The sequence below is a fragment of the Mustela putorius genome, unplaced genomic scaffold (assembly GCF_011764305.1).
Source record: "Mustela putorius furo isolate JIRA1106 unplaced genomic scaffold, ASM1176430v1.1 tig00003909_pilon_pilon_pilon, whole genome shotgun sequence".
NCBI classification, from domain to species: domain Eukaryota; kingdom Metazoa; phylum Chordata; class Mammalia; order Carnivora; family Mustelidae; genus Mustela; species Mustela putorius.
The window spans coordinates 35,578,359-35,866,716 of NW_025422057.1; the positions used below are offsets into that span (position 1 = coordinate 35,578,359).

Below are 288,358 nucleotides of genomic sequence, written 5' to 3' on the forward strand. Positions count from 1 at the left end.
TTGAAATCTTAAACCAAGTACCTTAGAACGTGACCTTCCTTGATATAGGGTTGTAGTAGATATAATTAGTTAAGATGAAGTCATGATGGAGGAGGGGATGGGCCCTAATCTGATATAACTGCTGTCCTTTATCAAAAGGGGAAATTTGGAGACAGACAGGTAGACACACACACACACACACACACACACACACACACACGAAGTATGCCATGTGAACATGAAGGCAGAGATTGGGGTTTTGCCTCTACAAGCCAGCAAATGGCAACACTGTGAGTTTATTAATTTCCTAGGGCTACCATAACAAAGTACCACACACTGGGTGGCTTAAACAAAAGAAATGTATTGTCTCACAGTCCTGGATGGTGGAAGTCCTAGATCAACCTGTTGGCAAGTTTGGTTCTTTCTGAGGGCTGAGGGAACATTCTGTTCCAGGCCTCTCTCCTTGACTTGGAGACAGACATCTTTCCCCTATGCCTCCACATCGCCTTCCGTCCATATGAGTCTGTGTCAAAACCTCCCCTTCTTATAAAAATGCCAGTCATAATGGATTAAGATGCACCCTAACGACCTCCTTTATTTTGATTAAAGGACTTATCTCTAAATAAGGTCACAGTTGGAAAACTGAGGGTTAGGACCTCAACATACAAATTTTGAGGGAATATAATTCAACCCGTAAGAGCCAGAAAATGACCAGAGGCTAGGAGATAGGTCTGAAACAGATTTGTCCTCGTATCCCTCAGAAGGAGCCAACTCTGTTGCTTACAGCTCCCTGTCTGTGGACCTTTGCTTTGGCAGACCTAGGAAACAAGTATGGGAACCGTAAGTAAAAAGCAGTTTTCCAAGAGCTAAAACTGCAACTGGAAATCAATGGGAGGTTATAACACATTAAAGATCTGAAGTTCAGCACTCGGATGCCTCTACCCAAATCTCTGACAGATAAAAATATTCCAAAAGTCACTGTGAGTGATTTTACATGTGTTAGTTACAAATACCAAGGTTTGAAAGTCTTCACATTTCACACTTTTTCAAAATAGAAATCCAGGCAATAATATTCCCGATCCTAATTTATATTCCTACACAAATATGGAAACATAAATTGAAGGAAACCAATGATCGAAAACCAAAATATTTAGGGATAAAAAGAGGCATTTAACTAATTTCAGTTAATAGTTGAGAAAAATTAGGGTTTTTTGAGAAAAATTTAAGTTTTGTTTTGTTGTTGTTGTGTTTTGTTTTAATATATGCTTTATCTAAATTCAAGAAGTTAGAGTGCTAGGTCACTTACTCAGACCCACTATGTAAATACTGTGATCTCTTTATTCTTAACCAAATGTTCTTTCAGCCACTGAGCTATCTCCCTCCTTTTGAATTCAACACAGAAATATCATACTGTATAATTTCAGTTTAGGGGTTTTAAAGTTTTTTCATACACACACACACACACACATCCCCCCCCCACCATCTTTGTCCTAAATGGCAGAATTTGTTATATTAGTTTCATAGATGACAGAATGGGAACTCAAGATCATTCAAGATAACTAAGTCAGGTGGACAGAACCTGAACCCTGGTGTTTAGATTCCAAATTCAATCCACTTTCCATTACAGTTCAGCTGCCTCCCTAACACTAAACAAAGGCATCAGAACTCAAAACCAGTTGGTTCACATAATCAGGGAAATCAGATCTGGCCTTAAGTGGTGAAACTAAAGCTTCACTATAAAAGTTCTATGCATCACTGTTTTTTTAAACCCATATTGTGCTTTCTTCAAAAACTAATACATATACATTTTTCAAAGACCTGACCCAAATATGGTGAGAATGGTGTGAATTTTCATTTCATTTTGTAAAAGACCAGCTAGTGTTGAGCATCACCCTTGCCAAGTGGGGTTTTCAAACACTGTTAACTATTGTTGCCTTTACAAAACTATAGGATGCCACCAACATGTTCGTGCCTCAGGTAAGCAGAGTGCTCCTATCCCTGGGCACTCGGGCTAAGGCAGCACTGTCAGCATTCTCTCATTTCTGATAACAGCACTATGAGTTGGTTTAGTGAAGAGTGTGGGGCTAGAAACCAGCAGACTTGACTTCAGGTTCTGGCTCTGCCACTTGCTAGCTGGGTCGATGTTGTTCAGTTACTCAGTACCTTTGAGTAACTTTAAAATGCCTCAGGGTCTCCATCTATAAAACGGGGATGATGACTAGAAGTGCTAGCACTGCACTAATATGTAGTGTTTCTCAATTTTAGCCATCAGTAGTATTAATGTGAAGCATCTCATTAATTGGAAGGCATATCCAAGCCATCGAGGCAACGGGGGACAGACACTGGACAGTGATAGCCATTGGTGTTTGTTCCTTGATCAGACTGTACACCTCCCAATGTACTTTTGTTCTGAAAATTATTAGTGTATTTTATCCCTGTTCTCATCTGCTGGATCATGTTCCTCCTTCTGCTTTAGCTGTTGAAAGATCAGAACCAAACTGGCTGCTCAACCCTAATGACAGTACAGAACTAGAAACCCTATGAATCTTTGACCTGAAGTTTCCTTTTCTTAACTAGCATTCTATTCCATTTATATTTTTTTCTTATCCTAGTTTTTATTTCCCATTGTATATAAATGCCTTCTTATAAATTATTTTAAGTCTTCTGTGGAGCAAAGTCAGGTAGGTCACTAGGTTCCTGAGGACCTGTAACCGGTTGGAAGATAAACATGAAACATTTTTGTTTCTTTCAATAGTTGCTCCCAAGTCCCAATTATCTTTTATAAAATCATTCCATATGCTTTCACAGTCTCTTAGATAAGAGTCCATAGCCTTCTCTTCACTTTCAGTTGTTAAAATATAGTCTGGTACAATATAAACTCCAATCTCCTATGTACTTCAAAGCTCTTTACTTTTCCTATCCACTCATCATGGTCCTAGCTCCTGCAGTGGGTTAGGGTGATGTATTACCCAGGCCTCTCCAGAGAAACAGAACCAGTAGGATATTATATTCAATATATAGACATAGTTATAGAGACAGATAAATAGGTAAATAGAGATTTATTATAAGGAATTGGCTCATGTGATTACAGACCCTGAGAAGTCCCAGGATCTGCAGTTGGAAGCTGGAAACCCAAGAGAGATGATGTTCTCAGTTCAAGTTCCAGTCCAAGTCCAAAGGCCTGACAACCACGAGAGCAATGGTGTGAGTTCCAGCCTGAGTCTGAGTCTGGAAACAAGAGACTAATGCTCCGTCTCAGAGACAATCAGGCAGAGTTCAATTTCTCTCTTACTCAGCCTTTTATTCTATTCAGACCATCAACAAACGAACTGAATGAGGCCCATCCACACTGGGGAGGGCAATCTGCTCTACTCAAGTCCACTGACTCAAAGGTTAATCTCACCCAGAAACACCCTCAGAGATATAGCCAGAATGTTTCAATCACCAAATATCTGGGCATGCTGTCCATTACAGTTGACATTATAAAATTAACCATCACAAGTGGGGAAGAGAGAAGGAGAAAGGGCAAACTTGTTTTTACTTAACTGGTTGAGGTCTTCCCATGCTGTATTGTTAATTATCTAGCTCGTGCCAGTCAATGACCACACCTCCTCTATGACGGATTTTCATGCAAAGGTTCTTTGAGGCTCCTGAAAGCCCCTTCTCCTTCCTCCTACTTTATAATTCCCTGACTGGAAGATGTGGCTCCAGTCCCACTTCTAATCCTGGGCTCTCCTTCCACTTCAGTTCCCTCCAAGGGTGGCTTACGCAATATCCACTTATTGTTGGGTATCTGCACAACAGACAATCCTCTTTGAGGGGAGAACAGCAAGATGGCTCAAAGCCCAAATCCCTGAAATCCACTGTGTCCAGTTTTCCCTTAGGAAACTCAAGCTCTTTGCCAGGCCCAGTGGCATGAGAGCATCCAGCTACTCCAAGTGATAGACAATCCCCCTGTACTCTCCACGTTTCTCCAATCCTCCTTGACACAGATGAGGAAGAACTAATCTGCTGTGAATATCCAACCAGAGGAAGGAGATGCCAGTCTCCTTTTCATGGCAGAAGCCCCAATCTCTATACCCAAGTCTCTTACTAATGCTCCCATCTCCCTTTACTTGGCTTAGGTGGGAAGCTTCTTCCTCAACCTCAACTGGGGAAATGCAGTTGTAGCCATGCCTGATGACACTCTCTTAGACTTTCATTCCTTTCTTGGTCTTCTCTATAGAGGACAATGTCTGCAAAAAGTGTGACACCATCTCCTAGGGGCACTTTGGAAATATGTGAAGCTGTTATTGGTTGACACGGTGACTGGGAGACTGCACTGACACTTAATGGGCAAGGCCAGGAATTTCAGACTGCCAGGAATGCATGGGATGACTCTATACCAAGAATGGTCTCATATCCAGCATGTCTTTCCAGTGCCCTGCAAGATATTTTATAATTATTTGAGCTTAGAACCTAATTCCATTATACATAAAAAATAAAAGGTATTTTTTATGGCTTTAATCGACCTTGTTTTTCCAGAAACAGAACTACATGTGAATCAAGGGAAGATTATACAGCTCTTCTTCTTCTTCTTCTTTTTTTAAATTTTCCTAAGAAACATTAATGATTTTGGACAATCACACCATTGATGGCAAGGTCAACTATGCTGCTTAAGCTGCCAATCTATCGATCCACCTGCTACCTGTTCTATTGATAATAAATCTACATGTAAAAAGAAATTTACTTAAGGGAGAAATCAAGATGGCAGATGAGTAAGAGACTGAAATATCATCAGGTCCCAGCAGCACAGCTAGATAGTTATCAAACCATTCTGAACACCTACAAACTCAACAGGAGACAGAAGAGAAGAAGAGCAGGAATTAGAAAATTGACACTTTCTAGAAGGTAGGACGTGTGGAGGAGTGAATCTAAGGTGATGGGAAGATAGACTGCTGAGGAAGGGACTGGTTCCTGGCAAGTGGTGCAGCAACAGAGCACAAAAATAAAAACTTTTAGAAGTCTGCTCCACTGAGGGATGTCACTCCAGGGGATAAGTGGGGGTGGAGCCCTCGCAGGGACAGTGTGGTCTCCAGACCTGCGGGGTTACAGAAAGACCAGGAGTGTCTGAGGGTGGTAAAGCTCCCAGATATTGGAGCAGGGAAGCTGGCTGCAGAAACGGAGCCAAGGTGGGGGCTTTCAGCTCAGGGTTACCTTAAACCATGATCTGAGGCACAGTCAGGCCACTGCCACAAGTGGCAGATCCGGAAAGACCCCCCCCCCCCGCTTCTTCCTCCAAGAGAAGCGGCGGGAGCACACTGCAGGAATCTGCTGGGTTTGGAGACTGCAAACGGGACTGTGTGCCAGAGATAGAAACACTCGGTCACAGCCCGAATGAGCAGAGTGAGGCCAGAGACCAGGGAGACGGGAGAGATTGTGCGCTGAGGGCACTGAGGAATGGGGCTACGAGCTCCCAGCTCCTCCCAGCGGGAGATTGGGAGGCCGCCATTTTCATTCCCATCCTCCAAAGCTGTAGGGAAAGCGTTCAGGGATCAAAAGCTTCAAGCGCTAACCTGAGCAGATTGCTGAACCCGGCCCCTGGCAAGGGCAGTGCAATTCCACCTTGGGCAAAGACATTAAGAGTCACTGCAAAAGGCCCCTCCCCCAGAAGATCAGCAAGAACATCTGGCAAAGACCAAGTTTACCCATCAATGAGAACTGTGGATGGAACTCCAGAGGTAGGGGAAAGCAACATATAGAATTCATGGCTTTTTTACAATGATCCTTTAGTCTTGCAAAGTTAAATTTTTAAAATTTTATTTTATTCTTATTCATTTTTTTTAACTTTTCCTCTTCCCTCTTTTAACATTTTTAACTATTTTATCTTATCAATACCTTTTTTAAAGAATCTTTTTAAATTTTCATTATTATAGTCATATTATATCCCTTCATTTTATTTAACCTTATTTTTTTGTATACAGATAGGGTTTTTTTTTTCTTTAAATTTTTGGGATACAATTTCTTTTAATAGATCAAAATATACCCTAAATCTAGTGTGTGGCTTTGTTCTAGTCTCCAGCCTGATTACATTTTTTCCTCTTTTTTTTTTCTTTTTCCAACCAACTTATCAATTCCTCTTTTAGAATCTTTTTAAATTTTCATCTTTGCAGTCATATTCCATCCCTTCATCATTTTTACCCTTATTTTTGTGTATGATATGTTTTTCTTTCTTTAAAATTTTGGGAGGTATTTGGGAGGGCATATTTTGATCTATTAGAGTTAATAAAAATTATATAAATAAATTAATAACAAAATCAAGGAAACACATAGACAATAACACAATAATAGTAGGGAGCTTTAACACCCCCCTCACTGAAATGGACAGATCATCTAAGCAAAAGATCAACAAGGAAATAAAGTCTTTAAATGACCTACTGGACCAGAAGGACATCAAAGATATATTCAAAACATTCCATCTCAAAGCAACAGAATACACATTCTTCTCCAGTGCACATGGAACATTTTCCAGAATAGATCACACCCTGGGTCACAAATCAGGTCTCAACTGGTACCAAAAGATCATTCCCTGCATATTTTCAGACCATAGTGCTCTGAAGCTAGAACTCAATCACAAGAGCAAAGTTGGAAAGAACTCAAATACATGGAGGCTAAAGAGCATCTTACTAAAGAATGAATGGGTCAACCAGGAAATTAATGAAAAAATTCATGGAAACAAATGAAAATGAAAACACAACTGTTCAAAATCTTTGGGGCACAGCAAAGGCAGTCCTGAGAAGAAAGTATATAGCAATACAAACCTTTCTCAAGAAACAAGAAAGGTCACAAATATACAACCTAACCCTACACCTAAAGGAGCTGGAGAAAGAACAACAAAGAAAGCCTAAACCCAGCAGGAGAAGAGAAATAATAAAGATCAGAGTAGAAATCTATGAAATAGAAACCAAAAGAACAGTAGAACAAATAAATAAAAGTAGGAGCTAGTTCTTTGACAGAATTAATAAGATTGCTAAACCCCTGGCCAGACTTATCAAAAAGCAAAGAAAAAGGACCCAAATTAATAAAATCATGAATGAAAGAGGAGAGATCACAGCCAACACCAAAGAAATACAAACAATTACAAGAACATATTATGAGCAACTATACACCAGCAAATTTGACAATCTGGAAGAAATGGGTGCATTCCTAGAGACATCTAAACTACCAAAACTGAACCAGGAAGAAATAGAAAACCTGAATAGACCCATAAACAGTAAGGAGATTGAAGCAGTCATCAAAAATCTCCCAACAAACAGGAGCCCAGGGCCAGACAGCTTCCCAGGGGAATTCTACCAAACAGTCAAAGAAGAATTAATTCCTATTCTCCTGAAACTGTTCCAAAAAATAGAAATGGAAGGAAGACTTCCAAACTCATTTTATGAGGCCAGCATTATCCTTATCCCAAAACCAGACAAAGATCTCATCAAAAAGAATTACAGACCAATATCCTTAATGAACACAGGTGCAAAAATTCTCACTGAAATACTAGCCAATAGCATCCAACAGTATATTAAAAGGATTATTCACCACAACCAAGTGGGATTTATACCCAAGCTGCAAGGTTGGTTCAACATCCGCAAATCAATCAATGTGATAGAATACATTAATAAAAGAAAGAACACGAACCATATGATAGCCTCAATAGATGCTGAAAAAGCATTTGACAAAGTATAGCATCCTTTCTTGATCAAAACTCTTCAAAGTGTAGGGATAGAGGGTACATACCTCAATATCATCAAAGCCTTGTATGAAAAACCCACAATGAATATCATTCTCAATTGGGAAAAACAGAGCTTTTTGGCTAAGATCAGGAACATGGCAGGGATGTCCACTATCACCACTGCTATTCAACATAGTACTAGAAGTCCTGGACTCAGCAATCAGACAACAAAAAGAAATTAAAGGCATCTAATCAGTAAAGAGGAAGTCAAATTCTCACTCTTTGCAGATGATATGATACTTTACGTGGAAAACCCAAAAGACTCCACTCCAAAACTGCAGGAACTCATACAGGAATTCAGTAAAGTGCCAGGATATAAAATCAATGCAAAGAAATCAGTTGCATTTCTATACCCCAACAACAAGACAGAAGAAAGAGAAACTAAGGAGTAGATCCCATTTACAATTGCACCCAAAACCTTAAAATACCTTTGGTTAGGAATAAACATAACCAAAGAGGCAAAGAATCTGTACTAAGAAAACTATAAAGTACTCATGAAAGAAATTGAGGACGACACAAAGAAATAGAACAATGTTCCATATTCATGGATTGGAAGAACAAATTTTGTGAAAATGTCTATGGTACCTAAAGCAAGCTACACATTTAATGCAATCCCTATCAAAATACCATCAATTTTTTTCAAAGAAATGGGACAAATAATCTTAAAATTTATAGGGAACCAGAAAAGACCCTGAATAGCCAGAGGTATGTTGAAAAAGAAAGCCAAAGTTGGTGGCACCACAATTCCAGACTTTAAACTACTACTACAAAGCTATAATCATCAAGACAGTATGATACTGGCACAAAAACAGACACATAGATCAATAGAACAGAATAGAGAGGCCAGAAAGGGACCCTCAATTTTACAGTCAACTAATCTTTGACAAAGCAGGAAAGAATGTCCAATGGAAAAAAGACAGTCTCTTCAAAAAATGGTGTTGGGAAAGTTGGGTAGCCACATGCAGAAAAATGAAACTGGACCATTTCCTTACACCACACACAAAAATAGACTCAAATTGGATGAAAGACTCAAATTGGATGAAAGACATCTGCAAAGAGTGAGAGTTTGACTTCTTTGCCGATTCAGATGCCTCTAATTTCTTTTTGTTGTCTGATTGCTGAGGCTAGGACTTCTAGTACTATGTTGAATAGCAGTGGTGATAGTGTGAGACAGGAATCCATCAAAATCCTTGAGGAGAACATAGGCAGCAACCTTTCTGACCTCAGCTGCAGCAACTTCTTCCTAGAAGCATCACCGAAGGCCAGGGAAGCAAGGGCAAAAATGAACTATTGGGACTTCATCAAGATCAAAAGCTTTTGCACAGCAAAGGAAACAGTCAACAAAACCAAAAGACAACTGACAGAATGGGAGAAGATAGTTGCAAAGACATGTCATATAAAGGGCTAGTATCAAAAATCTATAAAGAACCTATCAAACTCAATGCCCAAAGAACAAATAATCCAATCAAGAAATGGGCAGATGCCATGAGCAGACATTTCTGCAAAGAAGACATCCAGATGGCCAACAGACACATGAAAAAGTGCTCCACATCACTTGGCATCAGCGAACTACAAATCAAAACCACAATGAGGTACCATCTCACACCAGGCAGAATGGCTAAAATTAACAAGTCAGGAAATGACAGATGCTGGCGAGGACTCGGAGAAAGGGGAACCCTCCTACACTGTTGGTGGGAATGCAAACTGGGGCAGCCATTCTAGAAAACAGCATGGAGGTTCTTCAAAAAGTTGAAAATGGAAGTACCCTACAACCCAGCAATCGCACTACTGGGTATTTACCCTAAAGATACAAGTGTAGTGATCCAAAGGGGCATGTGCACCCAAATGTTCATAGCAGCAATGTCCACAATAGCCAAACTATGGGAAGAACCTAGATGTCTGTCAACAGATGAATGGATAAAGAAGATGTGAGATATATATATACACACACACACACACACGCACACACACACACACACACATATATATATATATATATAATGGAATACTATGCAGCCATCAAAATAAATGAAATCTTGCCATTGGCAACTATGTGGATGGAACTAGAGGGTATTATGCTGAGTGGAATAAGTCCATCAGAGAAAGACAATTATCATATGATCTCCCTAATATGAGGAATTTGAGAGGCAGAGTGGGGGGTTTTCGGGGTAGGGAAGGAAAAAATGAAATGATGGGACTGGGAGGGAGACAAACCATAAGAGACTCTTAATCTCACAAAACAGTGTTGCTGGGGGGAGGTGGGTTATGGAGAGGGTGGTTGGGTTAGGGACATTGAGGAGGGTATGTGCTATGGTGAGAGCTATGAAATGTGTAAGCCTAATGATTCACAGACCTGTACCCCTGGGGAAAATAATACATGTTAATAAAAATAATTTAAAAAATTAAAACCTTACATGCCGTGGGAAAAAAAAGAAATTTACTTATTTAAAGTATATGGGGAAAAAAGAAATTTACTTATTTAGGCCTTATTTCAATATGTTAACTATAAAGACAAAGTATTAACAATATTCAACTTGATGTTGGCTTCTATTTTTTTTTAAATCCAAACTTATTCATTATAAGCAGGCCAAGCGATCGGCTACTTTGTTATGATTTCTAGTGTCGTTGTGCCCCAGGAAATAATTACTAAAGCAGATAGTACTTTAATTACAAATTACCTCCCTTTTATTTATATTAAACATTAGTTTTTCACTTCAATTCATTCAATTCTGTTTCAGCTCAGCTGGAATTGACTCAATTAGAATTTTGAGTATTCTCAGAATTTCTGAGATCTGCCTTCATTCCTTCTTCTGGAAGATCTGAGTTTGCACAAAATATATCAGAAACAACATAATTATGGCAAGTGTGCTGCCACTCCTCATTCTAGTGTCTGTGCTGACATGGTTAATCAATCATGATCCTTTTTCTCACCAAGTCTTGATCCATCCTAAGACTATTTTTTGAAAGACTTCAGAGTAGTCATGATCAATGGATTGGAGATGGCCCAGCAGAAGCAGCTTAAAGGACCCTGGACAAAGATTCAGGTAGACTTGGCCCAGGCAACGGCTCTGAAGTTACCAAATATGTGACCTTGAGAAAGTACTTAACCTCACTGTGTCTTAGTCTCTTTTTCTGTTACAATGGGAATACCAATCCTTAAGTCATAGAGTTCTAGAGAAGATCATCTGAGATCATAGATACCAAACTGCAAATGGCATAGGACTTGATGAACCTGAGTACTCTTTCCATGATGATCTCCATAACATTCTGAGATTTACTGATTAGGCCCAGGGGAGGCTTAGCAGGATCCCCATCTGGGACATTTGTTGTCACTGGTGCTCAGAGCCAATTTTCTCTCTGGATCTGGACTCCTTGGTGGCAAGTCTGGCCATACGACAGGTATTTAAAAACATAGACTGTAAGATCAGCAATTGTGGGTTTGAATCTCAGATCTCTTTCTTCTTAGCTGTGTAAACGAATTGCTTTAACCCATCAGGCTCTATTTGTCCATCTGTAAAAGAGAGAAAATAATCATACCTTTTAAAAATGACTATGAGATTTATATGAACAAATCAAACATTTGTCCCAAAGGGTAGCATATGGTGAGTGCTCAGTAAATGGTAATAAATAGGTTAGATTGAGGGAGAGTCCCATTACAGTTCAGAATTTGTCCTAGGTGGAAAATTTCATACCCTATATAACCCTTCCACAAGACTTTAAAAGCCATTTCTAATCAATTTCATGAACCATAAATTTAAGGGATAGGTTTCCCAGCTTTTCTGGCTTGGAATCCCCTTTAAAAAAAAAAAAAAAGTCAACGGTCTATACCCTTTACATTCTTCACTTTTGCCTGTCTGTCTCCCCTGACCTTCACTGCAGCTGTTTTCTGCAGCTGAAATTGGTGTCATCCATTTTGAAGATTTCCTGCAGGTTCTAGAAGGATTCAGTAAAAATAAAATCCCTAAAATGCCATGGAGGAATGCTTGATTAAGCAAAGCTCTTTAATAAAAAAGATATTTTCCCATAGATTGGTTTGAAAGGTTTTTAGCCAGGCTTTAGCTCAAGGAGCACCTTGGAAAAATACTTCTCAGGGGGGTTAAATCTCAGGCAAACAAAATCATTCGCTATCCTTCGTTCTAAGGAATGAACAATTGCAGTGTTCTAGAATGTTCCTGGCATTAACCACAGCAAGAAATGAGAGAAATTCTTGATATTTCAGAGCTCTGATGGGGCAATTCTTTGAATATTCTTTTAAAAGGAGGGTGAATTTAAAAAGAAAAAAAAATCTTTCAATAGTTGCATTTTTGTATCTGAGCATTCTTTATCCAGTGGATTTACTCTATTTATCTAAATTGATTCTAGGGAAGACAGTTTCCCCTCCACTAAGGGCACAGCAAAGTGATCATAACAGAGACATGAATGTAAATTGCTTTGGGATGGAAAATCGACGGAACTGTAACAAGTGGCAGCTGCCAACAGAGAGTCTCTGCTGCCTTTTATAAACCAGGGTCTGGCTGCATCACTCCGTTTCCTCTGATCTCAGGAGGATGGATATAAGGTGGGTCAGTGTTTGTGACAGACTGAGTTTCCCTGAGTATGGTGCAGGGTGTGAGCATTGCTTGTCTACCATGATCTCAACCCTGACTGAAACCCTTACCATATTTGGGCATCCTTAATGCTCACTCCATCAATAGAAAATGCATCATAGCAGCAGAGGCAGCAGCCAGAGCCAAAGCAAAAGGCAGGAGTAAGGAAGGGAGGGGGACAGAGAGAGGAAGAGAGAGGAGTGGGCAGCCAATGACTGAGGAATACACTGAACCCCACACAGAGAAACGCAGAGAGAAGACCTACCCACTGGCAGACACACAGGGAATGAAGCGGTGTTAGAATGTAGAGGAGAAAGAGAAAAGAGACTACAAGGAATGACAAAGAGGCAGAAAGAGACCCAAGTTCATCTCTCTTTCTCTCTGCAGTTAAATATATAGAGATATATACATGTGTTACATATATGTATATGTGTGTGTATGTGTGTGTGGCTAACCCTTTCACACACCAGCCAACCTTGTTAATGACCTAGTAGGGTCTCCAGTCCATGTTTCCACAGTTTGAATGTAGAACTTAAGGCACTAGTGACCTCAACTACATCAAATCCCCTTCAGGTGAGAATTCACCTAAGTACCTGACACAGGATCAGGAAGAAAAGGTCCTCTCCTCTTGCAAAGCTATCAGCATGTCTAACCAATTCATTGTCTAATTTACACTAGAATAAACTCTAGATTAGCATGTACTAGTTCTTAGGTTTTCCTTCAATATCCACTCAATTTTCTTCCCTTTACAAGATATCATTTAGAATCCTAGATGCCCAAGGTTGTCCACGGACAACGTTTTTCCTCATTAGCTTCTTGCTCCCCGTCCCCTCACTGCTGGAGAAGATGAGATCTGTTTAAGAACTAATTGCTTCAGTTCCACATTTTTGCTAGGAATTTCATGTCCCCTATTAGGAGCTCTAAGCGAATCTTCACTCTCTTGCCCAGAATGTGGTAGATATGAATTGAAGTAACTGGTTTTCTTTCCGTCTTTCTTTCCATTTTTGGCAGGAAGGGGTTCAATATCCTGGCATAAATTCCTTTCCTGGATTCATGCCCACAGCCCTGGAAGAGTTTAGCCATCAATTCTCTAAAGTTTGATTGATTTGTCATTTTCTGATGCTGGAATGAGTTTGTTCGGGGAAATTTATGAACACATTACCTTAACTGGCAAGGGCCTTGAGTGCTTGAGGATTTCCTGAAGAGACACTCCAAGAATCTTCTGTGGCTTTTTGTTTTTCCTTAGGATGTAGTGTGATTTTCACGGTCTATTTTTCATAATGCTTCCCTGACGTAAAATACTCATACAGCATAAATAAGCTCTCCCTGAAATACTTTGGATCTTTTCAATCTGTAAGTCTGAGCTTAAGCTCCCTGCCTTAAATATACTGCAGACAATTTATCCATTGGAAGAGACAGCAAGTTTCTGTTGGGTCCAAACAGTACTTTTTATTATGTGTACCTGTTTTTAGCATGCCTGAGTATACAGATTTGGTCTTTCGATGTTTCCAATGCTATGTTGTTGAATACATGCACGGTAATGATGCGCAGAACTTCTTCTCAGATGTTGTTCATCTCTCTTTCTCCCATTTGGCGCTTTTTGCCTCAGATTTATTGTGTCTGGTACTAATATTGCCCCTTCTGCATACTTTGGTAGCCTTTACATGGCGTCCCTCTGTCCATCCCTTTATTTTCTTCCTCTCAATCTTGTGCTAGCACAAGTGTGTCTCTCATAAATAGCTGATAGCTTGGTTTATATTATTTCACCCCATATAAGAGCATTTGTCTTTTAAAAGAGAACTCATTCATATGTATCGATTTGGATGTATATCCTGCCACTTTGTTTCGTATTTATATTCATTCATCTGCTTATGTGTTTAGCAAATATTTTCTCTGCTTTCTTGTTGTTTCTCAGATATAGAAACTTTGTCCATTGCATCTGAGTTGGGGTTGTTACCCCAGTGGATGTTGATGGACATGCAAATGTACCTTTTGATACCATGCCTTGAAGAAGGAATGCTTGTCTTGAAGTTAAGGATACCCGAACTTGGCAAATCTTCTCATGGTGACTGCCATCAGGGGTATGCTCAGTTCTGATGGGATTTAACTGCAATAAAGGGCCTCTGGACATGGAGTCAGCCTGGGCTTTGGATTTGAACTCTCTCTGCCCCCCAACACGCACACGCACATACGTGCTTGCTATGTGACCTCTGCACCCACTAATTTCCCCATCATAAAAATCTTACACTGACTGAGGAGAGACCCTGGAGGAACACGGGGAAGCACATTCCATAATTCTAGGCTTACTGCAATGTCTTAACAATGTCTCTATAAAAATAAACCTCCATCTCTCTTGGTTTGTGGTGTGTTCCCTTTTCAGAGCTGGGGTCTGGTTGGTATGCAGGGAAAGGAGAGGCATGTGAGCTATGTTATCTGCTTGTCATCACAAGAGGAGCCAAGTGGCAGGCCATGGGTTGGAGCACTTCCGGAGCACTAGGGTGGGCCTCAGAATTCCTCAGTGAAGACTCTGAGATAAGACAGGGGGCTGGGGAGGGGTGGGAGGGGGGCGCTGAATGTCTGGGCTTTTGCTGACCAGGGCCCAGTCCTCGTGCAATGAGAGATGAGGAGGGAACTTGGCTTCTCAAGCCACCAAATAAGGAAGGACATCATCTCTCTCTGCTAAATGTCAGCCACCAGAGCTACTCACCCCACATCATCCAGTGGCCCCTAAACACAGGTTTGAGAAGACCTAGGTCAAGCTCTTAGCTAAGTAGGGAACACATACACCAACAAGTCAAGCATTCCTCTTATTTCTCCCTAAGTGATTTCCAACCCCTCATTTTTTCTCCTTTTCCTTCATTTGCCATACATAACCTACCTAGAAAAGAGAATAGCTGTCCTTCAAAGGCAGGAGTTGCTTTAAGCATCACCAAGCTCCCCTAACCCTCAGCCCCCTCCCCCACCCCACCGAATAGGGCTTTGTCCAGGTTGATGGTTCTGATGGTTACTATCCCAAACTGAGTCCCCAGGGAGTGACCAGTTTGTGCCTCCAGAGGTCATTTCCTTGCCAAACATTCCTTTTCAGTGAGAGGACATTTTCATTCCCTGTAAACAATCCCCAGCCTGCACAAAGCAGAGAAGGGTGCCTAGCCCTCTTCCTGGCTCTCCACTTAGTACTGAGCTGATTCCAACCCCAGAGGCGTCAGTCTGCTCTATAAATTCCTTTGTGAAACCTGAGAGCCCCGGCTCCAGCTCCGAAGGAGAGCAAAGAGCTTGGAGGGGTTACAGTTTCCCTCCTCCCTAAAAGGTCTGCTTGTGTTGGCAGTAGAAGAGTATGTTTTTCCAAACAGGCTCTTCCCTTTCTTAGGTGAATTCAGTTCAGAAAACCCTGCCAGGCTCCTTCTGAGGGGGAGGGGTAAGAACACCTTCACTTTTTGCAGGTTGACACAGGAAAGGGATGACATGCCTGGGGGTGGGAAGAAGTTGGGGGCGGGTGTTTCTAGTTAAAGGATCTGAGCCTCTTTCTGAAATAGTCACTTAATAGGATGGCATGGCCCCACTTACCAAGTTTTAGGGACGATGAAGGCTGGGGTCCTTCAACCTGACTTTGGTTTCAGTCCCTCTGGTTTTTGAGGTAGCTTGGGGGTAGAGAAAAGAGGAAGAAAGGAAGGGAAAGGAGGGATAAAGAAAGGAAAGAAAGAAACCTTTAGGTGGTCGCCCTTGGGCTGAGCCCCTCTCTAGTCTGCATAACACCTGAGTCCCCCACCACCCCCAGGGACTCTCCTCCTCCATTAGCCTCCAGGGCCATTTTTGTTCTATTCATCTTTTAGCCATTAGTACACATTCAAACAGAATTTGGAAATGACGTAAGAAGTCATCAGAAGTCCTCAATGTTAGACAACTTTTGAAAGCAATACACTCTTTTGGTGGCAGGAAAGGAGATTTAATAGAGAAAGAAGGCAGCTGCCCCCTGACCATAAGACTTTCAATTTCACCATTTGCATGGGGGGCTCTGGGACCTCACGACCCCGGAGGGTCCACACATGCTCACATTTCCCCTGGGCTCCATGGGGTGTGCCTGAGCAGCTGCGTGAGGACAGAAGCCCCTGTTTTCTCCTCTCACCAGAAACCTCTCCATGCCATTTCCAGCTCCACGGGTGGTGTTGGCAGGAAAGCAGGTCACGGGTAAGCCCTTCAGGCTGAGGGACTCTCTCCCCAACCTGCTGCCTCTCTGGCAGCTCAGAGGCAATGCAGACAGAGGGCTTGGTGAGAGGGGCCCCGGTGCGGGCGTTCCTGCCGCCGGGGTCTGCAAACCTCAGAGGGACAGGCACGACACCTGCAGGCTCCCCGATTCCGGCCCTTCCCTCCAGCCCCAAGCCCACCGCCTTCTTCATGTTCGCTTTGCATTAGACCCAGGTTTACTGAGTGCCTACTATGTGCCCAGCGCACATCAGTGAGACAAGCAGGCAAACCTCTCCTGCTTCATGAAGCTTATGTTCTAGGGTTCCTATTTTACGAAAAAGTTGTGGGTATTTTATTTTTTTTTAAGCTTTTATTTATTTGAGACAGAGAGAGAGAGAGAGACTATGACTGGATACAGGGGCAGAGGCAAAGGGAGAAGCGGACTCCCCGCTGAGCAGAGAGCCCAGTGCGGAGCTTGATTCGAGGACCCTGGGATCTGACCTGAGACGAAGGCAGATGCTTAACTGACTGAGCCACCCAGATGCCCCAAGTTGTACTTATTTTAAAGTTTGAAAAGGTACAGAAAAATGGAAAGAGCAGCAGTCAGTGAGAATCCCTATACTCTTCACCTAGAGTCAATTGTTAATATTTTATAGTTATGCTCTTTTTTCTTTCTTAGTCTTTTCTCTCCAGATACAGATACACACATAGAGTTTTTCTGTTGAACCATTTGAAAGCAGGTATCATGACATCCCACCCCAAAATAATTCAGAATATATAAGGACATCCTCCTGCAGTACCTTAAAAACATTATAAAACATAAGAAAACTATTGTTAATAGTGTTTAAAATTTAAGTTGTATTCAAATTTAATTGTTCCCAAAATATATTCTATGGTTCTTGTTTTTTAAATTACAGGATCCAACCAAAATCCATGTATTTTGTTCGATTGTTATGTCTCTTTAAGTTTCTTTTAATCTAGAAAATCCCATTCGTTTTTTGTTTGGCTTTTCAAGTCATTGACCTATTTGAAGAGCCCAACTGGTTGTTTTGTTGAGGGTCTGACATTCTGGATTTGTCTAAATGTTGCCTCATGATTGGACTCAGGTTAATTATTTTTGTTAAGGATATTGCATAAGTGATGATGTCCACTTCTTATCGCAACACTTTAGGAAATACATGTCAGGTTGTCCTGCAGGAACAGGCTAAATAAACATTGAGTGAATAATTTACATATAAGATGTATTTTTTCCCAAGGTCTTATAGTCACAACTCTGAGACTGTGACAAGGGTGGCTTAATTGTTCACTACAACTTCAAAAATACATATATATGTATATTTACATACATATTCACATAAATCTCAGCCCTAGGATGGTCTTCTCAACTCTACATGGAAATTTGAACAGATGGAAAGTTTTAAAAACTACTGAGACCTGAGCCCTAGTGCTTCTTTTGATAATAAGTTTGGTCACTCCTGAAAATGGTGCCTGTTGGGTCTCTCCATTTTAAAAGTGCTTTTTGCCCCTTACTGTCTAATAAATAATCTCTGTGTGATCCTTTAGTACTATGAGAATATCCTGATACCCAGAGACCTTTCATAAAATAGTTTTAGCATTCATTGATAATTTTTGCTTGGGTCAATTATTTTGCTGGGATGAACTTTCTAATTTTACCTTCTCTCTACATTAATTAGCTGGCATTCTTCTGTAAAGAAGAGCTTCCCTTTCCCTTCCTTTCTCTGTTTACTCGCTGACATATTTATCTTATTTTATTATAAACTTTACAAGGTTTTTTAAAAATTTATTTTAGAGAGAGAGAAAGAATGCGCTGCATGCACATAAGCATGAGTGGGGTGGGGCGGAGGGAAAGAATCTTCCAGCAGGCTCCCCACTGATCAGGGAGCCAGATCCCACCACTCATGGCATCATGCATATCTCAGCAGAAACCAAGAGTCAGAGGCCCAACCAACTGAGCCGCCCAGGAGCCCCATATTTATATTATTTATTTATTTATTGAGTATCACTATGGACCCAACAGATCGTTTCATTTGTAAGTTACCGTCATTATTCTTTTTCACACTCAGCATACATTAATCATGAGTACCTGCTTGCTTTCTGACACAGAATATTCTAAGCTCATCTTATACCTTCTTTGTTCCAAACCTGGAATCAGCAATTTCCCCAAGGGATAAGAGGCTATGTGTATTTTTTAAGTGACAGAGCTATAACCCTCTGTATACAAGGAGATAGAAAACATGAAATAGTACCTGTGTGGACATTTACTTTGAAGGGAATGGAGCACCAGATATCAGCTAACCTATCTTTGTGAAGAAAAAGTATTTTTTCCCATCCTCATCTGGGCATGAAGGATGGGCCTAGAGAGCTGGATTTGTACCCCGGCCCTGTACCTCCTAGAGAGCTGGATTTGAACCCCGGCCCTGTATGCGATTTGGGAAAAGCCCCTTGACCTCTTCAGGTGTCACTTGCCCCAGGGTGTTTAGTTAGGGGACTGGGCTAGACAATATTGAAGGCTTTTCTACTTTCCAAAATCCAGTATTCAAAAGAACTTGAAAATACCTAGTGATAAGAAGGGTTTTGAGCCAGCAGAAGGGGGTAGTTGCAGGAGGATTTCAGTGGCTAGAACTTGATCTTTCAGCTCTGTCTCCCTTGATCTAGGAAGACTCACAGTAAAACATGCTCAGTGGATGTTTTTGTTGTGGATGGCCTTTTCTGAAGCTAGAATGAGACAAACTGACTAAACTGTCAAGACTTAGGTGAGCCACGAGAAGCAATGTTGCGGTGAGATTTCACACATCAGGATGTTTACAAAGGGAGGTTTTAGTCTTCAAAGTAGAAGGGTCCTGGCTGCCTCAGCTTGGCCCTTCCTAAAGGCCAGTGACTCAGTGACCACTCAGTGCGTTTACTGATTTTTACTAAATTTCTCTGCTTCGCAAAGAACCCATACTTAAGATGTCTTGCAGCACTTTCTTTTTTATTAGGAAACTCCAAACTATACCGAGACATTTTTTTCCAATACCCCTTACCTGAAGTCAGAAATTGCATTTAAAAAATAATTCTTCCCTGCTTTAATAAATTGACTAAAGAGGTTAAATGCATTTTCCTTCTATGTTTGCAGTCATAGAAGCACTTATCTCTCACCCCAAGTGGATGTCCTATGTAATTGAATGTGAAGTTATTTCCAAAGTTGCTTCAAAATCTTTTCAGAGCGTTACTATGACAATTGGACTTTTTTTTTTTTTCCCCAAACTGCTTCAATGCAAACTCTCTACCATGCCCTTGTCCATTCAGTGAAATTTCATTTTATGAAGTAAGTTTAGCTTTTCAGAAACGTTAGGGGCAGGAAGGGGAATCGTTATGCATTCACATTAGCTGATTCTCCTGCACACCTGTTCTTCCCGTAGTAAGAGACAGTCCCCTCAACCTTATCACTGGCTCAGAATGTTGATTGTTGAGGGCTCTGTCTTACTAAGACTATGGAAATTAATGCAGGGGCCTAAAATAGAATCCACTGTTTGGAGAAATACGACTTTTAATATAAAGTCCCTGACAGCCCTTCCTGTCCATTGATCAGTCCTTTTTCTACATGGATTCCAGCAAAGGCCAGAATTGGGGCAGAGATTCTCACATGGGGAAGGAGGAGGGAAGAAGCCTTATCAAGATCTCTAAGGTCTGGGGAGGCTTTGGAAAAGCCTATTCAAAATGACTATTGCTTTGATTTGGTTTTGGCCTCAAGTTCCTCTTGACATTCCTATTCATGTTAACAGAAGGTGTGAGATTTTCATGGTTATCAAATGGGGGTGTGTCTTTAAAATGTCTGGGCTAGTGGAGGCTTTATGGACCATTTCCTCTTTTAGAGGCTTTGGAGAATCACCTCTGCCATCTGCATGTAATGCTGCATTCAGGAATATTTATTTCTACCTTTTGATTCAGTGGTTTGAAGACCTCTGTAAAATTTTAGGGCCCCAGAGATCATTTCATTCAAAACTCTCCTTGGATATCTGGAAGATTTGAGGTCCTAAGATGTGAGAGGACTTATTCAACCAGACACAGGGCAGGGTGAGGATTAAAAGCCAGGCTCCCTCTTTCTTTATCTCAGCTCTATAAAACTGCCTGACACATAGTAAGGCCAAATATTGAATAAATAAAGTGTGTGTGTGTGTGTGTGTGTGTGTGTGTATTTTCCATAATCATCATAAAGACAGAATCTTTAACAATCAAAATTCAGAAACTGGGGTAAGAATAGCTTGACTGCCTCCTATACCTTCAAGAATATATGTACATTTATTTATATACATAGTCACTTAAATTTAGATCCTGTGTTGGTATTCTCAAAGCTGGGTGGAGATTAGAATCAGCTGGAGAATTTTTTTTAAATGCCAATACCTGGAACTTACAGCAAAGGTTCAGATTTCATTTACTTAGGGGGAGGCTGGAGTATTAGCATCTTTTAAAAGCTTCATAGCCAATTTGAAGATGCACCCAGCCTTGAGAACCACTGCCCTGGGAAAGGTTAATTCACCTCTGACCTCTGGCACAGTACACTTGTGGTTACTTAGGGTTTATAAGAAGTCTATCAGTTTCCAGAATGTTCTGGAAGAGACTACCACAAGCCCTTTAACCATCTTTAACTCTTACTAGTACTAAAGCATTCTTTGTTAATTAGCATTAACAATATTACAAATTATTTATCATTGAAAGGAGGATTCAAGATATGTGGTGTGGCTAGAAAAGCATATAACTATACAGTCAGGTGTTACTTAAGTATTAAGCTCTACTGTATGTTAGACATTTTGCTATGCCTGTTAGAGTCCTAGGTCTGTAGTGAGTACAAGGACTTTGTCAGATCTCGTGTTGGGCCATACATGGAATGTTCTGTCACCTGATTAGACCAGAAACTTAGCTAAAATTTGCTACTAAGATGTGGTTTCATTGGCCTCAACTGAACCTTTTATGCTGTTTGTTGTATGAGGGCCTAAGATGGGGCCGGTTTCATTGAGTTTGTAGAAGAGAACATGTGGCTGTGTTTGCCTATTGGCTGACATGGGTTCATATGTATGGCAAAATTCAGGTTGAGACATGTAAATTACAAGGCACCTGCCATAAGGTGTGGAGGTAAGACCTACCCTCTCACCTACCTCTCCCTCTGGGGGCCACCAATACCTGCAAAAAGAAAGCTTGTGCCCCATTGCTTCCAGGCAGTGTGCATGTGCTTTGATTCCAGAGCCCTGGGCAGAAAAGGACTTGAGTCTTACCTTTGTCTCTTGAGAGGAGATGAAGGCAGATACCACCATCCTGCTCAAATATGTCCCCAGTGTGTTCAGCTTTTCAAATACAGGTTATTCCATTCCTGGTTGGTGGGGGTGGGGAAACAACCTTGAGCCTTCTTTGCTTCATTTTATGACCTGCCTTTGGCATTTTCAAGTGTGTAAACTGAGCCATGGCTTGGCCGTAAGGCTACTTGGATTCCTAGTCAGGCAGAGTCAGCCTCTTCTCTGAGCCAAGGGAGGTGAGTAGCTGCTGGCTCCGGGAAGGTTATGAAGAGGGATGGCAAAATGAGCAATTGTAAGTACAACCGCGGAACAAGGTGTCTTCTGAGTCAGAATCTGGCTACGGTCCTTGGAGTCATTCCTTTTAGTATGGAGGTGGGTGCTCTAAGGACACGGAGTGTTAATAACAATCAAATGTTATGCGCTATAAGATGTCTTTGATTGGAGCAAATAAAGGGGCCTGTTTCAAAAAAACAGCCTAAACATCCACAGATGGGAGAGTGGGTAAATAAGCAATGGTCTGTCCACACGTGGAAATCCATGCTGTTGATTAAGATAGCGAAATAGATTGGTCTGCGCTGGTAGAAGACGAGGGCTCAGACACGTTATCGGGTGCAAAAAAATCAAGTATCAAATCAACACTTGGTAAGATTGCAAATAAGCAACATTCTGGGTCTTTTTAACAATGACATGCACAAATTACTTACGTACTTAAGAAAATATAATAAGAGAAATATCTTAGTAGAAGTACAGTGAAGTACAAGGTCCCCAAATGTGGAAAGACAAGATTGCCCTTGGAGCGGAGCTGCCGCACAATTCCCGGGGTGGGGTCTGGGCACGTCTTTGGAACTTGGGGTGACAACAGTTAGTGCCGGGGGCTCTGTTCCTCTGCCTCTCACTCTCTCCAGCTGGAAACAGGGTGCTAATTCTGGTCCCACCGAAATGCAGACATGCTGTGGAAATTGGGTGAAAGGCTCATGAGGCAACGCCAATAAAACCCAGGAACCATTTCCCTGCTCCCTCTGTCCACAGACGGCTGATGCTCCGTAAAGAATGGTAGAACCGGGGCGCCTGGGTGGCTTAGTGGTTTAAACCGCTGCCTTCAGCTCAGGTCATGATCTCAGGGTCCTGGGATCGAGTCCTGCATCGGTCTCTCTGCTCAGCAGGGAGCCTGCTTCCCTCTCCCTCTCTCTGCCTGCCTCTCCATCTACTTGTGATTTCTCTCTGTCAAATAAATACATGAAATCTTAAAAAAAAAAAAAAAAAAAGAATGGTAGAACCACTGAGAAGCTTTTTTCTCTGAACTCATCTCGGTAAGGCAGGGTTGTACCTAGTGTAAGAGTAAGATCCAGCCAAATATATATGTTTCAGAACATCCCCCATGAAGTGCTTTGACAGGAGGCAAGTTTTTAAAACAAAAAAACAGAAGAGACAGAACTTCCCTCTAGTTGAGAAGTTCTATTCTCAATTTTGACAAGAATGATTCGAAAATACAATTTTGTCTTCTGCGTTGTCAGGGAGCCAAATGCACCTAGAATCGCTTTTTGAAGCACAGATCCTGTCCTATGTTGTCATGCCTACTGGCCCAACACGGGGACAGGGGCGCGGAGAGGCCCGGCAGGGATTTTGCTGACCTGACAATCATGGCTGACCTGCCTGGTTGGCTCCTTTACTCTCAGTTCAGCCCATTCCATGAACTGTCCTCCCCTCTCACCCTCTGCGAAGTTCCCTTCAAGACTTCCTGGAGGGGCACCTGGGGGGCTCAGTCAGTCAGTGGGGACTGACTTTTGATTTTGACTTAGGTCTTGATTTTGGGGTCGTGAGATCAAGCTGGGTATAGAGTCTGCTCAAGATTTTGAAAGATTCTCCATCTTCCTTTCCCTTTGACCCCTTCTCTCTCTCTCTCTCTCTCTCTCTCTGTCTGTCTCAAAAAAAAGAAAAGAAAAGAAAGAAAGACTTCCTGGAGCGTCCAGTACAGAATTAGTCAGGTTTGAGAGGAAAAACTCAGGGACTAGGGGAAGATTAAAGCTTGATGTGCCAACTTCCACCCACTTCTGCTTGCATTGTTTGAGGTGATCTAAACAATGAGCGCCTTTTATCAGTTTTGGTTGGGGCTTGCCCTTGAAAATCTCCTCGTGCTCTGTGAGCTTTAGCTTTTGTTGGATGGAATCGAAACTCTTCAACCGAGTATCCACCAACCTGCTGTGTATCTGCAGCAAGTTACTCACTGTTTCTGGGCTGCAACCCCCTGTGTAAAATGAAAGCATGTGGGTCTTGCTTGAACTTTCAGGGCACTGATGGTGGTGGGATTCCATATTCAAGATCCTTAACCTGTGACCCTTCCCCAAAGATGTCTCCTAACCCTATTCTTGGTGTGGGTCAAGCCTGGAACAAAAAGTCCTGAGAAATGGTAGGAAAAGCTAAAATGGCCATTTCTCACTTGGATGGAAAAACCAAGGAAGACCTAAAAGTTGTGTCTGCCTCAAAGAGAACACCAGGAAATTTGTTTTAAGTAAAACCCTTTTTAGGAAAGAACAGTAGGAGACCAGAACAGATAAAGGAATTATAAGGAGGGTTCTTCTCCGCCAGGGTAGGTAGTCAATGTCTCATTCTGGCGGTTCCAGAAGATGTCCAGGAGCTGAGGGGAGAAGAGGATGGCAGCCATGTTGGTGGGGCAGAGTAGTCTTGAGGGGTTACAGATACATAAATTCAACATAACATCCTAACAGTCCCCTCCATAAATACTCCCTCTCATTCTCCCCTTTGTTTCTCTTACTGAGAAAACGAAGGTTATAAATGGCTTTGAAGGTATAATCCTAGTCTCTTCCTGAACCATAAAAAGACCTAAATATTGGAGCTCTTGGGTGTCTCAATGGGTTAAGCCTCTGCCTTTGGATCAGGTCATGGTCTTGGGGTCCTGGGATCGACCCCCATATTAGGCTCTCTGCTCAGCGGGGGGCCTGCTTCTCCCTCTCTATCTGCCTGCCTCTCTACTTGTGATCTCTCTCTCTCTGTCAAATAAGTAAATAAAATCTTAAAAAAAAAAAAAAAGCCTAAATATTTTTAGATAATTTAACAGCTCTGAATGAGAAACCAGAAACTGGGGTAGTCTTCACCCCTCCCCAGAGCAAAGCCCTCTGCCCCTCTAGCAATGTGTCTCAAACCTCTATGCATCAGAATTTTCTGAGTGCTTTGAAAAATACAGATTCCTAGGACCCACCATAAATGGATTCAGAATGCCCCGGCGTGGGCCCAGGAGATCTGCATTTTTGATAAGCTCGCACAGCTGAGTGTTTTAGCGATAGCCTCTGAGAACCTTGGCTCTATGACCCAAGCAACACCATGCCATTTCTAAATAACTGATCTCCTCTAATCTTGGTGGGGACCATTTGTATCAAAGAGGCCCCAGTAAGTATGTCCTTTTAGATGACAGGAAGCGTGTCATGTGCTAATTATGGCCAGTGACACCATAAAATAAAAGTGCATTACTGAATGCTTTCAGTTTCTTATAACGAGGGTAAGGTGGCATGTCATGGGGCCTTTTTAGTCCTAGACATCACTCCAGAGAATTCCAAACTGATATAGACAAGGGTCATTAGGACCCGGATCCTTTCCTCTCAGACTGTTTACCGATAGGAATAGGATGTCGTAAAGCAACACTTCCCCCAAGTGAAGTGTTGATAAGTCTGGTTATCAGCAAGATATTACTGGCAGTATGCTATGCAGGGTATTTACATTTTCTTGATAGGGTTAGTCATATGAAAGCTGGCAAAGAAGGAAAAGGAGCAGCCTGTGGTGTGGCATCAACAGACAGCTGTCCCCTGGCTTCTCGATAAATAGGATGACTTGCATTGCTGAGCGGTGTGGTCACCGCCCAAGGAATGGCCCTCTCACATTTCTTCCTGATTCACACATTCAGGGGGGTTACTTGGCAGCCCCTCCCTCCTCTGCTTCCCAGACACAGAGTCTGGAATGAAAATTCACCTGCCTCTGAGTTGGCCGCGGGTGAGGGCAGGGGTGTTACTTGGGTTCCCAGGTTGGGAGATGACCTCACCCGGCCCTCACTATATAAGGCGACCGGTGTGGAGGGGCTCTCCGCAGGGCTGACACGAGGCACTCGTTCCACAGCAGCGAACACGCAGACGAACCAACCTCAGGCTGACATGATGGTGATGAAAGTGGAAGAGTTGGTATGTAAGACACGTTGTTGTCTCGCCGTGAAAACCAGTGTAGTCTTGGTTTTTATATGAACCCCGAAATGTCCTTCTTCTTCAGGCATAATACATAGGTACTCTGATGTCGTCCACAGAGCAGGTTTGGCCTAAGTGATAAAATAAGTGAAACTGGGAAAACAAATCTGGCCGTCATGAATGTTCTCTGTATTTCCTATTTATTCTCCTTTGGTTTTCTTACGAAAGCATGGATTCACAGGTAGTTATGAGGATGCCTTAGGGAAGAAGTTCTATGGCAAGAATAGATGTCTGGAAACTTACACAACTCAAGGCCAAGAGTCAGTCAAAAGTACCCGAAATGGAAGAATTTTAAATAATCATGGAGGGGTTGTAGCTTTCTTAGGTGAAGTGTGATTAGGTGGATTAAAAGTGCATTTAAATGTATCAGCCTAAACTCAACCTTGCTTTACCAAGAGAGGAGGACCATCGTCTGATGGCCTTCCTGGTCTCCTGCAGCAGCAGCAGCAGCAGCGTGTCCCAGCCTGGGATCTGAGAGCACAGCCCACGGAGGTGGCTATCATCAGGCAGGGAGGACCAGGGCCCCCCTGCAGCATTGTCTCTGGAGAATGATCCCAGGACAGGCCCTGCTACTTCTGACCTACAATTTTCTTTCCTCCTAGGTCACAGGGAAGAAGAATGGCAGTGAGGAGACTGGGGAGTTCCTACCTGAGGATTTCAGAGATGGGCAGTATGAAGCTGCTGTTACTTTAGAGAAGCAAGAGGACCTGAAGACACTTCCAGCCCACTCCCTGAGCCTGGGGGAGCAACAGTGGAAAATTGAGAAAGAGCGAGAGGCGGAGGTAAGGACCCTTCTTGGAATCCACTAGTGTGGGAAGTCAGGGATGGGGTGAGAGAAGGAGGTGCCAGGCAGGAAGGAGAAAAGGGAGGAAACAAAATAAATGCAACCATCCAAAGGTGTTTCTTTGCCAAATTCAAACCCATAAAGAGACAACTTCTATAGGACAGGTTGTAGGAACTAATTCTGAAGCAAGACAATGACTTCTGGATTCTAAATCAATGATTGAAGGTTCTACGACTACGTTCTGATTTAAAGACTTGGAAAGAGAAACATGACCAGTGAATTTCTGATGTCATACACTGTCTAGTTAATCCCAGGCAAGAGAGACTTTTTCTCAATCACATGGCTTTGGCTGTGTTCATTATCTGTGCTGACAATCCGTGGTGCCGTGTGAATTTACATTCCTTACTAATTGCAGATAAAACATGCCTTAGTTAGCAGTAGTCTCAGGAAAGCCTGCTTCATGAGCCCTGCTCTGTAGGCTGCCTGAAAGAGACTGGCATTGATATTTCGGAACTTAACCCTTATTGTTGGATTCTTTTGAGTTAAATAAAAAAATTTGACAGAAACCCAGGGTTTGTTTATGGAAATGATGACTCGATGCTCAGTTACAGACTACATCCTAACTCCAATGAGTCAAAGGCTGATGCTACAGGCAAGGGAAGTGAAGATGAAAATGTAGACGCCCCAAATTCTTGAATAAGAAGTCACTAAGTCAAAGTCCATGATTAGTTTTAAAGGTTGCTGTTGCTTTTCTTTTTTTTTTTTTGTTTTTTACTTTTTTTTTACTGTTTTGCTCCAGCTGTTTCCCCCATACTTATCACAGACCTTGCAGATTTTGTTTAGACACAACCAGAATGCTGGTCACCATGTTTTGAAATATGGATTTCTTTTTTAGCTCAAGAAGAAAAAACTAGAACAAAGATCAAAGCTTGAAAATTTAGAAGACCTTGAAGTCATCATTCAGCTGAAGAAAAGGAAAAAATACAAGAAGACTAAAGTCCCAGCTATAAAGGAACCTGAACCTGAAATCATTGTAAGGATGGTTTGCTTTGCTAGTATTACATGTCTGGCATTAGGCTGCTGGGGAATAAATATCTGTGGAGGGTTTGATCGGATGTCGGAAAGCTCACAGTAACTCCCGCACTTTGCTCTTGGCTTTAGACGGAACCTGTGGATGTGCCGAGGTTCCTGAAGGCTGCCCTGGAGAATAAACTGCCAGTAGTAGAAAAATTCTTGTTGGACAAGAACAATCCAGATGTCTGTGATGAGGTAACTTCTACAAAGTGCTGCAAAATCCAGCTCATTCATTTTGTGCTGTTTCTGCTTAACTTCTGCCTTGCTAACACGGTGCCAACAAGCACTCCACCTGGAACAGTCTCTCCAGCTGTTGTCCCAGATGCCACTAGCATATTAGGGTAGTGCAGTGGTCCAGAACAAAGACGCTGGATTCGAGCTGAGAATTGCAGCATTTTTTGCACTCTCATATTCTTCCAGCTGACTTTTTAGTTTGTCTTTAGCTTTTCATGTTCTTGGGGTAGACTTTTAATAAGGCAGGACCAATAAGTCCCTTTTAGACAGACATACAATAGCAGCATCCTTTAAAAGAAAAAAAAAAAAGATTTTATTTATTAGACAGGGGGAGGGCCTGAGCAGGGAGCATGATGCAGGGTTTGATTCCAGGACCCCGGGATCATGACCTGAACTGAAAGGAGATGCTTAACCGACCGAGCCACCCAGGTGCCCCAATAGCATCATCCTTGATTGGACCTAAACACATCACCACTACTCAGGGACTCTGTGACTTGAGTTCAAGTGCTGGCTCTATCACTATGTGACTATTTGATTTTAGCAGCTACTTTGCATTTCCTAGACCTCTGTTTCCTCGTCTGTAAATAGAGGACACTGGAGTGAACAGTGGCAACAGTTGTTCTAGGCCAAATAGTCAATCCATTAATATGAAGTCTTTTTACCAGAAGCACTAATCCTTTTTGTATCCTTTCCCCCCCTGAACTGAATGGAGAATCATTTCTGAAGTTGAACTAAAAATAAGTCCCCCATTCTCTTAAAGAAGAATTGAATACTTTTTGATATTCAACCCAGCAACGGTCCCAGATGGGAGAAAACCTTCTGGTCTGCATGGCAAATTCTACACAAACAATGAAGGCACAAAATTCAAGAAAGGGAAATGTCAGCGTTGAGGTAGTTGTGAGCTTGAAGTTCACATCCCTCCATGAGGACCACTGAGCACTTAGAAATGTACCTGCAGGAAACTCAAGCCTCAGTTGCAGGATCACTGTTCTAGTTCTGAAATATTAGTGCATTTGACATTTCTAATTCAAAAAGTACTCGAGTTTCTATCAGTGAGGTTGTAGGAGTCCTCAGCTTCCTGCCTCTTAGAAAGGATTTCTGCTCATTTTTATATGCATCGCTATCTCTCTCTTTTTAAATCTCTCTTCTGACAGTATAAACGGACGGCTCTTCACAGAGCGTGCTTAGAAGGACATTTGGCAATTGTGGAGAAGTTAATGGAAGCTGGAGCTCAGATCGAATTCCGTGATATGGTAAATATATTTCTTTGTTTGGAAATGAGCCAAAATAAGGAATCCATATGAAGCTTGAGAAAACCTACGATGAAAAATGGGGCTGATTGGATTGAAAATTGATCTGAGAAAACCAGGCAAAAGCTCATTTCTCCATACAAAAGGAAGTTGGGAGAGGGGGCTAGGTCATGTGGAAAGTATTTTCCATACATACTGAAGAGGAGACGAGTGTTCCAGGGAAAAGAAGGAAGTGAAAGCCACTGCATGCAATTCAATATCCCCATCAGAGAGTTGGGTCAGTATCAAGTCAGTAGCATTACTGAGAAGTAATACAGTCAGCACTTGCCTCTCGGTGTCCCTGTCCTTCCATTATACACGACAGTCTGCTCGTGGCCCCTTGGCAGCCAGCAATGTGTCAGAATTCTCTAGCTGTACACCTTGTATGATAGATGCCATCAGTGAGATCAGGGGCTAAACTGCATACGGAATGAACTGCATCCATGGAAAGTAGCTGCTATTCAGACTTCAAGAATTCAACTACTGTGAGTTCTACAAAGACCAGCACACAGCATATTTTATGGACTGAAGATTGGGCTGGGAAAATGCTTTATTTATTTAAATGCAGCTCAATTTGACTTTATAGCAAAGTGGAAGAGGGATATTAAAAAAGTCCAAAGAATTTGAACAAAATTGAACCCTGAAGACAAACACATAGGAAAGCAATAAAAAAAAAAAAAAAAAGGTTTGCATGAAAAGACACTAACATTCATGAATGCATGATTTGGAAGGCCAGGAACATGTCAGAGAGGGGAAGAGGGCATCTCCCAAGAGTCAGGGCAGTGTGTGATGACTTTGAGTGGGGACACTTGAGGGACACTGGTTGTGTTGGCATAAACGACAGCACAGAACCAACAAGAGATGAGGAAAAAAGCACGGGACACAGAAAGAGGGGGCAGATCCAGATTAAAATCTCTTGGAAGGGAGTACTTTTATTCTGCCAGAATTTTAAAATGCGTTTCTCTAGAACTTCTGAGTATATTTGGCAAAAGTGGCTAAAAGTTCCAGGCAGATGTGGGTTTGGATATCTATTCTGATACTTACTAGCTGTTCTTCCTTGGGCAAGAAACTTGACTATTTTGGAGACTTGTTTTTCTCATCTGCCAAACGAGTGCAGTCACACTTACCTCATAACGTTGCTGGGAGGACCAGTCCATCGAAAGTGCACAGCACCTTGTCGGCATGCTGAAATTCTCAATAAACTGTAGTTCTCAGTCATTGTAGTCGTAATCCATAGGGGGACAGCCTACTGCTACTATGGATGCTTTAGCCAGTTGATGTTCCCAGGTCTCAGAAACCAAGTATTAACTCCTCGGACCAGTTCTTTACATTAACTCATGTCTTTTTACCTTCTGGTATAGCTTGAATCTACAGCCCTCCACTGGGCAAGCCGTGGAGGAAACCTCGATGTCTTAAAATTGCTACTGAATAAAGGAGCAAAAATCAGTGCTCGGGATAAGGTATTTATTTCCCCCTCCCCCATTCCTGGGCCCCTCTCCCCTCCCCCCTCCTCTCCCAAAGCCACCTCACCGTTTGGGTCAGCGGGAAGCTTATGCTGTGTGGGGCACCATAGTGGCCACTTGTCCCCCTCGCACATGCCTTAGGGGTCTGGGACAACCTCTGTCCCTGAGCCCCGCAAATCAGTCGCATTCTTTAATTTCCCAGTTGCTCAGCACAGCGCTGCACGTAGCCGTGAGGACTGGCCACTACGAGTGCGCAGAGCATCTCATCGCCTGTGAGGCTGACCTCAACGCCAAAGACCGAGTGAGTCCCTGGGCCAAGTTCCACCTCCAGCAGCTCCAGCCTCACTTATCTGGAATCACTCCCCAAGCCTGGGCTCTTGTGGGACCCACTTCCTGGCCTCAGGCCCCACTTTAGCCTGTGGTCTCTGCTTCTCTAGGAAGGAGATACCCCTCTGCATGATGCTGTGAGGCTGAACCGTTACAAAATGATCAGACTCCTGATTATGTATGGGGCCGACCTCAACATCAAGAATTGTGTAAGTACCCGAAATAAGCAGCCCCGCTTGTGGGCTTTCTGATGCACGAAAGCATCTCTGCTCTACTTGAAAATGGCCCCATGGTGGTAGGATTTCAGGGTTTAGGGGGTGGTCTTGTGATGCTTTAAATGCCCCTGTCTATTCCCCTAATGACATTGCTAGTCCTTGGCAAGGACTCGGGTCACCTGGTCAGAGATGGGTGGAGCCATCATAACACAATCACAGTGTCCGGCGATTCTTTTAAGATTTCCTCTTGAAAATATGAGACGGTCAAATTGCTCACCTTCACAAACCTAAGCACTGTCTTCCCTGGACACCCGTGGCTGAGCAAGGCCTGGGGTTGTCAGGAATAAAGACAGGCACCATTCTTGAAAGGATTAAATTCCACAGCAGTCAATGGGGCCAAGAGCCAATGAACTGAAATTAATCAATATCGCATCTGAGTAATTCTGAGTAGTCCTCCCCTCCTTACAACAGCAGGACATGCTACCACTTTCTTCCAGGGTTAGCCATGCTTTTGCCTATATTTTTTGAGATAATTTCTATCCATTCTCCAGTGTGGTTTATCTGCATATCCCTCAAAATAATTTCCTATATTTAGGCCCTGAAAATGCTCATATAAGTCCCTTCTACAAGTACGTGTTAATTTAGCTTCATCTGCAAGCCAGGGAAGAGAGCCAACTTTTCCTCATGGTCCCAATTCCCAGACAAACATCATCTAATATAAGCTTTAAAAATATCACTGGGAGGAATGGATAGAAATTACCAAAGAAATAATTGGAAAGATTTGGTAGAGAATCACTTCACAAAGAAGGAAAACCCCAGTCATCTTCTATTGTGAATAATTTCCTCCCCTTATTGTGTTACTGTGAGACTGAGAGGAATATTTTATCATAAAAAAAAAAAAAAAAACCTCAAAACTGTCTTGGTGTTAGGAACAAAGGATAGAAGCATTAAACAGAGGCTGCCTGGATGGGAAAGTGTTAATAGTAGGATCCCCTCATCCTTCATATTGGGATTGGTCTTATCTAATAAATTAAATAAATTAGCGGGGAAAAAGTAGATTTAATGAAATCTCCAAAACTGCAGAAACTATGACAATTATTTTTAGGCAGTAAGACATTACCAGCCCAGAGAACTAGCCTACAGATTTGGGGGAGACAGTGTAAGTAGCCAGAAAATCAGGAGATAAATTCTAATAGAGATGAGGTAAAGGAATTCATGGAAGAATAGCCCAAAATATACCAATGGGGCTCATGGCTTTGAATTATCAGTTAGAGTCCAACATAAGGGTCCTAGAACTATTAATGTCATTGATCCAATGGCTGGATATTCCCCAAAAGACCACAAAGCCACTGGACACCATCTTGAGGGGGACTGGAAACAACACACAGTACATTATTCTGTTGTCCAAAGCTCTGTCACCATGTGTACCGATGAGTGTTTCTCAAGGAACATGCTACAGAGGTGGGGAGTTCCAAAATGAGGGTTACAGGGCCACTACTTCAAATAAGCACAGGGGCCAGGCAGATCACCTAAATTACATAAATGTTGGCTGCAGGGGGTCTGTGCACATAACTTTTAAAGGTGGTGGCTCCTCCCCACCCCAGTCCATTGTTGCTCTGTGAAGTCCTAGGTATCATGCTGGCCAACTCTTCCGCTTTTCTCAGAGAGTTCACGGATTCAGTTGGGAAATCTCCTAATTTCCGACTGTTGCCAATTAATTCCAACTTTTAAGAAATCTGAGTTCTGTGTGGGCCCAAACAAAAGAGGTCTCTAGACTGATTTGCATCTTAAAGCTGCCAGTTCACAGTCTCTGAGTTAAAGAGACTTCAAAAGAACAGGGGTGGGAAATTTTAAGACTTCTCATATTTAAAGACAAGAATTGAGAGGTGACATGGTATGCATTTTCGTAATTGTCTGGAGACCTACGCATAAGTGGAAAAGCATTTTGGTCTCAAAAATTATTTACACATTGTTGATGTCCCCCCAAGAAAAAGGAAATTTCCCAGGAGATCCCAGTTGAAAACTAGCCCTCTCGGAGCAGTAATAGTTCTGCACAGCACCTGAGCACTTCGCCAAGGTGTCCAAATAGCTCGTTTACCATCATGTTTTATCAGGAATCATTTTCCAAATTGATAGGAACTGGTTCTTGACCACTTTCTCCCCAGGCCTCTGCTACAGGATACTGGATATATAGAGAGGCATTTTTAAAATTTCAAAGTGACTTGGAATGCTCTTCCCATTTACTGTCTAGGAACTGGGGATTGAATTTTTTTTTTTTTTAAATACCTGGGGCAGTCCCACAGGGCAGGGGAAAAAAAAAATCAACAACAAAACCCCCAAACATTGCTCATCTGAAATGCCATAAAGCATTCCTGTGAGAAACACTGAAGGGCTGATTTGAATATAAACTGCAAATCACTCATAGTGGAAAGCATAAAACAGGTCAACAACATAGACCCATCCATTACCTCATTAAACACACACACACACACAGAGGATGTGTAGAATTTATAGATGCCTTCCATCTGAAAGTCACATTTCCTCCTGCACTTTGATTAGGCTGGGAAGACCCCAATGGATCTGGTCCTGCACTGGCAGAATGGAACCAAAGCGATATTTGACAGCCTGAAGGAGAACTCCTACAAAACCTCTCGCATAGCCTCCTTCTGAGGGAAATGGCACCGCTCGCATCCCGTTGTTCTTCACCAGCATTTTGAAGGCAAGGCCCCAAGGAAGAGCAACGAGTCCTAACACCCAGCTCCTATCCACCTGTTGTACAGCTGCACCCAGTGAAGTCTGGAGAAAGCACAGGCATATAGTTAGGGGAATTTCCCTTAGTGAATCTCACTCTATTTATTTTAATTTATTTCCATTTATTTATTTATTTATTTACTGTGATGCCACTGGAAATTCTGATCCTTCACAATGACCCACTTGGTGAGCAAATCTTCATTTGTATATAACACTTCAGAGCCTCCCCGTAGATTTGCTCTTAAACCATGTTAACGAGCAATGCTGCTCGTGCCTAATCATGTGCACCTCATTGGTGGATGATATTTCAAGGTGTTTTTTTTTTAAAGGACAAGGGTGATTATTACAGCCTTCTTTTCTCCTGAATTTTTAATACTGAAGTTTGGGGCAGTGGGAGGCGTGTAGAGACAGGAGGAGAAACTGTAGAATGAGAGGGATTCTGTGAGGAGGACGGTGAAGCCAAGCCGTCAGACGCCCGGGCCTGGTATTCCTTACCAAGTCACATGTTGTCCCAAGGTAAAGAGAATGTCGTGAGTGTAAATGGCATGTTCGTGGCAGGTGCAGGCCACTGGGCCATGATGAAGTGAATTTGCTGAAAAAAAGATGAAAGTGACCGCAAAGTGTAAATGTGTACATGTATATTATGTTGTATGTCTATTTTATATTCATAATAAAAGCAAATTCTAAACCTCTTTCTAAGTGCTTCTATAAGTATGGTGGGAAAGAACCATGTGAAAAAGGCCATTTAGATGGAGTTTTTTGTCTTCCAAGTTTTGGGGATTGGAAATGTCCTGTAAAATAGTACCTCTCAACAGTATTGACCATGTATGCAGACCACCTGAGGATCTTGCTAAAATGCAGTTTCTGATCCCTCCCATTCATTGCAGGGGTGGGGGGTCGGGAGAGGCAGACTGCATTTCTGAGAAGCTCCCTGATGATGCAGAGGTGGTGGTACACCAGAAGCACACTTTGAGCAGCAAGGCTGGGAAAACCATCACCAAGATAGAGGAGTTCAAGTTCTTTTGGCCCCAGTGGTGGGGAGAAAGAGACCCCTGGTGGGAAGAATGATTACTGCACGTTAAACAAATGATCGTTGACATTCCCATCAGCGCTAATCAGAGGCTTAATGATTATTGTGGACACCGCTGTGTGTCAGAGGCTGCCCACGAGAAAATACACCTGGTTAATGATTTCTGACCTCCAAGGGGAGCCATTTTGTTGCCAGGTGCTAGGCCAGGTGCTAAGACCTGTGACGAGAAAACCAGATTGTCCCTGCCCTGCTTTCCGGGAACAGATGAATATTAAAGAAATAATGTCCAAAGTTAATACACAGTAATGATCTGTGGTAAGTCCAATGAAGGGAAAAAAACAAGAGTGCTGTGAGTCTCAGACGCAAAAGCACACTCATTTGAAGGGGAGAGACAAGGTGGGGAACTCTACAAAGACTTCACTGAGGTGCTGACTTTTTGAGGCAGTCTGAAGGATGAGCTGGAGTTATTCCAGACAGCAGAGAGGCCACCGGAAAGGGCACAATCATGGGGAAAGTCTGGCACTTTAGGAAATGTATGAAGGCCAATATAAAACAGTAGCATTGGGGTCCCTAGCTCCAAAACTCTCTCCGGGTGGAAGAACACATAGCCTTTTGGCTATGCCTCTAACACTGAAAGCGTGCGCAGGCAAGGTCCCTAAGCAGAAGGTGTTCTAGTCAGCTGCTCCCAGACACCTAAGTTGTGAGGATGGTTTGAGATACCTTTGAGCCTTTTGTATCTAGTCTCCTAACCTCCCAAGGGCATCAGGAACTTCAGTCCCTCCATTGTCTCCCTCCTGCTAGTGTCCTGGGTCTAACCAGTCACGTCCTTAAGGCTTGGGTCCTCCCACTTCCTCCTCTTAAAGCATCCACAACACAAATCACATTTTCCTTGCTGGTATTGGTGTCTCCCACAGCATAACTTGGCAGGTTATTAAGTGACCGAGCTCTCTCTTTATGATGGCTTCCTCAAACCCCCCTCTCCGCAACAGCTGGGAGGGTACAAAAAACACTTCTGAGTCACCACATGAGATTTCCACCAGCACAAAGGTAAAGGGCGAAGGTACCCCATGAAAGACAACATGGGGTAAGTCCCATTTGAATAAGGCCAACTCCGTCACCTCTGCTAATGGAGAAGATAAACACTTCAGGCAAAGCTTTCACCTGTCTCACAGGTGGTCAACTTTAAAGCTCTTTGTCTTGCCACTTGAGCCAACTCTTTGCCCACAATCTGTCTCTCATCTTGGCTCTTCCTCAGTAAAGAGAACGTCCCATTGACCAACAGATGCCTGGTGGTTTTTCTTGCTTCTCTTTTCCTCACTCCTTTATCCCCATCAACCTCCAAGTCTTCTTACCAAGTATCCTCTCTAAGTGGCTCTGCAGTCTGTCCACTTCTTGCATCCCAGGGGCCACTGCTCTAGCTCAGATGGCCACAATGTCCTCCGTTACTCAAATGACCCTTGCTGGGCTCCTGGCCTTGGGCTCTTTTCCCGCCAGTCTGTTAAGTTGCAGGTTTTTTTTTTTTTAATTTTTTTTTTTTATTAGACATATAATGTGTTATTACAGAGTGATTTTTCTAAACTGCAAATCTGGTCAAGCCATTCACCTCTTTCAAATTCTTCAGTGGCAGGGTGCCTGGCTGGCTTAGTGGGTTAAAGCCTCTGCCTTCAGCTCAGGTCATGATCCCACGGTCCTGGAATGGAGCCCCACATAGGGCTCTCTGCTCAGCGGGAGCCTGCTTCCTCTTCTCTCTCTCTGCCTGTCTCTCTGCCTACTTGTGATCTCTGTCAAATAAATAAATAAACACAATTTAAAAAAAAATAAAAAAAAATTCTTCAGTGGCTTCCCATTGCCCTCAGGATGAAATGAAAACTCAACATTTTTCAAAAATCCTTGAAATCTGACTGCCTTTAACTCTCTATTCTCATCTATTTCTTATCACTCTCTTCACTAAACTGAATTTCAACTGTGTACTTTTCAGTTCCTTAAAAAATCCAGGTATTCTTATGTTTCAGTTTATAATGGACCATTTAGTCCTATTATTGTTTAAGTTGTTTCCATTTTCCTGTTATTCTAGACATTGTTGCAGTGAATATCCTTATCCACTACCCTTCATACCTAACCAGCTATTTCTGAAGAAACACATTCACAGAAGACTCTGTAAGATTAGTATCAAATTAATCCCCTTCCATTATGTTATTGATTTTCCCCCAAATTATGAGAATTCTCATCTTATAAATCTTTTCTCTTCCAACCTGATTCACCTGATTCACCTGTGGTGAATTTTCCTAATTACTGAGAAAGCTCACCATCTTTGTTTATGGAGCATTTTTTGGATCCATCTTTATTGCCCAGTTTCTATTATGTCAGGTTCCTTGGAAGCAGAACCTGAAATGAGGATTCTTGTGTTAGTGATTTATTGAACGTGCTCTTTAAGGCGATGAGGAAAACAGGACAGGGCAGAGATGTGCTTTCAGGAAGAGTCTCTCCTCAGCCTTATCCCAGCTCCGGAGTATCAGTCACGCTGTGGAGGCCAGAAGGCCAGGTGATAATGTCCTGCATCAGGCACAAGCCACAGGCCGAACTGGGTTGGGGGTAGGGGGTGGTGAGGTAAAGCTTCCCAGGCCTCTTTGGGTAAGGTGAGTTCCATCAGCCCACGGCAGTGCTCTGGGGAGAGTGAAGAGAAACCATGAGTGCTCAAATTTGAATCAGCTGGAGAGAGGGTACACCAGCCTGGTGAAAGGGATTTGGTGGACACTAACAGCATTTATCAAATAGCATGTTTTTATTTGTTTTTTAGATCGGTGGTGGGGGGGGACAAAGTGAGGAAAGAATCTCAAGCAGGCTCCACGTCCAGTGTGGAGCCTGACGAGGGGCTCAAGCTCACCACCTTGAGATCACGACCTGAGCCGAAATCAAGAGTGGAACACCCAACTGACTGAGCCCTCAAATTGCATATGTTTTTAAAAAATAATTTTTTAAAGCTTTTACTAAGGATGCTAAACTCCTCTGCTCTATAAGATGCCTCATTAATCTACTTTTTTAGTTGTGCTTTTCTAACAGAACATTAGTTTTATAGAGGCAAGTTAATTTTCATGTTTTCTGGCTTTGATGACCATATTTAGGTTTTTTCCAACCCAAGGTTATTTTAGACAAAAAAGTACCTACCTTTTCTTTAGTATTTTACAAACTTTAAAAAAAATTTAATTCTTTAATCCATTTGAATTTAGTGTGGTGTACATTGGGTAGAAGATAAGGATTAGACTTTTTTCCTAAATGATAGAACAATAGCTAATGCTTAGTAGGTATGTTTTGTAGGACTGGTCCTTCTTTGAGCCTCCTACAAATATGAATCTGCTTAACCCTTGCAGTAGTGCCATCGGTAGGGAGAAAAGAAGAAAGTGAGTCACGGAATGATTATGAAATTTGCACAAGGTCACAGGTACAGAGTACTGGCAGGTTCAGATTTTAATATGCAGAGTCTTTAGTCTTTCCACTTAACTTTGTTTGCTGTACTGCCTTTCCTGCATAGCTAACCAGTTATTCCAACATCACGGAATTGAGAAGTCCACAACTTCCTGTAAATGGAGTTGTTCTGGACTCCGAAGTCTTTCACTCATCTCTATGAATTTCTGCACCAGTTACACAGTTTTAGTTCCCAGAGTCCTGCTGTACTCTGTAATACTGGGTGTACAAGTCCCTTCCACTGGTGTTTTTTGCTTGAAGACTGTATTTATTTATTTGAGAGAGCAGAGAGAGAGACAGAGGGCATGAATAGTGAGGAGGGGCAGAGGGAAAGGGAGATGCAGACTCCCCATTGCACAGAGAGTCCAGATGGGGGCTCGATCCCAGGACCCTGGGATCACAATCTGAGCCAAAGGCAGATGGTTAACTGCCTGAGCCACTCAAGTTCCCCCCTCCCATTATTTTTCTATGAATTTTTGTAGGTATTCTATTTATTCTTTCAAATCCCAACATATATACAAGGAAACCAACATATGTGGATGGTTTTAAATTTTGTTAAATTTATAATTTGGGGGAAAATTTGATGAACAATGTCTCATCAAAAAAAAAAAAAAGAAAGAAAGAAAAAAACCCCAAAAGCAGAGTGTCTTCCAGTCGTCTTTAATTTCCCTATTAAAGAATTTTCTTCATAGAGGACCTATGTGTTTCTTAATTTATATTTCTGGAATAGTACCACCTTTTAAAATGACACTGAAAAAAAAGTGACATTTTATAGCAACTTACTATTAACCAAACGATTACCTTTTGTGTCTTTAGCTTGTAACTGACCATCTTGCCGAACTTTTCTCTAAGGTACTGACATTTTGTTGCAGGAAGTCAGTAATGCATCATGTTTTAACAAAGATAAATATTAGAAGGAAACCTGCCTGCCACTCTCCACTGAGGACCAGCCATAATGCCCACCTATTCTGAACAGGATAAGCGTCTGTTCATAAACTGGAAGAAGGCACATCTGCAAATATGTAGCAAAGGTACATAAACGAAGGAGCACCTGTATTTCTAAGCTTTTCCCAGTTGCTTCCTTTTTGAAGAGGCCAGACTCATCTACAGTAACTTTACTTCCTAATGTAAGAGGCCCTTGCTATTATATCCGCTGCAAGTGAGGCAAATATACACGTAATATAACCAGTTGATTGAAATAGTAGAACAAAGTGGGACCTCAAAAAAAGATGACCATATGCCCCCTTAAGTATTTTGAGTTTAAAATCTATAAATGCACACTCCTGTGCCAATCTGTAAGGATCACATCTGTTCTTGGGATTATGGACCCTCTGATGGGACACCTACGGTTGTCTTTGATTTCCTGTCTCTTTAAAGAAGAAAACAACTTAAGACTTGAGTGAAGCAATCCAAGTGTGGAATTTTTACTGGATCCCCCCAAATCTTAGTTGTCCTGTTCACACCTATTGTGACAGTTTTTTTTTTTTTTTTTTAAATGGCTCATCTTTTCAAGCCTTTCAAAAGCATAAACTTGGATTTCCTGGGAATTCCTTTTTTGTGCTTCATAGTGCAACAGTTTTCATAATATTTAGTTAATATATATATAACTTTACAATGCTAACCACAATAGCATCAACAGACTGGTGAACAAACATACATTAACCATTGGTGAATCCAAGTGGGGTGAGGGCAGAAGCAAGCCGGCACTTGAGGGAGTGGTGGACTCCTGTGTGGGCCTGGAGCAACAGTGGCATCAGCATCATTTTACGGAGGGAATGGGGTTGGCTAATCCATCAAACTGCTCAAGTAGAAGTCAGACAAGAATGCTTTTAGAGCCACCATGTTCAATACATACAGTATATAAACATAGGTGTGTATATATGTGATATATTCTATTTGTAAACGTTTGCCATGGGTTTTTATCATTTTTTAAGACCAGGAGTGGATTTTAAGTTTTATCAAATGTCTTATCCATTAAAATGATTGATTTTTCTAATTTGATTGATAAATAAATATGATAAAGTACAGTACATTAAAAATAACTGAAATATCCTTACAATCCTAGAATAAATCTCATTTGTCAGGCATACTGTTTTAATGGTCTCACTTTACCAATATTTTACCTAAGCATCTGTATCCATAAGTGAGACTGATATACAGCTCTTTTAAAAAATTATCTTTTCTCTCTCAGAATGTCCTTTTTCTCACGGAAATGATTCTTTATATCAATAAAACATAACATGAATACAGATATTTGCAAAAAAGTCCACTTCCATTTATTTTAATGATTCTGCTACTTTAAAAAAAATCATTTCCAAAGTTGTTTGAGTACAATGGTTTGATATTTTTAATACAGCTATTAGGAAAATCAGTAGTAGGTTTTCAGGGACTTCCACCTCAAAGGAGGAAATTCTATTTCAAGAATATCATGAAGGTAAGCAGCAAAGGAAGAGGCCACATGTAATTTTACATGCACTTTCTCTCTCCTTCCACAAAATTTATAGCAATTCCTTTCAGAAAGAACTTTGACTTGATGAATACAAAGAGAGAGGTTTACAACAAAAATAAATCACCTAAAGGCCAATCCCTTGGTATGCCTTAATAGGCCTCAAAATGACCCCTTTTGAAGAGTAAGATCAAAAAATAAGCCATGTATATCCAGCAAAGCAGCAAAACATGTATTTTTAAATGAAGAAGAAACTTTTTAAAGAGTCTCCTGAAATACGGAAACATCTTATTCAATTATACCTGCTGTTTTATTACTTAACACAAAAAATAAATAAACTCGTCTCTGATTTTTCTCTTAAAGTATATCTAAATTCATTAAGTGGGCAGTCTTTTTTTTTTTTTTTTACTGCTTCACTAGGTTTTGTTACTTTAATGGCTTGAATATAGAACTGTTTTTATAGATTACTGATTTCTAGTTCCAAATGAAAACAGTAAATCATAAAGGTTTTATTTCTATTGCGGCTGATGGACTATCCAAGGGAAGAAGGGAGTGTTGACAGAGACTGGGGATTCTTTTCAGCTCTCACACTTGGCTTTCTTGCAGGCTGGAAGAGAATCATCATCTGCTTCTGATGGTCGAGGTTTCTTCACTGTGGAAATAATTCCAAAAGCAGTTTTTCTAGTTTCTATAAAACAAACAGGGAAACCATAGCCCTTAAGACCGGATTTAAAAAGATGTGGTTTAACAAGTATCACCATGTTACTTTGACTTAACAACATTAGTAAATAATAAAGCCAGAATAACTGCTATGGATACTGATGTCATTCACTGTCAGTACCTTGCATCCCCAATGGATACAAATACCAGTATATTATTTATATCTAATTCATTCTAAAGGGATTACTCAAGGGTAAAACCGCAGGACAGGTTCTCTCCAATGGTCTGTCCATGGTACCTTTGGCAGCCAGGGCCCAAGTCCCAGACTTTGGTGCAGCAGATGTTTTAAGTATGGTAGAAAGGCACATGAATCAAGAGAGCCTGGTCAACAGTCAACTGTGTTCCTCCCATGGTGATGACATGAGCTTACTTCACTTTACAGCACATACTGTATCTGGGTCCCTCACTAGGTCATCTATGTACCTCTGAAGAATCAGTCGTATTGTATTAACACCCAGCAATGCCTGGTTATCTAACAGGTGTTCAATAAATACCTGTTGAGTGAATGAAAAAAAATCAAACTCACACATTTACTGATCTCTCATATACTGGTGACAATGGATAAAGAATGGGAATTGTGAGATACTAGGTCAGGCTGGCAGCAGAGTTCAACTTAAATCTATCCAATTTTAGCTAAAAATGTACTACTGGGCCAGGCCCTGTGTCATCTATAAAGGGTACTGAGATGCCTACCACAGAGATAAAAGAACGTGAGGGGCAAATGTAACGGGAATGGAGGCATCCATAAGAAGAAACTCTGCCTGGATGAATCAGGAAGGTATCATAACAGAAGTAACACTAGGAATACAGAAAAAAAAAAAAAAAAAAGATGGGATCCTTTGCAAAGGCATGCAGGAAAAGGGAAGAAGAACCTAGTATCTTTAGGGGACAATAAGCTGGTGTGAAGGGGGAATGTGAAAAATTTATGGGAAAATGGGGCTTGATGGGTAAGCTTAAGGCCGTAACGCCTTGAAAAGATCCAAATTTAGTTCTTAAGAAATAAGGACTAGGGAGGAGAGAGAAGGAGAGATCCACTGGCTACAAAGAAGACAGAATCAAAAGAACTTCGATGAACATAAATTCAGTTAAGATTTCTTGTTTCAAGTAATAAAAGTCAAGTCAATTCTAGAGTTACCTAGGCATGACCTTCTCACTTATCAGGATTAATTCACCAAGTCTACTGAATCTTTGCCAAATATCTGAAGTGTTCTAATTTGTAAAAGGGACAAACTTCTCTCAAGATCATTAGAATGCCAACTTCCTCTGTCCCTTCTCTACAACCTCCTTAGAATTGCTATTCACTGGTTTCTGGAACCCTGAATGGCCCACCTAATCCTGATTCCCTATAGAGAGCCTTCCAGTGTTGAATGGCAGCTACTATGTGTCCTAAGTCTTCTGTTTCCAGATATCCATTCCAGCACTACTTTCAACCATTTCATGATAAGGTTTCCAGACCCTCTAAGAACCTAGTAACCGTCTTCTGGTAGTGCTCCGGTGCACTGCTGTCCTTTGAAAAGGGGCACTCGGGATAATACACACGCCAGTTGAGACTTCATCAACGCAGAGGGTAGTAATAGTGAGACTCTGAATCCCCTTGCTTCAGATTCCTTTATTTCTTCTAGTGTAACTTGAGGCTGAATTCACAATCTTAGGAACCCACCACACTGCAGTCTAATATTGATCCCAATGTCAACTAAAAGCAGGGTAACTGTAATGTATCCTCCAGATGTGCTATTAATTCTGCAGGGACAGCAGCCATAAACCAGGACTCTCACACAGTGGGAGGGTAATGCTACCTAGAGTCCATAAGGTCTCCTTTAGTTTAGCTTCATAAAAGCCTAGCTTTATACATACCCTCTGCTGAACAGCTGAGTTTTTTTTAAGGGCAGAACTTCATATCTTTCCAATTATATTTTCTTATTAGCTTCCTTTTCATATTTTAGTCTACTTTGGAACACCAATTGTTATCCAAAATCTTGATGACTCCTTATGTTCATTTAAAACAGACAAAAATAATGGCAGAACAACCAAAGCACAAACCTACATTTCTTAATTTCAAGACAATCTTGATAAAGTCCTAATGAATCTGGCCATTCCCAGAGCTTATGTGATAGGGCCTAGCCTACATAATACAGTTAGCCTACATAATACATAATACATAATACAGTTAGCCTACATTATCTCAAACTAAAAATGTTGAAAACAGAAGCAAAATCATCTAATTTACAGTAAGTCAATACAGAAATCAATTCTCCCAAGTGGGGATCAGATCATTAAATCTAGAAAATCTAGACAAAACATACATGGCCTCAATAACTCACCTATTCATATGTCAAATAACCTAGTCTACATGTAGCCTTATTCTGAAGTTTAAATTTATGTAGGTGATATCAAGCGAACTGCTTCGTGACCACTATTTCTAGTGCTAAAAATCACAGAGAGAACAAAGATAAAACAGATCGAAAGTATAAATTTTTCTTTTTTTTTTTTTAAAGGGAAGGAAGAGAGACAGTATGTTTTGAAAAGTTTATTTACTTGAGAGCGCACGTGTGCACACGAGGGGCAGAGGGAGAGGGACAAACTGACTCTGTGCTGAGCACAACGCCTAACGTGGGGCTCGATCCCACAACCCTGGGATCAAGACCTGAGCCAAAATCAAGAGTTGGGACACTTAACTGACTGAACCACCCAGGTGCTTCTAAATTTTTTTCTTTTTAAAAAACCTCATCTTCGGGGCACCTGGGTGGCTCAGCAGGTTAAGCCTCTGCCTTCGGCTCCGGTCATGATCTCAGGATCCTGGGATCGAACCCTGCATCGGGCTCTCTGCTCAGTGGGGAGCTTGCTTCCCCCCTCTCTCTGCCTGCCTCTCTGCCTACCTGAGATCTCTGTCAAAAAAAAAAGAAAAAAAAAATCCTTATAAAGAAACAAAAAAAAAAACCAAAAAACCCCTCATCTTCATTCTCTAAAGTCTTGGCATAGCAAATATTTCTGGTTTAATTTTTATCATCTGATGAATATGAAGTTCAGTGGCTTCAAGTAGTGGAATTAAGGTGAGGATGTAAGTTTATGTAAATGAAACGTGAGTAAAAGATACACAGTCTGCCCATAGTTAAGCATGAAAAAAAAATGAGAAAAAGGATCATGAGTTGTATTAAATATGAAAAGACACTATTTGAGTTTTTTAGTTGGGTTTTTAAAATGTATTTGCTGTTTCTGTGTTCCTAATAAATGGTTTAACATCAATTTTTTCACATTTCAGTTCTTGCAAACAATGACTTCAACAGGGGAAGCATGCCTCCCTGGAGAGGAGGGAGGAGGAAGGTAGACGGGCCCAAACATGTGGAGCTTGGAAGACACATTCAGTACTCAGTTTTGTAACACAGACCACGTTCAGTCCACAGAGGACACTAAGTCAAGTCTGAAGCAAAGGGTGAGAAGCAGTGGTGGGTAAGGTTAAAACAGGCTGAGCAAAGATGAGCCTAAAGGAGGTTTGCAGAGCAGGATAGTAAAAGTAAATAGGCTCCATTGTCTGATTAAAAAAGACTGGCTTGGGGCACCTGGGTGGCTCAGTGGGTTGGGCCTCTGTCTTCAGCTCAGGTCATGATCTCAGAGTCCTGGGATAGAGCCCCGCATCAGGCTCTCTGCTTAGCAGGGAGCCTGCTTCCCCGTGCCTCTCTGCCTACTTGTAATCTCTGTCAAATAAATAAAAATCTTTGGGACGCCTGGGTGGCTCAGTTGGTTAAGCCGCTGCCTCCGGCTCAGGTCATGATCCTAGGGTCCTGGGATCGAGTCCTGCATCGGGCTCCTTGCTGAGTGAGGAGCCTGCTTCTCTCTCTGCCTCTGCCTGACGCCCTGCCTGCTTGTGTTCTCCCACACTCTCTCTCTCTCTCTGACAAATAAATAAATAAATAAATAAATATTCTAGTTAATTAATTAATTAATTAAAATCTTTAAAAAATAAAAAAATTAAAAAATACTGCCTCCTAACATGAGCATTTGGTGTTTTTATTGGAAGAACTTGCTCACCTCCGTGCAGAAGCACCGCTCGGCAGTTGGTGGACACGGCGGCCTTGGCGTCACTTTCAGATAGCCCAAACAGTAGTCCTCTGGTGGGGCCATTAAAGCTTTCAACATAGCGTCAGCCAAGGACAGGGGGCTACCAGAAACCCAACTGCCAACCCCGCTCCCCTGGCCACACCAAGAGGGATTTTCACTCTCTAGTAGTTCTAGCCTGAATGCAATGGGCATCTGTGAAGAGACTGAATCTAAGCTTTTATGATATAGAGTCCCTTCTTCCCCTTTTTCTATTTCACCCTTAACACAGGAAACAACAAAAGGATGAAGCTCTCTACAATGTATGTAATTTATTTTTGAAATTTTACATTGGTAAACTCACAGTAAAAGGTTAAAAAAAACCCTTAAACTATAATACCACATCAACTTCCAAATTTCCTACATTTCAACAGCTTCCAACTCAGAAAAGGATACAAGTTTGCCACATCGTATGGGCCTCTTATTTCTAAAGGCTAAAATAAAGTGAACAAAAAAAGACAGGAGAGAAGTTATTCATAGTATTTCAATGATTTCATTTGCAGTAAATTAATAGGATGCTTAAATATCCAAAAACTAAAGGAGTTAACCACATCAATTTAAGTCCTTACAATTTTGATGATTTTCTTAAGTTTCCAAGTTTCTAAAAGAACCCTGAAAGCATTCTGTAACAGCATAAAGAAAAAAACTTCACATAAACAAAACGTGTATCCCAGAAGAAATGGGGATACATTTTATTCTCAGCAACCGCAATGGGCACAGGCAATTCAAAATGCAAATATGCAATAAGCATTCATTACATTACTATTAATTTATCCTCTAGAAACACGTTTCAAAGTTTTATAACTTGAAAAGTAAAAACAAAGTACTCACGCCAGACTTACCCTTTCTGCAGCACTAGACAGAATCACATTCTGCCAAAGAGAAAGTGTTCAGTATTAATTTCAGATAAATGAAAAAAAAAAATGGAAAAGTCTTCTAATACAAATAACCAGTTATCACTTGAATAACATTTAAGTTTCTACAAATACCATTCTTCTAAAGATAAGGTAAAGAATCAAAGAGAAAGACCTTAGGATCAAGAGCAGCCTACAAGACAAGAAATACAGTAAGCCTTCCCACTAGATCTTACAAAAGGTGAATTCATTTAAAAAACTACTTGAAAAAGTCCTATAATCTTAATTCAACTAACTGATGACAAACAATTGTTATCCAGACCATTCTTTTCAAAGTAGGTGAACTTCAAATTCCTTATAAAGGGTTTCCACACATCTTCCTCCCCCACCCTGCCATTCTTCTTCCTTTGATATTGCTCCTTCCCTTAGAACTTTCAGGGTTCATTGACATGGGAGAATTTGTTTCCCAGCTTTGAGAACTTGCTGCTTTAGGGAAAAGGAAGCAGTTAAACAATTCCAGTATATTAATAATAAGCATAAACTGCTGGATTTGAAAAACACCTTGAAATTTGGGAACCATACCTTTCCTTTGCAGACCTGCATCAAGTTGAGGGCATTGGAAATTGTGTACCTTCTCATTGTGGAATCTTTGATAGCAGGGCTGTAGATGAGTTCAAAGCCCACGCCTCGGTCAATTGCCTTCACAGGAGAGAAAGGAAATAAACTGTCAAGGAGAAACACACACTGTCCTACTTTCTTTTCACTAAGAATCTCCCTCACCTCCCTCTTCAACCCCGCCTTAGACCTCCCACATGTCAAGGTACAGCCTGAAACAAAGACAGATTCATGCCTGAATGGCACCATCCGCAGGGGAAGGCCGATGTTTGGCTCTATCTGATCAATAGTGGATCTTAGCTGTGGGGAAGCTGACTTTATATAAATAGGAATCATGAGGCAGCTACAGAGAGCAAAGTTGCAGTGGGGTGGCAAATGGGTTATTCCTCCACGAACTATTAAAAGGAAGATGAAGATGTGCTCCCTACACTTCCAGTAAACTGCAAAGAAAACAACAACAAAACTTAATTGGACCTAACAATGTAAGAGACAAAGAAATGAAGAGCTGAAAAATGCTTGAAGAACAGAGGTGGGAAGGCCCCTCAGATGAGTCAATTATTACATATGTTGAATGAAGGAAGTATCGTGTCAAGTGCATGCTAAGAGTCTTATGTGTGTATTTAACCCTAATGACACCTTTATGAGGCACTGTGACAGAGACTGCTAACTGACCCCAGTATCTGTTCTCCCCTTGTCCTTTACTACTAGAGTCCTGAGTTCTGGCTGGGCTCAGGCATGAAAGAAGCCTGGCCTCTAATTAACTATTTCACCCAGCTCACCTCACCAGACAAGCTTAGTCTTTTACATGAGAAAAAGAAACTTCTTTCCTACTTACAGCATTCTTAATAGCTGGGCATCCAGAAGTAAGAAAACAGTCTGGAAGGGGTGGAAACAGAACTGAAATCCACCACCACACTGTCCATCTTTTCTGACGACCAGCTCTGTATCTTCATCCATTCATGACAGGTGTGTGTTCAGCCAACTATGTGTGGGAATGGTGAGCAAACGCTGACATGGTTCCTCCCTTTTCAGAGCTTTTACTCTAAGGGGACTACCAAATAACTACCAAAAACCCTAACACTTCAACTGTGGAAAGTGCTATCAAGAACTTTAAGAGTAGATGATGAAGGAACTGAGTAAACAGGCATTTTCAAAGGGAGGAGTACACGGAAAGGCTCTGGGGTTGGAGGGAGTGTGGGAGCACAGGGAGGAGGTCATGGCTGGGGACAAGAGTGAGGGGGCCCCCTGTGGTGGGAATGGAGGCTAAGGAGGGTGGGAAGGGCCAGCTGCGCCGGTCTTTAGGACTGCAGACACACTGATCTCAGCAGTGGGAAGCAATGAAGGATGCTGGCATGGCAGGGGAAGTCCCTAGTTGGTGGCAGTGCTCTTCTGAACGAACAAAGGAAGGACGGCAGGCACAAACTGGGCAGCACCTGGCAAGTGAGTTTCTATTACCCTCCCGTGTGGCCACAGGAGGTCTACTTCTTAATGTTCACAAGGAATGGAAAAACTGGTCTTCCAGAACTGGCAGCCCACCTTAAACGAACTCAGGTGCACATGGAAGGCCCCTACTTTCCCTCCCTGAACCGAGACTCCCTTTCTCCTATCCCCTAATCCTCCCTTCATTAACTTTTCCTCTTGCCTTAAGGTTCTGAGATTTTACTGTAGAATTCCTTACATACCTGATACTAGTTTAGTTAAAATTTACATGGGATTTTCCATATTGCAACCTCCCCTGACAATTTCTTCCCACCTCTAAACTTTGGGCTTGTGTTGATTATTTCTGGGAATGGTGTCTGTGATAATACTCTTTGTGCCAAAGTTAAATGTGCACCTCGGTCTCCCTGCCTATCTTGTACACAGCTGGAGAGCAGCGTCATGATATTTCTTTGTAAGACAAAACTGCCTTTTATGCAAAAAGTGTTAAATGTATTTATATTCTGAGTAGATAAATAGTAGCTTATAGGAAAGAGGTTATGTAATAATGCTGCTCACCACAGATTATTCATGTAAAAGGAACCAGGATAAAACTGGCGACTTATTCAACAGTTAAACCACAACACTTCCTTTATCCAGATTCTCAACTATTTCTTTGGCTACTTCTCTTACCAAAATTACTAGTTAGTCAAAGAAGCTGACATTTTTTCTTCATCCTGCTATTTGCTGAACTAAAACACAAGGCAGGAGGATGGAGAAGGGGAGAAGATGTGGATGATACACAGACCTGGGGGACCAGGTCATAAAGTACCCCTAACTGTATCTAAAATTTTAACCCCTTCTGGGGATGAGATCAAAATAAAAACTCTCTTTCACAGAGGGAGGGAGCGAAGACAATAATTAGCTTAATTAGTCTTAAAGAAAAATGTTCTGATTTTGCTCTTAGTACATTAATCAAGTTCACTTTTAAACAGCTAAGAAAAGTCTGAGACAGAGAAATTACACATAATGTGCTACTGACGGTTGTGAATATTTCTTTCATAATGCTAAACTTTAAATTTTTCAATGGATAAAATATAGACTCATTACCTGGGCCTGTTTCTAAGGCCATTCTAATGTAAATTGCCTTAAGCTTGTCAAATGATTGTTCTTAACAGCCTCTTCATAAAGCATGACAGTGCCTGCCTGATTGGCTTTTGTTCACATCTCTGACCAAGGTTCTGGAATAGGCAGATGATCAGATTTCTTTACTAATGAGAAGTAACAGTCATAATGACGCTACAAAGGGCAGGTGTGTGATACGTGATCAAGAAAAAACTGGTGGTAAAATTCCAAAAACTAAGCAAAGCTGAAGATGACAGGAAGAAAACAGAGAGTTGATTACCAGGCCAATATACAGATTCTCTGGTAATTTCATAAAAATTCTTTACTGAGTTCAAAAAGATTCAACACCCTCTGGTGTAACATTATTTAAGGTAATTTGTTCATCTAATTCACTAATGAAAGTCACATAAAAAAGCAATAAGAAGTTTTACTTGTATGTCTGCTCCCATCTGCCCCATTCCCACCTCTTATAATTACTTCTATTAATTTGTGTCTTCTTCCAGAGTGTCTTCATACAAACATAAGTAAATATGAATACATATTATTTTTCCTCTTTCTTACCCAAAAGGTAGCATACCATATTCTTGCTCTGACTCGAGGGCTTTTCTATGTCAGCTCCTAACTCCCGAATTCTGTTTTATAGCGGCACAGTATTTCACTGGAGAGATACAGTGGCGTGTAATTAACCATGCCTCCATCAGGAGACTTTGGGCTATTTCAATCTATCTGTAGAATAAACACTCAAGCTGGGTATTACGGGCTGAACTGTGTCTCACCTCCCCACCCACCTGAAAGGTATGGTATGCTAAAGTCCTAACCCTCAGTGCATCAGAATGTGACCTTACTTGGAAACAAGGTTGTTGTAGATGTAATTAGTTAAGATGAGGTCACTGGTCTAAGATACACCCCTGATCCCCAAACTGGGGTCCTTACAACATGACAACCACATAAAGACACAGACACAGAGGCAGAACATACTGTGAGATGAAGCCAGAAGACTGTGGAGTCACACAGCTGCACACCAAGGACCCCCAAAGATTATTTACTGGCAAATCAGAAGCAAAGAAGGGGCAGAGAAGGATTATCCTACAGCTCCTACAGGGAGCGTGATCCCGATGATATCCTGATTTCAGACTTCTAGCCTCCAGGAGCATGAGACAATAAATCACTGTTGTTTTAAGCCACCCAGTTTGTGGTGCTTTGTTTTGGCAGCCCTAGGAAACTAATACACCAGGTCAGAAAGGGAAAGCAGTTGTAATTCGGATGGTTGTTGCTAAATCACCCACTTCCCCATAGGGATCGTTCCAATTTACACTGTTCCAGCAATGTACGAGAATGCCTGCTTTCCCGCAACCTTACGGCAGAGTGTACATCAAACTCTCAGGCTTGTGCCAATCAGTTAGGTGTTTTTCATGTAAATTTTTCCTATAATGAGGAATTTAAGTATCTTTCATTTTTGAGGGCCATTTGTATTTCCTTTCCAGTGAAATGTCTTCACATTCTTAATCCATTTTGGGGGGGCTGTTCATCTGTGCTTTTTAGCTTCTCATTAGCCTTTTAGCTTTGAAATATGTGAAAATATTTTCACCAGTCTTTTAACCGTCTTTCTGTGTTTTTTTGCCACACAAAATTGTTGATACTGGCAAGTTTGCTAGCACTGGTCTAAGCCCTGGACCGATAAAGCACTCAACACATTTAGGTTCACAATATGTGTGATGAAAAATAAAGTTTATAGAGCTCTCACACCCAGCTCAAGTATATATGGCATCATTCCTGGAACAACTTCACTGCTTCAGACACTATTTGCTGGACACTTCTCAGTGGGGACTAATTGGACCATGAAGACAGAAATAGATTATAGTTAAAGGGAGTGCTGAGAGGAAAACATCAGGGAACATAACACATATAAGCACTGAAATAACTCCATAAACTTGAAGTCATTGTTGAATGGCAAGAACACTGGGGAAAAAAAAAAATTAAAGGGAAAAATCAAAGGAAGGTAAAGATATGTGTTGCTAAAAAAATTGTTCTTGAAACCTGAATTCCTAAAGATCATGTTCTAAAATATAAGATTATTCTATGCTTAACAAAGAGTTGTGCTGTAAAGTAATTTTAAATAGCATTTCCCAGTGGGAAATGACAGCAGATTTAAAATCAGAGCTCGAGTACAATTCTGAAGTCAACTTGTGAGAGAAGTGTGAGCCACAAACTACCTGAGTCCGATCTTATCTGCATAATGGAGGTACTTCACATCCACGTGCCCTATGGCTGCTGGGCTGGAGCAGCTGAGAAAGTGCCAAAACCATAAGATAAGTAATGAGAAGTCATCTGACTGTCTAAGAAGACAAGCTGAATTTAACTTTTTGAAATCCAACTATCACATGATGAAGTTGTGATTTCCATACAGGTTAGACTCCAGAAGAGGTCTGTAGGAGATTTTAGAGGGAATTACATAACTGACATTATGGTGCCCCAAGCATGTGTTGAAGATAACTAAGGGGGATGCAAGCTCTAAGTTGTACAAAGGAATGCTCTAGTGTGCTGCTCCAGCTCCTGGGCCACTTTCATGACCCCAGCTGTCGTTGTCTTCTAACTTTACTGAGGAATAACTGACAAATACAACTATACATATTTAAAGTATATAATACAATGATCTGATACACATATACATTGTGGAATGATTACTAAGATCCACACAACTGACATAGTTGAATGCTTCAGGTCTATTCTCAACAACTTTCAAGTACACAACACTGTACTATGAACTACAGTCATGCGAGTACATTAGAGTCTCCAAAGTTATTCTTCTTGTAACTGGAAATTTGTACCCTCCAACCTATCATGCCAACCTTTTGAGGTGATAACTGTCACATGGCTTAAGGCCTCTGGGAAGAAGACTAATGAATTAAGTATTTTAATGTTCCTGCTTTTTACCACCACAAAATAAAGGGATACATTAATCCTTTCTAAATTAAGATCTGTGCCCAATATGGTGATCCTTATAAAGTCAACCTATCAACTTTTCATGGCCAAAGACAAGTTTACTAACAAGTCCAAAGGAGCATGCAAGGACCGGGACCTAAGATTAATTATTACTCTCATTTACCACATTTTCTATCCTTTCATGGTGAACATATTTCCGTATTTTAATGTAAAATCTTACAGCTCCATATCTAGAATAGATATTATTAGATACAAATAATACATACATATCATACAACTCTTACTTACCCTGAACAATAAGCTAGCTACCTCTTATTATATGTTTCCAGCTTACTCTTTCAAATGAAAAAAATGGGTGGTGAATAAATATGGACTTTTGTGCTTCCTGACCAATTCACACCACAGCCTACTTCTACACTAGATGAAGACTAAAAATAATCCTGCACAGCCCTTCCTTCCACTCCATCATCTAGTTTTTATTAAACAACATATGTAAAATGTTCACACCAGATTTTTAAAAAAGCAGACACTGTGTTAAATACTGCATATCCCTCTCACTTGTCAAATTTTTACTTTTCAGAATTCTTAAATTGAAATACATGGGCATTGAGCCAAAAATATCCATCAAACAGCAGTTTTCCTCTACCTACAGATGGAACTGGAGGGTGGGCGGTCCTACTGCCACTGTCCCCACTGCCATCCTCCTCATGCTGCCCCAGTGCCCCACTTCCCTCCATGCCCACACTTCCTGCCAGACCCTGACAGCCAGATAAAGACTGATGACAAGGACGATTTGGCCATGTTCCCCAAGCTGCACCTTGATATGCTAAATTTGACATATATTCATTCGACTGACAAATTCTAAGGAGCATCCATTGCAGGCAAGATTTTGCCGATAATTAAAAAGACCCAGCCCACAGCTGGTACACTCTATAAGCTTACAATCTGGGTTGAACAGTAGGGCACATTCATAAGGAACTAACTGAAAGCCCTTGCCAAAACAGCCATTGAGAAGCCTACCACTGTTGAAGGACATGAGGAGTTATGTGCTGTGCACTGCTGTCCATCTGTTCCATGGACTTGGCCTTAGCATCCCATGCTACTATCTCCTCCCAGTCAAGGGCACAGTACCGTAAGTGGGTTCACTCAGGCAAAGAAGTCTAGAAAATGGCCTTCCTTATTTATTAAGACAAAGAGAGAGGTTAAAAAAAATGTAAGCTGAATAGCAATTTACAGAGTGGCTGCACCACCTAACTGCAGAAATTGGACGGGTAGTTGGAGGCTAGTAAAAAGCCTTCTAGAGACAGAGCTTGCTACCTCTGAAGAGGAACAATATGTGAGGCCAATGAGACTGCCATCATCTCTGGTACTGTATTTGTTTGCGCCTTTTATCACGGGTAGCTGGAGCATCTCAGAGTTCTCTTTTGACAGGGTACCAACCAGAACTTTCCCCATCCTGGGACTGTCGGGTTGAATGGCTTCTCTTTGCTAGCCTGCATTTACCACACTGCACAGGTGAGCTGCTAAAAACAACACAGATCTCCAACCTGAACATGTGATGATTCAGGATTGTTTTTAGGGTTTATTTTTTTAAGTACCAGAAAGAAGACAGGAAACATGATTTGAGCTTAGTAAATACTGTTTTATGTTCAGTAGCACTCTCTGTATTTATCAGAAAAGAGCTGGTTTATAGTTTTCCTCTTACATATACGACTTTAAAATTTTGAGTCCTTTTCAAGTTCTTTAGTAGCATATTTTTAGGGCTGGAACATAAGCCAACTTAAATTTTTCCACACGGATTCAATTTCTGCACACCACATAGATCAATGTTCTCCTTTCACTGTCTCCCCCTACTCTTGGCCTCGAGCCAATTCCTTAGCAGCGGCGACAGCGAAAGAAAGCTCGAGGAAGTTGTGATTCCACAGAGACAGAAGAAGAGGGGAGTTATCGATATTGAAAAAGTGCCTAAGTTTTTAAATTTCCAATTCTGACAGGACAAGGTATGAAATGTGGACTGCCTGTGACACCCTCGGTCTCCTTCGAGAGGAATTCTTGAGAAGGGGAGACAGGTTTGGAAGCTGCTCTTCTGAAACAGCATTCTAACCCTTCTCCAGGACCTGGCTGCCTGCGCAAACAGCTGACCGCCGTGCTGACCCGACAGCCATGGAGGTCAAGCTCTACCACCTTTCTAATGAAGACTGGCAAGAAGGTGTGACAGATGGAAGATAAAGGGTTGGGAGAAACAAGAGAAACTACGTAGAAAGGTAAGGAGAATTCCATTGCAGAGCAGGAACAAAACTTTCCTGAACACATGGCCACCTTCTAAGATTATTATAAAAGTGATCCTGGGCTTTTGCGTCAACCAGCGAGCTTCAGGGTAGATCATCCTGCTTGGACCTCGTCCGCTGGGCGTTCTGCACCCGGCTCCCTCCTCTACACACCCGCCCAAGCTCGCTGGTACCTCAGGAACCCTCTCTGTTTTTTACCCCCTACCTCTTCTTTTCTAGATTGCCCTATCCCCTTACTGTTCAATGCTCAGGCTTTAAGTGTCTGTGATTATGGCTATCCTTATAAGAAATATCCTTCATTAACTCTGACTTCTAAGGTCTTTTAAACACATCTTAATAATTTATTGGATAATTTTTGTTTCAAGTTCCCTTTCTACCTCTAGTCAGCTTTCAAAAATGAAAATCTTCTTTCCTAAACTGCCTATTTATCATCAGCCTTAGGTTTTTCCTTCTAAAGAATACTAGGTCCTTCTGTCCCTTTTCCGGTTCGTTAACGTGGGTTTGTACAGATTCACATAAAAGAGAAAGTACAACACTCACCACATTAATAGGTGGTCTTTTGAAGTAAAATGGTAGTTTCTCTGTTACAGTTATGCAGACTAAATCCACATCTAAATGTGTACAAGCGACCTGTCAAGAAAAAAACAAAAACAAAAACAACAGGTAAAGACGAAAGAAAGAAATGGCACACATTAAGAATGGGAGACATAGTCAAATCTGATTTAAGGAAATATAAATTATATATGGTTCAGTCCACAGGCATCATAATAGTGTTGAAATGTATCTGTCAATGAGTAGCCACTCCTTCACATTCGGTTTGAGTGGTTTAACTGTAACCGAACTGGAGCACAGTGGTATGTCCACGGATCATCTCACCAGACAGAGCTTGGAGACTCTCTAACTCATGGTTGCTACAGAAGGGTGGGATGCTAAGAGAGGCTCAGTTTCTGGAAGGCTACATCAGATTGTTCCAGAAAGTGGTAACTAACTGTTCCGAAATCCAGGAAGAAAAACAAGCCAAAGGAATATGAGCATGGTCCATTTATTCCACAGATTATCTATTTTTCTGCCAGGAACTATCCTAGAACTGTGGCTTCTATCAGACTACTGAGGGGCTAGGATACTAGCATGGCCCTGCTGATGGCATTTTGTTCCAACTAGAAGAGAAATAGTCCACGTAATGGGTGTAATGCATAAGCTGTCTCCATAGAGGGGAAAGATGATAAGCAGCAGGGGGAGGAGGAGGAGATGGAGAAGGAGGGTGGTGGTGGTCAAAGCACAGTTGTTTCAAATCAAATGACGCTGAATGTATTTTTCAACTTCTAAGTTCCCTTTCCTTTGTTCCAATTTTTGTTCTTGCTTATTGATCAGTACTTTGCATTTACCTCCAAAAGAGGTTTGAAATAGCTTTCAAAAAAACGAAACAAAAACATACAAAAGAAAATAGATAAGGAAAACAGAATGAAAAGAAAATCAGAGGAGCAAAATGAAGCTGGGAAAAAATTACGAGCATAAGAGTATATGCCAAAACCACAGCTAGAAGATGCATATCTGGCTCTGATTTGGCCTTTACTTGATTTACAGTGACAGAAAGAATTGTCTGTTTTGTAGTGTACTGAAAACAAGCCTTACTGACAATGCTGGTGTAGACAGGCTTGATGAACAAATTCAAAATGCGAGGTTGGCTATGCTGGCAAACTAACACCAGAGCTCTGGCCAGAGGGGAAGGGCAGAGTAAGGAAGAGGGGTAAAGAGCAGGTCATAATATCCCCCATATGATCAGCTTGGACTTTTAGCAGTGACAGGAATGTCACATCTTGCCTCTCTTCTTCAGAATTCCCACTTTGGTCCCTACCCCCACTCCAGGGCTTTAGGAAGAAGCAAGCAATGATAGAGGCTGCCTGGCTTTAGACGGTCATAGTAACTTAGTAAGCCTGGGAAGTAACACTGTTTTGGCAGAAACACTTGGCTCATAAACAATCTGCCCCATCCCAACTGCTACAGCTGTCCACCTCATAAAAGACTCACTGAGAATTTGATAAGAATGGATGAAAAGCTCTGAATAGAAGATATAACAAATTCAGCTTCTGGTCACCATTTTTAAGCTATCAGAATAGCAAAGATCCACAAGTTTAGTAATCCACTGCTAACAAGAGAATAAATAAACAAGCACTCACAGGGTCTTTGAATCAGTACAGGACCTTGAAAAGGATTTTAAAACAGGTGTCAAAATTTTAAACACACACACCAGCAATTCACCTGTAGGAATGCATCCTGTAGAGAGCCTGTGGAAATATATTCTACAGCCTTATACCCAACAAATGCTCAAGAATATTAGTGCGAGGAGAGTCATAGCAATAGCAATCACCAAAGACTAGACACAACTTGATATTCCTTTATTTTACTTCAATAAAATACAGTCCCTTTATGCAACCGAGTATGAAGACTCCAAGGGAATGAAGTACATCTGTGATTGATATTATGGAACCATATATACTGTTAGGTGAAAAAAAAAAAGCATGGTGTTAGAAAGGACAGAAGGGTGGAAGGAGGAAGAGGGGAATTAAGGAAGGAAGGAGTACGTATGTAATTACTGCTGAGAAGATACACAAACACTGTTAGTAGTGGTTGCCTAAGGAGAAAAGGGAGCGTTTCAGCTGGGAAGAAAAGTGTCCATTTCGATACATGGCCTTTTGTCCTATTTGAACTTATCATTGTTTTTCATCTAAAAAAAAGCGGATTCATTCTTTTAAAAGCCCATCAAGGATTCTTCCTCAGAATAAGGCTAAATTAGGTTCTTTTTGAACAGATCTATTGCTCATTTTCCTCCTCTTACATAATGGCAGCTAATTAAAAACAATCCCTTGTGTTGGTGTAAGTACATATATTCTAATAAACGTTCATTTACAAAGGACAGCTCCACTTGGCTCCCTCTGACACCTCAAACTTAAAATGTTTCAAACTGAATTCTTTTGTTATTTAACTTTCTATTAATCCAAGTGTTTAACTGATACACTCAGGACATTATAAAATAACAGCTCATTTTACATTATAATGATATACTTCCAAAATCACTAAAACAGATTATGTTCAAATACTATTTGCAGTTGAGAACCTGATTATAGTGGTTTTGCCAAGTTGCGTATCAAGCCATCTCGGCTCTTTTCACCTTTCAGGGAATCCTATGAGGATTTAAGGAAGGCAGAGTCTCCAAACTGCACATACCCACAAATACATTTACTTTTGATTCAACAGAACTGGGAGAATGGGAGGGTAGGGGTTCAGTCTCCCACAAATCCCCTACATGGGTGTCAGGTTAATACATGTTGGTACTTTATGAGAAATAAGATGTAAGGGAGAGCCAGACTTACCCAGAGAAAAGCGAGACGTCCAGCAAGGGTGACTCTCAGTCTCAAGTGTGTGTATATAAACTCCTCTGAAGAATTTAACTAAACTGGAAATTAGCAGGTCTTACTCCCAGTAATAAACTCAGTAATAAGTAGGGCGTAATAACCTGCCTTTTAACAAACAGCCCTGTCAGTTCTGAAGCTGGTGGAGCCAGCTTGAGGAGCACTGCCTGGCAGGTACTCCCTCTCCTGAGGAGCCTCCGGTGTTGCACACATGGTCTCCGACAACACTCTTTGAAGGCTACCGCATGGATTTCGGAAGGAAAAAAAGACCTTCTATTTCCCTTTATTTTTTAATTCATTCTCTTAAAACTTGTTTTGTGTGCATGTATTGTTTAAAAAATCACACTGATATAATGAAACATACACATAATTTATAAGAAAATAAACAAGGTACTGGGGATGAAGACTCATTTTTTTTTTTTTTTAAATTGATGGAGTACAAAATCAAAGTACTTACTTCAAAGCGCACTGTACTAAATAACTTGAATTTTCCTCATCCTGTTCAGTTGCTTTAAATCCTAAATGGAAGTAACTCAGAAGTTCCCGAAGCTTCTATGTAATGCCGCCTACCAAATTCTGTGGTCATGGACTCCCCTTACAGTCTTTCACTTCTGCCTTAGCCCCTAGGGTAACCCTGGAGAGGGAGGATTTATCCATGAGATATCTTCCAGATACTCCGAATGGAAAATCATGTTATTTCCCACGGAAACAATGCTATTTAAGGTGGTTAGATTTTAAACTACTACGTGTTAACACATGTGTGTGTGTGTATTTGTTTTTGTGACTCATTTTAGAGACCTTAGTTTTAGAATATCACATCTACAGGGATGCTTGCTTAAATTCTAGATAATCTACTTAAAAACCAAACAAATAAAATCACTTAGAGAATACAACCTGCTAAGCAACACATTGCTTGCATCTGACCCAGTTCCAAACCATGATATACTTGTAAAACCTTTAGGATTAAAAGAAAAATGTCTCTTAAAATTGATTTTCTATAGAAAACAGGGAGAATGCTAACTTAACTGCTCCTTAATGAACGGGGAAGATGTGAACAGATAAAAGGAAGATGTTCCAATTTTAGAATCTGTTTTCATGTAACTTTTCATGTAACTCTCTGCATAGTCTGTTCCAAACAAATACCTTGTATGTTACTTATAGCTTTATTCTATCTTCAGGGGTATTTCTGACAGTTCTACCCACCATACAAAGCATGTGCTCATGCTTTTGAATTCACACAATTGGAGAAAAACAAGTACAGCTGACTCATTAGCAACCTAGGATTGAGGGGTGCCATCCCCTCAGAAAATCTACGTATAACTTCTGATTCCCACCCAAATTTAACTTCTGTTGACCAGAAGCCTTACTGAAAACATAAATAGCTAATGCACACATTTGTATATTATATACTGTGTTCTTAAAACAAAGTAAGCTAGAATAAATATTACTAAGAAAAACATTAGGAAAATACATTTATAGTACTGCATTTATTGAAAAAAATCTGCACAAAAGTGGACCCGTGCAGTTCAAGCCCATGCTGTTCAAGGGTCAACTGTAATAAGATAAAATTGCTAAATGAAATTTTAATGTGTTCTAAAACCCAAAAGTCCTGGCTCTGTTATATACTATCCAAGATTTAAAGCAAATCATTTAGCCTAAGTCTCAACTTTCTCTTCTAAAAAATGAGGATAATAAAGTATATATGTTCTATTTATTCCCAGGATTATTGTGTTAAAGAAATAAATATGCAGAAGTTTCTGGGAAGATATTTAAACATATGCTTCTCCACCATGTTATATAACTATCAAAAATATAAATTATGTGCACTTCAGAATCAATTAAAAAAATAAATGGGCAACAAAAAATTAGGTACACTGCCAACTTTCAGTCTAGAGTTGCTATTACTTAGTCAGAAAACTAAGCTGCTATTCAATGAACTTGGATATGCTCATATTCCTCCTTGGGGTTTCAATACTGAATGAGAATCTCCTATGGGACTTAGAAAAAACAAAACAAAACAAAAAAAACAAAAAACCCCAGATATTCTAACCCCAAACCTAATGGATCTGAATCTCCAGTGGGGGAATCTGAAAGTGCCTGGTTTTCACTAGTTCCACAGGGGCTTCTGATAAATAAGAACCACTTGATCCCACTCACCTTTTTCTGAAACAAAATTCTTGATAATTACTATAGTTGAGCATTTTATAAAGGGCATCACCAAAGTAAAAAAAAAAAAAACAAAAACACACAATTTTTGCTATTTCCTTGAAGTAATATAAACAATTAAGAATTGATATTTGCCCTAAAAACTAAATTTAATCACACATCAGCCTCCTTAGTTAACAGCTCCCTCTACTGGATAAACCAAAGGAAAATCATCCTATAATTCTAGAACACATTTTGCTTAAAAAGGAGTGCTGTGAAATGTGTAAGCCTGATGATTGTGAATCGTCCTGTACCCCTGCGGCAAATGATACAATATATGTTAATAAAAATAATAAAGTAAAAAGAAATGAACTGGCTGTGGGGCATCTGGGTGGCTCAGTGGGTTAAGCCTCTGCCTTCGGCTCAGGTCATGGTTCCAGGGTCCTGGAATCGAGCCCTGCATCAGGCCTTCTGCTCAGCGGGGAGCCTGCTTCCCCCTCTCTCTCTGCCTCTCTGCCTACTTGTGATCTCTGCCTGTCAAATAAATAAATAAAAACTTAAAAAAAAAATGAACAGGCTGTAAAATTAAAACATCAAAGATCAGTACATTTTTTTTTTCTGCAGTATCCTTTTGGGGAGTATAGTTTTGGTAGTTGGCTATTTTCTTCAATCTAGATAAAAGAACTTCCTAAAAGTAGCTATGCCTATTTTACACAGTAAAACATTCCTGAAAAACTATTACAGCTGATTTTTGTTCTTTCCTATAATCATTTAAAATGTGCAGAGTGAAAAAAACAAAATACCCAGTGTGCTCTGTTTCAACTTGACAAAATGACCATGCATGCTCAACAATGTTGCCTCTTGAAAAGTCACAGAAATGGCAATTTTAAAAATACAAAAGGAATTAAATTCATAAAGGCACAAAGAACACAAAGGGCAATAGAATCAGCAGATGGCTGATTCTGAAGAACTTCTCTAAGACTAAAGGCCGACATGATCTTGCTAGCATATGGACCACACCTCAGAGCATGCAAAGGAGAAAGCCAAACCAGAGAGGAGATCTCTTATGCCACAGCAGAACTCTGCTCCTTTCTTCCCTCATGGGTAGCAATGCATGGTACAAAGGGCAGAAACTGAGGTGATTTCAGAGCTTTGAATGAGACAGAACAACATTCACCTAAGAGACATTTCAGATGAATGAATGAATAAGTGAATGAAGCAGAGATAAACAGAAAAAACCTTGAGACTTTCAATTTGAGCCCAGCAAATATCCAGCAAGATGAACAAAACAACACATGCCACCTAAGCACCCCCTTGTGAAATTTCAGAATCCCAGGCATACATGAAAAATCTCAGAAGTTTCCAGATGGAGTGAAACAGATCACCTGCAAAAGCAGAACATCAGACTTCTTACATAAAATAATAAATACTATGTTCTTTCACTATTTATTACTTACATACTCACATGAAAAAGTTTTTCTGTCTTTGGAAAAACTGCAACAATATCATACAGCCGGACCCTTGAAGATGTTGCTCTCTAGCAGTACAAAAAGAATGTTATTGTATAATAATCAAGAATGTACACATGGAATTCTGACTTGTAGTCTAGCTACGTTTATTTTAATCACGTAGTATTTCTTACATGCCATTTCTGCTTTGCTTTGTATACGAGGTTTTAGACCCCACCCATCACCCTCCTTCCCACATTGTAACCCTTTAACTGCATACCAAATTGTGCTTATGATATAAAAATCAAACTGGATAGCTGGTGCTCTTACACATGACTGGAGAAGGTTACCAGATATTTCTGAGCACCTACTGTGTGCAGGGCACTGGGGATATGAACTCATTCAAGGCATGTCTGGGCTCTCAGTGGAACTTACCATTTTTTTATGAGACAAGAAATACACACACTAAACATGATACAATTAGGCTCACAATAAGAATACTGTTAAATATAAATTAAAATGCTAGATGTGCAAGAAAACAGGAGTAGGAGAGGGATAGATCAGTTAAACAGTTATTGCTTAAAAATGAAAATCTCAAACTTAACACCATATGTGTATGTCTATGAAGAGGTTGGAAAACTATGCAGCTGAGCCCTGAACATGGGTTCACACTACACAGGTCCACCCATACATTCTTTTTTTTTTTTTTTAATAAATCTAGTACAGTACTGTAAATGTTATTACTGTTACTATAATGTTGCTGTTATGTTATTAGTAAGGCTTCTGGTTGGCAGTAGGATGCCATTAGTTGTGAAGTTCTGGGGGAGTCAAAATTTATACATGTATATTTAACTATGTGGGGTAGGAGTAATGGGGGTCTGTGCCCTCATCCTTGGCATTGTTCAAGGCTCAACTGTATGTTCAAATACGGTTTCTGAATGACAGGATAATATGTGATATTTCTTCTTTGCCTGTTTGTACCTTTAAAGCTTTTACCTCTGATTTTGTAGAAAGAAAAGGCATTCTAAAAATCAGAGCAGGAAAGGGGAGGGGTGAAGAGAAGCAGAAGTAGGCACGAAGGGCTGCTGGGCAGACATGCTGACACAGGGCAGACCCCACGTCTTAGAAAAGTTAGGACCTAGGATTCTGTGCCCTCTGCTTGCCCACTCCCAATTGAAAAGGGACAAAGAGGGGTTACCAGGATGCTCATGATAACAAGAGAGAATGAACATCTTTGTGATCCATCAAGTCAGCTCCCTTTAGGTCTACTTGGGCCCAGAGAATCAGAACTTGGCTTTCTACTTTTGTTTTTAAGCAATGTTAATCATTATAAAAGAGGCCAGCCCTTCCTTGATGACTCTTGTTCTATGGCAGAGGAGTCCACTCCAGCTCAAGATAAAACTGCTCACATTTTCAGGATCTCTTTCTCTCTCCTTCATTAGATCCTTCCCATCAGCAGGCATACTCCTCTCTCCCAGCTACTAAAACCCAGAGATAGCAGGTTCTTGTCTGCCAACCTCCCTGTGCCTTCTGTTCCCCTATGGAGTCAACTTTGCAAGCGAAGTCAGCATCACACACTGTCTGCATTTCCTCCCGTCTCTATCACTTCCATGGAGGTGGTTTTTTGCTAAGGCAACCAATGACTTCTTGTCAATATTCCAAGACATGTCTGAGCCCCTCTCCTGCTGGACTATTCGGGCTCGAAGATGCTGCTGACCTTTCCTCACATTTCCCTTCTCACTTTGCCCATTGTCTTCATATTTCTCACAGTCCCGCCTCCGTCTCCAGTTCTAGCTCCCCTTCTCTACTCCACCATTAAATGCTGAAGTTCCTCAGGACTCTGTCCGAGAACTTCTTCACAGGTCCACACGTGAACCAGGGATTCTCATCCATTTCCATGACTTCATTTACTCTCTACAGAGCGACCGCTTCCAAATCAGTATCTTTAATCAGATCCCTCTTCTGAGGGTCACGTCCCTTTTCCCAACTACCCATTTTACAAACGCCACTGGAATCCTTACAATAACCCATCATGTCCCTAACACAATGCCTTCAAATCTGCTTCTGTTTTTATGTCCTTTCTCAGGAAAAGGTACCACCATCTACTAGCAGGCTGATCAGGCAGTGCTGGGAGCCACCACATTACACCCAATCAACCATGGAATCCTGTCAATCCTCAGCCCCTGCTAAGCCTCTTAAATCCCCTCAACCCCTCTGATCCAGTCTCTATAATGGAAACATCATAATTTCACTCCCTCATTTAAAACTTTCAAGGGCTTCCAACTGCTTACTCAGACTAGCTCCCTAACCTCATCCCAGGTTAGCCAGCTCACAAGGGTGAGCCCTACTGGTGTTGTTTCATTTCCTAGAAAACGCCATGTTTTCTTGGGGCCCAGAACCTGTGCCTAATCCATCCTGTCTGTGGGAACACTCTCTCATGTGCGCAGCACCTACATAACACTTACTGATTCTTCTGGTCCCAGGTGGAACATCACCTTCCTCAGAGTATCTTTTATTTACTACCTCCAACTCTTCAAATATTCCTCACATTCTTAATTATCTGTTTGGTGCTTGTCAATTAAACTATAACCTTCCTAAGTTCAACAATCCTGTCTGTCTTAATCACAGCAATATCTCTGGCACCCACTGTACGTCTGGTTCATGTGAGTTCAATGAAGAACAGTTGTCAAAGGATTTGTTAACTGTGGTACCCCTCTATCTGTGACAAGAGTAGAAGAGACTGTTATGTTATATGAATTCTGAGGATAAGGAGAGTAGGCAGGTATCCTAACTGGGGGCAGGGGATTCAGGGATTCAGAAGGTGGTGAGGTTCAGGCTGCCTCGGTGGCTCAGTGGGTTAAACATCTGCCTTCAGCTCAAGTCATGATCCCAGGGTCCTGGGATCGACCCCCATATTGGGCTTCCTGCTCTGTGGGGAGCCTGCTTCTCCATCTCCCTCTGCCTGCTGCTCCCCATGCTTGTGTTCCCTCTGTCAAGTAAATAAATAAAACCTTAAAAAAAAAAAAAAGAGTAGGAAGTGAGGTTCAACATGAACCAGTACAACTTAAAAGGCCAAAAAGAAGAAAAATTAACTTACCAAAACATTACAGTGAGATGGATCTGAAACGATAATCGTCAATCTAGTTAAAACTTTGATCGGTCTTGATTTTCCCTATAATCAAAAACACTCTATCAAAAAAAGTTCAAATGCCAATGAGTGACTTTCCTCTTTACCAGTGGGAAGTGGTCATTAAAAGATACCAGCAATAAAAGATAGTGACGATCAGTAAAAGCTAGTCTTCAATACCAAGGAATTTATAATATAATTAGTAAAATAAAGATGTACATGTGTTAAACTACATAAAGAGATTAAAGGTTATAGGACTTCAGGAAAAAAGATAATCAAAGAAGTACTGAATTCATAGTAAGTGAATACTTCAGGGAAGAGCTGAGTTTTGTGGAAAAGTAAGACTGGCAGAGGAAGGAACAGTGCCCGTTAGAAAACCCTACATAAAATTGGGCATATTTGAATAGTATTATAGTTCTTAAACAACAGAAGACCCACCTGTACAATTGGCAAAGTTGTAAAGAGTTCAGAAACAGCTACTGGTTTTTCAATTTCCTATAAAAAACAAAAAACAGTCACCCTAGATCATACATGTTAAAGGAATGAAGCATAATGGAAAACTTATAGGGGATTTTCAGAAAAGTTAATTTCTGGTGTAGAGAAACACTTAAGTTTAAAAAAAAAGTAAAAGGAAGAAAGCTGGAAATCAGAGAAGTGGTTGAAACATCAATGGAGAGGAGAGATGAAAACCAGTTTATAGACTGAAAAAATCTAAAAGGTACAGTTGTTGGGCCTGACGAGAAATATACACATTTACATGCACGTGTAAGAGGGGAATTAATAATGAGTCCATGTCAGTAAAATAAAAAGGAGTAATACTGGGATTACAATTCAGTCAATGACAACGTACTTTTAAAAATTACTTAAAGTTGTTTAATTAACATCACCTCAACTTTAAGAATCTTTCTACCATGCCCTAATACTTCACAAAAGCTTTGCACTGACTCAACTGTTAACATGTAAAATAAGATACTACACAAGAGGGTGCATTTAAGAAATATGCTCATCTGTAGCTTCCATATTACCAATATAAACAAAGACGATTGTAAATGCTGGTTATTAACTTCAGAAATTGTTTTTTACCTGTTTCTTTTCCTTGAATTCAACAACATGATTGATGGCAACAACTGAATAGCCAACTGAAAAGAAAAATCGAACATTCTTGTTAAATGGGACAACCTTTTCCCTGTATGCACAGGCTAGACTCAATTCATGTCAAGATTAGGGGTCAGTAGGAACAGTGGTTGTGGATATGGGCTCTGGTGTCAGACCACCTGCCTTCAAATCTATGGGTTACCACTTACAAGTTACTTAACTTCAAGCTTCAGGTCTTCAACTATCAAATGGTGTTAACAGAACTTAACCTCACACAACTGTCATGAGAAAACAAGATAATAAGCACAGGATGATTGAGAGCAGTGTGTGGCACAGAGACAGGGCTGTTTGACTTCTGTGATGTATTATTAGCACGATTCTTTTTTTTTCTCGCTCATTTCTTTTGCTTTTGACCCTCTCTACTTCCCTCAGAGGCCCTTTTCCTAGGAAAAAATGGAGTAATCACTCCTTCACACCACTGCTCACCTCCTCTTTCCAGCTGCCCACCATCAGTAGATTGGGAACTCTCTGGAGGCCAGGGCCCTGCTGTATCAGCTCAACACAGCATTTTTCTGGACATTGGGACTACCGAAAATATGTCTGGATCATGACTCCTATTTTTAAGTTACTTAAATACCAATGAGGACGACAGGATACTAGTATTAAGAGATCATGCATATTAATACCAGAAGAATGGCTCTCTCTCTCTCTCATCTGTTTGATTTCCTTCTTTCCTTCCTCTCCCTTAAATTGTTAATGAGCATCCATTATTCGACAGGCTCCAGAGAAACTTCCTCATTTTTAAACTTCTCTATCCTCGCACTTTACAGTGGAGTGTTGAGAAGACAACACTCATGATTAACTACAACCATTAAAAAGGATCTCTCAGGGCTTTGGCTTCCCTTGGATTCAAATATGCCTAACATTCTTGCATTCTGGCCATGCTGCCCCCCTCCCACCCGCATAGTACTTCTTCCCTCCTCCCCCTACCTCCTCTTCTTCTTAATACTGTTCCCACAATGTCACCCTCACGTCCCTCCCCCCTTTTCTTTGAATTTCCACAGCTTTATCCGCCTGTGCTCAATTCCCCGAAATGCTCTGATAGTGCCGTGAGGCGGAAAGGGGTGATACCAAAAGCAGTGGCGTAGGTGACTTGTACACTCGGAAGCCCAGGCTTCTGCCATCCCTCAGCTGTGGGGTGCTATGCACGTCTCCCATCTTCTCAGAGCCTCAGTTTTTTCAACTGGCAGGCAAGAAGGAGCTGGACCGGGTAATAACTCCCAGGTGCCTTCGAGTTTCCCGCGCCCGGGATCAGAGCAACACCGCGGCGGCATCAGCTACCAGGGACATCCCAGAGATCTCAGGAGACCTGGACGAGGACAGGCCCTCGAGTCCCTCTTGAACTTGGCCCGATGGTCTGGGAAACAGCGAGAGTGGGCAGGCACCGCGGCCCGCAAAGCCGGGGAGACTCACGGTGAGCGGCGTTCTCCACCAGCCCGCGAAGCGCCTTCAGATCGGAACCCGCTCGCAGGTCCAAATCTGCGAACACCGCCATGCTGAAATCACGTGACCGTCGCGCGTCCGTCTGCGCAGCCGCAGGGCTCGCCCCCTCTGGCATGCTGGGAATTGTAGTTTACCTGCGCCGCCCGCCCCTCTCTCCACTTAGATAAGTATTCGCTTTAAAGTTCGAAGGCACTTGCCTCGCCTAGAGTAGCAGCAAAAGTTAGTGTGTTGAAATCCACGGCCTCACTTCAGTCCTTCGTTGCCGCCTTCTGAATGAGAATGTTTGGTTTCCCTCGGAGGCGTTCTCATCTCCCACCATTCGTCCAGAAAATACTGTGGAAAGTGATTCTTTCGCGAACCGGACACTTCCTTTTGAAACAGTCGTAAGAAACCCTTTTCCCTCCGCCTTCTGAAGTCCATTCTGTTCTTTGAAACGGGCTGATCCGGAAGACGGAGAACTGAGCAGAAGGTCTAGGGTCTCTCGGTCCAGTCAGAACGGGCGGTCCCCGGCGCGCGGCTCCGTCTTGCGGTCCCCGTCTGCGGCCACGAGATGGCAGGGCTCTCTCTCGGTCGAGCGGGGAGCCCAGGACTGGGTTAGCCAGACAGGTTCGACAGGGGAGATGCAAAATTGAAATCTGTCCGTTTTCCCGCTGAGAAGTGAACAAAGTGGCACATATCCCACACACATTGGATGTTTCCACATTTTTGGACTTCATTTAAATGAGCTCTCGAAGATTGATAAATTATCCGACAACGTAAAATTGTGGAACTACAGTTTACATCGGGGCTTCTCAAACTGGACCGGGAGTCTCACCTCTACCCCATCCTCCGGTCCCCTCCCCCGCCTCCAGTTCTTCGGAGACGCCGTAGGTGGTCCGGTGTGCGTTACGGGTGAGCAGGGGCTCTGGCCGCATAAAACTGGTTTGACAACAACCGGATCGACCTCTACTCCGCGAAATAAGAAGAGCCCACTGACTGGGGGCTTAAATTTCCCGACAGTAACAAAGTGCTGTAAACGTTTCTAAACAGTTTCAATTTCTGTACTTAAAACAAACAGTACCTAGATAGTCTCTGGTCTATGGACCACACCGTAATGATTGGTCCTTCTTTAAATGCTTTCTTTCCTGATTTCGGAAGGCAATTTTAAGAGGGTTCTGTTCCATGTGAAAGCATGCAATTCTCCTTTTGGTTAAATTTAATAAAGAAGAAATATTTTGCCTTTTTCCAGTACTTGATATTTCTTAAGTAAGAACAATTTTTTTTCTTCTTTTTTTTTTTTACTTCTGTAAATAGAACAAGGTCATGCAAAGCAAACTCTGCTTTTCATCGGGAAACCTAGGGTTAATTTTGCAAGATCATACAGGTATCTTCACCTATGACCACAGTTCTAGAATGGTCAGAAATAGGACCAAGGTGTGGTGAAGGTGAATAAAATAACTGACTTTTGATGTCAGCATTAGACGAAAGAGGGCTTCTCTCTTTGAAAGTCATTGTGCTTTTCTTGTGAACTGTACATTTAGACTTCTTTTCCCATTTTCACCCCCAGGCCTAGATGAGGAGGAAACGAAAGGGGGAGAAAAAAATGAATAGAGAAAAGTCACTGAACACTTTATTGAGGGCCAGCTAATTGGTGAGTACTTACTTGGATATCTTATTTAATTTTCAAAGCAACCGTGAGTTAAGTACTGGCTTTTTGTTTTTGTTTAGCAACATCTGCATTTTACATCTGAGAAACATATGGCTCAAGTAATAGGGATAGATCTATATATACATCCAGGCAGTTTGGCTCAGTTTTCCCTTCCTGTATTGTCTCCTGGACAAAATAAGCAGTGGAGAGAGTTGGAGGTTGGGAAAGGAGGAGGGAGAGATAGGATGGGATGGTGATAGGGGAGAAGAACAAGGAAGAAGGGTCAGAAGTTGGCCTGCAAGGGAAGCTGAGGCAGCAAGGATCTGGAGTTTGAAGGACACCCTGAAAATATCTGCCTGGAAAATAATAGTACTGCATAATTACTCTGTGTACTTTGTGTCCATTATCTGGTTTATCCATTTTTGTATCCACGTTGTATTCATTATCTGAATAATCATCACAACCAGCCAATGAAGGAGATACTGTTATTCCTATTATATCTGAGGTCAGAGAAGATGGATGGCTCTTTAGTCATTTCCTCTTCCTTGGGGAGTTTAGAAAGGGTGCCTTTTGGTATCCAAAGCAACCCTTAAGCCCTTCTTGTTCTTCCCAAAGGCCTATCTTTCTTGAGCTTGTTCCCAAAAGTCAGTGTGGGTTCAGCTAATCTTTGGCCTTATCCTCTTTTCACTTGGTTCTCCTTTCGTAAATGAGTGCTCCTGTGGGCCCCTGTCCTCTGGCAGCTTATGGTTGAGGTGGGGGGCAAGGCAAGAAAGCAGTATTATAACACCATTTGCACAGGTGTGTCAGGTACATCTGGCAGAGTCTTCTGTCTCAGATTGGGGGGGGGGTTGGGGGGATTTGGAGGAGATAAAGGATGTTTTCCTGGAGGAGGGAATGCTTGATTTAAATTTTGATGGATGGAATTAAAAAGTAACAAGATGCAGAAGTCTGGGGTTTATCCACAATGGGCACAAAGTAGATAGTGCTCAGTCAAAATTTGCAGATTTAATCAATGAACCCATGAGCTCTTGTTCACCTTCATACCCACATCATCACAACTGTAGCTGTTGGATCGTATTCATTTATTTAAACACACGGCCAGAAGTTCACTGAACTGTGTGTATGGTATGCTGGCATGATACACCAGCAACCCCCAAAGCACCCCCTCTTTGATTCCCAATGATGGAGCCCTTAAAGGAGCCCTTGTGCAGATTGGAAAATGGCACCCTTCCTCTAGGCAGACTTGTATTTGCCCCCATTTGCCACAGAGCTGGTGAAGCCAAAAAGTGTGTCTATCATATGAGTGATTGGCTCAGGGGATTATGGAGGCTGACAAGTCCCCACATCTGCAGATCTAGCCCTCTGGAGACTCAGGAGAGCTGATATAGCTTCCATTCTGAAGGCCAGCAAGCTCAAGCCCCAGAAAAGGCTGATCTTTCAGCTTGAGTCCAGTGACAGAAAAAAACACAAAACAAAACCCCCAAAACACTGTCCCAGCTTGAAGGCAGTCAGGGGGGAGGAATCCTTCCTTACTTGAAGAAGGATCAGACCTTTTGTTCTATTCAGGCCTCCAACTAGGGATGAAGCCCCCCCACCCCATATTAGGGAGGTTAATTCTGCTTTACTCAGCCAACTGATTCAAATGCTAATCTCATTCAGGAAAACAAACAAGCAAACAATGTTTGATCAAATATCTAGGTACCCTGTGGACTGGTCAAGTTGATAGATAAAATTACTCATCACCATGATGCTGCCTTGGAATTAGAGCATATTAAGTGAAAACAAAAATTGCTCAGGCAACTACAACTTCTTAACTGAAGGCAAGCTTACAAAAAATGTTTATTGAAAGCAAAAGAAAGAACAGGTCCTAAACAGAAATTAGCGTTTACAAACATGGTAACTATAAATGCTGTTGCTCAGGATGTTGGAAATACAGCTTGGAACTTGCAGAATAAATTGACCTTTAAAAATCAAGTTATTTTGGGGCATTTTCTATTGCAGTTGATAATCAAGTAGATATATAAAAGCTATTTGTGTTGTTGAAAATTTCGATATGACTAAATATCATCTGGAAAAGTTACTCCCAAAAGGCACATCATTAGGAAGTGGCTTTTTTTTGCGTGTATGGAGAAGAATTTTGAAAATATTAAAGTAGATTTGTCAGAACTGGTAACCATGACTACAGATGGGATTCCTGCAGGGGTCATTTTTAACATCAGACTTATGGATCATAAGCACAATGTGACAAGATTTTGTCAAGACACAGAGTCTTAGTCAATTTATTGTACCATTGACTTGAAACCATTTTGAGCTCTAAACTTAAACACTATACAAAAATAATAGTCGTAGTAGTTAACCACGCAGTTCATGCTCCAAATAGCTGTAAATGGATATAGTGGTTGTTGAAAACATCTTGAATTGCAGAAAGAGCTTTCCTTGCTAATGTTATCAAGGAAAATATGTCTACCTTGGCTTATCAGGGAAGACTGGGTCAGATATAGTCTTTTTGGTTGATGATATATCTCCTTTAAATATTCTGATATCCCCCATCTCCCTTTAAAAGAAAAATTCACATCAGGGTGCCTGGGTGGCTCAGTGGGTTAAAGCCTCTGCCTTTGGCCCAGGTCATGATCCCAGGGTCCTGGGATCAAGCCCCGCATCAGGCTCTTTAAAAAAAAAAAAAAAATTCACATAAACTGATCTGTTCATAGATAGCAAAATTGTGTCTTTGGGATACTCATCTGGCTAGGGATAACCCAGGTCATTTTCTGCACAGAAACTGGTTTCCAGCTATGAAAATTATGGTCTAACCTCATACTGAGCATCAAAACTATGATCCAAAAAAGGTACTCTGATTTAAGTATTTAAACGTTATGATAATACTGCTTAACTTGTCCTTTCCGATTTATGTCATTACTGTGAATGAAAATTACACAAGGAAGTTTTGCTCTTTAAGGACCTACATAATAGCCTCAATCTTGCATCTTAGCCTGGAAAACATAAAATACATATATCATACTTTACAGAAAATATCTCATGAACCATTCTTTAAAACAATGTTCCACAACAGTATTGTTGCCCTCTCTTCCACCTTCCAGCCAACCCTGGGTGGGGGGGCACTTGAAAATTTATGTATTTTTTTAGACTTATTGTTGTCACAATAATTGAGAGGTGAGATGGCTGATACTAGCTTTGGCAAGAAGTGCCCAGGGATGCTAACAATCCTGCAATGTGTGAGAAAATCTTGTAGAATGAACACTCGCTCCTTGTCCGGCATGGGTAAAGCTTGTTTATCTTTTTTTTTTTTCTTTCTTTCTTTTTTTAATCTAGAACCTAAACAGGTTTTATATATAAATGCACAGCAATTTCTTTTTACAATTTTTTTTTTTTTATATGCACAGAGGTTTCCAGGAATGTAACTATTGAGTAAACAGAGGGAGGCCTGCGCTTTGCTTTGCTTGGAATTATGAGTTGGTTAGAAAACTAGAAGAGTTGTTCCTCATTTCAGATATCATGTCATTGCAATAATAGTGCTGCTGTTATTTGGGTTGACAATACAGCACCCCTGCATCACTCTGCATTTGTAGCCTTCACGTTTATGGTGACGCACACATATGCAATTACCTTTATCGACATACATATATGTATATCATCTTAAAAATAAAATCTAATACATGTTAAAAAAAGCAAGTATATATATTTAGCCTTTACTTACAAATAGTACATGTAAATTAGAAATACTGACAATTTTCAGTTAGTTAATTTAAGTCTAAATTTAGTGGGGCTCAGTGGGTTAAGGGTCTGCCTTCCGCTCAGGTCATGATTCCAGGGTCCTGAGATTGAACCCCATGTCAAGGTCCCTGCTCAGCCAGGAGTCTGCTTCTCCCTCTGCCTCTCCCTCTGCTTGTGCTCTCTCTCTCTCTCAAATAAATAAATTCTTTAAAAAAAATAAATCTAATTTAAACTATTAGAATCTAAACATATTTATTTAAAAATATCCCCCATATTTATGGAACCCTGTCCTCTTTCTAGCAGCCTAACTGAAATGTTAGCTCTGTGAATTCTTTGGTTTCCCCAGTCAGGTCCAATGCCTCTTTCCTGTGGACTTAACGTTAGTTCATACCTATTTGCACATTGTACTACAACTTGTATTATTAGACTCAGTAAACATTGGCTCAATCAATGAGGAAATGCTGCTTTTATCAGTTTTTCTTTACATTTCTCTAAATTGAAGAATTTAATTTTTCTTTTAATTCGTCCTTCAGGTTCAGAGATCGAAAGCCAACATTACTGAATTTGTTCCCTGATAAAAGCTCTCCATGGCAGTTTTTCTTTGTGGAATTTATACTGAGGAACAGATTTCCCACTAGGCGGCGCGCACGTACCACTTATATTTCAAAAACAGTCCTAGTATGGAAAAAAATGAGTAATTTAAAAATAAGCGTTCTTGGATCTATCTGTTCTTTGATTTTCTATTTATCTTTTCTTATGACAATTTTTAAAGGTTACATTTATTTTGTAAAGAGAATGGAAGTTTTCTAAATGGAAGGAACCAAAGAAAAAAAGTACATTTTTTGTCGTCATCCTTGGGAGCTAATGCAAACAAAGGTAGCATAATTAAAGGATGTATATTCTAAAAGAAAACCAAACTCACAATTCACTTTTAAGCTGAGGAATTCTTTTATACCATGAGTGACACTTGGTTATAGGCATACATATAACAGACATACATACACTCAGTTCATTTGACAAATGTTTATTGAACACCTAACACGTGGAAGAAATAAGAAAATATCCTTGTCTTTGGGGAGTTCACAGTTTAATGGGAGGATAGTCAGGTATATATAAAGCATATGTGGGGGCACATGGGTGGCTCAGGGGGTTAAGCCTCTGTCTTTGGCTCAAGTCATGATCTCAGGGTCCATGGATGGAGCCCCACATGGGGCTCTCTGCTCAGCAGAGAGCCTGCTTCTGGTCCCCCCCCCGGCCCCCCCCTCCGCTTACTTGTGATCTCTCTGTTAAATAAATAAATAAGATCTAAAGCATATTGCACTGGTAGATGCTAGAATAAAGATAGGGGAAAAAATGCTTCAGGAATCTAGAAAGGATAAAACTAGCTATGGTAAAAGGGGTCACAGAGAGAGGGGCATTCTTGGTTCCAGCTTAGCTAGCTGCTCTTATCCCAAACTGAGCCTCCCCAATGTCTGTTGACAGATTTCAGTCATTGTCATGAGGATGAGTGTTCTGAATTCTGTCCCTGTGCTACTGCCCCACAGCCCAACTGGTAGTCATAGGGTAGGGTAGTATTTGGTTATTGGGATCAAGGGAAACCCCAGTGAATATTTTAGTTGAGTGAGGCAATGGGGTATTAAATTGAGGAACTGAAAAACTTCGGAAAAGTAAGAGTAACTCTGTAGGAAGTCAGCAGCATTGGACATTGGAAATTACTGGAACCCCAGTCAGCATGACATTATTCTGCTTAACTGACTGGTGAGTCGCCAGTGGGTCCTATGACTTAGAAAGCTTTATTTTACTTGTGTTTCTTAAAGTAAATCTAGATTGCCAGAATATGCTGGTTTTAGGGGAAAAAACTCTCTTTAAGTTTATGTCCTATGGATGGGTATGTGTGTGTCTGCATAGATATGATTAAGCATATGCTTTGGATGAGCTATGAGTACCTAGGGGGAGAAAGAGCTTATAAAAAGACGATAATTCCTGTTGTAGGACTCGGCGGCTCTTTTCTACTACCCCAGAGCAGTTTTGAGAGAGGAAGATTACCAGTTGGAAGCATCAGAAAGCTGCAGTCTCAAGTACCCTCACTGACAATTTTATGAGACCGTTGTTATAGGAAATGAGAGTCTAAACAAGGTTTCATACTTCTTAAAGCAGCAGAGTTATTTTTTAAATGAAAGAAATAAAAGGGATGAAAACGAACAACACGATTTGATTTAAATGCCAACACTTCTCTTATTCTCTCCAGTGTAACTGCCAAAGAGTAGGTGGGCTGGGGGAGGGTGAAGGAAGCAACACCTTGGTATGGATTTTAAACACTAGGAAATGAAGGACAAAACAAATATCAAATTTAGGTGAGTGTTTAGGGATTTTGTGGATTTTTAAAGCTCTACCTTTAGCTTTTCATTACAAGAAAATTATGGAAATGTATACATGAGATTTTTAGCGTTTTTATGGCGAGAGGATTATTTGTTAGTCAAGGTTAGAGAGAAACAAAGAATTCCAGGTAGTTCTGTCAGGATCTCGAAATAATGATAGATGAAATTTAAACTCAACATAAGCAAGGTAATGTTGCAGAAGCTGAGATTTTCAATAACTATGTTTATGCATTGTGACAGCTTATAAATTAAAAACCTAGCAACTCTAAGGAAATATACCCAGCCATCACCCAGGATAACGTAATAGAGGTGACGGCTCTATAAAAAGGGGAGTTTGGACCTGATGCTGTATAGAAAATGGAAGAGGAAGTCAATTTGAAAGTAGTACTTTACTGATTATCTGGCATCCTACAATGAAAAAGTGAAGGCTAAAAACATCAGAAGGTGTTATGAAATAAGTAGGCCTGATAAGAGCTGGTAGGAGTATAGGCGGCAAATTATATTAACTGTAGATTCAAATAATACAACTATTGCTTTTAAATTCTTCGTATAATTCATTAGTGTGGGCTATTGTTTATGAGAGCCAAGACAATGTAATGTAAGTTGGCCTGATTACTCAGGGGGAAAAAGAGGAAAGTCAAGATAAGTTAAAATGAGGGGCACCTGGGTGGCTCAGTGGGTTAAAGCCTCTGCCTTCAGCTCAGGTCATGATCTCAGGGTCTAGGGATCGAGCCCCGCATCAGACTCTCTGCTCAGCGGGGAGCCTGCTTCCTCCTCTCTCTCTGCCTGCCTCTCTGCCTACTTGTGATCTCTGTCTGTCAAATAAATAAATAAATAAATAATCTTAATTAAAAAAAAAAGATAAGTTAAAATGATTAAAGAGTTAAAATAAGAAAAGTCAAACGTAGCTTGTGAAATTACCACCTTAGAGAATTTTCAAGAGTCCTTGAGACAATTCTAAACTCAAAACCAGAGAATTAAACCATTTCAGTGTAGTCGTATAAGATCTTGGTTCAGTCATTAACGGTCTCTCAACCTCTGTTCCCCTGTCTTGAAAGGTAAACAAATGGTTTCTTCGATGCCTTCCAGCACCAAACTAGTTTTCTTTTGTCTGAAATTATGTTTAATACTAACATAAGTAAGATTGAAGACATTTCCTCATCCATATTCTTAACTACTAAATGATATTGCTTTGTGGCCTATGTAGCTTTCACTCTTCCTCTGACTCAATGTATTGATCTGCTTATCTCAGTGAGAGAGACCTTGAAATGGTCATAAATAGTGACCATTAGCCCACCATGTGGGTATTTTTTTTTTTTTTTACTTAAAAATATTCTGTTTTTAAGTGTAGAGAGAAGAATATGGACATACTAATCACATAAACCTCGGTTTGAAACCTAACTGTGCCTTTCCAGCTGAATGCAGTAGCAACTGTGTTTCCTTATCTGGAAAAATAGGGCTAATACCCACCTTGTAGAATGTGAGTATTATTCAGCTCTCAGATCAATACATTTTGAGGTTTGTGTTCCCTTTCTTCCTATTTATAATCTGCTAGGGCCATCTAGAAAAGAAAACAGATTTGATTATTTTTAGAGTCTTTAAAGAAATCACTGCTGGTTTACAATAAAACCTTTATACAAAATGGAGTGAAGTAAGTGTCAAATAGTAAAAATCAGCCACTCTGACAGGCTTTGAATATCAAGGGGGTTTTAGGCAATAGGCACTAAGTCAACATACACCTCCAGGGTTCTTTTGCAGAACACCATAACCGGTCATTTCTTCGCTTATGGGCAAGATTTCCAGAATACCATGGGAAAAATTAACCCTTATTTCAGTATATTAGGCTTCGAAGTCGGAATAGAAAAGCTCCCCGGATCTATTTGCAGAGCCCGAAAGGCCTGTTTCTAGACGCTGGAGGGTTAGTCACAATGGGTTTAAGCCCCGTGGTGGGCTCTTCCCCAGAGCCCCCAGCTCCTCTTGAAGGCAGCCCACCCTCTCCCTGCTTTCTTCTGAGCTCCCACCCCCACCCCAGTCGGCTGCTTCTCCTTTTCCATCTTCGCTTTCTCCCAGAAGTGGTCAAAATGGGAAACGGAAGTATCTATTTGTTGCTTGGTGTGGTGCTCGAAAAGGTTTTTTAATTAAGAAAAAAAAAAAAATCCTCTTGAGGTTCTTCATTTTGCAGTGAGTCCGAGCGTCCGCCGGTCCCCTTGTCCTCCCCCATCCAAGTGTCGTTCATTCTGTGAGGAGGCTCGAGTCTGTCGGAGGGGGTCTGCGCCTCCAGCCGCACAGAGGGATCTGGGAGCAAACCGGCTCCGGATCCCGAGAGGCGCGGGGAGCACCGCCCCCCACCCGGCGGGGAGGTGCGGGAGAGGCGGCGGCCCGGCCCAGCCGGGGAAGCCCGTCCCGGGAGCCGGAGGGGCGCGGGCAGCGGCGGCGGCGGCAGCGGGGACGCGGCGCCGCTGCCGCAGGGGAGCGGCGGCGGCGGGCGCGAGGGGCGGGGCGCACTCCGCAACTTCTGCCGCTGCCTGCCGGGCGCGCTCGGCCGAGGCGCGCGGCGGCTGCGGGCTGCGGGGCGGCCAGCCGAGCGGCGCCCGCGGGCCCGTGAGCCGCGCGTCGCGGGCGTCCGTCTGTGTCGGGGGCGCCTCCCGCGGGGAGTCTCGGCGCGGTCGTGCTCCCGCGTGGTCCGCAGCGGCTGGGGCCCCGGGACGTGCGGGGCCGCGGGGCCGAGCCGAGGCGCCCCCCAGCGGCCGGCGCGGGTCCCATGGCTGGGCCGGGCGGAGCGGAACCGGCGAGGTGAAGCCCCCGGGCCGGAGGCCGGAGCGCGTGGCGGGGGCGCCGGCTCCATGGGCAGCAGCGCACAGCGGCACGATGATGGACGTTAACAGCAGCGGCCGCCCGGACCTCTACGGGCACCTCCGCTCTTTGCTCCTGCCGGAGGTGGGGCGCGGGCTGCCGGACCTGAGCCCCGACGGCGCCGGCCCGGTCTCGGGCTCCTGGGCGCCGCACCTGCTGCGCGGGGTCCCAGAGGTGACGGCCAGCCCGGTGCCCACCTGGGACGCGCCGCCGGACAATGCCTCCGGCTGCGGGGAGCAGATCAACTATGGCAGAGCCGAGAAAGTTGTGATCGGCTCCATCCTGACGCTCATCACGCTGCTGACGATCGCAGGCAACTGCCTGGTGGTGATCTCGGTGTGCTTCGTCAAGAAGCTCCGCCAGCCCTCCAACTACCTGATCGTGTCCCTGGCGCTGGCCGACCTCTCGGTGGCCGTGGCGGTCATGCCCTTCGTCAGCGTCACCGACCTCATCGGGGGCAAGTGGATCTTTGGCCACTTCTTCTGCAACGTCTTCATCGCCATGGACGTCATGTGCTGCACGGCCTCGATCATGACCTTATGCGTGATCAGCATCGACAGGTAAGGGCCGGGCCGCCCCGTCCTGGGTCCGGCTGGGGATGTGCTGACCGCTCCACCGCTAGCGCCCGCCTTTCTTGGGAGGATAAGCCAGACTCCTAGGCGGGATGAAGGGCTGCGCCGAAAACATCAACCCCCACACATCAACCCTACACCAACCGAGCAACTTCAGTTAGAGCAGAGCCTATATGCACCTTGAAAAGAAGAGCCCGAAATGTTTTAGTAAGGGTTTTAAGACCAAAGTTTAAGATTTTAAACATTAGCAGTTCCAGCAGGGGGTCCCTGGGCTTGGTTTTTAGAAGGAAAAGATCTGATCCTTTCTGAGCTTGATAAACCCTTGCTGTGAGTCTGAAAGTGTCATTTCTTACTTTAAGAAATCAGTCGTTGAAAAGGCTCCTTGCTTCCAGATTGTGGGAGCTCCTCCCCAGGCCAGTGAGGGGACTGAGGAGGGTTCCAGAATTGGGGTTCTACATATCTGAACCCCTATCATTGCTGATTTCAAATCTCATTCTCCTGGGAGTCTGATTTTAGCGTTTGGCAACGCTGTCTGTATCCTGCAGCCTTGCTGACTGGAGCCTTACTCCCTGTCTGAATGGTTGGTTCTAGTCTTGCATCACATCCCTTGAGAATCTTCTCTTACGAACTCTCCAGTGGAGTAATTGCAACAGAGGCTGACCATCTGTCAGAGATATTGAGGGGAAAATTTCGGTAAAATTCTTGGGTGACAGATTGGGCTAGGAGACCCTGAGGTTTCTTCAGATTCTAGGACTACAAGATGCTGCAATGGAGCTAGTCTTTGGTCCCCGAAACACAGTGCAACTGACAACTTGAAGGATGGTCCCGATGTCCTTTGGCCACCTAATAACTCTGTTTCTCTTGAAAGTGAAATATTAAACCTTAGTGTTCACCCACGTAATTCTGCTGGTGTTTTAAAACCCGCACAGGACTGGTATCCTGTTGTGTTTAATGATACAGAGAAACGATTGCTTATTTTCTTTGTGGACCTATGGAACCTTTAAATGTATAAATCCTTCAGCATAGAAGAAATAATTGATGCTTCCACACTTAAAATGACAGTGCCTCAAAGGATAGTGTAGCAGGAAGCTGAGATTTTCTTCCTTTTCCTCCCTGTAAACACTGCTCTTTGTGGTTTGTTGATGTTTAACATGTTGTCCTATTTTACTGCTTGACCAGGGTTTATAATTACTGAATAAAGGGAATGATAGGAAAGGGGATATTTTCAAGAAAAAAAATATATTGTAGCTGCATATAAAGATCTAGGTTATTTTTAAAGAATTGATCCTGCCATTTCATATATCATGTCAGGTTGGAGCCTCTGAGAGCAAACAAGGAATTATTTTTAAGAGTAGTGCACGAATGGCATATACGAGAATATTAGCTCCAAACTTGACAGCTGAAGTTCTGAATTACTGTAGTGAAGAATGACAAAAACATATGCACTCACAGTCTGGCTGTGGCAACAGGAAATATGAACGTGCACTCAATATACATAGTGAGTATATAAATGAATTGTAAGCATAAAAATTGAACTGCTAAGCCAACCAAATCGGCACTTCTTGCATGAATGGAGTCCTTTTAAATGGAACTTGGTGTAGTACAACACATGCCAATTTATGGTGCAAGAAATGCATTTATAATTTTTCTTCCTTTCGTAATTGATTAGTGATATGTAAACAGGACAGTATACTGACTCATCTCCTAACACAGGAGGTGCTTCTGTCCTGCTGGGTGCATTCAGGTTTGGCTTGGGACCACCCTGAGATTCCTGTATATGAGCTAAAGGCTTGTCACTCAGGGTATACATGTGACTTACCAACAAGCAGCAGGAATGTTTCCATGACAGAGGTTAATCCTTCTTGGCAAGAGCTTCCAGTTTCTTTATCCAGTATATCCTTACGATTGTTACAAATTGTGGTAATATAGGGGTATAGACTCTCTCTCTTTATTTCCTATGAGAATTGTTCCATTGGTGAATTCTGCTTCAAAATTATTTTGGAGGATGAACATAGGTTTTATTTTTTTTTTTCTGATAAAATGAAGAGCTGATAACACTGGAAGATGCAGATTGCTTTTCTTCCAAGAACACACAAAAATAAAAATGAGAAAAAGGAAAATGCTTTTGATATCTAAGGTGAATTATTTCTGAAGAGACTGTTTTTTTCAGTCCCATTGTAGACTATGACCAATGACATACAAATGTACTAAGAAAATATGAAACATTTTAATCTTCACTTATTCATCCCCTCTTGAGTACAAGGTGAAGTATAATCAAGGGTAAATAATAGTATTCCTGCTTTTGAGTATTGTGGGAGCTTCGTTATCTTTCCACTACCAAACACTCTTTCTTACATCTTTTCTTTACATTTTTCTTACATCTGTTCCCTTTTTATTTCTGCCCAGTTAGAGGGCGAAAAGACATTGTGTCCTGGGAAAGACCAAACCACCTGCGCTTCATATCCCATCCCCTCTTATCTCAAGGATTTTGCTCCGTCCTTGATCCTACTTCTCTTCTTTGTCTTCAGTGTTTCCTCTCAACTGGGTGAAGCTTGATCTTTTATTTTCCTTTGGCCTTACTTCTCCAGTTACTGCTCCACTTCCCAGTTAAACCGCTCAAAGAACTGTGCCCACAAGCTGTCTTTATGTCCTTCCTCCTTGGATAGATGAGTTTGGCACTATCAGGTCTACTGGAGTATTTGAACTGGCCTTGTTGGTTTCTTTTCTGGCAATGAAGTAGCTAGAATGGTCTCTTAAAAATTTTTGTTTTAAGTGAGATAACATTTATCTACAGCAAAATGCACAGATATTAAATGCATAGCTTGTTGTGTTTGACAAATGTTTGTACCCATGTAAGCAATATTCCTATCAGGATATAGCATATTTTTTATAATTTTAGAAAGTTGCCTTGTGCCCCTTTCAGAATGATCTTTTAAAAATAGAAACTGGGGCACCTTGGTGGCTCAATCGGTTCAGTGTCTGGCTCTTGATTTTGGCTTGGTCATGATCTCAGGGTCCTGAGATCTTTGAACCCCAGGTGGGCTCTGTGCTCAGCAGGGAGTCTGCTTGAGATTCTTCCCCTTTGTCCCTTTCCCCACTTGCTCTCTCCCTCTCTCTCTAAATAAATAAGTCTTAAAAAAATAAAAATAGAGATCAAGTTATATTTTATATGTAGTTTAAAACATATAAAAGAGCTCTATACATTGTTTAGTTGAGTCCAAGGAGTAAAGGGAATAAGAGTGCAGAGGAATGATGAACGCCTCACTCATGGGAGTGGTTATCTCTGGGGGCGGCAGTTATAATGAGGGAGTAACACACATACCAACTATACCAGTAATGTTTTGTTTCTAATTTTGATGGTTGATACAGTCTTGTTATTTTTTGTATAACTTTCTGTTAGTCTGAAATATATTTTTAATGTCTTTTGGAAATACATATAGAAAACAAACAATCCTAAGTATAGAGTTTGATCAATTTCCATAAAGCAAACACTTTGATGTAATCTGCCACTAGATCAAGAAATTGAATATTACCAACCTCCCAGAGGTCCCCTTCTGCCCCTTTCTAGTTTCTGATACTCCAAGGATAACTTATCCTGACTTTTTGCATCATGAATTAGTTTCACTTGGTTAGAACATCATATAAATGTAACAGTATAGTATGTACTCTTAATTCTGGCTTCTTTTGCTCAATATAATATTTCTGTGATTGACCCATAGTTTATAGTCTGTCGGTATTTTATTTTGTTTTGTTTATTTATTTATTTAGTACAATACTGTATAGTAAGGTTCCTTATTGTATTTTAATTCTGTTTACCCCCGTACATCCTTTCTGTTACTGTTGTCATGCATTTTAATCTACATATTTAGAAAATCGAGAGGTGCCTGGGTGGCTCAGTGGGTTAAAGCCTCTGCCTTTGGCTCAGGTCATGATCCCAGGGTTCTGGGATCAAGCCCTGCATGCATTGGGCTCTCTGCTCAGCAGGGAGCCTGCTCCCCCCATCTCTGCTTGCCTTTCTGCCTACTTGTGATCTCTGTCAAATAAATAAATAAAACTTAAAAAAAAAGAAAATCTATCATATTATTTTTGTTACTTTAGACAGTCAGTATTCATTCTTATTTCCCCCATGTTTATCTTTTTATTGCTCCTTTTTTTTTTTCTACATTACCATGTTTTCATCTGGGATTATTTTCTTCTGCCCAGTTAAACTTTCTTTAACATTTTTTTTTAAAGTGAGTGTTTGTTAGTAACAATTACTGTCAGTTTGTGTTTATCTGAAACTGTCTTAATTTTGCCATCATTTTTTTTAAAGATTTTATTTATTTATTTATTTATTTTTTAAGATTTTATTTATTTACTTGAGAGAGAGACAGTGAGAGAGAGCATGAACGAGGAGAAGGTCAGAGAGAGAAGCAGACTCCCCATGGAGCTGGGAGTCCGATGCGGGACTCGATCCTGGGACTCCAGGATCATGACCTGAGCCGAAGGCAGTCGTCCAACCAACTGAGCCACCCAGGCGTCCCAATTTTGCCATCATTTTTGAATGACATTTTCTCTGAGTATGTAATTCTATGTTTGAGGGATTTTCAGCACTCTAAAACATTCTTCCATTGTCTTCATGTTTCTGTCATTTCTGGAGAAAAATCAGCCATTCACCAACATTATTATTATGCTGTTGAAGATAATGTGTGTTTTTTTTTCTTCTGGTTGCTTTTAAGATTTTCTCTTTGTCTTTGGTTTTTATCAGTTTTTCTAAGATGTCCCCAGGTGTGGCGTTATTGATTATTTTTTACTGTCTATTTGCTGTCAACCTTGCTGGGATTCTTAATTTTTGTATTTGTGCATTGATGTCTCTGATCAGTTTGCTGTTATCTCTTTAAATAATTTTACTGTCCCATTCTTTCTTACTTCTGTGTCTCAAATTTATATAATTTAGAACTTTTACTCTGTCACACGTCTCTTACACTTTTTATTTTCCATTTTATGCGGTGATTCAGTTTTGAAAAATTTTTTACCTGCCTTCCAATTTATTAATCCTCTCTTCTGCTATGTCTAATCTGTTGTTCAGCCTTATCTATTGATTATTAATTTCACACTCCTAGAAGTTCCAATTGATCCTTTTTTTCCTGATTTGTTCCTTTTCATTGATTTGAATTCTCTGTCTTATGCATGTAATTTCTCCTTCTTGATATTATATTCTTGAGTATACCTAGGCTCTTTTTATACAAATTTCAATATCTGAATCACTAGTGGTTTCTTTGTGTGTGATCTGTTTGTTTTCCTCTGGGTTTTGGGTCTACATCTTGGCATGCCTAGTACATTTGACTATATGCTCAACATTTTGTATGCAAAATTATAGATGTTGTAGATGATGTTATTTTTCTCAAGAGAAAATAGCTTCTAGGCAGGCATATTGGTGGACTTATTATTGTAATCCACTTAGGGGTTGTGCTTAACTATAGGTGATGTTTTAATTTTGATAGGGCTCTGTCTGCTGCTGGCCAATGCCTCCTCCCGGGGTGTAGCTTTTCGTGGGATTTCAGCTAAGAGCATGAGCTATTCTCAATGTCTTCTCCTGCTGGCTTGTTCAGTACTGTAACTGTTCTCTCCTCAGCACTGTAAGACTGCTAAAACTCCTACTGAAAGCCTTTTGGGAGCTTTCTCCTGGACCTCTCAGTCCCCTGCCCTGCAAAACTTCAGAAGTCAACCAACGTCTTAAGGGGAGTACCAGCCAAGCGTTGGGCTTAGTTTTCTGCTTCTTACTGGGATCTTGGCCTCTTAAGTCTTTAATTTCTGTCTTTCTATCTTCAAGAGACTGCCAAAATTTCTTCTGGTATTGTTGCCTCTTCATAAGTAGTTCTGCGGAGGCTCTTTGCCTGGATCCTCTGCCCCTTCCCCTCACCTAGTTATGGCCAATGTCCCAAGGGAAAGAGTGGCGGCAGAATTTTGGCTTACCTCTCTGTGGTTCTCTCTTCTCCAGGATTATTTTGTCCTCTCAGTAACTCTGATGGCTCCAAGCAGGTGTGTGTGTGTGTGTGCCTCTCTGTGCTTTGTCCAGCTTTTTTCGTTGTTTCAGCAGAAGCATTGGTCTGAAGCATCATGCATCCTCATCATAGCTACAAGTGGATGTGCGCCTGAAATATTTTAAATATATACAAATACAGAAGTATAATTATGTAAATTACTCTTCTGAAAACCTTTCATTGGCTTTTCATTTCACTTGGAATAAAATTGAAAGTGTTTAGCACATCTGTAAGGTCCCTGATTTGTCCTTGCTTCACTTCTTAATAACATTTTATACCACATTCCCTCTTGCTTTCCAAAGTATATAATCCCAATGACCTTCGCAGTTTCTCCATCATTCCAGATTCTTTCTGAAATCAGGCCCATTTCATGCAAACCCATCAACTAACATATTTGCAAAACTATGATTTCATGTCTAGAGTTCTATCCCCTAATATATCTATTCCCTAGTGTATATTTTTTTGATCTCAAGTTGGAAAGCCTGATAGTGCATAATGCTCTAGAATGGAAACAATTAAAATATCTGAAAAATACGAAGTATTAACAAGAATGTAGAGCAAAGGGTACTTTCATACTTTACCAATAGGGTTGTGAATTGGTGAATCTCTCTGAAAATAGTTTGGCATTATTGTGTACTGTTGAAGATAATTCAACCTATGATTTTGTTATCTTACCATTAGGTCTGTATCAGAGAGACTCTTGTCACCAGAAGTCTTGTATAAGAATATTTATAATATGGGGACACCTGGGTGGCTCAGTCAGTTAAACCTCTGCCTTCCGCTCAGGTCATGATCCCAGGGTCCTAGGATCGAGCCCCACATCAGGACTCCCTGCTCAGCTGGGAGCCTGCTTCTCTTTCTTCCTCTGCCTGCCGCTCCCCCTGCTTGTGCTCTCTCTCTCTCTGACAAATAAATAAAATAAGATCTTTAAAAAAAAAAAGAATATTTATAATATCCACAGAGTTGGAATCCTAAAACTTGAAATAATACACAGTGCATCAGTAGTAGAATGAATACATAATTGTGGTATATTTGGATAATAGAGTACTATTCAATAGTGGTTATCTAATTTGAACATGTATCAGGACTATCTGGAGAGCATATTAAAACACAGATTGCTGGGTCCCACCCCAAGTTTCTGATTCAGTAAGTGTGGGGTGGAGCCAAATAATTTGCATTTCAGATTCCCAGATGATTCTGACACTCCTGGTTTGGGGACCTTTCCTAGAGAACTACTGCTATACAACAATAAAAATGAAGAAACTGTGGTCAAAATGAATCTCAGAGTAATTTAAACAATTTTTTGTTCCAAAAAGTTTGAAACATATCTAAAAGTCAGGAGTATAGTATGAAGAACCTAATGTATCCATTGCCTAGGTTCAATAGTGATCAGTTTATGGCCCATTTATTCAACATTGTGACTCCTCCATCTTCACAGTATTTTAAATCAAATTTCAGATGTCATGTCATTTCACATAAATACTTTGGGGTCACAAACGTAATGCTGGGCAGAAGAAGCAGAATCCCAAAGAACACATACAGTGTGATTCCATTCATAGAAGTCTGAAACAAACAAATTTGTTTAGAGACTTAGGTAAGTGGAAATTTTAGAAAGAAAAGGGAAGAGATACAGATCATGAGAACAAGGAGAGTGATTACCTCTGGGCTTGCTTCTAAAGTGCTGTCATGTTTTATCTCTTGACTGTAGTGATAATTACAAGAATGTTCCCTTTTTAAATTACCGCCAAAGCATCCATGTATATTTTAGACACTTTCCTGCTTCTGCATTTTGTTTTATCATCAAAAGGACGGAAGTCTTTATCTGATGACATCCTGTGAGGATTCACATCAGATGGATGGTCAGTCTGACCAGGTACACTTACTGTTTCAGTGCCGTCCGCCACCATTCATTTTTAGCTTCATGCATGAGGGCAGGGGTCATCTTGGGGTTGTTAACAGTTACAGGAACTCATCTGAGTTATTTGCAAGAGCCGTGCTCCTTAGCTCTGACTGGCGTCTGGCTGAAGTCTTGCCTCTTCGCCAGGTGCTGTGACTCATTCTCTTCGATGATCTGAGCTGTGCTCTTGGCTTTCATTCCACTGTGATCAGCAGTGCAGGGAGCCTTCTGGCTTCTCTGGATCGCCTTTCTCTTTGAAGAAGTCATCCTCACTCATCACTAAATTAATTTGCAGCTGGTAGGTATACTTTAAGGCTTGCTAGAATCCTCCTCCAGCTTTGCTATGGGAAGGCGAGAGGGAGGAGAATAAAGAGATCTTTTGCACTTTTGTGAGTGACACTTTCCACAAACTACTTTTGTTCCTTCTTATGAGTTAGCTGGCTGTGTAGAAATGCTGGCAGCTAATCGGTGTTCAGTGCTTTATTGTTCACAGACCACTTTCCACCCACAGAAATCTCCTTTGATCCTTCCGACAACATTGTGGGGTGGGCATTATTATCTCACTCCGTGTGGGAGGAACTGGAGGGAGAAAGTGACTTGTCCAAAGACACAGTTTGTATGAGTAAAACCTGGGTTCAAAGCTGGTTCAAGTGTCATGTATTAATGTGTATGTATTTAAAGAAAATAGGAGTTTGGGTATGACCATGATGGAGTAAAATCCTGATCAAGGTCTCAGATGAAATGTTGAATTAGACTGGTGATGGAAAGGCAGGAGAGTTTCCAGGCAAGGGGAACAGAGATGCCAAGAGTCTGGAGGCAGTGAATCAGTCTTTGAGCAAACGTACAGAGAGGGAGCCAGAAGGCATCCCGGGTAAGGGAATAGCACAGGAAAAGCCCAAGTCTGTCAGACTTTTCCCCTTGTGACAGATGCTGCAGGTTGCCTTTCTTAATGCCCGTCTTGGAGCTCAGCTCTAGAGAGATCCTGATTTAATTAACCTGGTTGGGCCTGGGCATCAGTTTGTTTGAAAATACCCTCCAGGTGATTTTAATGTGTAACCTGATGGAGTTCCGATGTTCTTTTAAAAGTGCAAATGTGATTTTATTCATAGTTCCTAAACTTATCTGCGCATTAGAATCACCTAGGAATCTTAAAAAAATTCCACAGTCCACACCCAGGCCACACACAAGGCCAACTAATGCATAGATAGCCTTTGGGACTAGGACTCATGCATCCGAACTTTGGAAGCTCCCGGGTTAGTCCAGTGTGCTAGATTATGCTGTTCTCTTGCTTCTTGAATGAGTTAATGAGTTCCCCATTTCTTGGGATGAGATCCTAAATGTTCATTGTGACCTAAAAGATTATATAATCTGACCTCTGCCTACCTCACTAGATTGGGTGTTGGCAAACCTTTTTCTGTAAAGAGCTAGGTAAGTATTTTAGTGTATACTTTAGGCTTGTGTGCCATGTGGTCTCTGTTGTGACTACTTGCCACTGTAGCTTGAAAGCAGCCATGGGCATTATGTGGATATATGGGAGTGGCTGTGTTCCGTAAAACTTCATTTATGAATACTGCAGTTTGAATTTCATGTCATTTTTACATCTCATTAAATATTCTTTTTATTTGTTAAACTATTTTAACACATAAAAAAACATTCTTAGCTGGGGGGTACTAGACAAAAATCAGCAGGCCAGATTTGACCCTGCTGGAGTTTGCCAACTTTTGCCGAAGTTTCAATTCGCTTTGCTTCACTTCGATTCGATTCGATTCAGTTCAGTTCAATTCAATTCAGTCCTCTGTTGGTCTGTTGGTCAGTCTGTCTATCTATCTTCTCCCCATCTCCTCCAAGCCCCCAGTATTCTGGAAACCTTACTCTTTTTTTTTTAGTTCCTTGACATTTTTGATGTTGTGGGCTTTCACAAGTCTTTTTATTGCCCTCTCCCCCTTTCAACCTCTTTGGTTGGCTAATTCTTATCACTCTCTAGACAGGTCCTTGATTAGATATTACTGTCTTATGCAAGCAATCCTAGAATCTCCAGACCACCTTAAGGAGTCTTAAAACTCACTGCATTTTTTCTTAGTAACACTCACTGCAATGTGTAATTGACAGTTTGTGAAATTAATTGTAATGAATGCATGATTTGTTGGCTCAGTCATCCATATATTCTGCATAGCAGGTCCTGTACATTCTGCATGGAATCTTCCATATATTCTTCATGGCAGGAGTCTGTCTTGTCAGAGACTATATCCCCATCCCCAGCGTAGTACTTGGCACATAGTAGGTGTTTAGCTAATCGTTGTAGGTTGATTTGAGGAAGGACGGTGGGTCCCTCAGATTCCCAAAGGTCTAGCCCTGACTTCTTATTTTCCAGCTTTCTGTACAACATTCTTTCTGGAGACAACATAGACGTATCCTTGAATTAAACCAAATTAGCATTTGAGGATTGATGGAACAGAAACAGCATGGAGGCAGTGGGATAGCCCCAAGGGCTTGTCCCATCTATCCATAGGCATAGTAGGCTGCTGAGTCACTTTCTGCTCTCCATACATAGGCAGAACACTGACTTTAAAGGCCCAGGGATATTAAAAGCTTAGCAGTTTAGAGACAGGGATTGGATCTTTGTTATCATCACTGTTGTGCCATGGAACAGGGGGAAAATGCAGGCAAAACTGAATGAAAATCCCAGAGGCTTTTTCTTTCGGTGAAGAAACATATTTTTGACCAAGCTCACACATCCCAAAAGGAGAGGCACAGGTGTCAGGCATGAAGGTGAGAGCCAAGTAGGGGAGCACAGTAAATGGCATTTGCAATGTCATTTGTTGAGTGCATATTTTGTGCCAGGCCTATTGCCAAGGGCTTTATGTAATTCATCTCACTTTATCTCCACAACCACTCTGTGGGCACTCTCATCATAGCCACCTGTGTGATGAGCAAAGGGAGCCTGTTAGAGCTTAAATAACTTGCCCAAGGGTGTTTAGGAAGAAAGTAGTGGAGTCACATTTGGCCGGGGAAATGTCTGACTTCAGGTGTTTTGAGATCCAGAGGGGTTTTGACTTGGTGAACATCATTTGTGAACCACGTTCCACACTAGATATTTTCTTCCGCCTTTCAGAGAGGACAGAGATGATGTGACTATGATAGTAATTATGTTAGCAGAAGTCCATAGTCTCTTACCTAATATCCTAAGAGCCAGATGTGTTTTGGCAGCCTCTCCTCCATTGTTGGTCCAGGGCACCTCCACTCTTGTCCATCTGTTAGCTTTTGGGTTAGGGTTAGGGTAAGTCATTATGGAATAGTATGATCCACTTCTCCACCGGTTTAAGGACTCTTGAGCACCAGGCCCTAGTAGAGAGGCTGTGTGTGTGTGTAGAAAGAGAGAATGAAGAGGGAGAGGAAGAGAGGCAGTGAGGAGAGAGAGAGAGGATGCATGAGCAAGTTAGAGGAGACGACGGAGCTGAGATTTCTTTAATAGACAAACCCTTGTTTCTTGTCTCCTAGATATTGAAGTACTGTGATGATACAAAGGTGGACAAAGACACACCCACGTCTTCAAGAAGTTATCTGGTTGAGCATCCATTAAGTTGATTTATTCACATATCAGAAAATTTGGACCTTTAAAAAACTAGCTTATCCATATTGCTCTGCAGTCAATCCCTGTGTGCTATGACCTCTCTGGAGGAGATTATGAGTCATTTAGCTTCTGGTTGCAAACAATTGGGTTGTTTGAGTGCTTCCATCAATAAAAACTCAGGTACTCTGTGGTCTGTTTTTGAACAGCCTTTCTGTGCCTGAGTTTTTGCTAAGGACTGCTGCACAGTGATGGCTTGTGGGTCCGACCCATGTGCTCAGTCTTCCGGCATTGTAGTGAGACGCTGGACACCAGCATCTGTGGGCGGAGCAGCTGTGGGCCTTGGGGGGGAGTCCTCATGGTGCATCTATATGGGGAGCCTTGGTTTTGCTCATTTACCCAGTTTGAATTCTCACTGTCATCATGGGCTCTGTTCTGACTCAAATTCCCGAGCATTTGGTATTTCTGGGCCTTCTGATAGAATTTTCTACTCTCAAAGAATGGCAGCTGGATGGCTTTCTTCTTTCTAAATGGCTCATTCATCCCAAACATCTGCCAGAACTATCCACTTACAGGCACCTATCAGTCGTAATGCTTCAACCTGGGAGACTTCAGTGGCATGCTCCAGTTTAGCTATAATCAATCTGGTCCAGCTGCCTGAATATTTCAGAAATGTATTTTGGGAAATACATATTCTGTGTGTTTGGTGTGAAAAAGTCTCTGATAGTCTCAATAAAAGTCTTTGTCCATTCTTCCGTTTTGACAAATGGATTGCCTTGTGGTTCCATCCCTGATAGTTTTGGGGCTGCTGCAGGTCCTGCCCCTCTGGCTTCCTTCCTGGATCACAAAAGTGATAGACCTTTATTAGCAACTTCTTCACGTATCAAAATGATCTTTTCTTATTACAGGAGTCCTAGGAATTCATCTTTTCATTTTTTCAGCCTTTACTGGTTACTCCATTTTCATTAGTAACTCCTCAGTATCCTAAACAAGGCAAAAATAAGCTCTTCACTTTCTTGAATCTTACATTCTAGTGAGAATAAATGGGCTGGAAACAGATATACTTTTGTACATTCATTGGTAATATGTACCATTTGGAGAATTAAAACAGAGCAATGAATTAATTAGAGTGGGTAATCATGGAAGCCCCTTCTGAGGTGGTGACATATACACTGAGATATAAATAACATGGCAGAGCCAGGAGACCAACCCAAAGGCTTCTTTGGTCATCAAGATAAGAAATAATGGAATAGTGAAGATGGAGGGAAGTGAAGGGATCAAGATATGCCTTGGAGGTGCATCAGCAGCACTGAAGGTTGGATGTGGGGAGTGAGGGACAGAGAAGAATAAAGGAGGACATACTTTTGGCTCAAGCTACCCAGCAGATGGTGATGCTGTTTACTGAATGAGAAAGTAGTAGGACTGGTAGTAAAAATCATGAGTTTCTATTTTGAATGTTGAGTTTGGTGTCCGTGGACATTTGGATTTAAGTGTCTAGAGTTCCCGAGAGAAGTCAGGACTAGAGATACACATTTGGGTGCCAGTATAAATGATATTTAAAGCCATAGGGTGGGAAAGAATAGATAGGAAAAGGGGCCTGGATACCAATCCTTAAGGAGATAAAATATTTAGAGGTTAAGTGGAGAGGACAAGCTAGCAAAGTTCAAAAAGGGATGGTCAGTGAAACATGAGGAACACCTAGAGAATGTGCTGTCAAGGAAATCAAGGGAAACGTGTTTTGACAAAGACAGACTATCAACTCTGTGAAATGGTATTGTAAGAGAAGGCTAGAAAAGCAACCAGTCAGCTTGGTGACCTTGAGCTCTAGTTGTCTTGAGAAGAGCAGCTTCAGTGGAGCAGTGAATCAGAAGCCCAGATGGAGCGAGATGAGAGAGACAAGAGGAAAGAAGTGGAGATGGTGACTAGAAACAGCTCTTTCGAGAAGTTTTGCTGATAACTACTTAGCTGGGAGTCAGGAATGTGAGCTTCCGGCCCCTGTGGCATGGTACCCTGATGATATTTACTTAGGTACATGTCTTGAATCCCATTACAATAGATAAGAAATTTGACTTCATTTTTCACTTCTATTTCCTAGCACTTACAGAGTTCCTGGCACACAGTAGGTGCTTAATCATATTGATTAAATTAATGGATGATTGAATTCAGGAATATCCTACAAGGGCAGAAGAACTTTAGGCTCAAGACATGTCTGATTCATCCTCTGCAGGCTCAGTACACCAGGTGGGATGCAGAAAGATCCCTGAATGAATAAACGTTATCTGATAAAATTGGGTGTCAAATAGGGGAGCCTCGGTTAGGAAACAGCAGAGATGGGAGAGGACACAAATTCTGTCTCTGTGACTCCTGTGACCTGACATAAGTCATCATGCTTTATCTCTAAGTTTCATGGCTCATTATGATAGAAATATCTCCACAGAGTTAATATGAGGAATAAATGAGATTATATCCAAGAGGAATTTAGTCAAGGGCTTGTCTCTTATAAAATGCCCATGTTATTATTACTGTTGTTAATATTGTTCAACTCTGAGCTGCACTGTGGCCTTGAGTTCTGCCAGCCAATCAAGGCAGCATTCTTGAATTAGAGCTGTTTGAATGGGAGGACTCCCTGGTGTCCTTCTTCACTCTCCTGTCTTCTTTCATCCTGAAGAGAAGAAGTAAATCAAGTTTGCCTGCAGAAAAAGTCTGTATGGGGTCTTGATGAGGCTTCAGGGAATCGCATCCTGCCCCCAAATCACCCTAACTATCCAGTGATGCTAAAAATAGGGGCCAAAGTCTATTCCATGATTCAGTATAGACACTGCTTGAGGCAAGTCAGGGACTTGAGTTCCTTCATGATGGGTTCTGCTCAGTTTGTCAGGAAGGGTGACTAACTGGTACCTGATACAATGTTCTAGATATTGGGGAGCGGAGAGCTTGTGGGGCATCGTCCCTTGTCAGATGACATCCTAGCTGTCTCCTGCTTGTGCCCTTTCTCTGTGGGCTTCCTGTGTGTCAGAAAGTATAGGGGCTGTTTCCATTTTTCCCGATTATACCATATCCTTCCTCCTGTGTCCTAGTACCTATTGTTTCCTCTGTCTGGAATGCCCTCCACTTTCCTGCCTATTGCCTAAACATTCTTTAGCATTCAGCTAACATATTTTGGTCTCCAGGAAGCTGTCCCTGACCCTTGGTCTGGATTGGGTTCTCCTTCCAGGCTTTCCCTTAGCACTTGAGATTCCTTCTCAATTATCATCATGCTGAAATGTACTTGTTTCTATTTCTTCTGCCACCCTAGCAAACGTTGAGAGTCCTTGGGGACAGGGGCACTTACTCATCTCTGTTTGTTCCCAGCTTCTCTTGGCATGTGGAAGGTGCCCAATAAATATTTGATGGATAAGTAAATGAATAAGTGAATGAATGAAGCAAGCAAATCTTGACTATTTAATTGGATCTTGGGTTTGGAACAAGTAGGCAGGGGAAATGAGGGACATAGAAGCCATACCATTTATGATCCAGTTCTGCTTTGGTGGGCCTTGTTTCCTTTCTCCCTGAGTGGGGACGTCATCATAGTTGCCAGGGCATTTGTTTTTCTGACTCTGATGCCACAGCTCTGCTTCCCATGGTTTATGAAGTCACTGTGGATTTCATTGTCAAGATGTTCTGTCTTTAAGGTCTCTTTGTAAGGGTGGCCAGTATAACAGGATTTTTACCTGTTATGTGCATTACATGAACAACCCTGCCAGCCTTATTGGGTTAGCTTCCGAGCCCCAGAGGCAAGATGAGATGCTAGAAATCATATAATGGGATCCACTACAGCTACAGATATTTCAAATACCCCTGCACAAAATGGAAAATCCCATGATAAAGATTCCCTTCAGAATCTCTCCTTGCTCTATCCTGGGTGAGTCAGAGACATGTTGACACTTACATGTTGGTTCCTGTCTTGATTCTTCTTCCAAGGAATAGCTCCTATTCTGCTAAATTCCTAGGAGGCTGTTACATTCCCCTCAAATGTCACTTGTGTGCAACCTTGTGATAGATTATAAAAATGGCCTCAAATTCTTCCTATTCCTATATATACATGCCTTCCATGTGTGACTTTACAGCCCTTCCCATGCTGACTCTAGGCTTGGCCTTTTACCTTGCTTTGCCTAATGGGACTTTAGCAAACATGATGCAGACAGAGACTTGAAAAGAGTCTATGCATTGGTATTTGCCAGCCTTTGTTAATTTGGGGGGCACTGTGACTACTTCCACATGAAGAAGCCTAGACCGGGTGATGAGAGACTCATGACTTAGTCCTCCTATTTCCCAGTGCCCACTCAGGCAAATGAGGTTTTCATAAGCTACTCAGGCACCAGCAGATCTCTCGCCTGACCACAGACATAAGAAAACCACCTGAGATGAACTGAACCAACCTAGACCAGAACAGTGCAGCTGACCCACAGAGCAGCAAACTGAATATATAGCTGGTGTTTAAATCTCAAGGTTTTAGTGTACTTTGTTACACAGCAGAAGCTAACTGATAGCAAGCCATTAGTGACTTGATCCTCCTCTTTCCCTGAATTTATGTTCCCATATTGATTTGTTCATATTACAGTTCAGTGTCCATCATGTTCTCTGGATGGCTCTTTATGAGTCTGCCTCCCCAGGAGACCTTGGATACTTCAAAAGCAGAAGCAGTGTCTGGAGGACTGGTAGGGTTTGCTGACCTAAGGACTATCCCAGGGCCAGGGACCAAGAATATACTTCAGAAGTGTGGACAGGCCAGATGAATATGTGTAGTTCAACTGCAGTGTCTTTGAATATTGGCTTCTGCTTCACCAGAAGCCTCTTTACTTCTTTCTTCCCCACTTCCCCACTTCCCTGGGTATTCAACACTTGATGTTTATTTTACTCTTGACATTTTGTATTTCCACATTGTCTTTTAAAGTTATGGTGGTCTCTTACCCATCCTTATAATTTCTTAGTATGTCTATAGGTAATAGCAAAGTCTCCCCCAAGTTTTTAGAGAATAGGATTATGTACTGACAGAAGACACTGGTCAAAAGAAACTTTTTGATATGAATCCAAGTTTTCTCCTTCTAGATTATATTTTTCCAATGGCATTATGTGATGATTGATTTTTTTTATTTACATTTGATTTGATTTTCAGTGTGTAGGATTTGTATTTTCAAAATGAACATTTTTCCACTGAAAACTGTTAATTTAATCTTGTCTGAGGTGATGAATCTCCAAACAAATTCATTTCATGTGTAGCTTCAGTAAAAATCCCTGATCAATTGTTGGCATTTCGGGAACCCTAGAAAGTTGTGTCAAGGATTCCTTTAGAGTTGGAATGAAGGCAGAGAAAGGTAACTTAGGTAAAAATCATTAGCAACTCCTAAGAAATTTTTTTAAAATAAGTACCCAGTGAAGGATTAAATGTTACCTGGTATCTGTAGGACTTTGTGCTACATGCTGACCATTTCATGCACTCTTTCCAACCAGCTCTGTGCGGTAGGTTCTATTATCCCCATTTTACAAACCTGGAAAGTCTTAAAGAATTTAATCAGGTTACTCAGGGTCAGAATCTGATTCCAGGCTGGTGTCTTAACTGTCACGTTTCTCAAAGAAAGGAATGGAAAGTATGGTCTATTCCTGGTAGATCATGGGTCTTCTTTTAAAGATGAAAATCAAATAATATATCTAGACCTGGGAGGTTAACCTAGGAGCATGATATCAGCACCTTGAAATATTCCGTACAGTGAGTGATAAGATAGGTGTTGACCTTGGTGTGTGTTCTAGGGTCTACTTATCCCTGATTGTCCTGAGTTCCAGGTTTGACATGCCAGAGGTCAAGTGAGGTCAAATTATCCTCCACAAATTACCAGATGAACAGAATCAGAGAATGTGAAAACTGGACGAGACCTGTGCTAATTGACATCTCTAGGTCTTCCCTCTACTTTTCTCCACTCTGTTTTCTTCCCTGGGAAACTGATACACTCTCCAGCTTCTTGTTGGGTTCTGGAAGGATATCAAAGAGAGATCCTACCCTTCCTGAACATTAACTTGCACTGACTGCCCCTTGACCGGAAGTCACAGTTCCTCTGCAGGTGGCCCCTGCAGCCTGACTCTTTCCTAGTGGGTCCTTTAACTGCCTCTTGCCCTCCTCCCTTTGCATGTGGTGATTGTTCTGTTGCCCCACTGTCCTTTGTCGTTCCCTTGCCTCGTGCTCATACCTCTGTACACAGTTTCCTTCACTATCCTAATTTAAGGGTGCAATTTATTTCTTGCTGAGATTTTGAATTGATATGAACTTCTGAAGCTTATGTAGTCTAACCTTCACATTTTATAAAGAGAAAATCAAAGCACAGAGAAAAGAAGTGCCTGCTTGAAGCCACTGACTGCTAAGTGACAAGACCAGAACTTGGAAGGCACATGGGACTGACTTCCTATCCAGTGATGCACACATACACCACAGTGAGGACAGAACTGTGAATAGTACTCTAGTAGCTGAGATAGTTGTTTATTTTATTTCCTTTCCTTGTAGAATAACTTAACTGAGTCACATCTTTCTGTTATCACTTTGACCCAGGTTATTGCTCAACTGTACTTGGGCAACTTGTTGGCTATGACTTTTGCCTTATTTTGGGTGCTCCAGAATAAAAAATGCCAGGAATGGACTTCTGTGTTTATCTGGTTATACATTTAAAAGCAGTATAGGCTGATGGTTTGTGTGTGAGTGTAATTAGCATCTTTTGGGGCAAACGGTTTTTTGTTCTTTGGGAAATACGGGGTTTTCATGAGCTTAATAACACCCACAAACCACGATGGCAGCGAATCAGGTTCTTACCATCAAGGGAAGGATATTGTCACACTGTTTATCGATACCATTATTGAATGGTATTCAAGTTGCAATTACTGAAATTTGGCTTTTGCCGATGCACTGGCTCAAGATAAACAGTCAATCAATACTTGTTGAATGATTTAATGAATGAATATTCATAATGTTGATGAGTGGGAAATAGTAAAGTTAGCAGGAGCACCTAATCTGTCTAGAGCACTGCTTAATTCTTTGACTTCTGAGGCAGTCTCTGTTGGCTGTTGAAGTCTGTTATTACTTAGAATTCAGTTGCCCTGACTTCTTTTTATTTTTTCTGTTCATTTTCCATACCCATGATGTTGTACAAAACACACTGCATTTGGAATCCAAACGCCTCGCTTTTGGGTCTCATTGGGTGACTTCCTTATCAGATGTAAGACATCATTTTATTCTCTTTGAGCCTCAATTTCCCATATTGTAAAGTTGGGTTGATTAAACCTTTCTCATAGGATGTTTTGATGGAAAAAGTAAGAATGTATGTACAAGAGTGTTTTTTGTAAGTGGAGTACTGCTTTTCCTGTAGGGTGTTACAGGTATTTGAAATGACAGACTTAGTGGAACTGTGGGTCCTAAGCTGGTGTTCTGATCTGTGTGCTTCACTAATTCAGATGTGATCTTCCCTCAGTATCTGTGATGCTCACTTGTGATTCTGATGATTCTAAAGAGATTACTCAAGAAATGATTAGAAACCCCATTTCCTATAGGGGATTTCTCATGTTGTGGGCTGGGGCATTCTGACAACATCCAGGTCCTTGCTCCAGGTCCTTGTGTTACGCTCTTCTTCCCATTGACACCTTTCCCCTCAACACCTCTTTCAATATGTTGGGTTTCTTCCTCACCTTTGCTGCCCCCCATACCAAAAACAATACTAAAAGCCACCACTACTCCTGTTAGCTGCCTGAGAGCTACTTGAAAGATCTTTATTATTTTATTATGCAAACCAAGTTATTTCCCAATAGCCTCTATCTCTTTCATCAGATCAGTCTAGAGGCTGGCTTCCCTTTCACGACTCAGGGCTGCTTCATCCTAAGGGGAAAAAATGACCTCTACTCCCCCCACCCCCCAATGGGAATTCTGCACTTTCTCAGGATACAGAAGCAGCTAGAGCTAATATTTCTCCCTTTTAAAATAGAGAAGATTTTCCTTCCCGGTAAATGTAGATGTGATTATGATTAATAAAATGCAAATTTACTTAAGAGCATTTAAGCTAGCATAGCGTTTTGTCATTCTGTACTTTTTTAGTCAACTGATACTAAAAGTGCAATTACTACTAAGTGTGGGTTTGAAAAATGTTTTGACATCCTAAAGGGGTCCTCATTTTTGAAGAAGGATGGGAATCCCTGGGATATACCCTTCAGATTATGAGCCACTGCCTGAATTCTATCCCACCCCAGAACTAGGGGGAAGCTAGCTGATATCAGTCAAAATGAGGTTCTTGGCCCAGGGTAGTAGATGGCCTTTAGGGCTTTTGTTTCAAGTTTATGCATTGAGGAATAAGGCTGGACTAAAATCAGTGTTCCAGGACAAAAGCGAGCTTGGGAACCAAGAGGATAGTTGGAAATGGGTAGACTCCAGAAGTAGACACCCCATACTAGGCTAAGCCCTCATGGGGCAATCTGGGGTTGTAACTCTAAGTTATCCACGTGAACATGTAGGAGAGATTAATGGGAAATAGGATACATTGTTCAGTCACAGGGCACCAAAACTAGCAGATTCCTGTTGGCCTTGGGTCCCCAGCCTGAGGCATATCTGCCTATCATTGTGGATAAAGAGGCAGTATTAGTGAAAAGGGAGTAGGAGAGATTTTCTGGGAAGGGCTAAAAATGAATTCTTAGATTTCCACAGTGGTTTTTATTGCATCAATTTGTGTGTGTGTGTGTGTGTGTGTGTGTGTGTTGTTTAACAGCTTTAGTGAGATATAATTTACATACCATAAAATTCACCATTGTAAGTACTCAGATCCGCGATTTTGAATAAATGTATAGAGTTGTATATTTCTCACCACAATCCAGTCCTGGAATATTTCCAATATCTCTCCCCCACCCCCCGCCAAAATGTATGTGTATATCTTGCAGAAGAGCATTCTGTTGTATGGCTATACTGCATTTTGTTTATCTATTCACCAGTTGAAGAACATCTAGGCTCTTCTACTTTTTGGCTGTCATAAATCTGTTATGAACATTTGTAGACAAGTCTTTGTGTGGACATTATTCTTATTTCTCTTGGGCAGATAACTGAGTGGAACTGCTAGTAACTTTTCTTTTTAAAAGACTTATTTGAGAGAGAGAGAGAGAGAGCATGAGAGGGAGGGGCAGAGGAAGAGAGAATCTCAAGCCGACTCTGCACTGAGCATGGAGCCCGTTGCAGAACTTGATCTCATGATCTTGAAATGAAGACCTGAGCTGCCACCAAGAGTCAGATGCTTAACCCACTGCACCACCCAGGTGCCCCTGTTTAACTTTCTAAGAAACTCTCCAACTATTTTCCAAAGCAGTTGTACATTCCCAAAAGCAATGTAGAGAAGTCCAGTTTCTTCATGTGCACCCCAGTATTTCTGATTCTAGCCACTCCAGTGGGTGTGTAGTGGAATTTTGTTGTCATTAAATTTGTGTTTTCCTCCTGATCAATTACGTTGAGCATCTTATTAGCCAATTGGGTATTTTATTTGGTGAGATGTCTATTCAGTCTCCCCACTTTTTAATTGAGTTGTTTATGATTTTATTATTAGTTGTAGGGGTTCTTGCGTATTTTGGATACAAGTTCTTTATCAGATAGAAGATTTGCAGATATTTCCTCCCATCCAAAATCTTTTTTTAGTGGTATATGAATTATGTTATTCATTTATTGTTGGCAAATCTCTGTTAGTACTTACTGTAGAATAGATAATGTTCAACACATTGGGAATTAGAGAGCAAACAAACCAGACCAGTCCTCGCTCTCACAGAACCTTGGATCTAGTAGAGAGAGTTAACGTATAGATTAAAACAAAACAAAACAAAAAATATAATTGAAAATAATTCGTGCTGTGCAACAAATAAAACATGGAAACGTTAGGCAGAGCTGCGCCGCTTTAGATGGAGTGGTGTGGGACATTCTCTGCGGTATGACATTTGGTGAACAAAGACCTGAATAAAGTTAGGAGGCCAGTTGTGTCACTGTCTATGTGAACGTGCTCACCCATAAAAGTTATCTTTTTATTTTTATTTTTTTGTAGTTTGAAGTTTTTATTTAAATTTCAGTTAGTTAACATATAGTGTAATATTAGTTTCAAAAATAGAATTCAGTGATTCATCATTTATAGACAACATCGAAGGTTCATCACAAGTGCCTTCTTTAATCCCCATCACCCATTTAACTCATCCCCCCACCCCATCCACCTCCCCTCTAGCAACCCTCAGTTTGTTCTCCTTAGTTAAGAGTCTGTTTTATGGTTTGCCTTTTTCCCTCCACCCCCGCTTCTGTTTTGTTTCTTAAATTCCACATATGAGTGAAATCATATGGTATTTGTCTTTCTCTGACTTATTTTCTGTAGCATTATACTCTCTAGCTCCATCCACATTGTGGCAAATGGCAAGATTTTATTCTTTTTTTATGGTTGAATAGTATTGTATTGTATACATATATACTACATCTTCTTTACCCATTCATCAGTCAGTGGATGTTTGGGTTCTTTCCATATTGTTGTTAATGCTTGCATAAACATTGGGGTGCTTGTGCTCTTTTGAATCGCTATTTTTGTGTCCTTTGGGTAAATACCTAGTAGTGCAATTGCTGGGTTAGAGGGTAGTTGTATTTTTAACATTTTGAGGAATGTCAGTACTGTCTTTCACAGTGACTGCACCAGTTTGCATTCCCACCAACAGTGCGAGAGGGTTCCCCTTTCTCTCCGTCCTTGCCAACATCTATTGTTTCCTGTGATGTTAATTTTAACCATTCTGAAAGGTATGAGGTGATACCTCATTGTAGTTTTGATCTTTATTTCCCTGATGCTGAGTGATGTTGAGCATCTTTTCACATGTCTGTTTGCCATCTGGATGTCTTCTTTTGGAAAAATGTTTATTCATGTCTTCTAGCCCATTTCGTGAGTGCATTATTTGTTTTTTGGGGTGTTTTGGGGATATTGGCTTTGATATCTTCTTTAAGATCTCAGATACTAACCCTTTATCAGATATGTTGTTTGCAAATATCTCCCATTCTGAAGGTTGCCTTTTAGTTGTTGTTTCCTTTGCTATGCAGAAGCTTTTTATCTTGATTGGTAAAGTCCCAATAGTTCATTTTTGCTTTTGTTCCCCTTTCCTCCAGTGACATGTCTAGCAAGAACTTGCAAAGAGGTTATTTTTAGGATTTTGATGGTTTCTTGTCTTACATGTAGGTCTTTCATCCATTTTGAATTTGTCTTTGTGTATGGTGTAAGAAAGTGGTCCAATTTCATCCTTTTGCATGGGGGCTGTCCAGGTTTCTCAACACCATTTGTTGACGATACTATCTTTTATCCATTGGAAATTCTTTCCTGCTTTGTTGAAGATTAGTTGACCGTAGAGTTGTGGGTCCATTTATGGATTTTCTGTTCTGTTCCACTGACCTATATGTTTTTGTGCCAGAACCATTCTATCTTGACTACTACTGCTTTGTAATATAACTTGAAGTTCAGAATTATGATGCCTCCTTGTTTTTCTTTTTCAAGATTGTTTTGGCTATTTGGAGTCTTTTGTAGTTCCATACAAATTTTAGGATTTTTTGTTTTAGCTCTGTGAAAAATGCTGGTAGTACTTTGATAGGGATTGCATTCAATGTGTAGATTGTTTTGGGTAGTATAGACATTTTAACAATATTTGTTCTTCTAATCCATGGGCATAGAATATCTTTCTACTTATTTGTGTCATCTCCAATTTTTTTCTTTCTTTTTTTTTAAAAGATTTTATTTATTTATTTGACAGAAAGAGAGAGAGAGAGATTACAAGTAGGCAGAGAGGCAGGCATAGAGAGAGGGGAAAGCAGGCTTCCCGCCAAGCAGGGAGCCCAATGAGGGGCTCAGTCCCAGGACCCCGGGATCATGACCTGAGCTAAAGGCAGAGGCCCAACCCACTGAGCCACCCAGGTGCCCCATCATCTCCAATTTCTTTCATCAGTGTTTTATAGTTTTCACAGAACAGATCTTTTATCTCTTTGGTTAGGTTTATTCCTAGGTACCTTACAGTTTTTGGTGCAATTGTAAATGGGAGCAATTCCTTGATTTCTTTTTCTGCTGTTTCGTTCTTTCACCCATAAAGTTAAAAATATCATTAGCTACAGTGTTTTCATTCTCTAAGTTTCAGTGCCCTGGTACAAAGCCCTAGGTCATGAAAATCAGGAATGGTATTAAAAATAGTTGATTATTGTTACTAACTAGCCAGAGTGGATGTAGATCACAGGGCTGGATGATGGAGAAGTGAGGCCACTCAGGGAATTTGGGGCAACAACTCTATGCCAGCTAGGATGGAAGTATTATAGCATTTTAACAATTGTTACAGTCATATCAGTTCATGTACCCAATATGTGATGAGACTTACACCATATACTATCAAGCAATTTGAGGAGTTGAGTCAAGACAGGGTCCCCGGGGGATCAGTGTGACAGTACCAAGAGTAAACCAAGCTAGAGTCTCACCAGCAGACAGTAGGGCTTCTAGGGGTCCTGATCTGATGTAGGCAGGTATGGAGCTTCAGCAGGGTTCAAGGTTTTTGTCTGGAGCATTAATTTGCAACCTGGGCTCCTATGGGAATCATTTGAGGATCTCTATACTGAGGCACCAACTCAGACCGGTTGAATCAGAGTATCTGCAAGTAAGGCTCCCACTCTTGCTTTGGGTGAGATTGTACCGTCCTGAAGGAGCTGAATAAATGAAGGTACTGTATTCATTTTTGCAAACATGCCTTCTTGTAGTGCTTGAGGGAATGTGAAGAGGAACAGCAATATCAACTCTCATTTTTGAGCACTGTTTAAAGCACCTGACCTCACTTAATCCATTCATTATTATCCCAGGTAGACATCATTCCCATTACACATGTGAGCACACTGAGGCTCAGAATGACTACAATTGACTTGAGCTCACATAGTTCATGAGAGGAAGGGTTCCTTCTTCTCAGAGGATTAACGTTCTCTATATATAGTCCTAGAAGCCTGTAGTATTGTATTGTAAACACATTCCCCAAACCTGAGGGATGGAAAACAGGCCTCCAAATTCCCACAAAGAAATGTATGACCCAAGAGAACAACATTAAAACTCCTACTTTGTGTTCTAAGAATAGTTTTCCATTTAGATCATGGTTATTTTTGGCATAATTCTAATAGGTTGCTTATCTGCTTTCCCAGTTGTCAGATTAGAAGCAGAACATTGGAAACCGGAGAGGTGTTGCTCACGGTAGGCACATTGACACAGCTAAACGTTGGAAGAAGAGCCTCAGAGTGGAGGAGGAAAATAGTTTGCTCCTCTGTGAGATGAGTAGGTCATATTAGGTAATCTCTGAGGTCACTTCCACCTTCAAACCTCAATGTGTTTAAGATAAAAGCTATAAAAAGCTATAGAAAAACACACAAGAATGGAAAAAACCTAGAAATCTGGACCAGAGTGGGAAGTAGTCTTCGAGAACTTGGTAGCTCCTGAGGGCATAACTGTGACATAGACAGCGCTGGGCTTGATGCTTTTGATGATGACACTGAATCATCAGGAAAACATTAGATGTTCTGTAGATGCTGTTTCATCATGCAAAACAGGACACACATTCTTTACCAAAGATTTCATTCAACAGTGCTTATCAAAATGCTCCATAAAGATGCACACACAGTTCAGAAATTTTGCTTTGTAGAACACTTTCCTTGATACATTCTTCATTGTTTTATGGAGCTTTTGTTCCTTGATAGAATAATTCAGGTAATTGGGACAGTATCTGGCATTCATCTGTTGTTTTACATAATTCAAAGCATTTTTCAACCATCCTAGATTCCAGTGAGTACTCTAACTAGACTGGTCATTTTTCTTAGAGTGTATCCTTAGTACGAAGTCCGTGTGGGCTTCTCACATGATTCTCTGGTCGACTGATAATGAGTCTGTTAGATGCTCAGGTCAGTGAATTGGTAAGTGAATGAACTACAGGAGAAGGCAGTCCCTCAGTGGTCCTGTTGCTAAATCCTGTCGATCCATCGTTCCTAAGGCTATGTCTGTTGCTTACCTTCCTCTCATTCCCATCACCACTACCCAAGACAACCACTAAAAAATAAATGCCCCTGTGCTTGTTAAAGAAAATTTAGAAAACACATAAAGGAGTACACATGAGAAGAAGAAAAAAGCTGCCAGGAATCTCACTGTCTAGAAATAACCATCACTGACATTTTAGGGTGTATCTTTCCAGTCTTTTTCCATAGACATTTTTCATATAACCCAATTGTCAGCTGCCACCAGCCTTGCCTCTCTGAGCTTCCCTGGAAAAATCCACTTGCGTAAAAGCATTTATAAGCAATTTGTAGTATATTGTAAATTTTCTTTGACAATGGAGTTTTGGCTTCCTCTTTTACTTTCCTTCTCTCTTCTGTGGACTACCATCTTGCCAGCTCCTACCTTCTCTCTCTTAGTCATTTCCTAGACTTCTAATATCTTGTGACCTTTATTGTTTGCTATTCAAAGAGCCTTTAAAACTTTGTGCTCTATCTAGGTTCTCCTTAGAAGATAGTGATGGTGGAGGTGGTAGAAGGATGTGATTGTTTTTTATAAATGTCTTTCAAAAATGGGTTCATACCTAGTTTTTTTTCCCCTTTTAAAAAATCGTGATAAAATCTACAACCTTAACCATTTTCAAGTATGGTCCAGTACTGTTACATACATTCACATATTGTACAACCAATCTGTAGAATTCTTTTCACCCTGCAAAACTGAGATTATAGACATTAAACAACTTCCCATTCCCCTCATCTCAGCTCTTGGCTACCACCATTCTATCTTCTGTCTGTGTGAATTTGACTACTCTAGGTACCTCATAGAAGTGGAATCATACCACACTTTAGTTGTTTTTCACTTAGCATATTGCCTTCAAGGTTCATCCATGTCGTGACATGTGTCAGAATTTCCTTCCTTTCAAAGGTGGAATAATACTACATTCTATGGATAGATGGCATCTTGTTTATCCACTCATGTGTCCATGGACACTTGGGTTCCTTTTACCTTTTGGCTGTTTTGAATCCTGCTGTGTGAGCATGGGCAAATGAACATGGGCATATAAACATGGGTATACAACTGCCTCTTCAAGACCCTGATTTCTAGCTCTTTGGGGAATATATCGAGAAGTGGAAGTGTTGGGTCATAGGCTAATTCTATTTTTAATTTTTTGAGGAACCACCATACTGTTTCCTGCAACAGCTGCATCATTTTACATCCCCACTGTAGATGGAAGTTTATATCTCACTGTTTGTCACTTAAAATTATGTTGGGAACAATCATCATCACATCCTTAAGTCATTTTTCAAAATTATGACTTTTGATGATTGCATAATTATCTATCATAACTTATTTGGTAATTTTCCTATATTTTGATATTCAGGTTGTATCTAGTTTTGAGCTGTTATTAAGAATAAGATGAAAATGCTTTTATGCTGCTCTGATTATTTTCTCAGGGTAATTTCTTATAAGTGGAAATTATAAGAGTTTGTGTATTTTTAATATTTATGGCATATGTTGTTACATTCTTCAGAAAGATTTACCAATTTAGGTTCTACCCCAAGAAGACCATGTAAATAAAGTGTCTGTTTCCCTGCATTTTTGCTAACCCTGGGTAGTATCATTAGAACAACTTTTTTTTTAAACTTTGACAATTTAAGAAACAAACATGGCATCCTATTTTTGTTTGTCTTTTTGATTAGAGTTGTCTAGCTTTTATCATATATTTGTCATCCTTATATTTCTTTTTTTTTAATTAATTGTCTTTGCCAGTGTGTTTATCTTCATTTTACTGATTTAGAGATAATTTTTAGTTCTGATTGTGACAGTACTGGGTTCATGTAGAAAATCTGGAATGTACAAAAATATAAAGGGAATAAAATTCTTACTTTAACCACTTAGTGATTACATTAAACATGATTCACATTAAAATGGCAAAAAATAAAATAAAGTAAAATGGTGAATATTCAAATAACCTTTTTTGTTTGCATCTCAGTATCTGTATTAATTAGAGATTAACTTTTTGGAGTTCTTTATATTTGAAAATAATCCTCTTTTGTTATAGATATTGTAGATATAATTTTCTGAGTTATCATTTGCTTTTTAATTTTGTATTTTTAATAGTTAAAGCTATCTTTTATTTCTTATATTGCCTTTTTGTTTAAAATACCTTTTTTATCTTTTGACATTTGAAATATTTGTGATTTATTTTAGATAATTCATGGGGTTTTTTTTGTTTGTTTTTTCATTTTGTTCTTGAGTTATTTTCATTGTTGTAGTAAGGTTTGTTGTACTTTGCTCTAAATACATTGTTGTACTAAGGTCTATTCCTGGGCTATTACTCTGCCTGGTTACTTATCTATTTTTTTTTTTTTAAGATTTTATTTATTTATTTGACAGAGAGAGAGAGCACAAGTAGGCAGAGCAGCAGGCAGAGAGAGAGAGGGGAAAGCAGGCTCCCTGCTGAGCAGAGAGCCTGATGCAGGGCTCTGAGATCATGACCTGAGCCAAAGGCAGAGGCTCTCACCCACTGAGTCACCCAGGCGCCCCTAATTATCAATTTTTATGCCAATATTTTGATGCTTTAATTTTTTATTATCTAACAATTAAGACTATTTGCTTTCAAAACTCCTTGGCTAATATCATCTAAATATTCTTCTAGATGAGCTTTAGAACTGTTCAACTCATTCTAAGAAAACAAATACTCTGTTGTTGTATTTCTTTTTTCTTTTTTTTTTTTTTTTAAGGATTTTATTTATTTATTTGACAGACAGAGATCACAAGTAGGCAGAGAGGCAGGCAGAGAGAGAGGGGGAAGCAGGCTCCCCGCTGAGCAGAGAGCCTGATGCAGGGGTCAATCCCAGGACCCTGAGCCAAAGGCAGAGGCTTTAACCCACTGAGCCACCCAGGCACCCCTCTGTTGTGTTTCCAAGATACAATTTACAATATCAAGTTTAACTTTTTTATGGGTTCAATATCTCATCTGATCCTTTTGGGGATATGAATTATATTTTGAAAAATTATGCTCTTGTAAAGTCTGTATTTGCTATAATAATTTTTCTTCCTCTGGTGTTAGTTCTCAAGGTTGAATTTGGGGCTTCATTTTGGTGGTTTTGGTTGTCCCCAGATGTTTTGTGGTTCTTAATGGTGGGCTCATCTTACCTTTCCAGATAGTGTGTTCTGCTAGTTAGTGTTTGAGCATGGGGGTGACTGGAGAGTGACAGGCTTGTCTTTCTGTCCCAGCTGTGATTACCGTCCCTACTCAGACCATATTGTTGGTTGTCCTGGAGCTTCCTCCTGTATCTGTCCTACTTCCTGGTACCTTCAGAGGCTTACCCCTGTATTTCAGCAGCCTTTGTCTCTGAGCATGTTGGACTACAGTTCCTTTTTTAATCCGATCCAGTCTACTTTTCATCTTTAAGGGGTTCCTTACGATTTTTGGTCCACCGAAGGCACCCCTTCTTGCCTTCCAATACTACTATAGATTTTTAAGACGCTGTCTTTGTACATAAGGAATTGGTGAGTAAGGGCTGAGGCTGCAGCATATACTTCTGTGTAATCTAAGCTGATCTTATTTTGGGGGGTTTTCTTTTGAGTTTTTAAAAAATTCTTTTTCAATATAAATATTTTTTTCATTATCTATATATTACTGAATATATATATTCAAAACAGTCCACCAATGCATATGTTGATATACTACTAAGTAATATATAAATAAATTTCCTAACATTCAACTATGCTTGCATTCCTGGGATTGCTTCCTCCGTGGTTATTATGAATGATTCTTTTAGTTTATTTTAAAATTCTGTTGTGGGGTTTGTTGTTTTGTTTTTTTTTGGAGCGGACAGCTGCTTTATTTCTGAACAAGACGCCACAGCCCTGTCCCACCCCTGCACTTGGGAACCCTGAGCACAGGTGAGCCAGGCAGCTGCAGGCCTGGAGAGACAAAGCAGAAGGAGGTCTGAGTGTGTTCCTCCTCTAACCTGAGGGATGGGTCACCACGACTGTGGTGTGACTCCTCAGCTGTCCAGGGAATAGGGAGTAAAGGGATCAGTGGGTTAAAGCCTCTGCCTTCGGCTCAGGTCACGATCTCAGGGTCTGGGTATCAAGGCCTGAGTGGGGCTCTCTGCTTAGCAGGGAACCTGCCTCCTCCTCTCTCTCTGCCTGCCTCTCTGCCTACTTGTGATCTCTGTCTGTCAAATAAATAAATAAATAAATAAATAAATAAATCTATTAAAATAAAATAAAATAAAATTATGTTGTATTTTATTGTGATCTTCACATATTACATATCTACCCCGTTACACTTATAATTACTTGCTTGATGGCTAAGCCATAATTACCAGGAAGACAGAGACTATGCATTTTTTCTTCTGTTTTAGCATATTGCAGGGTAGATAACAGGTTCTGTATAATCCTTATTAAAATTAAAGACATGGTACTGGTCTGTAGTTAATTTCAGTAATTTGTTCTTACTTGGTGCTAGTTCTTTTTCTGATATTAGAATTATATTAGATTCATAAAAAATGAGTGGATCTTTTATGATCCACTGGTTCATAACATCTGGTTCTGGAGACTTTTATTTTCTTTAATCTTTCAGTTTCTTTCATTATTATTTGTTGGTTTACATTTTTTGGGGGGGGTCAGCTTTGGAAATTTATATTTTCCCATATGTGTTTCAAGTTAGCTTAATTATATGCCCTACTTTACCTGAAATTATTATTATCATCTGTGCTTTTTTAAAAATTGCCCAATGGATGTTTATCCTTTAACTCTGTGATTTTAAAAATGTGTGTATTTTAAATTTTATCATGTTGAATATTTTTAAAGATCATCTGAAGGTACTTGTTAATAGTCTATTCACTTAAGTGATTTTTATAAGTTTTATGTCTTTAGTTTGCATGAGGAGTCCATATTTTTTATGGAAAACAGGGAGTTGCTGCTAGTGGCATGTGGGCCAGATGTCATTTTCAGTGATATTTTGTTGTACAGCTAATTCTGGACTGAACTTTCTGATTTTGGCTTCCCCCCTTAGGTCTATTTTGTCTATTTCCATCCTGCTGATTTTTCTAAAACTCTCCTTTGATCATTCTTTTCTCTGTTGAAAGTCTCCCTATTGTCTTCAGAATACACTTAAGATACTTTAGGTGGCACTTAGAGTTCTCTACCTATAGGTATATCTTCTGTTGGCTCTTATTAAGCCCTTACACAAGTTGTTATTCCAACTGAATCCATCTTTGTGTTCTTCCTAGTCCCTTCCCAAACCTGCCTTACAGATTTTTATGTATGACCTTTGTTCAAATTTTATTCATGTTTGGATATTCTTTTCCATCTACCCAAATGGTACTGATCATCCCTGAATGAAATCTGACCAGCTCCACTGAGTCTTTCCTAAACCCAGCAGGAAGGGGCCCATGGGTAGGTATGGCTGTCTGTATTCTGATTCTTGGGACAGATAGTACGTTTGTGGTGCTCATTATATTATTTTTAAAGATAAAATAAGAAGAGGGTCATGCCTAGAGCAGTGTTGACAATATGTTGTAAACCAAGAGTCATGATTAATTTCCATCTGGTATGGCTGTAGTAAAAAAACAAAAACAAAACAAACCACAAAACAAACAAACAAACAAAAAACTCCTATTATTTACAGACTTTATCTTTTATCTCCCCAACTAGACCCTGAAATCTTAGAACTAGGGACTCCATGTCTTATGCTTGATCCCCCGCTGTACCCTGCATGAAGATAAGCTTGGGTTAGAAGTCAAGAAATTTGGAAATTTGGATCACGATATCATGGTTATCTTTCTAGCACTGAGAGCTTGGAGGAGGAACTTGTGTGACACTTAAACAAGCATTTTTAAGTGTGTTTGAGTTAAAAAATGGTTTTGTGTTCTGTTTTATTTCATCCTTTCCTCAGAATCATCTGAGCTATATGGGTCATAGATGCCATGAAAATGAGGAGTTTGAGTTACACAATTTTACAGTTCCTTTTCTCTTCAAAATTCTTTAATTTCATTCTATCTTTTTATAAACTCTACTGAAAACAGATTTGGAGATTTCCCAGATAAATAACAAAGAACTCTAATGAGCCACTATGACCAGATAGTTCAAATTTAAAAAACCAAAACTTCTGTCAAATATTATAATATTTTCATGTTTGTGAGAAATTGTTAGGAAAGATCAAGAAACAAGAGGATTATCAAACCTCACTTCACTGGAAATGATAAGGGTATCTTGAATGACAGAAAAATCTGGAAGGGACTATCAGGAGATCTCACTTTAAACATTATTCTCTTTGGTTCCTTAGACCTAGGATAAATGCAAAATGTACATCTTTATTCTAGGTGCAATTTTGGGAGTGACAGCTTATTTCAGTTTAGGCTAGCCTTATTATCTCATATTGTACTCTCTCCCCCACCTCCTCCTTCAGTGAACATGAACAAAAATGTATATGCATATGCTTGGACCACTTAACTTTCTAGAGCATTTCTTGAATCTTTTACTTCTTTATCTTTCCTTGGTATGTTCTATTTAATTCTCCTATTAAATTCTATTGAGTATTCAGTGTTCTACTTAAAAACTGATTAGTTATGAAACTTTCCTCTGACTTCCTGTTTGAATTGGATCATCCCCCAATCTACAGCCATATGATACATCTACACACTTTGGTGGCACTTGACAGATACTGCCTTATTCTAAATATGGGTATGTCTGTCTTCTGTAGACTTTAACCTTTCCGTGGACAGGTATTTGGTAATACTTCTCCATGTGACCCACCTAGGAACCATTAATAGTTACTAGCCTATGATAATGGCTCACTAAAGAGAATAATCCGGAACAAAGTTTTCTGAACCTCAAAGTTTTCTGAACCTCCCTTTTAAATATCATGTAGGATTCAAATATGAGATGAAGGGGACATTTTATTAGTATACATTTGTGACTTCAAATTTGTGACATTTGGTTATCAGAGAGTCATCCAAAGTGGTGCCTGGATGACTCAGTCAGTTAAGCAGCTGTCTTCGGCTCAGGCCATGATCCCAGGGTCCTGGGATCGAGCCCTGTGTTGGGCTCCCTGCTCAATGGAGAGCTTCCTTCTCCTTCTCCCTCTGCCTTCAGCTCTGCCTACTTGTCCTACTTGTGCTCTCTCTCTACCTCTCTGTCAAATAAATAAATAAAATATTTTTTAAAAAATCATCCAAAAGAGCAATGAGGCTCATTTAATAAACTTGTAATTAAATTTCTGTTTATGGAAGACAGTTCCAGCCACATCAATCTAAGCATCCAATTTAACTTTCTCTTTCACTCTGTGTCTCTCTCTTTCTCTTTCTCTCTCACACACACATATACTCTCTCTCTTTGCATGGTATCAAGAAAATGTGGACTCATACTGAGGAGTAGTTGTGAATGACAGTATTTTTAAAAATTGTTCTCTTCAATTTAATGGATACAGTAACTCAAAAAAGTAGCAAATACTTGTCTCAAATTAAAATCACAGCAAGTAACAAGTGCATGTGGTTATTAATTAAGTATTCAGCTTAAAGAATCAATTAATGGGTTCCTCAGCCATTTTAATTAGTCAGCATTTGTCAGAAAATGCCGTGTGAATGTGTCTTGTCATTTAATTGAGTGGAGCACACATATCTTGTAGGATTCTATTTGCTTGTATGATTTTATGTGAGTAGGCACGTGCAGGTCTGAATTTTAACAAAACAAAACAGAGCAAACCAAAAAGGACTTTCAGTCTTCTCAATCAGTGTCACATTCCTGGGAAGTTCAAATATATTCACAGAAAAGCTTATTGTGTGGACTCTGGAATAAAGCAGTCAACCAGGGGGCGCACATTAAGTTCTTCGAGGTCTCCTTTGCGTGAAATTTTGATAGAGAACATAAATGAGTGTGGTTGATGTTTCACATTAAAGTTGTAAAAATAATTAATATACCTTATCAATGAAATTTGAATCAAATGTTTGCAGAAGCCTGGGAGCACAGTTTGACTCTTTGCATGACTAGGATAAAAGATGTTGGCCTGGGGAATTTTCATTGTGTCCGACCCTTTCATTTTTCCAGTTAGGAGCTGCAGAGATATGAGTGAAAGTCCCCAGCATAATAGCTAGTGTGTGCACTTAGTGTTTATTTTCTTGAAGCAGTGAATAAATAAATGAGAAAAGAGAAAGAAATACAGTATCTGCTGAGTGTTTACTATATGCTGGATGCTCTGCTAAGTGCTCATAACAGACCCAGGATTGTACTATTATCACTCCCATTTTACAGATAAGAAAACTGAGCCATAAAAAGATTGAGTAATGTGTTTTAGGTCACCCAGGTTATATACAGTCAAACATGGATTTGAATTCTGGCTCTGTGTTATCCCTCAATCTAAACACTTTTTAACCGCTGTACTATACCAGTAAGATGCATTTAGCAAGTACAGTGCTTTTCCTGGTGATTTATTTTTGTGTAATTGTAGCTGATTTTATAAAACTATGTAAGGTTGATCCTTCTGTTTTATTTATCATTTTCACAGAACTACAGTGATTCTCAATTGTCTGTTAACCTTCGGCAGTCCATTTGCCAATAGCATTTAAATAAACAGATCATGTCCAGGCACTTGGATATATAAAGTGGGTTTGATGTTCCCAGTGAGGCTTTCCACATTCTTTTCAGTTCAGGCAGATGCATTGATGTGTGTGGGGTGTCCCTCCTGACATAGTTTTATCGTAGGCAGAACAGACAAAAATAGCATTGGAAACCAAAGCCCTTGGTTACTTTTCCTGCTTTATATTTCAATGATTTTCGATTTTGTAGCTTGGGAAGACTAGTGTTGAAGACCATACACACACACACACACACACACACACATACACACACAAAATCACAAGAGTCAAAGCAAAAGCCTTGAGCACTGCTGGGTCTTTAAGCTACTTTCAAGAGCTTTTGTTGGGTAGTAATACAAAGTATAGTTTAGAAAGAAGGAAGTGATATTTGTTTCAAATGACCGTTGTTTACTTCTGGTTTCAGTAGTCATTTCGCTGACTGAGAAACTTCATAAGAAAATCATAAGAAAATCCTCATAGTGTCTAGGGGGCAAGGACAGGTCAGTGCATAATTATGATGTGATATTATATCATAATATACATATCAAGTGCTATGGGATCTCAATAATGAGAGTAAGCAGTGGAGGAGGGGCATAGCTAGGAGAAACTACACAGCAGAGGTGACGCTTGAGCAAGGTCTTGAGGGATGAATAGGAGTCTGCCAAGTTACAAAGCGGGGATTTGAAGTCTTCCAAACTTTTCCGCTTTGGCCTCTAACTCTGTTTCCCTGCATTTTTTGCATACCTTTTTTCTCCTTTCTTTTTCTTCACTTTAGGTCAAAGAGGGAAAGCGACTGAAAATAACAAAATACTCTTTTATTTTTCCTGTTTTGCTAAGAGGTCTTTTAAAAAAGAAATTCTATTTGTTCTGTTTTACTTGAAACAAAGTATAGGTAGACCCTTTATTTGAATACTAATACATTTTTATTATAATTACTTTTTTTTTTTTTTTACAAATTTGCTAATATTTAGTAAAAGAGTGGGTAAAGGGTTGAGCTCCTGTAGAAGCAGAGATCAGGAACAATCATCATCTTTTAGGCTTTATATCTGGGCCCAATCTAATTCTTGGTCTTCAAATGATTGGTTTTATCTGCTTTAACAAGATTAGTGCAGTTATTTGTAGATACAAATATGTAGGTCTTTCCTGTAAGAGTTTGAGATATTCCCTGTCGCCTCATGACCATGATCATGACTTTTCTGGAAGAGTTCTATTTAAAAACTTCTGCTTTGTTGATCCCTGAAGAATACCAACGATTGATCTGTTTGGGATATTGGCACCTTTATATAATAGGTGACTAGCTTTTGGTTAATCAGATCGAGCGTGAGAGGTCTGTGGAATGATGAAAGGTCCCTGTATGAGGACTAGTACCTGAATTATCCAGATAAATTGCTTTGATCTCTGCTGTCAAGCCCTCAGTAATGGCGGTCTTTTCTGTGCCAGGCTTCTGTCCAGCAGGTGGTGCTAATATTTGCTGTTGCTACTCTAGCCCAAGGTCACTGAGTAATAACAGATGAATCATTTATTCAAGAAATAGTAATGAGTACTCACGGACAAAATTCGGTAGGGATTGTGAGTGGTGGGTTCCAAAGATACCTAGGGTGCAGATCCTCCCCATGGGAGGGTACGCTCTGTTGTATACGGATAGCAGGGTAGCCAAGTGAGAGAGACTGTTAAGAGAGAGGCAATGTAATGAAGGGGTTAAGTAGGCAGATTCTGGAGCCAGAGTGCTGGGGTTCACATCCCAGTTCACCCACTTACTAGTGTGCTAGGTAAATTACTTAACCTCTTGGTGTCCTCATTTGTAAAATGCGAGTAACGGTAGTACCTCCCTCACAGGGCCGCGGTGGGCATTATGTAAGCCAAATACATATTTAGCACTACAGCTGATCGCACCATTAGCTAGTCATTCTTACACACAGCTGTGACAGGTAAGCCCAGTGAAGGCAGTAAACTCTGTCCGAGTTACTTACCGATCGAACCTAAGTGCACCAGGCAGAGTAGGCACTTGTCCTAATGATGTATTATAAGGGGAGGTTTGAGGATGAGCTTCGTGGGTCTAGCTGAGTGAGTGAAGTATGCAACTGTAGGGCTAAAAGGGACTCCAACTTTTTCGTTTACTCAGTTTGTTTTCAATTTCTGTCCTGCTTGTTCTAAAGAGGTACGTGTATTATTAAAGAATGCTATTTTTATAGGGAAAAATGCACTATAGAGAAAAATGCAGTAATGCAGAGGTTGGTTTTCTCCATGTCTTGTGCTAGAGGAGGGGAGCTCCCAGGGTGACCTTTCATCCCTTCAGGACCTCTTATTGGGGGGCTAACCTCCTGGGCATTGTGGTAGCCCCTCCTCTTGTCTGCTTCTCCCTTGCTCTTTCTCTTTACATTGAACAAACATCTTGAAGGCAAATGTCAAGACTAGGAATAAGAAGAGCTTAATTTGTCACATCGAGTACAGCTGTGTGTGGAACTGCAATTTGCATTTTAATGTCCTGCTTATTCCAGAAAAGTGGCATTTTACAGATTTCCTGTATTATTCATGAATTTCAAGGCTTTGTAGTTTAAAAATAAAAGTTCAGGTAATAACCTAGAATAAGGGAAGTTAAACTCTGTCAGGTTTTTTCTCTCTTTGCTTGTCTCATCAACTTTTCCGTCTGTTTAAGCATTTCTTAGCCTGTACCCCAATATCAGGAACAAACACACACAGAAATGTGAACCCAGGCACCACATTTGGTCACCTCATCAGCTTCCAAGTTTCCAGGAGAACATGTGCAGTAAACAAATAAATAAGCAAATAAATAAAAATCACCCAGCAGACACATCTGGCCACCTCATTAGCTTCCAAGTTCCCAGGAGAACACGTGTGGTAAACATGTGAATAAACAAATAAATAAGAATCACTGACCTTTATAAAGAAACATGAAGTGGGTACCTAGCAGCAGGCATTTTCCTGCTGATGGAGCGGATGAACCCTCTTTCGCCCCGGCCTGCCCTTGGCCACTACTTAGCTTTTACCAAGTGCTAAGGCCTCCCACGGAGGGTAGCCTCCTTGGATGGGTGGGCCAATGCTGAGCAAAGATCAGGTGTTAACCTGCCTGCTGTTGTAGGTTTTGTGTTTTTAGTGAGAACATAAGGTCGACACAGGTCAGACATGAACCTGGGCACCATGTCCTGTGGAAGTTCCCTCAGCAGAAATGCCTGGAACCAGCCATATGGAAGACAGAGGTTAGAGGGTGTGGAAGCACCTTGCAGAAAGGCCACATCCTTGTGGTCATGGGCTCTAGGGTGAGAAAGCACCCTCTAGAAGCAGACTCGTTTGGACGTTGGGCAGCCAGCAGGCAGCACAGTGACTGTTTCCTGAGCTCTCCTGCACAGCTGCTCCGCGGGGCTCTAGGACCTTGTGCTTCGCTGCGTTTGGGGCTCAGTCCTTGTCAACAGGCATTGTGGTGCCGTTTGTGGAATAGCAAAAAGTGTTGGAGGGAAAATAAACACAGTTTTTGTTTTTAAAGATTTTATTTATTTATTTATTTGACAGACAGAGATCACAAGTAGGCAGAGAGGCAGGCAGAGAGAGAGAGGAGGAAGCAGGCTCCCTGCTGAGCAGAGAGCCTGATGCGGGGCTTGATCCCAGGACCCTGGGATCATGACCTGAGCCGAAGGCAGAGGCTTTAACCTACTGAGCCACTCAGGCGCCCCAAAATAAACACAGTTTTAAGGTCTGCGTAAAGAACAAGGTGAACCATAGTGTTATTTAAAATATACCACAAAAACGGAGGCTCCAAGTGGATTGCGGGAGTTCAGCGCTGGCTCTTGGCTCTGGTGTTTGTTGCTACAGGCAAAATGTTAGGATTGATGGGGGTGGGGGACAGCATGGCAGGGATGCCATTCAGTTATTCAGGTGGCATTTATTTAGGGTTTATGTACCAGGTACTGAGCCATGTACTGTATGGACAAGTGTGTGTGGGGGGGTAAGGAACAGACAGATGGATGGGGGACATTATACAGTTAACAAAGGCATTTGCCTCTAGGACTTCAAAACCCCCTGGATTCGATTAGGCTTTCACAAAGAAGAGAATGTTCAAAGGGTATGTTCTGCCACTTCTTCGATTCCATCACCTCAATTAGATACTTAGGTCTCTCCGAATGCCTCTAATTGATGTCTACAGGACAAATACATCTTTGATTACAGTTCTCTGCATGTTTCATTCATTCATACAATCAATATTTATTTAATGCCTATCATATGAGCCACGGAACTAGGATTTGGATTTAGTGCTAAACAAGGAAAAACATGGTTCCTACCCCAACGCACCTTATCTTATTGATGATCCAAAACAAATAAGTGGAGAACATATTCCAGGATGGTTGATTGTGTGTTGAGGAGAAGCCCCAGGAATGCCGAGAAGGGCGTTCAGTGAGACCGGAGAGTCTTTCTGGAGGAAATGGCATCCAAGTTAGTCTCTAATGAATGAATAGGACTTATCCCGAGGAAGACTGGAGTGTTCCAGGCAGAGAAACAGCGTGTGTGTGGCCAGGAGCTTGAGTCTTTCCCAGAGTGGTCATGGCTGATGAGCAAACTGGGCAGTAATACAGAACTGTATGAACTGTGCTTATTGCTGCTGAGTCACACAGTTAGCGCTTACACATTCCAAATTAAGGTGGGTGCCATTGACTTTACCCTGACTGAGCATCTTGGAGACTGAGCTGGCCCTACCCACAGAGTACCAAGTAGAGGAGGTAGTTGGGTCAGCACACATTAATCCCAATTCCTTAAACAAACCTCTTGGCTTGCTAAACTTTGATACTGGCTCAGCAGTGATCACTCTTCTAGTTGGGATAATGCTGGTTGGATAATTTAGAAATTTTTTTTTAATTAATAGAATTTATTCTTATAGCTGCCAATGATTAAAGATGGTCTGTGTGTCAGGCCCTGGACCAAGGTTTTACAGACGTTCATATTTAAACCCTGATACAGAAATGGGAGGAACAGTTATTCCCACTGTGCAGATGAGAACTAGACACTCTGAGATATGAAGTGACCTGTTCTTACTCTCTGACCTGGTAAGGATTAGAGCGGTGATTCAAACTCAGGTTGTCTCGGAGGCTGGACATGGAACCGCAGTGCTTAAGCTTCAGAGAAGGAACCAGATGGAGGTATTTGGTATGCAATACAGAGATTATTAGCAGATCTTTCTAAAGTCTTTTGTGATTAATTTTAAAATAAAGGAAGGATTCTAGTGGGTAGATGATTAATATTTCCTGAGGTGGTTGGCAACACGATTAGACAGTTTTGTATGTGGTGTGTTTTGTGACAGATAATGTATAAAATGCTATACTATTCCACATCGCCTCTTTAATAGGCTCTGTCTTAGCAAGAATGTAATTAATCTCCATCTTTCTTTGTGTACTTGTATTGTACCTGTCAGGAACTAAATTTTCTAGAAATCTTGCTTGAAGTCACAGTATAAAAATAATAATTATATAGTAACCTTTCTCCTATGGGCAGACCTAGTTGGAAAAATTCGTGATAAAGTGCCACAGCTTAATGGAAAACAAGAAGAAAAATAAGAAAAAAACTCAGAGGTGAGTTAGTGGGGGCTCAAAAGTCGAGCAGGAGCATCATGATTATTGAAGCAGATGACAAGGAGTGGCAAACATAAACCATTCAAATAATAGGGTGAAGAAAAAACTGAGTAAGTTTTAAAATCACATGAAAATCCAGCTATTTCTGGCAGTATTATGGATGGACTAGATATTCTATAAAACCCTTTTAATGAAAAACACTAAAAATGCCGAACAGAATTTTTAAAATACATGTCATTTTAATTGTGTGGCTGAGCTGCCAAGAAAGTAAGATGAATCCTCGGGCCAAAAGGGGAAGCAAGCAGCCAGAGAGGTAAACCAGTGTGGGAGCTGGCGGCCTCCCATGGGGAGAGCTGCTGATTTCTGTTGACCTAGAGTCTTAAATATAAAGGGTGCATCCCAGAGGCAAGAAGTAAGCCCAGGAGTTTTACAAAGTGGGGAGTGAGACCAAAGCTGCCACCCAGAATTTTGAGAGAGTGACTATTGAAAGGCTGACCTAACAGGCAAATGTGCATGGAAGTTAGTGGAGGAGTGGGGATGCCCATACTACTCTGAAGGCCCTGAAAAAACAAACAAGCAGAATCTCCAACCTAGAATTGGGCATAAAGGGGCCCTGGATTGGCAGTGTTGCCCCGCCTGGCAGAAATGGATGCAAATGGTTTCTAGGGAAATACACCTTCCACACAGGCCTCGGAGAATTCCCACAGTTCAAGTTCCAATAAGAAGGGGCTCATAATCACCAAGTTATAAAATTCCTCAGGAAACCAGTGACTATCAGCAAAAACTACACACAGCACAATTGGATCGGCAGACTTTAGATGTCATTATTCAATATTGAACATAAGATGCCCATGTTTATTGTGCTTAGAAAAGTGGAATCAAAAGTGTGAATGGGGAACAAAAATGCTCAAAGATGGTCGGACAGATTTGTGGGAAGGAGAAGAAAGGCTGCAGGATGGGTGCTAGATGATTACACAGGCCTCAAAAACATTCTTAAGGAGCCTCAGGAACATGGCATGGGCAGGGTTTACCTTGTTTCTGAGGATGTTGGCCAAGTCTAGTTGGCCATATAAGGCACTGTCATAGGTTTTTCAGAGTGCCTTTCCTCTGGAAGGATCTGGGTCATCTCATTCCTATAGGAAAGGTGATGGGACATGATTTCAGGTTGGGGGGTGGGGTGGGGTCTTTTGCTCAAGGAAGTCAGGAATTTCAAACACTTTTTGGAGACATCGCTGTCTTCACCATTGGCATCATCACTGGCACCCCCGTGAACATTTATTAAGCATGTTCTGTGTGTGCTTAAGCCACATTCTGTGATGAGTACATGACATGGATTATTTAACCTTACAAAATAAGATTTTACTTTAATCTTATTGTATAAGTGTTATTATTAGCCCTCTGTCACAAATAAGGTAATGAACTCTTAGGAAAATGGCTTACTCAAGCTAATAAAGTTAAAGTTGGGTGTGATCTCAGTCAGCCTGACTTCTGAGCTAACATTCCTGAACTTCGGCACTTCTGGAAACTGTTCAGTGTCCTCTTAGAGAAGCAGAGCACTCAGTGTGGTATCCTGAAGAGTCTGGGGATACTGGGGGCACTGTTTCTTGCCTGTGACTGTGGAATTGGAGGTGCTGTAGACCCAGCTCTGGCAATGTCTAGGAGACTCTCCTGGTTGTGGGATGGACCACCTCTCCCTGTTTTTGTGATGTCCATTAATGGCAGGATTCAGCTTTCCAGGGGGAAGCAGGGCACAGCCAGAGGTCATGGCTTGGTCCTGGAGTCTAGCTTGATCCAACCCAGAGAGAGGCATGAGAGAGCTAAGGCCTGGAGCCAAAGGAAAATGTGCCCTCTTCTTCAGAACACAGAAGAGGGCCGTGGGAGTAATTCTGGAGTAAGGCGCTGATTGCAGCCTCCTGCTGCCTGCGCTCATGGTGGCCAGTTATGCCAGGAACACCATAGTGGTCAAAGAAGGGCAAAGAGAGGTTATTTCCAAGCTAAATCCTGATTTTGATCCAGAAAATCTAACACATGGTTATTTCTTTAAGTTGATGAGGGAAGGCTTTTAATTCAGATTCTCTTCTTGTGAAAAAATAAAAGAAGAACCCATGTTATGTAACAGGATGGAATGTTTGAAATAAGGACATTAGAAATCAGATTCCTTTTTTTGGGGGGGGGGGTAGAATCACGCACAATATTTTCTATGGAAAAGAAAACACTTTCTCAGATTCTTATCTTCACTTAAAAGATGAATGTTTTACCATTTATTACCCTTCTGATGTCTTTCAGATTTTCTGCAGAATATGAACTCATTTTTCTCATTGTTTCCAATGAGACAATGAGGACAATGTCCTAAGACTCTTTTCCTGTTTGAAAGATATATTTAAAACTCCAAAAGGTTTTGGCCTCTTTGTTAAGAGTTTGGTTCAAATTCCTTGTTCTCACTCTTCAACTTTAAGATGAATGAAGTATGTTTATATGCACTGATTCAGAGATGTCCAATTGCACAGGAAAAGGACAAGTTGTGGAATATATAGAAAATGATCTTATTTATGTGAAAAGATTAAATAACATGTAGGAATATAATACGTATAGAGATTTCTGGAAGAACACACTGCTAACAGTGATTACTTCTGAGAGTGGTATTGGAGACTAAGGTGGAAATGGGGAGGACACTTCCATTTTTAAATTCATACCATTTTGCATTATTTGAAGTTTTTGTTTTGGGTCATAAATTATTTTCTAATAAAAAATGAGAAAAGTTTAAAAACTTCACATTTCAAGCCACACTTGTCATAGATGTAAACATTTATTCTTTGTGAGGGAATTTTCTTTGTGTTTCCTTTGCATAGCAAAAGAAAGTATCAATGAAACTGAAGGACATGCTACTGAATGGAAGATGGTATTTGCAAATTGTATATCTAATAAGGAGGTGATATGCAAAATATATGACGAACTCATACAACTCAACACTATATAAACAATTCTATTAAAAATGGGCAGAGAACCTAAATAGACTTTTTTTTCAAAGACTACATGCAGATGGCCAATAGATATGTGGAAAGATGCTCAATATCATTCATCATCAGGGAAATGCATATCAAAACTATAATGAGATATCACCTCACATCTGTCAGAATGGCTGAAATCAAAAACACAGGAAACAATAAGTGTTGGTGAAGATGTGGAGAGAAAAGAACTTTCTTAGACTGTTGGGAATGCCAAATGGAACATCCACTCTGGAAAACAGTATGGAGATTCCTCAAAAAATTAAAAATGGTATTACCATATGATCCAGTAATTCCACTACTGGGTATTTACCCAGATAACACAAGAACACTAACTCAAAATGATATATGCACCCATATTTTATTGTAGCATTATTTATTATAGCCAAGATATGGAAGCAACCCAAGTGTCCATTGATAGATGAATGAATAAAGAATATATACTGTATGTATATATACTGTATGTATATCTACTTTATCCATTCTTCTTTATTCACTGTATATATATATATGTATATATAATATATATTATATAATGGATATACAACATTACTCAGCCACAAAATAAAGAATGAAGTCTTTCATTTACAACAACATGGGTAAAGCTGGAGAGTATAAGGTTAAACCAAATAAGTCAGAAAAAGACAATATCAAATGATTTCACTCATATATGGAATTTAAGAAACAAAATGAATGAACAAACAAACAAGAGACAAAAAACCAAACTGGTGGTTGCCAGAGAGAAGATAGTTAGGAGGGTAGGTGAAATAGGTGAAGGGGGTTAAGAGTACTATTTATCCTGAGGTGCCTGGGTGGCTCAGTTGGTTGAATGTCTTTGACTTGATTTTTGACTCAGGTCATGATCTTGGGGTCTTGAGATCAAGCCCTGTGTCAGGCTTCGCGGTCAGCACAGAGTCTGCTTGTTTCTCTTCCTCTGCTCCTCTCCAGCTTGAGCATACCTTCCCTCTCTCTCTCTCTCTCTCTCAAATAAATAAATAAATAAAATCTTTAGAAAAAAGAGTACTTGTCATGAACACTGAATAATGTATAGAATTGTTGAATCATTATATACCTCAGACTAGTAGAACACTATATGTTAATTATACATCAAGGAAAACCTTTAAATTTCAAGCCACATCCATCATAGAATATTTATTTCTTTCAAAGGAATTTTGTTTTTCTCTGGTTCTTCCTCAAACCGGTGGTATTCTTATGTGGGCTAGAAAGCTAAGATAGAGGGAATTCTGCAGTGTTCCAGGCATTGGGCTGTATCTGTCTCTTGCTGGGACCAGACACAACAAAACAAAACAAATCCCCACCCCCAACCCCAAAGAGAAAAAAACAAATCACTTCCCATCATTCCACAGGATTTTATTTCTTTACAGATTCACAAAGGTGGAGAGTTTGATTTTGTCCTTCTTGGTGATGGCTGATCTTCCTGATGGATGTAGGTCTGTCTGTTTTACTTCCCTGTGGCACCGTGTCTCGTGCTGCTCTTGGGTTGCTACATGCTTATTCATTTAATCATTTCTCACACATTTTGGAATCCGTTGCCATGAGCCACACACGGTCTCCATACTTGAATTTTCAAAAGACAAGTAATAGGCTGTTAGCAGTGTGTCATTTTGTGAGTAAGATAAGCAAATACTGTGACAAATGAAATGACAGTACAGAGTTCTCACAGCCTGGGTGCAGGCCTGGAGAGTGAGGAGTAACTGATAGGAATAGATGTTAACCAAGGAAGGGGTTGGGGGCTGAGCAGCCTGTGGAGAGCAGCCCTCAAGGAAGCTAGTGTGGAGGTCCAAGATAACATGGAAAGTGTGACGGCTTCTTTATATTGCCCAGCAGTATTTCCGTCTGTCCTTCTGCAGTTGTGGTGGACTGACTTCCCTGTCCCACCGGGGTTAATCACCACTTTGTAAGATGCTTTAGCCAATGGGATGTGAGTGGAAATGGCAACTATTCTTTGGCTGGGATTCAACTGTGGGTGTGGTGTCTCCAGAGCACTCTTTCCCTGCTATGGGCTTGTGGAAGTATGGCTTGACAGAGATGTACTGCTTAGCCGTCACTAAGGAGTAGAGCTGGCCTGAGGAATTGCCTGGACTCACAGAAGATGTGACACGAGTGAAAAATGAATGTTTGTTGGAATTTCAGAGTTTTTCATCAGGGCAGAAGCTGCCTTCTTTGAGCCGACACAATGTGTGAGGAATAGAAAGCAGGTATAGGAAGGGAGTGGCCTGCAATGAGGTTGGAGCCAAAGGCAGGGGTCAGAGCACCAAGGACCTTGATTGTCTCTTGTTGTCTTCTTCTTGGGATAAAACACTGACTGCTCCCTCCAATCACATCAGATCTCTTTCTCAGCAGATTTAGAAATGTGGAGAGTTTCATTTTGTCATTCATGATGGTATTGGTCCCTCTTCTTCTGGTCTGTCCTAACTTCTCTGTTGTAGCATTTTCTGCTCCGAAGACGGAGAAGGAGGAAGAGAGCTTACGTTTGCTGGAATTCTTTTTAAACATCTCCAAGAGGTATACACATTTCCTCAGGGACTGCTCTCAGAGGCTCTGCAGGCCAGCACCACCATTAAGTGGCAGGTCTAGTATCTTCCCTCCCACTGGCCCTTCACCAGCATCATGGCCAGAATCAGGTCAGCAACTCTCGCTTTGGGCTGATTGACTTCTATAGTCAGTATGCTGGTTTGAAAGTGAGGGTGCCTGGTCTCCTGTCTGGTAGGTGGGACATAATTGCAGTTGAAGCTGAAAAATCAAGTTGAGAATTGAGTAGAGGGAGGCAGGTAGAAGAAGACCACCAGGACAATGGACAATGGCCATCCACATATGAAGCCATTTTCAGACAGCAGAAGAAACAGGAAAGCGCAGTGTGAGAGGCAGTGGGTGCCGGCAAATAGAAATGGCCTGAATTAATTACAGAGGTAGAGGCCAAGGATCCAGTGTGTGTTTCTTTGGGACCCCAGTTCATTTAAAGGAGTCCTGTTTGAACAGCCCAAACAGTGCAACCTTTTTTATGTTCATTTAGGTTCTTTCAGTTTATTATTACTCAGCATGTCCAGTGGTCTCCTCCTGCTGGCTCAAATGGCCAGCAGAGAGACACATGTCATTATCCTTACCCTTGGGATCTATGGGTCACCTTGTTAGATTCCACTTTAGGGGAAATGGAAGAGGAAACAACAGTAGGAAATTTTATGCCTGGAAGTGTCCCTGGAGTCCAGTGCTGCTTGAAGAGGAAGAGATGAAGAGGCTCGTATGGCTTGGGATGAGGGTGAGGAAGTGGCAAGATTATTTGTTGACACAAATTATGTTCAGATCCTATCTGTTTACTTCCCATCCCACCGCCATGAGACATAGGGAATTCGGGAACCAATTCCCTTTCCCCCACAATTATGCCCCAGTTCCCATGTGTAAAACTGCTGGTTACCCTTTCCAAACCCCTTCTTTTATTTTTCTTTATTAACTAGGCTCTGGTTCTGTTTAGGATGGCATGGTTTCAGTTGAAATACTCATCCCCCAGCTGCTCTTGGAGCTGTGGTGGTCAGATTACACTGTCTTGGCTGATGAGACTTGAGATGAAAGTTCTTGAGAGGGCCTCCTGGAGAAGTCTTCAAAATTGGACAGACTATGTTGACTTTCTTTTTTGCCTTTTGGCTTTTCTCCTGTCTTCTAGCCTAGAACACGGATGGCATGCCACTTTTTGGTAGACACCAGCTTAAGGCCACAAGATTAAGTTTGTTACAACTGTGAATTTACAATGCCCTAATGGCATTGTAGAGGTACCATAGCTGCTCAGGACTCCTCCTGAACCTGAGAAGTTATTATATTTAGCTATAAGCATTCCTACCTAGTATACCCTCACTGACTCTATAAAACGGTAATCATTCTCATTTGCCATGCTATAGGGAATTCTGGCCAGACCTCAACTAAACTAAGACCTTAAATAATTGGATATTCTTTCCCTTGCACCTCTGTATTCCAATGGCTAGTATTAAGAATAATAACACCGAGACTGCATAACTTCTGGAATCATCAAAGGAGAATCTATTATAGTCAGAAGACTAAACTTAATTAATGGAAATCTACCTAATATATTTTAGGAAGATTTTTCACAATAAGGAGCAAACATTAACTTTAGAATTCAATTAACAAAACCATCTTATTCCCTAAGTACTCTAACTAATCAGCATTTTTATACCTGATAATTTAATTTAACTCTGCTTAAATGTCGATTTTAAAATTTTTAAAAAGTTATGTCCTTTCAACCTATGTGAGGTATGAGGTTTGGAGTTTATGAAATTTCTGACATGATTAAATCAAATTTAGGTCTAAACTTAAGAGAAAGAAAAAATAGTTAAGTTTCCCATCTTTTCTAAGACTAATAGAATTTATCTAGTTATTTATGGCATATTAAGATTTCCAACATTTTGGGGGCGCCCGGGTGGCTCAGTGGTTTAGGCCGCTGCCTTCGGCTCAGGTCATGATCTCAGGGTCCTGGGATCGGGTCCCGCATCGGGCTCTCTGCTCGGCAGAGAGCCTGCTTCCCTCTCTCTCTCTCTCTCTGCCTGCCTCTCCATCTACTTGTGATTTCTCTCTGTCAAATAAATAAATAAAATCTTAAAAAAAAAAAAAAGTTTAAGATTTCCAACATTTTGCCTTTTCAAACAAATATTCTGAACTGAAGCTGGCTAGCATTCGTGTGTGTGTCTGCATTTGAGTTAAAGTATTTGAAAATAAAAAGTCTAAAAAGGCAATAGAATAAGACAATGTCCATCCAACAGATCTGAGTGATACTGGATATTAAAGTCTGTCAGACCTTTTATAATTAAAATATTTATGAAATTAACTCCTCAAGTACTAAAGGCATGAAATAGCATAAGGGATGCAATTGAAGGAATAAAGAACAGGTGGAAACTGTTGTCCCAAACTTCCACATCCAATGTGGTAGCAGAAGCCATATGTGGATTCTGAGGGCTTGACATACAGTTAGTTAAGAATGATGATGTGCCCTATATGGGAGATAGACATTAGGTTTCAAAGACTTTATATAAGAGAAAGACTGTAAAATCACTCATTAAAATTTTTATATCATGTGTAGAAATGATAATATTTAAGATATATGGGTTAAATGCAGCATAGTATTAAATTTAAGTTCACCTGTATATATTTTTTTTAATTTTTTACTAGAAACTTTAAATTACATATGAATCTCACATTATACTTCTCTTGGACAGTGCTGGTCTAAAAGAAGTGATTGAAACAGACTCCCAGAGATATAGGAGAAAGCTAATGAATAAAAAGCATTGTTCTTGTAAGTGAGGACAAAGAGAACTTAAAAAGCTGTTAGAGAATCTGGAGAAATCTGCTTCCTAGAATCTCGTCTCTACGTAGTCTCTTCACATAGCAGTCCCAGTGAGCATTAAAAATGTAACTCAGGCCCCATGTACCCTGCTTAGCCCTCTGGGGACTTTTCACCTCACTTGGACTAAAACCCTAGGTCCCATAACGGCCGGCCAGGCGCCGTAAAGTTTGGTTGCTGACCACTTTGCAAATCAATCCCTTGCCTCTCCCCTCCTTGCTAGTGTTCCATGCCACTCTGGCCCTTTTGCTGGTTTGTGAGCATGGCTGTGTGCTGCTCTCAGGGTCTTTGCACATATGATGTGCAGTCTTTGGATGCGCAGGTGGTTCACTCCCTCACCTCTGCTCAGATAGGCCTCCTCACTGTGATGACTCACTGTGTCATTTCTCCCCACTATATGCCCTATACCCTTCAAAATTCATCTACATAGCATCAACACAGTCTGAAAAGAACATGTAAATTATTTGTTTCCTTGCCTCTAGCACCACCAAATCCACTGCCTCAAACAGTACTGGAACAAAGTAGGTCCTCAACAAATATTTGTCAGACAAATGAATAAAACAGTTTAAATGAAGCAACCAAGAAAGGGGGGTGGGGAACAGTTTGGAAGGAAATAACACCGAAATGTAAATAAGGTCTGTTTCCAAGTGATTTTCAATTTTTTCTGCCACCTACCCAGCAATTGTTAAAGAACCTTCTTTTGTCCAGGCACTCCCTCTCCTTGCTTCATTGAACCACTCATGGTGGTCTCATATTTCTGTCTCTGATTGGATTTACGACTAGGGAGGTGATAGATTTCTTGTTGGTGAGTTGTGAGCAGAGGGCTTCTGAGAAAGAGGCTGTCTGGGAAAGGTGTCCCTGCTTAAAAAGAGATGCTGATGGAGGGCTGATCTGTCATAGTTCTGCTGGTCTTGGTTTGTGTGTGCTGCCATTCCAAAGTGGCAGCAGCCACATTAGGTCCAGACGGAGCTGCTGAGTCCAAACCCAGAGAATGGCAGATTAAGCAGCTGGAAGGAAGCCCAGTCCCTGATGATGTTGTCGGGCTGACAAATTAACTATCTCAGAGCTGTCCTACTTTGTGACTTCTTGTTTGGGGCGATGATAAATTATTCTCATTGTTTAGGTCACGTGGAGCTGGGTTTTCTGAAAATGTTTCTCCCAGCCAGAGGTACCTACCTGATGCTGTATTATAACAACATTTAAGTGAAGCAGCCTCCCATGTATAAGCCTGTCAGAGAAAAGAGCAGAAGTCCGAATGAGATGCTGTTGTACAATAGCATCTCCCTAAGGAACCAGCAAGGGACACAGCACAAGAGTGCTTAGTACTTAAGGGAAGAGCAACTCCAAAAAAGAAGAAATATCTTCATATTATCAATTATCAATTTTATTATATAATTATCAATATTATCAATTATCAATATTATTATATAAACTTGAATTATAAGTATAACACAAAAATGTGGGGAAAAAAAGAACAATTCCCCTTTTCACATCATTTCTGCAGATGTAGACACATTTGGAGTCCTGACTTCGCTTCGGTAGTCATGTTGTAAGATCTTGGACAAATTCTCCTGAAAATAAGGAAGCTGCCTGGAACAACTATTATTTTAGTCTGGAAAACTACCCGAACCCTGTGCTTTACTCTGTGTGTTTGAAGGGGAGTGGATGCTACTCGCATCTGGGGCACTGAGTGAGAAGGGTTATTGTTTTCCTGGCCCCTTTGACTGGCTCAGGGATGGGTGTGTGAACCAATCAAAGCTAGTAAAATGAAAGAAAAGACTTTTCCTGGGTTTGCTGGGAGAGAGCACAGTCTTGAATCAAACTAAATCTTGCTAAATATAACTCTAGGGGCTGGAAGTAGTATGGCCAGATACTGAGCTTGAGAATGGAGCCGTGCTGTTGGATGTAGAGATGAGAATCACACGGAACCCAAATGCTAGTGGCATCGTGTGAGCCCCTGGATCAAGACATGCATGAAACAGAACCTTAACTTTTTTTAATCACAAGCCATGACATTTGCCTTCTTGCTTCTTGTTTGGGCTCAGGGTTCCATCATCTCCAATAAAAAGGACCTAACCGAACAGAAGAGTGAAAGGATCATAAATGCCTGAAGCTATTTGAATAGTTGCCGTATGGAAAAAATTTGAGAATTCTTCTCGGTTGCTCTAAAAGAAGGGCACCCAGGGAGGGGAAACATTAAAAGGCCCATTTGTCTTAGACCTGATGTAGAACTCAGTATAAACACTGGTCACTATCCAACAGCGTAGCTATTTGCTTTAGGCAGCTCTGACTTCTCTGACAATGTATGAGTTTAACCCAAAGCTTGGAATGTTCTAGATGGGAATTTCTATATTCAGTCAGCGCTTCTGAGCTTTTCCCAGCTAGACTTGCAGTGATTCTCCAACATAAATGGAAAAAGAGGGAGTATATGAGAGAAATGTATATGGATGTGATTTGTAAATGATGAGGTAGAAAATGGGTATTGGTTAGGAGGAGACTCCCAAGTCAGAAAAAACTTGATTGGCATCCAGTTTTGAGCTCTGTTAGCTGGGCGACAGTGGAAGAGTAAGTTAACCTTGTTGAGCCTCACTGTCCTCATTGGTGAAATGTGGCTAGTATCTACCACGTAGGGTTGCAAGGACTGAGTCCAATGCCCTGTCTACGCATTTATCACAAGGCCTGGCATTTTGCTTGCTCAGTAAATGTTAGCTCGTAGTATTCAAATGCTAGGAAGACATGAGGCAGAATTATTTTTGCTCTTACTCTTTCAGCATGATCACTTTGGGGATAAAAGGAAAAATACTTGCCATATTTCTTTAAACTCACACAAAGGAGGTTGGGTTTCTGGGTAGACACGTGCGTAAAAGAAATGTAAATTTTTCCCCATACAAGTAGAAAATAAGTTTATCAGCTACGATTTTCCCTCTGGAAAGGTTTTGCCCCTGTGTAAAGATACATCACGTGGAAAAGGGCTAAGGGACCTGGAAGCCCTAACATCGCCCTCACCTCCACAAAATTGCGGGAAGCTGAGGCAGAAAGAAATCTAAATAAAACTAATTTCTTTTAAACCTGCAGCCCATTGTTAAGGACTGTGATAGGAAGAATGTAACATTCCTCTAGGAAGCTCCCAAGTATCTTACTGTTAAGGCCTTATTGGAGGGGTAAACAACCTTGACTTGACAATAGCAAGGCTTGGGTAGTCTGGGAGTCTTCTTTAGCATATGAAAGTTCTTTCAGAAACATCCCTTTTCCCTCATCTTCCTCAATCCCAGAGCATATAATCAGCCACCCCTCAAAACCCCAGTGCCATAGCTCTTTGTGCCCTTGAGTCCTGTGCCCATGGTTTAATAAACCACCATTTTGTACCAAAAGAGAGAGAGATTGAGAAAGAAAAAAAAGAAAGAGGAAGAAAAAAGGGCAACAGGGAACAGGAGCCTCTGGACTCAAGTTGTGGTAGTTTTTTAATGGTTTAATGGGCTCAAGGGGGAAGAAAGAGGAGGAGGAAAATCTCCCAAGTCTTACCGACAGATTTTGTGTTTCCAAGAAGAAGCGGAAGACAGCTTAGTGGTTAGACTATATTGACTCATACCTGCTACTAGAACCGAATACCTTTTCAAACCAGTAGAATAATAACATTTGAAGGAAAAATACTCAAAGGATATGAGAATAAAGGATTCGAATTAGAGGTGAGTAAACCACCCCCATACTTGATACTTATTTGCTTAGATAAGTAGATAGTAAGATTATTATGTCGATCAAAGCAAAAACTATGCTACTATGATGTGGGGTTTCGTTTTTAGAAGTTTGTTTTAATACTGTCTGAATTTAGGAAGTTATTGAATTATCTTACAGTAATTTTGTTATCAGTTTTCAATTGAGATGTCTTCCTAAGTACTGTTTTTTATACATACAGTGATTTATAGTTCTTACCAATGGCTTTTAAAAAGTCTTTTGTTTTATGTTTTAGTTTACTTTGAAAGCTATTGATCTTTTTAAATGCTATTTTCTCTTTCATTTCTTTCCTCTTTTAATCTCTTTCTTATTAACAGTCTATAAAGGGTCTTTTCGATTTTATTCATTTTGTTCAACTAACTCTTCCTGTCGGTTATTTTGCCAACTGTTACGGTTTAATTTTTGTTTAATCTTTTTTTTTTTTTTAAGAATCTAATCTTTTAAATTATGTTTCCAGATTAGAATATATTATATAATTGGTTTTCTAATCCTAAAAATTCTTTTGTTCTTCTAATTCTTTTAAAATATATATTTGGCTATAGTTGCTTATATTGTCCAAAGCTTATTATGTTAAAACTTAAACCAGAAAATACATTTTGATAACTATATGCTGATTTATATTCCACTCTATTTCAGTGAAAATTTATGAACATTTGTGATAGGTCTAGATCAGATAAGCATTTAGTTCATAAAGAAAACATTGAAATTATGCATACATAATAAGCTTTTCAAGATTAAATGTATTTGCTAGTTGATTGCTTTGGGGGAAGATTAATGGAAATGGGCAAATTAATTACCAGATAACAGTAATAAATAGAAAAGAGAATATAGAGTAAATTTAATTCATCACTTTCCATATAATTCACTTAAGAAAGGAAAGTGATGTTATCAAAATATTAAATACAGAGACAAATGTCTTACCCAAAGCTATAGGTGCCATATTTGTATATGTTTTTTAGAAGCTCAAATACTGGTGGGTTTAGACTACTGTGTATGATATTCTCAAAGTAGGAGGAAAATAATGTTTACATTCAAACAATGCAGCAACTTGAGGTACTTGTCATTGAAGAAACCTGACTTCTTGTCCTTTCTGCAAGGATGGCTCAAAGACACACACCCTGAGCTATTGTAGGATTTCTGCAAACTAGACTCCAGGCTTCAGTTAATTGGAGTATTGTTGGCTAGTAGAGAGAAACATCCATTCTGTGCTCTGTGTCAGCGGGATCTTCAGTAGGAGCTGAGTACCAGCCTTGGCCAGCAACAACTTTCCTTTCCTTCAAAGGCCAATGGAAGACAGGTGGCCACTAAGTTTTAGAGTTCACATCACAAGGAAGACGTAGGCATTGTTTCATTATTTTGCTGCCTGGGTGCTTGCATCTGACCTGTGGATTTCTTTTTGGCTTTGATTGGTGGACGGAAGAGTACAAATGGTGTGGATACCATTAGCATTTATTTATACCATTATTTATTTATAACTGGATAAATAAATGATGGCAAAGCCCCACAATAGAATGCTAGGCAGCTCTAAAAAAAGCACGAGGGAACTCTTGATGCACCAATGTAAAAGTATCTCAAGGATATATTTTTAAGTGAAAGAAACAATGAACAACACAGCATATCCAGTATGCTATTTTATATATAAGGAAGTTGGAGAGAAGAAATATATTCTTATATGCTTGCATTCGTGCAAAGAAAAGCTGGAAGGGTATACAAGATTCTAATAAAAATGATACATATAGAATGTAAGGGGTAGGAGGATGGGGCTAGATTTGAAACGAGACTTCTCAATATCCACTTTTATTATACTTTAATTTTTTAGTCTGAGAAGATTTTTTAAATTTAATTTTTATAATTTAATTTTTTAGTCTGAAAAGATGTTACATATTCAATTAAATACATTAACATTAAAAATTTTAAAAAAGAAAAGGTCATATTGGATGCATGAGGAGAATGGGTTAGGAAGGAAAAGCATAAAATGTGAGAGGCCAATTGAAAGGCCACTGCAGTAATCCATGGTGAGATAAGGATTCTAGAATGGTGGCAGTGGAGGCAGAGAGAAGTGGGTAGGTTTTAGAGCTATGGAGGAGGTAAATTAGAGAAGGAGGAATCCAGAATGACTCCCAGGTTCCTGTGTACCCTTGGATGGATTCACTAAGTTGGGGAAGTAGAAGGAGACTCAGTTTGTGGAGAATGATATGTTTGGACACATTGAGAGGGTGCCAGACCCATATAAGGTGTTTCACAAAAGTCTGTTGGATGAAGGAATAAATAAGATGCTTTAGAAATATCAAAGTGGAGATGGGAAGGAGGCAGTTGGATTTGTGAGTCTGGAGCTCCATGGGGGAGTCTGGGCTAGGGACTCAAATTTGCGGATCATCAGTCAATAGAAGGTTTTAAAGCACTGGTAATGGAGGGGAACAGCTAGAGAATACAGAGTCAGGACAGTGGGGTTGGGACCCAGCCTGGAGGAGTTCCAAAACATGAAGGCCCCATAGTGGAGGCCAAGAAGGCCAAGAAGAGTGGGCAAGAGTGGGCCAGAGGCGTGGGAGGGCTTGGGAAGTCTGTCAATGCAAAAAAGGAAAAGGAAAGTTTCAAGAAGGAGGCACGGAGTGCATGCTGAAGGCTGCAGAGCCACCAGGTATGACCAGGGTGGAGTGATGGCCTCTGGATCTGGAGAGGTCAGCGGGATCTGCCCCAGAGGCCTCTCGGGCTGCAAGGTGGACCACGGTAGACTGAGGACGATTATTGCTTCGGATAATGGCCCCACCATCTTCCCAGTCAGCCTGGCTTGAAAACTGATGAGCTTCTTTAGCTCCTCCTCTTTTGTCCCGTTTTACCCCCAGTCTTTGCTAAATCATTTCTGAGCCCTGTCTACTCTGTTCTGACGATGTCTTCTAAATCTGTCTTTTCTCTCCTCATACAGCCATTTCACCAGTTCAAGGCCAGCTAGCTCTTATACCAACAAATTCCACAAACACCTGCTGGGCACTGCCAGTTTCTCCTGAGTGGGGCATAACCCCCCTCCTCCGTTCTTTCTTTCCCAGATGCTTCATATGTCCCCTCATTCGCTCTCCCATTGGATCCACTCAGGTGGCAGCCTTATTTGCCAGTTCCTTTCTTTAAAATGGGGTTCTGGGGCAGGAAGTCAGCTCTAGTTTCTGAGTGTCTGCTACTTAGCGGGTGGTGTGAAAACCTGACATTCACTGTGAAAACCTGACATTCACAATCCCATTTCCCCCATCAGAGTGACTCCATTCTCTACCCCGACCCGCCCCCGTTCTGTCCTGGGAGGCAGCAGAAGCTCGGAGGGCTGAGGATCCCTTTCAGAGTGCTGGAGCTAGTGAAAAGGACAGAGCCAGAATTGAAGCCAGATCTGCCTGATGCAGGGTTTCAGCGGTTTTCATTTTAGCCAGATGTTGAATATGGTCAAGCCCCTCCATGAAGATGGTGCTTCTCTGTGCAGCCTAAGGTAAAAAAGTGGGTGAAGACCGGACCACGGAAGTTGAGAGTGGAGAGCCCTTCCAGAAATCCTGGCCAGCCTGCCACCCCATTTCAGGGACCAAAGTGTACATCTGTTCTGCAGGTTATCCCCAGCCCGTTCTCCACTCTCTGTTCCCCTCTGCTGTCTTGTTTTTCGCCATTGCACTTAAAATGATCTGACCTACTGTCCATTATTTATTTATTTATTTGTGATCTCTGTAAGCCTCATAGGTTTTTTAAAAACTTTATAATTTATTTATTGAAGTATAGTTGGCATCCAAAGTTATATTATTTGCAGGTATGATACATAGTGATTCCACAATTCTGTACATTAGGCTGTGTTCACCCCTATTTGCTATGTGTTTCTGTGCAACACTATTGTAGTATTATTGACTCTGCTCCTCCTGCTGTGCTTTTCATCCCCATGACTTATTTATTTTATAACCGAAAAGTTATAAAGTTTATACCTCTTAACCTCCTTTACCTGTTTCAACCTCCTCCCCGCCCAGGACCCCGCCCAGTTTGTTCTCTGTATTTGTCATTCTGTTTCTGGTTTTGTTTGTTCATTGGTTTTGTTGTTTCGATTCAGGCTTCACAGATGTTGGTCTATTAGGTTCACTGCTGTAGCCCCTGTCCTTAAACAGGACCTACCCTACTGCCGGTACTCAGGATATATTCTCTGAATGAATAAATGAAGCCATTAAGGTAAAATCAAAGTGAAAGAAAGCGAAGAGTGAAATCTGGAGTTGCTTCAAACAAGCTAGTGAGTGTTCCTGGCTCACTTTTGGGGGCTGCAGAGGCCAAAATGAAGCCATGGGGTTTGTGGTAATTTATTCCTAAGAGTGAGGTGAAGTGTGAAGTGATTGTCAGCAAATGCAGTGTCTGAGATCACACGTCAATGAGGAGAAAGAATATGGCCTCCGTATACTGTCTCAGTCATCTGTTGTTGCAGAAGAAACCACCAGTAACTTTATGATTGTTCCAAATTCTGTGGTCAGGAATTTGGGCAGAGTTCACATGAGTGGCCCACTGACATCAAAACATCAAATGGCATCGTAAGAGATTACATATTTGGCCACATTCAGCTGGTGTGTGGGCCAGACTGGCAGATTCAAGAAAGCTTTACTCACCTGTCTGACTGCTCAGTGTTCCTCACGAGGTGTTTTGTTTTGTTTTGTTTTGTTTTAATATATATATGTAAACATGCTTAACATGAGCTTCCTGTCAGCCTGGTGGGCTTCCAAGAGGGGGTTTTCCAAGCTGTGAAGGCAGAAGCTACAGATCTCTTAAGGCTTGGCCTGAGAAGTCACACACGCTTACCCCACTTTCTGTGGGTAAAGCAAGTCACAAGCCTAGCCCAGAATAAAGGAAAGGGGAAGAATTTACCTCTCAAAGACAGGGAGGCAAAGAGTGGGCAGCCCCCTGTTAGTTCACCAGCGCTCGTTAGGAGATTAGACTGTTAGGATGCCTAGAACTGGCTTCCTCCCAAGAGGTACTTCACAATTCAAGAAGTTAATGAGAATTTAGAGTGCAAAGATAATTTGCAAAATTTTCTGAGAAATTGAGTACGGTTAAATCAGCAGTTAATTCCAAACTTGCCAGGTTGATAGATCTGTAAAGAGGAACCAACTGGAAGGTGAATGAAATTACAGTTTTTTTGTTTTGTTTTGTTTTTAAGTAGGTTCCACACCCAGCATGGACCCCAGCTCAGGGTCTGAACTCACGATGTTGAGATCAAAACCTGAGCTGAAATGAACAGGATGCTTAACTAACGGGCTGAGACAGCGAGGTACCCCTGAAACCATTATTTTATTAAAGAGGGACTTAAATTATTTTAGAGAAATAATTTCTTGAAAAATACGTGTGCACATAAAAACTTCCAGCAATTATAAAAAACATAAATAAGAAAGTAACAAATTGTCTAAACTCTTCCTGTACAAAGAGGAAAAATAACAATCTTAACATTCAGTGAGGACCATTTTAGACATCTCTTTATGCTTCTGTCCACTTAGGAGGACAGCTGGCTCTCTGGTTGGCTGACTCAACACATAGATAGACAGAAAGTTGATAGATGAAAAATTGAAAGAAGGAGATAAGATAACATTATACTTGTTATTCTAACAAAATATTAAAATAATGTTTACTTAAATTAAAAATAAAATTAAAATGAAGGAAGTACAAACTTAAAATAAGGGCTGTTAACTTTAATGCTATTCTTTCCTAAAAGATTGCATGAAAATTATGGGGAAAATATGCAACCATCAAGAAGTTGGATTTATAGAAACTATATGTTAAAATTTCATAGACCATATTAGTACTTCCCTACTATAAAAGTTGAAGTGATTGGGGCGCCTGGGTGGCTCAGTGGGTTAAAGCCTTTGCCTTCCGCTCAGGTCAGGATCTCAGGGTCCTGGGAGCCCCGCATCGGGCTCTCTGCTCAGCAGGGATCCTGCTTCCTCCTCTCTCTCTCTCTCTCTCTCTCTCCTCTCTGCCTACTTGTGATCTGTCAAATAAATAAATAAATAAAAATCTTTATTAAAAAAAAAAGTTGAAGTGATTAGTCTTTTTTTTTTTTTTTTTTTAGATTTTATTCATTTATTTGACAGAGAGACAGAGACACAAGCAGGCAGAGAGGCAGGCAGAGAGAGAGGGGGAAGCAGGCTCTCCGCCAAGCAGAGAACCCAATGCAGGGCTCCATCCCAGGACCCTGAGATCCTGACCTGAGCCAAGGGCAGAGCTTTAACCCACTGAGCCATCCAGGCGCCCTGAAGTGATTAGTCTTCTAACACCTCAGCTCCGGATTCTTGTGGCTTATGCTATTTTTACTTTGTAAAACTTATATTGTTTTTCTAATATAATTCCCACAGGTGTTAGTTCTGCATTTAAACAGGTTTAGTGATAATCATGGTTTCTTTGTTTCTAAATTCTTCATTTCGATTCATCTTTTGGTTGGATGCATTTTGTCCCCCTGTCTTGCAAATGAGTTTATGGTTGGTATATTCCCCACATTCTTTCCTGTTGAGAATTTTGTTGATTTTATAACCTTAAGTAATGGGTATCGTGTTCTTCCACACTCACATCTTCAGACACTTTTCTGTTATGTTCCATCATGGAGTGATGCTACTGAGTATCTGATTGTTTCCCCCTTGGACATTTCTTGATCTTTCTCATTCCAGATGCCTGTATATGTCTTTCCACGTCTTGAACTTCAGTTATGTTACCTGGTTAGGGCTTCTTGATGATAGATAATTCTAGGTCACTTTTCCCAGCTGTGTCGTATGTCCTTTTCTGATCATGGCATTCACCCCTTTGATGGATTTAGGGAAAATATCCTATGTTATATCTCTGTATAGTTTTTACATTTTGCACGTCTAAGTGATGTTGTGTTGTTGCTACCTTGTTGGGCTCTTTCATCTCTTCGGGAACACCAGTCATACCTATGTTGCGTTATCCACGTGTGTCCTCCTTGTCTGTCCTCCTCTAATTATGTGAATATGTTTTCCCCTCTGCATTATTTTATCTCTAGCCTTCTCCTCATGCCACTGATTTGCTTTTCACGTATGTTATTCTATTCCTACCTGTTTCTAATTTATCTGTTAGATCTGAACTGCTAGTGTTTTGACCTCAATTTATTTCCTTAACTCTGACGTCTCTTTTACGATCTCATTCCGCTGTTTCAGCATCTCATCTTTGAGTCCCTGCTTTAGTGATTACATAAATTTCTACCCTTGAACAACACTGGTTTGAGCTGCATGGGTCCACTTCCATGTGGATTTTTAAAAATTAGTAGAGTAGTGTAAATATGTTTTCTCTTTCCATGATTTTCTCATAATTTTATTTTCTCTAGCTTGCTTTATTGTAAGAATAGAGTATATAATTATATTTCATACAAAATATGCACTAATCAACTGTTTATGTTACCGTAAGACTTCTGGGCAACAGTAGGCTAGGAGTTATTTTCGGGGAGTCAAAAGTTAATACAGATTTTTGACTGCATGGAGGGTTAGAGCCCCTAATTCCTGCATTGTTCAAGGGTCAGATGTACTTGTTGAGGTCCTTTACAGGGAAAACTATTTGTAAAAAAACTCCTTCTAACCTAAGGGCATGCTTTCATTTTGATTTTTTTTTTCAATAGTTTTATTCATGTTCTGTTGCTTTCTTCTTTCACTGTTATTATTGTAATATGTTTGTATAGTTGCTGTAACATTATTTTTTTCCATTTGGCTCATTCTTAATATGAGTTATTTAAATGTTAGTGTTTGTTCTGACATCGTGTGGTTGAGTTCTCCATGTCATTCTGCCTTCTTTGATAGCAGTTGTTTTTCTGCTTTAAGGTACTATTTATTCTATGTACTTTTCCATAGTATCTACTTTTCCATAGTCTGAAGGTGTAGGATTGGGGGGCAGGTAACTGCCACTAAGTGAAAGCCTTTAGTGGAAGACTGTTCTTTATTCTAAAATCTTCATTAAGGGGCGCCTGGGTGGCTCAGTGGGTTGAGCCGCTGCCTTCGGCTCGGGTCATGATCTCAGAGTCCTGGGATTGAGTCCCGCATCGGGCTCTCTGCTCAGCAGAGAGCCTGCTTCCCTCTCTCTCTCTCTGCCTGCCTCTCCATCTACTTGTGATTTCTCTCTGTCAAATAAATAAATAAAATCTTTAAAAAAAAATAAAAAATAAATAAATAAATCTTCATTAAATGTCCTGTATCAGAGCACATTCCACTAAGCTAAGGACCACCCACCTTCTAGACCTCAGTGTAGCTCTCATTTTTAGGCCAGTATCTTAAAAGATAACAGATTTGGGTGCTCCTTCTTACCTTGGCTAAAATGATATTTTGGGGCTTTTCTTCTTAATGGCTTTTATGGCTTTTCTTTACACTGGTTCCTTATCACCTCAAATTTACTTCAAATAATACTACTCAGAAATTTAACAATTTTACTCACCCTTTCTTCACGTGCTTCTACGGAGTGATGTGGGATTAGAAGTCACTTAGTACTATCATAAAACAGAACAGATATATTTTCCTTGCTTGTAATCTTTTGAAATTTTAACTAAAGTTTTATGCCATTCCTTTGTTTTGTTTTTGTTGGTAAAATTTTGGCTTACTCTTTGCCTTTTCATTTCTCTCTTTCTCTGAGGAATAAAATTCTTTGGTGGGAAAATTCAGACTGTATTGTAAGTTCAGATACAACTGAAGTAAGTAAGCACCAAGTATAATTCAGGAGTCACTATTAATCTCTTACATTATTTCTTTGCATGACTTCCTATAATTATCTAAAAAATTCTTTGATAGTTTTTGGTAGATAGAGTTTTACATAGTAGGTAGCTAAAAATTGAGTTGGCAGTAAGAGAAAATTTGTGTTTTGGGTTTTTGTTTTGTTTTGTTGGTTTTTTTAAATTGTCTTTTTGTGGGGTTTTTTTGGTTTTTTTTTTTTTTGTTTTTTGTTTTTTTTTTGCATTAAATGGTGGAAAAATTCAGCAGAAAACAATTGCCTTATGATAGAGTCCAGATGAGATTAGTCTCATTGGAAGGTTTGTCTCAGCTTGAGTAGGTAGCAGAAAGGTCTCTGTTGAGCTCACTTAGTGGGAAGTTTCCTGTATCCTTAGCTTTTGTTATCACTGTCAGTGGTAGGGAGGATTCTTTTTTTTTTTTTTATTTTTAAGGATTTTATTTATTTATTTGACAGACAGAGATCACAAGTAAGCAGAGAGAGTGAAGCAGAGAGCCTGATGTGGGGCTTGATCCCAGGAGCTGGGATCATGATCTGAGCTGAAGGCAGAGGCTTTAACCCACTGAGCCACCCAGGCACCCCGGTAGGCAGGATTCTAAGATGGCCCTGAAATTCTCTTTTCCCTGTGTGTATGCTGGTATAATTCCTTCCTCTTCAATGTTAGTGGGCCTGATCAAATCAGGTGAGTGCTTTTCAAAGAGGATTTAAAGATCAAGGGTTTGAGACGTGTAGCTGGTGTTCCCCTGCTGGCCTTGAAGATGCAACCTTTATGGGTTCTGCAGCTACAAGGAAATGAATTCTGCCAGCAACCATGTACTCTTGCCAGAGTTCTCCTCCTGTGATACCTCAGCCCCAGCCAATACCTTGAGTTCAACCTGGTGAGACCCTGAATAGAGAACCCAGTAGAACTGTGTCCAGACTTTTGACCTACACAACTGTAAGGACACCTACAGATCTGGTGTTGTTTTAAGCTACTAAATTGTGGTAATTAATTATGTAACAACAGTAAACTAAAACAGTATATGAATTTTTAACAAGTACTTTTGGCTTTAAGTGATTTGCTTTATTTTAATTAAGCCTGATTTTCTCCCTAAAGGGAAACTATAATTTCTTATTTTATAATTTAGTTTTTCAAAGAGGAAGCCTTTGTTATTCTGTTTCCAAATCTTGTTGAGTTTTGTTGCTGTCTTTTCTCCCCCTCTCCTCTGGCCACGTTTCTTCCTCAATACGGGCTCAGAATGGGGAATCTCGATTTTTGCTGGTCCTAATTATAATTACAGCCTGGAAACATTGATGAAAATGGTTTAAAAGTATAATGGAACCCCATTTTAGTGGTAGATTTAGAGATGTGTAGGTTAATGGCAAATGGTAAATTTGATGTGTTCTTAAACATTTACTTTTAATTTTTAAAATTAACTTTCTTTCTTTACATTCTAACCACTGCCAAATCATGACTGGGCAGCTAACTTAATTTTGACCAAAGGAATGTATTTATGTAACACACCCAGATAAAGAAATAGACATTTCCAGAGCTCTAAATTTTCCTGAGAGTTCCTCCTACTTATTAATGTCCCCTCTCCTCTCAAGGTAATCGCTATCCTGGTGTCTATCACCATAGGTTAGTTTCACTTGTTTTGGAAGTGTGTGTTCTTTTTTTCTTTTTGGCTGCTTTAGTTCAATATTATGTTTGTGAGAATCATCTGTGTTGGTGCGTTGAGCAGTAGTTGGTTCACTCTTGTTGTTTTATAGAATTTACTTCATGAATATACCACAATGTATGTACCCATTCTTCTATTGTGGAACTGCAGGCACTTTATTCTTGTGGAATGGGTTGGTTTCCTTTGGGGCTATTACCAGTAATGCTGCTATGAGCATTCTGATACATGTATTTCGGTATTTTTTTTAAATGTTTATCATATATTTAGAAGAATATAGGGGCACCTGGGTGGCATAGTTGGTCAAGTGTCTGATTCTTGGTTTCAGCTCCGGTCATGATCTCAGACTTCTGGGATTGAGCCCCACGTTCAGCTCCACATCCAGCATGGAGTCTGCTTGGGATTCTGTCTCCATCTGCCTCTGCCCACCCCCTGTTTTCTCTCTCTCTAAAGTAAATAAATAAATCTTTAAAAAAATGTTTAAAAAAAGAATAAACATATATATAATCAAGTTTAATAGATGTTAAAAAATAGTTTCCCAAAGTTATTGCATCAATTTATACTCTCATCAGTAGTATATGAGAATGACAGTTGCTTCCTGTCTTCACCTACCATTTAGCATTGTAGTTTTTACCATCATCATCATCATCATCATCACCACCATCATCATTTTAATTTTTTTTTTTTGGAGTTTTTTAAAGTAGTCTTTATGCCCAACGCGGGGCTTGAATTCACAATCCCAAGATCGAGACCTGAGCTGAGATCAAGAGTCAGACGCTCAAATGATGGAGCCACCCAGGTTCCCCAACAACATCATCATTTTAGTTTTTTAAATTTTATTTAAATTCAACTTAATTAACATATATTGTATTACTAGTTTCAGAGGTAGGGTTCATTGATTCATCAGTTGCATACAACACCAGTCCTCATTACTTCAATGCCCATCAGCCAGTTCCCTCTTTCACCTTACCTACCTCCCATCCAGCAATCCTCGGTTCCCCATAGTTTGCCTCCCTCTCTGCTTTCCTCTTATTTTATTTTTCCTTCCCTTCCCCTGTGTTCATATGTTTTGTCTCTTAAATTCCACTTATGAGTGAAATCCTATGGTATTTGTCTTTCTCTGATATTTCATTTAGCATAATACCCTCTAGTTCCATCCATGTCATTGCAAATGGCAAAATTTCACTGTTTTGATGGCTGAATAATATTCCATTGTATATATATATACACCACCTTTTCTTTATCCATTCATCTGTCAGTGGACATCTGGGCTCTTTCCATGTTTTGGTAATTGTGGACATTTGCTGCTCTAAACATCGGGGAGCATGTACCCCTTTGAATCACTGTGTATTCTTTGAATAAATACCCAGTAGTGCAATTGCTGGGGTGTAGGGTAGCTCTATTTTTAACTTTTTGAGGAACTTCGATACTGTTTTCCAGAGCGGCTGCACCAGTTTGAATCATTATCCTTTTTAGTTGTAACCCTTCTGATGGTATTGGTGGTATCTCAGTGTGCTTTTAATTTGCATTTCACCTGATGAGTCATAATATTCAACACCTTACCATATGTTCATTGAAGGCTAGTAATTTTTTAAACTTTGGGTCACGATCCATTATTAGGTCATGAAATCAATTTCCTGCAGTAAGACCAACACTTTAAAAATCTGAAGTAGAGGGGAGCCTGGGTGGCTCAGTGGGTTAAAGCCTCTGCTTTCAGCTCAGGTCATGATCCCAGGGTCCTGGGATCGAGCCCCACATCGGGCTCTCTGCTCAGCGGGGAGCCTGCTTCCTCCTCTCTCTCTTTCTTCCTGCCTCTCTGCCTATTTGTGATCTCTGTCTGTCAAATAGATAAATAAAATCTTTAAAAAAAAATCTGAAGTAGAATAGAAAAGAGTAAATTGCAAATCATAACGGTAACTTGGTATTGTGAAATCTTTGTTTCCATTTCATAATACATAAATATATGCATGCCTGTATCTATACACCTACATGTATATGCCTTAAATTCTTATTTATATCATAAATATATGTGTACTGAGTGACTGTGGAAATTTAGTATAAGAAATATTTGTTCTTGGGGCAACATAGGTGGCTCAGTTGGTTAAGCAACTGCCTTCAGCTCAGGTCATGATCCTGGAGTCCTATTGGGCTGCCTGCTCAGCGGGGAATCTGCTTCTCCCTCTGACTTCTCTGCTCTCATGCTTTCTCTCTCATTTCCTCTCTCTCTTTTTAATAAATAAATAAAATCTTAAAAAAGGAAGTATTCTTATTTCTTACTCTCAAAAAGGTTTACAAAACCTTGTTGTCTTCTGTGAATTAAAAAAAAAAAATCTACAACTTGATTAGGACAAAAAACCATGCTTATTTCATTTGCATTTAGCACACTGGAAGACAAGAGTAATAAGCTGGCATAATGGAGACACGATTCATAATGCTTTTACGGGGCCCAACTGTAAGCAAACCATTAAGATGAAATATATAAAGTAAAAGTGAAGTCTTCATACAAGAGTAAAGTCTCTGTAACTGAGCAAGGGAAGGTGACTCTGACAGCAGCACACCGGGTAGGGAACAGAACAGCCCTAAATACAAAGTCCTGGGCGTCCAGACTTCTTGAAAGAGAATATGTGGAAGGCAGTCTCGGAATCTGTATGTTTCCAAAGAGTCTCTGTGATTCCGATATTCTGACAGCTTCGGGCTGGAGAGTCCAGTGAATTTCACCTGTGAGGGAAGATTTCTCACGAAAATTGGTGTGCTAAGTTTGCAGACCTTTTCCAAGTCGAACACTTACCAAAGAGTAATCTCTCCTTGTTCTTTCACCTCTTAAATTATTATTCTATAGCAGCAAAACTCAGGAGAAGCCATTTCATTGAAGAACCATTACCTGTAATTTCTGTAGAATTAGAATGGAAGGCAGGCAGCAGAATTCTTTTGCTTTCTAATCCCTCTTTATGTAGATTACAGTTCCCTAACCCTCTTTTTCTACAACCCCTTTTTTAATAGAACCCCTGTTGTGAGTTGCATACATTTCTCAATTATATAATACTTTGGTGCCTTTATCTCTGAGATTTACTGTATTGTAACATTTGTATGTATTTTAAAGTTAAATTCTGAAGGCTTTATAAGCACCCTGCTTTCTAATTAACACTGAGCATAAATGTTCATAAAATGTAGAGTGACAAATATTCACCATACATATTAGGGAATTTTCAGAATCAATCTAGATTTCCGACCCCCTCAAAGGTAAGATTTATACTGTACAGGAGAACGAATTTATACTATTTAAGAGAACGGATGTATAATTTGAACAAACACTTCCCTGAATACCAATATTACTTTATATACTAATTATGGAATTTTAAATGCCAGTGAGTTCTGTTTCCTTTGTGTGAATTTATGAATGTAATAAAACACTTTTGGAAAGCTTATCAAATGAAACAACCTAAGATTTAATTATCAGCTTTTTAAAGGTTTTATGAACCAGATCATCTGTATTGCCAAAATCACTTAGGTGGCTTAGGAATTTACAGAATTCTCCTTAATCTTCTTCTATTTTATTCTCAGAATTAAAATGAAATTAAAATGATGTTCATTTCTTTTTTATAGTTAACAAAAATTAAGCATAGAAAATTCCAAGTCCAAAGAAAAAATTTAAAACTACTCAAAACTCTCCAACTCAGATAAAAGTCCCATTCGTATTTGGTAGATAGCCTTCTAGACATCTCAGCACACACACACAAACACCTACTTTTACATAAAAAAATTAATACAATATATGACGCTCTGCTACTTGTCTTTTGGGACTAGATATTGTTTTCTATCCCCTTTTTTTGTGTGTTTTCATGCTAGTAAATAGATACATATGTCAGAATTTTTAATGGTTACATTATGTATCTACACTCATATCCATATCTGTATCTATATATACACGCATATATACCCTACTTTATCTAACCTCCTATTGACATTGACACTGCACCCTCCCCCCATTATATTTATTAATATCCTTGCACATTTTTTATTATGTTAGTCCCCGTACAGTATAGCATCAGTTTTTGATGTACTGTTCCTTGATTCATGGTTTTCGTATAACACCCAGTGCTCCATGCAATCTGTGCCCGCCTTGGTACCCGTCACCAGGCTCACCCATCCTTCCATCTCCCGCCCCCCTAAATAGCCTTGCACATTAATCATTTTGCATTTGTACAGTTATATTCTTAAATTCCTAGAAGTTGGATTGCTGAGCCAAAAGGTCAATGTTCGTGTATATTCCTTACCAAACTGCTCCAGATCTGTCGTCCCATTTGCAGCTTCCACTAAGCAAAATAATAAAAGCGTGCTTGTTTTTTCATACTTTCTTAATATTGGCTTTTGTCTTTCTTAAAAATTGATAAATGCTCAAAAGTCACTTAAAAATTTGCATCTCTTTGATTATTAAAGAAATTGCACATATTTCCAAGTGATTATTTCTTCTTTGTTTAATTGCTTCAGTATTTTTATCACAACGTTTGTCTTTTTCTCATTGCCCTGTAAGAGATCTGTGAATATTGAGATTTTGTTATTTGGGCTGGGAGTTTGTCATTTGACTTTTAACTCTGCACACAGTGGTTATTAATTTAAACTAAACATCACTTATTTGTTTTTGTGTATAAAATTATTATCAAAATTTAATCATTACATCATTTTATATAAAGTTTTAAGCTTTTATATCATAGTTAAGAATGAGCATTGTCCTTCAAGGATTGCAGAACCACTCCCCCATATTTCCTCATAGTAGCCTTAGATTTTAACATTTTTACACGATAATCTTTGATCCATCTGGGATTTATTTTTGAATAAGGAGAAACCTAAGCCAGTTTTATTTTTACTTACCCCAGTTGCTGGCCAGTTGTCAGACTTCAAGAATACATATACCATTTTACTACTGATTTAAAGTGGTGCATTTTCTTATATTATTCCCTTATATATTTGAATCTGTTTCTGGGCTCTATTTTATTCAGTTGACCTCTCTGTTTCTGAGTCATTCTTACTGAGTTTTTGTTTCTGTGGCTTTGTACTATTTTTTTTTTTAACAGAATAAGTATCCCTTCAATTTTCTTCTTTTTCAGATGTTCTGTTTTTTCCATATTTACTTGATGAACTAAAAAGTCATTTGGTTGATTGAGGAAAAGTCCTGCTGCAATTTTCCAGTACAGTTGTATATTGTTTTTAGATCAATTGAGGGGAAATTGGCACTTTTATAATACTGAGTTGTATTTTTAAAAAATTTCCCTATGGATTCAAGCATTCTCTTCATGCTTTCAGTAGCATTTTATGTGTTCTTCATGTAGGCTCTGGCATTTAAAACATTTATCTAAATATTTTAATTCCTTGATGGTTGCTATGAATAGAGATGTTTCCTTTCATAATATTTCTAATAGTTGATGGATTTTTAAAAAACTGTTGACTTTTGTTTATTTATTTTATTTCCAGACACTTTAATGAGCACTCATATTTTTTAAAATATTTTTCCGAAAGTCTCACCAGGTGGTACCCAGTAACTGTATCTGCCTTACTGTAGGACATGACTTGATGCCACTAGAGAATGGAGTCTAAATTAGGAGTTTATGGACTATAATTTGTACATCCAGGAAGGACCAAATATGGGCCAACCCACATCACTGAAATGCAATATAAGTCAGACTAAGTATATTAGAATATGAATAAGCATGCTGTGCTCACGAGATTATTTAATATTGTGAGATGTCCTTGGGTACTCGATTAATCTCTCAGGCTTAATCTTTGTGAATTCCGTATTATTTATGGGTGCAGTAGAAAGGCTGGATTTAATTAAGCCTGAAGATAGAATTTCCCTGTTTGAGTAAGGAGTCTGTTGAAGGATGGAAAGGAAAACTGAACTGTGTTAATCAAGAATAGGAGTTTATGAGGTTGTGAATTCCAGCCATGCTAATTTTTTGTATAACCCCGCAAATAAAATATAACTTATCTCATCAAGAGTGATCCTCCTTCCTCCTTCCAGTAAACACCAACTGCCCTAACTACCCACATGCCAACCCCCCATAAGTAGATGTAAGATGGTCTCACAATGCCATCTGGTGGCCACCTGGGGAACTGTAGGAACTGGTCTCTTCCCGTTGGACCTCTTGCTGGGGTTGGTACCTGGGAAGCTAGATCTAGGCTTGGAAACAAGCAGCTGTAGCTGTAGCTACAGGCAAAGAGAGAAGATAATCAAAATCCAAGTACTGGAAAAGGCTTGCTGAGGGAGCCGGAAACAAGGAAGAATCCCAAAGGCACAGGAGTTGTTAAAGAGCAAATTCGATATGTGAAAAGAGAGGTCTGCAAAGCAGTTCCAACAGGAAAAGCCTGAACTGAAAAAAAAAAAAAAAGCAATGGAACATCTCAGAGCAAGGATCAACTTAACTGTATGCTTCAGTCAGTTCCAACACTTTGCTTCAGGGGTTTCTTCATTTACCATTTTTGTGTATGTGTGTGTTAATTCTCTTACAATTTTTTCCATAACTTAAAACACAGATAAAAATTCCCGAACAGCAAAGCCTACTCTGCATTTACCTTCCTTGCTTTCTCTTTCCCCTCTTCCTCCCTGGTCCCCCCTTTCCTCCCTCCTTTTCTCTTTTCTTTCCTTTTCAGCTCTAATTCTAGTGTTCTCAGGAGAATGCCTTCTTTCTCATCCTTCATTCTGTTCCGGAGCCAGAACTTAATCCTAGTTATACCTGATAAGCCTAGGGATAGTGCTTGTGCGTCGGCTTGATTGAGGAAAGGGACCTAGCAGTTGTGAAAAAATTCAGGTGCTACTAACACCTGAATCCTTGGAAAGAATCAGGAGCCCCTCCCACATAAGCATCAGCCCTAGTCCTCCCATTCAACCCAACACAATTTCCCCAAGCACCTACCTTCAAAATTTATATCTCCTTTATTCACTGCCACATTCCCAACTTTTAAAATAGCACCTGGCATACAGAAGAAACTCAATTAATATTTGTTGAAGGAATAAGTAAATATTCTTGGTGAATAAGAAAACGTGGCCAATTGCTTTTTATTAATATTTCAGTTTTGCTTGTCGTAAGTGCTACAGTGATGCCTATTTTGACTTTTGTGGGATAATTTAGACAAAACACGTGAGGCTATTTCTAGCACAAAATAATTATTTTTAAAGTTCCAACCCACCAACTGAGAGGCTTTCGGAAAATAACCTTTTGGTAATTTGGGGGTTCTCTACCTTTCCTTTTCCTGTGTTAAGACTGTATCTTTTATATACATCCATGAATTTAAAGAAACCAACAAAATGACAGCTTTTACCTGTCTTGGCTTCTTACAGGCTCTTTGCATTCTTCCTAAAGTAGAAGCTAAGACCATTAAATACAGAGAGAAGAAAACAAATTTGGAAAGCTGAAAACCATTAAATATTTAGCAAAAACATCTTGCTGTGTATGTTTTCTGTTTGCTAAATTTCTTTTGCTTTGGAAATCCTTGATGGGCAGAGATGGAGAACTATTTATTCTCTGTGTAGAACTAAGCACAGAAAAAATGTTGGCTTCACCTCCTATTTTTCAGAATTGTGCCCCTTTTTTGTGATCCTTCTCAGGAGAGGAGAGACGAGGTAGGCTGTTTTTATTTTATAGAATTGTTCTTCTGACGTTACTCTTATGTGAGAATTTTCTGGGTGTAAAAAAAAAAATGATTACTTGCTGCTTCCCATTCCAAAGCCCTAGAATTTCCTTAATATCTCACAAATCTCTGTGATCTTAAAGAAATGCTCTCACCACAGTGCAAAAGGGAAGTTAAAATGAATTAAAAGCCTGTCTGAATTAAGACAACCCAGGAGATCAGTGGGTGTGTAATATTAGAGTGTGGTAGACCTTGGTTAATGTGTGAGGATGTGTCACCACATCCCACGTCAGCTTGACATTTTGTTCCTGGCTGATTTCAGTGGCAGTGGTCATGGGGGGGAATGGATGTTTAACCTTTGGTTCACTGACTGTGGGGAATCGGGAGAGCCTGCGAGGTTCGAGAAAAGCATGGCCTGGCATTACAGACAGAGGGCAGCAGTCCCTCTGGCTGAGCCTATGACCTGGATGGAAGCAGATAACATCCCTAAGCCTTAGTTTACCTCGCTGTAAAATGGGCGTTACGATGCCTCCTTAGAAGGGCTGTCCTGAGGAATGGAGCTGCTCAGTAGGTAGAAAGCCTGGTAGCAGCCTTCGGCCTCTGGTGCTCGGGAGTGATCCCAGAGTCACGTGTTCTCTTTCTACTTGTCCTCCAGGTACCTCGGGATCACGCGGCCGCTCACGTACCCCGTGAGGCAGAACGGCAAGTGCATGGCGAAAATGATTCTGTCTGTCTGGCTGCTTTCAGCCTCCATCACCTTACCCCCGCTCTTCGGTTGGGCTCAGAACGTGAACGACGACAAGGTGTGCCTGATCAGCCAGGACTTTGGCTACACCATCTACTCCACGGCGGTGGCGTTTTACATCCCCATGTCCGTCATGCTGTTCATGTACTACCAGATCTACAAGGCTGCGCGGAAGAGCGCCGCCAAGCACAAGTTCCCCGGTTTCCCCCGGCCCGAGGAGCCAGACAGCAGCATCTCCCTGAACGGCATGGTGAAGCTCCAGAAGGAGGTGGAGGAGTGTGCCAACCTTTCGAGACTCCTCAAACACGAGAGGAAAAACATCTCCATCTTCAAGCGGGAGCAGAAAGCGGCCACCACCTTGGGCATCATCGTGGGGGCCTTCACCGTGTGCTGGCTGCCGTTCTTCCTTCTCTCCACCGCCAGACCCTTCATCTGCGGCACGGCCTGCAGCTGCATCCCGCTGTGGGTGGAGAGGACCTTTCTGTGGCTGGGCTACGCCAACTCTCTCATTAACCCTTTTATATATGCCTTCTTCAACCGGGATCTGAGGACCACCTACCGCAGCCTGCTCCAGTGCCAGTACCGGAACATCAACCGCAAGCTGTCGGCTGCAGGCATGCACGAAGCCCTGAAGCTCGCCGAGAGGCCCGAGAGACCTGAGTTTGTGCTGTAAGGTCACTTATCACTATTCTCCTTTTATCCCCATCTCCAACCACCACTGCCGCCCCCTCTCCCCCCGGTACGGACCCTCTCTGAGCATGTCCCAGAGGGCTCCCTGCATCCGTAGCCAGCCAATTTTCTACTAAGCAGATCAGATTTGAATTCAGGACACTGTGGACTCTAGCCCTCCACCCAGCAGAGTTCCCAGAGCCCAAGTCAGGTACTTAGAGGGCCTGGGAGACTGGACTGGTATGTCCAGGGACTGCAGCAGGTGTGATGGGCAAGGAAGGTGGCATTTCCTTCCCCTTTCCCGTAAACAGCGTCCAAGCCGTGTCCCGCAGCTCCCATTCTTGTAACGCCCTTGCTTTCTGTTGCTGTGACTCTTCTATTCAGTAAAGCTTTTGTGATGCTCTCATCCTTTGCTGATCAAGTTGTTGGAGGAAGGAAGCAGATTCACACGAGCTAACAGGAAGCAGCCTGGGACACAGGAGAGTGGATAGCACGGGGAGGAGCCAGGGTTAAAGTCTTGAAAGCTGCAGAGCTTTGAGGAGGCGCTGCCCATTTCGGAGGAGGAAGGAACCCATGGTTGCTGAGTGTGTCTGGGAAGCCTCTGCATTTCTCAGGAGCAGTTGCAGCAGGGGCTGGGATCTGAGGGCCAGTGGTGATAAGGAATAGGGGTGTCACATGCAACCCACTGACTAGTGAGTTTGGCATGGTGAAGAAGGAAGGAGACGATAGAGTAATTAGGGTTGTTAGCACACCGCCCCCTGATTTTGCTTAAAATATGAGGCAGAGGCAACATCCTTCTGTTTGAAAGCTGTTTGAGGGCAAAGAACCTGGAATGAGAAGATGGAAGGTGCTGATGAGAGGGCAGTGGCGGGCATGAGAGGAGGAGGAACTCCTCTTCACTGGACCTGGTGGGCAGGAGCAGCCAGAGGACCATGGGTTGCCTGTCAGCCATGTTGTCTAGGCCTTTCATTTGACAGAAGAGGTAACAGACCTGGGAACTAAGGCAGCACTCTTAGGTCTAGATCCCACCTCATCTGACTCTTATCCCTGTAAATTCTTCATATATTAGATTCCTTGATGAGTAACAACCATGTCAAAGGACACCTTCTTCCCTCTAGCTGTCCCAGAAGAACAGCCTTGCTTCAGGTGAATGCCAAAGTGTCCTCATGGATCACAATGGCCTCCAGAGGCTCCAAATCTAGGATACCCCCCAAATGACTCTGAATACCTCTAGGAACGCAACCTGTTCTCTAACTTCACCAACATAGCATCCAGGTATATTTGCCTCTGGGCCGCTAGCTAGTATGGAGGCTTAGGTGTTGTTTTCCTGTTAGTCTAAGACAGGGGTCAGCAAATTTTACTCTGGAGGGCCACATAGTAAGTGTGTTAGGCTTTGCTAGCTGCGGGTCACTTGAAATTACTCATCTCTGCCTTTTCAGTGAGAAAGCAGTCATCAACACAAGTAAGCAAATGATGATGTAAACTTTATTTACAAAAACAGGCTGCCAGTTGAATTTGGCCCACAGGTCATAGTTTGCTGCCCCTGGTGTAAGAAAATGACTGTTCTTTCATTACATCTCACTCTGTTTGATTTGTAATTATTGATTTTTTAAAATAATAATAGAATATGAAAATCATTTGGAATGGTTGGTCTAAATCTCCATTAACTTCAGGAAATTTCCATTAAGAGAGTTGGAATAACTGCTGTTTTAAAAAAATTTGACACCAGATAGCTTTCTATTCACTTTCCATAGGGGAGGACCCCTTTTGAAATTCTTGCTCCTAACTGTGCCATACATTGTGAAGGATGCAGAAAATACATGATGTTTTTCCTGTCCTGCATATATTTCTGTTGGGCAGTCTGAGTGTAAACATACATATATGCACAGCTACCCTTTTCATAATGAGAGCAATGGAAAGTTGGAAAAAATAAAAGCTAAAGGATTCAAAGCAGAGGAAAATAACTCAGAGCTTACCCTAACCCTCATCAGGGAAGATCTTGGAGGATATGGGCTCCAGTATGTCTCTGAAAGTAGTCAAGCATTTGTAGCTACAGGAGAGTAGAGACAGCATCCATGTAAAGGCACCAGTGGGGGGCCTTCTGCAGAGGACAGTCAGGCTGGCGCTAAGCTCTGGGGTGGGGCAAGATTTGGGGATCAGAGTGGGAAGGTAAAATGAGATCAGATTGTGAAGACTCTCCCCTTCCAGCCCCAGGATTTTGGGATTTTAGTGTAGACAAGTGGTTCTCAGCCAGAGTTGGTTTTGCTGCCAGGGAACATTTGGCGGTGTCTAGAGACATGTTTGGTTGTCACAGTTGGGAGAGGGGAGGACCTACCGGCATCCAGTGGGACACAGCTCAACATCGCCTAACACAGGGGCAGCTCCCCCACAACAAAGCATTACCCCACCACAAATTCTATAATGCTAAAGTTGCAATACCCTAGTATGGACAGAACAGAGCTTCTGACTAGATCTCTGTGAATAGGAGAATGGGAATCATTGAAGAGATGGAGATGGATCCAGGGGCTCCAGGTGAGATGAATCAGAAGGCAGAGGCAGGAAGTAGTCTCTTCAGTGGCTGGTTTTTTCCAGAAACCTTTGAGACCTGCTACGTACAAGGTATAATGCCAGGCATGTCAGGGGGTGGAAAGATGAAGAGGTGACAGTCTATGCTTCTGGAAGCTTTCATCCAGTGCGTCGGGTGGGGGGATGATGTGGTAGTCGTAGTTAGTGAGAGACTAGTAATCAGAATATCCCATACTGAAGAACCTAGATGTCCATCAACAGATGAATGGATAAAGAAGATGTGGTATATATACACAATGGAATACTATGCAGCCATCAACCCCCACCTACCCTGAAATCCTGCCACCTGCAACAACATGGATGGAACTAGAGGGTGTTATGCTGAGTGAAATAAGTCAATCAGAGAAAGACAATTATCATATGATCTCTCTGATATGAGGAATTTGAGAGGCAGGGTCGGGATTGTGAGGGATAGGGAGGGAAAATATGAAACAAGATGGGACCAGGGAGGGAGACAAACTGTAAGAGACTCTTAATCTCAGGAAACAAACTGAGGGTTGCTGGGGGTTGTGGAGGTAGGGATAGGGTGGCTGGACAGTGAGGAGGGTATGTGCTACGGTGAGTGCTGTGAGTTGTATAAGATTGATGATTCACAGACCTATACCCCTGAAGCAAATAATACATTGTATATTAATTAAAAAAAAAAAAGAATATCCTATACTTGCATTTCAGTACACACCAGCTGGGTAGCCCAAACAACTTGTAACTCTACAGGAGTCTCTGGAAGAGTGACTGGTGTCTAACCCGTAGCTCACAGCAAACCTTCTCAGGATCCTTTGTGCCCCAACCCATCTCTCCAGTGCCTACGCTTCTTGGCCAGCCTACAGACTTGAAGCTCCTCCCTCCAGTGTCTCCAGCCCTTTCCTCCCTCTGTGGCTGCTTGGGTTCTAATTTTATTCACTTATGCCCCCAACTCCGCCTTCTTGGCTTTATCCCTACATAATGGTTTCCTTTCTTTTCTGCGTAAATGCTCTACTAGACTGTGTATTGCTCCTTCCAAATATCTACCCATGTCTTCCCATTTTCTTGATCAGCACAATGAGAGACTCAGGAGTCCAGCAGGCACTTGGGTAGGCAGTGGACAGAGAGAAAAGCTGTTCCTGCTTCCCTGGTCTGTTCTAAGTTATAACCTCTTTCACCTTTTCGCAAGTATCGGAATCTGGTAATACAAAGCCAAGTGTGATAATGTGATATAGCAGGGATTCTTCTGTTTTTCTTTTTAAATTGACAGCCTCTCTTACGGAGTTGCTTTCAATTGCCATAAATTGTTTTTAAGGGTCACATCGTGAGGATTTTTGTTCTTTGACACTGTTATTGTGAACAATATAGAAAAGCAGTTTTGGGCGCACCTCCGTGGCTCTGTTGATTGAGCGTCTGCCTTCAGCTCAGGTCATATCTCGGGGTGCTAGGATTGAGCCCCGCATCAGGCTCCCTGCTCAGCAGGGAGTCTTCTTCTCCCTCTCCCTCTGCCCCTCCCCTAGCTTTCTTTCTTTTCCCCTCTCTCTCTTAAATAAATAAATAAAATATTTTTTTTAAAAAGAAAAAGTTGCCGTTTTTGAAATACTTCCATATAAAATAATTCTATGAAATTATTTTGAAGTAGCTCTCCGTTCGCCTCTCCCTTCTTCTCCTTGGTGATCGTATTGCCTTTCTGTTCAAAAAGCCTCTTAGAATCCCGGTTGATTGCAGTGGTGAATTGTGACAGAGTAACCTTGGGTTCCTTTTATGAGTTCTGTCAATCCGCTGCTCCCAGCTTTGTGCTGAAGCTTTAGAGTTCAGGGTGATTCTACCTTTTCTTTATGAAAACCAGTGGTTTAAAAAAAAAAAAAAGGAAAGAAAGAAAGGAAAGAAAAGGAACGGATCCTAGTAGGAACTGGGAGGAAGCACCAAGGCCCTGAAGCTCTGAATACCTGTGCTGGGATGTCACCTTAAAGCCAGAAACAAATGACACCTTTGCTATTTCATGGGTTCCCCTCCACGCCCCGTTCTATTTTCCTCTTCATTAACTAGCAGTAATTCAACTCCTTGTTTTCATTAAATCATCAGTGAGTAATAATCACAGCTTGTTTGCTTTGCTGTTGCCTACTTTCTCACTTTGCAATATCTCTTTAGAATAGGAAAGGCAGGCAATTGGCTTTTCTTGCTTCTTTGAACGTGCTTTTTCTTTTTTGTTTTCTGAGTAGATACAGATAACACCAAGTAAAATCAAGAAGCACAGGGATGTCTGGGTGGTTCAGTCAGTTATGCATTTGCCTTAGGTTCACATTGTGGTCTTAGGGTCCTGGGATCGAGCCCTGTGTCCGGCTCCCTGCGTCTTCAGGGTGACTGCTCTCCCTCTGCCCCTCTTCCTCTCCCCTCCCCCTGCTGGTGCTCATGCTCCGTCTCTGTCTCTCTCAAATAAATAAATATAAATAAATGAAATCTTTAAAAATAAATAAAAATCAAGCAGTATAGATAGGTATATAAGAAAAATAAGCTTTGGGGAAAGGTAGAGTTGGACCTACTCAAAGCAGATGGGACAGCAGGGACAGAGGGGCACAGATGTGGTTGGAGCAAATAAGGAACGCGGGGCAGGTCTTCAGCAGTACCTGGAATCTGGGTTGATTAGAGTCAGCACGGAGGGCCAGCTAGGCAGTGTGGGTGGGGGAGAGAGAGATGAAGCCTTTGGAGCAGGGGTGAGACCAAGGCAGCAGTGTAGACTAGTTCACAATAGAAGGGAGATGGGTTAGGAGACCAATATGAAAATGAGGTCTTCTGCCATGAGGGCCCACACAAGGAAGGTGGCGTTGAGACCAGGAAAGAGGCCGAGGATGTCTGAACGTTCAGTGTTGTCCTCGCAGGTGGATGGTGAAGGGGTTCAGTGCATTTCATGAACCAATCCAAGTAGAGCGGCGCTGAGCTGCAGGGAAGTGCAGTGTCTCCTCTGTGCTGAGATGGTGGAGGCCCCAGCCTCAGAATAGTTGGGGAGCATCATCGGGGATACAGCTGTTTCCGGTGCCCACTCCCACAAACCCAGGAGCCTGGAGGGGGTTTGAGCCGAAGCATGGTCCTTCTCTTTAGGCATCATTCTGTGAAGTGACAGACAAAGAAAATGAGAGCTGGGGTCTCATGGAGAAGCTGATCCTTTCACCAGGAAAACCCATCTATCCAGTCCTGAGAGCCAAGTGAGAGTAGGACTATTATTGGGTTGGGGAGACAAAGCCTGAGGGTGTGGTGGTGCCAGGCCCTGGAACCTCAACAGACCTAAGTCTCAAGCTTGTGGATAGTGTTTGGTAAGTGAAGTCCTATGAATATACAGAGTTAGGGGACTGTGGATCTGGTGGGAATGTGGCTCTGCACCAAGGAAAAAGAGATTGTCCCTCAGTGGTTGGCCAAGACTTCTCCAGGATTCACCTTCTGTGAATCTGGGAGGAAGGAAGTGAGGGAGATGGGGTTCTCTGGTTTTGGCACATATGTCTTTCTATGATGCACCCTCCTGGGCCTGAAAGGAAGAACACTTCTCATACGTGGATGTCATTATTCTTTTCATGTGGGATAAGTGCAGTAGTATTTTGCAAGGATTTTTGAGAGTGGAGCCATTTTTGGCTACAGCTGTATTATAAAAGTGAATTTCTAAATGGGTTATCTGGGGCTGATTTGCAAATATATTAAGGCCCTGGCAACTTAGAGACACTATAAAATTTATGAAAAGAGCCACAGCACTCTTTCTTTCCTTTTAGAGAAGCTCATATAACCCCTTAGAAACCACACATGATTCAAATGACTGAATGCTGTCAAAATTAAATCTACCCACCACAAAATGAAAAGTCACACTTACAGTTCTGCTAAATCATTTTCTTGTCTTCTCTCTCTCCCTTTCTCTCTCTCTTTCTCTCTCTTTATAGACAAAACTCTGACTACTGTAGGAAAAAAAGTCATGATTCATGATCAAACGTGGAATAATGAAAACGAAATCAACAAGGCAAGACAGAGGTGGAAACAGAACTCAACCATTTGCTGAGGCCGCGGAATGGAGCGCGGCTTGTCCTTTCCTGGGGTGGCTGAGACGTGACAAGCAGAGTGATCTGTTGTACAAAGCATGTTGTGAGAGAGATGGTGACCTCTTGTCTTTTTCTGTGGATCAGTGCTGTTGTGTGCCAAAGAAAATAGTTTTCCGTTTAAGACGGCCAGATCAGCTCAGCGGTAAGCACACAAACAGAACTGAGTCCCAGAAAAGAAGCCGTTTCTGGTGCTTTGTGTACGTCCAAGCCCCTACAAATGGAAGAAAGTTCCAATGCGCACTTCCCATGCTTCCAAGTCTAGGCATTGTGGTGAATATTCAGGAATCATTTACGAGACAGAATGTATTTTGTGGCAGGACAGAAGGGTGTGTTTTTCCAAGCAAACTGTGGTAAGCGTAGCGTTGAATGTGTTGCATGTCCGTGTTAGAAAACAGAATCCCGTCATCAGCTAATACAAATGATGTCCCAGAGCAGTGTCTGGTTCAAGCTTCTGTCAAATAGTTTTGCTTTTTTGCAGGGTCCCTGTGACTTCCCCACCGATGTACTTTTCTTTGTGAACTCTTGTATTGTTATGGTATCACTCAGGAACAGATCTCAGGATGGAGAGAATCATCAAACCTAAATAAAGCTTTTTCTTGTACTCACACTTCTTCTGAAGGGTCCTGAGAGGGGAGGAGGGTTCCTTTGGTAGGCTTTGTACCTACCTGGATGAAGAGCAGGGGCCACTGAACTGTGCTGTCTACCAGCATGGCTGTGGGCATAAAACTTCAGGTGTAGATATCAGGTTGACACAACTGTGGTGGGCTCCCAGGCCGGACAATAACCATGTGTTTTGGGGGAGGAAGTGTGGGAATAAGAAAGGTTTCCATGGGAAGTTATGATGCTTTCAGACATGGAGCATCAACATTGTTAATTCTTGGGCAGCATTGTATTAAAGGGAACCATGTGACTTGGAGGTCACCTGGGCTGCTACTGGGAAACACTCAGAACACTATTCTCTTCCTTTAGGAGGATTTGTTTTCATGTTCTCTGTAACCTAAATCAAATGTGTGCCTGGCCAGTTCTGTTCTTCTTCCCTCTCCCTCCTCAAAGTGGTAGACATGAAGGCAGGTAAACCAGAAAAGGCCCTGATGCAAATAGTTTGTTGGGTTTTTTTGTTTTGTTTTTGTTTTTAATGTACAAGTAATATGTAATAAGACAGGAAGATGGTGGATCGGAAGAGTACCTCCAAGGGGAGAAAGTGAACACAAAGTTTTGTTTGATAAAAGAGAACTGACAGAGAAAATTATTTTCCTACAAGAAAGGTAGCTGTTCTCTTCCAGAAGACTATGGAATTCCAACGTGGATTTTGGATATCTTCTGCTTTCACTGAACATTGCATCTCACCAGACACAAGGAAGGGTCTAGAGGGGAGGTGGGTGCTGTCCTCTCAGACAAAGCTTGTACAGATTCCTGAATCATGGATTTGCTAAAGTGACTGTATATACTTATATTCATAATTTAAATGATTAATTCTGGTCAGATAAATGTTGTTAAATTTTAAAAATGTTTTATTACATTACATCAAATAAAGTTTATTTGTAGCTGTAATAAAGCAAATTAAGTAACGATTTTTAATGGAAGGTCTGCTGTCTTGAATATTGCTCTACGTAGAACAGCAGAAGGCCAAGTTTTGTATGTTTTGCTAAAATCCTAACAGGTAGTTAAGACTATCTATAATTTATTGCGTTTCAATATGAGGATTTATCCAGCTCGTAACTTTTTTTTTTTTTTTAAGAATGACTCTTCATTCCTTGTCTTAATTAGTGGGCATTTATTGGGCTTATGCCATATTCAGCACTGTGGACATCAAGGGAGCAAAGATGGATAAAGCAGGTCCTTACTCTGAAGAAGTGTGCCATTAGAGAGAAGATATATGTTTCTCAGATAGTTGCCATATCACACAGTGAACGGTGTGGCAGTGTGTAGGGAATGTCCTGTTTCTTTCCTGTAGTAGAAGACAAGGCATTATGGTTAATTGGGTTGACTCAGGTTTTTAAATAAGTTTGTTTAATTTTTTTTTTTTTTTGGTCATGACCTTAGTTCTTCACATTGGCTCTTTATCATGCCTGACTCGAATGCTTGGTTATTGAACTCTGCTTTCTTGGCTACAGGGGCTGGCCAGTGTGCACCGTGCTTTACGAGCATAGCTGCCAAAAGAAAGGAGGGAGTAGAAACTGAGAGAGAATGAGAGAAATCTCAGACACTTTATACTGCTTCCCACATGACATAATTTGTGCCAAAGGTACAGCTTTTGTTTTAACCCAGAATTGGGGAAATCACTGAAAGAAACACTCTACACATATTTTATGAATGTTCAGCAAGAATGGCTGTGATGACTCATGTCTCTTCTCACTCAGGGGTGTCAACTGTCAGCCTGCAGGGCTGGGTATTGGGAAATGGTGCTTAGGAAACAGTACTTGTAAGCTGTCACTTAATGATGGTTACTTAGTGTTTGATTTTGTTATGTTCATATTAAGCAGGGGCACGCATAGAGTTCCCGTTTTCTGGAAATGGTTTCATCATTCTTAAAGCCTTTGCCACAGTGTCATGTGCTTGACATGCTTGTATATGTTTTTAGTGATCATATTTTCATGTAGTTTTATTAGATGCATTGATTATAGGCATAATATCAATGAAGATGCAGACAATTTTTCAGATAGTTTATGCTAATATACTGATTGCTTGAACTGCCATCTGGAGGTGGCAGGCATTTTCCTCGCAGCATTTTGACTCTCAGCAGAGTCCTCCATTTAAGGGATAGAAATGTTTACAAAATCCTGCATTTTCCAACAGTCGATGCTTCCCATCTCAGGACCTTCACACATGCTTTCCACCTTCTGTCTGGAATATTCTTCATGTTTTCAATTATTTATTTAATGTATATATCCATCATAGTTTAGTACATCTTCAGGGGTGATTATAGTGTCTGTTTCCCTCATCAATATGTCCAACACTTTGCACTGTGCTTGCAACATATGTAGGAAGCATGTAAAAAATATTTCTTAATGGGAAAGAAAGAAGGAGGTGGAGGGAAAGAGGAAGGCCAGGGTTTACTTGGCATCCTTGTTAATTTTCAGAGGAGACTATCGAGGAAACTTGGTGTGATCAAGTGACATGTTCAATGAGTGGGACAGGAGGGGCTAGAATTAAGCTCTCCTGTGTGCAGTGTAGGGCAGGCCCTCCACGACAGGGTGCTGCTCCTTTTGCATGAGCTTCTCATATCAAGAGAGCAACCTTTTCTTAATTTTCTGCACTAGTAGAGCAGAGCCATGTATGTGTTATGGCCCATATGTTGAAACTTGTTTATCTACAGCTAGCCAGATGGTCCCTCCCAGTGCACAAAGAAGCCATTCTGAAATTTTCAAGGGGTCAGTGCATTTAGGAAGCATTGGGAGAAACGCATGTTGTGATGTCATTCCTTCCTTAGTTCAAGCAGTGTAGAGCACAAAAGGAAAACCTGGTCAGACAATCAGTGTGAAACAGGCAGACCTTGAGAACCAACTCAGGGGATCCAGTTCCCAGAGACAAAAGTTTGTTTAACTGGATATCTCTTTGAACTTGCTTCATCTACATCTTCTCTGGAGAAGGAAAGTAATTTCTTTACTTAAAAAAACTTTGCTTTTAAGCTCCTGCTGGCTAAATAAGTTAAAAAAACAAAAAACAAAAACATGGCTTATGCAATCCAAGCAACAGAGATGTGATGTGATCATCAATACACAACGTAAAAGCAAAATTTACTACGCTAATCCGAAGCAGAAAATGAAAGAGGTTGACAGCCATTGGATGTAGACTTGAAGATAACAATTACATTGGGTATTTGGCATTAAAAAAATGCTGAGTGAAGAAAATTAAGACATATTGTAACTATGGCTCTCAGAACACACATGAAAGCTTAGGTTCTAGTCAAACTATAAAATTTATGCTCAGAGATTATAGAACAAAGGGAAAGTAATGGACAAGAAATATTCAAGAGGCTGTAAAGAAAGGAAAATCTGATGCATGGTTCTTCCTCTAAGAAATTCATTTTTCCACTTCCTCATTTATTCCTATACGTATTTATTATATATGTCAGAGTCTGAGCACTAAAACCTAGTGGTGAATTAGAGAGAACTGATTTCCATTCTTGTGAAGCTAAAAATCTATAAAGGAAGCTTAATGTTACACAAATGATTCTAATCCAGTGTGATATGTATTACGATAAGGCAAATACAAGGAGGTTCAGAAAGGAGTGCACACTTCAAAATATTGATGAGAACATTTCAATCTTACTGGAGGAGAGAACTGATCATCCAAAGTAGCAGATGGTAAGAAATATCTAGACTTTATCTTTGATGTATATTATGTAATAACTTTAATGATGCCAAATTATCTTTCTTAATTACATTTTGATTGGGCTATTATTAAAATGGTCTTTGTTCTCTTAATCCACACAGTCTCACAGTGGGAGAGATGGCACAGAGCAGCTACAAGAGAGCAGAAAGTCTGCTGTGAACATACAAGTTTGTCACCTCTAGGAAAAAGATATAACCGTATCCACAGAGAATTGTAGAATCTCATGGATGATCTAGAGTAAACTCCTACTGTTTAGCAGGTGAGAATGTGCTGAAGTAGAGTTGTGGTTTTGTCCGAATTTGTTTAAAGGAGAGTGGTGGAAAGCCATGCTGTCTTTGGTGACGAGGTTTTAAAAACTGTCGTGTAGCTGTGTGCTTGCAAAATACAATAAAATAGAGTGAATTAGAAGAGAAGTGAGGTAAAAAAACAAAATATAAGTTCAATTTTTTTTCTTACTAGGTTTGGTAGACCTAAAATTACAGTTCAGTAAATATGGTCAGAACAAACCTAACGTGGAGAAACAAACGAACAAACAAAAAATCACAAACACTGGCCATTGTCTCCTGCAAATGTACAGTTAGGGAAAACCAAGCCATGCCTGGACTAAGAAATGACCAGCACAATCATGAAATGCTTAGGACACTGTGCGCAAGGCTCTGCCCCAGCATGCTGTGGTGTATGTGAGGCAGAGGTGCTGTGTGGACAAGCCAGGGGAGGACAACGCCTGGCTTATGAGCCATGCAGAGGGGTGGCCCGCAATAACCAATCAGAGCCTGCAAACAACCCAGCTTTCCCCCTGTGTTCCTCCTCTTTAATTATCCCCCAGTTAAATTGAGCCCAGAATGTTGCCCTGAAGACACTGAAAGGTATTTACGTTTTAGAATGATTATATTAACCAAACTGTGCTTAAATAGGCCAGAAAAATAGAGACTAAATTTTGACAGTGTCAACAATAGTTCGAAGGTGAAAGTTTGTGATAAAGGAAAGGTGAAGTTTCATATGAAGTAACCACTCTGCCTTCTGCCTTAAACCTACCATGTTCAAAATTTTACTCTAAGTAAAAATTATCTAGTGAGCTTGTTTTTTTTTAAGGATTTTTTTTTTTCTTTTGAAGGAAGCTCCATGACCGACGTGGGGCTTAAACGCATGACCCCAACATTAAGTGTCACTCAGTTGCCTGACTGAGCCAGCCAGGCACCCCTAGGGAGCTTGTTAAACATGAAAACTCCTGGGCCCCATTTTCAGAAATTCTGATTCATTATGTCGTGGGGTGCAGTGGAGGGTGAAGAGGGCCATTAGCCAACCTACCGGGTGATTCTGGTACAGCTGAGCTGGGTTCTAAGCATTGAGAATTGCTATTCCCAAACATGCTGGCAGAATGAATCATGTAGCTGATTCTGTGTGCAGTTAGTGTGGAAAAGCATAATGAATATGAAATAATCGTTTCTAAATTTTTTGTATACAGTTCAAGCATCTTGTCAGAGAAACACACAGGACACAAATTCCTCACAAAGTCTTTAGTTCTCAGTCCCTGCACCAGAAATCCAGCAGTTTTGTGGAAGAAAATAACCCCCAGATCACCTTAGATCGTTTTCAGTTATATGTAGGGACATATGGATTTTGTTTTTAAGTCCAGACCTGATTAATTCTTACAATATTGAGTAACTCCAGGAATTAACTAATTAATATTGGTGGTAGCACAAGATCAGCTGAGAATCAATGCCTCACCTTTCTGTCCCCATGCCAAGCAGCTGATCAAATGTTTGTCAACAAAGCAAAGACTAGATCTTTGAAAATATGTGTTGGATATTAGCCATTGAGAATGAGACGTTGACCTTGACCACGGTCCTCACTTTTACGTGTGTGTGTGTGTGTGTGTGTGTGTGTGTAATGTCAGTGACTAATACAACTCACATAGGTTGGGTGTTTCTTACTCATCAGTCATTCTGATAATCCTCACAACAGCCCTAAGAGGGGGTTTTTATCTCCATTTTGTGAGAGACCTGATGCGTATGGCATTCGAGGACATTAACCTGTAAGTAGCAGAACAGCCCTCTGGCTGATGTGTACTTTTTCTTACATCCTTCCTTCCATTCCACAAAATGCATCCAGTGATACCGACTGGTTTTGTGGGACTGGAAGTATGTATCTGAACTCTGAGAAACTCTTGGGTCACTGAATTCCCCATAGTAGTTGTTCAAGGTTAAAGCCTGGATAATGAGAAGAAGGCAAAGGTGTCATTCCTACTTCCTAATCCTATTCTTGGTTTCCTCCGTATCTGGGTACCTAGCATCTCAGTGTTTTCTCCTGGTTTGTAATTCTATTGCAGCTTGCCTGTGTTGGTTAATTTTATGTGTTAATTTGACTGGATCACAGTGTGCCCAGAGATTTGGCTAAGCATGATTTCTGGGTGTGTCTGTGAGGGTGTTTCTGGATGAAATTAGCATTTGAATCCATAGACTGAGTAAAGCAGATCACCCTCCCTAGTGTGGGTGGGCTACGTCCAATGCCTTGAGGGTCTGAATAGAACAAAAAAATTGGAGAGTGGGAGAATTAACTCTCTGCCTGACTGACTGAGCCGGAATATTGGTTTTCTCCTGCCTTTGGACCGGGACCACCAGCCTTCTGATTCTCAGACCTTTGGACTTGGACCAAACTACATCACCATCTTCTCCTGGGTCTCCAGCTTGCAGCCAGCACGTTGTGGGACTTTTCAGCCTCCGAAATCACGTGAGCAATTCTTATAATAAATTTCTCTCTCTCTCTCAATGAAACTCTCTATGTAGATTATATGTGTGTATGTATAACTATATCAATAGAATATTGTTTTACATTTATATAAAAGCATATATGGGACATATATATCAATAACCTATGTATAATACATATAAAATAACCCACTGGTTCTGTTTGTCTGAGGAGCCCTAATATACTTCCCCAATTGCTATTGCCCCTATAACATGTGCCTTTATATATTCTGCTCATTAAAACTTATCTCTTCTGTGCCCAACTCTTTTATCTTTTACTGTCTCTAAACTGTCAAGCCAATGAGTCAAATACACGAATCCATATTCAGGGGCAATGTCCCCTTCCTGCAAGGTACAGAGTTGAGATAAGCAATTCCTTGGATCAATGTCCGAACCTGAGAGAGTGTGGGTAGGAGCTTCAGACGGCGTGACAAGTTGGTGGGGGCAGTAGCCCCTCCCATCATACCTGCGTGCCTCTTTCATTGTCTAGGATTCACGATCCTATGGCTGCTTTGTTACTCATAGACCCCAGGGCCCCCTGCACCTGAAAACTTGCTGCTCTCCAGATCCATCCATGTGACTTGGGCCGGGTCTTTCTTCAGTTCACAAGGGAGCTAATGACTGGCTTTTAATGTGATTTAATTAATTACTTTTTTAAAAAGTTGGTATTTTTAAGCAACCTCTACACTCAGCATGGGGCTTGAACTTACAACCCTGAGATTAAGAGTCACACACTCAACCCACTAAGCCAGCCAGGCACCCCAACGACTACTAGCTTTTGAGAGTGGAAATGAATGAGGGCAATTAAATAATAGCTGAGCTATGTCAGGGAGGCTTGGCCAGTTGCCCCCAGCCTGGTCTCTGTGGAGACATGCTCCTGGGAGGCTTCAGCTGCTCTTCCACCGGAAGAGAGCAATTCCAGGGAAGAATGTTTACTGTCATCTCCATTTTCCCATCAATTTCCTCATCAATGGCTCTGTATGAAATGTTGGAATCTATTTTGGAAGTGGAGATAAAATTACCACCCGACACTACTCTGGGTACATGAATCAAAGGTTACACTTTATACTGTTTATTCTCCTGGCTCTTAGAAATTTAATTGCAGCAGGCTTTTAAATATTGGCTTTTAACTTATCTGCAACCAAAAAAAAAAAAAAAAATTTAGTTAATTAAATCAGTTAAGGGAAAATTGGACCTAATTCCCATTCATCCATTTGGATCATGCAAAGCACAGACTTTTTGGATGGAAACCATCCCTTAAATATTAAATACTATAACATAATTTGTAGTGAGGCACACAAGTTTACGGCCCTACTGTGTAATTTAGACTGAGATAGAATGTCTTCACTTCCGTATTACCACACAGAAATAAAAAGGATACCCGTTTATGTAATTTATCTACCATTGGTGAGGACAGATGAGAAAAAGACTTATGTTTTCATGAAAAGAATTCATAACCAGAGTTTTAGAATTATTTTATTGGACAAGTCTGAGCTTCTGAAAAAATAAAGCAGCGCTTTTAAATTTGATATTTCAAAAAAAGTGGAAAAGAATGAAGTGTCATAAACACGCTTTCATCTATTATGTTGTCATTTTGTCACATTTTCAAGTCCTTATTAATAAAAAAATTAGTAATACTAAAGGACCCCTTTTGTCCCTTTTATTATTAGAGGTGTCTGATACTGGGAAAGTTGTCTAATCTCTGTATTTCTGTGCCTCCATCCTTTCCTCTGTAAAATGGGGATAATACTGTCCAGTACCTTCTGGGGTTGTTGAAAGACGTGAATGAGTTAACAGTGTAAAGAATGGAGAACGGAGCAGAGCTTCATGAGTGCCCTCCTGTGCCATTGTTCTTACCCATCCTCTTCCATCCCATCCCCCTGGCATAAGCAGGTACTTTCTACATCCTTCTAATCAGGGCTTGCCTGCTTTTAATACACGATGGTTGCCTTTTTTAAAAGTTTCCTTAACTATCTATTTTACACGTTTGCCGCACTGTGTCTGCCATCCTTCGGCAACCTGCTTATTTCTCAGTGCCAGGTTTTTGAGGGCTCTTCCTCTTGGGAGTTACAGATCAGGTTTATCCATTTTAATTGCACTGTAACACTTGGCTAGTGGAATAGCCAGTGGAGGACTCAGTCCTCCATTTTTGCTCTGATGGGCATTTAGTGTATGTCTAGATTTTTGTAACTATAAAAAATGCTGCTATGAGCATTTATGGATGTACCACGCTACATATATTAGGGGATGTTTCTGCTATATGAGGCTTCCCAGCCCTTTTCACTTGGGTCCCTCTGCCAGATGTCACTGTGCCTCTAAACGAAGGCTACCCTGAGAGCTGAAGAGGTCAGTCTCTTGTGGCACAACCGTAACCCAATTTACCCATTTAGTGCAGACGTGTTGGGAAACCCTGCCCAGAATATTGGACTTCAAATTAAGGTATGGGCACTGTGCCATTACCAATGCCAACCCCCCACCCCTGTCCCGGCTTCATATGCACATAGGCACACGCGCACGCACGCACACACACACTGGAATTTCCCCAGTATGATGGCTATTAGCATAATGGATTTCCACGTTCTAAACTTGACATGCCTGAGGGCCACCTGTATTGTCTATCCCCTCATTCACAACCACTTCTTTCCATTGTCCGAAAGAAAGGTCTTTTACCTATCTAGGAACTTAATATAGTGCTGTGCCTCAAAGGGACAATTCAAAATATTTTGGGATCCACATAGTCTGCTTTAATTAAGGGCCTATAAGTCTGCAGTAGAGCCTCATGTCTTTCCTTGCACATATTTCTGTTAAAGGCAAAAACGGGTGAAATTTAAAATTCAGGTAAAAGACAGGATGTCTAGTTAAATTTGAATTTCAGATAAACAGCAGGTAGTTTTGTATTATTTTAGTACAAGTATATTCTCAAATAATATGTCTCAGTAGTGCCATGGGAACATTTATATTAAAAAATTGCTGAAATTCAAATTTAATTGGGCATCCTGTGTGTGTGTGTGTGTGTGTGTGTGTGTGTGACAGAGAGACAGACAGACAGAGTGAGATAGAGTAGAAAAAACTCATGTTGCAAGTAAGCTAGTGTTTTATATCTTTTCGAACATTTAATCAGATTTGTAGAAGAAATATTTCCATTACTTTTACAAAAAGATTATTGGACATTATAAATCCATATATACTCTTCATCTGGACTTAAATTTCCTGCTCATTATCACCAATTAACCAATTCTCAGCTCATTTGTTCATTTTTATCATGTACTTACTAGATTTATGAAACTTTAGTACATTTAGTGAAATTTATTATAAAAAATGCACTTAATCATTAATATACTATTGGTAAGCTTCATACTGCTAGTAACCCCATTACTTTTATTTTGTTGTTAATTTCATGAGTCCTGTTTCATTTTAGCAATAAGCAATATTCATAATTGGATACAGGAACTAAATGAAAAAAAATTGTCCATTCATTCCATCATAAACATTTCCAATCAAAATTTACACTTTTACATTTAATACTTACCAATATGTGCAATACATTTTGGTTTTGGCCAATAGTAATTTAGTAGTAACTCATGTAATAGTAATTAGACATAATGAGAATTAGTAATGTGAATTACTACTTAAAATAGTTATTTATTGATAACTTTTGAAATCAAGAAAAACATTTTTTTTGAGGAAAAAAATTCTTAACTATCAGAGTCTTAAAGGCACATTTTTATGTGTATTTTTTGCAGATAAAAATTTTTTGCACATATCTGTAACAGGTGATAAGTTGATCAAAATAAGATGTTCAAACATAAGAATACATTATGTTAAGATAAACTTCAGTAAGATGTGCAATGGAAATACAAGTTTTAAAAAAAAAAGATAAATTTTCCAAATGTTAAACAAGAGCAGTTTGTGTAATTTTAAAATAGATAGTATTTGTTATCTGATACCACTTTTGAATAGATTTAAATGAATGACATCACTGTTTTATTTTTTAAATGTCAGAATTTCTAACAATTGCAAACTTACATCTTCTGCAACTATTTACATTTGTGATTTAAAGTTTTACATGTCCAAAATTTGAAAGTGGCTGTATAGTTTTTCAGAATTACCTTATGGAGTACATGTGCAAAAAATGTAGGAGCCCAACAGCTCCATAGCTCGCCTGATTGCTGTGTAGGAGGCAGTGTATATCCTTAACAAGATTTTGCCAAATTCTGAGTCTTTGCCCCATTTTACATTCCCACTAACAGTATATGAGAGTTCTTACAGTTTCACATTTTCTCAAACACTTGGCATTCACAAATACTCAACTTTTAAGGTTTTGCCAGTCTGAAGGGTGTGAAATGCTATCACTTTGTGGTTTTAGGTTTGTGCTTTCCTGATTACTGGTGGGGTTGAACTTCTTTATCGTGTGTGGTTTGGCCACCGGTCATATCCTCTTCTGTGAGCTGCCTTCCTTATATCTTTGACTGTTTTCTAATTGTTAATGTATATATTTGTAACATGGGGAACTTGTTTTTTACAACATATTGATTTTTGCCGCTTATTTTGGGGCAAGCACCTTTATACTACTCTACCTACTAAGTATGACATAAAATGTGTGCCTCAAACATTGCATATGCAGACAACAGAAATTTCTGGGAATATTTGTCCAGGGTTGCCATTGCAGGTAAGTGGGATTTTCTAGACTTGAACGATTTGGGGTGGTGGTGGTGGTGGGGGATGATATAAAGATGAATATAGTTTCTTATTTTCCACAACAATGTTTATTAATCTATTACCAAATGAAAGTAGAAAACCCTCAGAATGGGATTATTTTTCAGACAATTCTCATTTTAAATGCATTTTATTTTTAACTCTGAAATATTGAAGAATTATGTTGGTAAAGTGTTTGTTCGAGGGAGGTGGGCACCTTTGGCAAAATGCCATCACAGCTGATCTTTAGGGGCACACTACAGATAATCAGGTGAGAGAAAGTTCTAGAACAACTACCACAGTCCTGGAAACTGGTATCTTTGCACATAGAACAGTTCTTATAATCTGGGAAGTGGAGGGGAGTTTGAGAGAGGAGAGGGTTGCTAGAGATTTTCCGGTATAAACAGTACATGGGGTACAAAGCAGTGACTCTTTGTGATCCTTTTTAATCGCTTTTATTTTTGGTAATCTACTTTTTTTTCCTTCTTGACAAATTTCAATAATTACAATAATTGGGAAAAAAATAGGATTCTTTTTGTTGAAATTCACCTGGCAGACATCTTTGAAATGATGTTTTTATTCAAAAAAAGTTTAATTGAATTTTTCCACAATCAGTTAGAGTCAGCACACTCCTTTTTGATAACTTTCAGAAGAATCCGTAATTGATCAGAGGAAAGCAAAAGGATATCCCTTCACCCATTCCTATTTGAAAAGAATATGCCTGGTTTTCAATGCAGTGTGTCTCTACGGTGTCTGGTAGAATTGAAACCGTGAAAATTGTTAGTCAGATTCTAATGATTTGGGGAAGTTCTGGCTTGCTTCCCACCACTGACATGCAGGAATGTGCTGAGGTTCTGACCACTGACATGCAAGAAGGTACTAAGATTCTCACTGCTGACTTGTAGGCATGTTCTAAGATTGGCTTCATGCACCCAGTATTCAAGAAATAGGTTCACCTAAATAGGGTTAAAACTGTATGAAACCCAGGAGTCCCCAGTCTTCACAGATTCTCTCCTTGGACACCCTGAGTCACATGGGGCATCAGGGAATCCTGTCTTCATTATCTTTCCCTCCCCAGGTATCTGAGAAATTTGCAAGTGGCTGCTTAGTTTTTCCAAATGACTTTATGGGGGTACATGTGCAAAAAACCTGTAGATGGCCAATAGCTGTACAGCATGCCCAAAGTGAAAAACCATCCACGTCTCTCCTTACCCCGTGTCGATCATTCCTCATCACTTCAGTCAACTGTCCACTGTTTTTAGGTTGCTTCTTGACGCTCGGTGGCCATCTTCTTCTTCCTCCTCTTCTATTTCTGCTACACAGCAAAGGCGGGTTTGGACCTTGGCTTATGTCACAGGTGAGATCAGGCTGTCACACCGAGCAAACATTGCATGTGTGTCTGTCAACAAGGGAATTACAAGATAGAAAATATGACAGTGGATCACTGCCCCACAGTCCCCTGGCCATGCATGTCTACCACTGGGAATTTTCCCGAGCTCCCAGCTCCACCGGCCTCTCCCCACAGTGGGAAGGCCTTGGACAGGCCAGGCTCTGTTCATCCTGCTGGCATGTAATGTGAAGGAAAATCAGTCCGTTCTGAAGCAGTACCTATTACCTCTTCTATTCTAATATGCCCCTGGTTACAAGATGTGGATTATTCGGCGGGCCTCTCGCCAGGTCGGGGATTTGTTTCCATAGGCGCTGATTACAAAGGTGTGGGGGAACAACAAAGGCAAGTTCAGAAACCCAGGGCAAACATCAGAGAAGCTGACACCACCTCAAGAAAAGGATGAGAAGTGGGAGATGTTACAGAAACCCGTAGGGAGAGAGAATGGTAGAGCAGGCTGCCTGAGTCAGGTACGGGCCAGGGAAACACCAAGGCAGTGCGTGCTCTGCCCTCTCTCTCCTCCTCCTTCCCATCCCCCACCAGGCCTACCCATGGGTCCTGTTGGAGCTGAAGCAGAGGGCACAGGAGCATGTCTGCATGGTGTCAAGATCACAAGAAATGTGGAAGGTGGACCTGGACGGACAAATAGGAGACCTTTAAGAAGTCAGTACAAAAGACCTTTAGGAAACCGGTTAGACTATGAGACACTGCTCCCTAACCACCTAGATTTTTAGTTTATACTTCCTGAACTAAAGAACGCTGTTCGACATATAAAGAAAGGGATTTATTTTATTTATGAATTTCAAATAACTTTACAAGGGCGCCTGGATGGCTCAGTCATTAAGCATTTGCCTTCAGCTCAGGTCATGATTCCGGGATCCTGGGATCAAGCCCAACCTCGGGCTCCCTGCTCAGTAGGAAGCCTGCTTCTCCTACTCTCCCTTCTTGTATTCCCTCTCTCACTGTCTCTCGCTTTATTTCAAAAAATAAAATCTTTTTAAAAAGTTAAATAAATAAAATAACTTTACATGTCAATGCCATATAATAGTTTAATCATTCTGAAAATATTTTGTGCCAGCTATTTTTTTTCCCAGTGGCCACAATAATAGTTCTTGTCCCATATGGGCTTCCAGAACCTTACTAATTCCACATGAAGAAGGAAAGCCTATTTCCTCCTGCTTGTATCTGGGAAAGTTTGTGACTTGCTTGTAACGCATAGAAAGCATCAGCTCTGGAATGATTTCTGAAGCTAGGTCTGAGAAGATGATGCAGGTGCCACTTGGCTTGTTAGAATGTTTGTTCTGGAACCCAGGACCTCCGTGTTAACAGTCTCAGTGGTCTGTGGCTGCCATGCTGAGAGGAAGCCCAAACCCATCCAACTCCTGAGGAATCACATGGAAAAGCCCACTGCATGAAGGGAGAAAGAAGCTTTGCCCGTTTCCAGCTGCTCCTGCTTCCCCCACCTCTGCTGTGTCCATTCCAGCTTCTAAGGAGCTGCAATCACATGCAATATTTCTTAACCAAAACTACCGAGCCAAGCCCTTGCTAAATTCCTGGCCCATAGAAACTGTGAGAAATAACAAAGGGATTGTTGTTTTAAGCCACCCAGTTTTGAGGTGATGAAGTGATATGACAGCAATGAACCAAAGCAATTTTAAATGTCAATTACACTCAACGGATGTAGAACCAATAATGTGCATAATTAGGGAAGTCATGGCAATATGAATAACCATGGCCAAGTTTGCACGTGCACAGGCAATGACAATGATGTCATGTTGGTCCCCTGGCCAACAGCAGTTGTGAAATGCCATCTATTTTAAGATGCGTGGCAGTGGAAAAAGCCTATGCTACTTAGCATTGAAAAAATGTGGTAAAATTGGTGCAACAGAGGGACAAAGGCAGTGAAAAGAGGCAACTGGTAGGTAAGGTGGATTATTTTGAAAAAAACTTAATATTTTGTCATTAAGATGATACATGCTCATTAACAAAAAATAACAAAACAAAACATAGGAACAAGTGCAAAAACATCTACTAAGGCAGTAAAATCACCCAAATCTCACCATCCAGAGATAAACTCCTAGATTTCTAAATGTACATGAATACACATATAGAAACGTGGGCATATGCATGCTTTATAAATAAATTCATCCTACACGACAGCCTGTTTTTGTCTCACTTGAAAACATGTTGATTTCATGTTTCTACCTCAATAGATAAGATACTACCTTACTTCTTAATGATAGAATATCTTATTTACTTAACCAATCATTTAATGATGGAGATTTTGTTCTGCTTCATCTGTTCAATTTTGCCTATATGATGATGTAGCCAGGTACATCTATGCACATATGTTTTCCCTCTTGTGTAACTATCTCTTTGTGGAGAATTTCTAGATACAAGATTTTTAGATTGAATGGGTTGCCCAGTTATAATTGTGGTTGATAAAAATGCCTCCCAAAAAGGTTGTATCCATTCATATTCCTATCAACAGCTTTTGAAAATGTCCATTTTCTGTCTCCTTTGCCAAAGGAGCAGTGCAGAGCATATTACCCCAAAGTGTGCTGTTTTAATATGTTGATTATTTTGAACTAAAGGCACTTGAAAAATGGCAGTTTCAAGATGGGCACTCTGACCCTCCTTTTTATTCCTGAAGGTAGGAGATAAACCTCCCATGTGAAAGGTGTCCTCTGTATACCAGAAGGAAGGAAAACATTCTTATCACCAGTGACAGGGAACTGAGGTTGAAAGAAATCTGTTCAAGCAGACCTTGTTAAAATACATCTTATCTTCCCTTAGGCTCCCCATACACTTACTTCTCTGCAATTGCCTCTCTTTGTTCAACCTACTGTAAAGCCTGTAGGTTTTACCAATTCTTTGGGCCTCATTCCTTAGGAAGGCTCCTATGTCATGTAAAACTTAACATAAATGTGTGTGTTTTTCTCCTGTTAGTATGTCTTATGTCAGTTTAATTCTCAGGCCCAGAAGTAGGATACGAAATCAAGATACAAAAATTCATTGTGTTTCTATATTAATAACAAACTATCAGAAAGAGAAATTAAGAAAACAATCCCATTTATAGTTGCATCAGAAAGAACAAAATCCTTAGGAATAAATTTAACCAAGTAAGTGAAAGACCTATACACTGAAAATTATAAGACATTAATGAAAGAAACTGAAGAAGACACAAAGAAATGAAAATATACTCTGTGCTCATGGATTGGAATAATTAATATTGTTAAAATGTACATGTTATCCAAAGTAATCTTCAGATTTAATGCAACCCCTATCAAAATTCTAATGTCATTTTTCACAGAGCAAGAACAAACAATCCTAAAATATGTATGGAACCACAAAAGACCCCAAATAGCAAAAGCAATCTTGAGAAAGAAGAATGGAGCTGAAGGCAGTGCTTTCCTAAATTTCAAGCTATATTCCAAAGCTATAATAATCAAAACAATATGGTTTTAATATAAAAAAACACATAGATCCATTCGACACAATAGAGTATCCAGAAATAGACCATGTCAGTGTGGTCAATTAATTTATGACAAAGGAGTGAAGAATATACAGTGGGGAAAAGGACAGTGTCTTCAGTAAATGGTGTTGGGAAAACTGGACAGTCACATACACAAAAAGAAAGAAACTGACCACTATCTTATACCATACACAAATATAAACTCAAAACAGTAAAGACTTGAACATAAGGCCTATAAAACTCCTAGAGAACATACAAGCAATAAGTTCCTTGACATAGGTCTTGAAGATGATGACTTTGGATTGACACCAAAAGTAAAAGCAACAAAAGCTAATAGACAAGTAGGACTACATCAAACTAAAAAGCTTTTGCATGCGAAGGAAACCATCAACAAAAGGAAAAGGCAAACTACTGAGTAGAAGAAAATATTTGCAAAATTATGTGTTTGGGAAGGGGATAATATCCAAAATATAGAAAGAACTCCTGCAACTCAAAAGCAAGAAAATATGGTTAAAAAATGGGCAGAGGATCTGAAGACTTTTTTCCACAGAGGACATATAGGTATATGAACAAAGATATGTGAAAAAAATGCTGATCACTAATCATCAGGGAAATGTACCTGTTCAAATAGTTACTGTCAAAGAGGTAAGAAACAACACATATTGGCAAGGATGTGGAGAAAGGGAAACTCTTGTGCACTGTAGGTGAGAACATAAATTGATATGATTATCATGGAACACAGTAGTGGAGGTTCCTTAAGAAATTAAAAATAGAACTATCATCTGATCCAGCAACCCCACTTCTGGATATTTATCTGCAAGAAACAAAAACACTCAAAAAGATATATGTACTCCTATGTTTATTGCAACATTATTTACAATAGACAAGATACAGAAACAACCTAAATGTCCATCTACAGATGACTGAATAAAGACACTGTGGACTATATATACAATGGAATATTATTCTGCCATTTAAAAAAGGAATGAGTGGTGCCTGGGTGGCTCAGTGGGTTATGAGGATTCCAGGGTCCTGGGATTGAGCCCTGCATCAGGCTCTCTGCTTGGCATGGAGCCTGCTTCCCCCTCTCTCTGTCTGCCTGCTCTCTGCCTACTTGTGATCTCTGTGTGTCAAGTAAATAAATAAAATCTTTTAAAAGAAAGTGGGGGGCAATGAGATCTTGCCATTTGCAACAATGTGGATGGACCTTGAGGGCATTATGCTAAATGAATTAAGTCAGAGAGAAAAAGACAAATACTATATAATATCACTTATATGTAGAATCTAAATACAAAAGCAAACAACTTAAAAACAGACAAACTCACAGATGTAGAGAACAGCTTGGTGGTTTCCAGAGAGGTAGAGGTTGGGATATGAGTGAAATGGGTGAAGGTGGTCAAAAAATACAAACTTCCAGTTATAAATAAATAAGTCCTGGGAATGTAATGTACAACATGGTAACTATGATTAATATTACTGTTCTGCATATTTGAAAGTTGCTAAGAGAGTGAATCTTAAAAGCTCTCATCATAAGAAAAAATAATTCTATAACTATGTATGGTGATGGATGTTAACTAGGCTTATTGTATTGATTATTTCACAATATATACAAATATCAAATCACCAAGTCCTATATCTGAAACTAATATAATGTTGTATGTCAGTTATGCCTCAACAAAAAAAAATGGGAGGTGAGGGCCAGTTTACCATAAAAATAGTTTCACTTGCATTTCAGAAAATAAACTGTATGTATCATTTTTTTGGTCCATTGTAATTTATTTTATTTGTAAATTGGCTATAGTCTTTGACCATTTAAAAAAAATAATTGATTTGTAAGAGCTCCTCATAGAGTGGTAGTAATTCTTTGTCCAACATGTGTGTTACTAAATGGTTTTTCCTAAGTCTCTTAAACTTACATAATTGTGGTATTTTGTTTTTGTTTTCACTGCCAGGAAATATTTAACTTCTATGTAAATTTCTATGGTTTCTGGCTTTGGTGTCAAGTTAAAAAAGAAGCATTCCAGTCTATTATTCTTGGGAGTGTTTTCTCATACATTTTTTCTTTTTTCCATTTATTAACATGCTTTATTAACTGGAATTTAATTTACGAAATGGACTTTTCCCTAAGCTGGCTAGCTGGTTGTCCCAAATTACTTAGTGAGCAATTCCTTCCCCTGTGATTTGAAATGGCACATTTATTCTCTAAATTCTCATGATACTTGAGCATTTCTGGGATTTTTGACTCTGCTCCTTGGCAGTCTGTCTGTCTTTCCTGTGCCAGTATCATGCATATTGTTCTTGTGGTTGTCCTTACTATTATTGCTGGATACAATAGGGATGAATATATATTTTTTATTTTTTTATTTGGGTTTTTGTTGTTAGTTGCTATTGTAAATGTGGCAATTTTCTCACTAGTTATGGTTGATATGTGAAAAGAGCAATTGCATTTTTGTATCTTTATTTTGAAATTAGCTATCTTACTGATTCTCTTAACAGTTCTAAAAGTTTTGCAGTTTGTTTTCCTGGAGTTCACAAGTAGAAAATTATATTAACTGGAAATACTAATAATTTTGCATTCTCCCTTCAAACATGTATGCCTCATTTCATTTTCTTGATTAATTGCATTTTCTTCAATGTTCAGAATGATACTGAACAATTGCACTGGTCTGAGATATCTGATTTCTGGTTTTTTTTTTTTTTAAGATTTTATTTATTTATTTGACAGACAGAAATCAGAAGTAGACGGAGAGGCAGGCAGAGAGAGAGAGAGGGAAGCAGGCTCCCTGCTGAGCAGAGAGCCCGATGCGGGCCTCGATCCCAGGACCCTGAGATCATGACCTGAGCCGAAGGCAGCGGCTTAACCCACTGAGCCACTCAGGCACCCTGATTTCTGGTTTTAAAGGAAATACTTCCATTATTTATCCACTAAGCATAATGCCAGCTTTACAGTTACAGTGTATATTATTTTTTAATATTCACACAATATCCATTCAATCCTACATCACATTTCTTTTTTTTTTTTTATCTCAAATACATTTGGAATCAAACAAATGTTTTTGGAAGCTAAGAGAGTATGGTATATTAATTTATTTACTAGTATCAAATTATCCTTACAGTCTAGAATGAATTACACCTACTCATGATCTCTTATGCTTTCAGTATTCTATTCAGTTATGTCTTCTAATATTTTATTAAGGTTTTTCTTGGTCAACATAAGCGTGGTTAGTTGCTTTCTTTTTGTTAAGGTTTGGCAATAGTATCATGTTGCTTTTAACATATATTTGGAATGTATCCTTTTCCTTTAAACTGTTCCAGGGCTCAGTAGAGAAGTTTATCCTATTTGGCTCTTAAAGATTGGGCACTTGAGTGGCTCAGTCAATTAAGTGTCTGCCTTTGGCTCAGATCGTGATCCCAGAGTCTTGGGGTTGAGTCCCACATCAGACTCCCTGCAGGGAGTCTGCTTTGCTTCTCCCTCCCCCTCTGCCTCTTCCACCTCTCCCCACTACTCCTGCTTTCTTTCTCACTCTCTGAAAGAAAGAAAGAAAAAGAAAATCTTAAAAAAAAAAAAAAAAGAAAAGAAAAGGATTTGCTCACATGATTATACTGGATCTTTTTGATAGGTGGCTTAAAAAAAAGGTTTTGTTTTTTCTTCTGACTTGGCTTTCAAGGTAAGAAACACTATCCAATTTAAATTTTATTTAAAGTATTTGATCCACACCTTTGTATTGCATGTTAAAAATGTCTATCTTTAGCTAATTTTGTGATTGTTCTTTGAGTAGCTATTATATCATATTTTGGGTTAAGTACTAATTAAATATTTTATGCTAATATTTTGATAAAGGGTGTATTTTTCAAGCAGCACAATAACTCTAACAACAAAATATAGGGCTGAGTTGGCCATAATGGAGTTAAATTTTAACTGGTGACCATTATTCTCATTTCAAAGTTGAGTATTATTATATAAGAATTGCCCTCTGTATGTAAGTCTCAAAAAAACCTTTCCTCTTTACAGATTTTTTTTTAAAGCTTTTTCCCTTGGGGCACCTGGGTGGCTCAGTTGGTTAATTGTCTGCCTTTGTCTCAGGTCATGATCCCAGGGATCAAACCCTTAGGCTCCCTGCTCCCCTGCTCAGGAATCCTGCTTCTCCCTCCCCCTCTGCCTGCCACTCTCCCTGCTTGTTCTCTCTCTCTCTCCTCGTCAGATAAATAAATCTTAAAACCAACAACAACAAAAAACTTTTCCCTATTTCTCTTTTGGGGATACATGGTTATCTGATTTCACAATTCTTATTCCCTTTCCTAAGCCAAGAAGAGCCCACCTTCTCTGAAAGAATTTGTTGTCATGCGACAGCAAGACCTCAAAGGCAACCTGACTGGCTTCTGGGTGAAGAACCGCTAGTGCCCTGTTGCTTCATGAATGCTAAGAGACATCACAGGTTAGAGGAAAAGAGATAAGAATAAGAGAATAATAAGCTGCAGAAGCCCACACTACTGATCTGGCCACAATTTCCCCAACTTCCTCTTGCAACTCAGGACAGCTTCCAGGAAAGCTTGTACAGGATCTAGTCTTTCTGTAAGGAATTGCTCACTCATGATGAGATTCAGCAATCCAACTTTAATGTCAGACTATGTGGTAAGTGCTTTCTTGTGCTTTGCTATTACTCGTAATGATGAAAACACAATTTTCTAAAGTTGAAATGGAATGCTGATGATATGAAAAGATTTTGCATTGATATTTAAATGACTGAAATATATAATTAGTATTAAAACGCTTTTAAAAATAGAGTTGATCTAGGCATTTGGCTTGGGAAAATGATCAGAAATAAGGTAAAGATTTGTGTACAAATCAGTTTATCTCAACATTATTTCTGTAACCTTTATAGAGCCACCATCCAAAAGTGGTTATATGAGCAAAGAAACACAGATTAATCACAATAACAACCAGACACAATTTCAAAATAATTCAGGTTCTGTATTCATTAGGACCTTTGATTATAAGCACCAAAAAAATAACTGTGGCTAACTTAGGCAAAAAAGGGTATTTGTTGGAAGGATGTGGATAAACCGTGGGATATGAAGGAAACGTTGGATATCTAGTTCTGGTAAAAGATGGGCCAAAGGAACAATGAATGATCCCCGCAGGGCACCAGCTCTGGATGAACTAGTCCCACATGCTTCCTATCCTTTTGTCACTTTACTCAATATTCAAATACCTAGAAAGAAGATTCTGAACAGCATTATTTGTCCATCTTTTGATCGAGACAACACCGCCACCCCAAGTAGCAGTTTTGTTTGTTTGTTTTGTTTTGTTATGGTTTTACCACAAATCCATAAAAGCAGAAGGGATGGCATAGACCACATTCATGATTTCCTTTGCAGCTGAGTGGGGACTAAGTAACTGAATTTTCAGCAATGGAATGGGTGAAAGTGATGGATGCCATCTCCAGCTCTGGCCCCTTAAAGCTCCTGCAGGACTGGTGTTTCTCTCTGTTTGCTCTCCATCCCACAGGATGTAGAAGGACAAGCACAGGACTCAGAGGCACTGGGGGATGTCAAATCCCTCCCATGGAAGTTGCTGAGTTCCTACATCATCTCATGAAGGCCACCCACTGAACACCCATTGGACGGTGACACGAGCAAGAAATAAGCTTCCATGAAATCTGGGGGGTTGTTTGTTTCAAGAAGTTAGGGGGCCCTAATTGTCAAAGATTAATGTTGGGCAGGCAAACAGAACAAAACAAAACAAAACAAAAAACTGATTCCACTTCCGTTTTCATGCTTGGCATTTTTAAAAGCACAGTGAGGAGGTTAAGAGAGACCACTGCAATAGCTCTCCTCTCCCGTCGCTTTATCTCACATAGCTTCTCCCGCATCTTATCTTCGAAATCTCGGAAGAGTCCTCCTCCGGTCCTAGCCCACACAGCCTCTTACTCTTCAACCTCAACTTCACTGCTTTCCTTCCAGACCGGCCTCACAAAATCTCAAAGAATCATTAGGCGAAATAGGACTCTCCTCTGAGGGTGGGAGAGAGAAAGAAACTAAACGGCTTTCGGCAAAAGGAAAATAGTGGGGAAATTCATACAATGTGGAGGATTTGGGGCGTAGGAAAAGAATAAAGGAGACAAGATAGGATTGGGAGGGAGACAAACCATAAGAGACTCCTAATCTCACAAAACAAACTGAGGGTTGTGGGGGAGGGGGTGGAGGGGTGGTTGGGTTATGGACACTGGGGAAGATATATGCTATCCTGAGTGCTGAGAAGTGTGTAAACCTGGGAATTCACAGGCCTGTACCCCTGGGGCTAATGAAACATTATATGTTAACAAAAAAATTAAATATATAAAAAAATATTGTAACATTTATGACAGCGAAAATTTGGAAGCTGCCTAAATGTTAAAAAATTGGAAAGTGGTTAAATAAATTATGGCATACTTGGCACAGGCTGTATGAATAAGATAGAGTCCCTGTGCTCATAGAGGTTATATTTTCCAGCCATCAACAACAAACATGTTTCGAAAATATAGTTAACAATATGAAAAGAAAACTAATGGTGCAATATCTAGTGGAAAAACTCCAGGTAAGGAGCTGCATATATAGTAATAAAATCACAATTTAAAAAATGATATATGTAAGTTCTTATATATATATGTATATGTACATATATGTGTAAGTGTGCATATCAAACTGTTAAAAGTGATTATCTCTGGATATTGACATTACAGGTGATTTATTTATTTATTTATTTTTAAATTCTTTTATTTATTCTTATGTTTTGTTTATTATAAATATAGTTATAAATAAAATAATATTTTATTTATTTATTATTTCCTTTTTTATACTTTTCTATATTTTCAAAGTGTTAAAGATAAGTAAATTTTTAATAGTGGGTTTATAAATTATTGTTATTCTTTCCCTATAATTTCCTACATTTTAAAAATGTTAATAGAGTATATAATTGAAAAAAAGCAGCAGTTTACAGTATTTGATATCACCGTGTAGAGAGATGCAGAAGTGGCCTCGTGATTTTGTAGACTTTTGCCTCCAATAGCTCCATAGACCTCTGTGCATGTGTGTAATCTATTATGTGTTATATATATAATCTAATCGGAGTTTTACAACAGAGTGGAGTATTCCCAAAGCGTAAACAACTTGCATATGTTAACTTTGCCTATGCCACCATGGACTTTAATGAAATTGAGCTTACTTCCCCTTCAAAATACAAGTTTCATCAGATGGCTTTTAAGCAAGCAAATTCATATCTTTAAAATATGGAGATGAAATTATTAATAGCACTGGGCAATTCTGTTCAAATTTATTTAGAAATTTTGCTATGCTTTCCTCTTGCCAACATGGAAATCTATAGAGATATTAAAATGCAATTTACATTGTACTTAAAGAAAATGACTTTTGCTTAATACAATACAGAGCCATTGAATGCTAACCCTATGACATGTGTGTCTCCTTGAACTACCAAATATCATTGAGAGGAGTGAGTGAATTATCGTAGGTGATTTTAATTTAGATTACTAAAACATTTCCATAGACATAGAAGTCTGAGTTGATTAAACTTTAAACTTATCTGATTATAGCACTTATTATATTATGGTTGAAGTTACAGGAAAGTACTTCAATTGATTGGATAATTATGAATAAATAGGGAAGGATATGACTTAGAAAATTTGTTTCAATTATTTAAGTGATTGCTATATGAAGGAAATTAAGAAACTGAAATTGTCTTAACACTGTATCAAATTGCCAGGCAGAAGCTCTGACCAGGAATAACTTCACAGTGTCTATAATGCCATCTGTTTAGACATAGGTCTTAATTATGTTCTTAGTTTACAGTTTACTTAGTTTAAGAGATAAAAAGATAAGAATAAAAATATGAAAATTCAACCAATAGAAGCATTTCACCAATTGGCTATTCATCTCTAGCTCATTTCCTCAGTGGTTTTTAGAGAAGTCTCCCTACAAAAGTGTCGTTAGATGTGCTAAACAGATTTCAGAAAAGGAACCATAAAAGATATTTTTACTGGTTCATTTGGTCTCAGACTTCTAATTCCCATTGACAGAGGGAATCTTGTCTTATGATTTAAATACTCATAAGATGTTATCCTAATGAACATTTCCTTTTGCTGAAGAAGGTTGTGGCTATTAGTGGTTGGATGAATTCCCTGACACGTACCTAGGAGGAGGTGGAAAAGCAAATCAAAGGCTGCTTTTTAGATTCTAAAGCTTACCTGTCCTCCCAGTTCCCAGGACGTGTGCTACTATGCCCCATTGCATTAGACCTTGATCAACTCGGAAGACTTCTTTCAGGTTCATCAAATCTCTCTTGTCACATGAATACAGATGACAACATCACTCATTACAGTCGTATATTTGTTACAATTGATGACCCCAAATTGATGAATTATTATTAATTGAAGTCCATAGTTTACATGAGGGCTCATTCTGTGTTATATATCCCATGGGTTTGCCAAATGTGTAAGGACATGTAACCACCATTATGGTATCAGACAGAGTAGTTTCAATGCTTTAAAAATTCTCTATGCTCTACCTATTCATCCTTCCAGATCCCTGGAAACCACTGATGATTTTGCTGTCTCCATAGTTTTGCCTTTGCAAGAACGTGGTATAGTTGGAATCATGCAGTATACAGACTTATGGCTTTTTTCACTTAGCAGCATGCATTTAAGGTTTCTCCATGTCTTTTCATGGCTTGATAGCTCTTTTATTTTTAGCACTGAATAATATTCCATTTTCTGAATGTACTATAATTTATCCATTTGTGTACTGAAGGACATCTTGGTTGCTTCCAGGTTCTGGCAAATTAGGAATAAAGCTGCTATAAACATTCATGTGCAAGTTTTTGGGTGAACAAAACCACACGAAAGTTTTCCATTCCCTTGGGTAAATACCAAGGAGTGTAATTGCTGAATCACATATAGGGATATTTTTAGTTTTGTTAGAGACAGACAAATTGTCTTCCAAAGTAGCTGTACCATTTTACCTTCCCACTAGCAGTGAATGGGAGCCCTTGTTGTCCCACATACTGGCCAGCATTTGGTGTTGTCAGTGTCTTGGATTTCAGCCATTCTAATAGGTGTGTAGTGGTATCTCATTGTTTTAATTTACATTTCCCTGATGGTCTATGATATAGAGTATCTTTTTATATGCTTGTTTGTCGTTTGTGTGTCTTCTTTGACAAGGTGTCTATTAAGGTCTTTGTCCCATTTTTTTTAATTGGGTCGTTTATTTAATTATTTTTTGGTGTGGATTGTTTATTTTCTTATTAGGCACAATCTAATTTAATGTAGTTTTCAATCTTTATAAATAAAGTCTTTTACCTTGTTTCTTGCATAAATCTTCCCTGCCTTCTCAAATAAATTACCAGGTTTGTTTTGCTAATATATTAAGATTTCTTGCATTTACCTTCTTGAGTGAGGTTTGTTTTATAACTTTTCTTTTGTTGCAATGTATTTAGCAAACTTTATAGTGAAGTTACTATGACTTCATAAATTGTGTTGGATACTGTGTGTACAGTTGAAGTCTTTGTACATTCTTTGGTAATCTTGGCCTATAAAGTCAACTTTCTGGGAAACTATGATTTTTTTTGTACAGGTTTTTAATTATAGACTTAGATTTTCAAATTGTTATAGACTGTTCAGATTTACTATTTCTTCTGTATCTGTTTTTGTACATTTTATTTTCCTAGGAATTTATCTAATTCATCTCTTCTTTTTTCTTCAGCTAGTGTCTTCAAGAATCGATAAATTGTATTAGTTTTTTTAAGAACACAGGTTTTGGCCTGGTTTATATTTTCTGTTGTAAGTATTATTTCTAATTCATTAATTTCTTTTCTTCATTATCTTACATTTTCTTACTTTATTTTAATTTGCTATGTGTTTAGACTTTCTTGAGACGGATGTTTATTTCACTGAGTTTTAGTCTTATTTGCTAAGACATTTTAAAATTATACATTTGTCTCTAGTTGTTTTGTGAGTTTTGACATGCCATTTTTTTACTGAAGTATAGCTGACTCATAATGGTACATTAATTTCAGACGTTCAGCATAAAGATTGGATAAGTTTGTACATTATGCTATGCCCACCAGAAGTATAACTACCATCTGTCACCATACAACACTATCCTGTTGACTATATTCCCTATGCTGTACCTTTCATCCCTCTGACTTATTCATTCCATAACTGGAAGCCGATACCTCCCCCTCCCCTTCATCCATTTTGCCCATCCTCCTACACACCTCTCCTGGCAACCACCAGTTTGTTTTCTGTATTTATGGGTCTGGTTCTGCTTTGTCTGTTTTATTTTTTAGATTCCACGTGTAAGTGGTATCATACGGTATTTGTCTGTATCTCTCTGGTTTATTTCACTTAGCGTAATGCCCTCTAGCTCCATCCATTTTGTCACAAGTGGCAAGAGCTCATTCTTTTTTAATGGCTGAATAATATTCCATTTTATGTATATATCACATCTTTATCTATTCATCTATTGATGGGCACTTAGATTGCTTCCATAGCTTGGAATTCTAAGGGGAGCCTTTTTCCCAATTCCTTCCACAGCCAAGATCAAGAGAGTCATGTATTCTTATTGTCTCCCTCAAGGATGAAAATCCTTGGTAAGGGAAGGAGTTTCAGTTTCAATTAGAGTCTCTGACTGACTTCTCCCCTTGTTTTCACAGATTTGTTTCCAGTCTCCCTTATGTCTGTTAAATCCCAGGCTCCAAACCTCCTAGGGTTAATGGTAAGCTAACGCCTGCCTTTTAGCTCTTACATACTTCTTTCCCCACTGACTCCAGCCATGAATTAAAAAGGGTTTAAAACGATTTCATGCAGCATTTTTAAGTGTTAGGGCTGTTCCTAGAGCAGTTTCTGTACAAGTCGAGTCAACCATATTGCTGACACGGATGTCTCCCTCTCGTCAACTATAATTTGTGATTCTAAAATGACTTGATTAATGACTATTATGTTACAGTTACATTCGTTACCCTTCCCTATCTGCCTTTGCCTAGGTGTACATGAGTCCAATACATTTTGACTAAAAGGAGGGGAAATTCAGCCGTGATCTGAAAGTTTAGTACGTTGTACTCATCAAACATTTCTTTCTTTCTTTCTTTTTTCAGAATTTAAAAAAAAGATTTTATTTATTTATTAGACAGAGAGAGATCACTAGTGGGCAGAAAAGCAGGCAGAGAGAGAGGAGGAAGCACGTTCCCTGCTGAGCAGAGAGCCTGATGCGGGGCTTGATTCCAGGACCCTGAGTTCATGACCTGAGCCGAAGACAGAGGCTTTAACCCACTGAGCCACGCAGGCGCCCCCACATCAAACATTTAGGTAATTGTTAGATTCTTCCGTCACTAAGATAGATGTGCAGTGCTTTTGAGACACGGCAACAGTCTGCCTGTCCTTACTTGTGGCTATTCTTTGAGATAGAAGAATTATTCATTCATTTTGGTCTTGGCTACTCTTGTCATCGTTATTGCTGCTCTATGTTTTGTTTAAAAATACCGACCACATTTTAAAAATAGGAGGCATTATTTTAGAACTAGAGGTTAGTATAAGAGGACAGCTAAGCTATGGTGGCATGTAATTCTGATTATAATCAATTCCTTTCTTAGCATATTCTCTTGAGGATAGGATGACGTAGCAGAGAACATTAGTATGACCAGTTACACTGATATGTTGCTGAGCTTTTTATTTTGGAGCATTAGGAAAAACCTGGAAACCGAAGACTAATCTGGGGTTGTTAGGGAGCTCACTAATGATGATTTCAGTTATGATTTATTAACCCCATTTTACCCACATGGAATTTCAGACCATTACATCAGGTGATTTACCGACATATTGAGAAGTGCCATAAAGTAGGAGAAAAATAGAAGTGAACACATTAGTTCTTACGAATAATCCAAGCTTCTTCCTAGAATTTTCTTCAGGCAGTTTCTAAATAATGAGACGTGCCAAGTTTATAGTACAGGGTCCCACTGCATTCATTGTTCCACTTGTTCTACAAGTTGGAATGAAACTGACACTTGTTCATTAATGTCCATCCAAGGTTAACAAAGCACAATGAGCACTGGAACAAATTATTGTTCTAAGCTCTCATTGGCGTCCACCAATATCCTTCTAGTATGAAGATGACACACAAGAGTAATTCACCTTAAGTGAGTGGTTAGGGTTTGGGGCTTGACCTCAGTAATGAAGACAGATTTGGTCTAAACTACTCATACCTGCCAGGTGAGTAGCCCAACACCTCATCTGATGGCAATAATAAGAGTAATAATAAGCCAGCTGACGTTGCTGTAGTATTTTATAACTTACAAAGAGATTGTCTGAGGTGTCACGGTATCCCAGACAAGTTCCTTTAAGCCTTCATCAGGGATAACAGTGCCGCACATCCAGAAGCTGAAGGGATTCGAGAACTTTCAGACAGTGCAGGATGCTGTGGCAGTGCAGGTCCGATGGCCGGCTCAGCTCCTGCCTGCTTGTGCAGAGGGGCTAGCCACGTGATCTGATGCTGGGGCAAACAAGTTCCCTCTCCCTCCATCTGCTGTAAATGCCTGGAACTGTGCCCGAGTATGGTATTTCCCCACTACAGTCCAGATCCCATTAAGGTGTTACCTTCAAATGCCAAATACCACAAAAGTGTAAGTGGCCCGGAAGAGGTTTAAATCCCTTCTTTAGGAAACTGAAGCAGAGGCTCCTTCTCAAAGGAGCTTTCCCTCAGGCCATACAGTTTCCAGCTGGGCTGGAACCCAGGGATCTTGGCTTGTGGTTTCTGAGGCTTCCTGGGCTGTGACCCCATGACCAGTTAGTGAGGTCACTCTCAGTTCCCCATGTGTGGAATTTTGCGTGCGTTCCCCATGTAGTTGCCTGGGCCCCACCCTCGGTCTTCCGAGCAGGTCTCTGCAGACTTGGGAATCACCACGCTTTCTCATCCCCTGGGGCTTCATGATGCAGGAAGGAGACGAAAGGCTAAGCTCATAAGAGCACAGCCATTCCCTTTCTCAGGGAACTCATGAGTCTGTGGGGTAACCTGAAGTCTGTCAGTTAGGCTTGTATAAGAGGGGAATGTTGGAGAGGGCCGGGGATGTACTTCTTATAGAAATGTTAGTTATTTGTAAAAGGAACAGAATGAGGCTCTTGAAATGGACCCTCTACTTAGAAACAGTAACCACCACAAGTAGATCTGAGAGAAGCCCAGACAAAGGTCTGGGGGTGGGGCGATGGCGCCCCGAGGTCTCAGTCAGTTCTCCCTCCCCACAGGGTACTGATCTCCTGCACGGCTCCTTGGACTTCTGCTCAGGGTCAGTCCCAGTTAGTCATATTGTTGGGAACTGCCTTTGGTCCCTTTCTAAGCCTCTGTGGTTGGGGCTATTTGTAGCTTGGCCCTGGATTTCCTAGCACCTTTTCCACAAAGGCCGTCACAGAAGGAACTGGTAGTTTATCACTTAGTACAGCCTTTATTACCACAGAATTTCCCAGTACTGTTAAAAAATGGTTCCTCTTTCTTCTAACTAAAGGATCTTTTTTTTTTTCCCCCTTAAAGAGACTGGATTGTGTTCTAACTATATAAAGCCTTCAAATTAAGTAGAAAACTTTCTTAAAAGCATTGTTTACAGACGAGAGAGAGCCCTTTGGGGACAGAAGTTTTATACGACTTGTCTCATCCCCTTGGGATCGATGCCGAACACGTGACTTAGTGAGCATTTGTGAATTGTAGTTGTCCTTGCGCGGGTGATCCTTTGGTTCCTAACACTGAGGACTGGGTGAATTTACGCTGAGGGGACTTTAATGAAAATTTGATCTAACCTTTATAATATTTTATAAGTGAGGAAAGGAAGGCCAAGCATGAGACGGCAGAATAAAGGTGGATTAGGTGCCTATGAATAGACGGGGGGGGGGGCATCCAGGTGGGAAGAGGAGGGGGTAGGTTACCTTTCAAGGTCTTTGTGATTCTCTGATGAGCCAACCTCCCAGGCTTGCTTCTCTGGGGTCCGTAGGCCCACAAGATGCTGGTTCTCAGATTCTTGGGTTTTAAATCCAGGTGATCTATCACTTTTCTGAGCCCCTTAATTCGATCTCCTGTTTCACAAACAAGTGATATAGAGAAGGGGAGGGCCCTTGATTTAGAAGGGCAGCAATCCTCCGCAGGTTCGTTGACTTACTTTATCTTTTAAAGAGAGGAGGTTGAGGTTTTAGCTAATAGTGGTATCGTTTCTCCTTGACAGAGAAAGGTGCCTCATTTCAATTTATCTTGGGTCTCAGTGATAGTGTGTGTGTGTGTATGTGTGTGTACATATATAAAATAGATGTTTGTATATATAATAGATGTGTGTATCTATATGTATGTGTGTATGGTAGATGGTGGTTGTATGTATGTGTGTACTAAAAGTGTCTGTCTGTCCCTAGAGTTGTCGTTGTTACCTAATTTTATGGCATTTGTGTCTCCTGGAATCTTAGCTAAGGATTCCTTGCTCTAGATTTCAATCTGACCCCCTACCATGACTCTTCAGGCAAGAACAATGGTGGGTACAGTTCGATTGGAGACCAGGGCTGACTTAGATGGGGATCTCTTATTAAGTATGCTCCAAAGGATAATTTTGACACTCCATCCTTCATTACAACATTTCATCTCTTTCTTAAAAGAACAGGGCAAACTAAGTATGTGATATCCTTTAACACCTTTTTCTGTTTCCCTTCAAATTAGTTCTGGTCTTAGAGTCAAGACTATTCCCAGTGACTGGGCACTAAGAGCTGACTTATCTGTGTGGGGTCAAGGCATTTCCTAGCTGCTCCTCTCTATTTCCTAATCACATTCCCTCAACTCTCCCCCAATTTATTTGTTCCCGCCTGGCCTTCTGGTCTCCTCCACTCCACCCTCCACTCCTTAAAAGCAAGTCCCTCCCAAGTTGTTCTACATAAAAGAACAATCCCTTACCTCCCCTTCCTCAGCACTCGAGTCTCCTTTCCTGCTCATTTATTTGGTGTCACCACTCTCTTTCTTAGTTTAATTATTGTCTAGCTGGCTCCACTGGAAACTGAAATCTATAAGGATAGGAATTTCCATACGTATTGTTTACCACTGCGTCCGTCTGTAGTCCCTAGAAGACTACTCGATGCACAGTCATTGCTGAAAAAATGTTCGTTAAATGAATGAAATGTGGGGGGAGGTGAAATACTTAAAGTCCTCCAGAAGCAAAGGAAAAAGAAGCACATAGATAGAAGCTTAGCATCTCCTCTTCTGCTGCTGCTGGCTTTTTAGCCCTCCCAGATCCCATCTTCTAAGACGTGGGACCAGAGTCTGTGTTAGACAAATAGGTTAAGGACAAAAAGGCAGAGGGCATGTTATAAGGTCTCTCATAACTGGGAAACATAAGGTTATGGCTGGGGATGATAAATAGCCCCAGAACTGTGGCTCTCCAGCTTTTTTTCTCAGCTTCTACAGTACTTATTGGCTTCATTCTTCTGGTGTCCTCACATAGCAGAGGACATGGCTTCTGGGAGCTCTCCAGTAGTATCTTTAGGGGCACCTGACTGGTTTAGTCAGTAGAACTTGGGACTCTTGATCTTGGGGTGGTGAGTTCAAGCCCCATGTTCGACATAGAGCTTAAAATTAACTAATTAATTAATTAATTAAAAAATAGTACCTTTACAACTCTCAATCAAGGGGGAAAGAAAGCATATTTTTCTCACCATCTGCATATAAAATTCTAGAAAGCAACTCCATTTAGTCTAACTTGGCCAATCTTCCAACTAGGGTCTAGAACCAGTCCAAGCTCCTCTGCTTGTGACACGACAGGCCAGTAAATCAAGAGGCAAGATGTTGGGGTAGGAAAGTGACTTTGCGTGGAAAGCCAGCACACCGAGGAGATTAGAGACTATTATCCCCAAAAACCATTTCCCCTCAGCCTGAAACTAAAGCTTCTTTAATGTCAGCAAAAAGTAGAAGTGGAAGAGGATTGAGTCAATAGGTGACTGACGTCTGTAGACGTCCAAGGAAGGTCACGTGACTTCTTTGTCCTTGGTCAGCTGATCTTTGGGTACAGGGATCTGGTCATGTTGTTCCTGTAAAATCTTAGATATAACATAGTCATATTTGTATGTACTTCCTTCTCTCCCCAAGAGAGGAAGGTTTAGGGCAAAAAAGCAGCTTTTACAAATCTTGGCTGTAAGCAAAATTCCTTCAGTGATTAACATGCCTACGTGGAGGGCCCATCAGAAGCTTCTAAGCTGTCCAGCACCAAGGGAAACAGAAGCAATATGAAGACAGACATGTTAAGTTTCTCCCCAACACAGACCTAAGCTCCAGGAAAGCAGGAACATTTTCACTTTTGCTCACTGCTGAATTTCAAGATCTTAGATTAGTGCATAGTGCAAAGAAGGTGCTCAATAATTATTGAAGGGATGAATGACTTACTGCAACAGGAGCAAGATGCTAACTGGCAGCTTTACTGTAAACAGGTGAAATGAGGCAGCTGTTGTTACCCCCACCCCCACCCCCACCAAAAATATTGAATAGATCAAGAGAGGGAAGGGTGCTGGACCGTTAGAACATTAGGTGACCACCTTGGAGTCTCAAAGTCTTTGTAGTTATTTTTTCAATCAGACATAGTAATTTTCTATTTCGATCTTAAGAGTCTCTTTCTGGGAAAGCTTTGATTTAAGGGGTTAAGGAATAAGGTTGAAAGGAACTATGGTCATCTTCTAGGTACTACCAGGGTGGGACAAACGCCATTTTTCTGGTTAAAAATTTTTGCAGAAATAAAAGGATTAAATGTGTGAAGGGACTAAAGGGTGGATACATAGGCCCACTTACATTATTTTAGAAGTTGGTTAACAATATCACACTTGATTTTTTTTTTTTAAAGATTTTATTTATCAGAGAGAGAGAGAGGGAGAGAGTAAGCACAGGCAGACAGAATGGCAGGCAGAGTCAGAGGGAGAAGCAGGCTCCCTGCCGAGCAAGGAGCCCGATGTGGGACTCGATCCCAGGACGCTGGGATCATGACCTGAGCCGAAGGCAGCTGCTTAACCAACTGAGCCACCCAGGCGTCCCTATCACACTTGATTTTTAAAAATTTAAAAGTAGAAAAGAATATGTATGGTACATTTTCATAGATTAAAAGAAGGGAATGTCCTTCATGGGCAACTCGCATCCTTTACTAAAAGTCTCTACAATTGTTTGTGTTTTTTGATCAGTGAAACTAGTTTTTCTAAAAAATCTTTCCTAAGAAAATAATAAGAAATGTGCAAAAAATTTATGTCATCACAATTATAGTTACTTGTAATAGAAAAAAAAAACCCACAACTGCTAAAAGAAAAAACAAGAATTAGCTAATCTATGGCATATCCATCTACAGAATGAGACAAAAATGTTTTAGAACACCAATAACATAGAAAATTATTCCTAATATACTATTAATTAAAAAAAGCATGACTGGAGATCATGATGTGGAGCCTGATTCCAATTTTATTAAAACAAAAAATCCTATCATTTGAACAGTATGGTTCTCTGGACATAAAGGATTAAATTATCCCTGGTGGATTTTATTTTCTTCTTTGTGCTTTTCAGTGAATTTTGAATTTGTATAGTGAAGACATATTTCTTTCGAAACAACATTAAACATAAAAAGACTTTAACATTTTTTTGTTTGTAATTTTCCCAATATTCTTTGTATATAAGGCTTAAATAGCTAAGCAATCTTATGAAGTTCTCCTAGTTATATCTGACGTGCTGAAATTTATACTGAGGCATTTGGAAATGCATGTGTCCTGTGGATCTTTTCTTTTCTCTGGCTGGAGGAATTTGGTCCTGCAGCTTTTGTTTCTACCATAAGTGCACGCGTTTCCACTTTTCAAATGATCTGCACTGAAATTCCCTGTAAGAAAAAAGTGTCTAGGAGTTATTGCAGAGAATCCACAGTAAACATTTCTGGGTGGGAACCTTTAAATGTAATAGAACATGTGGATTTGCTTTCCCTTGTATAATCTACCACCAATGGGATGCTAGCAAGCCCTGTGAACAGCTCAAGGGTGGGATCAGTGCATAGAATTAGAACAATGTGGGAGGAATGGAAAAGGTGATTTCAAGAAGACTGACTAATTAAAGGAATAGCAGAATGGTGTGAGGCAGGTGGGAAATCAGGAACATTTCTTGTTCTCATGCAAACAGGTTTGGGGGGGGGGAAAGACAGAAAATAAATAGAAGCTGAAACAAATAATCCACTGTATTACTGAAGAAGATGTATTCCTAACTCTATCTTAAGTGTGCTGAAGTGATTCCACAAGTCCAAGATGGTTTACTCTTTAATTCAAGCCAAAGAGAACACTTGATATCTACTGATCTCTCTGTGTGTGTGTGTGTTTACTGTTTTGTTCTTAAAGAAAGTACAACTTTTATTTTAGATTGTTTTGTTGATGTTAATAGTTCTGCATTTGTGTAACGAAAAGTTGACAGAAAAATATGTTGTTTGCCTTGAGAGGAACAAAGCAGTCAGGAAAAAATTATAGGGAAGGATTAATCACTCAAAAAGGAACATAGATTTAAATAAGTAAGAGATGCAACAAAAATCTTTAGGGTTTTAATCATCTTAGTTTTGCAAGAATTTACCATAGTTTCGGCAAGAAAGCTCAAACTTAAGACAGATTTGTTTAAAATAAGTTTCCTGTGGATAACTACCTTAAAGAAACAATGATATGGGAAGACTACTTTGGTCAGAATAGTTGAGAAGTTGGAAAACTTTGTAGTTCTAGTAATAGAGCAATGGTTATATGATACTTTGTCATATATTCACTGGTTTTAATAGGATAAAAATATCAAAATGGTGGTTATGAACACTCGCAGTAGCATGTAAGTACTTACACCCTAATATTAGTTAAAATGTATATGTAGATACAGGGGTACCTGGGTGGCTCAGTGGGTTAAGCTTCTGCCTTCGGCTCAGGTTGTGGTCTCGGGGTCCTGGGATCCAGCCCCGCATCAGGCTCTCTGCTCAGCAGGGAGCCTGCTTCCCCCTCTCTCTGCCTGCCTCTCTGCCTACTCGTGATCTTTCTCTCTCTGTCAAATAAATAAATACAATCTTTAAAAAAAAGTCTTTAAAAAATGTATATATAGATACGGATAGGTAGCATATTAAAAAAAAATTAATGGAAAGGAACACTCCAGTATATGCTTCCATGCCATTATTTTCATTTTCATATGCATGCTAATAATATCACTTAGGATAGGGATGTTTTAATCTTCATTTTCCAAAATTTCTATACTGTGATTATATGAAAAATAAATTTTAGGGGCCTGTGGGTGGCTCAGTGATTGAGCGTCTGCCTTTAGCTCAGGTCATGATCCTAGGGTCCTAGGATTGAGTCCTGCATTGGGCTTCAAGCTCAGTGGCAAGCCTCCATCTCCGTCTCTCACTCCCCGTGCTTGTGTTCCTTTTTTGCTGTCTCTCTCTCTCTGTCAAGTAAATAAATAAAATCTTTTTTAAAAAATGAATAAATTAAAAAAAAAATTCATTCATGTTCAGAACACCTGGATAACTTGCTCAGTCAGTTGAGTGTTCAACTCTTGATCTCAGCTCAGGTCATGATCTCTGAGTCATGGGATTAAACCCTGTGTCAGGCTCCACACTGAGCATGGGGCCTACTTGGGAATCTCTCTCCCTCTCCCTGTGCCCCTCCATTCCCCAACACCCAAAAAAATTCACTCATGCTCATCCCAAGATTTAAAAAAAAAGAAAGAAAAAAAAAACCGCACAAACTACTCTGAGTCAGCTCTCTCCAAGAATCCTTCTAAGAGTAAGCTGACCTCATGTTAATTTTGTTATTTTATAAAACATGACATAAAGTATAAAGTTCATTATATTTTTGCATTGGTGTGGGATATATTGTTCCCCAGGAGTCTATGTATCTTTCGAGGCACAGATAATTCTTCTATTTAGGATTAGAGAGGTAATGCATTTGGAAATTATTTTTTAAAAAATACTCTTGAAATAGAAGCTAATATTATCATCTATATCTCTATTATCCATGGCATAGGGCTGTGAATACAAAAGATATATGCTTATAAATGCATATTAAATAGATCAGTGAACTCCTAAGGACCAGTGGCACCTGAGTCAAAAGATGGTCTTCCATTACTGCTTAAAGACTGCATAGCTGTAAGTGAGAATCACATTAAAAGTTGTCTGTAGGGGGATACAGGTATCTCCCCACATCCAAATTTATATCTGGTTTAAATTGAATTCAAAGGAATATCAAAGGAAACTTGTATTGAAACACAAGGACTCAAAAGGCAGTTTAAGAGCACCAAGGAAGGCTCTAGCGGTAGATCTGCTCACCTAGGTCGGGAGATCGGAGGGGAAGTGTAGTGTGGGCTCAGAGGAGCCTCAGTTCTGTAATTATTTTTATTTAGCAGTACCTGGAAGAGCAAAGTCTTCCACAGGCCAGACCCCTGAGGAAATGGCCAGGTCCACCTTCGGGGGCTCTCCCTGCTCACCAGCAAAGGCTGCAACCAAGAGTCCTCAGTCTGCTAAGAGTAGGATTGGGGTAACTACCTGGATAAGTCAGATCTTAATTTTTGTTCATTTGTTTAGGATAGAGATCTTCCCGCCTTGATAGGATTTACTGGACTATTTGAAAACTGTGTCAGCTGGGTGAGGCTGAGACACCAGCTGGCCTATCTGAAAAACGTAGTTTAATTAGTGAGTAAAAGCATACTTCACCTTAAGGGGTTACAAAAATCAAATATTTGTTGCAGAAATGACCCTTTGTCAATAGATATGAAGCCACATTTCCCCTTAGTTTTTTTTTTTTTTTTTTTTAATTTCAATATTGTTTTGAGAAGGAGAGGGCCTTCGAGTGGGAGAAGGGGCAGGTCAGTGGGAGAGAGAATTTCAAGCAGACTCCCCACTGAGCTCTGCAGCTGGCTGGGGGAGAGGGGCTCAATCTCAGGATCCTGAGATCATGACCTGAGCTGAAATCAAGAGTCAGATGCTCAACCCACTGAGCCGCCCAGGCGCCCCACATTTCCCCCTTAGTAACCAAATTCACTGCCTGTAGAAATTCCAGAATACTTATGTGTTCTCTGGGATTCCCCGGGAAATGCTCGTAGTACAGAAATCGGTCAGAGTTGTTGCCACTTCAGCCACCTAACTGCTGCTCTCTGTCCTCTGCCAGGTCATTTCCTGCCGACTCCTCTGAATCCCACTGTTTCCATGGATCTTGTCCATCTGTAGCTGGATGCCTCTTGACTATTCTTCTCTAGGTGGGCACAGTCACGTCTCTTAATCCCTCCATAATTGCCTGTTAGATGGTCTGAAGCTTTATAAAGGTCTGGGGGTTTCGAAAGGAATAATAAGAAAGAGAATGCAAAAAGAATTTTAGTTACGGGAGCCTTCAAAGCCCCTCCATGAGCTCATCCACAGGTATGTCTCTTTCCCCAACCCCCCTTCCAGTGAAGCCCCCAGCTTGCTGCTTAACCAACCCCGGGGCCATGCTCTCAAGCACATCTTTTTTTACTCCCCAAACCTAAAGCACCCCAAAATCCATGTTTCCCCATCTCCTTCAAGGAGAGTAGGAATATTCATTCCCTAAAAGAGAAGAGGCCACAGGAATAAGGTTTTTGTGGTGTCTCTCTTGATCAGATGGGGCCCCCAAGGTGGGAGCGACCCACCCAGTTGGGTGCAAGCCAGGGAGTAGCAGGGTCAGTGAAAGGACTCACCCAAGGCAGAACAAAGGAGATACAAGTTTATTGACTACACTGCAAGGGAACAGTGGGCAGGACAGCAAACGAGAGACTGTCTGTGAAGAGGGGGTGGTGTCTGTGAAGAGGGGCCATAGTTACAAGCAGACTGAAGGAATATGGGGAATGTATGGAATTTTCCCTTTTTGGTAATCTGAGGAACTGTGCCTGGTTGTAATCGGTTAGGGCCTGTGGCCATTTCAAGGTGAGTCGCTTCATGAGCCTGTTTGCGTTTCGCTCTGTGGTCGCTGTGGGCCCTTTAACCTTGGTCAAGTTTCCATGGCTCCAGACTGTTTCCTTAAAAGCAGCCTAAAATTTTCTCTGACGGCTCTAGAATACATCAGAACTCTGAAGTTTAACAGCATACCTTTTCCTAATTCAGGGTGTTTCACTGTCTATGACACCAATTGTGTCATAAAGTGCCCAGGCCCAGGATGGACTGCCAATCTCAGCCTGTCCTTGTTTACGATCTCTGTGGCCTGGGAGAGTGAGGGGACATCAGGACCCCACACAGCCCCCTCTCTGAGGCTGGCTCTTCCATCCCATCTCTGTGCCACGTGTGCTCGTGTATATGAGTGGGACGTTAAAATGCCACACTTAGGAAGGAACATTTCTCTGTTGGCTATATAAACTATAGAAACCTAGATCTCTCTCTTTTTTTTTTTTTTAAAGATTTTATTTATTTATTTTTCAGAGAGAGAGTGAGCACAGGCAGACAGAGAGGCAGGCAGAGGCAGAGGGAGAAGCAGGCTCCCTGCTGAGCAAGGAGCCTGACGTGGGACTTGATCCCAGGACGCTGGGATCATGACCTGAACCGAAGGCAGCTGCTTAACCAACTGAGCCACCCAGGCGTCCCCCTAGATCTCTTTTTAAAAAAATCTACCCCATTTACATTTCTAAATAGAACCTTTGGCTTCAAATGGAACAGAGTGTATGTGGGTTTACATTCTAGTTGTTCTCTCGCAGCTATGGGTGAATATCGCCTAACCCTGGACCCTCTCAAGTGGTTTTTCACAGAACAGGGGCATTGAGCCCTCAAAGCAAACCCAAGCCACCATCCTGGAAGAGAGAATCTGCCTGCAACTTTTCTAGCTTGAAAATAAAACATATTAAAGAAAAGCTAGGAAGAAAGACTAGCCCTACCAGATATTGAAATGCATAATAAAGTTAGAGTAATTAAATCAGCTTATAATCAAGGTAGAAGTAGCAAATCAATAAAACAGATTAGACTCTAGAAATAACCTGCATATGTTTTGAATTTGACATGTAGGTTAGTATTTGGAATTAAAACACCAAAATTAGATTATGTAATAAATTGTATTTGGGAATAATATATAGTCGGTTCTTTACCTCATGCCTTACACCAAAATAAATTCCAAGAGATTAAAACATTTACACTGAAAGAATTAAGTAATAATAGTGTTGGAAGAAAATACTAGTAATTTAAAAAAGAATTTGGAGTGGGGTAGCACTTGGGGTCTGACATAAAATCCAGATGTTATGTTATGTTTTAAAAAATTTGGAAACTGGGGCACCTGGGTGGCTCAGTGGGTTAAGCCGCTGCCTTCGGCTCAGGTCATGATCTCAGGGTCCTGGGATCGAGTCCTGCGTCGGGCTCTCTGCTCAGCAGGGAGCCTGCTTCCCTCTCTCTCTCTGCCTGCCTCTCCGACTACTTGTGATTTCTCTCTGTCAAATAAATAAATAAAATCTTAAAAAAAAAATTTGGAAACTTAAGTATTATAATCATACTGTAAACCAAGTATGAACAATTCAAAGGATGAAGTAGGAAAAAAATGTGGATATATATGATAAAGACATAATAATTTCATAGATATATGGATATGTTCTTAAGAAAATGACTGAAGGACATGAATAAGAAATTCATGAAGGAAATGTGTTTCTGGGTATGTATCTGTGTTTGTGCAAATAGGGCATTATAAATGCACACTGAGGATTTATAATGAGTGGGTATATTCCCAATTTTCTTCATAATTAAAGAAATGAAAATTTAGTTAGACGATAAAATACAACTTTCAGCTACTGATGAATACTGTGTGTTGGCAAGGATGTGGAAAAGCCAACATTTGACTTTCCATTATTGTTGTTGAGAGAGCAATATGATTTCATCTGTCTAAATTTACAACGTGCATACTTTTTAAGCCAAGGATTCCACTTCTAAGATATGCTTGCTCAGGTTCACAAAGATATATATACAAATAATTTAACTGCAGCATGGTTTGTAATAACAAGCAACTGGAAGTTACCTAATGACCACTAAAGAGAGGACTCATTAAATTATGGTCTGCCCAAACAATATTCAGTTCTTATGAAGAATAAATTAGATCTGAGTAGATTTGCTGAGTATACGGACATGGAAAAATGTCCAAATATATTAAGTTAAAAAAGCAAGTGATGAAACAGTACGCTCTGTGTGATTCCCTGTGAATATTTTTAAAAGTATTATATACAGATTCAATTGCATATGCATAAATCACTTCTTGAAGGATATAAGATAAACGGTGCAGTGTGGTTACTTGTGGCCAGGGCACCTCGTGGGGGGTATGCGGGAGAGGAATTTTACTTTTCACAGCATACTACTCTGCATAAGGGAAGATTTTATTCTGACTATGTAATATTTTTACAATAGATATCCAATGTAATCTTGGGGAGCAATCTTGGCTAGGGCAGCAAATTATATGTGGGAGATGTAGGTGTTTGTGTTTTTGCCTTGGAGGCTGAGGAAGCCAGATGGGGTAAGGAGCACACGTGATCATTCCGGAAAGGACTTCTTTACCCCTTGCGGTCCTAAGGAATGCAGTGTCACTGAGCACCTTTGGTCTGCCCTGTGGGGAAATGGAAAAGTCGCCAAGGAAAGTCATTCCCATCTTTCCTCCTCCCTTCCTTTCCCTCACCACAGCCCTGCCCTGCTGTGGTGTGGTGCAGAGGGTGCCCCCTGGTACAGCTCTCCCTCTCCGGGCTCCATGGGGACCACCCTGGGTTTGGCACCAGCCTGTCACTCTACCCCACATCACATACGCCCCCCCCCCCTTTAAATAAGGAGATGGTACAGGAGAGTAGCCATTTTAACGGAGGAGACTCAGCCAGACTTCCTCTGCTAGGCTCCAGCATTAAGGTTCTGGAACAGAAAGAACAGAAATGTCTAATTACTATCAATGTGCTTGTGCATTAGAAAACATTAGAGTCGCTTAATGGCAACAGCTTGTGAGCTGCTCAGGGCGTATTAGGAAAAGCGCAAAGTCTTTGATGTAGCCTGCGCTTGTTATCACTGTGGAAAGAACTCTGGAGTTTGATGACTCTTGAGTGTTTTTGTCATTCCTCTTTCCCCTTTCTTCTCTGGGAAACCAGACATCATCCTTACAGCTCAGTTTTTGTAACTGCCTGAGGAGATGGCTGCTGTGTACTCTCTCAACTTTATTTCCTTTTCTTCTGTACCCGAAGCAGCCTTTAGACTCCAGTCAACGGTGTGGAAGTGACAGGATTCTCAGGACAGGATGGGAGGCCAAGGACCTGGAGAGTTGCATTATCAGTAGGTCACTGCCCTCCAGGAAAAGCGGGATAGACATTCGGTTTGACTTCGCCGGAGAGGAGGGCACTGTGCGCTCACTGGACACACAGGGTAGCTGCCTCTTGCCCGCACGTTTTCTCGGTCCAGGATATGTTCTTGAGAATCCACTCCCCATCGTTGCAGTAATGTGTTTGAGGTGCAGAGCTCCCAGTGGGTGGGAAAATGCTGGGGTGGATAAGCCAGATGCTGTGTGTGTTAAGAGGTGGGCTTGTGTGTGGGCTCCGGAGAGGGAAAACTGAGACCAAGTATATTAGTTCTTCTTTGGGCTCTGGTTCAGGAGGCTTCCTGCTGCAGATGGCTTGTTGGGAAAGAGTAAATTCTTAGTCCCTCTCCATGTGATGCTGGGATACACCTGCATGGTCACACGGTAGAGTGGGTGTGTGCACGCGTGCGTGTGTGTACGTGTGTGAGTGAGAGAGGAACAGATGGGGAAAGAACGTGATAGAACTAGAGATACTCTGAGAAAGATAGAGGTCTAGGCTATATGTGAATAGATTCAGACAGGTGAATTTTTGCCATATATTTGTCAGGTAAGAGCTTATATTTTTTGCGAACTCTATGAATTAGGGTCTAAGCTAACTTCTGATAAAGTTGTGTATATTTGTTTCTGGAATCAAAGAGTGTTCTCCAAACCATCTTACTGGTAATTGTGCTATTCTTGGTGACAGTAGTGTTAGAGCCAAGGAATTCACAACATCTGCCTCCCACCTATCCAGCCCCATCTCCCATCCTCCCTGGAATTTTCTCTGGGAAAGCATACCCAAATGGAGCTCATGAAGAGTAAATGGCCAAAACCACATGTTCGGCAGTTGGTTTCGGGCTTGAGGTCTCCGTCCATAGATCTCCAGTAGAATCAACAGGACTGTATGAGCCCAGTGTTTCAGTTCCCTCCCAGCTAGTCACCCCCAGTCCATCAGCTGCCAGCTTCCCAGGAACGGAAGGACAGGGAGAGACAGAAAAACAGACTATGGGAAAAATGCAGTTTTTTCCATCCCGGTGCCTGAGATGGCCTCAAAGCTGCATCTGGGGGTGTGGGCTCAGGCTTGGCTGTTGCCAGAGAAGAGGAAGTAGAGCGGCTCAGAAAACAAGCCTGGGGTCCACTTCCCACTCCAGCTGCATGCCTGAGAGCAGGAAAGGAAAGCCACTTCTAAGTGCATTCCACTCCCAAGTGAGCGTTCCCCTTACAGTGACCCTGCTTCATTGTGAAAATGGCCCTCTCTGTGTCCTGGAGTCTGACAACCAGGCCAGTTCAGACAGTCACCCCTCCCTCCAGTGGCATTTGCCATGGGAAGGGGAAGAGACCAAGAAGCCTGTGTGTAGATAAGGTGAAGGGAGTAGAAGAAGCAGCTTTTAGAATTTGAAGCTTCTGGAAAAACTTAGAAATCACCTAGTTCTATCCACACGGTTTTGAGTTGAGGGAATTTATTAAATGGAGTGAATTTTGCCAGCAGGACCAGGATTAGAGACAGCGTCTTTAGCCTGGACATTTTCAGTTATCCTAAACCACTTGTATAAGTGAGAGACACTGAGGTAAGTGCAAATCTCGGGAGACAGAGCTCAGTTTGGGAACGGGGTGCTGCTCAGGTCCACCTCCCCCGCCACCCCGGGGACCCACCATAAAAACAAATATCCCACCAACTGACAGACTCTCCCATGGTTTAATAATCATGACATTTGCTTTTAGGTACAAATTTATTTATATATTTATATACATACATACATACATACATACATATACATATATATATATATATATATATATTTTTTTTTTTTTTTTTTTTTTCCCCTGAGCACATCACCTAGTCCTGGACATTGTAGAGAAGAACGGTTAATAAATGAAAGCTAACGATGGATATTTTTCTTTTTAGTTTGGGTTTCCAGGTCATGCCCATTGAAATATGTAAGAAACCAACTATCGCATGAAATGTGGTGGTTTTAAAAGCTTACAACCGCCTTTTCACAAACTGCTGTCCTCATGTAGCAGGCCCGTGGAGATGGAGAAGGTAGGATCTTCTCTACCTAATGACTGTTCTTCAGAATAATTTCATAAAAATAGACCTAGTGCAGCCCAATTATTTCTACTCTTGTCTGAAAAGCAAGTGAAGGGTCTGAAACTTGCCTTCAGGAACCAGTCCCGGGGGTGGAATTAGCATTGCTGTGATTCTCTCTATATTTCTGATTATGAAGCCTATTTATGAAAATACCCAGAGAAGGTTTTGGAGGAAAAGCCATGAGCTAGGAGATGATGGTGAGTGAGTAAGGAAAACTTGCTCTGTGTAAACAGTTGAGCTGCTATTGGACCCACGATACAAGCACATCAAAATCATTATAAGTGGAGACTCCAAAATTTCAGAGTTCTGTTAAAACCTGTTGATCTCTAGTTCAAGCAAGATCAAGATCTAGCTTATTCTTCATTTGAACAAGAAGTTGGGGTGCATCTTTATCTCAGTGGTATAGAGAGGCAATGAAGTTGTCCTCCTATATACATAATAGTACCTGTTGCTGTAAACTGGTCAAAAATTGTATCCCACACCCCTACTCTTTCCAATTATAAAGGTCAAGACTCTACCCTCTGCTTAAGTCAACAGTGGGGCACATGAAATGGTAGCATAAGAAATCTTAGATTTCGAATCTTGATCTGGGAGTTTAAGTTCTGAACTCACCACTTCTTAGATAAAGGACCTTGGGCAGGTTATCCCTTTTCTGATAAGGTTTCCCCATTTGGAAAAAAGGGATCTGCTTTACCAGGTCAAAGAATATGTGTGATGATTATATGAGAGAAAGTGGGCATAAAAGTGCTAGTGTAGAGGTTGGTGCCTGTTAAGCCCGGTAAATGCTGACATCCTGGCTTCTGGTATATGGTATGAATTTTAAAATATTTGCCTCATTTCCCTTCCTTTCCTCCTTGCATCCAATATTCTACCTCTTAGGATGACATTGCTAATGTGTGTAATAATCATTTTAAGCCAATTAAATGTTTTTATCTGCAACACATCTTTTATATTTTATGACTTATTTCACCAAATAAGCACACATATTTTCTGTGACTAAGGAAGATCCCTTTAGTACAGGAAGGAAAATTCCTGAGTGGAACAGGGAGTCCAGGAGGCTCTTGAATGTGTTGAGATTAGAATAACACAAGCGATTGGAATCTTCAAGATACGGAAAAGTCAAGAGTTCTTTTCATTAAAGCTATTTGGAAAGGCAGTCTGAGAATAACAAAAATGAGGATCCTTGGCCCAGTAACAAGCTAAGTATTTCTAGAAACTGCATACATTCTTTCATATAGTGACATGTATTCTCTTCATGAGCATAGCACAATTGACTTTCCAACGCCATGGTGATGAGCCCTACTCTTGCCAGGGTTTGTGTGGCACATTGCTAAAAGATATCAGAATTCTTCTCTGAGAGGGTCACTGACCTGTGGGGGACATAGACTGTTTAAAAGAAAAAACTGGTGATCATCAAATCTGAGTGTTTTTAGCAATAAAAATATTACATGAAAATGAACCTCAGAATGAAGGAGTATTCAGCATGTTTCCATTACATCCTTTCCAACCATCTCTTCAGCATTTCCTTATACCCAGGCATCCTGCTAGTACCTCTTGTATGTTGGTGCATATAATTCTTACAACAAGAAGATTTGGAGTGCATTATTACCTCGATTTCAAACACAAGGGAACAGAGGTTAAGAGATATTCAGAATGCAGCTTATTAATGGTGGAGCTCAGATATGAATGTACATCTGACCCCAAGGGTCAAATTCTTAATCATTATACTGCATGACTTTGCAGATGACTTCAAAGTACATGCTTTGGGTGGATGAACCTCTTTCCCTTCAACCAGTGATCAAATGCTGGTTTTACAGTCAGCAATTCCTGGGGCAGCTACAACAATCTTCGAAGTATAAATTTGAGCCAACATTTCCCTTTTCTGTTATGTTTTCAGATTGCAAGTCCTGCAGAAGGAATATCAGAATAAATTTGCATAAGGGTGCTATGGGTTTCCCTCAAAGCAGAATGGAACCAGACTCAGAGAACTCTGTTGTTCCAAGTCATTCACTGACCAACTTTCACTCCGTGTGTTCAGTGCCTACTCTATGCTGGGCTTCTAGGCGCTACCAACACGTTAAGTGTACAAGATAAATAAGGCTCCAGCTCTTCTTATATTCTGGGTTAGTTCTAGACCCTGAAAGCTCTAGAATTATCCCAGCTCTCCAAAGAGAAATGGCTTTCATTAGTTCGAAACACTGCAGTGGAGATGATCCAATGACTTGATTGCTTTTGTAGACTACAGTGAAATTTCCTCTTTGTTCCTTGGGTCTACAGGAATACTGAAAGTTGAAACTGGAATGTTTCTATCAACAAAACCATACTGATTGGATATTGTGTAATAAAATGTGCTCAGGCATCCCTCATCCTTTGGGTATGCTGCTCTGTTTGTATTATTGATGACCTTGGTTGGTGCTTTTGGTATTCACTGGATTCTTAAGTCATTATAACTATAAGCACAAATGGGGGCCTTCACTATTGTTTGCTCTCTCCTTGAAAAGTCAGACAAATGTGTCCAAAGGTCCTCTGCTAGACAAACATTATGATAATTATTATAGGGAGTCTTTTTTTCCAGTATCAAAAAACAACATCCCCCCCCCCAAAAAAAAAAAACAAATGGAAAACACAAACACAGGGTTTTCTGAAATCCACTTTCTCCATGAACCCTCAGGTAACTTGCTGACCATTTCTTTCTTTATCTCCAAGGCCAGGAAGAGGAGGACAGTCAACATTAAACTTCTCTTCCAAGAAACAGTTGGAATAGAGTAGTTCAGCTCAGGGATTCTGAAGCTGGAAGGCTTGGATCCAAATATTTGCCTCTGCCTCTAACTAGCTGTGTGACTTTGGTTAGTCGCTTAACTTCTCTGTGCTTCAGGGTTCTCATGTGTAAAACATGGATGATAAGAATAGTACCCATTTCATCATTTCCCTGTGAAGGTAAATGAGTAAAAACATGGAAAGCATTTAGCATGGTGCCTGGCCAGAGATGAGTGTTCAACCAATGTTAGCTGCCATTGACCTTGGGGCTTCTTGGGCTGAGATGCCTTTGATCAGCCTGACTTATTTCTGTGTCCTCTCAGACTTGTACCTGTGGGTCCCTACAGTAAGACATGCACTTAAGATTAGTCTGAGAATTCTCTGACTGGCTCTGTTTCTTAAACCTACAGGGAATTTTCTGTGAGAATCTCCCATCCCTAGGTTCGAGGGCGGATGGGGATGCAGGAAGGGACAGAAATGATATACGCTGTTTCTTGTTTCCAGCACTAAATGGGCGGTTGTTTTTCCAGATCCTTAAATAAATGAGCTTTATTATTTGGGGAGCAAAGTCTGGAACTAAAACATAACCTAAGGAGCTATAAAATTTCCGTGTTGTACACAGCGGAACCAGAGGCCATTTGTTACCTTGAATTTGCCTCGGATTTAAAATGTGGCAAATCTTATTTTGAAGACTGAGGTCTCTGTAGGTAGGGTTTACATAAAAAGGCTCATTTAAAATGCACAAGATATTTGCACAAGGTACTAAGGCAGCAGTATGTAACTGTATTTTAAAAATGCTGCTCAGGCGCCTGGGTGGCTCAGTGGTTAAGCAATGGCCTTCAGCTCAGTTCAGGATCCTGGAGTCCCGGGATCGAGTCCCACATTGGGCTCCCTGCTCGGTGAGGAGTCTGCTTCTTGCTCTGACTTCTCCCCTCACATGCTCTCTCTCTCAAATAAAACAAAATAAAATAAAATCTTTAAAACAAAACAAAGCAAAAAAGCAAAAAAACCTGCTGCTCTTTTTAAATGCTCAGTAAGGCCCTAGAAAGGAATCGTCCTTGCTAAGCACAAGTTAGCCGGAGACATTCCAGTGTCAAAGCAAGGAGCTCTGCAGGCAAGGCGAGGATGGCTGTTTGAAGGAACCAGAGACATGGTTCCCTAATAAGTTTTGCAGCAGCAAGTTGCTAGTGGCTAGAATGACCATTCTGGGGACTCAGGGGGATTTCAGGAGTCTCCGTCCTTCTGATTCTGATGCAGAAAGAGAAAGAATATGATATCACCATAGATAACATGATCCCCATGGACAGATAGTGGTTTGCTTTACCCACGGCAAGAATATTTAGTGAGAACTGGCCTCCCTTGAACTCTGTCAGCAGGAGGAGGCACCATGTGTTATAACACACAAGCTGCTAATAGCGAGGAGGGGAGGCCTGGGCTAAGACAACCAGGTTTTGTTTGTTTGTTTGATTTTCTTAGTTTGAGGAAATGAAAAATTTTCTAAGCTAAGTTTTTGTTTATTTGTTTGTTTTGTTTTAAGATTTTATTTATTTCTTTGATAGACAGAGATCACAAGTAGGCAGAGAGGCAGGCAGAGAGAGAGGAGGGAGGAAGCAGGCTCCCCACTAAGCAGAGAGCCCGATGGGGGGCTGGATCCCAGGACCCTGGGATTATGACTTAAGCCAAAGTTAGAGGCTTTAACCCACTGAGCCACACAGATGCCCCTAAGCTAAGTTTTAATTAAGTGGTGACAGAAACAAAATTTAGTGACAAGAGTACCATTCTCTCTCAAATGTTTTTATTTCAGTATCATTTCAGCATACTTCCCATGCGACCAAAAGTTACTTTTCTTTCAATGCCTTAGTTTCCTAATAGGTAAAGTGAGATTACAATGGCATGTCTTGCATGGGGTTTTTATCAGGATTATATGAACTGATAAATGCAAAATGCTTAGAAGAGTACCTGCTTGCTCCCAGTAAGTGGTCTAGTAGAGCTGATCTTTGAAAAATGTGGGGGTTAGAAGCACTGATCCCTGAGCTTCCAAAAATCCACTGTAACCTTGACTCCCCCCAAAACTTAACTACTGATATCCTACTGTGGACAGGAGGCCTTACCTATAACATCATTCATCGAGGAGCACAGTTTTGTCTGTTACATTTATTAAATGCTGTATTCTTAAATAAAATAAGCTAGAGAAAAGAAATTGTTAAGGGAATCACAAGGAAGAAAAATACATTTTCATCGAAAAAAATCTGCGTCTAAGTGGACTGCCTAGTACAAACCCATGCTGTTCCAAGGCCAACGGTATCTGCTTTTATTTCCATTATACACTTATGCTTCATGAGTACTGTGTTATTATTCTAATAGTTTCTCTGGTGGGAAAAACCATCAAGAAGCATGGACAAATGCTTCATCTCATTTTCCTCAGCAACTTATGCTAAATGAGAACTTCTTGGTCTGGTCAACACACCCAGAGCCAACTTGGGTCTTTAAGGAAGGGAATAGTCTGTGTAGAGCTGATCTTTTATTTTTAAACCTATTAAGTGATAGCAAACATCTTTCATACACAAAGAAAAACCCTAGCTGAATGACTTGTTTCATTTATCAGTATCACTAATCCCCACAAGGGACATGAGAAAACCATTTTAGGCTATTATAGATACTACCTGGAATTTTAGATGAGAGTCTGAACTTTAGAAATTCAGCAGCACAATAAGGATACATGAAAAGCGTGCCTCTCCTGGATCTATAATAATTCTCTACTTATTGTTATTGGAGAGATGTATGGGTAGCACTGTTCCTGTACCATTCGTCTTAAAAGAATGGTTGGCAGACTTAAAGTGCTAAAAGAGCCAAAAAAAAAAAAAAAATAGCCAAGATGTATTCTGATTAAGCAAACTGCTGAGCCATATTTTGTTTCATGGAAACAAAAAGAGGTAGGCTTTTTTCTCCTTATCTCAATGTGATCCAAAATCCTTGTTTTCACCTTCTTCTCCCAGCTGCTTTGAGGTTTGGGCTCCTACCAAGAGCAGCAAAGCATAGGGAGAGGGAGTCCTCTTTTTCTCAGGAGAATGATGAGAGGGAAATAAGACAGTGATTCAGCAGGCCAGCAGGCATCCAGCGCATGGGGAACGCTGAGTCCTGCTCACTCCCTCATCCACCTGCTGTTCTGGCTGTCCCTGGATTAGTTTCTATTGCTCTGTGCTCTGCGACAGACTTGACAGTGGGATTCTGGGTTCCCTGCCCCAATCTCCCCCAAATCCTTGGTACTGACTGTATTCTGTAGCCTGCTGAGGAATATCAGACACTGCATGAGGAACACGGGGGACCAGAAGCATGGAGCTCCCTGTACCTGGGGCCCTCTGCTAGTGCAGTACAAAAGTTGACAAATAGGACCTGAAGTGTTACCTAATAGCAATGCATTAACATAACAGCATCAAAATATAGGTTCCTGCTACCAATATAGAATTAAACTGATTTAAACTGGTCAGGATTAATCAGAAGAGGGGGAAATAGAGGGAACTACCCAATAAAGAAGAGTGATCTAGTTGTTTGTATGTATGTATATATACATACATACATATATGTATATATATAGTTATATATAGTTACATATATATATATATATAGTTATATATAGTTACTCAGCATATTTGCAATGATACAGTATGGAAAATTTGCCACTCAGACATGGGCATACCTCCTCTCGACATTTCTCATCTGAACACAGAAAATGATTTGGATGACTATTTTTGCAGTTTTCCTAATGATGACATAGAACATTCTAGATGCATAAGAGAGAAGTTAATTTTCGATGTAGAGTAGATGCTTCAGGGCATTAGAGCTTGATTCTCTCAGGTTAAGAGAGGGTCCCCATCATTTTTGTACTTCAAAGATGTATCTTTTTTTTTTTTTAGTGTTTCAAGTTTTTATTTAAATTCTTCTTAGTTCACATATAGTGTAATGTTAGTTCCAAGAGTAGAATACAGTGATTCCTCACTTACATGTAACACCCAGTGCTCATCACGAGTGCCCTCCTCATCCCCATCACCCATCTGGCCCATCCCTCCACTCACCTCCCCTCTAGCAATCCTCTGTTCTCTATAGTTAAGAGTCTCTCTTTCGGTTTCCCTCTCTTTTTCCCCCCTTTCCCCCACATCCACCTGTTTTGTTTCTTAAATTCCACATACGAATGAAGTCATATGGTATTTTTCTTTGACTGACTTATTTTGTTTAGCATAACACCCTCTAGCTCCTCTTGCCATTTATGTCATTGCAAATGACAAGATTTCATTCTTCTTCTTCTTTTTTTTTAATCACGGAGTAGTGTTCCATTGTGTATATATACCACATCTTCTTTATCTATTCATCAGTCAGTGGACATTTGGGCTCTTTCCATAGTTTGGCTATTGTTGATAATGCTGCTATAAACATCAGGTGCAGGTGGCCCTTTGATTCAGTATTTCTGCATCCTTTGAGGAAATACTTAGTAGTGCAATTGCTGGATTGTAGGGTAGTTGTAGGTTTAACTTTTTGAGGAACTGTTTTCCAGAACGGCTGCAGCAGTTTGCAGCCTCTTCTCCCTTCGCTCCCCTTTCTCTGCATCCTTGCCAACACCCTTTGTTTCCTGTGTTGTTAACTGTAGCCCTTCTGATAGGTGTGAGGTGGTATCTCATTGTGGTTTTGATTTGTACAAATCAAAATCAAAAATTTTGATTTGTATACATTGTATGTCCCTGACATACACATATATTGTTGATGTTGATGTTGAGTGATATTATGATATCAGTGATATTGATGTTGAGTGACATTGAGAGTCTTTTCGTGTGTCTGCTGGCCATCTGGATGTCTTCTTTGGAAAGATGTCTATTCATATCTTCTGCCCATTTCTTAACTGGATTATTTGTTTTAGGGTGTTGAATTTGATAAGTTTTTTATAGATTTTGGAAACTAACCCTTTATCAGATATGTCATTTGCAAATGTCTTCTCCCATTCCAAAGGTTACTTTTTAGTTTTGTTGATTGTTTCCTTTACTACGCAGAAGATTTTTATCTTGATAAAATCCCAATAGTTCATTTTTGCTTTTGTTTTCCTTGTCTCAGGAGACATATCTAGTGAGAAGCTGCTATGCCCAAGGTCAAAGAGGTTGCTGCGTGGGTTGGCCTCTCAGATTTTGATGGTTTCCTGTCTCATATTTTGGTCTTTCATCCATTTTGAATGTATTTTTGTGTATGGTATAAGAAAGTGGTCCAGTTTCATTCTTCAGCTTGTTGCTGTCCAATTTTCCCAACACCATTTTTTGAAGAGACTCTCTTTTTTCCCATAGGGTATTGTTTCCTGCTTTGTTGAAGATTAGTTGACCATATAGTTGTGGGTCCATTTCTGGTTTTTCTATTCTTAAAGATGTATCTTTTCACAGATAGTAACACGGACAGCCCATGGGTGGGAATGCCTGTTTGGTCGGGGAGTAAGATATATATTTCCCTCATTCCCTGGCCCAGGGCAGGTTGCAGAGTTCATATAATTGTGAATTGTCGTTTGTTAATTCACTCAACAAATAACCATTCATCTCTTTTCCTTTCCTAGGCATGGTGCCAAGATGAGCAAGAAACAGATGCAAGCAAATAAGTGATGATCCTTGCTACATTGAGGAAAAACTCAAAGGAGCCAGGAAAGAAAGAAAAATAATGGATTTGGGAGCACGGGTGAAAGGTGTGTTGGGAGGTAGGCATACTTCCAAGAGGGATGGTTACTAAGTATACACAAACGTTGACCCAGCTTGGCTGATGCACCTATCTGGCAGGTGGTGGTATAGCCATTCAGGCAATGTTTATGCACTTATGCACAGAAAAAAAAACGTTATCTCTCTGCCTCACCGGTGTTTTATAAACACAAGCAATTCCTTCTGAGGGCCACTGCCTAGATGCTGGAAATAGCCTGGGACATAGCAGGCATGCACTCATGTTGGTTAACAACACTAATGAACAAATGAGAGGCACTTTTAGTACAATAGGATGTTGAGTTTATGATGTCATAAACTAAATCAGTTCCACATTTTGTCTATTTATCGTTGAATTTGGGTGGTAATAAAACATCTTCATTTTGTTCTTGATCTTATTTACTGAAATGAAAGCAATGAGAGAGACTGTAAACTCCTACAAAAGGTTGTACTTCTCTTTCCTATAAAAGGAAAAAGCCCTGCAGATTCTGACGTAGTGTGTGTTGACTTTAGTTGTGTTGCTTCAGTTCCGGAAGTCGTGAACTTCTGAAGTGATAACAGTCTCAGATACCTATCCTTAGAATGCTTTCCAATTCCAATTTATTTTTACATTTATTCCTATAATTTATTCCTATATTTAAAGACCTTGCAATATCTTAGAGCTTTTCTTTTATCTTAAACAACTCTAAGGCTTGTGACACAATTTCCCCCTCTACTTCTGAAGGCTCTGTGCTCTGTATAAAGCCATCATTTTGACATTTCTTGAAATTACTTTAGAACAAGAAAGATCACATATTTATTAATCTGGTAGAATGAGAGGTAAAGAATTAATTTCTAGAAGATCAACAATTTGAGATATCACTAAGACTGATGCATGATGGTTAATTTTAGTTGTCAGCTTGGCTAGACTATTACACCCAGTTGTTTGGTCAAACACTAGCCTAGATGTTGTTGTGAAGGTATTTTGTAGACATGATTAACATTTACAGTTACGATTGATTTTAGATGAAAGAGATTGCCTTTGACAATGTGAGTAGCACTTATACAATCAGTTGAACATCTTTGGGACAGAAACTGAGCTTTTAGGAAGAAGAAGGAATTTTCTCTCAAGACTGTAACATAGAAATCCTATCTGAACTTCCAGCCTGCTGGTCTGCTCTGTAGATTTTGGACCCAAGACTATGTGTATATATACATATACATAGATATACGTATATATATGTATGTGTATGTGTGTGTTTATATATGTGTATATATCCTATTTTATATATTATATATTTATGTATTATAAATATATTTATATAAATATATATTTATATATTAGATATATATATATCTTACATCTATCTGTTATGGATATATATCTATATATTCATAACTAGAAGCTTTCTGCTTCTCTGGGGAATCCTGATACAGAGTGTTTCATTCTCTCCTCAAGCTGTGTCTCCACTTGTACCAGGGAGAAATTGGTAACAGTTTCTAGACTTCTACTGCTTTATGGGAGATCAGAGGGTTGAAAGCAAGCCGAGACAGTATTCCACATTTCAAGCCGCCCCCTCCCAAAAGGAAAAGAGCTTGGAGCTGGGGAGAGGAATGCTGAGCACACCCATTCATATGATTCAGTGGTTCTATATTTAGCAAAACAGAAAAATACGGGGAAGATTTTGAACCTTCATAAACTCTTCTGGCTTCCTTCTGATAACACTGTATTTTATTTTATGCCGAGGCACATCCCCATCTTTATAAAGATTGTATTATGCTATTAGCATTAGCTAGGGACCTATATGAGAGGAGTCAGGGTGGGCCTCATGTTCTCAGGGCAGGGCTATTTATTTATTTAGTTAGTTATTTAACCAGAACTTTACATAATATTAAGGTAGCTGGAAGCTGGATTATTATTTCCAGAAGAATAGGAAAGACAATGTATCTCCACTGAGCTCCCACAAATGACATTCATATGAGAACAAGTTCACACATTTGATTCTCAGCTTTGCAAAAAAAAATTTTTTTATAAATGAGCCCATGACCTCAAATTATCCTAACAGATATGCCTGTAATGTAGCACAGGTAAGTGATATGGATGGCTCAGAATAGACTTATTCCCATTGCTGTGGAAAGCACTGATATGTTTTCCATAGATCTTGGGTTGGGAAGACCATCCTTCTGTACAAGAAAAGTAATGCTTCCCTTTAGTATTACCACTCTTAGACCAGCCTTGATCATGGATCTTGGGTGATTGAAAAAAAGAAAGATGTACATAGAAGTTAGTTTCTGGTACCCAAATATTCTATTGTAGTTCAATAAAGAGTGTTTATCTTATAGAGGGCATGTAATCATTTTAAACATATAAATTAGTAAAATTTTGCCTGCTAAAAGTATTAAGCTATTAGCCAATGGTACGTTCTTGCAGCTTCCATGGAGCTAATGGTGGGAATGTGTGATAACTGCTTAGGTTTGGCCTCTGAAGGTTATCAACCCAAATAATTGCCCACTCCCTCTCCCAGTTTACTTCATAATCAGGAGGCATCCCAATCCCATCGCTTCAATTGTAAAAGCATGCTGTACCACTAAATGAAAACTTCTGTGAGTCAGATGGGCCATAACACAAAATACAAACACAGATGCAAAAGTGCCACAGACACCACACTTTCTGAAGTAAAATGTGGTAGTTTTGGACTAGTTGACTGTGGCCATACCTTCTTTCACACTCTGGGCCTCCCATCCTGCAGAATTCTTGTCCCATGTTTTGTCAACCTGAATGGGCAGGGTTAGTTCTCTACTCTTTCCCTTTCTTCTTGGGATCTCTTTTCCATTCCTCTTTGTCCAAAACCAACTTTATTCCACATTTTCAAAAAGACGTGTCTTACCAACTTCTCATGTGTTTACTTTTTCTTGATTTATACAAGCTCTAAAGAGACAACCACAGACTTTCCATAGGGGACACAACCACTACTAATTAAACCTATACCTAGTTGCTACTCTCTTACTTGATGCCTGACAACAACATGACAAATGTTGAAATTTTACTATTCTAGAGTATGAAAGATTGCTTGAGGGGGTGGTGGTGGTAAAATGATTTGTAGATAAGAATGAATAATAGAACTGAAATGGATCTCAAGGTATCTAATTGCCCTAATTGCTTTCAGGTAGCTTCTAGACTAGCTCTGGCAAAACAAGTTTTATTTTGCCACAATCAGTCTAAATGATTGTGGATAACTGCCAGGAAACCCAGGTTTATATGAACTCTGTGTTCAAATCTAGGCTCGGGAATTGCCATAATTAATTAGTGATGTCTGCCATGGGTGAGGGCTCGGAGGGTGTGGACAGTAATGACACATCGTTTCCATGTTTTGTATAAAACCAACAAAGATGGAGAATTACTTTTTCAGTTCAAAATTACTTCAAACACTGAGAAAGTATTCCAGGTGAGAAAGACAGGGGAAAGGAACATTCATCTTGGTATAAATGAGGATGTTGACAAACAGCCATATTTTTTGAGTATGATAACCTTTCTGAAAAGTGCTAAAATATAATAGTGCTCTTGAGATGATGATGTGGACTGAAATAGAAACTTTAAAGGCTAACAGAGTGTCGTTGCCTGTTTTTCTAGCTCAGAAGAGCAAAATGCTGAGTGAAAGTGTATAGTAGAAGAAAATTGGCCTTCTTCACAACTGAGTGAAGATGCTCTTTCTACGTTCAGAAAACATTCTTGAAATGGACTTTTCAGTGATCTAAATTTAAACATGTAAATTAAAAAAAAAAAAAACATTTTGCCGAGAACCTTAGGAAACAACCATTTAGTGGGATTTGCCATTTAATAGAAAATCCATTTCCTTGTGAAAACCTAACTTGTTTTTCTTGGTTCAAATATCTTCAGAAAAACTTTTTTGTTTGCTTGGGTTGGAAAATGTCAATACCCTATGCTTTGCTTAGAAATAAAACAGAAGCCCCAGTAAATTTCTTTCAGAGAAGTTAGCCTGGAAATATGATTATATTATAACGAAGTCCCAACAGAATGTCTGAAGGACTAATGAAGTCTTTGGGCTTAGAATTCCATCCCTAAAATGTGAGTAGAGACAGCAATAATAATCATGACCACTGGGGCGCCTGGGTGGCTCAGTGGGGTAAGCTGCTGCCTTCGGCTCGGGTCATCATCCCAGGGTCCTGGGATCGAGTCCCGCATCGGGCTCTCTGCTCAGCGGGGAGCCTGCTTCCCTCTCTCTCTCTCTGCCTGCCTCTCCATCTACTTGTGATTTCTCTCTGTCAAATAAATAAATAAATAAAATCTTTAAAAAAAAATCATGACCACTTATTGAACAAGAAGCTATCATTTATTAGTATATGCCTGCTTGCTTTCTGACATCCTTCTTTCCTCTCCCCACTCCTCCTCCTCTTAGTTCCACAAATCCTGAGTTCCTGTTATGCTCCAGGAACTATACAAAGCTCAAGAAATGATATTAGGGATCCAGATAGACAAGGGTACTGATTGCACAGAATTTACACTCTAGTGGGGAAAAAGTAGGTATTCATCAAGTAATGACAGTAATGTGTTGTGTCAGGATGGACTGAGAGGTCTCTTTCCCCTTTGGCGGACAAAGGGGAAATTTGAGGACTAGAAAAAGAGTGATTTCAGTGTGCAACGAATTGCTGCTTTTTGATATGAGGAAAGGCAAGTGGATCTTTACTGTGAAATGTCCTGGATATTATTTTGCGAGGAATCGGGCCAGATTCATATTAACAGGAGAAATTGGACTTTTAAAAAATATGTAGATAAGCTATAGGTGTCTCTAGAAAGACATTCCACTTTATAGCTGTAATTTTTATTTTGCTGTAATGCACTAACTGCCAAGAAATGGCTCTAGACTCAGTTTCCCACTCAGTTTCTCTGTAATCTACATATAGGTCTCTCTTGATTTCGGGAGGGTGGTTAAAGATGATGAATGATACTGTGCTATTGAAGGTAAATATTTTTACTAAGCAAACTAGTTTGTCATGAACCTAGTATACCTTAAAGAGTTTTTATCAAAAGAGCATAATTTTGTGTTTTCCAGAGTTATATATTAATTTAAAAAACACAAAAGACTATTGCAAAATTAAAGATGAACAATCAAAGCCCATAGTTTCTTTAAAAAGAAAAAGATAACGGGCCACCTTGGTGGCTCCGTCAGTTGTGACTGACTATTGATTTCTGCTCAGGTTACGATCTCAGGGTCCTGAGATCAAATTCTAACTCACGCTGCATACTGAGCAGTGGAGCTCACAGAGAGATTCTCTCCTTCCCCCTCTGTCCCTCTCCCTCTGCTCTCCTCCTCTGTCACCCCCCACCCCACTTGCTCTCTCTTTCTCTCTCTTTTAAAAAAAGTAAAGAAAAGAAAAAGGTAATTGTTCCTAATGAAATAATCAATACATTTTGGATTAGTCCAATTTAAGAATATCCAAATATTCGACCTCAGCCACAGCAACATCTTCCTAGGAACATCACCAAAGGCAAGGGAAGCAAGGGCAAAAATGAACTATTGGGATTTCATCAAGATCAAAAGCTTTTGCACAGCAAAGGAAACAGTTAACAAAACCAAAAGACAACTGACAGAATGGGAGAAGACATTTGCAAACGACATATCGGATAAAGGGCTAGTGTCCAAAATCTATAAAGAACTTAGCAAACTCAACACCCAAAGAACAAATAATCCAATCAAGAAATGGGCAGAGGACATGAACAGACATTTCTGCAAAGAAGACATCCAGATGGCGAACAGACACATGAAAAAGTGCTCCATATCACTCGGCATCAGGGAAATACAAATCAAAACCACAATGAGATATCACCTCAAACCAGTCAGAATGGCTAAAATTAACAAATCAGGAAATGACAGATGCTGGCGAGGATGCGGAGAAAGGGGAACCCTCCTACACTGTTGGTGGGAATGCAAGCTGGTGCAACCACTCTGGAAAACAGCATGGAGGTTCCTCAAAATGTTGAAAATAGAACTGCCCTATGACCCAGCAATTGCACTACTGGGTATTTACCCTAAAGATACAAACGTAGTGATGTGAAGGGGCACGTGCACCCAAATGTTTATAGCAGCAATGTCCACAATAGCTAAACTATGGAAAGAACCTAGATGTCCATCAACAGATGAATGGATCAAGAAGATGTGGTATATATACACAATGGAATACTACGCAGCCATCAAAAGAAATGAGATATTGCCATTTGCGACAACATGGATGGAACTAGAGCCACAGTGTAAACAAATATAAGAATAATCTTGGTACTGTAACAGGATCCAAAATATACCTAAGAGGATAAGTAATAAAGAATAAAAACCTTACTTTTTATATTAAAATATTTTTATCCCAAGTTTATAACAAAAATGTAAGATTAAACATATTATTTTACTCTTAATGAATAAGATGATTTAAACTCTCCAATATTTTTGTTACTTTATAAGATAAAATACACTGAATATTTCTAGCATCACTGAACACATTTGAACCATTCATTCAACTATGGAGTACATCTCATGGGTATCCCTCTGAATGTTTAATAAGCTACCCTTTCCAGAAAACCATGGTCAAATGAATGGGGTAGGGGGCTGCTGCTTTAGAAGGAAAGCTCTTTGAGACAGTCTTATCTACTCCTGGTTTTATAATTGTTAAATAATTTTATAATTGATTAGAAGAATCTTAGAGAAAAGAATTATAAATTTTAATCATGCAGTTATTTGAGCAGGAACATAAAGGAATGAAACTGATCCTCTAATGGGGCCCATTGGTGGAGAAATTGCGTTGAGCTGGACACACTCGTCGTTGTTGGCTAATTCCCTCTTATGGCTAATAAATCACCAAGCAGTTAGAGGGCGTTCCTTGTGGAAAGTTGCAGAGAAAGACCTTGTTAGAAAGCAGGCCAGCGGTGCTAAGGCAGTGCCCTAGAAGGAGATGGCCTTGGAGTTTATGCTCTGTGTTCTCAATCTGCCTTTCAACACGTTGAGTTGTGGTTGAGAAAGTTAACCTCTGAATTATTTCATTCTGTACCTTCCTTTGAAGCAACAGAACCTTTAAAAAAAAATTGAATCCTTTAAAAACTATATTGTTAATAAAAATAAATTTTTAACTTTATTTCTTTATATGTTTTATATGTGCATGTATATATAACTTTGCATAAATGCATATATAGTACATAATTTTTGCATATGTGTGTATGTGTATATACATTTTGAATTTTACTTGGCTTTTCCTTCCTGTTCTTCTTCCTTCACCCAGTTCTTTGACACATGATAATCCAAAATAACCTTCTGTATATCGTTCCATGCTTACAAATCTCTCTCCCTCTTAGATATTTGTGGGGTTTTTGCTATTGTTTTAAGAAATGAGCTATTATGCCCACTTCTGTGCATTTTGCTTTTGTCACTCAATGGTTCCTATGGAAATTTCTCCAAGATATTTGGGTTTTCAATGTATAGGAGCATTTATCAACAATAACATATTACTCCTTTTTTCTTTTTTGATGTGTAGATTCATTATTTTACCTTTTTAAAATTTCCAAATTGGCTAGAACTTTCATGGTAATAATAAAAAAATTTTGGTATTATATATCATTCCATCTGTAATGTCTGATTTTAATTAAACTACTTTATGACATTGGGATAACAAATGTCTTTTCAGCATCTGTTAGTATGCTATAAATATTTTGATGCATTGTCAGATTCTATTTACTAACATTTGTTTTTAGTTTTGGCATCTATATCCATGAGGAAAATTGGTCTATTATTCATTCAAAAGATGTTTATTGAGCACCTGCTTTCTGTCATGTAGTAGTCTGGGTGTTGAGGCCACAGTATTTAAGCATAAACGTCCCCATTCTTATGGAGCCAACATCTAGAAGAAAGTTTTCTTTCTCAATGAAAAATCTGACTATCAGGTTTGTTTATGAGATTTGATATTAGAATAATTTTATCTTCCAAAAGTTAACTGGAGACATTTTCATCTTCTTCCTAGAAATGGAATAGATTAAATAAATATTTGTCTATTCTTTAAAAGATATCTAAAACATAGCTATGAACCCAGATGTTCTTGTGCTGTTTTGAATGGTGGACTTTTAATTTCTTTTCTGATTTTAGGGTCATTGGAATATTTATTTGAGCTTTCCTTTTCTTCTTAGATCCATTTAAAGAATTTGTGTTTTGCAGGAAAACCCTCTTTAAATGTATCTCCTTAGTTTCATTTTCTTAAAAATTATCGTAATTGCTCCTACATCTGTGGTTATATTTCTTTTCTTAATTTTAATATTGCTCTGTGTTTGCTCTCTTGTTTTGTTTTTTTTTTTTCAAGATCTGGTGAAAAAATTTATCTATTTTTTTTCCCTCCAAAGAGGGGTTTCAACTTTCTTTCTTTTTTTTTTTTTTTAATTCTCTCTAGTCTGTGTTTTCTGCTTTATTAGTTTCATTTTTTATTATTAGTTCTCTTCCTATTGTTTCTTGGCTCATGTTGTGTTTTTTCCTCTCCAGTTTCTAAGATTAGTTCTTAGACTCTTTGCATTATTTGTCCTTATTCTTTCTTTTGTAATAATAAAGGCATTTAAGAACATGCAGTTTCTTTGGAGTAAAGCTTAACATTTGTCCATAGATTCTACATGAATGGTTCTCCTTTTCTTTGCTTTCTAGATGATTCTGATTTCCCTTTTATTGTAATGCTCCTTTGATCTAGCACTTACTAGAAGTATGTTTCTAAATTGCCAGTAGTAATTCTTGTCACTTTTATATTACTTATTTCAAGTGTCATTGGCATATGATCAGAAAAATGCAGTTTGTAAAAAATCTCCAGTTTTAGAATCTGTTAAGGCTTTGAGTCAAGTACATGATTATTTTTTCAAAATGTTCCCTGAGTATCTGAGAAAAACTATATTCTCTACTTAAATATAAATTTTCATGTATAGACTCAGTGGTGTGCTGATAAAGTTGAACAGCCAGCTCTCTCTGGAGATGACCATTTGCAGTATTGGTAGCATTGGCGTTTCCAGGTATGTCCATGGCCACCACAGCCTGTATTCTAGCCACCAATGTGACATCACTCAGTATGTGGGGGCAGTAGACCGACTTACAACTGGCTCTCCAAGGCTGGTACCATCCAACTCCTGTGCCCCATTGCATAGGTCTATTAAATCAAGTTTATTGACTGTATTATTATATTCTTCTATCCTTACATACCCTTGATGACTAGATTCTGAGTCAACTGTATGACAATTGCATTTTTGTCTGGTTTTCCTTATATAGATAGTGGTTTTTCCTCCACCTGTTTAGCTGCCATTTTTTTTTTTTTTAGTACATATAGTCTATACTGATTTCCTTTTTATTTATTTCCTTTTTAAAGATTTTATTTATTTGAAATAGTGAGAGAGAGAGAGAGAGAGAGAGAACAAGCGGGGAGGGATGGGAAAAGGGAGAGGGAGAAGCAAACTTCCTGCTGAGCAGGGAGCCCAGTTCAGGCTGGACCCCAGGACCCCAAGATCATGACCTGAACCAAAGGCAGACACTTAACAGACTGGGCCACCCAGGTGCCCCTACAGTGATTTAGTGAATTCCTAAACTGTGCTTTTTATCAGTACTTAATGATTCTTTCAATTCTCTATAATGTTTTAACCTTAAATTTCACCTTATCTGGTATTCATATTGCCGTATCTGTTTTCTTTTTGTTTGCATTTGTCTGGTATCTCCTTGCTGATCTTTTCATTTCCCATCATGCTTTATCACAGTGTGTTTTCTGCAACTAGCAATATAAATACAATCTAGGCTGTCAGTCTTTGTATTTGACTAGGATACTTTGGTGTATTCATGTTAGGTATAATGACTTTATTTCTTCAGTCTTTGCATTTCATCACTCTGTTTCCTTTTTCTGGTTTTCGTTGATACTCATTCTGTTTCTTTCCCTTTGTTAATTTGGAATTGGTCCTGTATTTTTCCCTTTTCTTAATGATCCTCTCCCAGCAGATTAAACAATTTCCCTAACTATTTATAAGAAAATGAAGCTTTCACTGTGGGATGTTCTTTTTCTGCAGCTGCCCACACCCTACAGGATGAGACTATCAAATTACTTTACCTTTCACCTTTCTTTCCTCTCTTTCTACCATGAAACTTTTGGAGTCCTTTCCCTCTTTGTCACTCTCAATGTCTAGATTTTGCTGGGAATTTGTATGTGTTGGTGTTCTCCTCTGCTATTTCAAGCATCTCTCTTAAACCTTCTGTTGGACAATATCAGATTATTTATCCCTAATTTTTTATACCTATATCTTCAGTTCTACATGTATCTGTACCAGGATTTATGGACAAATCAATCAGGTTTATTTGTTCACTGTTTTCTTATTTTACTCTTTTTTCATTGAGGTTTCCTTTTGGTTTCACTTTTTATTTAAGTGAATGTTCTTGAGTATTTTCCTTAGATGGACTCTACGCATGATTCCCTCTCTGAAGTCTTGTACACCTCCATGGAAGGGTGATCATACGTTCATAGGGTATAGAATTCAGTTGCAGTCTTTGCTCTCATCAGTAGATTTCATTCTATTGTTTAACTTCCAATGTTCTACGTGCCAGTCTGATTTGTTTTCTTCCCATGTAGGTAGTTTTTTTTTTCTTGGTGGTGTTTAAGATTTTTTCTCTTTATCGTTACTTAAGAGATCATAAACTTTATGAAGCATGCCTAAAAATACTCCAGGCTTGAAATCAGAGAGGCTTTCAATCTTGTAGACTTAAGTCTTTCATTATCTCACAAATATTTTATTTATTTATTTGTCTAACTACTACTTCCTCTTATCGATCTCCCTTTGTCTTTCTCAAGTATCTGTTACTCATTTGTTAGGTGTTCTGGATATAGAGATTTTAAATCTCTAAACTTTTCCTTCTTAATTTCTATTTCTAGACTGTTTTCTCAGGTCTTTGAGATATTTCTTGCAGCCAGCTACTAATCTGGCTTTCAATAATGATCTTCCCCTCCCCCCACCAAAAAAAGCAAAATGCTACTTTTGTTTGATAAAATTTCTCCTTTAAATTAGCCCAAATCTCCAGAAGCGTGGATGAGTTTTGAAGTCACAGACACCAGGTGTTGGCATCCTCCCTCATCCCTTCCTAGCTCATGACTTTGGACAAGGCGGTTACCAGTTTAAAGCTCAAGTCCCTCATCTGTGGGGAAGGAACTGCTACCACCCATGGAACTGAACTATAACAGTGATTACATGATAGGAAATAGATACTTTTTGCAAGGTATTGGGTGATTAAAGAATGTTCCATAAATATTTAGGGTAATATTTGATTAAACATCATGTTGACTAATATAAAAATGAAGTCTGTGGGGGAAATCACAAGGCTTTTTTCAACATTAATTATGTGTTCTTGCTTTTGTTGCAGCTTTTCATAGAAATCTTTTAAACTTTGCTAATAAAATCATAATGCCTTACATTTGTATAATACTTGACTATTTATCTGTAGCTTTGGGACTGAAAACAGGTATTATTATTTTAATGCTCCTGCTGAGTTAAATGATTTTCCAAAGCTTACCGAGCTAACAGGCAGCATAGACAGCTGTCAAAATCTCTGAAGTAAAGCCATTTCTCCAGCTGACAGTCAATTCCACAGATATCAATAACTTATTATATTTTTAAAAAATACAGTCATCAAAGAGTTTCTGGATGGATTTTTTTCAATCAGTTATGCATTCAATGAGTAGAAATAAAAAAATAAGTATGAAAGCACCTTATTGTGTGCCCTGCATGCCTCAGAATGCTGAGGATAAAATGGAGAGCAAAAGCAGATATGGTTCCTGCTCTCGGGAAGCTTATAATCTAGTGAAAGGGATGGCCATTAATCAAAAAATCATATGCATACATGTAAACTGAGAGTTGAGAGAAAGTACATCTGACAAGGGGATTTGATATCGTCAGGAAGGTTAGAAAGGGTCCCTGAGGAAATAATGCTAGGGCGAGGTTCGAAGGAAGAGTTTCCCTTAGCCAGGCAAAGTAGGGTTAAGTGGAGAGAGGAGGCTTCAAGACAGAGGGACCAGCAGACACAAAGGCCCTGTGTTGGAAAGAAGCCCATCAGACTGAGAAACTGAAATTGGGCTGGTGTCACTGGAGCTGAGAGAGTGAAGGCAAGCAGGGGAGCTGCCAAAGTAAGTGGGGGGTCAGATGACATAGGATTCTGAGACTCATATGAAATATTTTGGTCTTTCTTTTAGAATAATAGAATGCCAATTAGAGTTTTGAGAAGAGAGAGAGAGAGAGTGTGTGTGTGTGTGTGTGTGTGCATGCACGTGTGCACACGAGGTGTGGATGCTCCTGACACTGTGGTTCCTTAGCAAACACCTCTCTGGCTAAGGTGGAAAGCAGACTAGAAGTCCAGAATGGGTACAGATAAAGCAGTCAGGAGACCACCGAGGATGTCAGTGAGAGACAGGGGGCAGTGAAGACTGAGAGGAAGGGGTCAGATCTGTGTGGTAATTAGAAGATTAAAACAATTGCCCCTGATGATGGATTATATAGAGAGGCTGAAGTAGAGAGGCTTTTAAGAATGAACTCTAAATTTCTAGCTCAGATAACTGGTAGATGATAGATGTCCTTACTATTGTAAGGACAACTAAAATAAGGCCAGATTTTGGGGGATTAAGATGATGAATTTGGTTGAATATATTCAATTTGAGGTGTCTTTCAAGCACCAGATGGAGATATGAAGTAGTAGTTGGCCGCATATGTCAGCTGCTCAAGGAATAGGACTAAAGATAAAACATGTTGAGTCATCTACTGTAGATGGTTATTGATATCGTGGGTGGAATTGGAGTAAGATTGTCCTTCCCATACTTTTTTAGACATTTATTTCTTAATTTGTTTTGACCGCTTAATTCAGGACACTAGGGAGCAGGGGCCAGCATAACACCCTGAATCTCCAGGATTAGCTCTACCTTCACAGATGCCAGTAGAGAGTGCCCAGGAACCTGTCTGTGCCAATGACATGTATGCTGGAGAGCAGTGAGGGGAGTGAGTAAAAGCAGGTAGACCAGATGGCTCAGCCCTACCAAGTAGCAGATACACAATAGACTTCCCTTCTACTCTGATACTATACTGTGAAGAGGGAAGGAAAGGGAGAATATTGAAATTAAAGAAAGATGGAAAAACTTCTCTGAATGTGAGTTTGAACTGACCATTTGTTCAAATGAAATTGTGACACTGAAGGAGACTTTTTAAAACTTGAGGTTAGATCACTTTGACTTGTCAAATTTAAGTATTTCATTTTCCCCTATGGTCTTTCCACCATGGGAATGAGAGCCTCACAACGATGGGGTTAGTTGTGGAACAAATAGAACTTTTGCTTGTTTTGTTCCTATTGTACATCCAATCATATTGTGCAAATCAGTGCCCTTCCACACCAGAATTTAAATTGTCTGGCCTCTAAGCTTGTTACAGACTTCGTTGTGTCTTACAGAGTTTACAGAGCTAGCCAGTGGCTGAGCTGGACAAGGAACAAAGCTCTTGTTATGATGTCTCCCCTCATGATTAAATAAAATCTATATTCCTTTTAAACATATGCTTTGGAGAATTTTATGTGTATTTCGTGTATTAGTTCCATCATGTGGTATAGCATAATTGATTTCATATATGAATAGTTTTAACTTTTGTGTACTTTTGTGTGCATGCATCCAGTAATTGGGGTCTGATATATATATATATATATATATATATATATATATATATATACACACACACATATAATGTCAAATATATACTATTTATTATAAATTGTATGATATATGTTATCTATATTGTCCTATATATTATATACTGTATGACTAATAAGTCTATATGTTTTTCCTTTGGTTTAGCTCTCAGCAGTTTCCAGCATCCAATAGCAGCAAAATCCAGAAGGATAAGGAAATCTCAGCAGTATTCGGATAGCAGTGATTAAGAATACTCAAGACAACAGAAAACTGAGGACAGTTGTCTCTACTCCTCACCTCATGCAAAGGGATTGACCAGGAAATGAAAAGCTTCAAAGCACTGGCCTTGAAAACATAAATCTGTAAATTATTTGCAAGCATTCTTCTTCAAGTGAAGGTCCTGCTCTCGCTGTCATTGTGCACCTGGGAGTATCCTCTGCGTGACCTTTCATCTGACTCCTGGCACTGATTCAGAGAGTCAACAAGCCAGCCTGGTCTCAGGCAATGGCCTGCACCCATCTATGCTCTCCTTTGACGGATCAGTTTATACAGCCCATGGAATTTCAGAAAAACAGAAGCCCAGGATTGAGAGATTGATTCTTCCGGATCACACAGCCAGTGACTGGGGACATATTTTATGCTGGAGTTCATATTCTCTGACCCCTGCTGCCTCTCCTGCCATGATGAAGATGAGAGCCTTGGACTAATATTGGGTTCACATCTATTTCCACACTGCTTGGAAAAGCTAATTAGCATATGTGAACTTCAGTTTGCTTATCTAGAAATAAGGGATGGTAATGCTTCTATGGCAGGGTAGTTGGGAGGAAGGAGAGGGCAGAGGTCACACACCCTTAGTGTGATATCTGAAATATGGTTAGGACCCAACCAATAACATTTGATTGGCACTGGTGTTTTAATTTTGCTATTCTTTATAATGCCTTCAGAGGAGAATTCCTTGGACCCTGCCCCCAAAGTTCCAAATTCTTAAAGAGATCAACACCTGTCCCCTAGCTTTCTGCAAATGACTTTTGGTGCTGATCGTATGAGTCATGTGGGTCTGGTGGGAAGCACTTCAGTGGACAGTCCTCCCTCACACTGGGTTGAGGACGCATGCCACTGTTTGGGTACAACATGGATTTCGTCAGCTAGTTCAAGCAATGACATTTTAATATTTTCACCAAGGGAAATGGAGACAAATTAACAGTATTTGAGTCAGATAAAACCCTGGGAGATTGGTAAGGGTTGTAGTGTTCCCGATAATTTAGTAAAATCATAAGTACCCTGAGAAGTTCTGTTCAGGGCACCAATTCTCATCCAGTATTAATGTTTAAATCTTCTGAAATAGGCATTGCACACTGAAGAAGCTTGTTCCTGCAACTTGGGTGGGGCATTGTGGTAGAAACCATGAATTTGGATGTCTGCCAGTTTTTCTTTCTTGAGCACTGTGCCCCTCACCCTGCTGCAGGAACCAAAGACCCGAGGTGGTGTGCATCAAGAATGCTATGCAGTGCACAAAAAGGGAGCCTGACTGGGTCAGAACTGGTCCCTTGGTTCTGTGGCTTAAAGGCTATCTCTGTGCTGTTTGGTGAGGAGGACCTGGAGACCAACATCAGAACACTAAGCATCTCTCTTTCCAGTGTGCCAGCTCATATCCTAGCAAGCAGCTCTGTCTTTACTGACACTGTCCTCTTCACCAAATCCTCTGGCAGATCAAAATAGAACAAAACAACACAAAACCTCATTGGAACAAGGGGTTTTGCTTAATGATTTCAGCTAAGGTGCTGACGCTCAGTGTGGGAGAAGCTGGTATATGGTCACCCTGCCCCCTCATAGAAAACAGTTTAATGGGGCTTCCTTCTGTCTCTGTGTGTGAGATACTACTCTTTTAAATCAGAATCCATTCATGGCTTGGTCTCAGCACTCAGGAGACTAAACTTCCCCTGACATTTTGGAAGCATGTTTGGAGTTTAATTTAATTGCATTTAATTGGGTCTCGGAGCAGCTCTAAACTTCTGAGACACCCCTGGAGCTCACTTGGGCTTCTGCCCCCCAGGAATTTACTTAGGCAGAATCCCTTGTAGGGGACTAACAGCCCACCAGAGTCATTTAACTTCCTCCTAAATGTAATGAAGGAGCAGGCTGCTGGGAGGGGCTTTCTGCCCATTTCTTAGCCCCCTTGAATCTAATACTGTGATTCTTAATCCTACCAGACCCACCACCTACTTATAGCAAGCATCTTATCATGTCCTCTGTACTATCCTAAAATGAAATTCCTGTTCACACAATGAAAACATTAATTTAGCATCTTAGCAGTAATATAGGTGAGAAATAAAAAGAAGGAAATTTCTACTAAAACGAGATGTGTTTCAATATGTAAATTTTCAAACACAACCTCCATGAAGGTGTTGCATACTGGGATTCATATTTGGAAACTCTGTGAATGCAGAGGCTGAAAAAAATGGGCTCACAGAATCTAGGACCCAAAACTACCATTTGTGCTGTTATTAGATAAGTCATGGTACCATCCAAAATGAACAACTCTGGGAAGTTTCAAACAATGGTAACTCTTTCTTTTGATTTACATGGTGGTTGGGTTTCTGCAAAATTAGTATCTTGCAAAAGGTACTTTGTATTTATAGGTGAGACAGAGTTGTGTTCTTGGCTCTGATAATTCCTCATGGCCCTCTGTGTGAAGTGATGTGTGAAGTTTGTGGAAAGTAGGGCAGTTGTTTGTTGGGTGGAACTGTCCCAGGAGTTGTGGGACATCTGGCATTTCTGCCTCTTCCCATCATTGGGGCAACCAGAACAGTTGATTGGACAAATTTTGCTCTTCATGGATTTCATAATTTAGAAATTAAATTGGCACCATTGAACCCATAACTCATACTCCCTGTTCTTATTGATGTGGCAGTATGCTCGGACTTCTGCAAAAAGTGGTGGGGAATTGTGTTTTTATTTTAATAGCCTTTCTAGTCTGCTGGTCTTTGTCCAGGTTGGAGCTCAATCCCCAGGGCACTTCCTTGAATTCTACCCTGTTATAAAAGGGCATTTCCACTCCCATCCCTGTCCCCTGCTCAATGTCTGCCTCCTTCCTGCCCTCACTGATTTGGTGCTGGCTCCTATGGACCACCACACAGGCTGAGATGGCCAAACCTGGTCATCCAGGTCAACCCCTATTTGATATTTTTTCTGTCCATTTCAGGAGAAGCCTTCAGACTAACAGTGGTAAGTTCTTTTTCTCGAGTCACAAATCTTCCCCTAGAAAGAAGCTATTAGCCATCAATAAATTGAGCCCAATGACAAATGGGATTAAAACAGGTCAAGTCCAGTACTTTATAGCTGTTATTTCTGGCAGTGGAGGGATGATGGGCATTTTAATTTTAAGAGAATGGGGTGCCTGTCAGGAGTGTTTCCCACTGCTTTGCTCTTCCAGTCATCCCCTTTTGGAATGGTCCTGATGGGCCAGCCTCCCTCCAGCTAAGCGCACACTCTAGTCCTTTCTGATCTGGCTTTTCCCTTGTCAGTCTCCTGTTTTGTGACTCTTCCTCTTCACGCTTAGACACCTGACAACGCCAAAAGGCTCAATGGTTTCCAGATCTTTACACAGGCACTCCCTCTTCTTAGGAGGCCTGATTCATTCCTGAAAATTGCAGCTCAGACAATGTCTCCCTCCTAATGCCATGCTTAACCACCTTCAACATTGATGTTAACCTCTCCATGCTGTGTGCACATACCACACTCCTTGTAATTCATGACTTAATCACTTGTCTCCCCATTAATCTGGGACATCCTTATGAGCCAAATCCATATCTTTTTTATTATAAATAAATTTTAATTATAATTACTTTAAATATTTTATTTATTTTTGTGATTGAGAGCAGTGGAGGATGGGCAGGGAAGAGGGAGAAGCAGACTCCCCGCTGAGCAGGGAGAGCCTGATGCAGTATTTGATCCCAGGACCCAGAGATCCTGACCTGAGACGAAGGCAGACACTTAATGACTGAGCCACCCAGGTGCCCTAAACCTTAATTTTTCAGAACAGTTTTGGATCTATAGAAAAATTGCAAAGACCGTGCGGGGAGTTCCCATATGCCCCAGCAGCCAGTTTCTCCTTTGCCTAACATCTTACATTAGGTAAAGTACATTTGCCGTAATGGATGAACCATTATGATACCTTATTGACTCGATCCATACTTTATTTAGATTTCTTTGGTTTTTACCTAATGTCCTTTTTTAGTTCCAGGACCAACCACACTACATGTAGTTGTTCATATCTCCTTAGACTCCTCCTGGCTGTGACAGCTTCTCAGACGTCCCTTGTTTCTGATGACCTTGGCAGTTCTGAGAACTGGCCAAGTATTGAACGTCCCTCAGTTGTGATTTGTCTCGGGTTTTTCCCAGGAGTCGACCGGTGCTGGAATGCATATAATTAACATGATTTATCAGTGTTACGATGAGCTTGATTGTTTGGCTGAGTTAGTGTTTGTCAGCTTTCCTCACTGTGAAGTGGCTGGCCTCCCACCCCTGTCCATTCTGTTTATGGCTCTTTGGAAAGAGTCATTGTGTGCAGCCCACACTCAAGGAGTGGTTTCTGCTGAGTATCTATATATTATTTGAAATGCTTCTACATGGTTGATTTGTCTCTTCTCCCCCATTTACTCGTATGTTTTTATACCCTTGAAGACCGAGTGCTTAGCTGAGGATTGAGTGAATGGTAGGTGCTTAATACATTTGATTGGTTCTGGTTTTCTAAGCAACCATTGTAAATCTCTCTCAATATGGACGTAACAATGCTAATAATCAGTGATAAGAACACTAAAATAGGAAATGTTGTTGTAGAAGCACTAGTCTACGTGTTTTTGCTCATTTACTCCTCACCACAATCCTGTCAGGATGGCACTATTATCACCAAAGAGAGTTTGTTTAGCTTATCTAAGGTCACACAGCTAATAAGTGGTAGAGACAAGATTCAGATCTACGCTGATTCCAGAGTGCACACTCTTAAAGCAAGAGAGGCTAGAGTGCCTCTTAGGGTTCTGTTCCAATTACCTTGGCCTTGCTCTGTTGAGCTTATCTCCTGTGAGAACAGGGCTCAGCATGCAGATAGTCCCCAGCTGGAAATCCTCTAGCAGAGTCTTCTTGTTTAGACCAAATGGTCCTTTAAATCTGTGAGGCCTGGGGCACGTGGGTGGCTCAGTTGATAAGTGTCTGCCTTTGACTCAGGTCATGACTCCAGGGTCCTGGGATGGAGTCTCTTTTAGGGCTCCCTGCTTGGTAGGGAGTCTGCTTCTTCCTCTCCCTCTACTCCTCCCCACTTCCACCCCCGGTGATCTTTCTCTCTCTCTCAAATAAATAAATAAAATCTTTAAAAAAAAATCTGTGAGTCCTGCAAAACACACTGGAGCAGTTGGGTTGTGGACATTGGGGAGGGTAAGTTCTCTAGTGAGTGCTGTGAATTGTGTAAGACTGATGATTCACAGACCTGTCCCCTGGGGCAAATAATACATTCTATGTGAATTAAAAAAATTAAAAAAACATTGTAAGAGGCTTTCCTTTTGAAGCTTTGGAACAGTGATTAAGTTCTCCAACTTATGGAGTCCAGACTCCAACGTTGTAACCTGGAAATGGTCAGACCATAATCAGCAGTTATGAATAGGAGGAACTGCCTGGGCTCATGGTCTTCATATTTTTCATACCTTAAAATAGGACGCATGGCTCCTTAGGGTTATAGAGGAGGCATAACAAGAATGCTTAGCTATTGGGATTTCAGGATAATTTGATAACTTATGCTAAGAATAGGCCAGAATATTTCACATTGGAACCGTGATAAGAAATCAGGATCTATGTCAATATTCTAGTTAAGTATGAGTTGGGGACATATATATCAATCTCAAACATCTCCCTTTTCTATGATGCATGAAATCTGAGAGTGATTGCTTTGGGTCTTGAATATCCTGATGCAAACTCAAATACAATGGATGGATTAATGCTTTTGTAGTCTGCCCCTTGTCTGGATTCCAGAGTAAAATCAGCCATTAAAAATGAGGAAAGGAGAAAGGAAAGATAGGAAGCTGATTTTTTTTGGCAACAACCAGCTGCTATTCTTTGGCAGAAAGGAATTATGGAATTTCGTACAATTTATCTCTGTAGAGTCTGTTTATACACTGAGTAATAATACCTCAGAATAGAATCTGCTCTAAGCTCAGAGTTTAAGAGGGAATCTTAGCAGTTTATTTTTAACTCCATTTAAAAACACAATAAACAACATCTCCCAAAGCACGATCTTATACTTTGATTTATAGCCATAAGAAATCTAAGAATACTCCTTTTGAGTCACGGAGTTCCTGGAGACCAAGAATTGCAAAGATTTCAAACCACACATTAAGCCTTGCAGATACCCCGATGGAACAGGCCAATCTGTTTGTCATCCAGTAAATGTGCTAAGCTCCCACATGTGCCAGCAGCTAGAGTCAGCTCAGATGAAAAAAATACTTTATGAAAATTACTTGTTTCCCTTCTTCTTTAGGGATGTTTTCTGGCGGAGATGATGTTCAGTAGGCTATCCTAGTTGTGGCGTGTAACCAGGCGCCCCATCACAACCTTCCTGGCAGCCAACATTGCCCAATAACGAAGGCCACCGTTTCACCCGGAGGGAGGGTCATGGTCCATTTCTTACCAGCTTGCTTGCAGGACAGATTTCGGCCATCAGGAAGGACGCTTCGCTGAACTTTTCTATGTGGTCTAACGGCAGGCTCTTCTCTGAGCACTTCAGGTGTATTAACTCTTTTCATCCTCCTAACATCCTCAGGATACTATTATTTCCCCCTATTTATAGATTAAAAAAAAAAAAAAAAAAAAGACCACCGTGGAAGCACAGACAGGTTAAGCAAGGTGCCCAAGGTTGCACAGCTCATGAATGATAAAGAGCCGGAATTTGGGGGCGCCTGGGTGGCTCAGTGGGTTAAAGCCTCTGCCTTCAGCTCAGGTCATGATCCCAGGGTTCTGGGATCAAGCCCACTTCAGGCTCCCTGCTCATCCGGGAGCCTGCTTCCAAACCCTCTCTCTGTCTCTGCCTGCCTCTCTGCCCACTTGTGATCTGTCTGTCAAATAAATTAATTAAAAACAAACAAACAAAAAGAGCTGGAATTTGAACTGAGATAACCAAACTTCGGAGCCCATGCTCTTAACCAAGACATTAGACTGCTTTAGTGTAATGTCATAAGCTAATAGAGTTTCCTTGCTACAGAGACCTCCGCTCTCTATTTCACCGGCTGGCGAGACAAATTTGGTGAGAACTGCAGCTGCTCTAGTTATTCAAGTTCTTCTAGAAGTCTGTGAAGTTTATCCTGCCAGGAAAAAGGAGTGGGACTGCACATGAACATCAGAACATTTCAGAGGATTCCGGTACCCTAAAAATAGTCAGAAATATAGAATAAGACAAAAGTATAAGGTTGTCTTTCACAGTGTTAATTTATGAGGTTTGGGGCGTCTGGGTAGCTCAGTTGGCTGAGGCTCAGGCTCTTAATTTGGCTCAGGTCATGATCTCGTGCAGCTGGCTCTGTGCTCAGTGGAAAGTCTGCTGGAGATTCTCTCTCTCCCTCCCCCTCTGCTCATCACTCCCACCCCTCTTCCCCTACTCATGGGCTTGCTCTCTCTCTCTCTCAAATAAATAAATAAATAAATAAATCTTTATAAAAAATTTATGAGGTGAAAAAAGAGGAATAAAATTGTGAGTTGGGAAATCAATTTAACTTATTGGAATCAATTTAATTTATTTAATTAAAAAATAGGGATATCATATTTATCATTTGTCAGGCATTGTTATAAGTAAATATTAGTTCATTTAAACCTCAGCAAAATCCTATGAAGGGGATATCATTATCTTCAGTTTATAGATTTAGTATCTGAGGCACAGGTAGATTAGGCAATTTATCCAATGGGACAGAATGAGGAATTTGGCCCTGGAGTCTGGCTCCAGAGGACAGGGCTTTAACCACTTTGCACCTGAATACTTGGAAGCCCTATAATTGTGTTTATTTATTTATTTATTTATTTTAAACAATTTTGCTGTTTGTTTTATTTTTCATTTTTCTGTTTCCTTTTTTCTTGCCTTTTTGGGAATTACTTAAATCCAATTTTGATTTGTTGATAGTGTTTTTGAGTGTTTCTTTATATATAGTTTTTACAGTGACTGCTCTGGGTATTACAGTAGATGCACACATCACTTACCACAGGCTATGCATGTCCACATTTATCAGTTTGACTGGACCACAGAAACCTTACCTCCCCTTTCTCTCTCCCACTACATTTGTCTTAAATATTTCGTTTATATACATCGAGAACCACAGCATGCATTGATACAATTTTGCTTCCACCATCTAACAGAACTTAGAAAACTTAAGAAGGAAATATTACTGCACTTACCCATGTTTTTTATTTTCCTCTGTTCTTTCTTCCATCCTGCTTTTCAAAGACTCCTTCCCTTATCATCATCTTTCTGGTTAGAGGGCTTCTGTTAGTCATTCTTATATAGTTGCTCTGCTGGCAGCCAAGTTTAGTTACTCTTCATCTGAAAATATCTTCATTTCTCCATCATTCGTGAAGAATTTTTTTTGCTAATTATAAAATTCTGGATTGACGCTTGTCATTCAGCATCTGAAAAATGTGGTGTTGATTCCTTCTGGCCTTCATGGATTCTGAGGAAAAGTCGGACTCTGTCTAATTGTTTTTTCCTTACAGGTATGCATCATTTCTCTCAGGAGACTTTCAGGGTTTTGTTTTTTGTTTTTCCTTTGTCTTTAGTTTTTAGATGTTTAACTATGATATATCTTGACATAGATTTCTTTGGGTTTATACTCTTTGGGTTTCTTTCACCTTCTTGTATCTGTAGGTTTATGTCTTGCCAAATGTGGGAACTATTCAGCCATGATTTCTTAGAATATTTTTTCAACCTGCTCTCTTTCTCCTCTTTTTCTAGACTTCCATGACATGAATGTTAATCTTTTGTTATAGTCTTCCACGTCACAGAGGAGGCTCTATTCATCTTTTTTTTTTTTCTTCTCTCTGTTTTCTCTCTGTTGTTCAGAATGGGTAATTTCTATTGTTTCATTTTCAACTTTATCAATTCTCCCTTCATCCTCTCCATTCTGCTGTGAAGTCCATCCACTGAACTGTTTATTTATCGTGTGTTTTAGTTCTAAAATTTCCATTTCCTTCTTCTTTATATCTCCTGTTTCTCTTCTGTGATTTCCTATATTTTCATTTGGTTCAAGAATGTTCACAGGCTCATTGAAGTGCTTTGATGATGACTGCTCTAAAATCCTTGTTAGATAATTCCAACATTTGTGTCATTTGGTGTCGGTGTCTGTTGATTTTCTTTTCTTATTTGATTTGAGATATTCTCTGTTCTTGGTATGCCTGATTTTCTGTTGAAATTTGGACTTCTGCAGTGTTACAAGACTCTGGGTCTTATTTAAGTAGTTCATTTTAGAAGACTTTTTTTTTTTTTAAGGAGCCCTATGCAGGTCTTGAACTCATGACACTGAGATCAAGACCTGAGCTGAGATCAAGAGTCAGATACTAAATCAGCTGAGCCTCCTGGGCACCCTAGGAATTTTTTTTTTTTTTTTTAATACAGAGACTCAGGGCTCTAAGCAGACAAAAATAAAGCTGTAAGTCCTCCTAAAGCTTAGTATCATTATTTGTACCATGTCATTCCGTGACTTTCTTTTTGCAAAACAAGCTGCAATGTCTGCCCAGATTCAATAGAAGGGAAACTAAAACTCCACTTCTGGATGAGGAGAATGGCAAGGTCAATACAAAAGGGCCTGCACAAGGGGAGGGATGACTGTGGCCATCTTCGACACAATGTGACACATTAATAGTTATTTTGCCTTATGAAATTATGGATTACTCTTATTTTCATCAATTTTTTTCTGTGTTTTTCTGGTTTTCCATATTAGTGCAATGCTCCCTTTAATGGTAGAAAAATATATGTCAAAACACCTGAAAGAAGTCATGCAAGTGTCAAATTATACTGTGTAAGTGGAATTCAGCAGTTGTGATCTTTGCTCTTTAAAATTGTAAAATGTTTGAAAGTGATGTCTGGGAAGATTTCAAACCCTTGAAAGTGGTGATCTCTGCTGTGTCTTTTAGTTTGATCATCCTCTTTCAAGCCTGAGAAGACATTACCTGTGTACCTGTCACCCTTGTCTTTACACAGCCTCAGGCAAGGGAGAACACTTGCAGCCTTCTCACCTACAGGGCTGTTGGCCTTTGGAAGATTACAGATTACTCTGAGTACCTCCCCTTCCCCATTCCTCCATGCATCTTAATGGCACAGGTAGGAAAACTGTTTGGTTCTCTGTTGCCACATAACTACCATGTCCATGCAGATAGCAACAAGTCTGTTTTCTTGGATATGCTCTGAGAGAGGACAAGGACATAAGAGGGATACTCCAGCATTTACTTATCAGGTGAATTAGGGCTCTTTACGAGGCCGAGAAGCTCGTTGAGCACGGAGACGGATTACACACAACAGTGGATGTTAGAACATGTATGCTGAATTGGATTTTAAATACTAGGATGAAAGTCCTCTCCTTGAACCTGTGAAAGAAAGACTTGGGAGACCTTATCTCCCTCATCTTGAATAATTATGGCACCTTGTGTTAATGTAGCAGCATACAGTTTTCACCTCACTCTCCTGTTCCCCATGACCTTCAGTGTCTTCTCCATAAAATGGGAATAATGATATCTATAATCCAGAATATTAGGTAACAACTACCACTTTAGGTAGATATTAAGGATTATTATTTTTTAGAATTAAAGGTGATGAAAAATGTGAAAGGAATATTTCAAATTTTATAAGATTCCGATGTTAACTATTAACATTCTTACTCTATTGAGGCACAGTGTGTACCACTTCCTTTTCTGTCTTTGTTTTTCTCATTTGAAAAGGAAGGAACTGAGATTTGCAGAAGTTAAGCAATTCACCAGATAGTTAAATGGTAGACTTTGGCTTAGACCTCCATCTTGAGGCTCTTATTTCAGTGATCTTCCAAAGACTGTTGTTTATATCATGGGTCAGCAAATCACAGTCCATGGATCAAGTCCCCACTGCCTGTTTTGTAGTGAAACACAACCTGCTCCTGTGTTTAAGGATTGTCTGTATCTGCTTTCACATGACAATGGTAGGTTTGAGTGACTGCAACAGAGACTAGCCCTGTGAGGCCTAAAATATTTATTACCTGACCTTTTACAGAAAAAGTTTGCTGACTCCAACTTTTATTGTCATCCCAGATATTATAGAATCAGCGCCCACAGAGAATGATATTCTGGAGTTCTTGAATAACATCAGCAGGTGCCCTTTTCAGCTCTTCACCCATCAAGGTGAGCCAATGGGGACCTTTAATTTCTACATTTTCTCCCCAGGAGAAAGTTGGGTTCTCTAAGTGCCCGAAGCATGTATTCCTAGGAATCCCTCTGGCCCTAGCTTCATTAAACAACACAGGAAGGAAAGCCACGTAGAAACAAGTGGCTCAGTATCCTCACATAAGGGAGGACAAAACCAAGACCTATGGAAGGAAAGCAACTCCCCTCAAGTTAGGAAACAGTTGGTAGTTCGATCAGAGCCCAGGGATCCTGACTTCAAGTGGTTCTGTCACACTAAAAACTGAACTGGACTGAATTCCAGTTCCCCACCTGTGAACTGCAGGTGTGAATTTCCATCCATGTGTTTTGTGCTGGGTCTGAAAAGGCCACAGAGAGACTAAATGAATCACAAGACATTACTCAGAAAGTTCACCTTAGGCTCTGGAGCTCTCAAGCTTAAATATATAGACCAAGCATCTCCTTGTTTTCCTAAGAAAAATTACAAACCAAAAAATAGCTTATACTATTCATGGGTCTGTTTTTGACCTTGATTTCCCTCATCCCCTAATTCCCTCATGACTAAACATAGTGTTGATGTTACTGTCTGACCCACTGTCATGGAGGGCTCAGGAGATCAGACCAAGCCTGTGACAGCTGTTCAAATAGCATTGAGTAAGTTTACGGAGGGAGGAGTTCATGGAGGAGACACGATGCTCCTGCTCTGGTTTCAGAGTTTCTTTGTGTTGTCTCTGGGTGAAGAGCAAAGTTTTAAAATTTATTGATTCATCAGTTATATAGAGTTTGTATTGTTCTGTAAGTGACAAAAACAAAAACAAAAGTCTTGTCTTAGGGGGAAGTTAACACAAGGGAAATCATTGGATTGATGGTGTTTTATGGCTGAGTTCACCAGCATAAAGAGGTTTTTCCCCTAAAAGTAATTAAACTCAGCAAGGCTCTCCACAGGAATCTGTCTGGAACCACAAAAATGAGCCAACAGGAAAGCAGGTAGGGTATCAGAAAAGGTCATGGCAAGGACATAGCTAGGGAAAAATATCATTGGATAGGCCATTTAAAAACAATAATGACTTTGGGATCTAACCTTTGTGTGATGTTGATGATAACTCCCAGGACTGGGCATGGAACCTGTTTTCTGTCTGCTTAGCATCCCTTCTGTTGTTCTCAAAACAGTGCTTCCTTCCCTTAGGGAGCTCACTCTTTTCACTGCATCTGACTTGAATGGGGTTTTCCATTACAGGGCTCTTTACCTTTGATCCAATGTAGTCAAATGATCCAAACAAACTAGGCCAGTTGGGTTATTTCTCCCAGCAAGTCACATCCTGAACACAGAAGGTGGGTGGGGCAGAGACGCACTAGGAATGCTCACTCTGTTGCGGAAACACCCAAATTACCCTGGGTCTAGTCCTTCCCAGGTTTGGTTTTGTCTCTTCAGTTTTTTTGTACTCACTCAGTATCATTCCAATGTGTGTGTGTGTTTTTGCTTAAGCTAGTTTTCTATTTTTATCGCTTTTTAATTGCTTTTTATTGCTTATGGGTGTTTAAATGTTATCAAGGGACACAAAATTACTGGGCTTAACATATGTTATCTTACATATTTAACAAAAACGCCATCTATTATTATATAGATAGGTTAGGTATACGTTATTAATTCTGTTGCATTCATGAAGGAATTAAAATTAGAAAGAACTGAGGTATATTGCCAAGGTTTATGCAGGTAATAAGAGAAAGACCCAAGGTTAGAGTTCAGGATTGTCAGATCCTGGGTCCATGACACCGTAGAGCCAATGAGCGCAGGATGAAGCTGATGGAAGGCATGGAAAGCCTGCATCACAGGAGCATCTGGGAGAGTTTCAGGGAAGGCACTTGTGCTGTAAGGACCAAGAGCCTAACATCGATCCTTCACCTCTCCACCCCTTTTTGATTTCCTGAAAGCAGTCCGATTTTACCTGGTAGATGTTAATTTTGGTATCAAAGGGTTCAGGCTTGTTTCACAAAGCCAAAAAATATGTCACAGGCAAGGAAACTGAGCTTTAGGGATGTCGACTGAATGTTGACATGTAACAAAATCACAGAGCAAGTTAGTGCCCAGATCGGGGATCAAGACTAGGGCTTCCTGACTCTTGGGAGAGTACCCTTTCCAGTTCCCCACATAGCTCTGACCTCCTCGAGTACTCTGGAACCCATGGCATGTTATCTTTTCCCAAAACAGTAGAGTGGAGTTGCACCAGATACACATTTAACTTTTGCGAATTTAAGTGTTTGAACACTTGGCAATGGGAAGAGACAGGAATAGAGAAAGAGCAAATTTTAATACCTCAAGTGATTCCATCTGTCAGTCTGGATTATGAGCCAAAAGAAAAATGAGATGGGTAAGTATGATGATCTTCCAGTGGGTTTCAGGTCTCTTGCATCTCTAATAGCGTGAGCATCTAACCATGTACCAGATACATGGCCGTGTGTGTATGGATCTTTTTTATTCAACATGGACTCTAAAACTCAGTCCAGCCATGGAGACTGACTTCTGTCCCTCCCAAACTGTAGCTATCTGTATAATATTGGAGGACAAAACTGATTCTAGTGGACTTCCTGACAGCTGGTGTTACAATTTATAGACAAAGACATTTTCCAGGATAATTTTGACTGTAGTATTATTTGCTTAATGTCCTGACTTTAGAATTTCAGGCCCGTTCAAGGTACAGTTCTGTGCCTCACCATCGTGGGAGGCGGTGGAATAGAGTGAAACTGCAGGATAGGGGCTCTGGTGTCGGAAGGGTTTACGTTCATAGACTAGTTCCATGTGTGATTCTGAACAATCCATATCCTCAGATTATAGGGAAAAAATTGCTAAATTGCTGTAAAATGTTTAGAATACTTCTGTCTATATTAAGTGCCTAAATGCAGTAGCTATTATGATGGTTATAATGAAACTCTTCCAAGAAATGTTGTAATATTAGCTAGATAGAGTAAAAATAAAAAGCTGGTATTTCTGACTTTTAGTTCATGTCCTTTATGTTTATCTTTATTTATATTCATAAAATGAGGAAGTTAGTTAGACCAAAGACTCTTCCCAAAGAACTATACCCTCAGATTTCTGTTTCAGCTATTTGTTGTCTAACTATTCACGTAGCAAACCATCCCAAGCCTTAGTGTGTTAATAATACAAATATATTATATATAATACAAATTATAATACAAATATATTATATATAATATATATGAAATATATATTATAATACAAATATATTTGCAAGTCTGCCAGCTAGGCAGTTCTGGACTCTATGTCCAGCTGTGGTTTGGACAAGCCACTCTGCTTATCTTGAGTAGATTCTTACAGGCATGATGATCAGCTGGGCATAGGCATAGATAGGCATAGGAAAATTTGGGGTACTACAACCGAACTCTCTTCAGCAGACTAGCTAGGGTTTGTTCGGTAGTGACTGGATTCCACGAAAAAGAGGGGAAGCACACATACTTGTATGTTGAGACTTAGGCTCAGAACTAGCACAACATCATTTTCTCCATGTTCTGTTACCCCAAGCAAACCACAGGACTGGCCCAGATTCAAGGGAGGGAAAAAAGAGGCTCACCTTTTTTTTTTTTTAACTTATTTATTTGAGAGAGAGAGAGAGAGAGAGAGAGATCATGCACAAGAGGGGCAGCAGGAGAGGAAGAAAGACCCCACGCTGAGTGTGGAGCTGATGCGGGGCTCAGTCTCACGACCCTGACGTCATGACCTGAACCAAAACCAAGAGTCCATTCAACCAATGGCACCAGCCAAGTGTCCCAAGAGGCTCATCATTTTGATAGGATATGCTGCAAAGTTACATTTTAAAAAAAGCATCGGTACAATAAGGAATATAACTGTAACTAATTTTTAAATCAACTTTTCATAACTTCAGATATCTGAGTATCTGTGATTAGGCTCTGATGTGTTCTCCAGACAATATTTTTGTCTTCTCTGAGGGAGAATTCAGGTTTTCCAGAAGGTTCATGGTGACTGACACATGTAGGCCACCTTGTTTTCCTTCAGTTAATTTTCCCCTGAGCAGGATTCCTGGGGTTGAAACAAGGTTTCTAACAGATAGTCCTTTCAGAACTTGACCCGGAGAGGCAAATATTTATTTCAGATTTGGAACAAAAATCCTTCTTTTTATTTATAGAATCATGACCCTCTGCACATGTCTTGAAATTACAAATGCATTTGTCAATTAGGATTGTACAAAAAGGCAATTATTGCCCCAAATAATGATAGGATTATCATTATTCCTCCTCATGATCATCAGAAGGGGGAACTGTGGCAAAGAATACTACTTTCAATAGCTACGATATAATTTTTGTTCTTTTCCTTAGCAGTGGTAGAGATGGTGGTTGTGATAGGTATGTGTGAACAAATAAACTTAGAATGTCTTGCAAATGTTCTCTGAACAGAACAGAGGCTTATTCTCATTAGATGTCAACCAAGAGGTTTGTAATGTTCATGTGGCTGCTGTTGCTGTATAGTACAGGTGCTGGTGATGAGGATGAGGGGGCCACTAGCTTTCTAGTTCAAGGATAGAGGGTGACCCTCTGATGCAATGTGACAGGATTGCAATGGGTATGGCAAGTACAAGTACAAATAGCTCTATTAATTGCTCAAAAGAGTAGAAAATACAGAGTCTGTAGTCATGTTCTTTTGTTTTTGTATTTTGAAATTTATACTGAATTATATAGCACATACACAGAAATGTACACAGGTCATTAATATTCAGTTTGATAAATTTTCTTTGCATGAACACCATTGTATGATCAGTACCTATATCAAGAAACAAAAAACCTTATAAAAACCTTATAAGTACCTATATCAAGAAACAAAAAACCTTAAAAGCCTCTTTTATTCCCCTCCTAGTCACTACCAATCCTCAAAAGTAACCAGGATGCTGTTTTCTAAAAGCATATTTGGTTTTGTCAGTTTTTCTGCTTTAAATAGATGTAATAATACAGATTTTTTTTTTTTTTAGATTTTTTTTTTATTTATTTATTTGTCAGAGAGAGAGAGGGAGAGAGAGCGAGTACAGGCGGACAGAATGGTAGGCAGAGGGAGAAGCAGGCTCCCTGCTGAGCAAGGAGCCCGATGCGGGACTCGATCCCAGGACGCTGGGATCATGACCTGAGCCGAAGGCAGCTGCTTAACCAACTGAGCCACCCAGGCGTCCCAGAGAGAGAGGAGGAAGCAGGCTCCCTGCTGAGCAGAGAGCCCGATGCGGGACTCGATCCCGGGACTCTGGGATCATGACCTGAGCCAAAGGCAGACGCTTAACCCACTGAGCCACCCAGGCGCCCCTTCAGATTTTTTTTCCACCCAGTTTCTTCTCTTCAACATAATGATTCTGAGATTTATCCAAATTGTTGCATCTATCAGTAGTTCTTTCCTTTTAATTTCTAACAAATATTCCATTGTATATGGATCATTCATGATTGTTTTCCCATTCATTTGTTGATGAACTTTTGGGTTGTTTCCAGATTTTGTCTATTATAATTAAGTTACAATGAATGTTTTGTGCACAAGTCTATGTAAGAATTTATATACATATGCTTTTGTTGGATTAATTCCTAGAAGTGAAATTGTTGGATATCATGGTAAGTATACATGTAACATTTTAACAAATGGCAAAAGTAGTTTTACAGATCAATTGTATTGTTTTACATTCCCAACTGAAATGTATGAGAATTCTAATTACTCCATGTCCTTGCCAATACATGGTATGGCCAGTTAACTCTAATTGTAGCAATTCTCATGAATATATGTTTCATTGTGGCTTAAATTGCATTTTCCTGATGGCTAATGATGTTGAGCTTTTTAAAAATATACTTACCATTTGTATATCTTCTTTGGTGAAATCTATTGCTCATTTACTTATTAGACCATTTGCCTTTTATTACTGAGCTGGAATAATTTTTTTTTAAATTTTCTGGATACAAGTCTCTTGATATTTCTGTTTTGAGAGTTTTCTCTCAGTCAGTAGCTTGTTTTTATTTACGTTTTCTTACTGGCAGCTTTTAAAGAGGAAATGCTTTTCATTTTCACTAAGTCTAACTCATAAATTTAAAATTTTTATGTTGCATGCTTTGTGTTTCTATATAAGAACCCATTGCCTACCCCCCCAAAAAAAAACAGCATTAATCTCCTTTTCCCTTGTATAAGTATTATAATTTTAGACTTTATATCTAAGTCAATAATCTATTCCCTGAATTTTCAGTTGGCAAAACTACTATTACTGTTTATTAAAATGTTGCATGTATACCTACCATAATATCCAACCATTCTACTTCTAGGAATTAATCCAAGAAAAGGATATGTATATAAGTTCTTAAATAGACTTGTGCACAAAAAGTTCATAGTAGTTTGTGGTGTGAGACAAGTATCGATTTTCATTTTTTTCCTACATGGATATCCAGTTGAGTAGTAATATTTGTTGAAAGAACTTTCCTTTCTCCTTTGAATTAGCTTAGAAATTTGCCAAAATCAATTAATCAAATGTATGTAGCTCTGCTTCTAGAACTAGTCCATTAATCTGTATGCCTATCTTTTTTTTTTTACCAATACCAAACTATTTTCTTCATTGTGACTTTAAAGTAAGCTTTAAAATTGAGTAATTTCTCCAGGTTTACTTTTTTAAAAAATTTGTTTTGATATCTGGAACTTTTATATTCCCTAATAAATTTTAGAATTGGCATGTCAATTTCTGTAAAAATCCCATTGAAATTTTAATTGGGATTATATTAAATCTATAGATCAATTTGCTGAGAATTATTAGCTCTATAATATGTCTTTCAATCTATGACCATATCTTTCCATTTTTTTTTTTTTAGAAATTCCTTAATTTCTCTCACAATATTTTGCAGTTTTCAGTGTCAAGATTTTGGGTCTCTTTTGTTAGATTTATTCTTTTATGTTTTTTATTTTTGATATCACTGTAAATGGAGTTTTTAAAAATTTCACTTTGCATTTATTTGCTGCTAGTATACAAGAATATAATAGATTTTACAAATAATAGCCTTGTATCCTATATCCTAGGCAAGTGTTTTTATTGGTTCTACTAGTAGTTTTATAGATTCTTTGGGATTTTCTATATAAAAAATTATATTAGCTGCAAACAGTATTAATTTTTTTTCTGTTCCAACTTTTTTATATAATATATTATATAATATATATTATATATATATATTAAATTTTTCTATCTTATTGAAATAACTAGGAATTCCAGAGCAATGTAGGATAGAAGGGGTGGAAGCAGGCATCCTTCCTTTGTTTCTGATCTCTGGGTAAAATAATTTGCCCTTTAACCATTAAGGATGTTATTACTTGTAGGTTTTTCATAGATGTCATTTGACATTATGGTAAGAGGGTAATAGATAATAGAACAGCATGGTGCACTATTATTCCTACTTTGTTCAGGTCTTTTATGATGCATAGTATTAATCGTTTCCATACAAAAGGATCATATGGTTTTCTGCTTTTTTAAAAAATGCAATGAATTACATGGATTGATTTTTTTAATGTTAAACTAACTCTGCATTCCTGGTATAAATCCTATTTTGTCATGATCTAGTATCCTTTTTATATAGTTTTTGGATATATTTGCTTATATTTTCTTAAGAACTTTACATCTATATTCATGAGGAATATTCATTTGTAATTTTCTTTCTTAGTAATGTCCTTGTTAGATTGGCATTAGGGTTATGTTGGTTTCATGAAATGAGTTAAGCAATGAACTCTCCTCTTTGATTTTTTTAAAAAAGATTTTATTTAATATATAGAGAGAAGAGCGAGAGACAAAGCACGAGCTGGGAGGGCAGAGGGAGAGGAAGAAACAGGCTCTTCACTCAGCAGGGAGCCAGCCCAGTTTGGGGCTCCATCCCAAGACCCTGGAATCATGATCTCAGCAGAAGGCAGATGCTTCACTGAGGGAGCCACCCAGGCACACCTCCTCTTCTATTTTTTTTTTTTTTTCAAAGTGTGAGTAATATTGGTCTTATTTCTTCCTGGAATATTTAACATTATTCAATATTAAGACCTCTTGGACCTGGAGTTTTCTTTGGAGAGATGTTTTGCTATCACATTTAAATTATGTAGTATATCTTCAATTATTCCTTTTTCTGTTGTTACTTGTGTCAATTTTGATAAATTTTTTTGAGAATTTGTCCATTTCATCTAAGCTGTTCACTTGATATAATAAAGTTGTATGTAATTTTCTTACTATCCTTTTAATGTTTATGGTAATAACCTTCTTTTTGTTCCCACCATGGGTGATTTCTTTTTTATTTCTTAGTAGTTAGAAATTTCTCAATATTATTGATAGCCTCACAAAAACAGCTTTTGACTTGTAAATGTTCTCTCTTAGTATGTCCATTTTTAAGTTTCATTAAATTCTGCTTATTGTCGCCTTTTTTCTACTTACTTTGGGATTATTTTGCTCCTTTTCTAGCTTATTTTTAAGGTAGACTATTATGTCCTTGTATTTAGCTCTTTCTTCTTTTTTTTTTTTTTAATTTTTTATTTTTTATAAACATATATTTTTATCCCCAGGGGTACAGGTCTGTGAATCACCAGGTTTACACACTTCACAGCACTCACCAAATCACATACCCTCCCCAATGTCCATAATCCCACCCCCTTCTCCCAAACCCCCTCCCCCCGGCAACCCTCAGTTTGTTTTGTGAGATTAAGAGTCACTTATGGTTTGTCTCCCTCCCAATCCCATCTTGTTTCATTTATTCTTCTACCCACTTAAGCCTCCATGTTGCATCACCACTTCCTCATATCAGGGAGATCATATGATAGTTGTCTTTCTCTGCTTGACTTATTTCGCTAAGCATGATACGCTCTAGTTCCATCCATGTTGTTGCAAATGGCAAGATTTCATTTCTTTTGATGGCTGCATAGTATTCCATTGTGTATATATACCACATCTTCTTGATCCATTCATCTGTTGATGGACATCTAGGTTCTTTCCATAGTTTGGCTATTGTGGACATTGCTATAAACATTCGGGTGCATGTGTCCCTTTGGATCACTACATTTGTATCTTTAGGGTAAATACCCAATAGTGCAATTGCTGGGTCATAGGGCAGTTCTATTTTCAACATTTTGAGGAACCTCCATGCTGTTTTCCAGAGTGGCTGCACCAGCTTGCATTCCCACCAACAGTGTAGGAGGGTTCCCCTTTCTCCGCATCCTCGCCAGCATCTGTCATTTCCTGACTTGTTGATTTTAGCCATTCTGACTGGTTTGAGGTGATATCTCATTGTGGTTTTGATTTGTATTTCCCTGATGCCGAGTGATATGGAGCACTTTTTCATGTGTCTGTTCGCCATCTGGATGTCTTCTTTGCAGAAATGTCTGTTCATGTCTTCTGCCCATTTCTTGATTGGATTATTTGTTCTTTGGGTGTTGAGTTTGCTAAGCTCTTTATAGATTCTGGACACTAGTCCTTTATCTGATATGTCGTTTGCAAATATCTTCTCCCATTCTGTCAGTTGTCTTTTGATTTTGTTAACTGTTTCCTTTGCTGTGCAAAAGCTTTTGATCTTGATGAAATCCCAGTAGTTCATTTTTTCCCTTGCTTCCCTTGCCTTTGGCGTTGTTACTAGGAAGATGTTGCTGCGGCAGAGGTCGAAGAGGTTGCTGCCCGTGTTCTCCTCAAGGATTTTGATGGATTCCTTTCGTACATTGAGGTCCTTCATCCATTTTGAGTCTATTTTTGTGTGTGGTGTAAGGGAATGGTCCAATTTCATTTTTCTGCATGTGGCTGTCCAATTTTCCCAGCACCATTTATTGAAAAGGCTGTCTTTTTTCCATTGGACATTCTTTCCTGCTTTGTCGAAGATTAGTTGACCATAGAGTTGAGGGTCTATTTCTGGGCTCTCTATTCTGTTCCATTGATCTATGTGTCTGTTTTTGTGCCAGTACCATGCTGTCTTGATGATGACAGCTTTGTAATAGAGCTTGAAGTCCGGAATTGTGATGCCACCAACGTTGGCTTTCTTTTTCAATATCCCTTTGGCTATTCGAGGTCTTTTCTGGTTCCATATAAATTTTAGAATTATTTGTTCCATTTCTTTGAAAAAGATGGATGGTACTTTGATAGGAATTGCATTAAATGTGTAGATTGCTTTAGGTAGCATAGACATTTTCACAATATTTATTCTTCCAATCCAGGAGCATGGAACATTTTTCCATTTCTTTGTGTCTTCCTCAATTTCTTTCATGAGTACTTTATAGTTTTCTGAGTATAGATTCTGTGTCTCTTTGGTTAGGTTTATTCCTAGGTATCTTATGGTTTTGGATGCAATTGTAAATGGGATTGACTCCTTAATATCTCTTTCTTCTGTGTTGCTGTTGGTGTAGAGAAATGCAACTGATTTCTGTGCATTGATTTTATATCCTGACACTTTACTGAATTCCTGTATAAGTTCTAGCAGTTTTGGAGTGGAGTCTTTTGGGTTTTCCACATATAGTATCATATCATCTGCGAAGAGTGATAATTTGACTTCTTCTTTGCCGATTTGGATGCCTTTAATTTCCTTTTGTTGTCTGATTGCTGAGGCTAGGACCTCTAGTACGATGTTGAATAGCAGTGGTGATAATGGACATCCCTGCCGTGTTTCCTGACCTTAGCGGAAAAGCTTTCAGTTTTTCTCCATTGAGAATGATATTTGCGGTGGGTTTTTCATAGATGGCTTTGATGATATTGAGGTATGTGCCCTCTATCCCTACACTTTGAAGAGTTTTGATCAGGAAGGGATGTTGTACTTTGTCAAATGCTTTTTCAGCATCTATTGAGAGTATCATATGGTTCTTGTTCTTACTTTTATTGATGTGTTGTATCACATTGACTGATTTGCGGATGTTGAACCAACCTTGCAGCCCTGGAATAAATCCCACTTGGTCGTGGTGAATAATCTTTTTAATGTACTGTTGAATCCTATTGGCTAGTATTTTGTTGAGTATTTTCGCATCTGTGTTCATCAAGGATATCGGTCTATAGCTCTCTTTTTTGGTGGGATCCTTGTCTGGTTTTGGGATCAAGGTGATGCTGGCCTCATAAAATGAGTTTGGAAGTTTTCCTTCCATTTCTATTTTTTGGAACAGTTTCAGGAGAATAGGAATTAGTTCTTCTTTAAATGTTTGGTAGAATTCCCCCGGAAGCCGTCTGGCCCTGGGCTTTTGTTTGTTTGGAGATTTTTAATGACTGTTTCAATCTCCTTACTGGTTATGGGTCTGTTCAGGCTTTCTATTTCTTCATGGTTCAGTTGTGGTAGTTTATATGTTTCTAGGAATGCATCCATTTCTTCCAGATTGTCAAATTTATTGCCGTAGAGTTGCTCATAGTATGTTCTTATAATAGTTTGTATTTCTTTGGTGTTAGTTGTGATCTCTCCTCTTTCATTCATGATTTTATTTATTTGGGTCCTTTCTCTTTTCTTTTTGATAAGTCGGGCCAGGGGTTTATCAATTTTATTAATTCTTTCAAAGAACCAGCTCCTAGTTTCGTTGATTTGTTCTATTGTTTTTTTGGTTTCTATTTCATTGATTTCTGCTCTGATCTTTATGATTTCTCTTCTCCTGCTGGGCTTAGGGTTTTTTTTCTTGTTCTTTCTCCAGCTCCTTTAGGTGTAGGGTTAGGTTGTGTACCTGAGACCTTTCTTGTTTCTTGAGAAAGGCTTGTACCGCTATATATTTTCCTCTCAGGACTGCCTTTGTTGTGTCCCACAGATTTTGAACCGTTGTATTTTCATTATCATTTGTTTCCATGATTTTTTTCAATTCTTCTTTAATTTCCCGGTTGACCCATTCATTCTTTAGAAGGATACTGTTTAGTCTCCATGTATTTGGGTTCTTTCCAAACTTCCTTTTGTGGTTGAGTTCTAGCTTTAGAGCATTGTGGTCTGACAATATGCAGGGAATGATCCCAATCTTTTGATACCGGTTGAGTCCTGATTTAGGACCGAGGATGTGATCTATTCTGGAGAATGTTCCATGTGCACTAGAGAAGAATGTGTATTCTGTTGCTTTGGGATGAAATATTCTGAATATATCTGTGATGTCCATCTGGTCCAGTGTGTCATTTAAGGCCTTTATTTCCTTGCTGATCTTTTGCTTGGATGACCTGTCCATTTCAGTGAGGGGAGTGTTAAAGTCCCCTACTATTATTGTATTATTGTTGATGTGTTTCTTTGATTTTGTTATTAATTGGTTTTATATAGTTGGCTGCTCCCACATTGGGGGCATAGATATTTTAAAATTGTTAAATCTTCTTGTTGGACAGACCCTTTGAGTATGATATAGTGTCCTTCCTCATCTCTTATTATAGTCTTTGGCTTAAAATCTAATTGATCTGATATAAGGATTGCCACTCCTGCTTTCTTCTGATGTCCATTAGCATGGTAAATTCTTTTCTACCCCCTCACTTTAAATCTGGAGGTGTCTTCGGGCTTAAAATGTGTTTCTTGGAGGCAACATATAGATGGGTTTTGTTTTTTTATCCATTCTGATACCCTGTGTCTTTTGACAGGGGCATTTAGCCCATTCACATTCAGGGTAACTATTGAGAGATATGAATTTAGTGCCATTGTATTGCCTGTAAGGTGACTGTTACTGTATATGGTCTCTGTTCCTTTCTGATCTACCACTTGTAGGCTCTCTCTTTGCTTAGAGGACCCCTTTCAATATTTCCTGTAGAGCTGGTTTGGTATTTGCAAATTCTTTCAGTTGTTGTTTGTCCTGGAAGCTTTTAATCTCTCCTTCTATTTTCAATGATAGCCTAGCTGGATATAGTATTCTTGGCTGCATGTTTTTCTTGTTTAGTGCTCTGAAAATATCATGCCAGCTCTTTCTGGCCTGCCAGGTCTCTGTGGATAAGTCAGCTGCCAATCTAATATTTTTACCATTGTATGTTACAGACTTCTTTTCCCGGGCTGCTTTCAGGATTTTCTCTTTGTCATTGAGACTTGTAAATTTTACTATTAGGTGACGGGGTGTGGGCCTATTCTTATTGATTTTGAGGGGCATTCTCTGAACCTCCTGAATTTTGATGCTCGTTCCCTTTGCCATATTGGGGAAATTCTCCCCAATAATTCTCTCCAGTATACCTTCTGCTCCCCTCTCACTTTCTTCTTCTTCTGGAATCCCAATTATTCTAATGTTGTTTCGTCTTATGGTGTCACTTATCTCTCGAATTCTCCCCTCGTGGTCCAGTAGCTGTTTGCCCCTCTTTTGCTCAGCTTCTTTATTCTCTGTCATTGGGTCTTCTATATCACTAATTCTTTCTTCTGCCTCATTTATCCTAGCAGTGAGAGCCTCCATTTTTGATTGCACCTCATTAATAGCTTTTTTTATTTCAACTTGGTTAGATTTTAGTTCTTTTATTTCTCCAGAAAGGGCTTTTATATCTCTCGAGAGGGTTTCTCTAATATCTTCCATGCCTTTTTCGAGCCCGGCTAGAACCTTGAGAATTGTCATTCTGAACTCTAGATCTGACATATTACCGATGTCTGTATTGATTAGGTCCCTAGCCTTCGGTACTGCCACTTGTTCTTTTTTTTGTGTTGAATTTTTACGTCTTGTCATTTTGTCCAGATAAGAGTAAATGAAGGGGCAAGTAAAATACTAAAAGGGTGGCAACAACCCCAGGAAAATATGCTTTAACCAAATTAGAAGAGATCCAAAATCGTGAGTGGGGAGAAAGGGGATAAAAAGAGGTTCAAAAAGGAAGAAAGAAAAAAGAAAAAAAAAAGAAAAGAAAAGAAAAGAATTTTTAAAAAAAGAAAACACCTAAGAAAAATGTAAAAAAAATATATCTATATATATATTAGATAAACTAGTAAAAAATCGTTAAAAAAGAAAAAGGTAACAGTTAAAAAAAAAAAATTTACCCGAAGGCGAGAAAAAAAAAAAAATGAAAAAGAAAAAATTAAATTAACTGCAAGACTAAAAAAAATCACAGGAAAAAAGTCATGAGTTCCGTGCTTGGTTTTCTCCTCCTCTGGAATTCTGCTGCTCTCCTTGGTATTGAAACCGCACTCCTTGGTAGGTGAACTTGGTCTCGGCTGGATTTCTTGTTGATCTTCTGGGGGAGGGGCCTGTTGTAGTGATTCTCAAGTGTCTTTGCCCCAGGCAGAATTACACCGCCCTTACCCGGGGCCGGGGTGAGTAATCCGCTCGGGTTTGCTTTCAGGAGCTTTTGTTCCCTGAGCGCTTTCCGTAGAGTTCCAGAGGACAGGAATACAAATGGCGGCCTCCTGGTCTCCGGCCCGGAGGAGCCGAGAGCCCAGGGCCCCACTCCTCAGTGCGCCCTCAGAGAACAGCGCCCAGTTACCCCCGTCTGCCTGACCTCCGGCCGCGCTCCGAGCTCACCGAGCCTGCGACCGGTTCAAGGTAACACGGAGCTACGAGCTTACTGTCGGCTCTGTCTCTGTAGCCGGCTTTCCTGTTCCAATACCCGCAAGCTCTGCGACACTCAGACACCCCCGATCCTTCTGTGACCCTGCGGGACCTGAGGCCACGCTGACCCCGCGTGGGCTTCGCCCCGGTTTAGCCTCTGGAGCGATGTCCCTCAGCGGAACAGACTTTTAAAAGTCCTGATTTTGTGCGCGGTTGCTCCGCCGCTTGCCGGGAGCCGGCCCCTCCCCCCGGAGTCTATCTTCCCGTCGCTTTGGATTCACTTCTCCGCCGGTCCTACCTTTCAGAAAGTGGTTGTTTTTCTGTTTCCAGAATTGCTGTTCTTCTTCTCTTCGATCTGCCGATGGATTTTCAGGTGTTTGCAATCTTTAGATAAGCTATCTAGCTGATCTCCGGCTAGCTGAAGCAGTCTCAGCCTGCTACTTCTCCGCCATCTTGACTCCTCCTCTTTCTTCTTTTTTTCATGCAGTTCTTTATTTTTGTCATTTGAAATTTAATTAACCAACATATAGTACATCATTAGTTTCAGATGTAGTGTTCAACAATTCATCAGTTGCATATATCACCCAGTGCTCTTTCTTCTTTTCAGATTTAGGCATTTAACGTTATAAATTCCCCCCTAACACTTCAGCTTCATCTTTCATATTTTGATGTATTATATGTGATGGTTAATTTTTTTGTGTCAAGCTGACTTGACTTAGGTATACAGTTGTTTGGTAGAACACTAGGCTAGTTGTTACTGTGAAGGTATTTATAATTAACATATGCAATTAGTAGTCTTTTTTTTTAATATTTTATTTATTTATTTGACAGACAGAGATCTATCTACAAGTAGGCAGAGAGGCAGGGAGAGAGAGAGAGGACGAAGCAGGCTCCCCGCTGAGCAGAGAGCCTGATGAGCCCGATGCAGGGCTCTATCCCAGGACCCTGGGATCATGACCCAAACTGAAGGCAGAGGCTTTAACCCACTGAGCCACCCAAGCTCCCCAATTAGTAGTCTTTAAGTAAAGTAGATTATCTTTTAAAATGTGAGTGGGCTTCACCCAGTTAGTTGAGAGATTTAAGAGCAAAAAACTGAGGTTTCTCAGAAGGAATTCTGCCTGAAGACTGCAACATAGCATCCTGGCTGAATTTCCACTCAGCTACCCTATTTGTAGATTTCAGGCTCAAGGCTGCAACATCAACTCTTACCTTCAATTTCCAGTCTGCTGGCCCATCCTAAAAATATTTTCAAATTTCCTGTGACTTTGTCTTTCATCACAAATTACTTAGAAATATATTGTTTAAACTCTATATAGAGTTTTCCTAGATATATTATTTTATTGATTTTTAAATCAAATTCCATTGTGATCAGAGGATACCCTTTGTATGATTTCAGTGTCATAAAAATGTTGTGACTTACTTTATGATTCAGTGTATATGGTCTCTGTTGGTGAATATGCCATATAAGCTTGAAATATATATATAGTCCATACTTGTTGACCGTAGTGTTCTATGAACGTCAGTTAAATTGAAGTGCACCCTGGGGGCTGGGAAGTAGAAGCCCCTAGTTACCTTCAGTGGATCTTTTCAGGGAAAGGTTCTGGGGCTGACTCAGAGGAGTCAAAAGGATAACAAGATGAAATTTGAAACTAGCATGTTGTCCATCGCTGAGGCAGATGGTCCTTGCAGGGCGGCCCAGGGATTCTCAGCCTGAGGTCATGAACTTTCAGGGAATCTATGGATGGACGTGGAAATATGCAACTTCCTGAAACTGTTTATGAAATGTGTGCATGTGTTTGTAGATTTTGCTGGCTGTAGATGTCCCAGAACGGACATCCAATTCTCACAGGGGGTCATGGCCTTCCAAATGCTCAGACTGCCAGCTCTAGGCTGCGAGGTTACACCCTGGTGGCCTGTGGACGGACAGCGTTTGTTCAGCACCCATTTTCAAGTAAGTCCAGTTCGAGCATTTAGGTGACCACAGGGCCCCAGCAGGCATTTGAACGTTAACTGGTGTGCCAATTCTGTTCTTGAACCAGTGTAAGGCTGGTGATATAGAAATAATCCAAAGGTCTTGTTAAAATTACAGCTCTGTGGGGAGTTTGGGGGGTGGGGCTGGAGGGGGCGGTGCTTGGGAAACCTGTTGTCCATGACCTCACTACTCACAGGGGGATTTCAGGGGCATGTAAAAAATAGAGAATCTATGACCCTCCTCTTCTCCTCCCCTCCCCTCACTGAGCCTTAATTTGCATTTTAACAAAGTCCTTGGGTGTTTTGTGTGCACATTAAAGGCTGAGAAGTGCTTTAGTGAGTTTTAGGAACTACTGGCCAAAAAATTCCCTCTCTGTCTCTCCTCACAAATGTGAAGGGAATTCTAAGGATAATAGGAACACTTTATTATTTATGGCTAGTTGTTTTAAAGCATCTGATACATATTTTCACATTCGTTTTTAAAAATAAGCTATAGGTTAGTTTCTTAATAAAGTAACATGTATATCAGTGAATGCTCTTCTAGGAGATGAAAATACACATTGAAAATATTAGGAGAAGCAAATCTGAAAAGGGAGGGAACAGGTAGGTAAACGTCAATTTCCTCGTATTAGAACCATGTAAATCTCTTTATAAATATACTTTCCTTTTTATTATTATTACTATGTTCAATTAGCCAGCATGTAGTACGTCGTTAGTTTCAGATGTAGCATTCAACAATTTACTAGTTGTCTGCAACACCCAGTGCTCATCACCACACGTGCCCTTAGCCATCACCAGGTTTCCACCTCCCCCCCACCCAGGGGCTTTCAATTTCACTTGCTTCTTTGAGAAGCAGCAGCTTGAAACTTTAAAACCAGAGCTCTGTGTAGCAATCGGTGTAGGGCTCTTTTCTCAACGGACTGGGAGGTCAAGACCCTGTACATCTCTCCTCAGGGCATTGAGGGAGTGGATGTTCTCCAATGACCAGTTCAAGGAAGAGACAAAAACCAAAGCAAATAATAACATTTCTGTTTGGGCTCGCCCTACTCGGACTTTACTGCTGTTTTTTGTTTTTCTTTGTTTGTTGTTTGTTTGCTTTTTGGCATCCAGCCCCATCCAAAGTGCATCTGAGCAGTCCGGTCCTTCTTTTCCTTGGCTAGAAAAAGAAACACAGGGGAAATCTGGTGCCCCTGATTTCTTGCTCTACTCGCTTCTCACCGCAATATGACTAACTGGTTCAAGGATCAGTGAAGAAGCTCCAGGTCTTCCTCTCCCTCCTTTAATCCTCTTTGCTTCATCACTCATCGTCACTCATCATTAGTGAGCTGCTAATACGAAACGAATTGATGTAACCACTTTCTGCAATTTAGAATCTCTACCTTTTTTTTTTTTTTCCTTTCTGAAGCAGATTTAAGGCTGCTTCTTAGTACAGACCTGGCCCTGTTCTGAACATTTGGAAGAAACTGTTTTTAAATATAACCCACCACAGTGATTCCTCCACAGATGCTCATCCAAGCTGCTCAGAAACCCAGACGCTACCACCATCCCTGCACCCACGTGCTCCAGAAAGTTTCCAACCAAAAGGAAAAAAAAAAAAAAACCCAAACCCATCATTACTTAGTTGTGAAAGTCAGCCCCCCAAAACCACAAATTAATTGGATCGAACACAGGTGTTTATGAAAAGGTGGGCTTCCTTTCTAATTAATGTTGAAATTTTGTCTTAACTACAAAAATATAAATGTTGGTCATTGGGGTGGACAGAATAATGACCCCAAAGACGATCATGTCCCAACACCTAGAACTGGTGGGTGTATTATCTTATTTGGCAAAAAAAGATTCACTGGTGTGATTAAGAGTCTTGCAATGGGGAGAGAGTTCCGTGATGTCCAGGCGGGCCCCATGTAATCACAAGGATCCTTGTAAGAGTGGGGCAGGAGACCCGAAGCAGGTGGCCGGTGTACAGCTGGAGGCCCCCGAGAGCCACGGGATGTGGGAGGTCTTTGCCAGCTGAAGAGTTATGGAGACGTTCTTCCCGAGAGCTTCTAGAAGGAACCAGTCCTGCCAACACCTCGGCTGTCATCCCGTGAGACTGATGTCGGACTTCAGACCTCTAGAACTGTAAGAGAACAAGTTCTTGTTGTTTTAACCCACAAGTTTGTGGTAATTTTTCTGTAGCAACGACAAGAAAACTATTATACAGTTACGTAGGTATTTCACTCATGATTCTCTAAGTTTATGTAACTGTGTTTTTAAGAAAAAACAACTATATTGTGGGTATTCTCAAAGTTCTCAGTTTTCCCTCCCTATAGATATTATATTTCATGTATTAGCTGTTGCTCATTTTATCTTTTGTCAACTTGCCTGGTGACATTATCAATCTGGTGAATGTTTGGAAGGAAAGATCCACCCTGTGACGGATAGGAGTGAACTCTACTTTGGTTTGCGTGTGCTGTGTTCCCAGCCCCTTTTGGCCCAGAGCGTTGCTGTAGCATGTTGCTTTCTCAGTAGACTTCCTGGTTAACTGGTTCTGGGAGTTAGAAATAGGTGTGTTCAAGTCCTGGTTCTGCCACTTCGTAACTTGTATCTTTAGCTGTGAACTTAACTTTCCTAAACCTTGAATTCCATATATGTAAAATAGGGCTTAGAGGGGTGTTGTGGAGATCATATGAAACAATGTATGCAAAGTGCTTAGCACAGTTTCTATTACATAGTAACTGCGACCTACTCAAAGTTTCCATTATTGATCGATTGGTTAAAACTGCAATAGACTTGCATATGGTTTGCCAGTGTTTGTCATACTGGACCACACACAGCTGATCAGTTATGGGTAAACCTGGAGAATTTAGGTAATAAGAAATGTCTAGTCAACCAACAGGAAAGAATCTTAAGGTTGGAGGGAAGTGGTATCTTAGGGCACTTATTTGAAAACCCATGTTCTTCCAAGAGTAAAATGTGTATCCAGTGCTGTTTTACATGGAACAAAACCTACTGCATGATGTACTTAGTGTGTGGGAAATAATTCTTAGGATTGTATTAATCTCTTAACAAAAAATGGCATTCTGCCTTCTTTTTTATTAAAGAAACAAATGATTAGGAAGTTGTCAATGCAGGAAAAGTGTGTCCTCTGTGTGTGTGTATACTTAGCATAGTTACAACCAACATGGTAACTAGTTGTTAACTGGGCATCTCTGCTCAATTTCCAAAGTGTTTTTTATATACATTTTTTTTCCTGAGGTGCTTCCTAATGGGTCACCAGTCAACCTCACTCTGGCCCAGAGTGTGGGGTGACTAAGCTAATAGGAGGTACTCATGATGGGCAGCCCAGGCTCTGATGGGCCCTGAGAATTCATGAGTCCCTAGTAGAACTTAAACTGTAGACACTTCTGGAAGGTACATTTCCATTAAGACTGACTTATATTCCATTAAGACTAACTTATATTCACTTGAGCATGACTGTGTGCTGACCCTGTGCTCACCCGTCATGTGCTTTATGTCCTATAACTCTGGCAGGTCAGCACTAGTTTAACTCTTTTCTTAATTATGAAAAAAAAATCAGAAGGTAAATAACTTGGTCAAGGTCACACAGGTGCTAAATGGCAATGCTGAAATTCAAACGCAGGTGGTTTGTTTTTGGTTTTGTTTTTGTTTTTTACCTTGATGGCCTATTTTCCTAAACAGCTCAGGTCTGTTAGCCCTGCGAGTCAAGGGGTAATTCCTCAGGAATGAACTCCTCCATTGTGGGAGAGTAGCTGGAGGAGAGGAGGACTTTGTGCCTGGCTACCCTCTGCTGTAAAAAGCCTTCTCCTGGCCCTCCAAGCAGTATGTGTATTAGAGTCTGTCTTCATAGAGTTCAGGAAAGTTCTAGGTACTTCTTCCATCTATCTTTCCAGTAGCCTATTAGGCATAAATCAGGCTGCTTCCCCTTCTGTACTTGGGCTGTGCTGACCATACGCAGAGAATTGGTTGCTTCTTGCCCTGGGAGGGTACACTGGTCTGGAAGAGTAGGCCGGCTGCGTGTTACCCATTACTTTGAAAAACTGATGACCAATTTCCGTGAGAGGACTAGGTGATGAGTTCAGATGTGGGTATCGGCTTTGCTGTAGGAAACACAGCAGCAGCTTCTGGACCGAGGCACCCTTCAAGAGGAAATAACCCTAGCGAGAGGCTAATGCAGGAGCCACAGGATTTCCAACCACTGCTCTGGTGTCCAAGACAGCACAGGGCTGAGTTCCTCACGGGCCAACTGGACATCTTAACAGAATCCGGTGTTCGCTCACAACTGTTTCTCATCCTTGCCTTTTTCTTGCCACAGCCAGAAAGCCTGGTCACGTATACACCAGTCAGAGGTGAGCAGTTGGGTAGTTCTCGTCACAAGCCTACCTGTACCTTGAAGAGCTGGGTTGGGATTCTCTACCCTGGCTACCCAGCAGAATCGCTTTGGGAGCTTTTAAAAACTCAGTGTCTTAGCTCCACCTCCAGATGTTCTAATTTAATTGGAGCTCAGGCATAAGCACTTTTTTTTTTTTTTAAAGCTCCCAAGGTGATTTTAAAAGTACAGCCAAGTCTGAGAAATTCTGTGTGAATCATTCTGAGAAAGACTGCCTTTGATTTCTCTGAAAGGAAAGCCTTTCTCCCTCGCAGTATTGCCTAGAAACGAAAATCCAAGTTGAGTCCTGCTTGGTGGTTAGGGCTGGGGCAGTTTCGTTCTGGTTGTTTCTAGCTTATGCCTGTGTAGGCCTAGCTCACTTGTGCTGCTATGCAGGCGTGCCCGCCTTCTCAGGGAGCTGAGACCCAAAAATGAGAGAACCCCCATAATGCCTGGCACATAGTGGGTGTTTCTTACGTGTTTGAATGAATATAAGAGGAGTGGGGTGGTTCTGTTTGTACTCTGAGATAATTAACGTGATGGTTAATTTTATATGTCAGCTTGGCTGGGCAGAGGGTGTCCTGATACTTGGCCAAACATGATTCTGGGAATTTCTGTGAGGATGCTCTTGGATCAGTTAAACATTTAAATTAATAAACTGAGCAAAGTTGATGTGAATAAAGGCCACCCACATATGGAGAGAAACCATCTGAAGGCCTGAATAGAGCAAAAAGCTAAGTGTAGCCTGAATGCTCAGTTAGGGAATTCTTCTTGCCAGACTGCCGTGACCTGGGGCATAGGGTTTTTCACGCCTTTGGACCCAACCTGAAACATTATCCTGGGTCTTAAGCTTGCAGGCATTCAAATGGGAATTACACCACTGTCTCTCTTGGTCTTGAAACTTGTCAGCCTTAATAAATTGAGCTGAATTCTTTTTTTCTAAGATTTTTTTTTTTTTAATTTGGCAGAGAAAGATTGAGATCACAAGTAGGCAGAGCAGAAGGGGGGGGCAGGGATGGTGGGGAGAAGCAGGCTCTCCGCTGAGCAGAGAGCCCAATGTGGGGCTTGATCCCAGGACCCTGAGATCATGACCCAAGCCGAAGGCAGAGGCTTAACGCAGTAAGCCATCTAGGTGCCCCAATGAATGAGCTGAATTCTTACACATCTCCTAGACATACACAACTGGTTCTTCCTTTGATGAATCCTCCTACACTTCTCTATGAGAAAAATCCATTCTTTTTGTATCCATCTTCTGTAATAACAAGTGATGACTAAATTTTCTCTTTCTTGGAATGAACCTTATGAACTAAAAATTTATTAAGGACCTACTATGTGTGAAACACTGAGATTGGTCCTTTAGCTAGATGAATAAGACATGATCTGTATTCTTTTCTCAAAGGTTCATTCTCTTAGAGGGAGATAAATATTCATAATATTCAAAAGTAACAAAAATATTCAAAATATTCAAAAATAACAAAAGGTTATTGGTATTAGGCCTATATACAGATTTCAATCAGGGGCAAGAAGGGAGTCATTTTTCTACCTTGAGATCTGAGGGGGCCCTCATTGTGCAGGGTATAACCTCCAGGTCCTTGTTCCTGTTTCCCTCTGGCTCCCTTGTGTGACTTAAGGGAGCAGCCGCCTCAGGGCATGTCCTACCACTGAGCACACTCTTTGGGACTATCGTGCTTGGTATGTCTGCCCTCTGGAGTTGGGGAATATGTCAAGACTCACACTTTTTCTCAGTATAAGAAACCATACTTGTCACCCAGCTTGAGAAGAGCTGCTGAGGTGACCAACATGGGGCAAATTGTTGGCCTTCAGTCTGGAGGGTGCTTGATGGGAGAGAAGAGAGAAGAGGAGCTTCTACTATAAGAACAAGAAGCAGAACCTGTGGGCCTCTGTGCTCAGCAACTGAGTTTGGAAATCCAGACTGTTCCAGAACCAAGTGGTGCAATAGCCTTTCTCCTGCATTTTCTTTTCCTTCAAATAGTCATGGATGATATGACTATTGACTGATAAATGCTTATATGTAGGTATGAACTCCTATCATTGCTTCTATTTGTCTGGTCTGATTTGCTATAAGCACAAAGATGCTTAGAAAGCCCAAATCTCTCTGAGGCATCAGATAGTAAGTACCTACAAGGAAAAAAAAGAGGGTACTATTTCATGGGAGACTGATGTCCTCACCCTTCTCCCATCATATGGTAAAGGAATGAGCAGTTGGAATGGGACACAATTGGGAGGCAATAGTAAAACCTTACTCTAGAAGGAGAGTTGGGCAGCCTGATAACACCCATTTCGGGGACAGGGATGGATACTCAGGATCATTCTCCCATCGTGTCTTGTTAGAAGTCATGTGGTTCAGGACACTTCCCAGGATTTTGCCCTCCCATCCCCTCCCCAAAACACTTTTTCTGTCTTTGGAAATCAAGGCTCTAATGGCTTATTACTGGGTACCTAGGTACTCAGGAAAGGGCTGTTCCTTTTTCCTTGACTAACTGGCCTATGAACCCAGGCAAAAATCTTAAGGGCCCTGACATCTTGTCTCTACTCCTTCCTAGTCTCTCCTCCTCCTCTTCCTCTTCCACCATCAGCATCACTTTCACCATTATAACAAGAGCTAACACTCAAGTAGCTTACTCTAGGCCAACTACATTCTGAGCACGTCATATGCATTCACTAATGCAACAACTCAGAGGTAGGTATGCTCTTTATAGATGATGAGCCTGATGGCAGAGGGGTCTAGTAACTTGGCAAAAGTACATAACTATTAAGTGGCAGGGACCACATTTAAAACAAGGGAGCCACACTAGGAAGTCCATGCATCTATTATCCTCAGACTTTAATGACCTTAGAAAAGGGGTGATCCATTCAGTCCCATCGGTGTTTGTAACTTAGTTTCTTGTCCTTGCCAGTGGTCTACTCATAACCTTTCCATCACCCGCCAGAATACATTTCTAATGGTGGAGCTTGAAACTGGGGACTTCATACACTTTTTCCCTTGAGCAGAAACACTTAGCTGGCATCTCATTTTGTGTAAAACAAGCTCTGATCATTCAAATCATTTTGTTCTTAGAACAAAGTGGCCATAATTTCATGTAGGGGCTGTCTACTTTTGCAGTCAGGAGCAAGCAGTTGCCTTGGCAACAGCATTTGAAAAGGACAAAGGCCCAGGGAACTTTTGTCAAGACCCATTACACTGTGTGGAGAGGCTCTGCTCAGCTGTCCCCTCCCCCACACATCTATTTCCGCTGTCTCCACTTTTGTGGTCAACTTAGAGGCCAGTGGGGTAGAAGGCAAGAAGTTCGAACCATGGTTGGACCAGTCATCAAAAAAATGTACCCATTGGAAGGGAGCTCAGAGAACAGCTCAAGATTGTAGAGGGTGTGAGCAGTGACTAGGGGTTCAGTGTTTAGCAGGGGGCCTCCTACATCTTGCCTGGGGCTGATGTTTAGCATTCTCCCACAAACTGCAGAATTTCCGAGACCGTTCTATGTGATCCACTTCTCTTCAGATTCTAACCTCTGATCTTAGCTCCAAGTTTTGTTTTTAAGATTTTATTGTTTTGTTTTTTAAGATTTTATTGATCTGACAGCACAAGTAGGGGGAGCAGCAGAGGAAGACAGAGAAGGGGGTTTCCTGTTGAGCAGGGAGCCAGATGCGGGCTTGATCCCAGGATCCCTGAGATCATGACCTGAAATGAAGGCAGGCGCTTAACCGACTGAGCCACCCAGGTGCCCTTAATTCTGCCTTTTGGAGTAACACAAAGCACGTGTGGTTTCTTCTCCCTAGGAGAATCTGTCCGGTATTTAAGCACAGGTGACTTGTTCCTTCTGAGACTTCTGTTCCTAAGTCCCTTGTGAGTAGTTAGTCAAGAGCACACTTGGGCTCTTCAGTTCTCTCCTCCTGCATCTCTTCCACTTTACCAGCTCGCTTGCTTGCTTGCTTATTCATTCATTTATTTATTTATTTATTTATTTATTTTTACCGTCTCTTTTAAAGCATGGTTCCCTGAAGTGACACATCAAATACGTGGTCTGACCAGTGTAGAAAACCAGTGTAGTCACCTTACTAATCAGTCGACGTGTAGGATGATTTCCAACAGTGGACTTTTTCCCGTAATTTTCTCAAATTTCCTTTTCCAGAACAGAGGAAGGTCTTTAAGTATTTCACTCACTTATGACCAGAATCCTATTTTCTCCATCATCGGGAAGACTTAGATTATCCTGTATAAAATAGGAATTACAATGTTACTACTAATTTTGCAATATAGTTTACATGGAATGCTTTGACAGCCACACTAAGAAGTATGCTTTAGAGTACAAACAGCTTAGCCTTGTTCCTCTGATTATAAGTAGGTGTTCTAGGGGTGCCTGGGTGGCACAGTTCTTCAGCATCTGCCTTCGGCTTAGGTCATGATCCCAGGGTCCTCTGATCAAGCCCCCTATTGGGCTCCCTGCTTAGTGGGAAGCCTGGCTCTCCCTCTCCCACTCCCCCTGCTGTGTTCCCTCTCTTGCTGTATCTCTCTGTCAAATAATACCTTTTTTTAAAAAAAAATAGGTGTTCTAGTCTTGACCACGGGCATCTGTCTAACTTACTGACAGCATGATACTCAACTGTCCATGACAAATAAGACAAGGAGGAGTCCTTGATGAATGTCAGGCTCTGTAGAGTGACCCCAAGGGTCTCAGAAGCCAAGAAGGACAAACTTGAAGTAACGTAAGCTTCCCTCTCCTTACTTGAGTAGGAGGGCAGAGTCGGGAAATGGAGCTGCCCTTCTGTCCTTGAACTGAACCCTAATGATGTAGGAAGTGGTACAGTATTGGCAGAGCATTTAGCTAGAATTCCATGAGTCTGAATTTGGATTCTAGCACATACTGTTAAATCTCTTGAAGTTAATTCCATGAGTCTGAATGTCCCCACATGTGGAATGGGGATGATCATATCATGCATTTCATTTGATGAGACAACATATGTAAAAGACCTAGTTTAGTGACTGGACCCAAAACTCACTCAATAAATATTACCTGCCCTTCATTTAAGGATTTCTGAGAGAAGTCAAGCACCAATGTGCTGCTCAATGCTATTTTTAGAAATTCTGATGCTCATCTATTAGCATGAGTATAACTTCTGGTACTATACTGGACAGGGAGAAGTAAAATCTGCTTTTCTATTCCTGGTAAGCTTATCTAATTGGGAACACAAAGTTCTATAAAAGCTGTACCAAAAATGCTACAGCAGCGTAGAAGAAGGAAATAGAAGTAGTTTGGGAAGCTGTTCTTGAAGGGTTCTTTTTCTCTAAGGTGATCTTCAAAGAGCAATAGTAGTTTGATTAGTAGAAATCACAGGAAAGTTGATTTCAGGTGGAAGAAAGACCAAGAGCAGAACTGGGGTAGTGGCAGTGTGGGAATGGCGAACTCATGTGTATTAGACCCTTTGTACCTGTAAGGCATATATATTCAGGCATTTATGTGTTGAGTCCTCATAACAACTCTTCCCTAGTATCTTCCATGTACCAGACACATGGGAATGCACTGGAGCATTTGCGTGAAGTCTCACCTGATCCTCCGGAGGCCTTGTGGACGGGATACTACCCTTACTGCCATTTCTGATGAAAACCTCCAGATCTAAGTGGTCAAGTAATTTGCAAAGGTTAAAGTGCTAGCAGGGGAAGCTGAAGTTTGAATGTAGAAAACCTATGATTAAAGAGGTTAAGGAACAAGGCTGAGTTTTTATAGCTAATAAAGGTAGGATCAGTTTTTGAACTTTGATCAACCTGACCCAAAGGTCAATATTTCTTCCATAAAAGTCTAGCTCCCCGCCTGGAACAGGAGAGCCTCCATGAGTATCTGTGAATTGACCAGAGAACTGGACAGATGGCCTTCTATAAGGGAGTTGGCCGATTAACCTCTCACCAGCCACCTGTGCTCTAGGACGGAATTGTGCTCAAGACAATTTCTATTATAATGAATGCGTTTCACTTCTAACTATTTCACAGGAATAGTCTCTTTAATTTTAGCTAAACCTAAATTTCTTTAGGAATAGGACACAGTGCTTATTTAAATGATGCATATAATAATTGCAAACACTTTTTAAGTGCTCGGTAGATAGGGAGCCCTAGACATTTTCCATGGATTAACGTCCTTAAATTCTCCTCGCCTCTCCTCTCTTCCTATTTCTTATTTTAGCATTTTTTATCAAATCCTATTTAATGATAATAATGTATTGAGGTCTGCATTTGAAAAAGGTGGGGTTCTTTTGTATTTGTTTTTTGAGCTAGGATTTAACCCTAGAGATGACTTCTTACCCTGTAGCCATTTCTTTTGAGACCAGAACTCCTGGGAGAGATCCGGGGACAGTGAGTTGTGAAGGGGAGAGGCGGCAGGGAGAAAGAAGGTTGGAGGACCAGGTTGCCGGAAAGCAGATGAGGAGGCTGAACTGGTAAGAAGTTTCTTACGGTGCACCGAACGTGAATTCACAGAACCTTTGTGAACACAACCGCACAGCAAATCTGCTTGGTCTCTAAAGGCAGTTTCTGATTCTCAAGGGATATTTATGTGGCAAAGACTCTAAATTTTAAGGGTCAATTCCTCACACTTGTTTGGGGAAAGTTGCAAATTTTGTTTTTTGTTTTTGTTTTGTTTTGTCTGTTTTTGTTTTTGTTTTTTTTAAGCCTGTCTGCCTCCTGAGGCAATGTTTTAGGTCCTGGGACTGAGTCCTGGCAGGCTCCCTGCTCAATGGGGAGTCTGCTTCTCCCTCTGGCTCCCCAACCCCACCTCAGGAGCTCTGGTGCGTGCGCGCTCTCTCTCTCTCTCTCACACACACACACACACACACACACATAAGAATTTAACAAATAATAATAAAACTGGGAACTGACTTAAGTCACTTGCTAATAGTCCCAGAGCTGGAGAGTGGAGCTTGGTTCCTACCCAGGGGGGACCCCTGCCTCTCTATGGGAAGCAATGTTACCTGCTGACAGAGGTTTAACTTTTTTCATCTTTGAGGAGGAAAAGGCCATTAGCTATTTGATCCGGACTATGTTTCTTCAAGAAAATGTTTATATTGCTCATGGCCCAAGCACCTTTGTTATTTCTCTGGTTTTTTGTTTTTGTTTGCTTTCTTCTGTTTTTGATTGAAACTGGTCTTGGGGAGTTAAAGTCGAGGCTCTGGACTCCCCATTATTCCACGAAATCTTTTCTTTTCTAGTCCTTGTCAAACTCTGTATAGTCACAGCTGGGAAACTGGGGAGCACAGTCCCAAGGGTAAGAAAGAACTCCACTGCAATCACATAGGCTGTACCCCTAGCTTTCAATCCTGTGCAGTTATTAGGAGTGAGTGTGATTCTGGAAGTGGAGAACACTTGGTGAACAAAGCTATCTGGGCTCTTAAAAACCCAGTGTCTGAGGCAGAGTATCTGTAAGAGTTTATCCAGCAGTAAACTCTCATCTTATGACCTACTGGCTTCCATTTATCAAACAAACAACCCCCTCCCCCAAAAAAAACACAATTATTTTGAGAAATAGGAGAAAGGGGGAGTTTTTTCTTAGATGGAAAATTCTAAAGTTATTTGTGATAGAATCTGTGGTTAGAAAGGAGATTGCTTTGGGTCATTCTTACTACTTTATTTCCGACACATTAAATTTTTGCCCAAAAGAAAGGCTATATCCTTTGAGCTAGAAGTTGCTCAGAACAGAAAATAAGCAATAGTCTTTGCAGTTGGGGACTGAGGCAACAGACCTTTTCTACTGCAAGAAGTTGATTGTACCCCTCTACTAGGAGTACTGAAGAGTTGACAGGAAACAAAAATTCTGCTACATGTTCTCTTGGCTGTACACTCCCTTATCAAGAACAAATTAGAGTGTTGCAAACCAACAGATCAGTCTATAAATTCAGATAGCCATTCCATTAGGCTGCAGTGCATGGACAGTAGTTCAGGAGGGTGTATCTATAATCTGTTTCTTGGGAGAACTTAAATAAATTCCCATGGGTTTGAGTCGCTTTAAGTTTGACCTTTACTGGATGGGAATCAGGCTGGTCTGATGACAAGGCCACTTTATATATTGTGGGAATGGGGTCTTGTGGCCAGGAACTGGATTTTCTACCCCATCACACAGGTCCCTCCATTCCTGACCCTCCATTCCCGACCCTCCATCCCTGTGGCCAGAGTGCTGTGCTCAGAGCTATAGAGCTAGTCTGGGCTAATCCCTGTCAGTAGGGAAATAGGATTACTGGAAGCCCTCATAAAGAATGCATGATTCATGGGAGCACCTGGGTCACTCAGTCAGGTAAGCATTGGGCTCGTGATATTTTTGGCTCAGGTTATGATCTTGGGGTCCTGGGATGGAGCCCTGCATTGGGCTTCATGCTAGGTACCGAGTCTGCTTGAGATTTTCTCCCCCCTTCCATGCTTGCTCTGAAAACCTTAAAAAAAAAAAAATACACGATTCATGTGGGAGAAGAACCTCCTCCAAGAATGGCATGCTTGGCAGATACCCACTCTAGGTGGGGGGAGTTGTGACAACGAAGTATGAACCAGGGAAGGGGAAGAAAAAAGGTTTGTTAGGAAAAATAAATACAGCGAGCCAGTGTGCAAGTTAAGAACTAATCCACCCAACTGTGAACAGTGCTTATATTGCGAGGGCAATATTTTAAGATTTCATTTATTTGATAGAGCACAAGCAGGGTGGCAGTAGAAGCGGGGAGAGAGAGAGAAGCAGGCTCCCTGAGGAGCAGGGAGCCCCATGCGGGGCTCTATCCCAGGACACTGGGATCGTGACCTGAGCTGAAGGCAGACACTTCAACATCTGAGCCACCCGGGTGGCTTGTGAGGGTAATTTTGAGGGAAAGATCACTACCTAAGCCATGTAAGTTGTGAGGGGCTACTCAGACCCCTGAGAAGGCTGGGGGGAGGGGGGTGCTTTCAGAAGAGTCGCCTCATGTGGTTCGAAGCTGCACTGTCTGATTTAATGCCTGGGAATAAAGAAGGCATCGAGGGCTACAGGAAAGAATATATTTTTATAGAGAAATTTGAGAAAAACCTAAATTCTAGAAATATCCTGGCCTCAGCATAGAAAATATTGGACTACAGCAAGACCGCAGGAATATCCAAACTGGGGCCTCCATCCCATGTACTCGTCCTACAGAAGAAAATGTAACTACTTTTCCTCAGGCTTCCAGGCTTGAGGACCCCGAGACCTTCCCTTGAGGAAAGTTCTAGTTATTTTATTACAAAGTTTCTCTGAGCTGCCAGATTTTAGGATTCTTTTTGGTGAGCGCTGGAAGTAGCGTATTTGCTTTGTGAATTCTGTGTTCCCAAGACCAATTCAAAGACCTGCCTAAACCTCCCTGTGTCTGAGAGAGGTGATTCTTCAGCGTGAACCTGCTTTGGCACCCAATTTATCCTGCCACTGTGACAAATGCTCTGGAAAGAAAACCTGACCTTTCATGACCTGGTTCTCTCACAGGTACTCTTGGTACCCCTGGCTCTGTGACGAGTATACATGCTTGAGGTTGCAGTCCTGTGCCTGGAGAGGATTCCTCCCAGATCTTGGCACTTGGTAGATCCAACCAGTGTTAGTGGGCACTGGTTCTAATCCTCCACACCCACACCACTGCCGCCCTTCTGGATGCAAACGTGGCAGTGAGAGAGGGGTTTCTCGAACCTATCCTTTCTGTGTGGTAGAGAGTGTGCGGGGGGAGGGGATGCTCCTAACTTGGACTGCTTGGACCATTACTGGTTGGTCTCCGTCGTGTGGACTGCTGTAACAAAGTCCTGATGAGGTTCAGGATCTGTTACCCCAGAATATGGTATATTGGCATGTTCAATATTTTAAGCTGATCAAGTTTGAGAAAATGGCAGGAGCAGGGTAGTCGCTCTGACTTCCCTACCCCACCCTTCTTCCATGAAGTAAGTCCTAAAAACCTTATGTGAGGATTGCCTTCCTATAACAGAAAGAAACCTTGCTTCCAAATAAGAGCAATGCTGAGAAAAATCCAAATGGGCCTAAGTATCCCTTGGTTTCCTCCTACTTTGTCCTATCCTCTTTCTCCATGACTGTCAGTTCTGTGTCAAATCTGATATAAAAATAAACAGCTTAACCATGTCTTCAGGTCTTGATTTCCTCATGAAGGCTCTTATGTCTCCTTAAACTTAAATTAACTTTGTGTGGGTTTTGTTGTTGCTGTTGTTAACTTGTCTTTGTCAATTTAATTTTGAGGCCCACTCAGGGACCCTAAGAACGTTGAAGAAAACTTCCCTCCTCAACATCATCCTAGACTGGGCAGCTTACAAACAACAAACTTATTTCTTAATGAGTTCTGGAGACCAGAAATCTGAGCTGAGGGCACCAGCATGGTCCAATTCTGGTGAGAGCCCTCCTCTGGGTTGTGGATTGCTGACTCACATTATAGCCTCTCATGGAGGAGAACAGAGACAAAGCCAAGTCTTCTCATGACTTGTAAAGGCAGCAGTCCCTCTCATGACTTCATCTAACCCTAATTACCTTCCAAAGGCTTACCTCTTAATAACATCACACAAAGTATGTATGTTGGGGGTTGAGGTTTCAACATGAATCTTGAAGGGACATGAATTTTTTAAAAAAGATTTTATTTGTTTATTTGACAGAAACACAGTGATAGAAGGAACACAAGCAGGGGGGAGTGGGAGAGGGAGAAGCAGGCCTCCCACTGAGCAGGGAGTCTGATACGGGGCTCAATCCCAGGACCCTGGGATCATGACCTGAGCAGAAGGCAGAGGCTTAACTATTGAGCCAGCCACGTGCCCCAGGAGACACGAATTTTTAATACTTTCCCTTCTTAGAGGGCCAAATTGAGAGCAGCCTCTTCAGTGGGAGAATAATCAGATGACTTTCCCACAGGGCAATCTGCATTTCAGGGTCAGCTATTTAAAGGACTTATCTGGGAGACCCAGGCAACCCATGGAAGATTAAAGAATCTTCTGCTGGGAAGGAAGCTTCTGGTTCCATAAAGAGCTAAGCTCAGGTGCAACCTGTTCTGGTGGGTAAGCAGAATCCTTTGTCTCAGTGGGCTTTACTGTTCAGACAACCTAGACTGAGCTCCCCAGTTCACTTCTGGATAATTCTGCCCATCCCATCAATGTAACACAGTGACTGGGGTATAGTAGATACTCCAGTGTTTTTTAATATATGAAGCAACCATGAAAGAGGGAGGCTCAGCGACTTCCTGAAAACTAGGTTTTAGATTACTCTGACTTCAACAGCATACTCATCTGGTGTGTCCACTAATAAACATCCTAATTTATCTCTACAGGGTATTTGTTTATGGAAGATAGCCTGAACATCCATGAAATTTCAGTTTTCTAGGAACTCAGGGGGACCATCTCTTTTCCTTGGGGAATTGGAGGCATCTGAAAACCATGTCAGGATACAGCAAAGGAAGAGGAGGGCCTTGGAATATTTGGCCAAAAAGTATCTTCACTTCCCAGAATGCGTGTATTGAAGAGGGTGTGTGAAAGGCATCTTTTAGTTTCTGAATGTTGCCTGTCTTCTCCTTATAATCCACATGCCTTCTAGATCCTCTCTGGGCTAGCAAGATTGGTAAAAGGGGCAAACTTTGCCTAAGGCAACTCTAAAATTATTCTTCTATAATGGCTCATCTCACCAATAATGAAGATCCCTCAGGGTTCACTGCAAATTTAGAGACCAGTAGACTGCTTACACCCTCTGTTCAGTCTCTTAATGACTAAATACCGGAGCATTCCAGAACCAGTGTTAGGATATTGCCATATAAGCACTTTGGGGACATAGGAGATGGACACTTCTATCTCCCATGCTCCCCACAGTGAGGGAAGGGAGAAGAGAGAAGAAACTAGGACAATGCTTTTAGTCAGGGAAAGTGATTTACAAGGAAGGGACAAAAACTGTAGCCAATATGAACAAAAAGACAAAGACTGGGATGTTCCATAGACTGAAAGTTTAAAAAAAAAAAAAAAGAATTAGGACTCTCTTCAGTTCTTAATCTGACTTTTTGTTTTGTTTTGTTTTGTTCTTTGCTCATCTGCTTTCTCTACTTTTCACCTACATGGAGGAATAGGACTATCCCATGGCGACTTAGTGTTTAATCCCTCAAACCAAAACAAAGGCTGCCCAACACTCTTGAGCTTCCAAATTCCTCCCGGATGATCTGTGAATGGTTCAGTGGAATCATACATCCAGCTCTGGCCCACTCATAAAGGGTTGGAAGTCTGGCTCATAGAATAAACAGCTCCTAGAAGTCTATCCCTAGGGGTGGGCCTTTAGTAGGATGGGGCTTGGGTCTCCTCAAGGCCTTGGCATCAACTCTAATGAGTTCCTTTCCAGGCAGTAGGTGGAAACTTCAGCAAGGGAGGGGGAGCTGCACCTGACCAGGAGGAGAGAAAACTTGATAAATCAGCCATAAGTTCTCACTTATCACTGGTTTTTGTAAGAGTTAACCTTTGTCTTCCTAGAGTTTTCTAGGAGGAAGCAACTGGAAATGGCTGGTTAGAGTAGAAAATTTGAGATCAAAATTCCCTACTTCCCTTTAGGAGTGAAAAAAGGGATTATTAGAACAGAATAAGATAAAAAAAAAAAAAAGACCTATGCGTTTTTTGTTTTATTTTTGAACTTGACTGGGGTAATATTGACCTGCTAAGAGGGATACCTATTTAACATTTATAACTTGAATTCAGAGAGAAACCTATACCCATGAAACTTCAAGGCAAAATGTGCCCTAAGCCTATCAATTACCTCCAAGAGTTGCCTTCAACCCTTGTACTCTCTTGAGACAAGAACACCTAAGACCTATGCTTTAAGCTTTTTTTTTTTTTTTTAAATACATGAACTGTCAGCAGTTTTGGACCTGGATTCCTTTACTAGCCTAGGCAAGGATGTGGTTTTAGACTGTCCTGTGTAGCCTTCTTCATCCTTTCCTATCCTCTGTGACCAGGGAAACACGTTTGAAGATGGTTTGGGTGGGAGTGGAGGCTTCTTCCGAGAAATAACTGTTCCTTAAAGCACTTGGATGAGAGTTTTCCCTGACCTCAGTAATGCATGTTAGGTGAAGCCTGGAGTTACCTGGAGCTTCCTTTCATCTCCTGGCCCCTAGGACTTTCCTACACGAAACTTTATTTTATCTCTTATTCTGTGATCTTTGCTTTGGCTGTTCTCTCCGGAAGCTAAACTGTATTGGAAGGCTTTTGAAAAACCTGAGTGCATTGACCTCAATGACCTGTTGTCAGGTGAATAAAGAGCCTGCTAAAAGGCTGCAGAGGGTATGGAGGGCTGTGTTGGTCCCCAGGCTGGTGAATCTTGATCAGAATGTTCTTTTGATCCCCACCATGTTTCTGAAGTGTCTTTCCAACAACTTATTTTGGAATCGTTGTGTTTCACTTAGGGGCCTATGAATATCCCCCATGAAATTCAGAGCGGTCCTGTTCTCGCCCTGCTCAGGGCAGTCTCTATTCCGGTCATCGTCTTCAAATTTCCCCCAATACGGTATTCTCCATTTCCTTGGTTAGTGTTGGCTTCCTCTGGGGTTTTGCCTTAGGACTAAGGGAAAATGAGGTAGTAAGTGGGTCTTCTGGCTTCTTGGCTATTTAAGGGGATAAGAGAGTTCCCTAGTGGGTTTCTTCTCTAAGAATAAAGACCCAATGTGCTACTATTTAATTTCTTCCTCTTAAATCATCTCAAATAGGTTTCCCTACTTCCCTTTAGGGGTGAAAAAAGGGATTATTAGAACAGAATAGGATTAAAAAAAAAAAAAAAAGACCTATGCAAACCGTAACCAAAGGGATATTTCCACTACTCTGGTGCCTGTCTTGGCCTTCCTTGGAGGCTCTCTTCTGCCATTGTGGTCTGGTGCCTATCCTTGGGATGCACCCAAAGTAAGCTCAGAAGCTGAGTCTCTATCAGACAAAACAAATGTATCCCTTTCCCAACCATGGGTCTCGCCAGAGGGATTTGTGGGGAACTGTTTTATAGTTTAAGATGTGAAGCTCTTTAAAGCTTGGACCACATTTGTCAAACATAGAAATTTTTTTTTTTTTTCAGCATATTTGCAAATCTTATTTGCAACCTAGCACAAGCAGGAACAAAGTAACAGAGGCAGGTAGGTGTCAAAAGCAAACCTCCTCAGTTGGCTATAACACTTTGCAAAGGAGGAAGGGACAGGAGAGGCACTGGGAGGCAAGATTACAGATCAGGTAGGCCTAACAGTGGGCTTCAAATGCATGGATTATACCTCTTCTCAGATTCTTGATTGCTTACTATCCTTGATGTTGAGCTACTACTCTGTAGTTGAGAAACTACTCTGGTTTGATCTGGAATGAAGGAAGCCACTATATGATCATGGTAAGGAGCATATAAAATACAACAGCTCTTCTCCTAAAAGCATCACTTCCTGCTTCTTCAGGCACCTTCCGTACCCCTCTGGTTTTCTATCTCTTAAAGCTCATGGAGGTCTGTGCTTTCCCCCAACCCTATCAATCTTACTTCCAAGAGAAGAGCTTGTAAACCTGCTTATTAAAGCCAAAGTCTTGGGGCATATGGGTGGCTCAGTGAGTTAAGCGTCTGGCTTTGGCTTAGGTCATGATCCCAGTATCCTGAGATCCAGCCCCGCATAGGGTTCCCTGCTCCATGGGGAGCCTGCTTCTCTCACTCCTTCTCCCCCTGCCTATTGCTACCCCTGCATGTACTCCCTCTGTCTCTCTCAAAATCTTTAAAAAAAAATTAAAAATTAAGCCAAAAGTCTTATTCCCCACCTTGCCCCGACCCTGGAGTGTCTGCTATTTAACAGAAAAACTTAAGGCAAAGAACCATAGAATTTCCAAGTCTCCATATTTCCAGTTTTGAGCTAACTCCATTTTTCTGTTTTCCATATGCCAATGACATCTGTCCGAAATTTTAGCTTTTTTTTCTCCCAGCAATTAACTACTTTGGTTTACCTTTTTTTTTTATATTCCATTAGATTGCAACTGAACAGTTTAATTAAAAGACTGTACAAAACTAGGTCACGAAAGAAGCCTGCTTTTATGTAGAAGCAATTCTTTGACACAGCTGCCACTCTTAAGGTAATGAGCTTCCTTTTACCTGCCTAACTCCCTCCAGGTCACACATACACCTGCTTGGCTGTCAGAGAGACTCCATGTCTCTTGGGGTTGTAAGGTCAAGACTATTTTTTTTTTAAAAGATTTTATTTATTTATTTGACAGAGATCACAAGTAGGCAGAGAGGCAGGCAGAGAGAGAGGAGGAGGAAGCAGGATCCCCGCCGAGCAGAGAGCCTGATGGGAGGCTCGATCCCAGAACCCTAAGATCATGACCCGAGCCAAAGGCAGAGGCTTTAACCCACTGAGCCACCCAGGCGCCCCAAGACTATTTTTCAACTCCATTCTCCAGCCTTGTCTCCCAGTGGCCCATTGGGCTGCATTTCTGAGTAGGGGAATGCCAAAAGAGCAGTGTTGTTAATAGATAAATATTGGAGGTTTTCTCTAGAAGAGACTAGAGAGTTCTATGTTAAAGTACCAATAACAAAGAAGACCAGCGTCCAAGATGGAAGGAGGCTGATAGGGGAAGATAAGGGGAAGGGTAGTTAGATATTAATGGAATTTTAAAGGAATGATAGAATTCCCTGGTAGCTTAACAAAACCAGTGGTTCTCCTCTCTAGCTGCACTCCAGAATCACCTGGTACTTAAACTACTGATGCCTAAGCCCCATGCTCAAGGGTTCGGATTTAACTAGTCAGGGTAGAGGCCTGAGCATCAGTGTTATGAATTGGGCAGCTGAAGTTGAGAAACCCTGGTCTAGGACCCTAAGAGTCTTAAGGTTTTCAGTATGTTCAACACAGGCACAAATGACTCCTTAAACTGAGGGAAATAAGATTCTGTCTCTCACGATACAAATCTGCACTGTATCTCAGTGAGTGGGGTTGAGGGGGAATGGTGCCTAGAATCTGATTTTTTTCTATAAGCCTCTCAGGTGAATCTAATAGTTCATGTACCATCCTTCGAAAAAATTCTTTAAAACAGAAACCATCCTGGGGCACCGGGCGGCTCAGTTGGTTAAGCGTCATCTAGACTTCAGCCCACGTTGTGCTCTCAGGGTTGTGGGATCAAACGCTGGGTGGGGCTCATCCCCTGTTTGTGCATGTTCTCTCCACCTCTGTACAAAGAACACAAACAACAACAAACAACAACAAAAACGTCTTCTTTCTGCCCATCTATTTTTCATCCTGAAGGTTCTTTCGTTTCAGCCTCATGAAGATCCTCTGAAGAAATGCATCCCATTTTACAGTTAGGGCAACTCAGGTAAAGGAGGTGAAGTAACTTGTCTGAAAACAGAGCTAGCAAACAGCAAAGACCAGACATCACACTTGCATGCTTAGTTGGAGTGGTAAGGATGAGAAAAGCTGTCATCACAAATTGCTTTCCTTAAGCTTTTCTGAGCTTCCCGTTGGCACACTCGCTGACCCCAAGGGTCGTTAGCTTGTGGCTCAAAGAGGATGGACAAGAGAACCTGACCAGAGCAGAGAGAAACTTGTTACCTAGCCTGGCCCAGCAGAGAGCTGTCCTGGGGTGGCGTGTCGGTCCATGGGCTGTCCCAGTGCTGTGGGTTGTGAGGACCTGTTGGTTCCGTCAGCCCGCTTAGAAGAGAAAGCCAACCATGCTAGAGCCAATCAGAAAGCCCCACTACTTTAATTCTTAGTGTTTTCCCTACTGTGTGTCAAATGTTGATCTTGTTGCGTCTATCATCTTTATCCGTGAAGAGATCTGAAAGCTCTGTGGGTGAATATAAAGGTCACCAGGAGAAAGGGTGGGGGGGTGTTCAGAAGCAGCAGAGGTTTATGAATGGAGAAGGGGAGTGAATAAATGGTAGTGATCTTGCCTTCAGTGTGTTGGACTATGGAAAAGGAGAGAAGCCCATTTCTTCTTGTTGGTCCTTCTCTAACATCAGAAGAGAACAATTCCCCTGAGTTCTACACATTTTAGCAAAGCTGATCTAGCTTAGGTGTCCTTTAAGGTTCTCTGTATTCTGGACTCTGCATTCCCCAGCTTGCCTGGTACTTCCACTTGGATGTCTCAGGGCTGACTACACAGGTTCTTCTTTTTTACCTTCTTGTTGGCAGAGAGCGATTCCGTGGTGTCCCTAGCTGCTCCCAGCAGAAACAGAGAGGGGTCCACCTTACCATCTCCCCCTCTCCCCCTGTAGCACCAAGCTCTGGGGTTCTTTGCTCATCAGTATTTCCTGCATCTGTCTACTTCTCTCTAGCTTCTTTGTTAGGCTCATTAACTGCCTTCATAACCTGTCTGGACCATTGCAGTAGCCCTGCTTCTCACTGCTTTTCCTCCGTTGGCCCATGCCCTCCCATCTGTTATTCCTATCTTGTCAGATGAATAATGGTCTCAATGGTCATTTTTATTTTAATCCTGTGGGTGGTGGTCATCATTTTTAGAGTGAACATCAAAACTTCTCACTTGGGGCTCCTGGGTGGCTCAGTGGGTTAAAGCCTCTGCCTTCAGCTCAGGTCATGGTCTCAGGGTCCTGGGATCGAGCCCCAGGTTGGGCTTTCTGCTCAGTGGGGAGCCTGTTTACCTTCCTCTCTCTGTCTGCCTCTCTGCCTACTTGTGATCTCTGTCTGTTAAATAAATAAATAAACTCTTTAAAAAAAAAACCCAAAAAACAAAAAAACAAAAAAACTTCTCACTTGGCGTGGTGGGCTCGGTGCGTGCCTACCTCCTCAGCTCTCACCCCCTCTCTTTCTTGGTCCCATTCCAACTGATCTCCTTAGGGATTTTGAATATTTCCTACTGGTTCCTCCTTGGGCCTCTGTGCCCATTGTCCCACGGGCAGGATGCCCTCCCCTTTGCCTCAGTAATGCTTCCTCATATTTTGGACCTCTACTCAGATATTTCTATGGGGATCATTTCCTGTCCCTCCCAAGTGAGCTTGAATCCTCCAGCAGGGCACCTGGCTTTCTGCGTACACTTCTAACCACTTACAGAGGCCGCAGTGCTGGGATAGACTTCACTTGCTCCGTTCATGCTATATCCCCAACACAACTCCAGTGACTAGCACATACCATGTATCCAGTAAGTACTGGTAAGGGGAGAAATAAAGAAATAATAAATGATGGATATAATAACACCCACCACCACCCTATTCTTACACAAAAACCTCTTTCATTGTGGGCTAAAGAGGACTCCAGCATTTCATCCTTGATCATCAGTGATTCAGCTTCCATTTTAATGATACCTGGCTAGAATATGAAAAGACTGTGATCAAAAATTATTTACAAAGTGCTCTACTGTTCTATCCCATTTGATTCTCTTAAGGACGTTGTGAAGTGGGAGGGTCTGCTATTATCCTCTTTGTCTATAGAAGGGGAACTGGAGTTCCATGAACTTGATGTGCCCAAGTTTGGACAAAGATGAGCCATGAAAGGGGAAAGAGTCCTTGGAAAAGGATTTCTATCCAGCACAAATGATAACATTAGCAAAACTAGCTAACTTAGTTTAAAACTGTTTAGATGCTGTGCTCAGGGCTTTATACAAACGGTCCTGAGTGAACCATAAAAACACCATGACGTAGGATGGTGACTATCTTTATAGATGCAGAAGCTGAGCCTTAAAGAGGTTAGCTGATGGGTTGTGAGGGAGCAGTAGGAGGCGCACACGTGGGCTTTGGGGGCACCAGCCTGCGATTCCTCACCTGTGGTGGCAGGAGCTCCTGGCCTCCTAGATGCCACTTCCATGGTGGCGGGGATTGGGGGTAGGGGTAGTGGGGGCAGGAAGACATCTTGAACATGAAAGTAGTATATTTCTTGCTGTTCATTCATCTTCCTCCGTAGTTCTTCCTCCCCGCTTTTCTCACACCCCTTCCTACTTCTTCCCTTCCCCTTCATTTTTCATGGAATGCTGCAAATTTGGTTGCGGCAAGAGTGGCAAGGACACATGAACTTACATTTTTTGAAGAGCATCCCTGCAATCGGTCCATATGTTTTGCTTGCGAATATGATGGTCTTTTGAAAGAAAACCAAACAACCTTAGTTTTTCTGCATTCTAATCTTGAGGGAGATAAACTGCCAACAGCGCTAGGGCTTGCTGGGGGGTTGAAGTTCTCTTAGCCCTTCAAGGGAGCTCATTGATGGAGTGGAAGAGGTTGGGATTTGAAATTCCAAAGACTCGGCATTTGGGCCCAGCTATGTCCTTCAGCTGTGTGACACCTGGCAAGTCTTTTAACATCCCTGAAACGAAGTCTCTTTTTCTATGAACTGAAAGGGTAGCTTTGCCTCGTGAACAGACACCTCGAATTGTAAAGCCTCTTTCTATCATAAGGGAGTCACTGTGGTACTTGTAGGAAGTCTTAATGAAGTAAAGGGAACTTTAATGAGGCAGTAGGAATATAGGTATGAAGGCCCTAAAGGAGGAACCAATAGGAAACATTCCAGAAACCAAATAGAACGTTTTCATTAATACTTCTAGGGAGAATGGTAACACCCCTCTAATCAGCCAGCTGGTGTCAATAAATACACTGAGTTTCCAAATGGTCAGTGTGGATGGAGCTCAGGACACATTGGGAGGTGGGGGGAGGAGAAAATGAGTTTCTCTACCGTAAGCTTGGGTTGTACATGATGGCATGGCAAGAGAGAGGAGGTTTCCATAAAACTTATTGTTCTCCCTTCTCAGCAATCCTTAGGAATAAGGAATTGGGTTTTCCCCCCTTACGTTTCAATTCAAATTTATTGACTCTACCTGCCAGGAATACTTTGTCAAGCAAGACCATGTCCAAGTCCCCTAGGAAATGGGCCGTGATGGAGGGCAAGGGGGCCCAGTGAACACACATTTGCCATCCCTTGCCTAGACCTATGTTATGGTGGGAAAGTTAGTCTGATTATGAGGTGTTTGGGGGCTCTTAACTGCCCTCCTATGCTTTTATGGCACAAAGCATCAGTGTTGAAAGTTGGCTCTTTTCATGGTTAGAGGCAAAAATTATCCATTAACTCACGATGCATACTCACCAGCTGATGTTAGCTCAGCAATTTGTAAGTTAGGCCCTGTTTTCCACAATTCCTTCTATACTTGCAATTCAGGGGCTCGTTGACTGAAATTCAGAAGCAGCCAAAGTCCTTTGGGGATAAACTTTTGAATTGTCAGAGGATGTTAAACCACATCTGGTTCCTTTGGATACCTTTGGGACCTTTCTGCCTGGGAGTGGGTTGGGCCCTGGGGGAGGGCTTTAGGACAGAGAAGAAGCTGTTAGTAAATTTCTAGTACATTAACCTACATTTACCTCCAATTTACGCCAGAATATGGGTCAGTGAGATGGTTAGCTTCACTAGTAATGGATATTTTTCTGGATATTTCATGATCTAGTACTGGGATACTCTCCTGGGTGTAAGATGAAGGTTTGACAGTTTGGACCTTACTACCTAGGAGACCAGGTTCACATTAAACTAACAGCTGCTCGGCCTTTATTAATATTCTGGGCCCTTTTCTATATATTAGTTCATCAAAATTGTTGCCTGGAGTCCTGCAAAATACCATTTTCCTGTTTTTCCTGAGAAAACTGAGGCTTAGATTGGTAAGTTTATGTGCCTAAATCCTACAACTAGTGACTAGCTGACCAGGGCTTACCTGCAAGAGTTCTCAGGTTAATGAATTCCTGCGTGCTCTCCGTAAGCCACAAATGACCATCGTGACTGGTAACTATGCTGAACTTGTTGTCAGAAGATTCTGTGCAATTAATCTGGGGGGGGGGTGGGCAGAAGATGGAGGATGCATAGACTTCCACCTGTTCCTTTCTCAGGGCTTGCTCACTGACTTTTTACTCTCAGGTGCCCTTGAGATTGTCTGCTCCTGGAGCCTATAATCTCCTGGCCCACTTAATGCTATTCTTGTGACCAATCATTTAAAAACCATCTACTGCATACCTACTCAAGTGTTGTCCTGAGCACTGTGGAGTGAATAAAGATCAAGTCTGTGTTCTCATGAAGGTTTTCCTCCTATGGGAGATTTAAAAAAAAACAAACACACACACACACACACACACACACACACACACAAAAAAAAACATGTCAGATAGTGATAATTCCTCCAGTATAAGGAGTAGGAGTAGGAGAATAAAAAGTAATTGGGATCCTATGCTACATGGAGAGGAGGGGAGAGACTCCTTGGAAGAGGTAGCATTTGAGCTTAAACTTGAACAATATGAACAGTGAGTCTTAAAGATATCCAGGATGAAAGTGCCAGAGGAAACATGCAGGACTAAGGCCCTGAGGTAGAAACATACTAGATGAACATATTGAATAGCAAGAAAGTGGGTGAGGTGAGTGGGGAGTGGAAGGAAAGAAGCGAGGAATGGTCAGGGAGAAGTGGGCACAACCACAGGAAGCATTTAAGACTATGTAGAAGTTTTGGATTTGATGTGTGATGGGAATCCACTGGAGGATTTTGAACTGGGATGTGCTGCAATACTTTTTTAAAAACCCTGTCAGCTGTGTTGGTGAGAGACTGTGGGGCTGGTGCCCGTGGGGCAGATGGCCAGCTAGAAGGCTGCCACAGAAAACAAGGTGGGGCATATTGATGGGCTTGGGTGGTGAGGGATGGCTGAATTACAAATATATTTTGAAGGTAGACCACGTAGGCTGTGCTTGTGAATTAGATGTTGGGGGACACCCAAGCTGTGTTCACTCACTCTGGCCCAGGACAGCACTCTTGTCTCTAGATTCGCAGTTGGCGGCTGTGACCCTGGGAACTGTCATGAGGTATAAACATAAGAGTGTACACTCTGCCTCTGCCTTGTAACTTCTTCATCCTGGGCTATTTGATCTTTATTGTTGGGGGGAGGGTCTTTTCCAGGTAGGGGCTACTTTGATGCTGTGTCTTCTGTTACGCATTGTCAGCTCCTCTGTGTGGGAAGCTGAGATTATTAAGCTATACATCAACTCTTCACTGCCCTCTTGGAGCTCTTAATCCAATGAGCGGCAATATGACAAGATGAAGGTGAAAGGAATGATATCCTAGGGTTAAAGAGTGCTCCTGGGGGCACAGAGCTGGGACTGATGGAGACTAACTGGTCAGAAGACCAAAAATCAGGGTTTGAAAGGGGAAGTGGCAAGGATCTCTGCTTTGAAAGAGACCCTCCAACTTCAATTTGTGTCTGTTCAGGTCAATTTCCTGATTTCTTGCTCTCTTTTCCCCACTGTGGCTATTGGCTCCCTTTATTTATGGTCCCATAAATGCGTAATACTTCAGTCTAGAGGCAGGGGTGGAAGAAGCATGCTTTTATCTCTACAACTTTAAGAATGGAAGCCAAATACGATGGAGACCCAAGGCTATTCTCTTGGTCTGCGACCATAATCAAAGCTTAGAGTGAGTGAGTTGCCTAGTGACCCATTGGTTGTTGAACTGCCTGGGAGCTGGTTAGGACTTAGTACCAAAAAATGTGTGACAATCCCTAACTCACGAAGCTTGGGCCTTGGGCCCTATAGATGGTTCTATTAACCTTGTTTTGTGGGCTGCCTCATAGATTTTTGACCTGTTAAGGAAGAGCATTTCCAGTCATTACTCATCTCAGACTAAGGCAGTTTGGGGAGTGTCTGTGTCCTGCATGACTTGTTGCTGGGCGGTCTCAGCAAACATTGTTTGAACAAAAATGCTTCTGGTTTTGAAGTCTGTGAAGGCCCAGATTCTCAAGCTGAGTTACTGTAGATTTATTTACAATGTTTCATGTAGAGAATGAATCTGTTGCTATATTATCAAGTGTCATTAGCTGACAATGACAGGAGAGACTCCTATTTTTGGAAAACTGTTTGCATGGATTTACAGCCCCTGTCAACTCATCTGATTATAAGTTGTGCAGATGTGTCTCCCCTGTTGGACTCTAAGCTCCTGGAGGACAGAGGGCATGGTCTTATTATTTCTTTCAGGCTTAGAACAGTCCTAAGCAGACCAGGTTTCAGGTGAATCTTGGTTGAGCTGTTCCTTTAGATACGAAATGGGAAACAGGTTATGAAGTCGCTGGGGATCTTATAAAGAATACATTTAGAGGGGTGCCTGGGTGGCTCAGTGGGTTAAAGCTTCTGCCTTCGGCTCAGGTCATGATCCTAGGGTCCTGGGATTGAGCCCCACTTCGGGCTCTCTGCTCAGCAGGGAGCCGGCTTCCTCCTCTCTCCTCTCTCTCTGCCTGCCTCTCTGCCTACTTGTGATCTCTGTCTGTCAAATAAATAAATAAAATCTTAAGAATACATTTAGAAAAGCACTTAGCACTATTTCTGAACTCACAGTGAGCACTCAAACAGGACTACTGTAATGTGATGAGTGCTCAGTAACACCATAGCAAACGAACAGAGGCTCTTGGAGAATAGAGCTCTAGTGTAGCAAGTGAAGTTCTAGGATTGGCACCAGGGAACAAGGCAAGTGCTAGAGCTCTCATCCAGGCCTGCTCCTTTCCTGATAGGTAAGGGCTTGGACTCTGCTTGGTCAAAGTTATCTGGGTTTGTTTGGGTATGTCCTAACAGACCAGGTTATTAGCCTAGGAGAGACCTTTGTCAAAGGTTGATTAACTCTTCCTTTGGCACAGCATGAGAAATGTCAAAGGCTGGAAATGAACTGACACTCAGACCATTATTTGAGAGGCTCTGTTTCATTAGCCCAAGTCCTAGAATTAGTAGAATAGAATGAACCTTCCCTACCACCACCACCCCCAAATCCCAATCTATTTGTGTCACTTATTTATACCTTTTCTGTGATTTGTTTGCTGAATAATATGTAATGACATGTCATGAGTTTCCATGAACAACCATGGTAGATGGAAAGCATTCCGGCATGAAGGTTTGGGTCTTTGGGATAGACTCCACTGACTGTTGCATGGGACTGGGGAATTCTGGATCAAAAAAAACCCTCATGGGGTTGCCTCTTTAGGGCACCCAGGCACTACATATCAGGTATGCATGACTGTCTACCTTTTATGACCAGACCAGAACCCAGGAGTTCCCAGACAGCTCCTCCTGTCTTATACTGGCAAAATTTAATTGGAGATAAAAGAAAAATTGTAGAGTTCTCACTATATACGTTATCTTGTCTAATCCTCCCTGAAAGCCTGAAAGTAAGTATTATCTCTTTTATCCATATGAAAGACCAGAGATTTCAAGTAACTTTGCCAAGGTTTAGGATAAGAAGGATTTAAAATCAATCTTTTAAGCTCCAGCTATACTATTCACCTCCCAGCAGGCCTGTCATTTATTAGAAAGTGAGCATTGCTGTATTATATGAAAATAGTTCTCATTTAATACCAGACCATTGAGCCTATTCCAGTCCTTTGACCATTCTCTGGTCACTAATTTAATAGCTTTTGTCAATAAAGGAAATAAAGTATAAATAACTTCAGAAAAGGAATTTTCTGGGACGCTTCTGGTATATTGAGTAGTTATCTTTTGTGCCATGCAATGCAGAAATTGTCTGGTTGATACAGGGAAATGTAAGAATATTTCAAGAATGCAATGTCTTCCACACTCCTTGAGCTGTGACACAATTTATATATATGCTATATGTATTGTCCTTCAAAGACTGTGGGAGGTCAAATATTATCTTCAACTTCCATCCTCATTGATCCCTCAATTTGGGAATATTTTTCAGAGTTAGCTAACCAGCTACAAAAGAAAATCTGTCCCATTTTAAAAATTATTTCTTCTATTATTGAAATTCCAAATACATGTGTAACATTTACTAAATTAAAGATCTGTTGCCCAGCTCATTTATATTCAAGATCATATGTTTTAGAAATGATGTGGGAAATGGAGAAATCTTAATCAACAGATCTCAATTGACTACATATGGCATGCCTAATTAAAAATTGGAAATATTTTTATCCATTAAAACTCACCCACCTTCCATTTTTGGATGACATTGTCAAGAGCATTTTACCATTAGTCATGTCTAAATATAATTTAATTGGACCCAGTGTGGAAATCAAAATTCATCATACCACTTACGAAGAATGCTCTAAACCTTAGTTTTGAATTTTTATAAACATTAATACTAGTTAGATCAATTTCCTATCTGCTAAAAGGCACACACATGGTTCTTCCCACAGTTTGAGTTACTGAATTGAGATATAGGTTCTTTCATCATTGTAAGAAGCTAAAGACAACTGTCCAGCATATTTTCCAGAAAGGGGCAATGGAATGTTGAGAAATGTGAGCTTCAGAGTCAGACTGCCTTATTTAAGGGGAACTCTATGACCAGTCCTTGTGGAATGTATGTGATCTCTCTGGGCCTTGATTTCCTCCTCTTTACTGGTCTGTTTTGCTACTGAGAACTGTGCTATCAGTTTATTCCCCTCGCTGGGCAATCGATTTCTTTCTTTTCTGGCACATTTAAATTTTTCTCTTCAATATCTTTTTTTTTTTTTTAAAGATTTTATTTATTTGTCAGAGAGAGAGAGTGAGCACAGGAGACAGAATGGCAGGCAGAGGCAGAGGGAGAAGCAGGCTTCCTGCTGAGCAAGGAGCCCGATGTGGGACTGGATCCCAGGACGCTGGGATCATGACCTGAGCCGAAGGCAGCCGCTTAACCAACTGAGCCACCCAGGCGTCCCGATATCTTTTAAATTCTGTTATTTCTAGGAGTATGAGATGTAGATATTTTATTTTGCTCAGGACTTCTGGTGCTTATTCAATGTAAGATTTCATGTATTAAAATTGGGGAAATTTCCCAGCCATTACTTCATTCTAATATTCTATTATTCCCTATAGACTTGTTAAACACTCTCCCTTTGTTCTCCATATCCTTCAACATTTCTTACAACTACATCACTTTATTACTAGACCATTCAGTTCCTAGCGCTGTTCCTGGAAGACCTTGATTTCCTCATCACACCCTGGGGGTTGATAGTGGGTATCTCTGGTGACTTCTTATTCTTTGTCAGCGCCTTCTCTCAACCAGTCACCATCTTTCACAAGAGTTTTATGGAAAAAATGGTTGAATTCTTTGCTGACAGTGATAAATAGTATCAGGTATATCTTTCACTAACCTACCAGTGAAATTCCTATGACTTAAAGATGACAGAAGACACTTTTCCATAAAATTAAACCAAAGACCATCTCAGGGCTGTAAACAAAAGTATTAACATTAGCCCCTGACTGACAATATCTGTCATTTACCACCATTAGTGTCACAGGTCACTGAACTTAAGCAGAAGGTGATAATTTCTCTTTAGCAACTAGTAAACAAATTGTAGTGTTCTGAAATTAATATTTAACTCCACAAAAGTCTGCGGGAACATTAAAAAAATACAACCTACATTTTTTTTTATAACTGAAAAATGCCCTTTTAGCTTTTATGAACTTTCAAGTTTTTTACAACCTGTATTATATCCAGAAAAAGTATTTTTAATAAAATTGTTTATAATTACCCACAAAATGGAACTAACCTACAAGCAGAAAATGAACAGTTCAGTGTTCTGTATCTTTTCAGACCATAGACTATCTTATTATCATTAAAATATTTATGCAAACAAATGATAGTGTAACATCACCAAGCTATTTTCAGAACAAAATGATTCACTACAAATGGTTTGTTAACAACAAAGATTAAAACCAGGTATTCTATTTGAGAATCTGGAAAAATTAAAAATTAAGCTAAGGAAAATAGAAGACAAAATCAATAAGGATAAAAACAGAAAAATGAAACCATAAATGGGCTTTTTAGAAAGACCAACAAATAGCCAAGGTCATTGCAATTAAAGTAAGGGAATAAAACCACATATATACAGTATCTGCAATGAGAAAGAAGTTGTAATTAGAAACACCAAAGCCATTAAAAAAAGAAAGAAAAAAATTGAAAGTCTCAGGGAAATTTGAAAAGTATCCACTAATAACAGTTCTTCAGTAGGAAATGTAAGTAATGTAATGACCATGCTGAATTTTATAATTTCTTCAGGATTCACCATTGGTGAGGCTTTGGCCTGGAACACTTTATAAGTGAGTTCTTTCTGACCATTCTTAAGCTATTGAAATGATTCCAGGTTTCTGGTAGAAGTTTCCAAGTTAAAGCATATTTATTCTCCTATTTAAAATTTACCAGAAATAGCAAGGAAGAGTGAACTACTCTGCAATGATAAAAGAAAATGATGTCTACTATAACCTTAAACTACAAAATACTAGCCCAATGCATGCTCTCTACTAAGAAGAGAGCTTGCTGAGAAGTGCTCTTGACCTTCTGCAAGATACAATTCTCTCCTCAAATCAGTGCTGTAGTCCTATAATGGGGGCAGGAGGGAGTCCACTGAACTTCTGATTACAGCTAGAGGAATGGATCATCCCTGGGAGTTGGGGGTGGTCCCTAATCATTCTTAGTTCAAAACCGCAGAAAGTGTAACTGAAGAGTATGCCTTATGTCCTTTCTATGTCTCTGACTCTCATAATTGAGGTGAATCCCTGGAGTGAGAGAGTGGCTTAAGGAAAGGAAGGCAGCATTTGCAGATTGTAAAGGAAATGATGTTAATCTTCATACCATAATTAGTATGTGGCAGGAAATGCTCTAGATTAAGTATTATCTCACTCAATTTTTATATAGGAAATACTACTATCCCCACTTTATGTATAAAGAAACATAAAAATAGTAGTTACTTGACCTTGAGGTAGGAAGTGGCATCATTGAGCTAGGAACCAATAGGTAACTTCTGAGCCCTATGTTTAGCTATGATCCTCTGTGCTTCACACATCCCCCCCCAACTCTGCTTCTAGGACGCTAAAAGATTTAGAAGGTAAAGGAGAGTAACAAAGATGAGGCTGTAGATCGCCAGCTCACACCCCCTACTTTCATAGAATGTTCTTTATCTAGAACCCGGCAGATGAATCCAAGATGGGTAGAGATATTTGAAGAAAATGAACAACATGCATTATAAAAGGAATTGTGCAAAGAAACATAGAAAGGGGGAGTTCAGTAGATCTCTATATTCTCACTAAAATTGCAGATATTGTAATTCTTAAAAACTCAGAAGATTAAATGATAAGATAATCCAAAAATATGTGGGAAAAGCTCAGAAATGAAAGCAAAACCTAAGGCCCGACAGAATAACAGTAACAACAAAGAAAAATAGTAATGAAAATTCTAGTAAAGATAGGGTGGATGGCTCAGGAAAATCCTGTAAAACTAATAAAACTAAAAAAGAAAAAAGGTATTCTGATGGATACAAGCGTAAATAAAGGAGGTCTAATATATGAACAACTCGTGGTGTTGAAAATGAGAACAGATGGAACAAATCCAAACCTTGAATGCCAAGGAGAATGAATTTTAAGAATGCAAAGAAGTTTAATATTAGAGAAAATGAGGTGTCCTTTATTAAATAAAAACAAAATATATAGATCCTAAAAAGGCATTTGATAAAATTTGAAGCACATACTGATTTTATTTTATTTTTTTTAAAGATTTTATTTATTTATTTGTCAGAGAGAGAGAGAGTGCACAAGCAGGCAGAGTGGCAGGGAAAGGCAGAGAAAGAAGCAGGCTCCCCGCTGAGCAAGAAGCCCGATGTGGGACTCGATTCCAGGACCCGGAGATCATGACCTGAGCCAAAGGCAGCGGCTTAACCCACTGAGCCACCTAGGTACCCCCACTTCCCGATTTTAAAAATAAGTTGAATATGATAGGATTAGAAGAATTACTTTTATTAATCTCAATGAACTTCCATGTCCAATAATCACAAGATAAGATTTATTCTCCTTAAAACCAAAATAAGAGCAAAGGTTCTGTTATCAGATATTACTTAATGTCACTCTGTAACACCCAATTCAATTATGTTAAAACCTATAAACATACTGAACAGATGAAGGGATAATATTGTAACTATTATAAACTAGTAGCCATGTCAATAAAAAGAAGGAAAGTCTGGAATTAGAAGGAAAATCTAAGTAATTTAATGAAATTCTTTAGTCTTGAGCATAATCTAAGGCGCACACATATTAAGACAATGAGAAAGGATTTGTTTTTCCTACTGGATTAGAAGGCCAAATTTTGTAATACCCCAAATAGGAAATAGACATTCTTAAGTACTTTTGGTACAACTACTCATTGGCACAAACTTCCAAAGTCCTAGAAATCTTAAAAATGCCATTAGTTTAACTTGGTAATTTCACCTCTAGACTTTTCTTCTGAGTAAAATATAAGGATATATCTTAAAACACTTGCAAAATGTTTCAATAGCAAAAAAGTAGAGGTATCTAGAAGGTTTATGGCCTATGATTTAAATAAGAAAAGCTATCCAGAATTTAATTTTACCCTTTAAAAAAGCTTGGCAGTTGGCATAACAAAAACTCTTCTATTTAGGTGGCAGGATGATTAATTTTATTTATATTTTCCAGTTTCTTCAATGATCATGTATTTGCATGATAATTGTAAAAGTTTGTAAGAAATGCCTCAATATCACATTACATAGAGAAAACAGCATAAATACTTCTTACTCAGTTGGACCACAAGTGCCAATCAAAATGCCTAGAAAAAATCCCTGTAATTAAACTAAAGTATTAATGGTGACTGCTGCTGGGAAAGGAAATTAGAAATGATCTTTACTCCTCCATTGTATGTATGTTCTTCACTTTTCTAAAATGTTTCCTTGTTTAATTCTTAAAAACTGAATTCCCAAAACAGCAAGAAACATGAGAAAAATTAACTCTTACCTGTTCCTTACATTAAAATTTGCTCCTCCTTTGCTCTACTTGTTAATGGGCAGCTTCAAAGGTGACCCCAGCAGGGGGCTCGTCTGATTCACGTGGTTTTCCTTGCCATATTTCAGATTCCTTCCAGGAGGCTTATTTTTGAGGAAATACACAAATTAAGGCTAAGCTAAGAAATGAAAGTAAAAAGAGCCCTCCCTTCTAATACCGTGCTTCTGACCATGCTCAACTACAGATCTTCTCTTGGATCAAAGGCAGAGCTCCTCTGTGGTTTTTACTTCACCTTGAGTTTGAAGTTGATTAAATGGGAATAAGGAGTTGACCTATTTTTACTGAAGTAAGGTTTGAAGAAGCTTTAAATTCCTTCTCTATTTTCTTGAATCGTAATGTTTCCATTTAGTTTACTGATTTGTAAAAATACATGCATATTAAAAATTCAAGCTATAGGAATGCCTGGGTGGCTCAGTGGGTTGCCTCTGTCTTCAGCTCAGGTTGTGATCTCGGGGTCCTGGGATCGAGCCCCACATCGGGCTCTCTGCTCCGCAGGGAGCCTGCTTCTTCCTCTCTCTCTGCCTGCCTCTCTGCCTACTTGTGATCTCTCTCTCTGTCAAATAAATAAATAAAATCTTTAAAAAAAAATTCAAGCTATAGGAAAAAAAGGGGAGAGTAATAAATCCCATTGAATTCCAACATAGAAGTATCTGCCATTAATAATTAAACATCACTCAAGGTGTGCTCTGGATATTCAGAGAAAGACTAGATTAATAAGATTTAAGAAAAATGGCATTGGTCTATACATAGTTTTCCTTTTTGTAAAGTAAATTTATATTCTAAATTAAACCGAAGGAAAGAAATCAGAAATTCTAAACTTCAAGTTAACATCCCATTAGCAGAAGACCTCTTAGGTCCTGGAAGACAATGAAGATAAGAAGGAGCAGATAGAAAGGTCCCTAGCTGGGGGTGCCTGGGTGGCTCAGTCAGTTAAGCGTCTCCTTTGGTCTCAGAGTCCTGGATGGAGGACCACATCAAGCTTCTTGCTTGCTGGGGAGTCTGCTTCTCTCTCTTCCTCTGCCCCTTTCCCTGCTTGTGCTCTTGATTACTCTCTGAAATAAGTAAATCTCAAAAAACCAAAAATCCCTGGTTGGCTTAGTTGGTAGAGCATGTGACTTTTGATCTTCGGTTTGGGAGGTCATGACTTCAAGTCCCACCTCAGAGGGAGACTTTAGGAAAAAAAGAAAAAAAAAACCTCTACAACATTAGTCACACATAAAAATATGTGTATGCATGAATATACATATTTAGATAGCTTATATTTTAAAATGTATTTAAAATCTACGTATCTAACTTTTCTCCCAAAATTATCCTTTTATTGGGGGGTGGGAGATTTTTCTATCCTTCGAGTGTCTGTCTATCCCATTAAGATTTCAGAGTTGTACTAAAGAAAGCCACTGGAGGCCAACTGTTTGATTTATCTTGATAATGAAGAGGATGCAAAATGGAAAGGACATGCTCATCACACACCACCACTGCTGGGTTCCAATATTCCTGCTGCTTTGACCCACAGGGACATCAGGCAGCCACTCCGTGTTCAGGCCACATGTGACTGTTGTCAGGGCTGATCTTACAAGGCCTCAGAGTAGCTTATGTTTAATTGAGTGTAAAATTCTAGGGAAAAGAAAGCTAAGAAATTCCCATTCCTGTAATCCTTTTGTGGTCTCAAGATTTGCTAGTATCCAAGCAGTGTGGTCATCCATCACTTTCCAGGTAGACCTAGATTTCTCTAGAAGTTCATAATCCAGGACTGTGTTGATAAATGAAAGCTGGTCGGCTGGAGGATGGACAGGAATGGGAGACCTTCCCTGTGTTTGTTGTGTCTTTGCGAAGGGGAGAACTGAACTAACAGCCTAGATGGTAGTTTCCGATGTTAATACTTTGGTATGAAAAGGTTTGATGTGGAAGCTTGTGTGTATGTTGACATTCTTTGTTGGCTCATTGGGGTGACACACTTAACCTCTTGTGCTGGGAATACTGGCTTCAATGGATCATAGCTACACCCTGCACTGAACTTGTCCTCAGTATCCCTGAATTGCCCCATTCATGGTCACACCCCCTAGAGGAAATGGCTGTGACCACAAGCCTGTGGTCTTTAAGTGATTGAGACAGGACACCAAAGCCGAGCTCTAAGGCTTGATTTGGGAGAACTCTGAAAGGCTGTTCTAGGTGCAGGACTCAGCTCCCTACACAAGTGAATAAGGTTCAGTTGCAACAGCATCGTAGGTCAGCTTTACCTTGTACTCAGTCTTGCTGTCCTCCTTTTACTACAGCTGTATCTCTTAAGAGTGTTCAGCAAAAGAACTCCACACAAAATATAAGACCACATTCTCTCTCCTGAGAGGCTAAGGTAGAAAATAAGTCTAGTATATACTCAGCTTTTTATAAAGCTAAATTTTAAAGAATTGCCTTTTAAATTGTGTGAGAGAGAGAGAGAGAGAGAAAATGTCATCTTCAGAAAAAGAAAATCATGCTCATGATAGATGTATGACCTCAGCTCTGGAGTTCCTTTCCAAATAGTAAGGTTGGTTAGCAAACCAGGAATGCAATGAACTTATATATATCCATTTATTTGTCCTAGTTGTGACCATGCTGGAGGGAGTCATGAGAGGCAACTGTGTCCAAGATGATCTTGGCACACAGTCTCGGGGCTTCCCTTTGAGTGCCCAACCAATCTTATTCCCTTTTGATTTTACTCTTCTGTTCTATCCCTTCCCCAGAGCTCATTGTAATATTGGCATGAGTAGAGATGTCACGTAAGTGTGGGTGGGAAGGGAAAACTGGAGGGGGTGCCGTGAATCTCTGCACACGTGATCAAATGCTGACTGAGTTGGCTGCTCAGGTGACTCTTACGGCCGAATTCAGAACAGATGCTTTGACTTTATCCTTTCTATGTTTGCCTGTGTTACTGGGACTCTGGCATGTGCTACTGAAGTATGCTCTTTGTATTTTCTAGTTCACTTGACATAACATGCAATATATTTTCAAGTAACAGAAAATAGTAGACTTCAACACAAACTTTTTGTGGGCAAAAATTCTTCTGGAGCCAACAAGTGGCCACATTTGCTCCTCTCTGTGAGGCCACCATCTCTGTGGTCCCCACCAATCCCTTCTAAGCTCCCTGTGTCCCTGTCTGTCCCAGCCCAGGTCACCCTTGATCAGTCTGCATAATCCTGCATAATCAGTCTGCATAATCCCTATCTTCTCCTTTTCTCAATCTGTCTAGTTCCCTGTCTCTTTCAGAGCCCTCCTCTTGATTCGCAAGAGCTTCCTCTTGATTTAGCAAAAAGGCCATTTCCTGCAAGTCAAACGTTTTGGCTTTGAGCACAATTGCTTCTCCTAATAGCTTTAAAAAAAAAATCTAGAAATAAAAAAAT

The 288,358-nt window shown here is 40.5% G+C and overlaps 3 protein-coding genes and 1 non-coding gene across 10 annotated transcripts; 3 read left to right on the plus strand and 1 right to left on the minus strand.

The window, feature by feature from the left end:
• Positions 1 to 25,733: 25,733 nt before the first annotated feature.
• Positions 25,734 to 34,873, plus strand: ANKRD1 (ankyrin repeat domain 1). The gene is made up of 9 exons (XM_004749672.3): positions 25,734 to 25,984; positions 26,647 to 26,826; positions 27,724 to 27,861; positions 27,990 to 28,097; positions 29,291 to 29,389; positions 30,787 to 30,885; positions 31,091 to 31,189; positions 31,326 to 31,424; positions 33,990 to 34,873. Exons 1-9 carry the CDS (start codon positions 25,958 to 25,960, stop codon positions 34,098 to 34,100), a joined length of 960 nt encoding a protein of 319 aa, XP_004749729.2. The 5' UTR covers positions 25,734 to 25,957; the 3' UTR covers positions 34,101 to 34,873.
• A 2,738-nt stretch (positions 34,874 to 37,611) lies between these two features.
• RPP30 (ribonuclease P/MRP subunit p30) lies at positions 37,612 to 67,993 on the minus strand. 6 transcript variants are annotated; one of them, XM_045068655.1, is made up of 12 exons: positions 67,871 to 67,993; positions 66,386 to 66,441; positions 65,741 to 65,797; positions 65,273 to 65,347; positions 62,193 to 62,264; positions 55,713 to 55,802; positions 47,368 to 47,484; positions 46,774 to 46,803; positions 46,501 to 46,554; positions 46,328 to 46,365; positions 45,866 to 45,945; positions 37,612 to 37,875 (listed from the first exon to the last, which is right to left on the minus strand). In XM_045068655.1, the coding sequence occupies exons 1-12, from the start codon at positions 67,950 to 67,952 to the stop codon at positions 37,724 to 37,726; spliced, it is 903 nt and encodes a 300-aa protein (XP_044924590.1). In that variant the 5' UTR covers positions 67,953 to 67,993; the 3' UTR covers positions 37,612 to 37,723. The 6 variants fall into 6 exon arrangements, with proteins under 6 accessions (XP_044924590.1, XP_004749733.2, XP_044924592.1 ...); XM_045068657.1 differs by lacking the exon at positions 37,612 to 37,875 and adding an exon at positions 40,927 to 41,771; XM_045068656.1 differs by lacking the exon at positions 37,612 to 37,875 and adding an exon at positions 40,927 to 41,807.
• Positions 67,994 to 77,806: 9,813 nt separating this feature from the next.
• Positions 77,807 to 157,978, plus strand: HTR7 (5-hydroxytryptamine receptor 7). 2 transcript variants are annotated; one of them, XM_004749674.3, is made up of 3 exons: positions 77,807 to 79,050; positions 149,516 to 150,279; positions 156,745 to 157,978. In XM_004749674.3, the coding sequence occupies exons 1-2, from the start codon at positions 78,506 to 78,508 to the stop codon at positions 150,276 to 150,278; spliced, it is 1,308 nt and encodes a 435-aa protein (XP_004749731.1). In that variant the 5' UTR covers positions 77,807 to 78,505; the 3' UTR covers position 150,279; positions 156,745 to 157,978. The 2 variants fall into 2 exon arrangements, with proteins under 2 accessions (XP_004749731.1, XP_004749730.1); XM_004749673.3 differs by having other exon boundaries at positions 149,516 to 150,274.
• Positions 157,979 to 182,725: 24,747 nt separating this feature from the next.
• On the plus strand, positions 182,726 to 226,045 carry LOC101675184. Its single transcript, XR_006603212.1, has 6 exons — positions 182,726 to 183,369; positions 184,245 to 184,306; positions 194,737 to 194,824; positions 200,756 to 200,890; positions 209,280 to 209,417; positions 223,273 to 226,045. It is a non-coding gene; the product is annotated as an uncharacterized LOC101675184 (transcript).
• The last annotated feature ends 62,313 nt before the right edge of the window (positions 226,046 to 288,358 follow it).

Coding starts and splice junctions, on each gene's coding strand:
- HTR7 (XM_004749673.3), top strand. CDS start 78,506: ATGATGGACGTTAACAGCAGCGGCCGCCCGGACCTCTACGGGCACCTC. Junction 79,051..149,515: donor TGCGTGATCAGCATCGACAG/GTAAGGGCCGGG, acceptor CTTGTCCTCCAG/GTACCTCGGGATCACGCGGC. Junction 150,275..156,744: donor GAGAGACCTGAGTTTGTGCT/GTAAGGTCACTT, acceptor CTCTCTTTATAG/ACAAAACTCTGACTACTGTA.
- RPP30 (XM_045068655.1), bottom strand. CDS start 67,952: ATGGCGGTGTTCGCAGATTTGGACCTGCGAGCGGGTTCCGATCTGAAG. Junction 47,485..55,712: donor AAAGACCACCTATTAATGTG/GTGAGTGTTGTA, acceptor TCTCCTGTGAAG/GCAATTGACCGAGGCGTGGG. Junction 46,366..46,500: donor TTAAGAAAATCATCAAAATT/GTAAGGACTTAA, acceptor ACTTTATTTTAG/CCTTTAGAAATAAGAGGCCC.
- ANKRD1 (XM_004749672.3), top strand. CDS start 25,958: ATGATGGTGATGAAAGTGGAAGAGTTG. Junction 29,390..30,786: donor AGATCGAATTCCGTGATATG/GTAAATATATTT, acceptor CTTCTGGTATAG/CTTGAATCTACAGCCCTCCA. Junction 31,425..33,989: donor ACCTCAACATCAAGAATTGT/GTAAGTACCCGA, acceptor CACTTTGATTAG/GCTGGGAAGACCCCAATGGA.